General features: G+C 38.3%; 1 protein-coding gene, 1 long non-coding RNA gene and 1 pseudogene across 3 annotated transcripts; 1 reads left to right on the top strand and 2 right to left on the bottom strand.

Moving 5' to 3' along the window:
• Window positions 1-22,349: 22,349 nt before the first annotated feature.
• LOC112132093 (uncharacterized) lies at window positions 22,350-139,528 on the bottom strand. 2 transcript variants are annotated; one of them, XR_008522269.1, is made up of 6 exons: window positions 109,504-109,728; window positions 61,167-61,291; window positions 51,930-52,018; window positions 51,708-51,827; window positions 44,445-44,525; window positions 22,350-22,542 (listed from the first exon to the last, which is right to left on the bottom strand). It is a non-coding gene; the product is annotated as an uncharacterized LOC112132093 (long non-coding RNA). The 2 variants fall into 2 exon arrangements; XR_010136253.1 differs by lacking the exon at window positions 109,504-109,728 and adding an exon at window positions 139,468-139,528 and having other exon boundaries at window positions 22,407-22,542.
• Window positions 139,529-147,725: 8,197 nt separating this feature from the next.
• LOC100937980 (small ribosomal subunit protein uS2-like) lies at window positions 147,726-148,650 on the bottom strand (annotated as a pseudogene).
• Window positions 148,651-180,900: 32,250 nt separating this feature from the next.
• Window positions 180,901-200,270, top strand: LOC100459096 (sulfotransferase 1C3-like). The gene is made up of 8 exons (XM_009236883.3): window positions 180,901-180,944; window positions 184,840-185,018; window positions 192,001-192,129; window positions 193,098-193,195; window positions 195,173-195,299; window positions 198,346-198,440; window positions 198,578-198,758; window positions 200,158-200,270. The coding sequence occupies exons 1-8, from the start codon at window positions 180,901-180,903 to the stop codon at window positions 200,268-200,270; spliced, it is 966 nt and encodes a 321-aa protein (XP_009235158.3).
• Window positions 200,271-288,358: the final 88,088 nt, after the last annotated feature.

Below are 288,358 nucleotides of genomic sequence, written 5' to 3' on the forward strand. Positions count from 1 at the left end.
AACTTAAAGGTGTAGGGCACTCGAGGAGTGACATCAGCACACACTCAAAATCAGTAAGTCTTTGAAGAGCTCTTGAGGTAAGATTCTACCATTTTCCTGAATTCCCGTTACATAATCACCAAGTAGAAAGCCGGTTCCCACTCAAACACATCTAGAGGTAAGAAATTCATTTTTCTCCTGGGCAGTCAAGTTCATTTTCAGGCAGTTAAGGTGTTTAACAGGATTGCCTGGCACTGAGCTGAATTTGGCCTACCTGCAACTTACTGGTGCTAGTTATGTCCTTCAGAATCAAACAAAGTTGGGCTGTTTGTGTCACAATGCAGCTTCTGTGTTCATTTTTCAATGGCATCTTTTCTGGTATATCGTGTGTATTAGTCCAGTTGTGTTACTATTGAGGAATACCTGAAGCTGGGAAATGCATAAAGAAAAGAAATTTAACTGGCTCACAGTTCTACAGCTCTACCGGAAGCATGCCTATGTCATCTGATCGGTTTCTGGTGAGGGCCTCAAGAAGCTTGCAATCATGGTATAAGGTGAAAGGGGAGCCAGCATCTCACATGGCAGAAGAAGAAGCAAGAGTGAGAAGGAAGAGGTCCCAGACTCTTCTAAACAACCAGATATCCCATGAACTAACCGAGCAAGCACTCCCTCATCACCAATGGGATGCTGCTAAACCATTCACAAGGGATGCATCCCCATGATCCAATCACCAGACCCCACCACCAACACTGGGAATCTCATTTCAATGTGAAATTTGGAGATGACAAAGATCTAAACCATATCAATCATCCATATTTCTTTTAACTATTTTTTAGATATCATGCGTGAGAGACTGTTTACCTCTGAGAACAACAAAGAAAGTAGAAAACCTACTCTGAATCTGGCTCCTAGGACCTAGGCTGTAGTATCCCTTAATGAACAAGAACAATTCAAACAATAACAGACAACGTCACTAGGTGAAGACAAAAACAAGGCCATTCCATATTCAACTCTGAACGAGGAACAGGCTAGGATGCTGTACCACCAGGAAGTAACCAAACACCCCTTTCTCCCTGCTGACAGGAGTGACTATTGCTTCTTTACCAATTTCAACTCTAGCTCCACTTCATTTGTCCTGGCTACTAAATGGAAATTGTTCAGATAGCAGCATTAGCCATATAGCCCAAAGGTGGAAACAACTCAAATGTTTATTAAAAGATGAATGGATAAGCAAAATGTGGTATATTCACAAAATGAAATATTGCCCAGCCATAAAAAACATGTGAACTGACATATGCTACTGCATTGATGAACCTTGAAAACATTATGCTGAGTGAAAGAAGCCAGATACAAAAGGCCACATACGGTATGAGTCCACTCACATTACCGAAGAACCAATAAGTGAACAAAGTCAAACTCACTTTATTAAATCTCCATCTAAAAAGGACATTTGAACAAAACCAAAAACAAAACAAAAGGCTGTGCTCAGGCATCTGCAGGTTTGTGAATTGTAGTAAAGGTGGAAATGAATCTGGAAAGTCCAGAATAGGAAAAGCTAGAGACAGAAAGTAGATTAGTGGTTGCTTAGAACTTGGAGAGAGATGAGGGTGTGAAAGTAATAACTACAGGGTACAGAGTTTCTTTTGGAGGCAATGAAAATGTTCTAAAATTGGTTGTGGTGATGGATGCACATGTCTGTTGTGGAAATAAATGAAAACCAACTGGCTATTTATCCAGAGCTTGCTATAGCAAGGGAGTCGGCCACCAGCACTTGTGTTTGGCAGACTCTCAAAAGGCAAAGCAGCAGGCGTGCCCTGATTGGAGGCTGCTGGCCTGGAGAGCCGCTGGCAGGCTAACACAGAAAGGCCTCCTATATGATTGTTTAGGGGTACATATTTGGCTTCCTCTGACTGGTCCTGAATTGAAAGTGAGGGCAAAAATTAGGGAAGCTGGAAGTTATTAATCAAATCCTGGCCATTTGGGGCTGATCTTTATTGGGGTAATTGGTTTCCTGGATTATTTACCAGAGGAAGTGACCTTACTTCCTACAGATTTGACACAGAGAGTAGATTGGCTTCCTGGGCAGGTTATTGTAGATAATGGGTTGGTATCCTGTACTGGCTGCTACAGACTGTGGGTCACAGTTTATTTTTACATACAGTCTGGCCCTTGTTCATATGTATATTCAGTCTCTCACTTTGAGTATACTAAAAACCATTGAATTGTGCACTTTTAATGGGTGAATTTTATGTTATGTAGATAATATTTGTATAAAACTGTAACAAATTCAAAAGAGGGACATGTACTTCAATTATCAAATTGCATCTGCTTCCTGCAACATCCAACCCAGAGCCAATCCTCACTTCTTTAAGCTTTTCCCAAAATCTCCCAGCATAAGCCCAATCCCTGCAATAAACCCATCCTTCCTTCTTTTTGCTAAGATACCCATTGTTTCTATGCTGATATCTTGCTGTAACAAGTTAGTAAACTGGGCTTTATCCCTACTGCAGTTTATCTCCTCTAACAACAGTAAGTCTGTACATATCCTTCTTGCATCATGTTATTGACAGATCTTTCACATGTGTCATCAGATCAGCACAGAAACAAGCAACATTTCCACCTTGCTCATTCTTGACACTGAACTTCCATTGTGAGACTGTCATCTGCTTTTTTTCTGAAACATCTATCCTCTTAAAAAACAAGAGCCTCAAAGCAGGAAAAGGTATATTATTTTTTTCCCATAATCAGGTCCTTTTTTGAGGAACCATTAAAAGACTAATCTAAAAATATTAATAGTCATAGACCATAAAATGATGTTTTGCTGAACAATGGGCTGCATGCATGAAGATGGTCCCAAAAGTTATAATACTGTATTTTTACTTCACCTTTTCTGTGTTGAGATAGGTTTAGATACACAAATACTATTATGTTGCAGTTGCCTACAGTATTTAGTACAGTAACAACTTGTACAGGTTTTTAGCCTGGGAACAATAGGCTATACCATATAGCCTAGCTGTGTCATAGGCTATAACATCTAGGTTGTGTAAGTTCACTCTAATGTTTGCGCAATGAAGAAATCAGCTACAGCTAATGATGCATTTTTCAGAACATATTCGTATCCTTAAGTGACACATGACTCTGTGTGTGTGTGTGTGTGTGGGTGGGTGGGTGTGGGCGTGGGTGTGGGTGTGTGGGTGTGTGTGTGAGTGTGCATGGGCATGTGTAAAACTATACTTCTGAATTGGCTGTGAGCCCATATTAGCTTCCTTGAAGCAAGCATTCATATGGAAATGGTCAAACACAAGGAAATTGAGAATCAATACTGAATAATTTAAGTTACTTATTAACTTTATTACATTAGCAGTAGTACATTCATTTCAATTATTGATCTAGCTTACTAATGAGACTTGGCAAAGCTTCTTGTATTGTCTATAACCTAAATGTGAGAGGAGAAAAGACAGGGAAAGGAAAATATTCTTTTGATCTGCCTGGCCTTCTTCAGGCTTAGGAATTAAGAATTTTATTTCTTGGAGCCATCAGGAGCTCCACCAGGTTTTCATATTCAAGCTATCAGCACTGCTTCTCTTATTTAGAGAGTAGCCCACGGTCACTGTGCTTCCTACATTCAGATTATTCATAAGCAGAATATTAAGAGACCCAGGCTATGACATGCTGACACTGACTAAACAAGGGGTATATTATAGAAAAGCCAGGGGTGAGAGGCTGAAAGTAGAGAATCTGCTCACATTCCGCCTAAAGTATTTGGGTGGCCTAAATTATCTGCCCCTCTCTCACCCACAGACCAAGATGCTGTCCTTACCCAGGCTGTCTAGAGCAGGGCACTGACACATCCTCAAAACCCCCAGTCTCATCCCATGCTGGGACTTCAGCAGAGCTCCTGAACCAAAGTTATAGCTGAGTCCTAGAAGTAGGAAGGAGACAAGAGAACACAGGTGCATGTTTAATTTTTAATCTCAGGAGAAACGAGAGTCAAAATCAAGCCAAAGAGGTCCACCTCTTACATGGAAAAGCAAGCATATAACAAACCAATCCTCCTACAAATAACAGCTATAGACTCTGGGCAGAATATAAAACACAGCTACTGGAGAGCTCTGGAGACTGAACAAAAGAATACAAATTATCAAATGAGGTTCAAAACTTGAAACAAGCTGCCAAAATAGAGATTTCTGTAGATTTTTCCCTGTGGCAAGATGGGTGCGGAGCAGTGCAAATTCTGATAGAACATCCACCATTTTTCTTTTCTTTCTTTTTTTTTTTTTTTTTTGAGATGGAGTTTCGCTCTTGTTGCCCAGGCTGCAGTGCAATGGCATGATCTCGGCTCACTGCAAGCTCTGCCCCCCAGGTTCAAGCAATTCTTCTGCCTCAGCCTCTGGAGTAGCTGGGATTACAGGCGCATGCCACCATGCCCAGCTACATTTTTGTATTTTTAGTAGAGACGGGGTTTCACCATGTTGGCCAGGCTGGTCTCGAACTCCTGACCTCAGGTGATCCACCTGCCTTGGCCTCCCAAAGTGCTAGGATTACAGGTGTGAGCCACCGCGTTGGGCCTATCCACCATTTTTCTGATCAGAAGACCCAGGACAAAGAACTAGGATAACTAGGTCCACTAGCCAGTGAGAGGAAAACCCTAAAACAGAACCAGTGAAGGGAATCCCAAATTGTGATAAACTCAGGTTAAGTCTCTAGCTGACCCTTGAGTCAGATATGTGTAATAAAATGAAAGCAGCATACAGCTAAAGATGAAAGAATTGGCCTAAGATCTGAAATTTCACCTCTTTTCATTCCCTACAGGAAATTTCAACTTCAGTATGAGTCTAATCAAGTTAACTGACTGCTTAAAAGCAATCAATACTATTTTTCAGAATATAAGAGAATCCAGAATTATATGATATAACATTTACAGGGTCAAGCATTCAATTTAAAATAATTTATATATGATGATTCAAGAACATGTAACCCATTCCAAAGGGAAAGACAATCAAAGTAGACAACCTTGTTTTGATCCCAATGTTGAAATTATCAGACAAAAACTTTAAAGTGGCTGCTATAACCATGGAAGTGAGGTAAGAAAAAATCTGCTCCAAATAAAAAAAAAATAGAAAAATTTAGCAGATATGACTGAAAAGAGAGTCAGTGAAGTAGAAACCAAGTAAGTAGAAATTCTCCACTTATAAGAGAGAAAAAATATTCTTTAACAAATCCTCATGAATTAGTGGGACAAATTTAAGAGGTCTAAGAGTTAATTGGAGTCTCACAAGAGAAGAGAAAGATAATTTCTAAAAATTAAAGATATTAAGAAATAATGCTCAAAAACTTCCTAAATTTTATAATCCACATAAATTCACAAATTTAAGAATCTCAACCAAATACAATTTGGATAAATTTGAAGAAAACCATACCTAGACATAGCATAATCAATCGCTAGCAAAATAAAGAGAAAAAAATTAAGGCATAGAAAATTACAAACAGGAAAACTATAATTCAGAACTCTACTGAATGCTCATCAGAAACTATGCAGGCCAAAGCAAAACGAAACAGTATCTCCAAAGTTTTTTTTTTAATTCAACCCAGAAATCTATAAGCATCAAAAATATTCTTCAAGAACAAAGGAAAGGAGTGCTTTCCACAATATCTGAAGAATTAAAGAAAAGTTTGAGAATGATGTTTCACCAAATAAAGAATACCAATAAAGAGATAGAAATTACATTTTAAAGAAACAACTACAACTAAAATAAATATTAGAATATCAAATTCAGAAATATGTTTTTAAAATAATGAAGTATCACATAAATAAAGTTGGTTTAACATTCGGAAATCAATCAGTGTAATTCACCATATTAAGAGATTGTAGGAGAAAAATCATATTATGAACGCAAAAGATAGGAGAAAGGCTTTGACAAGATTAACATACATTTGTGATAAAAACTCTTTTCAAACTAGAATAAAAAGCTTTCCCTATTTAATAGAGGACATCTGTAAAATATCCACTGTATATTGTACTTAATGGTAAAAAATTAAGCAATTGAACACTTTCTTGCTTAAGAATGGAAACAAGGTAAGAATGTATGTTCTCATCACTTCTATTCAATATTGTACTAAATAGAGTAGTATTTAGAGAACTAAATATTGTACAATGTTTAGCAGTATCTCTTGTCCCTATCAACTATATATCAATAGCAACCTCTAAGTCATTATAACCAAGAAATGAGAAATTGCCAATGTCCTCTGGGGAGCAATATCACCTCCAGCTGTTAATCACTGCAGTAATACACAAAAACAAAACACATTACAAATTAAAAGATGTCAAAACATCCCCATTAGGCAGATAACATATTTGTTTACATAAAATTCCTCAGGTATTTACACAAAAATGCTAGGGAATTTAGCAAGGTCACTAGATACAAAGGTAACATATAAAAATCCATTGCATTATATATTAGAAACAAACAATTAGACATTGAAATTAGAATAAGAACATATAGCATGACAGAAGCATAAAATAGTTATTAACAATAAACATAACAAAAGATGTAGAAGCTTTCTCTATGGGGTATTGCTGAATTCTACACGGAGAATATTACTGACAGAAATTAAAGGCCTAAAGAAGTAGAAAGATGTACCATGTTCATTGATTAGAATGGAGCAAGTCAATCATTCCCACAATATGAAAAGTTATATAAGAAAACTTATTTTAAATTTCCCTAAAGTTGTCTTGTGAGATTTGATAATGAAATGCAGGTAAAGTACTTAGTATAGTATCTGGCACACAGCAAGCATGCAGCAAATCTTACCTATTATTATTATTTAATTACTGCTTTCTCTGCTATAAAATTCCATCCGTTTCTTCCAGCATTAGCTTTCATTTTTAAAACTAATAGAAACTTCTACTTTCATATATTTTTTTTGAAAATCTTCCTGAATCTGAACAGCTAGACTCTTCCCACCTTCTGCACAAACTTGGAACACAGAATGCTAGAGCTGGCCATATAAAGCAGCTAATTAATTCCATGACTGAGTAAATGAGTTGTTCTGGCTTCCTTTACAGGTAGGGATGAATATCATAACAAAAATCAGCCACATCTCCCTTGTCACATTTCTTGGCTACTAATCTCCTTCAGGGAAAAATAAAATAAGCTCAAAATACAGTTCTTATGAACCAGAAGCACCATAAAGATTAAGAAACAAAAAAATCTTAAAACCACTTTTACACTGTAATAGTATTACCTAAAAATTATTATTCAGTGCATAAGTAAAATTAGACAGTGAAGATAATCTGTATAAATTAAATACTCACGGGTATGAACCAATAGCCCACAAATGTTTTTATACCTTGATTTCTCTGAATAGAAACCCAAGTTTGATAAGACACTTTTTCCTACCTCTTTATAGAGAATAGCATTTATGGAGTCTGGTCTTACAATAACTAATTTCACTTCCTGAGGATTTTCTACATGTGATGATGAGGTAAAATTATGAATCAAGATTTAGTATGAAAAGGTGAAGAGAAATGATACTGTTTTAATAAAATAAGCTAAAACTTGGAGAAGGATCAAGAATTCAGTCTTGCTCAGCCTTTCTTGGGACCCTCATTTGACCTTCTCAAGAAAACCGAAAAGAAACAAGCTGTGATGGGTAATTTCTTTTGGAGCTAAGTAATGGAGCCATTATGCAATGATAAATCAAGGGAAGAGTCTTTTCCAGTAATATGATTAGTAATCCCAGGGTCAGAGGCAGTGGCAAGCAGAGGATCTGATGACGTAAGTTTATAGCCTTCAAGGCCTAATCACGCCTGCTACTAAACTGGCTCAAATGGTATCATTTTTATTATACTAGCAACCAACCAACCAGCTAGGTCAAAAGGGGGAAAAACAAACCTGGGGCAATTGTGTTTGGCCACAAATACCTTATTGGTTTGGTGGTAACTGAATAACAACATCTCTGGTGAGCTGCTAATGAAATCCTCTTGTCTTAGCATCTAATCAAAATTCACAGCCAGAAGCAATATGGAATGAATATTCCAGCTAAAACATTAATTATTCTGGTGATAAAATTGTCTCCACAGTGGGCTTCAAGTAGGCACATTCTTTGTGACCAGAAATGCTTAAAACATCATGTTCGCCCTTTGATGTCTGAACACTTCAAATTAGGAAGGAGGGAGGGCAAGTAAGCCATCTATTCCCCAGCAGGGCCTAGTGGGCAGCATGAACATCAGAGAGAGCAAAGCATGTGCATTTATAGCTCTTGTCCTTCAAACTCTGGGGAAAATACACTAAGATTTCAAAAGTCATGAGCATAGGAACTAAGCCTAATTTAAAAGATTAATAGTTTTATCCCCATTTAGTTAACCATAAGTAGACTGTAGTTGTTCTATATAATTTACCTGCAGAATACTAGTATTTGTTAAAATCAGAACAACCTTACAACTATTCATTAATTGTAATGTTTTCTCTAAATGTAGAAGTGCCATTGGCAAGACCATGAACATAAAGTATCACAGGCACCACCACTGTCAGAAAGAAAACACTTCAGCACTCTTAGTACTTGCAGAGTTCTGGGCATGGTGATCTGGAGAGAAATTCAATATAATTTACCCACCATCTGGCCTATGTTCTGCTTGTTTTCTTATGACAACTATACATGGCTTTCAACTGTCATTTTAAGAACAACCATGTTGTATAATTTAAGGCCAGTAAGTAATGATAGATGCTCAGAGTCCTGGTTGGGAAAAGATTAGTTTAATATTAATGACAATAATATTAATAACAATAATTAGTGAGCACTGGTACCAGATACTTTAGTAAATACTTTACATGGATTATATAATTTAATCCTCATATGGACCCTAAGATAGGCAGGGCACTGGGCTCATGCCTATAATCCCAGCACTTCACGAGGCTGAGGTAGGAGAGTCGCTTGAGTCCAAGAGTACAAGACCAGCCTGGGCAACATAGTGGGACCCCCACCTCTACAAAAAGTGTTTTTAAAAATATTAGCCAAGAGTGGTGGTGGTACACACCTGGCGTCCCAGATATTAAGGAGGCTGAGGTGGGAGGGTCTTTTGGGCCTGTGAGTTTGAGGCTGCAGTGAGCCATGATCGTGCCACTGCACTCCAGCTTGGGCAACTGAGTGACAGCCTGTCTCAAAAAAAAAAAAAAAAAAAAAAAAAAAAAAAAAAAAAACCCTTTGATAATAGCATATCATTGTGCTTATTTACAGATGAAGAAACTAGATGCTTAAAGAAATGTGCAAGTTAGATCACATAGCTAAGAAGCTGAGGAACTAAGTTAATAACCTATGGCCAAATGAGTTCAGAGTTAGTTCATCTCTACCCTCTTGGCAGATAAGTAGCAGCAGAAATGAGTCTAACTAACAGGCACTGAGTGTTGACACTGTTCTGAGTGCTTTAACTTACTGAATTTGCACAATTCTGAGATGAATATTAATTCTATTATTATTATTATTTCCATTTTAGTGAAGAGAGGAAATAGAGACACAAAGAGACTATTAGCTGACCAAGGTCAACAAAGCTGTCTAGAACTGAAATTTTAAAACTCTGTTGTCTGTGAAGTCCATACTATTTGGTGAACTATTTCTAAAACCATTATTCTTTACTTACTCACAATGTTTCCCTTGGTTTCCTAGGCAATTGGAAGATGTATGAAATTACCTTTTTGTGTGGTATGAATTTCAAGGTAGTCTGTAATTTATTTTTATGGGAATAAAATGACTGGGGATCAAAAATAAATAGCCTAATTATGATTTAGTAAAATTAGTTATAATTAGTTTATGTGACCTTGATGTGTCTTTTCATTTTTTCTGAACTTGATTTCCTTGGTTATAAAATGAAGGGTTTATACTAGGTGACTTTTAAGGATCCTACAAGTGAAAACTTATCAATCCTCACCATTCTTCTAAGTATATGAGTATGTGAGCACACAACCTGTTATAATTTTTTTTTTCTCTAAAGTCAATGCAAGGTTAGCTAACTTTCTTATTGAACTCTGTTTACCTATGTTTAGGGGCTAACCTGATGATGTACTTCTGAATAGGTAAAGCTTTACTTCCAGGGAATGTCCTAGCAGAAAAATACACATTACCTTTCCTGGGAATCACTTATGGTGTATTTGCAGTAAAAGGCCAGTCAACAAACCTTTCCCTCCGTAAGCCTTGAAGAAAATCATTAGCATTAATTAAACATGGGAAAGTGGACTTTACAATATTAACTTTCAAAAGCATCTGTGGAAATAAGTTCCGATATTCGAGCACGCCCTCATTTCATAGATATCCTTAAACTGTCTTCTAAAAGCTAATTTACACTGGGTGGCTCAGGAGATATTCCCCAAGAATGGGTACAAAGAACAAGACATAATCACCCTGTTCCTTGGGCTTAGGTAGAAAAACGAATCTCAGAAAATGATGAGTAGGAATGTGTTTGAGACAGTGAGGCTATAAAAGACATACTTCCCACTGATTAAGAAATTTGCTTCCAAGAAGAGCTGCACTCCAAGAGGGAGTTAAAGACACTTAAAGGCAAGTGTCATTATTTTTGAATGAAGAAGTACACAAAAGCTATCTATGGCGACTAATTTCTTAAAAAGCATGTTTCTATTCCAAAACTATTCCAAGAGTGAAATAAATGTTTGCATTTTCTACAGAAGTCCAAGAAGATAACCAAAATACATAAAACAGGCTATTGGTTGATTAAATGTGCCAAGACCATACAATGGAATGTTGCACAATCATTAAACTTAATACTCTAGAAATATTTAATAGAAACATGTTCACTATTTATTTGGATTTAAAAATATGTCCCAACACAATAACCCAGTGATAGTGCCATTTTCCAATGTGTGAGTGTAGTGCGTTTAAGTATATATGCCAGTGTGATAGCTGACTACTTATTATCTTATTAGTTTATGAGCATTTTATATTTTTTTGGTTATGAGCATGTATTAATTCTTTAATGAAAGCAAATATATATTTAAAGTAGCCTAAGAAGGCAGATCCCGTGTGCAATCAACAAGACACAATATATCTCAAGAGGCACAATTTCTTAGATTAGGGATTTGTTGCTGTACATTGAGGCTTTCCCTGGTGAAGCTGTTCTGAGCGCTGAACCACTTCTGCTAGGCTGTCAATAAAAAACCCCTGCTTGGTAGGCTTAATATGATCCACCTTTGGACATCCACACAATAGCTGAGTGGGACAAGTGTTCATTGTTTATCTAAGCAGGGAGTCTTACGCTGACTATGGCTGTCTCTACGTCAGCGTTGTAACAGCTCTGGGAGTGAAGAATTGTTATGACATGGCTTTTCAAAATGGCAACCATAAAATAACCAGTTGAACTCACCCATGATACTTAACCCTGTCACTGGCAAGATCAGATTTACAGATGGAGCCAAAAAGTCTGTAGTTTCTCTCCTCAAATCACGCTTTAAAAGGAGAAAGCACATTAGAGATCAAAATGTGGAACTCTGGGAACACACATCTATTAAATACCTTATTTTGTTAGTGGCAGAAGTATTAGTAACCAGAAAAATGAAAGAAAACAAGACAGAAGCCACCACATTGAAATATATCCTCAGACAGCTTTAAATCCATTAGACAAAAAACACAGGAGAAAAAATGTTTGGCTGAAAACTCCTCAGATTTATCCTTTTGAAAATTATTCTTCCAAAACGTGTTCTCATTTTCTAAATGAAAATAAAGTAATAAAATTCACGTATTACTAAACAAATGCCATATAGGCACTCAAGTAAGGTATACCATACAACTCCATAACGGTCAAGTTGACAGCATTGCACAAAGGCAGGAGTGCGTGTAACAGCAGGCTGAATAGATGGCAGCTCCTGGAATTGGGCAACATGACGGCACCAAGTGACTTTCTGTATTCATAGTACATTACAGAGCCGTTTCCCCACTATACAGATTGTATTTGGTTTTTAGAAGTACTCGGTGAAGCACATAGAGAAATGATGATTGCTCATATCCCATTTTTCAGGTAAGGATGCTGAGGTTAATGAAGTACCCACAACCAGAAGCACTCAGTGCTTGAAAATGAGATTTTTGACTCCAAAGTGAAAATATCTAACTCTCACAAACACAGAAATGCCAGTTTAGTAAATTATTGTTCTATTACCCATTATATAAAACAAGAAAATTCTTGAGTTTTTTAAAAAATTAAAGTTCTAGAATGTTTTTGTTTCCTGAATATCTACCACCTTTTTTATTTTTTCCAGAAAACAGTTTCTTTATATTTTTAATTGAGGTAAAATTTATATAACATAAAGTTACTCATTTTAAAGTGAACAATTCAGTGACATTTAATACATTGACAGATTTCCCCCACCAGCACCTCCATGTACTTCCAAAGTATTTTCATTACCCAAAATAAAACTTTATACCCATTAAACAATTAGTCTCTTCCCCCCACCTTTCCGTGTTCTATGTTTATGAATTTACTTACTTTGGCTATTTCATATAAATAAAAGGATACACCATGTAACCTTGTGTTAGCCTCTAACACATAGCTGGGGAGGAGGGGGATGAGAAATTCTAGTTAATCGTTTTCCAGGGAGATAATATAGCCATCAACTAGGACACGGAGAGTGAGAGATCTCTGTGTCTTTGACTGCACCCACACAGAGTGGAGTTTCCATTGTATTGAGCTGAAAGAGGGTAATAAAGAGGTGAGTCATAATTCAAATCCCAGAAATTCTAACTATTCTTACCAAGTTGTAGTAAATTCTTTTAAAAAAGCATCTGCATTTGTATATGCTCTTAGGACGATCTCCAGAGAATTAAATGGTTGGTTGTTTCATGTAAATTTTATTAGTTATGCTAATTTTACAGAGGAACAGAACAACAGAGCTCTTCTCACTTTCATTGTGAAGTAAAACTCTGCTCTTCGCTGTTTTAATGCTGGAAATGTACCTGGTTATTGAGCAGGCCCAGGTGAAAAAGAGTATCACAAAATATTCGGAATTGGTAAGAACCTTAAAGGTCAGCTAATATACTAACTCAACCATCAGTATTTTTTACAGATTTTTTAAAGCGGACATTTAGAAACAATAAGGAGCATCCTAGCCACACAGCTATTTAATGCCAAATGAAAGAGTAAAAGGAGGTCATATATGGGGAAATTTGTAGATTCCACCTTAAAAAGGTGCTATATTTATCATGCAATAAGTTTATTTCTTATCCTACTAGATGGTTTATGTGACTTTCTAGACTCAACTTCCCAAGTGGCTCCTGAGTGGCTTCTTTTTGGTGCCCTGGTGTACCAAACAGTGCATTTGTTATTAGCTTCAATGCATGAGGCACAACTGAAATAAAACCGGTTTAAATTTTATAAGGAAAGGTGCAGCAGTATTGTAGAGTTGTTTCTTTTATGAGCACTCGTACCCTCACACATATAATTTGCATGTGTATTTTAAATACAGGTATGTTATATTCATAGGAAGATATAGACATGTAAAAATAACAGGGTGGCTTTTTTTCATTTCTCATAGATCCAGAAAAAATAACACATTTAAGGAATGTTTAAACTCATAAAGAACAATTATGTTATAAATGTGTATTCCTGAAGGATAAATTAAGAATTTAATGTTAAGTCATGAATCTCAGTTTAATATTATAATACTATTTTTAGTATGATCCCTAAAATATTTATCTCAATATTCAATAGATCAAAACAGAATGCATCAATGTATTAATCTTTTGAAAAGTAGCTCAAATAAGTCACTAAATGCCACCAGGATGTTTGTGAAATAGGACAGTAAAAATGAAAATATTTTGGAAAATGTATAATAAAATGTACTCTGCCTAATAAAAATATCCTGGAGAGAAAATAAAGCATATTGAAGATCTACATGCATATTTTAAAAATATTTCTAGTTCATAGGATTAAAGAGTCAAAGAAGATAACCAGAAAGTTTTGTCTTCTCTGCTGAGTAACACTTCCAGTGAGCCCTGAGATTTCTCCTTTGCTAACTTTACAGAACTGTGGTAAAATTAAGATTTTTGCATTCTTCAGTTGAAGATTTATATAGTGGGCTTCTGGCCATGTCATTATATGATTCCATAAAATGAAAACCTATCAATTCTAATTTATGTTCATATTATCCAACTTAAAAAATTACCTATCCTGATTTCACTTGAAAAGGAAGAAACTTCTCAAATGTCACAGTAAAGATTATTGTAACAATAAGACAGCAACTTCAAAATTTTAGATAAATTTACTTATTTTCTTCTGCCTGAAGGAAAGAGAAAGAGAAAGAGAAAATAATAAGGTACTGCAGATGAAAATCTCCACTCACTCATCTGTTCATGTCTTGAAGTTGTAAATATTATTTTATGTATCTTAATGCAGAAAACATGTGAACAACCAGCCAATAACTTGAGAAAGCTATCTGGACTTTTCTTCAGAATTGTCTGGCTCTGTGGCTATGGGTTTGTGTTTCCTAGAACTGTATATTTATTTTGCATGGCCAGGGGTTTCTTTGTGCCTCAGGAAAGCCATAGGACACAGAGGATCACATGGTAATTTATACTGTTTGTCACAAGGAAGCTTTGGATAAAGATGCTCTTTGATATATTAGACAGGGAATGAGTGGGCTTGACACAACTGGCAGGGAAGAAATAAGTGAGACAAAGTTTTCATCCGTGTTTAGTTATGGAAAGAATCCAGAAACTTCCAAAACATAAAATCTGTATATTGATTTCATATTGTGAGGTCAAATCTTACAAAAGTCAGGCAGCCATCTAGAAAGCTTGATCTAGGCTATGAGAACTCACTGGAATCCATAAACAGGTGGTCTATGACTTCCTTAGTATCATATGTAAAATGTCATGTGTTTTGTATATATGCTAATTTTCCACAGGGAGAGTTCATGTCTTCTATAATATGCAACTCAGAGAGTTCCATGATTTATTCAATAGTTGGTCCCTACTCTGTGCCATGCTAGACACTGGGTGTGCTTGTATCATCTGTGCTTGTATCTATTATCTCTTTTTGTTTTAAAAAAAAAATCCCAGGGTCATTGGCTTACAGTGGTACATTAGGTCTTTCTTGCACTGCTACAATGAAATACCTGACACTGGGTAATTTATAAAGAAAAGAGGCTTAATTCACTCATGGTTCTGCAAGCTGTACAGGAAGCATGGTGCTGGTATCTGCTTGGCTTCTGGGAAGGCCTCAGGAAGCTTACAGTCATAGCAGAAGCCAAAAAGAGAGTTGGCATATCACATGGTGAGAGCAAGGAGCAAGGGGAGAGGGAGGTGTCACACACTTCTAAACAACCGTATCTCATAAGAACTTACGTGAGAACAGCACCAAACCATGAATGATCGATCCCCGTTACCCAAACACTTTCCACCAGTCCCTACCTCTAACACTAGGGATTACATCTCAACAGGAAATTTGGAGGGGTAATCCATACTATATGATTCTTCCCCTGGCCCCTCAAGTCTCGTGTACTTCTCACTTTGAAAAATACAATCATCCCTTCTCAATCGTTCTTCAAAAGTCTCAACTTTTGCATTTCAGCATTACTCAAAATTCCAAAGTCCTAAGTCTAAAGTTTCATCTAGAAATGAGATATTTTTGCATAAAAATTTGCAAAACTGAAACAAGTTATTTACTTCCAAGATACAATGGGAGTACAGGCATTTGGTAAACACTTCTATTCCAAAAGGCAGAAATTGGCCAAAAGAAAGGGGCCTCAAGGCCCCATGCAAGTCTAAAACCTAGCAGGGCAGTCATTAAACCTTAAAGCTCTGAAATAATGTCCTTCGACTCCATGTCCCACATCCAGGGCACGCTGCTGCAAAGGGTGGGCTTCCAAGGTTTTCAGTGGCTCTGCCCCTGTGTCCCTGCAGGGTTCAGTCCCTGTGGCTGCTCTCATGTGTTGGAGCTGAGTTCCCAAGACTTTTCCAGGCAAAAGATGCAAGCTGCCCGTGGATATACACTTCTGTGGTCTGGAAGACCTGGCCCCCTTCTCACAGCTCCACTAGGCAGTGCCCCAGTGGGGAGTCTGTCTGGGTCCTCCGGCCCCGACATTTCTCCTTGGCACTACCTTAGTAGAGGTTCTCTGTGAGGGCTCCATTCCTGCAGCAAGCTTCTGCTTGGGTCACCAGACTTTTTCATACACCCCCTGGAATCTAGGCAGAAGCTGCGAGTCCTTCTTCACTCTTGCACTCTGCATGCCTTCAGGCTTAACAATACATGGAAGCTGCCAAGGTTTATGGTGGGTTGTACTTTCTGGAGCAGCAGCCTGAGTTGTATCCAGGACCCTTTGAGCCTCAGCTAGAGGCAGAATGGTCAAGATGCAAACAGCAACCTCCTGGTGTGGTATAGAACAGTGGCACCCTGGGCCACGTTCAAGAGACTATTGAGTTCTCCTTGGCCTTTGGGGTCTGTGATGGGAGGGGCTACCTAGAAGATTTCTGAAATACCTTCAAGACCTTTTTCCCATTGTATTGGATGTTAGCACTTGGCTCCTTTTTAGTCATGCAAATCTCTCTAGCAAGTGGTTGCTCTATAACTCTCTTGAATTCCTCTCCTGATAATGCTTATTTTTTCTCTGCCACATGTCCAGGCTGCAAATTCTCCAAACTTTGATCCTCTGCTTTCCTTTTAAATATAAATTTCATCTTTAAGTCATTTCTTGTCTCCCACATCTGAGCATAGGTTTTTAGAAGCAGTCAGACCACATCTCGAATGCTTTGCTGATTGAAATTTCTTCTACCAGATACCCTAAGTCATCTCTCTTAAATTTATACTTCAACAGATCCCTGAGGAATGGAGATAATACAGCCAAGTTCTTTGCTAAGGCATAACAAGGATGATCTTTGCTCCAGTTCCCAATAAGTTTCTCGTTTCCATCTGAGACCTCATCAGCCTGAACTTCACAGTCAGTATCACTGTCAGCATTTCAGTTACTACTGTGTAACAGTCTCTAAGAATTTCAAAACTTTCCCTCATCTTCTTGTCTTCTGAGCTCTCCAAACTCTTCCAACCTCTATCTGTTACCCAGTTGTAAAGCTGCTTCCACATTGTCAGGTATCTTTATAATAATGGAGGGATGACCTAACACAAAAAATTGGTATCAGAAGTGAGGTATTGCTGAAAAGAATCAGATCTTGTGAAAACTCATTATCCTGAAGATAGCACAAAGCCATAAAGGGTCTACCCACATGAGGCAAACACATCCCACTAGGTCCGCCCTCCAACACTGGGGATTACATCTCAACATGAGATTTGAAGGAGACATCCAAACTATATCAAGCAGTAAGCATTTACTTTTTCTTATGAATCTATGTGTCACTTGGGCTGTCCTTACAGCATTTCTCATGCATTTGTGGACAGCTGGTACACTGGCTGAAATTGCGAGGTTTAGGACAGCCTCCCACACATGCCTGGCAGTTGTCTGCTGGGGACAATGGTAGTGGCTGAGAGATTGCATGCCTTTAATCATCCAACAGGTTAGCTTAGGCTTACTGATATTGCAGTAACAGAGGTCCAGAAAAAGATCAAAGCATGCACAGCGTTTTGAGGTCTAGGCATGAATTCAGAATACCATTTGTGCCTTTTTTTTTTGCCAGTGCAAGTCACAAGTTTAGCCCAGATTAAAGAGGTGGAGAAACATAGTCTACCTCCTGATCAGAGAATGTTCAAAATCACACTGCAAAGAGCATGATACAAGGAGTAAAAAATCAAGGGCATGTGTGCATTCTCCCAGTGATTGTTCAAAAATTGGCTCTAGTTGATTACCATGCCTTTTATCCACACCATTGCCAGGGTCTCATCATGGGCACATTGTATTTCCTCGCTCTGGCTTTATTGTTGGCCAGGTACCTTGATTTGGCTATGATATGCAGGTGGAAGTCCAAGTGTGTCAATTCTGAACCTAGACCTTAGGAAAACTTGTCTGTTCTGCTTGTCCACTTTTTATTATTTTTATTTTTGGTGGGTACATAGTGGGTGCATTTATGAGTTGCATGAGATAGTTTGATACAAGCATGCAGTCTGTAATAATCACATATGGGTAAATGGGGATATCTATCCCCTTAAGCATTTATCCTTTGTGTTACAAATAATCCAATTATACACTTTTGTTATTTTTAAATGTACCACCAAACTATTTTTGACTATAGTAACCCTATTGTGCTAACAAATACTAGCTCTCATTCATTCTATTTTTTTTCCCATAAGCATCCGAAATTCCTCACACACTCCCCCACACTTCCCAGCCTCTGGTAACCAAATCTCTACTCTTTATCTCCATAAGTTTAACTATTTTAATTTTCAGTTCCCACAAATAAGTGAGAACACATGAAATTTGTCTTTTTTTGCCTGATTTATTTTACTTAACAAAATGACCTCTAATTCTATCTATGTTGTTGCAGATGACAGGATCTCATTTTTTAATATGGCTAAACAGTACTCCATTGTGTATATATACCACATTTTCCTTATTCAGTCATCTGCTGGTGGACACTTAGGTTGCTTCCAAATCTTGGCTATTGTGAACAGTGATGCAATAAACTTGGGAGTGCGGATACCTCTTTGATATACTAATTTTTCTTATACTAATTTTTTAAATACTAATTTATATACTAATATACATACCTAGGAGTGGGATTTCTAGATTTTGTGGTAGGTCTGTTTTTAGTTTTTCGAGGAACCTCCATACTGTTCTCCATAGTGGTTGTACTAGTTTATATTCCTAGCAACACTGTATGAGGGTTCCTTTTTCTCTGCATCCTTGCCAGCATTTGTTATTGCCTGTTCAGATTTTGGATTTCTTCATGGTTTAATCTTGGTGGGTTGTAAGTGTCTTTTATCCACACCATTGCCAGGGTCTCATCATGGGCACATTGTAATTCCATGCACTGGCTTTATTGTTGGCCATGTACCTTGATTTGGCTAAGACATGCAGGTGGAAGTCAAGGAATTTATCAATTTCTGCTATATTTTCCAATTTATTGGCATATAGTTGCTCATAGTAGACACTATTTATCTTTTAAATTTCTGCTGTATTAGATGTAATGTCTCCTTTTTCATCTCAGATATTATTTGAGTCTTCTCTCATTTTTTCTTAGTCTGGCTAAAGGTGTGCCGATTTTATCTTTCTTAAAAAACTTTTTTATTTCAGGGATATTTTATATTGTTTTCTTCATTTCAAATTTATTTATTTATGGTATGATCTTTATTTTCTCCCACTAATTTTAGGTTTGGTTTGCTCTTGCTTCTTCCGTTCTTTAAGATGCATTGTTGTTTATTTGAAGTTTTTCATGTTTTTTGATGTAGGCACTTAATAGCTATAAACTTCCCTGTTTGTCCTTTTTACATCTTGTCATTGCCATATGGAAAACAAGTCCCAGAAGAAGGCTGAGAGAAGTGTGGAGCAAGATCCAGCCTGCTGAATTGCACTGTGAAAAAGATGATCCCAACCATCACAGCCTCAGAAGAGACATCTCTGCTGATCCACAGGTTCATAAGTATGGACAGCATTATTGGCAATGGTTGCAATAGCCACATGATATACCAAAGAGATTATAGTGTGAAAGATACACAAGATCACTTCCTTCATGGAGCCTGCAATCCAATAGGAAGAAATACACATAAATGAATAAACAAAAATATAGAAAAATAATTAGTATTATGAATAAAGTGAAATGAGCAAGTGGCTGGTAACAGAGCTTGTTTTACAAGGGTGACTAAAGACTGCTCACAACTTTTTTTTTTGCATTTTTAAATACATATCGGTGGTGTCAACATAGCCTCAAGTCACAGAAGCCTGTGCTACAGAAAATGGTTGTCACTTTCTGTCATTTATCTATAAAAAAATGGTTATCACAATTTTTTTAAAGATGCCCTAGTTCTTAAACTTTAACTGTGGCTCTGACAATTCTGAATATAATTTAATATTAGTGAATGATAAAGTGACTGGCATATGGTGAATATGCCAATAAATAAAAGTTGGTATAATTTTAGAACATCATTTGGTTATAAGTAAAATATTGCTGCTCATTTTACTTTTGTTAATGAGTCAGAAAAAATTTATGTATGTTCAATGTTTTACTCGCTTGTTCTGGCATATTTGGGCAAACTGAAATTTATGTGTCACTGCCATGCTTGAGCACACCACTAGGTTTTACTGAAAATGAGTAATTACTGCTTCTTGGCCAGATGGACAATTCCAAAATAAACAGAAGAAATCTTAAAGCAATGTTAGCTTGGCTTCCAATAATGAGTTTTAGAGAAAAGAGTAAAGCTTTCTCACCTACAGTGATTTTGATTCATCCCTTTAAATAGAAGATATTCCACATTTTCATTTAGCTTACTTCAGCCCAATAAGTATTTATCGAAAGCTAAACAGGAAGAAGAGAAGGAAGAGAGAAGGGGAGGAGGAAAGAGAAGGAGTAGGAGGAGAGAGTTAGGAGGACGAAGAAGGGGAAAGACATAGAGGAGGAGGTCAGTCTAAAAGGTAAGAGTTAACGCTTATACCAAAAGGTGAAATACAAGATGTCTGAATCATTAATTGTCATACCATCAGCTTATTCCACAATGAGCTCTGATCATTACAAATTCATATTTATACCATTTTGACTAAATCCCAATTTCTTTGATATTACCAATATACTAAATATTTAATATATTAAAACTGAGTGTCATCATTTTTCCAGGCAGCCTTTCCTGCCTAACTAAACCCCACAATTACCAATATCTGACTTTAAGTTTGATTTGTAGATCACATTCTACCCATTTACTCTCTTGGATTTGCCTGTTTGGTGGTTCAGGGTTACTCTCTACTTAGTTTGTGTCGGTTTACTCTATAAAGTTCTTCTATCTCCAAAGGAAGGATAAAAAAAGCTCACTTCTTCTTTTGCCACTGAAGATGCCTAGATCTGTGCAGGAAACAAGCCAGTCCTCATCACTGGAATCTATCAGCATGCTGGAATGAATATGCAGCAAGGCAGACTTGACATGAAGCAGAGAGAGTAAACATATTGCTCGATCACCACTGTTTTCTAAATGAGAATGTGGCCTTGTCCATATGCACGTGGCCCGCAGGCCTAGTCATTATCCTTCCTTGCTGTCTGTCTAGGACAGACAGGCACAGCTGGTCCCAACTTTCAGACTTTGACCTACTTCATTCAAATATTCCTATAAAATGGTTCCTGACTTAACAATTTTCATCAGTTTCTTTGCCTCCAGAAATGAATGACTTCTGTTAGAAGCAATGATATCTTAAAAATTAACTAATTGCCGAATAACACTTGGGAAATCATTATTACAAACAAGTATCAGTTGCCAGTAACTAGACGTTCTGTTTCTTTTCTCAAATCTGGATTAAGGACATCTACTGGTAACCAAATATACATCTCCTCAAGACATCACTATCACAATTGCTATTTCATGCCTGTCTTGAGTCATAATCTTTCCTTTGGTTATAAACTTATACCTTTGCACATCCTGAAACCTTAGTGACATTATTTTTGCAGAGGAAAATGCAGAGGAAGTTTCAAATTGTTGGAAAACCATCTGGTACCAGGAGGTGAGGCAGACACCTAATAGTTGCAGAGCCCATGAGCAACAGGTGGGCAATCAGTGTTTATTATTATCCACCATGTGGGAAATCATATTTCATTTGACTTTTTTGAGATTTGAGCTGTTGTAATGATTTCCAGAAGGAGAATATGCCCTCACTAGACCTGAGCTGGGCTCATGCCTACAGTCATGTTATGCTTTCCTGATGATGTGGTCCCACCATGCTCACATCAAAGTGACATTTCACAATCTGGCTTCCACCTCTGTCTGGCTCTGAAATAGAGGAGGGCCTACAATGCCATGCACTGGCCCTGATTTGAAATGCACATAATTTTGAGGAAAGTGTGACCACCAAAGGGAAGAGAGGAAATACCATGGGGAGCTATTTAAATCATACTTATGCAGAGAGATCTGGATAGAGGGGGTGGGAAAACGAGAGAGAATAGGGAGAATAAAGCAGTGAGGAGAAAGAAAAGGCCCTATGTCTTGAGTCCATTGCTCCAGTTTTCTAACTGTGAGCCTCTTAGTAATGTCAGTGCTCTCATCATAAAATCCCAAGGATTCTTCAAAGATTTCGTGAAGAAATACACAGCTCCTGGTCATATTTTGGCTGTTTCTCAAGAAAGCCAGAACTCTTCTCTTGAACCCCTTGGTTATCTCAAGGACTTGCCCAATAGAAATGGAAAAAAAAAAAAACCACCACATGAAGACAAATTTACACACGCTGTCTCCCTTCCTTATGTAGCACCAACACTATTATTACTGGATAAAAATTAAATACTGATAATTTGGGACCTGGACTCAATTTTATTATTTATTCAAGATTCAATTAGACATTAGGTCATGTCTGCTCCTCCTGCTGCATGCTGGGGTTTTGCTTTGAAGGGAAGGCAAAAGAAGGGACGGGGCATGATAGAAGACAATATGCATATGCAGAACTGTTTTCAGCACCATGGACAGTTGTCCTTAGACTAGTTGTCCAGTACCTGTGAGAAAAACATTTGCAAAAAATATCACCTGTCAATTCCTTTAAAGTGATTCTTAAAAATCATTTTGATCTTTACTACTCTAATTTTTATATGGATCCCTTTGGTAGTCAAAATTATATCAGTAGCATGAGAAACTTTAGTGCCAAGTTAGCAAATGATTTTAGCTTCTTTAATAGAAATTTTTTGAGTGCAGCATTATTTCTTTTCAATAAAATTTAATTGCATCTATGACCTCACTAGTAATATAACTTGCTTTATATAAATAAATGTTTACATCTACTCCATATACATCTACTTAATTTTTATAATTAGTGTAACACTAAGGAAACATCAGGAACTTTGCATGCTGTGGCCCACCAACTCACATTAACAGTTTAAATTCTAATGTTCAACAGCAGAGTAGGGCGACATGGATAGCAACAATACATTGTATATTTCAAAACAGCTAGGAGACAGGATTTGAAATGTTCCCAAAACATGGAGATGATACGTATTCAAGGTGATGGATACTTCAAATATCCTGACTTGATCATTACATATTCTATGTATGTAACAATTACTCTTATGTACCTGATAAATATATAAAATAATATGTATCAATAGGCTTATATGTTAAAAACTAGAGGTTCTAGAGTATCACCCTGGACTAACCTGGACCATAATTTTGAAACTGACTCCTGGGCCAACCAGGCTTTTGGAAGCAGCAAAGGAGCTTCTTAAAATCACCAGTCTCCCCAATTATTTGTTCTAGTTTCTAGTTGATTTTAATTCTTTTCATGGCTATTAGTTACATATTGTTATATGTTGAGCTAAAAGAAAAGAGATGTTAAACAAAGAACAATAAAACAAGGAAAAAAGTCTGGTTTTAACCTCAGAAATGATATTAACTAGCAAGGTGATCTTGGCAAGTCATTTAACTCTTTGGACCTCGATCTCTTGAAATAGAGTGCTTTAGATTAAATTTCTACATTCCATTCCAGCTGAAAATAGGTATATTTGTGTATATTTTTAGTAGCCAAATTAACAACCTAAAATTAATCACATTCAGGATTTTAAACCATTCTACCATCAACTGGAATTCAGCAGCATTTCAGTTTTCTGTAGCTAGTTTAACGTTTAAGGTTTAATGTCAATTATCATCATGACAATTTTCAATTCAGATAGTTCTATTACATATAATGAAAACCTTAAACCCAGTTAATAGCTTCTATAAACAGAAAGGAAAGAAAGAATTGTTTTGTGTTATACTTAAGAATAAAAGCTAGGGGGAGAGCAAGATGGCCAACTAGATACAGCCAGATGGAAGAGCTGCCACTGAGGGACTGAGATAACTGGCATACTCCTAGCATCATCCTGATACCAAAACCTGGCAGAAACACAAAAACAACAAAAAGAAAATTTCAAGCCGATATCCTTGATGTACATAGATACAAAAATCCTCCACAAAATACTGGCAAACCAAATCCAGTAGCACATCAAAAAGCTAATCCACCATGATAAAGTAGGGTTTATCACCAGGATGCAAGGTTGGTTCCATATACACAAATCAATAAATGTGATTCATCACATAAACAGAACTAAAGAAAAAAAACACATGATTATCTCAACATGCAGAAAAGCCTTTTGATAAAACTCAATATCACTTCATGTTAAAAATTCTTAATAAATTAGACATTGAAGGAACATACTTCAAAAAAATAATCCATCTATGATAACCCACAGCCAACATCATACTGAACGGGCAAAAGCTGGAAGAATTCCCCTTGAACACAAGACAGGGATCCCCTCTCTCACCACTCCTATTCAACATAGTGTTGCAAGTCCTGGCCAAAGCAATTAAGCAAGAGAAAGAAGGGAAACCAAATAGGAAGAGAGGCAGTCAAACTGTCTCTGTTTGCAAACAACATAATTCTACATAGTCTCACCACAAAAGCTCCTTAAGCTGAGAAACAACTTTAACAAAGTCCCAGGATACAAAATCAATGTGCAAACATTACTAGCACACTTAAACACCAATGAAAGTCAAGCCAAGAGCAAAATCAGGAATGCAATCACATTCAAAATTGCCACAAAATAATAAAATACGTTGGAATACATCTAACCAGGCAGGTGAAATATCTCTACAAGGAGAACTACAAAACACTATCCAAAGAAATAAGAGATGACAGAAACAAATGGAAAAACATTCCATGCCCAGGAATAGTAAGAATCAATATTGTTAAATGGCCATACTGCCCAAACAATTTATAGATTGAATGCTATTCTTCTTAAACTATCAACAGCATTCTTTACAGAACTAGAAAAAACTATTTTAAAATTCATATGCAACCAAAAAAAAAAAAAAGCCCGAATAGCCAGGGCAATCCTAAACAAAAATAACAAAGCTAGAGGCATCAGGCCCGGCGTGGTGGCTCACGCCAGTAATCCCAGCACTTTGGAAGGCCGAGATGGGCGGATCAAGAGGTCAGGAGATTGAGACCATCCTGGCTAACACCGTGAAACCCCGTCTCTACTAAAAATACAAAAAAATTAGCCAGGCGCGGTGGTGGGCGCCTGTAGTCCCAGCTGCTTGGGAGGCTGAGGTAGGAGAATGGCATGAACCCGGGAGGCAGAGCTTGCAGTGAGCAGAGATCATGCCACTGCACTCCAGCCTGGGTGACGGAGCGAGACTTCGCCAAAAAAAAAAAAAAAAGCTGGAGGCATCATGCTACCAGAGTTCAAACTGTACTGCAGGGATATAGTAACCAAAATAGCATGGTACTGGTACAAAAACAGACACATAGACCAATGGAACAGAATAGAGAACTCATAAGTAAGACTGATATCTATAACTATTTGATCTTCTACAAACCTGACACATACAAGCAATGGGGAAAGGACTCTCTATTCAATAAATGGTGCTAGGGTAACTGGCTAGCCACATGCAGAAGATTGAAACTATACCCTTTCCTTTCACCATATACAAAAATTAACTCAAGGTGAATTAAACACTTAAAATGTAAAACCAAAGTTAAAAAAAATCTCCGGAATACAACCTAAGCAATACCATTCTGGACACAGGAACTGGCAAAGATTTCGTGATGAATACATGAAAAGCAATTGCAACAAAAGCAAAAATTGATAAATAGGATCTAATTATACTAAAGTGCTTCTGCATAGCAAAATAAACTATCAACAGAGTGAACAGACAACCTACTGAGTAGGGGCGGAATTTTTTTTTTTTTTTTTGCAAACCATGCATCTGACAAAAGCCTAATATCCAGCATCCATAAAGAACTTAGACAAGTTTACAAGAAAAAAAAAACCCATTAAAAAGTGGGCAAAGGGCATGAACAGACACTTTCCAAAGAAGACATACATGCAGCCAACAAGCATATAAAAGAAAATTCTGTATGCTGTGAAATTATTCTCCAAAGTGAAGGAAAAATAGAATCTTTCTTGACAAACAAAAATTGAGGGAATTTATTGTCAGTAGACCTGCCTTGCAAATAATGTTAAAAGACATTCTTTAGAGAGAAGAAATGTGAAATAGGTCAGAAATTCTGATATAGATAAAGGAAGAACATTATAGAAGGAATAAGTGAAGGTAAAATAAAAAGTCATTTTTTCTTATTCTTAATTGATATAACATAAAACATTATGACCAAAAGATAATAGCAACAACGTATTTGATAGTTATACCTTATGTATAAGTGAAATGAATGACAGCAATGACACAAGACATGGGAGGAAAAAATTAAGAATAGCTTGTTATCATATGTTACTTAAATTATCTGTGAAGCAGTATACTGTTATGTCAAAGTGGACCTGGATTAGTTGTTGTATATTACAAACTCTACAGCAACCACTCAAAAAAATAAAAAGAGAAGCATAATTGGTGTTCTAAGAAAGGAGATAAAATGAAATCATATAAAATCATATAAAATGAATTAAATGTTCAATTAAAATCACATATGACAGGAAAAGAGCAGAAGACAACAAGAACAATAAATAGAAAACAGTAACAAATATTGTAGATATTAATCCAATTATATCAATAATCACTTTAAAATTCAACCGTGTAAATACAGTAATTAAAAGGCAGAGATTGTTAGAGTGGATTTAAAAATGACTCAATTATCAATTGTCTATAAGAAATTTACTTCAAATATAAAGACACATGTATATTAAATGTAAAGAGATGGAGAATGACTCCAAGCATATCACATTGTGGAAAAGGGGAAATTACACAGACGGTAAAAAGACCAGTGGTTGCCAGAGGTTAGGGAAGGAGAGAAAAGAATAGGCAGAGCACAAAAGATTTTTAGGGCAGTGGAACTACCCTGTATGATACTATGCAGGTGAATATATCTCATTCTACTTTTGTCACAAGCCAAAGAATGTGCAAAACAGGGAGCACATCTTAAGCTAAACTATGGACTTCGAGTGATAATGATGTGTCAATACAGATTCAGCAATTGGAACAAGTGTAGTACTTTGGTGCAGAGATACTGATAGTGGGGGATGCATGGGTGTGTCAGGGAAAGGGGCATTGAAATATCTCTGTACTCTCTGCTCTATTTTGCTGTGAATCTAAAACTACTCTAAAAGCTAAAGAATATTTTTAAATTAAAAAAAAATCTGCCAAAAATATTTGACAGACCAGATACAATTAGTTAGATAATCTGCCAAGATAAAAATATCAATTATGTTTTTACAAAGGTATTCATTTTCCTCTAAATATCTCTCCCTTGGGATCCATTTAGGTCTTTAAGGCTATTGCCCAAAGCCAGAGGGAAAGAGGTGATTGGCTTGGCATTTTAACTCTGCTCTTGTTTTCTCAAATAGATATCAAATATAGCAACTGATAAGACATTTGTGGATAGATGTTATGCCACCTATTCCTTATGAATGCCTAGTAAAAGACTTTGCTATGTCATAGGTTGCTTTGCAAACAAGTTCTTTCTGCAGCTCCTACATCCAGCTGACAAAGGTCTTTCATAGTCGGGGATGGGAGCATCAAAGCTGACTCTATGGAATTCAGAAGATGAGTCTGCATGGGGTAAAGAGTGTCTGAACCTACACAGAGTAGGGCCTCAACAAGTTCTGTGGAATTACAAAATGCTACCCTACCTGAAAATATAATTTGATATGCAAATAAATAAGTTTACAAATTCTACTGAGAATCTTGATGAGCAATAAAAGGAACTGTTAATGCTGGTGGGAAAATCCTGGGTGCCTACACCATTTCCTAATGAAACTTGGAGATTTGACCATTCTGTCCATTTCGATCCCTGTTTGAGTGGTGTATAAGTTTTACCCCATATTCAGTTCTACCAAAATTAATTGTGAGCCATCTTGTTGCTACATTGTGTTTATCCAATTTGTGAATAAGTAAAAGGGAGTAATATGACCAAAAACATCAAGATACAGACCCAAAATGGAAACATTTAAAATGTTAAAATAGTACCTTACATCTACTCCACATTTCTACCTTATACAATTACCATGTTGATAGGTTAACTTTTATAAACCGTTAGAATCCTTCTAAGATGGCTGTTAGAATTTTATTTTCACTGTTACTTAATTCATGCTGAAAATGTCCTTACGTAGATTAATACACTAAATCCTGACATTAAGAACTCTGAAGTAGAGCAACAGCATATCTATGCAAAGATTTCTAATTTTATATTATCTTTGTTCCACATGCTTACTGTTACTTTACTTAGAATAGCCACATTTCTTCATCAGCGTCATTGTCCATAGGTTTCCAAATTAAATGCAATTACTTAAAAGGAATCAATAACACAGCTAAGACAGCTCAGACCCTGGGTGGTTCCTAAAATAAGTCTCGATGTTTTTTACCAGAACAATGTCTAGTCAAGTTTGAAGAATATTTTAAGAGGCCCTAAATCAGATTAACTGCTGGCTTTCAGGTCTTGATATCTCGGAATGCTGCCAGATAGCAATCTCTGCGATTGAGTCATTTTACATTAGGAGAGCTTGTTCTGATGATGCCCAAATGACTCATGGCTTCTAATTCTCTTAAAGAGAGCCATGAGACCTGCAATGTTAATTACATTATGGGACCGAGTGGAGGAGGACCATTTCTTTAATGGAAATGGATCCAAATTATGCATCTCAAGCTCCTGTGTGCAGAGTATTTTGCAGTACAGGTTTGTTCTAACAAGGAAGGCATTTTAGTCTCATGGCACCAGAGTTGTTACAGTTTCTACTTTGCAAATATATCTTTAATGAATGAAATACTAATTAGTATGACCAGAGTAATTAGAACCTGTGTAATTTGGCCTCCTCTAGCCTAGGATGCCAGGAAACAACTGTATTGGGCAGCAGCTCCTGGGTGCTTGCATGGTGTACTGAGTGCAGAATTCATTCTGAAAGGACAGTTTTATAGGAAATAGCCATTTACCCTGAGTATGAATGATAGGTCTGGTACCCAGCTTGCTCCAGACAATATTTGTTTGATGGAAGGAGATTTTGTTATGCCTTAACCGTAAAGACACGACCTACATTAATCAAGAACTGTTTGAATTTTGTGTTTTTAAAAGAATGAATCAAAGGAGTTTTATTTCGTGAGCTTTGTCTGGAAATACTGAGCTTTATCCACAAGAAAATCTCTTCGACCTCTCATTTTATACATCTACTTTGGTGGTTCACACTGAAACAAAGGAATCAAATTATATCAATTCAAAATCCATATTCCTTAGCTGCTGTGTAGGTCGTACAGATATTGAGTATTTTCCACTTACCCAGAGCATACCTGGATTATGGGTGATCAAATGCTTTGAGAGGGTTTTAGCTTTGTAAAGGCTATATAGAATGTATTAAGTTTAGTTCTGTTAAATAATGAGAACAACCTTATCCGCCACTCTGAGTTTTAGGAGCAACTTGAGACAGAAGACAAAATGAAAAGCTACTAATTCATTAATTTGCAACCTTATAAGTCAAAAGACTACCTTTCCCTAGATACAAAGTTGTAAAACCAATCGGAGGAGCTGGGACTAGCTGACCTTATAGCTGGGAAGAAAAGGCCCCAACATGTCTGACCCTCTAAGTAACACAGACAAAGGGAGGATCCTACAGAGACAGTTTTCCTGAAGACCAGGAGAGATCAGCTACTCAGGGACAGAATAGCCATGCCACCAAGACACATAGATAAAGGAGAGAAGCCGAGAGAAGCCTCTCTTGAGTCTGCTGTCTCAGATTCCACTTTGGGAGGCTTGTATTTGTTTTGTTTCATATAATTTAAACTACACAAATAGTTCAAGAAAACATTCAAATAATAGAGTTAAAATGAAAATTCTCCTTCATTGTCCTCTCTCATATTCCAGGAATCTCCCCAGAGATGACTATTGACTATTATATGGTAAACAATAATTAAGTTCATTTCTTTTTTATGTTTTGCTGACTTTCAGTTATATACACATTTTGTTGTTATGAAAGCATATTTGTAAATGTAGATTATATATGGGTGTCTATATATGCATTATAAATATATACATACACATAAATATGTTTATTAGTTTGCTTTATTTTAACTGTTCAAATATATGGTACATGGATCTCCACTTGTACTCCTGCCCTACAAAAGGGTTGGGCCTGCCTAGTCATTTCTGACACTAGATTTTGTTTTATTTTGTATATTTATATTTGTATCTCACCTATGTTCAAAAATTTCAGAGGTAATTTACAAAAAAAAAAACCATATTCATATAGATACAGTGTAGCCAAAGCTGAAGCTATCAGAAATTATATATAGTCTGTTTGCCAAAAATATTCACAGTGAAATATTATAATATAAAAGTATATTAAAATATAAAAAGTTCTAGAAAGTCAAAGAAAACAATTTAAGTAAGTTAACAACTTTTAACTTTGTTGCAGCGCTTGCTGTTACACTGAGCCCAAACAGAAGCAGTAATGAGTTTCTTCTTAATGGAAAGTGGGAAACACAAATTCCTTAGGCAAAATTCTAAAATGATTTTCTCATGTGGAAGTCTACAGTAGCATTTTTATAGCAAATGTAATAGTGAATTACGTATGACTTTTATTTTTGGTGTAGTCTTACAATAAGAGTTGAAATAAATTAAAATGCAGGTTATGAAAATGATTCTGCTATCCAGGCAGTGACCTGGTTATTTAATGTGTCTTAGAGAAGGCCAAGAGTTTGCCATCACCCATAAATTTGATGGTAGTTTTCTAAATCTCTGATGAATAGGGCAGGCCATAACCAGGTAACTATTGTTTTTGACTGTTCTTGACTGAGCGCAAGCAGATGAAAAACTAGAAATGGCTCAGTGCCTGGTAGATTTCATTTCCGCAGACCTGAATAGGACCAGTTCCTCTTGGCATAAAGGGATATTGGGTGATGCTGTTATTGAATGCTCTTAGCCATTCTGGAAATGTTACTGGCTGGTCTGGAAGTCAGTGTTCCACCAATTTTGCTGTCCTTGCCTTCCTTCTGTAATTTCCCCTAAAGCCCTTGGTCCAAATCTGAGAACAGAATACTTTTGTATTAAATTTACCTTAATTAAACCAATGTATAGACTAAGATAAAAGAGCACCTATTGCCAGCAAATCCATTTAGAGATTTAAAAATATTTACCTCTTAGTATGGCAGGCTCTGCATATTTAGTCAGAATGATAAAATTTTCTCAAAGACTTACAATCAGGGTCAGCTACAGTAGTTTCCATCTTGGGAAATATAATTTAAAATTATTATAAAGGAAGAAATATAATAAATTCATTATTTCATTCCTGCCCCTTCAAAAACAAAAAAACAAAAATCAAAAACCCTTTTTCCAGACTTGGGCTCATCACATAGGCCCCATGTTAATCCCCACATTAGACCTTCTGACAAGGTACTCCATCCTCTCTCAGCAGGGTCTATGTGTGCGGCACACTTTGAAATCTTTGATTGAAGTGTTGCCTCTTTATAATTTCATTTTTCATGGATAACAAATATGAGAATTCATTTGGGGATTAAAATAGAACATCTTGATGCTAGACTTGACGTTATCATTGTCGAGCTGTCAAAAGAAAAACTGATGAGATGGCAGATCATCTTGTTAAAAGAGCCTCAATTCAGTGGTTTGGAACTTACAAGCAATTTAGCCACACTGTCTGCAAGCCCATCTAATAGTGGGGCATCATTTGAAACAATACATACATGTTAAATATGGGTTTTATTGATGAAACAAAGACCATGAGCTCATTAACTATGGACAGGTTTGGGGTCTCACACAAGTAAGATCACTTTTAATATCAAGTTTGTAAAGATTTAAGAATGCTATTGGGCAAGACTCTTTATTCCACAATGTAAGGAATGTAAGGATCTTGCATAGGTTGTACTTTGCCATTGAAAATAAATATTTGATGTACAACCAGGTACTTCATTATTTCAAATCTATAGTCATCTTAAATACCCTTTAACTCAAAATTTTTACCTTTGACAGTTGTTATAATAAAGTCAATTAAAGATTTCAAAAGACATTATATGCGTGGGCCACCTTCTCTTTTCATATGCAACAAGAAGTAAAATGGGAACCCTCTTTCAAACCAGCAACTGCTCACAATTAATAGTGGTATGAGTAGGTATTTGTACTTCCACTGAGCATATGTGTATAAATGTTCATTTATTCATCTCACCAACAGTTATTGGGTGCAATTTTCTTCTGTGGATGTAAGCAAAGTTCATTAGGCTGATGGAGGGCAACTAATTTTTGCATTAGGTCACACTTAGCTCCCAGATCCCTCACCTCTCTCCTTTCTACTTCTCTGCCTTCTGAACACACTCCATCTCCCAGCTCCTGGGTTTTTTTTTTACACTCTTCCATGTGGGAAAGGGGAGCATTTATAATTCTCAAGAAACTGTGATTTAAGGTTTTTAATCACTTTTTATGATATTGTACTTCTTTAAATACTATGGAAAAGGACCTCAAAAGAATAAAAAGTTTGATGGTAAAATTTCAGGTCATGAAATATTTCTCCTTGAACTAAAAATTGTCTGAATCTTTTCCAGTAATCCTTAAAATCACTTGTGCAAAAATCATTTGTCCTTTATTCTTTCAATATGGTCAATTTTGTTAACTTAACCATAAACCAATCTCACTATTTACATACACGGTGTTTGAAGAATCCCAACATCTTATTCTCCACTGAGCTTGGGATCAGTTAAGAGATATAATGAGTGTTGGACAGAATTTATTGTTGATCAAACACGGAACAGAAGATTTGTTTTAGATGTGCAGCTGCAATGGACCAAAATAAACATATGTCCCCAAACTACAGGCAAAGCAAGAAGGTAGACCAACCATTCTGCAGGCAGACAGACTCAGAGAGAAAAGAGGCAGCCAGGACAACATTCTCAGCTGCTTGTCCTAAATTCATCAAGGGAAAAAGTCATTCTGCCCACCAGGGAGAGTAAGTAGAGTGCACAGAGGGCAGGAGCTTAGTCTAGCTAATGAGATCAATGAGCAAAATGGAAGAAATGTTACATTTAATGAGCACTTACTGAGAGCCTGAAATACAGTTCCAAACTTTATCTTGAGTATCTTGCTCTATTTTTGTTAAAGTCCCATGAAATAGGTATTATCCTCTATTACACTTTAGGAAAGAGAATCTCAGAGATATGGTAACTTGCCCAAGTAGCAGAGCTAGGATTCAAATTCAGATTTCTCTTAATCAAAAGCTAGAATACTGCCTATCTCCATGCATTGCTTTCCAGTACCTTATCAAGAAAAAAAAAATTTCCTCCCTCAAGATGTGCTCATATTTTAAGTGGATAAAATATGTATGTATATTATTTTCAGTATTGACAGCTGTGGATTGTTTTCAAATCAAAAATCTTGAAATGAACTCTATCAGGAAAAGAAGAAGCAGAACATTTACATGGGCATTCAGTTCCCACTCGATCTGTTGGTGGTCATGCCTCTCAACATCTGCCTTCAATAGCAGCAGGAAGTAATCACCATAAGATCACTATGCTCTCAGTTGGCTGTATCAAATATCTACAATTGCTCTTTAGTTAGACAAAAGTTATCAAGAACAAATAGAAACATTACTGTTATGCCTCACTTCTAAATTAAATACATAGGTATTTTAGAAGACACTGAGTTATTTTAAATTATATATATATATATGAAGTGTACACCAGTGGGCCTCTCATCCTTAGGATCACAAAAATAAATCTCAAAATTCAGAGGTATAAAGCCTGGAAAAAAAATCAGTTTAGGCTTATTAAATGATATGCCTAAGTATTATAACCAGTTGATATCAATTATATTTCAAAATTAAAATTATGATTAATTGGGTAGTTCAAATTCACTCTAATTTTTTAAAATAATGTTTATTTGTCTTCAGTAACTCTTTGTGAGGCCCCGAGTCTCACAAATCTGCACTGTGGCATCTCAACTAAATCTGTTCTTATATCCTTCCACTGGGAAACACTTAATAGATAAATTGGTCTCTTTAAGAAAGAAAGGTTGATGGAAAGAGGTTCAAGAAAGTTGTAAAAGCTGATGAAATATCAAACAACACAATTTTTAAATTACTCTTCAAACATAGTGATGAATTGAACAGGGGATGAGACACTAACTAGACTAAGTAAGCTAGAAACGTGTACAACAGCAATCTGGCTGCTGGGGTGTCCCTAACTAACTTAAAGGAGAACAATATCAAAGATACAAGCCAACAGTCATGCTCAGTCTCATTTCTTTACTTTGGCCAGAAGTTAAAATTCTAGCCAAGATTAAAATGCTAGCCAAATAGCTATCACAAGATTACAGGCAACAGAAGATCAGATTCTGAGACCAAAAAGGCTTGGAATCAAAGCCTGATTTCACCTTGGATTTTCCAATTATAAAATTAGGAAATTAACAAGTACCTTCACTGGGCTGCTTGGACTTGCAGGAGTTCATATACATGTCAAGTACAATGCTGAGACACTGAAAATATTCCTTTCCCTTTCCTTTTCCTAAAGGCGCATATCTCATTTCATTCTTTTTTTTTTCCTTTTGAGATGGAGTCTCACTCTGTCACCCAGGTTGGAGTGCAGTGGCACGATCTCAGCTCACTGCAAGCTCCACCTCTTGGGTTCAAGTGATTCTCTTCCCTCAGCCTCCCGAATAGCTGGGATAACAGGTGCCCGCCACTACACCCGATTAATTTTTGTATTTTTAGGAGAGATGAGGTTTCACCATGTTGGCCAGGCTGGTCTCGAACTCCTGACCTCAGGTGATTTGCCCACCTCGGCCTCTCAAAGTGCTGGGATTATAGGCATGAGCCACTGTGCCTGGCCTCATTTCATTCTAACAATAACTCTATTAAGTAGATACTCTAGTGATGCCTGGATGAGAAAACTGAGGCACAGAGATTTGTTCCAGTTCACAGAGAGAAGTTGTGCTGGAACTGGGAGTGCTGCCTCTACTCTGAGTGGGGGATATGACAACTTTTCTTACAACAAAAGGGCAAGCCAATACTTAGCACATCAGACATTGATAATAGTTGAGTTCATTAATTAACAAAGTATTCTTACCAAAGCATCTACATTTATTTAGCTTTTGAACTTTAAGCTTATATTTGTCACATAGAGAAGACAATGTGCCATATTTCCATAAAAAGGTAGCATCAGTTTAACGCTCCATCGACTAGATCTGTACTCTTTTCACGTTCTATTCTCTGTTGGTCTCCAGCACCCAGCAGAGTAACAAGACTGGCCTGATTGTCCAGGGGCTGGGGCCAGGGCTGGTTCTGGTGGGTTAAGATGGAGCATTCCTGGTCAAGGCAGAAGATGCCTATAGCCAAATGGATGGACAGAACTTAAGCCTGCAGGAGAAGGCTAAGGCTTTTGAGAGGGCACAGACAACCACCAAAGAAGAGTGAGTGGCTCTGGACCAAGAGCTGACAGCAAGGTAGAGATGAGGAAGGTGGAAGGTGGGCGCAAGAGGAGGGGGAGGGGCTGTAGGCTGCCCAGAGTGCTTTCCTTGAACACCAGCTGATCTTTGAGATGCAAATGTGCAAGCCTAATATTTCTTGATACATAATTGAGACATTTTGACTTAGGGTCAATTAATGCCATAATTGAGACATTTTGACTTAGGTTTCAGAATATCTGAAAGGTGGAAATTATTTGTGCTTAGAACTGGTCTCTCCAACTGACATGCAGAGTCCAACACGGAGCCAGCTCCCAACTGGCATCAAACCCAGAAGTAAAAAACCAGCCTCTGTCAATCTGATCTCCCAAGCCCAAATCTATGAAGTGTTTATAAGTGTGACCCCCTTCCAACCCCTTCAAAATGTATGTTTTCATGTCTAAGAGAAAAGATTTGATTAAAAACTAAGGAGCTGTGCGTGGTGGCTCATGCCTGTAATCCCAGCACTTTGGGAGGGTGAATAGCTTGAACCCAGGAGTTTGAGACCAGCCGTGGAAGCATGGTGAAAATAAAAAATGCAAAAAAAAAAAAAAAAAGCCAGGTGTGGTGGTGCAGGCCTGTAGACCCAGCTACTCAGGGGGCTGAGGCTAGAGGATTGCTTGAGACTGGGAGGCAAAGGGTGTAGTGAGCAGAGATTGAGGTGCTGTACTCCAGCCTCGGCAACAGAGGGAGAGTGTCTCAAAAAAAAAAAAAAAAAAAAAAAAAAAGAAAAAAGAAAAGAAAGAAAGAAAGAAAAAGAAAAAAGAAACTAAGGTACTAATGGTAATGTATTATGTTTATGCAGATATATAAACAATTTTATAAATAATTTTATATTAAGATCTCAAGGTCCTAATGCTCCCTCGTCTCTCCCTGCCTGGTGAGTACAGAAGACAATCACTCAAATAATGAATAGGAAGGCACATACCAGAAGGTCCCTGTGAATCTGTGGTGACCCATGGCCTCCATCAAGGATATCCTTTTCTAGGAGAGCTTGGCTTTCATCAAGTATGTAGTCAGTAAGAAAACCAAGAGTGTGTTATAAAACTCAAGCTGTCCTGGAAGGAGCTGAGATACTTTAAACAGTGTCTGGATCTGACAGATAATGTTGAACAATATACCCAAATATGCACAACTGGTGGATCTATGCTTTAAAGCCAGATTTCCAAAGTTTATCCTTCTAACTCTTGTGCTATACTGCATCTAGGCAAAATGCCCACCTTTGGGACTGTTTCAGAGTGTCTGTTGTTTTCAATTCCTTCAAACTAATAAGAACCAGCCTGAGCCCAGGTCCCTGTCAACCCCAGATGTTTCCCTTTCAGTCCCAAATCTGTTCCTGGAGGAGGTAAGCTCCTCAAATCTGGTTACATAGGAATGTGGAAGCCCAACCTGTATCTATTCTCAGTCTTTTTCATATTTATCAACAACATAAATTTTTTCTTAATATACTGCTGGGAGACCTACAGCAACTCAGCACTGAAGCAGTTAAGTTTATTATGTTACATCTAAGAGGAGTCCTGAAAACTTACTCTTGGCTTTTTCCCTTTTCTTTTTTCTTTAGTCAACCCCTGTAATCAATCACCAGTAGATCATTATACTGGCCACAAAGCAAACACATCACAGTTGCAGTTGCTATTTCCATTGACTGAACATAAAGCCTGTGAGGCGCAGCATCCGGTGGAGGGCCAGGGATTCAGCATGGCTTAGCATTGCAGGCACTCTTTCCTGTGGGCTCTAAGGAAAGCAAGCTGTCTTTCCTGGCACCTCTTATTTTGTCCTACAGGAACATTGCAGGGTTGAAAATTTAAAATAATCCAGCTAATGCAAAATATTTCCTCTGCCCCCCACTGAGCCTACTCTGAATTTGTGCCAAAATAGCTATTAGTGGTGATTGAAAGTATGAGATGGCCAAGATGACATTCTCTCAGGAACAAAGAGAGAAGCACCTTTCCACCCTGGGCTCATCAGCGCTAATGAAAGATCAGCAAAAAGCCCAGCCAGGAGTAGGATAAAGAACTAGGAGACAGACAGCTCAAGAGCATTTCTTCTGATTATTTCATCAGTTGCATGTGATATGAAAGAATCAAGCAGAGTATTGTTTTTTTCATGTTGCTTTTTTGATGAGGGGCCAGAGGAAAAAAAAGCAAAATTCGAATTTCATCTATTGCAAGTAGACGTCATCTTATTCTAAAGCAAAGTCAGTTAAAGCTATTGTCACCTACGCATGACAGATTCTAGATTATAAGTGGCAATCTCTGCTTAGAGCTATAGAACACAGGTAAGAATTGTGCCAAAATGGTGTTGCCTTGACTCATCCTAGGAGCATCTAGACTCCCTGCAGCCATGGAGTTATAACCTGAAGCAGGTAGAGAAAGATACAGCCAGTATTTCCTCCTCACTTTATTTAGGTCCTGAATCAGCCTTCAGATTGAGATCTTGGCTCATCTTCCTGGAAAAATCTACCTAATTCTGGGAAAAGGGTTAATATCAGGCCTGGAATGGACTGTCTTTTTATAGGAATGCCTGAAAACAAAGCTAAGAAAAATATGGAATGCGTGCCTGCCTTGTTTGTTGTGAACATTTTTTTTCCTGTAGGATGGCACCTGAGCTTGGGAAGCTGTGAGTTGGCAAGTGAGCACTGGGCCTATGCTATAGAATTGGATAAATATGGTGGAAATCCTAGCTTCGCTCTGTCAGCTTGACAAGCACACCTTGGCTCTCATTTTGCAGCAAGTACACTTGCTTCTTATGGGAGAGGGCATTTGAAATCCTGGTTACTTGGTAGCTATTGTGCTATGAGACAAGATGCAGTGTGGACAGTGTTTCATATTGTATGTTCCTGTAAGGCTCAGTATGTGCCGTATTAGATTAAAGCTGACTGGATCTTGTGAGTTTGGTTGCCAGTTAGGTTGAACCCTCCTTACTCACTGCAATGCTGGTGTCCAACTTTCCCTTGATCATGGCAGCCTCTGAGGGACCTAGGTGAGCTCTATTAATTCCATTTGTCATTTTAATTGTTTATACCTATATTGACTTAGAAATCCAAGACAAACTTGATATTCCAATTAGTGTTGAAATAGCTTTATTTTCCCATTTCAGCCAAAGGGAAAGGCAGCCAAAAAGGTTTAGGACTTTTATATTGAGTCAGATCCTCAGTAAAATGTTCTGTCAGATAATGTCACAAGGAACAGCCACATAAGACCCACTTTTTATTAATAGCAAGTTCTGAATATGTCATCTTGAACATTTTTACATTGTTACTAGATGCACTAATTCTGAGACTAATAAGACATTTCTTAAACCAAAATTAGCATGACTGATGTTCATGGAAGTTATGGATACCCCTGGCTAAGGGAAGTAGTCCTAACCTCAGAATATTTAGTAGCTTCTCCAAAGAGATGGAGCCCAAAGGTCCAGCTAAGATGTCACTTAGTATTATCTGACATTGGTACACCATGTTCTCATCCCATGGGCTTCATAAAACTACAGTAACCTTCAAAATGTGGCTTGAGCATATCAGCAATTATTCAAGAAAAATATCTAAGTGTTTTAACTATCTGTAGTATCAAAGAACAAAGGAACTTACTAAGAAATCACCACACACCTCAAATCCATTATCTGCCTATGTGTCGATGGGTGCAGGAGCCACTGCTGCTGCCAACAGAGAATAATGGCTTCCCTTTCTCTTTAATCTTCCAAATATCATTCAACTGCTTCTTACTAGTGAAAACATAGGCCAGAAATGTCAAAAGAATATGTAAAACACAGGTTTCAGGTTTCTAGCCATTAGGATACAAATTAGAGTTTAAAGGATTTGAGATGGTATTAAGTATCAATAGACAATATCTAGCATACTCAGAAGAAAAGACAAACCACAGCAGAAGGTGCGAAAAGGGTGCCAAGGAGTATTCACCTATACTATGTCACTGAAAAGTAAGAATCCAGAGAGAGCTGACAATTATAACATCAACAAGATGATCATAATTAGCATGGCAACTAGGTAAGCAAATAAAAGAAATATAATAATGTAAGACAGAAAAAAGGAAGGAAAGAAGGAGAGAGAGAGGGAGAAAGGTAAAAGAAGTTAGGAACTAAGAATTCATTCTGGAAGAAAACATTACCCATGGAATGGAATAACACCTACCAATGCTTTAAGATATAGCAGAATTTAAGAATGCAGATTCAAAATCTAGGTGATAAAACAAAAATATAGGAAGAAAAATTCAGAATGAAGAAAGCAAGTTGAAAATTAAAAGACAATTAGATATTTAATTATATTAAGGGGAAAAACAAGGACTAAATAAACTTGCTAAGAATCAAATTATTGGAATAAATTGATTAAATTATTGGATAAAAATAAAATTATTCCAATAATTTGATAATTCCCCTGAATTCCAATAAGAGTAAAAGGAGAAGAAACATTTAAAGAAATTAGATAAAATATGAAAGAGAAATGAAAGATTTTAGGTCTGGAGAATATAACAAATCTTGGTTTTTCAACTGTTCACTCATTTCCCCTCCCAAAACATGACACCAACAAGAAGGACAGATTAATCTACAGAAGGCTCATGCCTTCAGCATTCCTAGGAGAGTGAGAAAATGCAACTATGGTCATGTGGAAAGCACAACGTATAAATGATGAACTTGGATATTAACTGAAAATATTTTCATCTAAAGCATTGAAGGTGCAGCGTGGTTTCTTTTTGCTTCTTATATAGTAAAATATTACGAGAAAAAAAAATTGAGGGGAAAACTGTTAAGCTGCAAGGAAGCAGAAGTAGATAGATGGGCCATTTTTAGACATTCCAAATATCAAAAGTCCTTAAAATGAGGAAATTTACTCTCAGGAAAGCATGCCCTGGAGAGAAAGCCAAAGGTATGGCTAAACAGCTTGGTGTGTCAGAAGAATGAAAAGGTCAGGGTATTTAGACACAAAGAGGATTCTTTGAAGACATTGGCATGTTATTTATGGATCCTTTCAGCCATCTAAGCCAGAAGATAAAAGTAGAGATGGAATTATTCAGGTAAAATCTGTGAAGGAATCTCTTATCTAGTAGGGTGAATCCTGAGACGTACACAGGAGACCCACACTGTCAAATATGATACCAACAGAAACATTGGGAGCTCAAAATGAAAGGGACGTAAAGAGTATAACATGGAGGAAGAATGCTGGACAACCAAAATTCTACAGACTGGAAACAGATTGGTTAAACTATTCAGCAGCCAGAATATGCTAACCCTCATGAAATTAAAATGACTCCAAGGACAGAGCCATAAGCCCAAAGAGTGGAGTCATGAACCACAGAGGATTGCTTCCAGTCCTCCAAAGCCAGCATTGTTTACCCTGGCTGGATATTAGAATTGCTTGGGGCTGAGAATTCGTTATTTCTTTCCGTTTTCTATCTTTCTGAATAAAAATGTCTGTAATTGTTCTATTATGCCTATCTCACCATTGCATCATAGATGCATATAATTTGTTTTCTAGTTTTATAGGTCTGCAAATGCAGAGAAATTTTGCCCCAAGATGGATTACACACAGAGCCTCACCCATACCAAATGCAGATGATTTAAATGATGAGATTCAGGAGTTTTGAGTTAATGACACTTAAATGAAATTTTTATTTGATGGGTGATGGCATAATGGGTTCAGACTTTTGGGGGACCTTGAAATGGGGTGAATGCACTTTGCATATGGGACAGACGTGAATCTTTGGGAGTCAGAGGGCCAAGCTGGGATGAGCAAAATGATGGCTCTCTCCAATGATGACTGCCTCCTAATCCCCCAGATCCTGTGAATATGTCAATTTATACGGCAAAAAATGCTTTGCTGATACGATTAAATCAAAGACTTTGAGATAGGGAGATTTTCCTGGATTATCAAGGTCTGCCCAATACAGTCACAAAAGTATTTGTAAGGGAGTCAGGAGTGTTAAGATTCGGAAGGAGACTGACAAAGGAAGGAGAGGTCAGAATTCTGTGGGACCATGAGTCAAGGAATGCAGGCAGTCTCTACAAGTATAAAAAGCAAGAAAATGGCATCTTCCCTAGAGCTTTTAGAGAAATGCAGCCCTGCCAACACACTTTAGACTTTTGGACTCCAGAACTCTAAAATAATAAATTTCTGTTGCTTTAAGCCATTAAATTTATGGTAATTTGTCATGACAGAAATAGGAAACTAATGCAGATTTGAATCTTTAGCAGTTAGGGTTGAACAAGGAAAAAAAAAAAGAAACAGTAGGAGACATATATAAAGAGATTTATTGCAGGAAGTTGGCTTATACAATGGTAAGGGCTGAGTAGACAAGTCCATACCGCAGGCCATCAGGAAGGGCAGCTGAAACTCTCAGGCATGAGCCAAAGCTTCTGTCCACAGGAAGAACAACTATTCCTTCAGGGAAGCCTCAGCTCTGCTTGTAAGTCCTTTCCACTGATTGAATCAAGCCACTAAGATTATTTGGGAGTCTCACTTACTGAAAGTCAACTTTAGTCATATGTACAAAAAAAAAATACCTCTAGTGTAACACCTAGATTAGTTTTGACTGAATAACCAGGGACTGCAGCCTAGCCAAGCTGATGCATGAAACTGACCATCACTCCAATGCACCAAAATTAACATCATCCAAAAGTGGACAAATAGACATCATGTGACTCCAGACAAGAGACTCTGAAAATGACACAACCAACTATACAGTATTCATGGCAAAAAAGCAAAACCTGTATCTAATCCCAAGGATCTATCAAACTCAAAGTGAGAATATTATTTTTAAAAAATTATTTTTAAAAAAATCAATGTTTTAAAAGGTGAAAATAAAAAGGTATGGAAATGTTCCAGATAAAAGAAGGCCAAAGAGACATAACTAAATGCAGCCTCAGTTCCACACAAACCTATACTAGAGGGGGGAAAATGCTTATAAAGGGTAAAATTAGAATGTAAGTGGTAGATTAATTAAAATATGTAAATGTAAAATTTACTAGCATTGATAACTGTGCTATTTTTAAGTAAGATAATATGATTTTCTTAGGAAATATACCTCGAAGTACTTAGAGATTAAAGCCATGGGTAGGTAAATCATCCTCAAATGGTTCAAAAATAAATTTCTCTCTCTCTCTCTCTCTCCCTCTGTGTGTGTGTGTGTGTGAGTGTGTGTGCACAGAGAGAGACTGGGCTGGAGAGTTCTCAATGATTATTTACACAATAAGTGAAGTATCTCAAAAGGCATAACAACTGGTATTTTGGATGATGAAAACTTAGAAAAATCATGGTATTTAAAGGCATGAGGTAAAGACAAGAGATAAATATGTCATTCATAATTAACATAGATTTAAATTTTCTAGAATTTTTCTAATTAGCACTTTCAGATTCTTTGTGCTATATTTGGTGACCTCTGGGTCTTCCAAGAGTAATTATAACTACAATAATAATAACTAACATTCTAAAATCCACTAGTTTTGACAACATACAAATTGAGTTTGTTATAATCCAATTACGGTGCTACAATTTTGGTTTTATAAAGTATATAAAAATTTAAATGAAAATTCAATGTATGCTTATATGCATAAATTTGACAAATTCTAAGAAAGTCAAATTTCTATCAAAAACTTGACTATTCAGATATTAAAATAACACAATTCTTTCTTTTATGGTGTAAATTATTCTTCCTATTTGATTGATTATTGCAAAATTCATATTTATACCTTACATTATAAATTCAATATATGGCACCTAAATTAGGGTAATGACATATTCATGGATAGGAGAACAACTTTCCCTGTGTGCAATGGTTGATTAATAGTAGTTTCTAAAGAAGTATAAGCAGCGTGAGATAAAATAACAAAGCCTGGAGCAAGACAAAAGCAGTATCATCTACCACTATGTTTTCAATTCTACGCCATAGTTTGTTTTTGTCAAACTCAAGCAAGTAGATTTCAACAGTACTGGAGAAAGTCACACTGTCCACTCCACTCAAAACTTTCTTTGCCATAATTATATGTGCATATTTTTATGTCCAACCCCTCAGATTCTCATAGATGTGGACTGTAGTTAGACTCAGAAATGACTTCAGACTCTTCTTGTCATACGACAGGTATAAAAACATCTCTGTTTATCACTTGAGAGTGTTTTTAGAAATAAGAAAATAGTTCTGGCATGTTTTTTATGACCTATGATAGTCCATAATTTTTTCCCACTGTTTAGTCCTATAGCCCTGACTTTTTAATAAAAAGTACTGTGGCCATTGGCTCAAAAGCAAAAATGCATGTTCCAATCACTCCAAAATGTCAGATAAAATCTAATTTAATCACAAGGATATTGTATCACTTCCCTGTTGCTGCATAACAACTTATCACAAACTTAGTAGCTTACAACAACATCCGGGACACAAGCTCTAAGGTTTCCACTGCTGAACAGAACGAAGGGTCATGGTCCTAAGATAGGCCAGCTATTTCCTCAAACTCTTTCCACTTATACATCAGACAAATCACCCTGTTTTCAGTTCAGAAAAGGACTCAAGAATATTGCACAAGCTCAGACAAAGACAACTGCTCAAGACAGTATTGCTGGTATGTAGCAAAGAAGAATGTCAAACTTGCTTGTCTCACTTCGGTGCAGTGCTAGTTCCTTTGTGTGGACTATTTCTTTCTTTAGATGTGTGTTTATTTTCTTAATTGAATAAGAAAATGTCTAAGGCAATTCATTATGCAGCATGGAATTACCTAAAGCTTTACCATTAAGGTTACACCATTCATTGGGTTTAAATGAAGAAGAGTTGTCAGATACATCCTAAAATCCATCAGTTACCATGTATCCTGTTATTATTCATTCTCACACAGAGGGATATCTAAAATCCTCTCGGTAAGTAAGGATTTCAATATCTTTCATTGTATAAAATTTTAAATTTATAGCGGGACTAATATTGTACAAGGTGTCTGAACTCTGAGAACCAGATCCTTAAATCCAGATAAAGTACTTTGACATCACTAGAGGACACTTACCCAATGCACATTTTTTTCTTTTTTTTTTTTTTCCCTGAGTAGCAACATCTGCCCAACAAAAGATCATCTGACATATGAGACCTGTAGATGAATGAAAGTTAAACTATTTAGACCAGGTTTTAAAAATGTATGATGCATTGTCATAGTGTATATAAATTTATTCAAATTATTTTATGATATAGTCTCATAAAAACAGAATTAAAATTCTAATAAAGATCTTAATGAACAAGGAAGACAAACACATCATGCTGGATACCTAAATTGTAAAAAAAAAAAAATAGGCAAAACTTTAAAAAAATACTTTTTTATTAAGAAAAAATATCAGAATACAAAGTTTCAGGCAGGTAGCATTATTAGCCAGTAGAATCTTTTGCTGTAGGATTAAAGTTTTAAAAGTATATTTATTTGCATTTCATTTTTGTTATTGTATTGTTTAATGCCTGGAAAAAGTCAGGAGCACAATTGTTTGTTTGTCTGTTCAATGGAAAAGTTGAATATTCAGTTGACTCCAGATGGAAAGAGGAAAAAGTATAGATCTTTCGATTTTAGAAATCCTTTTCATATGTTTCAAAATACTAAATCCCAGTTCAGTGGAAGCTGTAATCTCCATGTTAAAACTTTTTTTCTAAAATTAAAAACAGATAAGGAAAAAAAATCAGGGTTTAAGCAACAGATTATATGGAACAGTGACTGGAACCTCCTCTGCAGCTCATTCTAATTAGCAATGGAGACGTGACTGGAGCCCAGGCACCGTACCATTGTCATCACAGCCACTGCGCACCACCTGCAAATGGGAAATACCAGCAATCTGGATGCATGCAGTTGTGCTTTTAGACTTCCCTCCAGTTGTGCTTTTAGACTTCCCTCCTGTTTTTACAGGACATTTCCATCTCTCTCCTCTCTTCCCCACCTCCACCACTTTATCCATTCTTCTCTTCAGCCCCCCACGCCTTCCCCACAGGACTATTAGGGTTTTGCTTGGGATCAGGCCCTGCAGAGACAGCCCAAGTGCTAAGTATGCACCCACTGACCCCAGCTTTGTCTGAGCACTCTCAAGGGCAGCTCATGGGGGTCAGGGAACTTCTTTGCATTCCAGCACTGCTCTTTGCCATTTGTATGACTTTACCCCTCCATTTACTCTTCTGAATACTGAAGAGATTTAACAGGAGCATCATGCAGGCACCTTCCATTTCTAACAGCTCTAGGTCCAATGCCTCTAAGAACAAAACTTGGAAGTGCAAAAGCATAAAGCTAATGGTGGTGTTCCCAGGGCCAGATGAATTCTAGGCCTTTGTTATTCCAGAGCAGAAGGAAAAACCCTGAAATAGAAGAAGAGACAGGAGACCTAAGCCACAATCTGGGATAACCATTCCAACAGTTCAGGGCGACTTGGAGAGGATGAAGCAAAAGACACGAGACAGAGCAGGCAATTAGGCAGTTTGGAAAGTCTAAGAGATTGGCTTTGAAAAAATAATTCTAGTGCAAAGGAGGAAACTAATGTGAGATGTTGCCAATTTAGATGAAGTGATACATGGAGTTTGAAGTGCCTTGCATTTGTTTATGCATCAAAGAAATGATACCATGTATTTAGTGCCCAGCATTGGTGATGGTCCAGGAACACAGGTGCTTTCATAATAATGCCTCCTCACTCTCTAAGGACTATAACAAAATGCTATGATTTCACAACACAGGGTCCTTTCCTGGCTGAAACATATGCAAATGCATCTGCATTAATATGAATACCAACTAACCAGAACAATGGCTAGAAAGGCATTTTCTACCTGTTCTGAGCCTCATACTTGACAATACTTAAGGGATGGAAAGGTGGAAATTATTTTTGCAGCATAGTCAGTTCTGATGGGGCTGTGTTGATTTGTGAGTCAGCCCAGCAGGCTATCCTACACAAAGAAAACCTCCTGCCTACCTTTCTGGCACTAGAAGCCTCCAGTAGGCACAATTGTGCTAGAATATAATCACTAATACTTGTGATTCCCTTATTATTTTCAGAACTACATAGAGACCACTTGAGTAAATGTTAAACAGAAGAAATTATTAGTGAGACTCGTTGGCATCTATAAATCCAATATAGGAAATTTTAATAATTTAAGCTGTTTTTTTTTTGCAAAACTGTCAGGTTGTGCTACATCAAGTTTAGAAGCCTTAATTCCCTTTCCAAAAGAAAAGAAATATATTTTTCCTGCAATCTACTTACTACAGTGAAGAAAAGAATAAAACTTCCCAATTCCCCACCTCCATTACCTATCATTCACTCTAGCAATTAGGAATAACACAAATGTTCAGTTATTTCTGTCAACCATTCCCACCTCTTGAGATGAGCTTGCACACAATTCTCTCCTAAATCAATTTACACTACATTACAGAGGTGTTTTCCTTGGCACTGTAAAATTCATGGTGGAAGTTTCCTAAATAGCATGTCTTTTCACAAATCCCTTTGGCCGCCTTTATCATAATAACCTTACTAAACCCAATAGGTGAAAAATAACCTCTACTAAATCTCCACATTAACATATGTGCATGCTGGTTAACCATATTGATGTATGGCTCATATGCAACACTTCAGAAGAATAGTGCAGCTGTATCTTTCCATAATAAACATCCAGGAATATGGAGAGAATTTCATTTCAATCAGTGTTGCCTTGAAAATCTCCCAAGGAGATTGATAACATGTAACTGAAGACTTTAAATTATTAATTGTTGTTGTGGGCTAAAATAAAATGTGAAATCAGGATGAAAGCCCACAGTGAAGCCAAGTTTACAGGGTGTATTACAAAATTATGAAAAACAGAAATACAGCATCAATAATTCAACACTATGGTAGATTAAGTGTGCAACCCATACCAGCAAGAAAAATCACACCCAGTTTCTGGCTTTTAGGGTTTTAGGAAAGCAATTTATTCTTTTTTTAATTGGAAAAGACAGCAGGGATATGTCCAGCTTAATCTTTCTCCTTTTGCCCTGGAAAGAAGGAGGACAAGGCAGAAGAAGCAGAGAATGTACAAGACACTGAGACGGTCATTTTTATCTTTCAAGAGGGCATTGAAAGATGTTAAAAGTCATCTTTTTTACATCTTTTTAACATGTCTGTTAAAAGTCAGACAGAAAGAAAAAAGGTATAGAAAATTCTGTCTACCCAGAAATAGAAATAGTCATTTTATCAGAAATAATACAACTGTTTGTGGATATTTATTTATTTATTTATTTATTTATTTATTTATTTATATTAGACAGAGTCTTGCTCTGTCTGTTGCCCAGGCTGGCGTGCAATGGCACAATCTCAGCTCACTGAAACCTCTGCCTCCTGGGTTCAAGGGATTCTCCTGTCTCAGCCTCCCAAGTAGCTGGGATTACAAGCATGTGCCACCATGCCATGCTAATTTTGTGTGTGTGTGTTCAGTAGAGACGGGATTTTGCCATGCTGCCCAGGGTGGTCTCGAACTCCTGAGCTCTGGCAATCTGCCCACCTTGGCCTCCCAAAGTGCTGGGATTACAGGCGTGAGCCACCACACTCGGCCAGTTTGTGGCTCTTTAAAGAGTAGAAGAAAACTGTGAGAAGTGGTTAGCAAGGACCCCTTATGTATTAATACAAATATTAAATATAAATATGAACATAAACATGTCTTCCTAAACATCCAAGGCTGCTAGGTACTTATGTTCTTTCCCACTGTCTGATTACACTGTGGGTTGGGACCTGACATCCTGTAGCAGCAAAGTTGAAAGCAGTGCAGCTTTGGTCTCCTACTAAACCAGCTACTTCTCTACTGAGGGCTTCACCATAATTCCCCCAGCACTCAACAGTGCCAGGGCCCAGAAACCACTTTCTTCCTCCTTCTGTGGACAAAGCCACAGAGAGCAAGCGGGTTAGAGACACAGTGAAAGTAATTTCTTCCACCCACAGCTGGTGAATGCTGGTTGAATATCTGTACACGAGTTTTGTATTGACATGCAGCACAGCTGGGCTCTGGGCCCCTTCTGAACTGACAGTCTTGGTGATCTCACTGCCTTCACTCATCAGCACTGTTCATGCTGCAAGGTCAGTAGCCTCATGCTCCCTAGAATTAGAAATTCTGCCCTAGCCTCTTCTTGGTTTATATATGCCTCAGACATGTTCTACACCATCTCCAAAATTGTAAACTCATTTTAAGGCAGACTTCTACCAGAGCCACTGGCATTATATTCTCATTAAATGAATGCCGAATACATAGCTACAGCCCCTTCAGAAGGCTTAGATCTATTATCTTATTTTGTTGCAGTGATATGGGAAACTCGAGGGACCACAATCAGAGGGTGATTGGTAGTGGTTTACCCTCTCTGATTTCAGTTTCTGCCTCTGTAACATGGAGGAGGTTGAAGTGGATACTTCCCAGGTCCTTCCTGAGCTATAGTCCTAGTTACTATGCCTAGAGGCATTCTGGAATGATTTGGGTCCCTGTGATGAGAGGCCAGAGAGCCAAGAGCATATTTTTCTAATTGGTTAAAGAAATTCTATATAGTAGATGTATTTCTGAATCCATCCATACAGCACTTACTATGGACCCACGTTCCAAGTACCTAACAAAATTTAACCTACTTATATTTTTATTTGCAGATACCGAAGATCCAAGGGATGAAAGTAAAAACCACAAACCATATCCAGCTGGTTCTGTTTCACCTAAATGGTCTTTTAAGGGGTTCAAATTTGAATGACACTGGATAAAATCCAGCCCTCCAGTAGAGCCCATTCCCCACCATCCAGTAATCATTCCCTGCCCAGTTCCTGTGTGCGTCTGTGATGAGAAATTATCTGCTGGGCACCTGGAAAGGAGTAGTGTAGGAGGATCTGACACAGTTTCTTACTAATAACTGGAGTATTTTCTTATTTTGCTTAGTGATATGGGAAATGAAACAATAAGGAGAATAAGGGATGGTGCCGTGGACAGTGACCAGGTCCAGAGACCAGGTTGAGACCAGCTAGGGAGACCAGAGTTTCAACAAAGTATGCTCAGAATTCATGTGCCTGATCAGTTTCTGTTTTTTACATAATATAATGAAAATATAAGGGACAACAGCTACAAAAAGAGAAGTTCCAATGTCAGCCACAGAACAGAAGTGAAGTCACTGTGAAGGAAATAGTATAGTTTATTCAATGCTATAGAAGACATTAAGCATGATGACTTTAAGGAAGGTATGAATATCATTCATGAATGAGGGGATTGGCCAGGAGTGTATAAATGGCACCCACCAATGAGGAGGGGGAAGACTGCATACCTTCTACCCAATGCATGCATTGAAATGGGATATGTTATAAAGGGGTATAAAAGAGTGCTGATTTGCAAGAATTAACAGGGAGCTAGGATAGTGCTAACCCTTCTTTTTACCCCTGTAGTTCATGGAAGAAAGAACAACCTTCTAATGAAGAGCTGGTATCAGTCACTTGTAACTCACTATAGACTAGAGACTGTGTTTCTTCTCTGAAGATATTTGCAAATTAAATTTAAGCCCTCTTTAGACCATGAAAGCTGGTAGGTTGTCTGTTGTGAATGGCAGCAAACCTGAAAATGCATCACTTGCACAATTCTGGAGACTCCCTTCCTGTTGGCTTCCAGAGCACTCTGGCCTCGTTTTCTTCACACCCTTGGAGCCTTTCCTGCTCACACTACTTTGAATAATTCTCTTCTTTCTCCCACAGCTGAATGTTGGGCTTTTCCAGAGATTTGCCACAGCTTTGTTGTCAGTAGCCCAATACAGGTTTTTGTCTTTGCAGTGCAAAGAAATTTGAAAGTGAGACTACAGTGAAAGTATAGAAGCTTTATTGTGGAGCAAAAGCAAGCATACACTCAGGAGAGCAGTGTGTGCATGTGTGCTCGAAAGAATGAGCTGTGCACAACATGGTCAGGATTCAAACACTATGTGGGTAAGCATAATGAAGTCACAGAGTATTCTATAATAAGGGGAAGGATTTTCTGGGAAATGGGTAGGCAATTCCCAGAATCGGGGGGTGCCACCCTTTTCTTGACTAAATGTGGTCAATCTGGTCATGGCATCAGGTGCATGATAAAAGTGAGAGGCTTCCCCATGGAAATTTTATGGTAATAGTGTCATACATTTTCTGATAAAATGGTCAGCAGTAGATCAAGATTTTGGCCATTTTGAATTTAACCAGTTGTGGTCAGTTTCATCTTTGCTACAATCTTACTTGTGCCTAAAGCACGATGACAGCAATCTCTCTACATTGTTACAACCTGTTGTAACAGTTCCTTTCTACTAGAGGGCAGGTCTTTGTGCTGACCTGTTTGGCCCAGTTTGTTTTGCTTTTAGCCACCTACAAGTAATTATGCCTGTTAACTGCTTGCCACAGCTTTCTATTCCTACTCCAGCCTGGGTGGTATCATCTATTCCTGTGGCTTCACTCATGTGCCAATGACATCCAGAGGCATCTATGATCCATAGTTCTCCAGACCCATGTGTCCAGCATCACCATGTAAATTCTTAATTTTGTATTATTTTTTTCTGGAGGATACATCCCCAAAGTTATAGAAACTTCTGAGCCTATAAAACCTGAATCAATTCTTTCTCTCCTTAGTGCTGGTCTCCGTCCCATGCAGCAAATCACCCTAATTAAATTCCTATTAATCTTATTCCCCAAATATCTCTCAAATACAAGAGGAATTCATCCCTGTGGCTACTGCTGTATGTCAGGCTCTCCTAATTCCTCCTAGAGTTGCTGCTAAAAGCCCAAAACCTGAGTCTCCATACCTCCTCCTGTCCCCTTCAATTCCATTCTCTACACTAAAGGTACTGTGAGTTTTCTGAAATTGAAATCTACCCATATCATGCCTCTAATAAAAATTATTTAATCCTTTTGGTCTTCAATATTGAATTTAATGCCTTGGCATAAAATACAAGGCCTTTGATGATCCAGGCATTGTCCATCTCTTGCCGCCCTATACACACCAGAAAACCTCAATTACTTGTAGTTCTCTAAACATACCACATCCTCTCACACCTCCAGGCAGTGCTTATGCTGGCCTTACCTGGTGCATCCTCACCCTTCCTGAACTGAACATGCCATCTTCCAAGTCCTGTGGCCCTACTCATCCTTCAATGACTCAGCTCAGACACCAAACCCTTCAGAAAGCTTACCCACTTCCCCACCTCCTAACACAAGCACCGTCTATCTGAAAGTATGTGCATTTTCTTAACTCTTATTATATCTTGAACATGTTTTAATAGCATTTATGCCATTCTGTGTAATTGTCTGCTTACCTGTCCACTCCCCCATAGCACTGTGATCTTATGGGAAGCAACCTTTTTCTTTTGTACATCTTCAGCACCTGACAAACTTTGGGAAGCAGTTTGGAACTTTACAAATGTCAACTGAATTGACTAAATGGAGAGAAACGGATGGAGAAAGATGCAAGTCACACTGTGTCTCTTCAAACTTTTCGCTTAATTCATCTTTTTTATAAATACAAGGATGACTCTTACCTGTTGTAACAGTGTCTGGAGGGATTCAATGCTTAGTGGATGGCAGAGAACATTCTAGTAGTTATCCCAGATGCTGGCATTGTAGTCTTCTGTAGGACCAAAAGTGGCATTAGTACATACATCTTTTCGCAAAGTCAAAGACCCTACTTCAGCAAGGATGAAATTCCACACAACAATTTACTCTTAAAAAGTGCAAACATGGAGTCTGTTCAGGCCAGTTATTCTGGAAAATCACACCTCTTTTCAGGAAAGAAGGGAGAAAAAGAGGAGTAACCAGCCAGATTGAGTAGTATAATATCATATTAGCTACTGGCTATTGAGGACTTGAAATGCTAGCCAGCTGAATGCAAAATATTTCATTAATAATTGTATTATTGATTACATGTTGAATTTTTAATATTTTTGATATATTGGGTTAAAGGAAATACTTTATTAAAAGTAATTTCACCTTTTATGTTACTTATTTCAATGTTACTTTATAAAACTTTAAAAATACATATATAGCTCCCAATATATTTCTATAGAATAGTGCTGATTTAGGAGCTAGAAAACATACTTTTGCTACTATGCTATTTCTATCTTTGGTAGCAAAGCTTTGGAGTTTATGAGAATGCATTCTTCTTCATTCAGAGAAGCCTTATTCTGTTCACTTTTCCAATTGAACTCAACCAAAATGTATTCATTCAAAACAGTGCCATCTACTGAGAGAAAACAGTAATAGTTTTGAAAGTAACCACTATTTGAGTCCCCGCATGGGAATTTCTCTCCTGCTCATATTTACAATTAAACAAAAATACAGCAAACCGAGAGTAAGATCATTGTATCAGCTGCCACATTTCAACCTCTGATGGTTGCATACATGCATCTGCCTTCTTTTTATGTCTCTTCATTTTAAATAGCACAGGACAGCAGAAGGCATGGCCAGTCCCCAGCTTAGACCACCTGGGCAGGCTGCATGCCTGGTTGATGATGAAGGGAGAGATGGAGGTCCCAAGCATTTTCTGTAAGAGATGCTACTTCTTAGTTGTGCTTTCTCTGTCCTGAGCAGATCCTCCTTTGGGGCATTATAGTGCTTGGAGCCTGCCTCTCTGGCTTAAGATAATTTTTAATGCTTCCAAGTGAAGTCTCCAAATCAATTTTTACTCTTGAACACATTCTAAACATCTTTAACCTTAACTGCAATTTCTTAGTGACCCCTTTGGAGCCTTTTCCTATAGCACATTAGCGGCATCTGCCCTGGAGGGTAGGGGGACAGAGGAATAGGGAACAAGGTGGTCCTTAGAGATATTTTGAGACTACCCACCTTCCTCCTCAAGCACATTCAAAACAATACTCAAAACAGAAGAGACTCTACATCAATCTTTGGAAATATATTTTCAGAAATTGCATCAGCTTTTAATTTTTCAGTGGCAAAACACTTTCCATTGACAACATTCCATATCTTAAAAGAGAATTACTAGTTAAGAACAACCAGATTGGTCTTATTAATAAAAAATTAATGCTAGCCATCTTGGCTAACTATATATGGATACCTGTGTGTGTATATGTATGTGTGCAAACATGGCTGTGCATACACACGTACACACACACTCCTTTCCACTCCCATCAACATGAAGCATTTCATTCTGTGAAATGGGATTACAGATGATTTTGCTAATTCCCGTCTTCATAATTTTCTATATTTCTCAATTTTCCACAATTAATGTGATTAACGTGTATTATGTTTGCAATTTTAAAAAAATTAAAAAAAAGGAGAAGAAAGAAAGAAAAAACAAAAGGAAGAAGTAGCGAGAGAAGAATGAGGGAGAGGTGGAGCAGAGACAGAGAGGGGAACAGATACAACGAGGGAAGGAGGAAAAGAGAGAGAGCACACTCAGCGAACTGCTAGCTCAAGCCTACACTAGTCAGAACGGGAAGTCAGTCATCCGAAAGCCCTTCTCTCAGACAGCTTAGAGGAAGCATTTAGGAAAATTCCGTAATGCACTTACATGCCATGTATCTGCTCTCTTATATCATCACTAAAGACATTCTCCCCAGAAGGAATGGGTAATAGTGTACACAGCAAAGATTATTATTTTTCTTTATACTCATTCAAAACAAAGGCTGTTTAGTTGCTTCTACTATTGCCAAACATAAGGTCTAGCCAGAAGCTCTTTTTTTTGGCATTGATTTTAATGCTGCTTCTCCAGCTCAGCCTTTGGATGCCCAAAGGTAATAATTCTTTTTAAAGACAACCACAAAATTAATATCCGAGCTCTGCATGGTTTCTTCCTACAAGGAGGCATACAGGGATGGTTGTATGGTCAATGAAAATCAATAATTTCAAGAATGATACTGACCTGCTAACAAGCGAACAGAATATCTAGGAGAAAGCAGGGTGCTCTCAAAATTCAAGCTACGTGTATGTGTTCCAGGTTTTAAAAAATGCACTTAATGCTAGAATCTTTACCATGCACTACGACCTGCTGCCTCTGGACTAGCTACATCAATATGAAGGACAAATATACATCCCAAGGAATGGCCAGTGACAGTCTCTCCAAACCCAGGATCAGACCTGTGGAATGAGCACCAATTTATGCTGATTGATGGCCTTTTGTCACTCTGTCTTAGAGGTTGTGCCCATTTGAAACTTCAAAATGGATGAAGTCAAACAGAACAGGCACTCCTGTTCAATGAAGCAGAGAGACAGGACCAAGAAGCCAATCATTCTGTCAAAAAAGAAAATGTTCCACCCAGAATAATCCATCAGGGTTTCAAACCTTCTGACACTTTTCATATCCAATGCATACAAAAATATCTGTGATGAATGCAGACAAAACAACTGATTGTGTTTCTTTTACATTAGTACATAAAACTTTAAAAAATAAATAATCCATGCAATCTTTTAACTCAGTAAGTACACTTGCAGGTAATTATACTTCGAAGTATTTATCATAAATACATAGAATTTTTTTCTAAAATTAAGGGGCTTGATAGACTATGGTTTGCAATTTTTTAAAATAGGAAATTGGTTATAAATTATGACTAGTTAAAATAATGTAACAACATGAAATCACTAAAGATTACATTGTAGATTATTTAAAATATATACAAATAATATAGTAATTTAAAAAAATTTCCAAACTGATATCAATGTTATATCACATATATGTATCAACATATGTAAGATATATAGATTTCATAACATATAGACATAGAAATTATATATATACATATATATAAACTACATGTACATCAAGAAAAAAAGCACTGACATAATACATACAAAAATGTTAATAATGAACATCCCAATAGTGGAATTACAGATGATGTTTTAGTTTTCCTATATATCTAGATTCCCCCAAATTACCAAGTTAACATATAATGTTTATATATGTAAAAATGTTCATAATTATAGTCTGTTAATTTTTGTTTCAGTATATACTTCTGTTTATTGGAGATAAGTATCTCTACTAAGGTCTAAGAAATACCATATGTAAACATATTTCTTATTATAACAATACTTTCCATGCCAAGGGTGGCCTGACCACCAAAGGGTTGTGGACTCATGCCCTTGTGTAAATAAAATATTAACAGAGCTCTACTTGGGGTTACAAAGCTGGTAAGGAAGGACACCTGTAATACTTTAACAGTATCAAAGAGAAGAGTTTATGAACATTACAACGCTCAAATAGATTTACACTATCAGTTACCATTAACAAGCAAATATCTCTTAATCACAATTGTATTAAGCATGAAAATTGGATACATCCAGGAATATGATTTCCAGAAGGCATGAATTTAAAGAGATAGAAAAAAGAAGTAATTTAAGCATGGAGTTGGAAATTCCCTCAATACATTTGTCTTTACCCCTTCATCCCAGTAGGCATGGCAGAAACAGAAATGCATAAAAATGCCTAGATTAATGTTTTCTCAATATAGTGGGGATGGGGGGAATTGGAAAGTTTACAGCTGTGGGAGCAATGCCTACCTTCAGTTGTGTCCAGGAAGCAATAAGATTTTCCTTGGTCAAAGAGTAACTTTACAAGTCTTAGACAAATTCCAAATAAAGTTTTGTTTCATGTTTCACTGATGAGAATTATAATGAATGAGCCTCTGAAATGTAAACTTGGGATGTTGTATATTGACTCCGATTTTTTAATGGATTGCTGGTTATTCTCCATTTGCATAGTTCCATTCTAGACCATTTGCCAATCTTTTCTATCTTTCTGTATTTCCTGGGAGGCTGATCTGCACAAAGGACATCACTAGGGCTCCCTTGCTGGTTGATTTCCAATTGGTTTCAGCCAGCGAGCAATCACCAAAAGACCAGAAGCCAGAAGATAGAGAGTAGGGCATTATTTCCTGCTTCCTCCTGTACCATGCCTCTGGTAGCAGCCATGACCTTTCACAACTGCAGCTGCCTCCAGGTGGCCCTTCTTCCATGGCTTCAGCTCCCACAGCAATTCCTCATGCCCCTCTGCTTTAGGGTTGTCAATCACTTATTCCCCTACGAGTCTCTAGGTGTCTAATCACTGCTCCAGAGAATGGAAGATCTTGCTAATATTATTTATAATTATATGCATATATGTATACATATTTTAACATAGTATATATTACTGATATATAAGGTATTAATATCTTATATAAATCATGTAATGTATATTCTTCTATAAATATGAAAATAAATATGGAACATATTCTCAAAGAAGACACTGTATATGTATATATGTATATACGTGTGTGTGTGTGTGTATGTGTATCTATATATGCATAGACAGAAAGAAAGAGAAAGACGGATGTACTACCTCAAAAATTTGGGATTTGTTGTTTAGCTCACATAGCTGGGAGTGGCTCTCACGATTTGGTTGTTTGATTAGTTGAAGCCTGCATCTGTGGTGGCCTGTAAGCACAGTTGAGATGGAAGCTTCCTTGGCATATTGTAAATTAAGGAAACTGGAGGCTTAAGTAGATGGACATGGGAGAGTGGACCTCTCATGTGCAACACACTTAGCTACCTCCTAACCTCACCCCATAGCAAAGCAAAGAGAAACAGATTAGGGAGAGTCTTCCCAGCGTCTCTGAAGAGCTCTGTGTGGCTATTCTATGTAGCCTTGAAATGATGATGAGAGATTTTGCTATTGATCTGGCTGTTCTGATTTCAATAGCAATGATGCTATCTCAGGGTGGCAGGGACCCAGTTGTGAGGCTTAATTATCAGAGACAAAGTTGGCTCAATTTCTGTGATAGACCACAGAGATACAGTAGCAATCGGAGGGTACTGACACTTAGAAATCTGTGGAGGCTTATTACTGGCTTCCTACGAATAAAATAGATGGGTTGGCAAAAATGATATGACTTGATTAATATAATCCAGAAATCACTATCTCTGATGGAAAAAAATACAACTTCACAGAGGTACTGGTATAAATCCATAGCCAGATCCCATACCTAAGCTAGTTTACAGATCCTGAGCCCCTTGAGTGAGGAGAGAGTCGAGGAACTACTGGGATAGTATCCTGAAACTTGGCCTCAAGTATGTGCTGTAAATCTCCCCAGTTCTTTCCCAGAGTAACCTGCGGCTATTTAAAGACTGACTGTGAATGAGAGATGCCCAGACCTTCAGGGGGTTCTTAGGTGTTAGCTCTGAATTGACACTAATCCTAAGAACACAATGGTTGAATGGTTACAGTGAGGATTTATGGAAAGACACTCAATAAAGAGTGTATCTAAATTTGTCTCACAGTGGCCTTGTAGACTGCCAGATCTATTTTATGGTATGTCCATGGTTTCTGCAGGTATAATTGGAATAAATGCATTTAGTACTGGCATTACTCCCACACTGATCCCCTGCAGTCTGGAGTAAAGACTACCATGGTAGAAAGGACCAAGTGGAGCTGTTGGACCTTCCTGTTCCACCTCTGGACAAACTGGTAAATCAAAAGCATTACTGTACTTCTGGGAGAAATAGCATAGCTTAGTGATACCATAAAGGACTTTTAAAATGCAAGAATGGTGAATCCGAATGACACTTAAGAATAGCTGTGATGGCCGGCTGCGGTGGTTCACACCTGTAATCCCAACACTTTGGGAGGCTGAAGTGGGCAGATCACCTGAGATTGGGAGTTCGAGACCAGCCTGACCAACATGGAGAAACCCTGTCTCTACTAAAAATGCAAAATTAGCCAGACATAGTGGCACATGTCTGTAATCCCATCTACTTGGGAGGCTGAGACAGAAGAATCACTTGAAGCTGGGAGGCAGAGGTTGCGGTGAGCCAAGGCTGTGCCATTGTACTCCAGCCTGGGTGAAAGAGTGAGACTCCGTCTCAAAAAAAAAAAAAAAAAAAAAGAATAGCTGTGAGTTGTTATAAATTTAGTCAAGCTGTGATTTAAAAGTCATGTATTTATTGAAGAGACCAACACAACCCCTAACACCTGGTATGCTAATATTTACTAGGAACACACTTTTCCCCTGACTCAATTAGTCAGTACAAGTAGAAGCAGTTTGCCTTCACCTGGCAGAGATGGCAGTACATCCTTACTGGCTAACTAGTCATTGGCTATGACAACTGTCCTCCTTTACCTTATATAGTGGGCAGACCTTGATCATCTGATCCAGTATGGTGAGTAAATTATATAGATAGCAACAGGAAATACCAAATAGCCCAGTTATCTTGTTGTAAGAGTGAGAAAAAATAACACATGAAATTCAAAGGCATAACTCATTAGTGAAGTTTCTAGAGATCAGCGGTCTTGGTTAAGCAGATTATAACCTCTAAAGTGAAAGAGTTGCTGCACTTAGCACTGACTATGAGAAATGTACATATTTGGACATATTTATAGTTGAACTCCACAGGAATAGAGATGGCAGCTATTATCAGGAGTATAGCTTGTGCAACTATCCTGAGACAGAAAAGAACTTGACTTGTACCAGGAATGGAGAAAAAAAACAGGGTGACCATAAAGTAGGTAGCAGAAAGGAAGGTGAGTATGTGATGAAGTTGAAGGGTTAGGATAAACCTGGATCCCAGGCCTCACAAGCTGCGGTAAAGACTTTTAATTTGATTCCAAGTGCAACTGCAGAGTTCTAAGCTGGGAGTGGGAGTGAGTGGGTCTGATGCAATTTGATTTGTGTTTGTAAACAGTGAGTCTAGCTGCAAAGAGAAGGATTGAAAGAAAAGATTAGGAAGATTAGAGGCACTAATTTGACAGAGGAAATAAAGGACATAATACTAGACTTGGTGTGTTGCCTTATTTATTGGTAAATTGTATAGGTGTGCTGCTATCATTAGCTAAAGTCTCAAGATAAGATATACTTAGAGCAGGAAGTATCAGCAATAATGGATGTAACTAACCTTGCATTTCTAATTTATTAGAATGGCATCTTGTCAGAACTAACCAAACTGTCATTAATTTTACCATGAGATGGCTGACATGGAAATCATACCAAGAGTGTAAGGGTCAAGTTGACCACTTTCTTATCTTTTGCTTGTGCTTGAATTACCAATATTCAACTATGTTTTGCTTGTTTGTTTTTGTAGAACTTTTTAAGTTGTTGTCTACTTTTTTAGGTTAGTTTAGGTAAAGGTGGTTACTATAACTCACAAATCCATTTGACTGGTTCCAAAAAATCTTCCATAAGTCACTATTCACCAAAAGCAAATGTCATGACAGGTGTGACAGCCCTACCAACATATAGGCCATGAGGAGGAATGCCAGCATTAAAGATAATAATGGCTAAGTTAGTTTTGCTTAAACAAAAATAAATGGAAATGAAAATTTCAATATATTCTTCCTCTAACTCTATGAATCTTCCATGCCCTGAAGTGTGCACACCCTGCTTTGGAGAAGACTGACTTAAACCAGAGGGATATTCAGTGGTAAGATGTTAAGGAGAGTTTAGAATATTGAGCAGAGATGGGTTCCATTTCCAGACCTCCTGGGAAAAACCCAGGAGCACTGGATAAACTAAGTAATAAACTCCCTTCATCAATTATCCTAAATCTTCCCCAATTCCTCAAAGTTTAGGGGATAAAAATCAAGAGCCTGCTTTCCATCTTTTTTTATACCAGGTGGCAACATAAATCCAGCTAAAGCAAAACACATAGTAAGATGCTCAGCTCACAATTCTTTGGGACTCGCAGCAGCATCTGAGGGAGAAAGGGGCACAATCCTACCTCCTCAGAGTTATCCAGCTAATGGGAAGGTGGATTATTAGCTGGACTTGAGAAGTTGTAAAGTAAAACACTAGAAAGCTAAATTTAAGTGAATAAACATTCTCCCACACTCAGTCTTTGCATTCAAAGACAGAGACACTAGCTAACCTACACTCTGAGGCAACTGGTTTCTGATAGCAAACAGTAGTTGCCATTTTTGAGTGCTTCTTCGGTAACAAATTGTGGGCTCTACACCTTAGGTGTACAGACTAATTCTCATTACACCTCTGCAAGTCATATTCATCTCACTTTCTGCAGAAAGAAGGTTGAAGTGAAATGGTCTAAGGTCATTATTTTGTCCAAAACATATTTATGAATGTCTACTAGTTGACAATACTTACTTATTTATTATTTTAAAAAGTAATATCAAGTGTATCTGTTGGCAACCATTATAATTCCAAGCAGAGATTGATTTGATGAGCAACCTGCCATCACACAGAAGTAAACAGCAGGGAGTCAAACTGGAACTGAGCTTTCTATTCCCTCTGGACCATTAGTCACACTTTCTACAAAATAATTATTGATGGAATCAGAAGTTTTGTATTATCTTTCTTAGCACAGTCTCAGTATTCAGCCACATTCCCTATTTCTTCACTTGAAAAGGCCAGAACATTAGAAAACTAGATGGTTCTTGGACAAATGTTGTGAAAATCACCACACACTGGAACCAAAGGCAAGACATAGAAAAATACAAGACACCAAAAGTGTGTGCAAGGCACTTTGAAAAGCAGTGCAGGGACTGCAAATGGCCACACAGACCAGCCTTCCACTTGCTGGCCCTATGACCTTACCAAGGCTTCTCTTCTTTCTCAACCTTGTTTTCTCATATAGAGGAAATAATCACACATAATTTAGCAGTGACGTCAGGTTTAAAGAAATGAAAAAACAGCAGCATATAGAGGTTAAGAGAGTTGTCTGGAGACAAACATCTTGGACTTCTATCCTGAGCATTGCTCCCTACCCCTGTGATCCTGGGTTAGTTAAACTTATCCTTCTGTTTAAGTTCCTTAATCTATAAAATGGGCAATGACATTACTCACCTTTAAGGTTCCATTGAGGATTACATGAGTAGACACATGAAAACTCTTACTGCAGTGCTTACCACATTGCTAATGTTCGGTAAATGTCAGCTGTGATGATGTTAATGATGATGATGATGAAGATTCTGAGAAAGAGCAAGAATAATGATTATCATATGTGAAGTGGTTAGAAGGCTGCAAATATATGTAATTCTTCCCATAATCAATGATCCACATCCAAAATCCCTCCTTAAGATTGAAACTCCAATGTAAGCCTTAAAATGGCAGCCCAATTACCCCAAATTGTAAAGATATTCCTGTAGAAGCCTAGCAATGTTTTCCAAGGACTATCAATGCCCTAAACCAGCTCATCTCAAACTTTTTAAAAAATAATCAAACTATTATATTCTTTAGTTGTGAGAGTGTTAGAAACCCAATGCTTTGGCTATAAAGTTTCATACAAAATAATCAAAACACTCCAGGAGCTAAAATATCACCAGATACTTTTATAGAGTTTGATGATGAGTGAGAAAGATCCATCTAGAAAGACCTATGAAAAATCATTACTATATTACACTCAACTGCTTTCATGCACCACCTACAGATGCTCAGGGAGAAGGAAATGACAGCTCTATGTAACATGATTTAAGCATTCCAGAGACTGTTGGCTTTGCCATGAAACATCAATTTCTTGGCACTTTCACATTACTTGCTCATGTTGTCATATTTTTGGAGAAAAATAACAAAATAGTTGGACCAAACAATAATATTTCTCAAACAAATTCACCTTCTGCCTTCTCTGGTGTATTTATGTTTACATGCTTGAAAGAGCCAATAGTCATTACTACATCCAGGCAATAATATTGAAACTGGAAATGTACTTGTATCTTTGCAATAAATCACAGAAGAGAGCTGCTCTCTTAGTAGTGAGACCTAAAGATGGTAAAATAAATAGATAACTTGTCTTCTGTGGGAAAACAAAAAGTTTGTGTATGTGTATATCTTGGATACTACCAAAAGATGTCTATTTTTTCTTCTTTTTATGTGTTATATTCAGGCTTCCTTACATTTCTATTTTGATAGGCAGAAATATATATTAACAGGTTGGAAAAATGATAAGTACAAACACAACAAAGAGCAGTAGTAATTTTCAAATTTGCTTATGCATCAAAATTACCTGGAGCATTTTTTAACACAGATTCCTGTGCGTGACCCCAAGAGTTTCTCATTCAACAGGCCTAAGACAAAACTGAGACCTTGTATTTCTAATCAGTTCCCATCCAGGTGAAACTGATGCTGCTAGATCAGGGACCACCATTTGAGAACCAATGATGGAGAAGAATGGTCACCAACCTTACTTGGTATCACAGAACGAGTGTTCTGGTCTTAACACTTCTGTTGTGACCCAAAGCACAATATTTAATTTCTCCAGATTAGTTTCTCAATGACGAAATGAGGAGTTTGCACAAGACAAGCTTCAAGATTTTTTTTCAACACCAATGAGCCATGAACGCAAAGCTTTCTCTGTGCCTTGTAGCCTCTGAAAGGCACCAGACTGATTCAGGTGCTGCTCCTCCATCATGCACAGGGATTCTGTCCTTGATTTGGTCTCCATCAATGGTTTGCAAAGGTTGTCAAAACCAGCAAGGGTAGTTAAATAGATGGCATCCTATTTCTAAAAAGTAAAATGTTTACAACTTGTTAGCTCTTCCTCCCATGCGTAGTAGAGAGAATACATCATCGGATTTGGCTTCAAATGAACATCCTTCGTAGTGTCTGTCTTAGTAGGAGAATTGACATAATAACAAAAATTAAAACTGATATATCAAATACTTACTATATGCCAAACACTATAAGGTCTTTATATACATTGTCATTTAGTCCTTATTGTAACCCCATAGGGCATTCAATATTATTATGCTCAATTTAGGCAGCAAAATGTACTCAGAATAGCCTTTCAATCCACTCGAAGTCACACATGGATCAAGCAGCAAAACTGAGATGCAAAATCAACCTAGTCTGATTTCAGATCTAGGGCCCCTGATCATGGTGAGAGTTTAAATTTTATTGCATATATATATATATATAATATATATATATAATATATATATAATATATATATATAATATATATATAATATATATATATAATATATATATAACATTGCATATATATATATGATTGTATATATATAAATGTAGTAAAATATATATAAAATTGTAGTATAAACTGCAGTTATACCCTAACTTAGGGTGAAGATTTGGTTGCAACAACGGATCAGGTGAAAGGATGAGATGGGAGAAGTGTGAAGGTAGAAATTCACTGGGCAGAGCCAATGAGACTCATGCTGAAATCCAGGTAGATTCAAAACACAAAAACTGTCAAAGTAGGTCAAAATCAAACCCAGAGCAGCTAATGGGCTACTGGGAAGATATAAGAACGGGGAATTATATGGGAGCTAGTCCAAGATGGTTCCTGGAATGAGACTTGTTAGTACTGAAGAAGGAATCTCATTCATCTAAAGAAGCCATCCTTTGTCCTAGAGCCTGACCCCGGCTTATCACTTAACCCACTCCTACACACGGGCAAAACAAACACTAGGCTAAGAAAGGCCAGTAATCCACGGATATTATCCCAATTCTTCATAGGGAGAAGAAAATTGACTTGATTCTTAAATTACTCAGCATCAAAATCATTTTAATTTTACCAACAAATAAAGTAGGATTTTTTTTTTTTGAGACAGAGTCTCACTCTATTGCCCATGCTGGAGTGCAATGGTGCAATCTCAGCTCACTACAACCTCCGCCTCCCAGGTTCAAGTAATTCTTCTGCCTTAGCCTCCAGAGTAGCTGGGATTACAGGTGCGCACCACCACACCCAGCTAATTTCTTTTGTATTTTTAGTAGAGATGAGGTTTCACCATGTTGGTCAGGCTGGTTTTGAACTCCTGACCTCGTGATCCACCCGCCTGAGCCTCCCAAAGTGCTGGGATTAGAGGCCTGAGCCACTGCGCCCGGCCAAAATGGAATATTTTATATTTAGAGGACTCTGAGTGACTTACTGGAAATCTGCCCATCCTCAAAGCTCCGAACAAGTTACTAACCAAATTCAGTGCTCTTTTGCAAAGGCCTTTTCAGCAATAGTGGCTCCTGATTTCCTTTGTAGGTCCTAAGAAGGGCCATTCTGGTTGAACACAGGCTGAGAGACTCTTTAAACTGCATTTACTTATTCTTTTCTAGGATTCTACATTTATTTGGGGTGTGTTGAAATGAATGTCTGTGGCAAGTACAGTGTTTTTTTTAATGTTATGTTTGTTGAAGATCAAAATATGCCACCCCAACATAGGCCACTTTGGCATAAGTGTTATTTTGAACTGGAGGCAAATGAGATCCAACAGATGCATGTGCCTTCCCAGCACAACCCTTATCTGAGTAAAAGCAGAAACTCCTGAGAAATGAGAACTTCCATCAACTCCTTTCATAGGGAAGTTTTCTGCTACGAAAAGAACAAAAAGTCGGCACTGAGATGGACCTGCACAAGCAAACCTTACTCCGTGAGCGCCCCCATGTGTTAACCTTCCGCCTGGGAAGGCTAACGGTCTTGTCACCACTACAAAGGCATTGCTCTTTGCTGAGATGCTATGTAAGCCCAAGTTCTAACCATCCCTTTGTGCTGCTCATCACTAAGATTCCTCCTTGTACCCTGCACAGGATAATAAGCTGAATAATCTGTTTTTCTCCTGTTATGCTGTCTTTTGTCAGTCTGATTTGCAGGGCCCCAGCAAATAACCTAAGACTGGTAAAGGAAAAAGACTTTTTTTTCCTCCCTTTCCTGTTCATGATATCTGAGGGACTGAGAAGAGAAGAAGGAAGTTAAGCCTCCCCCTCAAGCTATCCCCTGGACCACCAACACTGTACATTCTTAGCAGGCATGCTGGAGGCTTTCCTCCATTCCAGGGACTGCACAAAGTGTTTTCCTAGAATGAGACCCCTACTAACCTTCCCCAGGGGCTCGCAGACATATAAGGCTGGCAGACACATCAATGATGAGCTACCATGGAAGAAGAATTATATCAATAATTTTTCTCTCAAAAAGACCCCCATACAGTCTTCCCCATCTCAGTAAACAATAAATGTAAATGTTATTGCAATGTTTACAATATTTTCTACATGTTTTACGTATGGTAACTGATGAAAGCATTAGAACCACACTATAAAGAAGTACTATCAGTAATTCCACTTTATAGATGAGGACACTGATGCACAGAAAAGTAACTTGCCTGAGGCTGCAGGAAGTAAATAACAGAATCAGGAATTAAGCTGGAGCAGTATGGCTCCAGGCTCATCAGGCTAACACACATGACTCCCTTTCTAATGGGAAGCTGCATTCCAGATGGGCAGGCCCAAATGCTTGGCTCCTTCTCTTTTTCTTCCACCTTATTCCCGTTCAAATTCAAAACACATCTCACCTTCTCCTCCACTGCCTCCCTGGTCCAGGCACCGTTGAACCTCACCTAGATTATAGCGACAGCTTTTCACTGGTCTCCCAGCTTCTGCCCTTGAGCCTCCATGGTCTATTCTCACAACAACAAGAGTGACCTGGACCTGGGTTCCAAAGCCTGTGATGCTGTATGAACTCAAAGTAAAAGCCAGTTCCTCACAGTGCCTCGCAGTCTTTTCAGGGCCTCCAGGTGTTTATGCCTCACCGATGGCACATCCCGGGGCTTGCATGATGACATTGCATTGCCCACCTCAGCCTCCATACAGCCATAAGGCACAGACTTATCAATGGCACACAATCTTATCAGATCATGTATATGTTCTGCTGAAGCATTGTTAGATACAAATCTATCATAGAGCCCTAGCCATCATTAACAGAAGGTAATAATTTATAAATGATGGACTGACTACACAGTAGGAGGCCATACCCCAAAAGTCATCCCTTGAAGGAGAACTGCCTAGAAGAGCTCCACAACCACTAACATCTATGTCTGGTATTTCGGCCACCGATACTTTTGAGTTTATGTGCCATAGCAACCGCTATAGGCAACTCAAATGGTAGTGAGAGCATAGGCTTTGGGATCAGACTGCCAGGGACTGTATCTTAGCTCTATCATTTACTATAACCTTTGCCAAGTTACTTTACCTCTGCCTGCCCTAGTCTAATCATCTGGTAAGATAGCTGTCATGAAAGTCCTGGTCCAAAATGTCAAAGTGATGAACGAATGGGCCAATATATGTAAAGTACTCACAACAGGGTATAGTGTCTCCTAAAAACTTAAAAATGTAAGATATCATTATTAGTATTACTACAGTATTGAGAGAATGTACTCACAGTCCTTAGTAGTCTTGTCTTGAAAATGATATTTCAAGGAAGTTCAAGTAATCAATGTGTACTCTAGTATACCACATCCTTGCACATGTGGCTAGAATGAACCATCTGGAGATTGCGAAGCTGAGAACCAGGCTCTGGAACAACCTGTCTTCTCTAACATACTGCCACCAAGTGAGGGCCTGAGTGAATGACAAGCTTGGATTCCTGTAGAACATTTTATCTCTTCCGAAAAAGAAACAGTCATAGAACGAATCCAATAAGATACTGTGAAACTCAATTTTAATAATTTTAGTTCCTCTTGACAAAACAAATTCTGGGCCTAAATTTCCTAGATTATTTCTTCAAATTTCTATATCTTATCACCTGTATATACCCAGTAAGAGCAATTATATGGAAGTAGCAAATTACCTAAAAAGTCTGTCTTGAAGCTAAACCCTGAAATTATATTTATTTTTAATGTTCAAAAACCCTGGATTCTACCCTTTTATTTTATTCTTCTTTCCATCAAATTAGCCTGTCTTAGTCTGTTTAGGCTACTATAATAAAGTACCATAGACTTGTCAGTTAGAAATGACAAAAATTTAATTCTCACAGTTCTGTACTGGAAAGTCCAAGATCAAGGCAAGATCAACGCAACAACAGGGTCAGCAAGGGACTCCTTCCTTCATGGACAGCAGCTTTGCCTCTGTAATCTCACATGGCAGAAGGGACTAACTAGTTCTCTAGGGGCTCTTTTATGAGGGCACTAATCTTATTCTTTCAGGCTCTGTTCTTAGGACCTAGTCATCTCCCCCAACCCCTTCTATTAATACCTTCACCTTGGGGGTTAAGATTTCATTCAACATTTGAATTTAAGGAGATACCAACAATCAGACTATAGCAGAGCCTAATATCTTTACATCAAGGAAGGAAAAGTACTTATTATTTATTTATTTATTTATGAGATGGAGTCTTGCTCTGTCACTCAGGCTGGAGTGCAGTGGCACGACCTTGGCTCACTGCAACCTCAACTTCCTGGGGTCAAGTGATTCTCCTGTCTCATCCTCCGGAGTAGCTGGGACTATAAGTGCACACCGTGCCAGCTAATTTTTTTTTTTTGTATTTTTTAGTAGGGTTGAGGTTTCGCCATGTTGGCCAAGCTGGTCTCAAACTCCTGACATCATGTCAGGCCTGCCTTGGCCTCCCAAAGTGCTGGGATTATAGGCATGAGTCACCACACCCAGCCAATAAAAGTATTTTAAATAAATATTTAAAAAGTTTAATGTTTATGTGTCTCTGAAAATAAAATAATAAACAAATAGTGATTCTGAATCTTTGTTGTAGTTTTATTTTACTCTACAGTTGTAACTTTATATTATTTATCATAAAAATCAATGGTTTATCATCGTAACCTTGTGTGAATAATAAATTGTTATTTCTTAAACATTAAGATGAGTTAAACTCTTACCAGATTTCAATACTCAGGAAGACAACTTTATAGTTTTTTAATGTTTTCTCACATTTACGAATATATTAGCTATATATAGGGATTGGGTTATGTATATGGCACTGCTAAAGTCATGTATCATTAAGGTTAACAGTAATTTACTGTAAAGACTGTGGTCAAATCCCCAAATTAAAAAGATTTTTAAATTGGAAGAAAGGAATAAATTTGAAATAAATGTAACTATGTCACAGTTTTAAGAGTTCTTTCACTATACGAAATGCTTTTTATGAAACAAATACAAAAACTTGTCCATTGCAAATCTCTGTCCTGACCCAAGGTCTACTTTGAGGCCATACTCAGCATTCAGCCACATCTCTTAAAACAAATAAACTAAAATGAAAGAATAAGTGATTCAGTGCCATAGTGCATTAATGATTGACAAGACTTTCATTAAAGGTTTGGCTGAACGATAAGTAAGATGGTGTACATTTCATTGCTGTGTACAATTATCATTTCATTAAAATCCCTATTAGCTATTTCTGTTCTCCCTGCATGGTTCTCTTTTCTATCAGCTCTACTCTGAATTGCTTTCATTGGTTTTCCTTGATATTTCAAGATCTCTAAAATCTCCCCCTATTAACCAAAGCAAGCCACTCTGACTTCACACTATTCCATCCAATGAAATAAAAGCTCCTTTGAAGCAGTTTTGAAGCCATCTCTGGTTCCCAGCCATGTGGCTTTTTCCGTCATTTAATGATCAAAATAAGTCAGTTAGATAGAGAAATTACTTATTGTGCTCTTCTGAAAAGGAAATAAGTATTTTTAAATCACCATTCATAAACTTTTCCATTTCTTATCAACCAGATAATAACAAACAAGGTATTATTTTCCCCATTTTTCAGAGAAAAGACAGAAAGGTTATCCTGCCAAAAGATATCACACTACATATGATGAAATGGCTCATTGAAGCTCCATTCATTCTATTTATCATTGACGAAGTTGGTAAGATAAAAACTACATATTCTAGGCTATTGTATAGCATGGAGTTTGCATGTAAATTTGATTTCACCAGTTAGATATATTCCCATGAGATTAGGAAGGTGGTGATGAGGCTGTTTCTCCTAATCAGCAAGTTCCTGGCAACATGGAGATATTCTTCAGCAATGTTTCCGGATCGGATAAAACACCAAAAATAAAAAAAACTTTTGAAGACATTGGAAAGCTACTGAATCAGCTGAGATTAAAAAAAACTCTTCTAATGTTTCTTAATGGGGGGTTGGTCTACCACAAGCTACTCCATCATAATCAGAAGAAGACTTCCAGAATGACACAAAACTAGCCCATCATGGGAACGACTTCAGGTGAAAATCCCACTGAGGTTATTGCCAAAACTGTCTCTTATACACAGCAATCCAGAAGATGGGAGTCAATGGTAGATTAATTGAAAATATATAGACTGAAGTACAAAGTGAAACAAGGCAAATACAGAAAAACCATTAAGGCCAGAGGCGGTGGCTCACACCTGTAATACCAGTACTTTGGGAGGCCAAGGTGGGAGGATCACTTGAGCCCAGGAGTTTGAGACCAGCCTGGGCAACATGGAGAAACCCCTTCTCTACAAAAAAATACAACAAATTAGCTGGATCTGGTAGTGTACGCCTGTATTCCTAGCTACCTGGGAGGCTGAAGTGGGGGGATTGCTTGACCCTAGGAGGCAGAGGTTGCAGTAAGCTGTGATAGTGCCACTGCACTCCAGCCTGGGCAACAGAGTGAGACCTTGTCACAAAAAAAAAAAAAAAATCATTTTACTTGGCATTCTGCAATTGCCAAGTAGAATGAATATAAATGAAAAATCTCTGTGTACATCATAACAAAACTAGTGAAAACCAAAGGAAAGATCAAAATCTCAAAAACAAGGTGGACAAATAGACATATTACCCAATTCCCTTTTGACTTATCATCAGAAACTAGAAGACAGTGTAATTACATCTTAAAAGTGCTGATAAAATATATCCAACAACGTAGACTTCTATACCCAGCAAATAACATCCTTCAAAACGTGGAGGTGAAATAAAAATGTTTTGGAAAAACAAAAATAAACTCTGTTGTCAGTAAATCTAAACTAACAGCAATATCAAGTGGAATTCTACGGGCAAAAAGAAAAGGATTCCAGATAAAAGGATAGAAAAGCAGAAAAAAAAGAACAAAGGAAAGAGTATCACAATAATAATGTCTTATTATTATCTTATGTAATTCCATTTAGCCCCTTATTTAATTCCATTTACAAAAAGGGTATTCTACCAAAAGGGGTAAATGGAATTAAACTATTATAACATCATAGTATTGTCAAGGACATGGTAAAGTGAAACTTTATATTACAATCTCAAGGTTAATCATTAAAAGATTTAATATGAATATATAACTAACAATAGTCTATTATATTTAAAATTTTGATTTAATTCAAAATAAGGCAAAGACAGAGAAACCGAAATGTAAAACAAATTGAATGAAAACAATAATAGCAAGAAAATGAATAAACTCAAATATGTCAGTAATTACATAAGTTTAGCAAGAAGATAAAATGCTCCTAAGCAACATACAGACAATAATATACTTCCAAAATATATAAAGCAAAAATTGATAAAACTAAAAAGGAGGAATAGAAAAATCTATAACTAGAATTGGAGGATTTATCAGCAACTGATAAAACAAGCAAACAAAATAATTGACAAACAACATATTAGAATATAAGGAATTTATAATTAATCTAATTAACAAATATAAGAAACTACAACATGACAGGCTATGCATTTTTTCCAATACACATGGGATATTTCCCCAGACTAACAACAAGATAAGCTAAAAAGAAGGTCTCAAAAAATGAAAAGAATTGAAATCCTTCAGAGTATGTCTTCTGACCATAACAAAATTATGCTTAAAAAACCCAAAAATATATATGACTAAAATCCTCAATTGTTGAAAATAAAGTAATACACATTTAAACATAAAGAAGAAATTAAAAAAAATTAGAATGTATTCTAAATGAAAATGATAATAAAATATAACAAAACTTATGAAACTAAGAGTTGTGCTTAAAGGAAAATTTATAGCTTTAAGTTCTTATATTAAATAGAGAATGTTGAAAATCAAGTTTTAATTATTCATCTCAAGACATTAGGAAAAGAATACCTAATGAAAAGCAAAGCAAGCAGCAGAAAGAAATTGAAGATAAAAGCAGAAATTAATGAACAAAATATCATTAAAGCCAAAGGTTAGTTATTTGTACTGATTAATAAAATGGATAGACTTCTAGCAAGTCTCATCAAGAGAGAAAGAGAAAATCTACAAATTCCAATATTTGGAATGAAAAAGAGAATATTATGAGAAGCACCGATATATAATAAACAGGTAAGAGAAACTAGTAAAAAAACTTTTTTCTAATAAATTTGAACATTTACTTTAAATAGTTAATATTCTTTAAAGAAAAAATATCCCGCTTACTAGGTGTATGGGTCTATTTCTGGATTTTTGTTGAAGGCCAAAAGAATGAGGGTAGTGCAAAACTCAGTATACCACTGGAGGCTATTTGAGTAAACAGCAAACTGTTCTCATGACAGCAGGATGTTAGCAAACTGACAAACTGTGTCTGCTGCCCAGAAGAAATGCTGAGGGCAGTCACGACCCAGGCACAAGTGTTTCTTGTGATCAGGCAAATCTGAAGCCTGTTAGTAATAATATGAACCTGTGATCAATCAAGCAGCTGACCAGTCGTTAGCTCCTCCTCGCTGCTCTTTCTACCCAATAAATACGAAGGGCTGTAGAAGCTCAGGGCAGCTGCTTTTGCTCACTAAAAGCACAGAGCCGACTTCTTCCCCTGGCCCCTTTCTTTAAAACAGTTTCTTTTGTTTTAAGTTTTCATTTCTGTATTCATCCCCCTTTGTTCAGTCTCGTAATGACCGTCTCAAGTAGTAACAGTAATAACTATCGTAGTGACAGTCTCAAGTAGTAACCGTGGCAGTCTGCCACAGATCTTCTATTCTATTTCTTTAATCTGTGTCTCTCCTGCCACTTATATAACATAGCCTTGACTACTATAGCCTTGCAATGAAAGAAGAATTTAGAAGAAATGGAAAAGCTGAATGCCCCTATATTTAATAATTTGATTTTTAAAACCGTTTTGCAAAGATATATCCTGGCCCATAGGTTTCACTGGTGACTTTTTAAAAACAATTCAGTAACAAATAGCACCACTGTTACATAAAATCAAATAGAAAAGAGGAGAGAGATTTCACAACTTATTTTATGAAGCCTACATAACTTTGATATGAAGACTTGACAAGGATATTACAATAATAATTACTTGCCATTTCTTTCATAAACAAAAATGTTTTAATTAGTGAACAAAGTCCGATAATTTATAAATGTATGATAACAAGTTTTTTATCCTAGGAATATAAAAATGGCTAGAAAAAAATAAATATAGAGGGAAAAGAAGTGTTTGATAAATTTCAATATTTATTATTGATATTTTATTTTATTTTTAACATATTTCTTTTTTATAATTTCAACTTTTATTTTAGATTCAGGGGGTATGTGTGCAAACTTGTTACATGGGTATATTGCATGATGCTGAGGTTTGGGGTACAAATGACCCCATCACTCAGTTAGCATAGTACCCAATAGGCTGTCTTTCAGACATTGCTCCCCTCCTTGTCTCCCCTCTCTAGCAGTCCCCAGTGTCTATTGTTCCCATCTTTATGTCCATGAGTGCTCAGTGTTCGGCTTCCACTTATAAGTGAGAATATGCAGTATTTGGTTTTCTGTTCCTGCATTAATTCACTTAGGATGATGGCCTCCAACTGAATCCATGTTGCTGCAAAGAACATAATTTTATTCTTTTTTATGGCTGTATAATATTCCAAGGTGTATATGTACCACATTTTCTTTATCCAATCCACCATTGATGGGGATCTAGGCTGATTCCATGTCTTTGCTATTGTGAAAAGTGTTGTGATGGACATATGAGCACTTGTGTCTTTTTACAGAATGATTTATTTTCCTTTGAGTACATACCCAGTAATGGAATTGCTGGGTCAGATGGTAGCTTTGTTTTATATTCTTTGAGAAACCACCACCCTGCTTTCCACAATGGCTGAACTAATTTACATTCCCATTAACAGTGTGTAAGTGTTCTTTTTTCCCCACATCCTTTCCAGCATCTGATATTTTTTGACTTTTTAATAATAGCCATTTTGATTGGTGTGCAGTTGTATCTTATTGTGCTTTGACATGCATCTCTCTGATAATTAATGACATTGAGCATTTTTTCACATGCTCATTGGCTGCTTATATGTCTTCTTTTGACAAGTGTCTGTTTATGTCCTTTGCCCTCTTTTTAGTGAGGTTATCCATTTTTTCTTGTTGAATTGTCCAAGTTTCTTGTGGATTTTTGATATTAGAACTTTATTAGGTGTAGATTGCAATGTTTTTTCCCTTTCTGTAAGTTATCTGTATACATTGTTGATAGTTTCTTTTGCTGTGCAGAAGGTCTTTCATTTAATTAGATCCCACTTATCAACTTTTGGTTATGTTGCAATTGCTTTTGAGAAGTTAGTCCTGAATTTTTGGCCAAGGCCAATGTCCAGAATGTTATTTCCTAGGTTTTCTTCTAGGATTTGTATAGTTTGAGGTTTTACATCTAAAGATTTAATCCATCTTGAGTTAGTTTGTTTACATGGTGAGAGGTAGGAGTCTAGATGCATTCTTCTGCCTATGGCTAGCCAGTTATCCAAGCTTTCTTGCCAAACTGTGAATAAAATAGAACTTCCTCAAACTGGTAAAGACTTTTTTAATTAAAAAAAAATTCTTAATGGTGAAATGTTGAGATGAAGGTGAAGATAAAGATACCCACTTTAACAATTTCTCTTCTACTTAGAAGTGAAGAATGAATCAATGTTATGAAGTAAGAGAATGAAATAAGAATTATAAAGACGAAAGGGAAAAATCATTATTTGCAGACATCACATTGTGTATGTAGAAAATCTGAAGGAATTTACAGGCATGTTGCAACTAACAAACAAATTAACAAAGGTTCTAAAGTACAAAAAGATGTAAAAGTAAGTGTATCCTTGTATACCAAAAACACACAAAAGGAATGTATATTTTGGAAATAAAAAATATGACAATATCCAGAAATAAATCTAACAAAAGATATCATATAAGATCTCTGCATTATTATGTTAATCTAAATAGAGGTATATATCATGTTTGCATATCAGAAGACTCAATAAAGATTTACATTATTTCAAAAATAATCTTTAGAGTCCACACTCTAAATACAGGGTCTCAAACCATTTCCCAGAAAAGTTGTGTGTATATATGTTTGAACTTGACAAACTGATTCAAAATTTTGCACAGAAATGCAAAACTAAAAATGGTCAAGGAAATTATGAAGAACAAAGCCAAAGGACTTATACTACCCCAAATTAAGATCTAGCACAAAGATACAGTAATTAAGGTTGTGTGCTGTGGGCAGTAGCAAAGACAAATAAACCAAAGGAACTAAACAGAAAATCTAGAAACACATCCCCCACCTTATTATGGTGGAGGTAAATTGTAGTGCAAAGAGAAAAGAAACGTCTCTTCAAATAATAGTTCTGGGTCAATTACATCTTCACATGAAAAATGTTAACATTGACTCCTACTTCACAGTTGATTAAAAAGTAGACTCCAGATAGACTGGAGATCTGAGTATGAATAGTAGAACAATTAAACTACCAGAAGAAAACATAAGAGAACATCCTTGTGACCTTGGAATGAGCAAAGATTTCTCAAGCACAACAAAAAAGCTGCAGTTACTAGGAAAAACATTGATAGACTGGACAATAATTTATCTGTCTCTCAAAAGGTACAATTAAAAGAGTGAAATGTCAGGTCTATGCATTGGGAGAAGATATTTGAAATAATCACAATTCACAGTGGACAAACACCCAGAATATGTAAGTAACTTCTACAAGTCAAAAAGAAGAAAACACTGTAGAAACTGTTTCACAAAAGAAAATATCCAAGTGGCCACTCAAGATATAAAAAGATGCTTGAGGCCGGGAGCAGCGGCTCACGCCTGTAATCCAAGCACTTTGGGAGGCTGAGGCAGGCGGATCACAAGGTCAGGAGTTCAAGACCAGCATGGCCAATATGTTGAAATCCCATCTCTACTAAAACTACAAAAATTAGCTGTTTGTGGTGGCGTGCACCTGTAGTCCCAGCTACCTGAGAGGCTAAGGCAGGAGAATCACTTGAACCTGGGAGGCAGAGGTTGCAGTGAGCCGAGATTGTGCCACTGCACTCCAGCCGGGGCAGCGGAGTGAGACTCCATCTCAAAAAAATAAATAAATAAATAAATAAATAAATAAATAGGTGCTTGATTTCATTAATCATTATGGAAATAAAAAGCGGAACCACAATATAGTGTCATAACATACCTATAAAACTCTCTTACACATTTTAGGGGTTTATAAATTGGCACAACCACTTTGAGAAACATTTTGGCAATGTCTGCTAACTGCACACAGCCTGCCAAAAACTAGAAACTTCCTTTCAATAGTTGAATAAAGTAAAAGCAAATAAAGGTTTATTTACACTATGGAATTCTATTAAGTAATGAGAAAGAATGAAATACAACTGCATGCAAATTGGATGAATCACCGAGACAAACTGAACGAAAGAAGCCAGACACAAAAGGGTACGCACTGTATGATTCCATTGAAACTTCAAAAAAAGAATAGTGTTTGAAATCACAGTAATGGCTATCCTTGATGTCAGGAGAAGAAGGGAGTAGGTCAGGAAGGGAACATAAGGGGGACTTCCTGGGAGAGAGTGATGTTATTTTTCTTAATCTGGGTACTGGTTGCAAAGGTTTCTTCACTTTGTGAAATGTAATCAGTTGTATTCTTATAATTAGCATGCATTTCTGTTTGTCTGCTATTCTTCAGTAAAGTCTTTTAAAAGATCAGTAACAATACTATGTGTAAAAACTTGTCAAGGGATTTTTTTAAATGAAAGACTAGTAAACAGATAACAAAAATTTACATTTTCCATATTGGAAGCAATATATAATGCCACTTGTTCACTGATGAAAAGATAGGCTCCACTTTAATAATAAAAGTGCTGTTTTTTTGGGGTGATATAAAAGTGTGCTTTCATCCTATCTGAGACACAGAACAAGTGCAAAGTGAGCTGCAGTCAACTAAAAATCCAAATTCCTGAGAAAGAGCTCTGACTGGCTCAGCTTTTTAGGGTACCTTTGGCCAGAGAGAAAGATCCTGTTTTATAATCGTAGATAATCCTTCTGGAAATATGTGAGAAATTCCCAGAAAAAAAAAAGCAAAGTAAGAGTTAGCAGTAATTGGTGGTGGATTCATTTGGGTTATGTGGATGTTAACTTGATTTTCTTATTTTTTGACCTAAGTGGTTATGTTTAGAATGTACATTTCAAGCACAGTGCACTTTTCCCCAGCATGTGGAAAAATAAGGAAACATCTCACGTGTTCTAACATCAAAATCCAGGCAACCAGATGGATTCCAGAACAATGAAGCTGAGTTTTTCTTTTCTCCTTCATCACTTCTCTTAGCTTGACTTTCTCAAAAAGCTGAGCCTAACATAGCTTATGAACCATTATTTTATTAGAAGCACACTCCTACATAGCAGAAATGAGGAACAAAGCTAGTAAAACAGAAGAGGCAGGGGAGCCAAGACAAGGACACATTACGCACCCGGCCCTTGCTAACTGTGGAAACTGAGCCCTTGCTCAGTTAATGGAAGCATACCTGAAAAAGCCATGTAAGGACCATGCGGTGGCTGTCCCTCAGAGGAGGCAAATACAAAAACACCTTTTAGAATATGAACTCCCCGTACTTTGGGGCTGCACACACCTGGGCATTTCTGGGAAAGATGGCTGAGTGTGTGTTGTGGGCAGGAGGTGAAGCACTGCTAGGTGGCACCTGTAGAAAGACCAGCAGAGCCCAGACAGAGCTAGAATGAGAGATGGGGGAGGATAAGTGGGTCTGAGGGGCATAAGAGGAATCTGGTACAATGCCATTAGCCAGATTAGAAAAACATAACATTGTTCCTGCAGCTATGGAAAGCAAATTCAAGGAAAATTTTCATTACCGGTACCATCTGTGATGTCTTGTCTTAGAAAAGATAACACCAAATCAATCTGAATTTATCTCAAGTTTAATATGAGTGTATTCACCTGAACATTCTGTGTCTGAAAATCAAAAAGAAAAATTTTAAGTCTCCCTCTAGTGTTCAAACTGTTATTTTACAATTCTGCTGGCCGTTAGACAAATTTTGACAACAAAATCTTGTTTAATCTTGTAGAGAAAAAAATTAAGTCATTATGTGATATCAAATTATTAAATGTAAAGCAGGAATCAGTAATGTTTTTTATAAAGATTGAAGGGTAAATATTTTAAGCATTTTAGCGCACATATGGTCTCTGTTGCATATTCTTTGTTTTGGTTTGTCTTATTTTAGCAACCCATTAAAAATATAAAAATCATTCTTAGTACACTGACCATGCAAAACAGGCCAGACTAGATTGCAGTTTACTGATGCCCTTGAGGGATGCCACCCTGTTTCTAAAAGATACATGTCGTTATTTCTATATATATTTAGAAGTAATATTTATTTACTTATTGTATGCTATATACATATTTTGATATGTATGTTTATAAAATTAGGAGACATTTTGTCTTTAATGGCAAATAGTTACAATGTCAATTGCTTTACAAATATTCTTTGTTTCTAATGGTTTATGCCTAGGTTAAAATTCTGAAGAATCCTGACATTTTGGCAGACTCCTGGTATTTAAAAGAAACTTTATCTCATGCAGAAATTCTTAGCACAATATTTCTAAAAGAGAGTCTTTTTACGTCTGGCCAAAATGTTTCCATTATACTTCTTTTCAAGACTTCCTGTCTAATAACTACATAGCTCTAGTTGTGTAAATTTCTGAATTGAAAACAGTTTGCTAAAATTCATTTAAAATTTTGATCTACATGTGGTAATTTTGCTCTTAGAAGGTACTCAAGACTGAGCCCAGTGGTTCACCGCTGTAGTCCCAGGCAGGCAGATCACCTTGAGCTCAAGAGTTTGAGACCAGCCTGGGCAACATGGCGAGACCCCGTCTCTACAAAAAATACAAAAAAGTAGCCGGGCATGGGGGCCTGTGGTCCCAGATACTCCAGAGGCTGAGGTGGGAGGATCACTTGAGCCAAGGAGGCGAGGTTGAAGTGAGCAGAGATCAGATAGCACCACTGAACTCCAGCCTGGACTACCAAGCAAGACCATCTCTAATAATAATAATAATACTCAAGCCTGTCCACTCCTTCTTCCATGTTTATGATTTCTAACATATTTAAAGATGTTACAATCCCCCACCAGATTTCCCAGATTTCCCTTTATCTGCGATTTTTGAGATGCCATAAGCAACCAGGTTGTAGAACCTTATCTTTGAATTTGCTGTTTCAGACACAGTGCCTGGTTTTAATAATTATTAGCCTTATTACTTTGAATAAGACATTTATGCTCCCCGATCCAGAGAGAAGCAAAATGGCACAGTGGTTAAATCCAAGCACTCCAATCACAAAAACGGAGCTCAAATCTCTGATATACCTCTTATTAGCTGCAGATTACTTACCACCACTGTACCTCTGTTTCCTCATCTATAAAATATGAATACTGATAGCACTAACATCATAGGTTTCTTGATAGGCTTATTGGCGCTAACCCATGTAAAATGTTTATTTAGTGACTGGAACATAAAAACTTCTTAATAATGACTTATAATTTCATATATTTTATCAATAATTATTTGTACATGTAATTTTAGTGCCTGATTAATATTGCATCATAAATATGTGCTATGACTCATTTAACAATTTCTAACAATGAGATAATTTTTCAGTTTTGCCATTTTACAATACAGTAAACATCTTTGTATATAAACTGTGGTCTCAAAACGAATTAATATTTGTTTTCAGATGTATAATTATTGGGTCAGTAAGTTTAAACTCATGGTCACACAAGGCTCAATTATTTTTAAAAATTTATGCCAACTTGGCATTCCATCAACAATTCTTGAACATCTAAATGAATCTTCATCAGTATTAAGTATTTTTTAAGTGTTTGCTAATTATTAGGGGTATCAGTAATTCTTTTTGGATAACAAATAACTCACCTCTCTGGAAACAGTTTAAGGTAAATAGTGTAAATTATTCAGGACTATACACATGTGTTTTAGAGCTATGAGATGTCTTCTGGTAAAAATGAATAAAATAAAACAAAATTTCTTTTTTAAATTTTTTGCTGAATATTTTATATATCTATTGACCACATTAAATCGTTTTCTACTCTTATTTAAATCTGTGGCATCATTTGCTTTTAGTAATCTATAAAAATCTGCCAAATTCCATTTTCTAATCTAATTTTGGAGTATTTCTTCCCCAATTCCCCAATAGTAGAAATTTAGGCAGAATTTCTACTATTCCTACCTTCTTTAGATTAAGGGAGAGGGATTTTTTGAAAATATAGCTACAGGGGTCATGCGTATATTGATTAAATGCTGAGATAATTTTAAAGACATTTTACTCATTTCCACACACACAAATTGGCCTAAATTAAACAGATTCCCAATAAAAAATATATAATGTTATATAGTATTAAAGATACATATAATAAACATTAAATAAAAATATGTAATGAGGGTAGGTACCGATGAAAACATTAAAACTCAGGCAAGGCCCAGTGTGGTAGCTCAAGCCTGAGATCGCTTGAGCTCATGAGTTCAAGATTAGTCTGAGCAACATAGTGAAACCCTGTCTCTACAAAAAATAAAAAAAAATTTAGCTGGACGTAGTGGTGCATGCCTGTAGTCCCAGCTACTCAGGAGGTTAAGGTGGGAGCCTGGCTTGAGCCAGGGAGCTAGAGATTGCAGTGAGGCAAGATCCTGCCACTGCACTACAGCCTAGGTGATAGAGCCAAACATTGCCTCAAAGAAAAAAAAAACAATAACTCAGGCAAAGTAATTACCAAATATCATAATATATTATGTGTCTAAAAATAAATTAAAAGCAAAGCATATTTTAAATTTGTTGTTAATTCATAGCATGCCTATAGTGTAGTGTGGTACTCAATATCATTAGTCACAAGGGAAATTCCTGTCATACCAACTGAAACAGAGTCAACAGGACAGGTGGGAAATCACCCAGGGAATAAAACTTTACTTCAAGAATGTAACTCTTTGCAAGCCTGGATGCCAAAGCTGTCTGCTGTAACCCGAAGCCAATTTAAACCAATGGCTGCTGAAACAGCCTGCTGTGATTCTAAGAGTAGTTTTACACAACGTTGTCACTTGCCAATCAGAGCTTGTCCGCTCCCAAAAATCTTACTAGTGCCAATGAACTTTCTTTCAGAACACTATGTAATATTCCTCCTTTTTATAAAACTTCAAATCTTGTCTTTGTTCTTCAGACATACTAAAGACCACACAGTCTGTGGTATGTCCCAAATTGCAATTCTTTTTCCCAAATAAAACATTTCAAATTTAGAAATTTTCCTTTATATTCAATTGACTTTGAAAACTGATAAACAAAATGTAGTATAACAATGCAATGGAATATTCGCCATAAAAAGAAATGAAGTACTGATATATACTACTACATGGATGAACCTGAAAACAGTTTGCTACAGAATGGGGAGTGACTGCTAATGGATATAATGTTTCTTTTATGGGGTGATAAAATGTTCTGGAATTAGATAGTGGTAATGGTTGCAAAACTCTGTGAATATCCTAAAAACCACCTAAGTGTATACTTAAAATAGTGTATTTTGGTGTCAGTGGAATAGTGAGGGAGAAGAAAAAGAAAAATCAGTTAGGCAGACAGCTACAGGCAAAAATAGAGTAGTCTGGGGAAAACTCAGAATGCCCAGGGACAGAGAGATGAGGCAAAGTCCAGCATAGAAGCCTTTTGTTTTTTGTATGGTTAACGGACTCCCAGGAAAAAGTTTCCTCCCCTTTTCAGGCATAATCACCGTGGCCTCCATGGGAACTTGTACAGGGAGGGGGAGTTTACATAAAACAGACCCACAGTTATACAAACAAGAGAAGCTGTGCTTGGTGTGCCTGCAGCTGCATAGATAAGGAGAGTTACACAGACAGCTTTACAGGTAAGAGAAGTTACTCAAACAGCTACAGAAAAGAGAAGAGTTTCCCATAAAAGCTTTTGCATTCAACTGTAAAAGCAGCAACCCACTCAGGCTCCCTTCTTTGCTGCAGAGAACTTTCTTGTTTCACTTATTAAACTTTCATTCCAACCTCACATTTTCTGTCCCTGCTCCTTAATTTTCTTGGTTGTGAGACAATGAGCTCATATAACACCTCAGACATGAGACCATTGACCACTGACCTGTTTCAATAGGACATTTTGACATGGCAGAATAGGAGGCTTCTTACTCTATTCTACCCACAGACATACCCAATAAATATATATTCATAAATGACTTCCCTCTGACAGAAAATCAAAAACCAGTTGAGAAACTACTACCCACTGGATAACTGAGAAAATATCCACATCATAAATGATGACATTAAAAACATGAAATGTGGAATTAGGGACAGTAAAAATATAGTGTGTGTGTGTTTGGGATCAAAATTAAGGTGTTATTCGCTTAAAATAACCAGTTATAAGAGGTTTTATGTATCCCTCAAGGTAACTATAAAGCAAACCTAAAATAGATAAACAAAAGAAAAAAATATATATATATCCAAAGCATACCACTACATAAAGCCATCAAACCATAAAGAAAGAAAATGAGAGAGGTAAAGAAAAAACAAAGGATCTTAAAACAACTAGAAAACAATAAAAAAAAATAGAACTAGCAAACTTTTACCTGTCAATAATTACTTGAATGTAAGTGGATTAAATTATTTGATCAAAACGCATCTAGTGACTGAACAGATTAAGAAAGTAATAAGAGCTACATATATTTTGCCTCCAAGAGACTCATTTTACCTTAAAAGAAACTCATAGACTGAAAAAAATGAAAAAATGATATTTTGTATTTCCTTGGTCAGTGGGGGAAAAGTGCCCCACCAGCTCTGAAGAACAAGGAGGATGTGAATCCCCATTCCTCTAGAGATCTAACCCTTACTGTGGACCACCCCTAACGGAGGGAAAAGTACAGCCCACCAAAGCCCTGCCTTGTGTCAAGGGAAGCACAAGCATGGCACCAGACACTGATGTGGAGAGGGAATCATCTATTCCCCACTGCAGCTCTCTTTAGTGCACTATTGCAAAATCAGCAGTGACTCTTCCCATTGGGGCACAGAGAGTGTGGGCTAAAAGAGTGTGCTCCTCAGTCTTCTTGAGCAGCTCAAACTCCACTGAAGGCAAATGCACACTGAGGAAAGGCACGTTTTGTGCTACTTCATTGCCTCTGCCCCATCCCTATTTGTTGGAGCTTACTCTTAAGTAAGGAATGCAGCCTGAATTCTGCAACCAAATGAAATTACCTCACTATAACAATTAACATCTGAGAAAGCTACAAAACTAACTGCAGCCAAGAAACCCATACAGAGCCTTGGCATCATGAAAGCACCCCAAAACAAAGCCATTTAATCATATACAATATACATCACAGTAATACCTCCAAGGGGAAAAAAAGAGTAAAAAATCAAGAAGCCCAATTAAAACAATAGCAAATTCGAGGAAGAAAGTAGAAGAAGAGAAGAAGGAGAGGAAGAAGGAGAAGGAAAGTGTCAGCTCCTCCGATGGGAAAGAATCAGCACAAGAACTCTGGCAAGACAATGAAATAAAAAAAAAAAAAACAGAGCTATCTATGACAAACCCACAGCCAATATCATACTGAATGGGCAAAAACTGGAAGCATTCCTTTTGAAAACTGACACAAGACAGGGATGCCCTCTTTCACCACTCCTATTCAACATAGTGTTGGAAGTTCTGGCCAGGGCAATTAGGCAGCAGAAGGAAATAAAGGGTATTCAATTAGGAAAAGAGGAAATCAAATTGTCCCTGTTTGCAGATCACATGATTGTATATCTAGAAAACCCCATTGTCTCAGCCCAAAATCTCCTTAAGCTGATAAGCAACTTCAGCAAAGTCTCAGGATACAAAATCAATGTACAAAAATCACAAGCATTCTCATACACCAATAACAGACAAACAGAGAGCCAAATCATGAGTGAACTCCCATTCGCAATTGCTTCAAAGAGAATAGAATACCTAGGAATCCAACTTACAAGGGACGTAAAGGACCTCTTCAAGGAGAACTATAAACCACTGCTCAATGAAATAAAAGAGGATACAAACAAATGGAAGAACATTCCATGCTCATGGGTAGGAAGAATCAATATCGTGAAAACAGCCATACTTCCCAAGGTAATTTATAGATTCAATGCCATCCCCATCAAGCTACCAATGACTTTCTTCACAGAATTGGAAAAAACTACTTTAAAGTTCATATGGAATCAAAAAAGAGCCCGCATCGCCAAGTCAATCCTAAGGCAAAAGAACAAAGCTGGAGGCAACACGCTACCTGACTTCAAACTATACTACAAGGCTACAGTAACCAAAACAGCATGGTACTGGTACCAAAACAGAGATATAGATCAATGGAACAGAACAGAGCCCTCAGAAATAAGGCCACATATCTACAACTATCTGATCTTTGACAAACCTGAGAAAAACAAGCAATGGGGAAAGGATTCCCTATTTAATAAATGGTGCTGGGAAAACTGGCTAGTCATATGTAGAAAGCTGAAACTGGATCCCTTCCTTACACCTTATACAAAAATTAATTCAAGATGGATTAAAGACTTAAACGTTAGACCTAAAACCATAGAAACCCTAGAAGAAAACCCAGGCATTAGCATTCAGGAGATAGGCATGGGCAAGGACTTCATGTCTGAAACACCAAAAGCAATGGCAACAAAAGCCAAAATTGACAAATGGGATCTAATTAAACTAAAGAGCTTCTGCACAGCAAAAGAAACTACCATCAGAGTGAACAGGCAACTTACAAAATGGGAGAAAATTTTCACAACCTACTCATCTGACAAAGGGCTAATATCCAGAATCTACAATGAACTCAAACAAATTTACAAGAAAAAAACAAACAACCCCATCAAAAAGTGGGCAAAGGACATGAACAGACACTTCTCAAAAGAAGACATTTATGCAGCCAAAAAACACATGAAAAAATGCTCACCATCACTGGCCATCAGAGAAATGCAAATCAAAACCACAATGAGATACCATCTCACAGCAGTTAGAACGGCAATCATTAAAAAGTTAGGAAACAACAGGTGCTGGAGAGGATGTGGAGAAATAGGAACACTTTTACACTGTTGGTGGGACTGTAAACTAGTTCAACCATTGTGGAAGTCAGTGTGGCGATTCCTCAGGGATCTAGAATTAGAAATACCATTTCACCCAGCCATCCCATTACTGGATATATACCCAAAGGACTATAAATCATGCTGCTACAAAGACACATGCACACATATGTTTATTGCAGCACTATTCACAATAGCAAAGACTTGGAACCAACCCAAATGTCCAACAATGATAGACTGGATTAAGAAAATGTGGTACATATACACCATGGAATACTATGCAGCCATAAAAAATGATGAGTTCATGTCCTTTGTAGGGACATGGATGAAATTGGAAATCATCATTCTCAGTAAACTATCGCAAGGACAAAAAGCCAAACACTGCATGTTCTCACTCATAGATGGGAATTGAACAATGAGAACACATGGACACAGGAAGGAGAACATCACACTCTGGGGACTGTTGTGGGGTGGGGGGAGGGGGAGGGATAGCATTAGGAGATATACCTAATGCTAAATGGCGAGTTAATGGGTGCAGCACACCAGCATGGCACATGTAGACATATGTAACTAACCTGCACATTGTGCACATGTACCCTAAAACTTAAAGGGTAATTAAAAAAAAAAGACACTTGAGAAGCCATGGGTTGTAATAGGTGCTGTCTTCCACTCTGTTCCATAACTTCCCATGTTGTTTAGGCTCTGGAGAGAAGAGCCAACAGAGGACCAGATTATAAAACATTTGGTCGTGTAAAAATAAGGTTACATCACAATACACAAAAACTGGGAACAACCTAAATGCCATCAGCTGGCATATGGATAGGCAAAACATGGTCTATTGATACAATGAAACACTATCCAGCAATAAAAAGGAACTACTGACACATGGTACATTATGAACAAAGCTCAAAAACATTATGCCAAGTGAAAGAAGCCACACACAAGAGGCCACATATTACAGGATCCCATTTACATGAAATGTCCAGGAAGGCCAAATTTATAGAGACAGAAAGTAAATTAGTGGTTGCCAGGGACTGGGGGTAGAAATGAGGATTAATTGCAAATAAACATGATCTTGTTAGGGGAGTGAAAATGCTCTAAAACTGATTTAAGGTGACGGTTGTACTACTCAGTAAATTTACTAAAACTCATTGAGTTGCACTTGTGAAATAGGAGAATTTTATTATACATAAAAAATACCTCAATAAAGTTGTTCTTCAAATTTAAGATTATATTTTTTCTTATTCAGTGGCACTGCCAGCTTAGTTTAAATTAATGTTCCTTTGATGATAATAAAACACAATGAACTTTTGCCTAAAAAAAAAAAAAAGAAAAAAAAAACCAAACAACCAAAAAAACCAAAGTGTTTCATCAGCTCCAAAGGATCTCACTAACTACTCAGCAATAGATCCTATCCAGAATGAAATGTCTAAAATGACACATATAGAATCCACAATATGGATGAAAACAAATTCAATGAGATCCAAGAGAAAGTTGAAATGTAACACAAAGAAGCCAGAAAAATGATCAAAGATTTGAAGCACCTAACTGTATTTAAAAAATGAATAAACAGAACTGCTGGAATTAAGAAGTTCAAATTTTATTATTATTATTATTATTATACTTTAGGTATATCTCCCAATGCAATCCCTCCCCCCTCCCCCCACCCCACAACAGTCCCCAGAGTGTGATGTTCCCCTTCCTGTGTCCATGTTTATTGCGGCATCATTCACAATAGCAAAGACTTGGAACTAACCCAAATGTCCAACAATGATAGACTGGATTAAGAAAATGTGGCACATATACACCATGGAATACTATGCAGCCATAGAAAATGATGAGTTCATGTCCTTTGTAGGGACATGGATGAAATTGGAAATCATCATTCTCAGTAAACTATCGCAAGAAGTTCAAATTTTAGAAAATATTTCAAACTATCATTTGAAGTCTTAACAACAGACTAGATCAAGCAGAAGAAAAAAATATCGAGCTAGAAGGCTCGTCCTTCAAATCAATCTGGTCAGACAAAAATAAAGAAAAAAAAGTTTAAGTAAAGAAGACTTCAAGAACTATGGGATTAAGTGAAGTTACCAAATTATGAATTATTGGCATTCTAGAGAGAGAAAGGAAAGTAAGCGACTTGAAAGACATATTTGAGGATATAATTTACAGAAATTTCCCCAATCTTTCTACAGACATCAACATGTAGGTAGAAGAAACCCAGAGAACTCCTGTAAGATACTATACAAGACAACCATCTTAAGACATATATTTATCAAACTACCCAAGATCAATATGAAAGAAAAAATCTTAAAGGAAGCTAAAGTAAAGGGTCATATTATTTATAAAGGGCAACCCATCAGATGATCAGTGGGTTTCTGAGCAGAACCTTGACAATGCAGAAGAGATTGGGGGCTCATTTTTAGCATTCTTAAGGGAAAAAAAATGCCAGCCAAGAATTTTCTATTCTGCAAAACTAAGCTTAATAAATGAAGGAGAAAAATGTCCTTTCCAGACAAGCAAATGCTAAAAGAATTCATCACCATAGGACTGGCCCTACAAGAGATGCTTAGGGGAGTTCTAAATATGAAAACAAAATGATGATATTTGCTACAAAAGCACACACAAGCACATAGCCATGGACACTATAAAGCAACCACACCATCAAGACTACAGAGCAATTACTAACAACACTATGACAGGAACAAAACATCATATATGAAAATTAGCCCTTAATATAAGTGGCCTAACCACTCCACTTTAAAGATGTTGAGTGCAAGTTGGATACAAAAACAAGATTCACCCTTCTGTTGTCTTCATGAGACCTGTCTCACATGTAATGACACATATAGGCTCAAAGTAAAGAGATGAAGAAATATCTATCACACCAAAGAGAAACAAAAGAGAGCAGAAGTTGCTATTCTTTTATCAAATAGAATAGATTTGAAGCCAACAACAGTAAAAAAGGACAAACAAGGGCATTCAATAATGTTAGAATGTTTGGTACAACAGGAAGATTTCATTGTCCTAAATATATACACAGCAAACATTGGCACATGCGGATTTATAAAACAAATACAGACATCAGGAAAGAATTTGATAGCTAAACAATAATAGTGGAGAACTTCAACAACCAACTGCCATCATTAGGGAGATCATGAAGACAGAAAACTACAAATTCTGGACTTAAATATGACACTTGACCAATTGGACCTAATAGACATCTACACAAAACTGCACCTAATAACCAAAGAATATACATTCTTCTCATCTGCACACAGAACATACTCTAAAATGGACTATATGCTTTGTCATAAAGCAAATCTCAACACACTCAAAAAAATTGAAATCATATCGACCATCTTCTCAGACTAAAGTGGAACTAAAAAAAAAGTCAATACCAAGAGGACCTCTCAAAACCATACAAATACATGGAAACTTAAAATCTTGCTCATGAATGACTTTGGGTGAACAACTAAATTAAGGCAGAAAACAAAAAATTATTTGAGACAAGTGAAAATACAGACATAACATAGCAAAACCACTGAGAATGCAGCAAAGGCAATTTTAAGAGGATAGTTTATAACACTAAACACCTACATCAAGAGGATAGAAAGATTTCAAATTAACAACCTAATCTCCACCTGAAGAACTGGAAAAACAAAGAACTATGTAAGCTCAAAGCTAGCAGAAGAACAGAAATAACTAAAATCAGAGTAGGATCAAAATTTCATTTAGATGCAAAAAACCATACAAAGCAACAATTACACAAACAGTTGGCTCTATAAAAGAATTTTTAAAAAGGTTAACAGACTACTAGTTAAATTAATGAAGAGGAAGAGATGATCCAAATAAGCACAATCAGAAATAACAAAGATGATATCACAACTAATCCCACAGAAATGAAAAACATCCTCAGGGACTACTATAAACATCTCTTTGCATACAGACTAGAAAAACTGGAGGAAAGGGCTACATTCCTAAAAACACACAACCTTCCAAAGTTGAACCAGGAAGACACAGAAATCCTGAACAGAACAATAATAAGTAAGGAAATTGAATCAGTAATAACCTACCAACCAACAAAAACTCTGCATCAGATGGATTCACAGTCAAATTCGACTAGACCTTCAAAAAGCGGTGATATAAATCCTGCTGAAACTACTGAAAATTGAAGAGGAGGGACTGCTCCCTAACTCAGTCTACAAAACCAGTATCATTCTGATATCAAATTCTGGCAGACACAACCAAAAAAGAAAACGACAGGCTAATACTCCTGGTGAATATGGATGTAAAAATCCTCAACAAAATAATAGCAAGCCAAATTGAGCAGCATGTAAAATAGTTAATTCACAATGATCAAATGGGCTTTATTCCTGGGATGCAAGGAGGGTTCAACATACACAAATCAGTAAATGTGATTCACCACACAAACAGAATTAAAAATAAAAAATATGATCATCTCAATAGACATATAAAAAAATAAAATCTAACATTCTGTCATGATAAAAATCCTCAAGAAACTAGCCATCAAAGGAACATATCTCAAAATAATAAGACCCATCTATGACAAACCCATAGCCAACAACATAATGAATGGGCAAAACCTGGGAACTTTCTCCCTAAAAATGAGACCAAGATAAGGATGTCCACTATTCAACATAGTTGAAGCCCTAGCCAGAGCAATCAGGAAGGAGAAGAAAATAAAATAATCAAAATAGGAAAATAGGAAGTCAAATTATCTCTCTTCACTTACATTATGGTTCTACACCTAGAGAAGCCTAAAGATTCTGCCAAAAGACTCCTAGATAAGTGACTTAAGCAAAGCCTCAGGATACAAAATTCAGTAGCATTTCTATACATGAATCACATTCAATTGAAACCAAATCAAGAATTAAATACCATTTACAATAGACACACACACACACACACACACACAAACACACCCACACAAACTGAGAATACATCTAAACAAGGAGGTGAAAGACCTCTACAAGAAAAACTACAAAACACTGTTGAATAAAGTCAGAGACAACACAAACAAATAGAATAGTATTATGTGTTCATGGGTCGGAAGAATAAATATCATTAAAAAGTCCATATTGCCCAAAGAAATCTGTAGATTCAATGCTATTCCTATCAAATTACCAACATTATTTTTCACAGAATTAGAAACAACTATTCTAAAATCCATAAGAAACAAAAAAGACCCTGAATACCCAAAGCAATACTAAGCCAAAAGAATGCAGTCAGAGGCATCACATTACCTGACTTCAAACTATACTACAAGGCTACAGTAAACAAAATGGCAGAATTATTCCAGTACAAAAAAAGACACAAAGAACAATGAAACAGCACAGAGAACCCAGAAATAAAGCCACACACCTACCACCAACTGATCTTCCACAAAGTCAACAAAAATAAATGAGGAAAGGATAGCCTATTCTGGAAATGGGAATAAGAAAATGAGCTAATTATATGCACAACAATGAAACTGGACCTCTACCTCTCGCCATATTGCACCACATGCAAAAATTAACTCATGGCTAAGCATAATGGCTCATGTCTGTAATTCCAATGCTTTGAGGGGCTGAGGCAGGAGGATCACTTAAGCCCAAGAATTTGAGACCAGCATGGACAACATAATGAGACCCCATCTCTATCAAAAGTTAGAAAAAATAGCTGGGCATCATGGTATGTGCCTGTTGTCATAGCTACTTCAGAAGCTGAGGCATGAAACATGCTTCACCCAAGCAATTCAACATTGTAGTGAGCTATGATTACACCACTGCTCTCCAGCCTGGGTGACAGGACAATACTCCGGAAAAAAAAAAAAAAAACTAACTCAAGACAGATTACAGACTTAAATATAACACCTCAAACTATAAAACTCCTAGAAGAAAACCTAGGAAATACTCTTGTAGACACTGGCCTTGGCAAATATTTTATGATGAAGACCCCCAAAGCAAATGAAACAAAATCAAAATAGAGAAATAAGAATTAACTAAACGAAAGAGCTTCTACAAAGCAAAAGAAACTATCAACAGAATAAACAGGCAACCAACAAAATGAGAGAAAATATTTGCAAAATATGCATTTGACAAAGGACTAATATCTAGGAACTATAAGAAACTAAAATCAATGAGATAAGAACAAATAAGCTCACAAAAAAGTGGCAAAGGGAATGAACAGACACTTCTCAAAAGAAGACAGAGAAGCAGGCAACAAACATATAAAAAATTCTCAGCATCACTAGTCACCAGAGAGATTTAAATTAAACCACAATGAGATACCAACTCACACCAGTCATAATGGTTTTTATAAAAAGTAAAAACAAAAAAAAAAAGGCTGTTGTCAAGGTTTTGGAGAAATGGGAACGTTTATACATTGTTGGTGGGAATAAAAATTAGTTCAGCCATTGTGGAATGGAATTTGAAGATTTCTCAAATAACTACAAACAGAAATATCAGTCAACCCAGCAATCCCAGTGCTGAGTATACACTCAAAGGAAAATAAATTATTCTACCAAAAAGACACATGCACTCATACATGTTCATCACAGCACCATTCACAATAGCAAAAACATTAAATCAACCTAAGTGCCAATTAATGGTCAACAGAATAAAGGAAATGTGGTACATACACATCATAGAATACTACATAGTTATAAAAATGAATGAAATCTTGTGCTTTGCAACAACTGAATGCAGCTAGAGGCATTATCAGAAATGAATTAATGCAGAAACATAAAACCAAATATTGCATGTTCTCACTTATAAGTGGGAGCTAAACATTGGGTATACATAAACATAAATATGGCAACAATAGACACTAAGGATTCCACAAAGGGAGAAGGGGGGAGGTAAACAAAAGTTGAAAAACTACCTAGTGGATACTATGTTCTCTACTTGGGTGACAGAGCCATTAGTAACCAAAACATCTCCATCATGCAATATATCCACATAACAAACCCACACATGTACCTTCTGGATCTAAAGTAAAAATAAAATAAAATATTTTTTAAAAGATATTCCAGGCACATGGAAAGAAAAAGCAGAGGTAGTTACATCTATTATTTCAGATAAAACAGACTTTATATCAAAAACTGTTAAAAGACACAAAGAAGGTTATTATATAGTGATAAAGCAATTAACTCATCAAGGGGATATAAGAATTATACAGAAACATGCACTCCAAATTGGGAGCTCCTAAATATATAAAACAAGCATTAAGAGATCTGAAGAAAGATATAGATTGCAACACAGTAATAGTAGGGGATTTCAGTTCCCCACTTAAAACAATAGATTATCCAGTCAGAAAATCAATAAGGAAACATTGGATTTCAACTATAGAGCAAATGTATCTAACAGATATACACAGAGTTTTCCACCCAACAGCAACAGAATACACGTTATTTTCAAGTATACACCTATCATTCTCCAAGTTAGTTCGTATGTTAGGAGCAAAACAAGTCAACAAATTTAGGAAGATTAAATCATGTTATGTATATTTTATAATCATGATGCTTTGAAACTCGAATTCAATAACAGGATGAATCATGGGAAATTAACAAACGTGGACATTAAACAATGTGCTCTAGAACAAGTATTGGGCCAAGGAAGAAATTATAGGCAAAAATTAAAAATATCTTTAGCATGTAAAAATAGAACACAACATATCAAAATTTATGGGGTGCAGCAAAAACAGTTCTAAGAAGGAAACTTACAGCAATTCTTTTTTTTCTTCCTAAAGAAAATAAAAAACAATCCCATGTGCAATGCTGCATGCCTGTACTCTCTCCTACTCAGAGGGAGGATCAATTGAGCCTGAGTTCAAACCCAGTGTGGGCTATATTGTAAGACTTTGCCTCTAAAAATAATACTATTTACAAAAGAAGAAGAAAAGAAAGATCTCAAACAAACCAGTGTTACACCTCAAGGAACTAGGAGAATAAAAAAGAACAAACTAAGCCCAAAGTTAGCACAAGGAAAGAAATAACAAAGACTAGAGCAAAAATAAATAAAATAGAGACATTAAAACACTTAAAGATATTGATGAATCTATGAGTTGGTTTTTTGAAAAGCTAAACAAAATTGACAAACTTTTAGCTACACAGAGAGGCCTCAATAAAATCAGAAATGAAAGAGGAGACATTACAACTGATAACATAGAAATACAAATAATCATAAGATTACTATAAACAACTATATGTCAACAAATTAAATAACCTGATATAAATGGGTAAATTCCTAGAAACATAACCTAGCAAGGCTAAAACACAATAAAATAGAAAATCTGAACAGACCAATAATGAGTAAGGAGATTACATAATCAATTAAGTCTCTCATCAAAGAAAACCCAAAGGCCTCATAGCTTTATGGCTCAATTCTACCAAACATTTAAAGAATAACTAATACCAATCCTATTCAAACCTTTGCAAAACCTGAAGTGGAGGAAGCACTTCTAAACTCAATTTACAAGGCCAGAATTATCCCAATGCCAAAGCCAAAGAAAAACACTATAAGAAAAGAAAACTACAGACTACTATTCCTAATGAACACAAATAAAAATATTGTCAACAAAATACAAGCAAACTATATTCAAAAGTACATTAAAAAAAGATCATTTGCCATAATCAAGTGGGATTTATCCTTGGGATGTAAGGATGATTCAATGTATACAAATCAATAGATGCAACATAATTTAATAACAGAATGAAGGACAAAAACATATCATTATCTCAATCAACACACACAAAAAGCATTTGACTAAATTTAACATCTTTTCATGATTAAAAAACTCTCAATAAATTAGGTATAAAAGGAATGTTTCTCAACACAATAAAGGCTATATACAATAAGACCACAGCTAACATCATAATCAATGGTGAAAAGTTGAAGGCTTTTCCTCTAAAATCAAAAACAGGACAAAGATGCCTCTTCTCACCACTATGTTTAGCATAGTACTAAAAGTTCCAGCCAGAACAATTAAGCAAGTAAAACAAAGAAAGTCATGCAAATAGAAAAGGAAGAAGTGAAATGTTCTGTTTGCTAATGATATGATCTTATATAGAGAAAATTCTAAAGACTCCTCCCAAAATTTCTTAGAAGAGCTAAAGAAATTCAGTAAAGTTGCAGGAAACAAATTCAGCTTACAAAAACCAGTTGCATTTCTATACACTAACAATGAACTATCTTTTTAAAAAATAAGAAAATAATCCAATTTACAATAGCACCAAATATAAAATAAAATACTTAGGAATAAATTTAACCAAGAATGTGAAAGATCTATATACTGAAAATGGTAAAACATTGATGAAAGAAATTGAAGATGACACAAATAAACTGAAAGTTTTTCTGTGTTAATGGATTGAAAGAATATTTTAAAAATATCTGTACTACCCAAAGCCATTTATAGACTCTATGCAATCTCAATCAAAGTCTCAAGGTCATTCTTCACTGAAATAGAAAGAGAAGTTATAAAATTCATATGAAACCACAAAAGGCCACAAATTGCCAAAGCCATCTTGAGCAAAAAGAACAAAGCTAGAGGCAACATACCACCAGATTCCAAAATACTTTACAAAGCTATAGTCGTCAAAACAGCATGGTGCTGGCATAAAACAGATACATCATACAATGAACTAGGATAGAGAGTTCATAAATAAACACCCACAATTACAGTCTATTAATTTTTGAAAAAAGTGCCAGTAACACAGAATGGGAAAAGAACAGTCGCTTCAATAAATGGTGTTGGGAAAATTGGATATCCAAATGCAGAAGAATAAAAGTAAACTATTTTCTTACTCCTTATACAGGAATCAACTCAAAATGGGCTAAAGTCTTAAAATATATTAGCTGAAACTGTAAAACTACTAGAGGATAATATAAACATAGTGGTAAAGCTCCATGGCATAAGTCTGGAGCTATGTGAAATCACTGTGATGGACAAAAATAGACAAATGTTACTGCATTGATCTGAAAGCTTTCTACACATCAAAGGAAACAATTAATAGATTGAAAAGACAACCCACAACCTGGGAGAAAATATTTGCAAGTCATAGATTGGATTAGAGGCCAATATTTAAAATACACAAGGAACTCATACAACCCAATAACAACAACAAAAAACCCTAATTAAAAATGGACAAATGATCTAAATAGAAATTTCTCAAAAGAATACATACAGATGGACTACAGATATAGGAAAAAGTGCTGAACCTCCCCAATCATCAGAGAAATGCAAATTAAATCCACAATAAAATATCATCTCACACATTTTAGATTATCTATTATCAAAAAGACAAAAAATAACAAGTGTGGGGAGGGTATAGAAAAAAAAGAAACCTTGTACAACATCAGTGGCATTGTAAATTAGTACAGCCACTTTGGAAAACGATATGAAGGCTCTTCAAAAAACCAAAAAGACAATCACTAATGATCCACAGATTACCAAAACGCCAGGGGTTCAGTGTAGGTCCTGCAGCTCACCACACAGAAAGCCAGTGATTAGAACAATGAGTAGTGCCAGGAAGAAGGATTTAATAGGGTGCTGCAACCAAGGAGGTGGGATATCAGTCTCAAATCAGTTTCTCTGACCAACTACAACTAGGGGGTTATATAGCAGGAAAGACATGTAACAATATGTAAGAAAACAGGAACTAGAGAGGGGCAAGAAAACAATCATGATGAATAAGGAAGCCTACATTGCATTGTCTGGATGTGGTGATGGATGAGTTTCAGTTCTTTGATACTTTTGTTTAGAGGCCTGACGGTCATTTCCTGGGGAAGGAATGCAGAAAAAAACGAATGTAAGTTTCAAGCTTTAAGACCAGAAAGGTCAGTTTTTATATTTATCCAAACAATTGCCTATGGGACTATTGGGTGCATTTCACAGCTCTGCCACTACTGGGTATACATCCAAAGAAATGAAATCAGTGCGTTGAAGAGATAGCTAACCTCTCATATTGATTGTAGCATTAGTCACAAGAGCCACAATATGGAAACAACTGTAGTGCCTATCTGTGAGTGAATGTATACAAATATTTGGTGTGTATACACAATAGAGTACTATTTAGCCTTTAAAAACATGACATTGGGGGTGGAGCCAAGATGGCCAAATAGGAACAGCTCCAGTCTACAGCTCCCAGCACGAGCGATGTAGAAGACGGTGATTTCTGCATTTCCAACTGAGGTACCGGGTTCATCTCACTGGGGAGTGTCAGACAGTGGGTGCAGGACAGTGGATGCAGCCCACCGAGCGTGAGTCAAAGCAGGGTGAGGCGATGCCTCACCCAGGAAGTGCAAGGGGTCAGGGAATTCCCTTTCCTAGTCAAAGAAAGGGGTGACAGATGGCACCTGGAAAATTATGTCAATCCCACCCTAATACTGTGCTATTCCAATGGTCTTAGCAAACGGCACCCCAGGAGATTATATCCTGTGCCTGGTTCGGAGGGTCCTATGCCCACGGAGCCTCACTCATTGCTAGCACAGCAGTCTGAGATCAAACTGCAAGGCAGCAGTGAGGCTGGGGGAGGGGCGCCCGCTATTGCTGAGGCTTGAGTAGGTAAACAAAGAAGCCAGGAAGCTCGAACTGGGTGGAGCCCACTGCAGCTCAAGGGGGCCTGCCTGCCACTGTAGACTCCACCTCTGGGGGCAGGGCACAGCCAAACAAAAGGCAGCAGAAACCTTTGCAGACTTAAATGTCCCTGTCTGACAGCTTTGAAGAGAGTAGTGTTTCTCCCAGGACGCAGCTTGAGATCTGAGAATGGACAGACTGCCTCCTCAAGTGGGTCCCTGACCCCCGAGTAGCCTAACTGGGAGGCATCCCCCCGGAGGGGAAGACAGACACCTCACATGGCTGGGTGCTCCTCTGAGACAAAACTTCCAGAGGAATGATCAGGCAGCAACATTTGCTGCTCACCAATATCCGCTGTTCTGCAGCCTCCGCTGCTGATACCCAGGCAAACAGGATCTGGAGTGGACCTCCAGCAAACACCAACAGACCAGCAGCTGAGGGTCCTGACTGTTAGAAGGAAAACTAACAAACAGAAAGGACATCCACACCAAAACCCCATCTGTACGTCACCATCATCATAGACCAAAGGTAGATAATACCACAAAGATGGGGAAAAAACAGAGCAGAAAAACTGGAAACTCTAAAAATCAGAGCGCCTCTCCTCCTCCAAAGGAATGCAGCTCTTTACCAGCAATGGACAAAGCTGGATGGAGAATGACTTTGACAAGTAGAGAGTAGAAGGCTTCACACAATCAAACTACTCCTAGCTACAGGAAGAAGTTTGAACCCATGGCATAGAAGTTAAAAACCTTGAAAAACAATTAGATGAATGGCTAACTAAAATAACCAATGCAGAGAAGTTCTTAAAGGACCTGATGGAGCTGATAACCACAGCACGAGAACTACATGATGAATGCACAAGCCTCAGTAGCTGATTTGATCAACTGGAAGGAAGGGTATCAGTGATGGAAGATCAAATGAATGAAATGAAGCAAGAAGAGAAGTTTAGAGAAAAAAGAATACGAAGAAATGAACAAATCCTCCAAGAAATATGGGACTATGTGAAAAGACCAAATCTACATCTGATTGGCATACCTGAAAGTGATGGGGAGAATGGAACCAAGTTGGAAAACACTCTGCAGGATATTATCCAGGAGAAATTCCCCAATCCAGTAAGGCAGGCCAACATTCAAATTCAGGAAATACAGAGAATGCCATAAAGATACTCCTTGAGAAGAGCAACTCCAACACACATAATTGTCAGATTCACCAAAGTTGAAATGAAAGAAAAAATGTTAAGGGCAGCCAGAGAGAAAGGTTGGGTTACCCACAAAGGGAAGCCCATCAGACTAACAGCTGATCTCTCGGCAGAAACTCTACAAACCAGAAGAGAGTGGGGGCCAATATTCAACATTTTTAAAGAAAAGAATTTTCAACACAGAATTTCATATCCAGCCAAACTAAGCTTCATAAGTGAAGGAGAAATAAAATCCTTTACAGACAAGCAAATGCCGAGAAATTTTGTCACCACCAGGCCTGCCCTAAAAGAGCTCCTGAAGGAAGCAGTAAACATGGAAAGGAAAAACCGGTACCAGCCACTGCAAAAACATGCCAAATTGTAAAGACCATCGAGGCTAGGAAGAAACTGCATCAACTAACGAGCAAGATAACCAGCTAACATCATAATCACAGGAACAAATTCACACATAACAATATAAACCTTAAATGTAAATGGGCTAAATGCTCCAACTAAAAGACACAGACTGGCAAATTGGATAAAGAGTCAAGACCCATCAGTGTGCTGTATTCAGGAACCCATCTCATAAGCAGAGACACACATAGGCTCAAAATAAAGGAATGGAGGAAGATCTACCAAGCAAATGGAAAACAAAAACAGGCAGGGGTTACATTCCTAGTCTCTGATAAAACAGACTTTAAACCAACAAAGATCAAAAGAGACAAAGAAGGCCATTACATAATGGTAAAGGGATCAATACAACAAGAAGAGCTAAGTATCCTAAATATATATGCACCCAATACAGGAGCACCCAGATTCATAAAGCAAGTTCTTAGTGACCTAGAAAGAGACTTAGGCTCCCACACAATAATAATGGGAGAATTTAACACCCCACTGTCAACACTAGACAGATCAATGAGACAGAAAGTTAACAAGGATATCCAGGAATTGAACTCAGCTCTGCACCAAGCGGACCTAATAGACATCTACAGAACTCTCCACCCCAAATCAACAGAATATACGTTCTTTTCAATGCCACACCACACTTATTCCAAAATTGACCACATAGTTGGAAGTAAAGCACTCCTCAGCAAATGTAAAAGAACAGAAATTATAGCAAACTGTCTCTCAGACCACAGTGCAATCAAACTAGAACTCAGGATTAAGAAACTCACTCAAAATTGCTCAACTACATGGAAACTGAACAACCGGCTCCTGAATGACTACTGGGTACATAATGAAATGAAGGCAGAAATAAAGATGTTCTTTGAAACCAATGAGAACAAAGACACAACTTACCAGAATCTCTGGGACACATTCAAAGCAGTGTGTAGAGGGAAATTTATAGCACTAAATGCCCACAAGAGAAAGCAGGAAAGATCTAAAATTGACACCCTAACATCACAATTAAAAGAACTCAGGAAGAAAGAGCAAACACATTCAAAAGCTAGCAGAAGGCAAGAAATAACTAAGATCAGAGCAGAACTGAAGGAAATGGAGACACAAAAAACCCTTCAAAAAATCAATGAATCCAGGAGCTGGTTTTTTGAAAAGATGAACAAAAATTGATAGACCGCTAGCAAGACTAATAAAGAAGAAAAGAGAGAAGAATCAAACAGACGCAATAAAAAATGATAAAGGGGATATCACCACCGATCCCACAGAAATACAAACTACCATCAGAGAATACTATAAACATCTCTATGCAAATAAACTAGAAAATCTGGAAGAAATGGATAAATTCCTCGACACATACACCCTCCCAAGGCTAAACCAGGAAGAAGTTGAATCTCTGAATAGACCAATAACAGGCTCTGAAATTGAGGAAATAATTAATAGCTTACCAACCAAAAAAAGTCCAGGACCAGATGGATTCACAGCCAAATTCTACCAGAGGTACAAGGAGGAGCTGGTACCATTCTTTCTGAAAGTATTCCAATCAATAGAAAAAGAGGGAATCCTCCCTAACTCATTTTATGAGGCCTGCATCATACTGATACCAAAGCCTGGCAGAGACACAACAAAAAAAGAGAATTTTAGATCAATATGCCTGATGAACATCGATGCAAAAATCCTCAATAAAATACTGGCAAACCAAATCCAGCAGCACATCAAAAAGTTTATCCACCATAATCAAGTGGGCTTCATCCCTGGGATGCAAGGCCGGTTCAACATATGCAAATCAATAAACGTAATCCAGCATATAAACAGAACCAATGACAAAAACCATATGATTATCTCAATAGATGCAGAAAAGGCCTTTGACAAAATTCAACAACACTTCATGTTAAAAACTCTCAATATGAGACATATCTCAAAATAATAAGAGCTATTTATGACAAACCCACAGCCAATATCATACTAAATGGGCAAAAACTAGAAGCATTCCCTTTGAAAACTGTCACAAGACAGGGATGCCCTCTCTCACCACTCCTATTCAACATAGTGTTAGAAGTTCTGGCCAGGGCGATTAGGCAGGAGAAGGAAATAAAGGGTATTCGACTAGGAAAAGAGGAAGTCAAATTGTCCCTGTTTGCAGATGACATGATTGTATATCTAGAAAACCCCATCATCTCAATCCAAAATCTCCTTAAGCTGATAGGCAACTTCAGCAAAGTCTCAGGATACAAAATCAATGTACAAAAATCACAAGCATTCTTATACATCAATAACAGACAAACAGAGAACCAAATCATGAGTGAAATCCCATTCACAATTGCATCAAAGAGAATAAAATACCTAGGAATGCAACTTACAAGGGATGTGAAGGACCTCTTCAAGGAGAACTACAAACCACTGCTCAATGAAATAAAAGAGGATACAAACAAATAGAAGAACGTTCCATGCTCATGGGTAGGAAGAATCATTATCATGAAAATGGTCATACTGCCCAAGGTAATTTATGGATTCAATGCCATCCCCATCAAGCTACCAATGACTTTCTTCACAGAATTGGAAAAAACTACTTTAAAGTTCATATGGTACCAAAAAAGAGCCTGCATTGCCAAGTCAATCCTAAGCCAAAAGAAGAAAGCTGGAGGCATCACGCCACCTGACTTCAAACTACACTACAAGGCTACAGTAACCAAAACAGCATGGTACTGGTACCAAAACAGAGATATAGATCAATGGACCAGAACAGAGCCCTCAGAAATAATGCCGCATGTGTCTACAACTATCTGATCTTTGACAAACCTAACAAAAACAAGAAATGGAGAAAGGATTCCCTATTTAATAAATGGTGCTGGGAAAACTGGCTAACCATATGTAGAAAGCTGAAACTGGACCCCTTCCTTTTACCTTATACAAAAATTAATTCAAGATGGATTAAAGACTTAAAAGTTAGACCTAAAACCATAAAAACCCTAGAAGAAAACCTAGGCAATACCATTCAGGACATAAGCATAGGCAAGGATTTCATGTCTAAAACACCAAAAGCAATGCCAACAAAAGCCAAAATTGACAAATGGGATCTAATTAAACTAAATAGCTTCTGCATAGCAAAAGAAACTACCATCAGAGTGAACAAGCAACCTACAGAATGGGAGAAAATTTTCACAACCTACTCATCTGACAAAGGACTAATATCCAGAATCTACAATGAACTCAAACAAATTTACAAGAAAAAAACAAACAACCCCATCAAGTGGGCAAAGGATATGAACAGACACTTCTCAGAAGAAGACATTTATGCAGCCAAAAGACACATGAAAAAATGCTCACCATCACTGGCCGTCAGAGAAATGCAAATCAAAACCACAATGAGATCACATCTCACAGCAGTTAGAATGGCGATCACTAAAAAGTCAGGAAACAACAGGTGCTGGAGAGGATGTAGAGAAACAGGAACACTTTTACACCATTGGTGGGACTGTAAACTAGTTCAACCATAGTGGAAGTCAGTGTGGCAATTCCTCAGCGATCTAGAACTAGAAATACCATTTGACCCAGCCATCCCATTACTGGGTATATACTCAAAGGATTATACATCATGCTGCTATAAAGACACATGTACACATATGTTTATTGTGGCACTTTTCACAATAGCAAAGACTTGGAACCAACCCAAATGTCCATCAGGGATAGACTGGATTAAGAAAATGTGGCACATATACACCATGGAATACTATGCAGTCATAGAAAATGATGACTTCATGTCCTTTGTAGGGACATGGATGAAGCTGGAAACCATCATTCTCAGCATACTATCGCAAGGACAAAAAACCAAACACCGCATGTTCTCACTCATAGGTGGGAATTGAACAATGAGAATACATGGACACAGGAAAGGGAACATCACACACTGGGGCCTGTTGTGGGGTGAGGGGAGAGGGGAGGGATAGCATTAGGAGATATACCTAATGTTAAATGAGGAGTTAATGGGTGCAGCACACCAACATGGCACATGTATACATATATAACTAACCTGCACATTGTGCACATGGACCCTAAAACTTAAAGTATAATAAAAAAAAAAAAGAAAAACATTAACTATACCCAGGAAATATGTAAAATAAATAAATAAATAAATAAAAACATAAAACTGTGCCATTTTCAACAACATGGATGAGCCTAGAAGACATAATGTTGAGTGAAATAAGTCAGGCACAGAAGGACAAATACTGCATGATATCACTTATATGTGGAACCGAAAAGTCAGACTCAGAGAAGCACAGAGTAAAACGGTGGTTACCACGGCTTGGGGGGAGGGGGGGTAAATGAGGAAAAGGGAGGCTGTGGTTAAAAGATACAAAGTTTCAGTTAGACAGGAGGAATAACTTCTGGTGATCTATTGCATAGCATGAATACTATACTGAATAAAAATGTACTCCATATTTCAAGATAGCTAAAAGAGAGGATTTTAAATGTTCTCACCACAGAGAAATAATAAATATTGGAGGTGATGGATATGTTTGTTAGCCTGATTTCATCATTCCACAGAGTATACATATAATGAAACATCGCATTTTACCCTAAATATATATACATAATTATTAACTGTCAAAGTAAAATTTCAAAAAACAGATAAATTTTATAATATGTGAGTTATATTTCAAGAAACTGATATTTAGCAAAACACACACACACACACAAACACACAAGAAAAGTCACAAACCATCAGTGTACAACCCAGTGAATTTTCACAGTGAATACACCCATATAACCTGCACCTAGATCTGGAGCTAGAATTTTTCTAGTGTGCCAGAAGCAGCCTTCCTACTAGTTCTAGTCAATACTTCTGCCCTCTCCTGGCATCATAAATTAGTTTTTCCTAATTTGACCTTCATATAAACAGAATTATAAAGAATATCCTTTATGTCTGCCTTAACCTATTATTGCTCAACGTTATATAATTCAGATTATTTCAGACTGCAGCATGGTTCATTCATTCTCATTGCTTTGTATTATTCCATTGTATAAATACACCAAACATCATGCATTCTACTCTTCGTGCATATTTAGGTTGTTCCCTGGTTGGGGCTATTGCAAATAGTGCTGTTACAAATGTTGATATAAGTATATGTAGTATTTTTGATGAACATGTGTATGTATTTCTCTTGGCCACATTCCTGGGAGTGGAATTACTATGACCAAGGTTACACATATGCTCAGGTTTGGCAAATGCTGCCTATTTTCTAAATTGGTTGAATTCATAAATTTACATTCTGGCAGGAGTGCATGAAAATTTCCATTGTTGCACAACCTTGCACGTGTTTTGTCATGTTTATCTTTTTAATTTTTATAATGTCTTTGGGTGTATAGTGGTTCTTATTGTAGCTTAAATTTGTATTTACTGCTAAAAATGAAGCTGAGAATGTTTTATGTAACCATTTCCCTATAAATTGCAAAATCAGCTCATCAATACACAGACACAGACACACACACACACACACAGAGGAAATCTGATCAGAATTGCACTGAATCAGTTTTGATAAATTGACATTTTGTCAGTACTTACTCTTCTAATTTATGAATAGGACGTATCCCTCTGTTTAGGCCTCTTTAATTCCACTTAATAAAGACTTGTAAAGATTAATATTAGTCTCGTTTCTCTTATTAGTTCATTACTAGGTGTTTAAAATGCATTTAGTAAAAACATTCCTTTCTGAGAGAACATGTATTAGTCAGAAGCTCTGACTAATGAGAAAGCATACTTAAATTAGGATAAATAGGTTTGGGTTTTTTCTTACAAGATATTTTTACAATGGTGTGAGTATGTATAGAGGAACTTCAAACATAGTACAGTAACTAACAGCTGTTACTTTTGTCAAAAGATAACATCACAGAGTGATTCCAAGTATCTGAGAAGAGAAATTTGCCATAAATCAGGGGCAAAGATCTTTGGTCCCAGGACACAAAACTGACTTCTTTGTGAGGCACATCACCAACACACCTCTTCCCACACAGCCCTGCTGATGGATATTTTTTCCTGAATTTCATCACATTTTTCTTGTTGTCTCTCATGCTGAGTCTTGGTTACAGAATGATGTCTTGTTTTCTTGTTTCAGCTCAGAATGTATTTTCAATTTTCCCTTTAAACTTTATCGCAACAATGCATATTCGGTCTCCTCTTCCTTGAGGTTCTGTTCTAATTTCCGACATTTCTGCCCAGAAACATCATCACTGCCTTCTTCTGGCTTTCAGTAGATAAATACCAATGGTTAGTTGCATGGTAAGGCTGGTCAAAATTATCAATGGTGTAATAGCACACATACTCCAAAAGTAAGCATGGATAATTTTATTTAGCTCTCATAGCAATGCTATGCATTAGGAAGGATTGTTTTCTTTGTACAGAAACTGAACCTAAGAGTTTATTTTGTTGGCCATGAATACACAATTATAAGAAGCACAGCCAAGTTTTGAACTCAAATAACCCTGATTTCAGAACTTAATTTCTTGCTCATACACTATTGATTCAAAGAATTTACAGATTTCCATAAAATGTTGCACTCCACCTCAAGGCATCAAGAGTGGTGAAACAGCAGCAGAAGGAATCTAATGCCAGCAGGTTTAAGGACTTAAGGTACTTATGGTAAATTTATCACTTATTTCTAAATAAATTCAGCCTTCTCTTAAATGTATGTGAATTTAAAACTAACTGAAGTTTCTCTATTCCTGCTGCTCATATCTCACATGCAAAAACAAAGCAAGGTAGTTTCACCAAGAACAGATGAATTCTCTAACCTCTTCCAGTGCTAGAGTGCTATGATCAAAGATGTAGGCTTACAGAGATTTTCTAAGCTTGAAATTCCTAACACATTTCAATTACCACTATCTTGTATTTTTGCCATGGGCTCCTTGTTAGTTCCCTGTCTCCATTCTTATTTGCATCTAATCTCCTTTTATACTACAGTTAATGTATTCTTTTTAGAGTGATATCTCATGAAGCCAGCATTCTATTTAAAACTCTTCCACTGGGAGTATAATTCAAGATCTTTAACAATATATACCAGCTGAAACCAATCCATCAGACTGGCTGTGCCACTCAGCTCTCCACTCAGAGTTGACTGACAACCCCAGCTGCCACACCTTTGGATCCAATTCAGAAGCCAGCCACATGTCCTTGAGCTGATCCCAGTCAATGAATGGGCTCAGCAGAGGTCCAAGGGCCAGGGCACTTCTGCTTCATGTAAAACTCCTCCAATGGGCATCTTTGCTCAGGGACCTTTTATTGGCCTAGCCAAGACTTTCTCCCTACTGTGCAACTGTCTGAGACTCCTCCTAACCAATCCTTCCTTCCCTGCCTCTTTTCACAAGTGTCAACCTTACATCGCAGTCTGAAAGGTCTTACTGACAACTGTTCTCTCCTCCTTTATCCCTTATGGGCACATCTCCCCAAAATTCTCTTATACATCTAATCATGCCTTTACATCTACATCTTGAAGGACCCAATCTGGTGTGATGATGGACATATTGGAACAGAGTTATTGTGTTCGTTTGTGTGCCAGACCATAAGTTTTGAGTTACTGTATCATGTGGAATCTGGGAATCTTTGGAGAGAAGGGTGGGGCATACAAAAGAACTTCGGAACTTGGATGGTATTTATGAAATAAATGGTACAGAGATGTTTAATATTTTAACACAAGGAAAGCCAAAGCCGTGTACACCAATCTCATCACTCCCTTCAGTAACTTCCCATTAACTTATTCATTTTAAAGACATCACATTTATTCATCAAATGCTTTCAATAAAGCTCTCTGACCTCAGGCAGAGGGACCAGTATCTACGAAGTCATGAAGAGAATGGGGCTTAGCAGGTAGATTCAAAAAGATCAAGAATGGCAGTGCTGAATAATGGTGAGTAGGAGACAGGGCCGGAGAGGAAGCCATGAACCCAATCAGATAGGACATTGGCAGCTGTGGTAAGAACTTCCAGTCCTATGCTGAATATGTTGGGAAGCCAAAGAGGGCTTTGAACATGAGAATGACATGACGTAATTCATGTGAAACGCTTACTATGCATAGAGAATAAACAAAAGAGCAGGAAGAGTGCAAACTGGAGGAAAATGATTGATTGCAATAGACTAAATAATAAATGATAGTGACCTTAATTACAATGTTGGACTTTTAGCCATGCAGCTGAATTATTCTGATAAGATAAAAAGTAAATAAACAATAATCAAAGCAAAACAGAAAAAGTATAATCTCTACTCCCACTTGAAGCTAGAAGATTTTCTCTTAAGTATGTGACTAAGAATTCTTGTCCTGAAAGTGAGGTTCTTCTACATTTCAGGACCCTAAAAGATGTCTAAAAAGTGCTCTACACAACAACAAAAGAATACACATTTTTTCTCAAATGCACAAAGAACATTCTTAAGGATGGGCCACATATTAAACCATAAAAAAGTTTCAATAAATTTTAAAAGATTGAAATAATACAAGTATATTTTTAATCATAGTGGATTCAAACTAGAAATGAGTAACAGAAGAAAAACTGGAAAATGCACAAATATTAAACAACATACTCTTAAACAACCAATGGGTCAAAGAAGAGACCACAAGGGAAATACATTGACATAATAGAAAATAGAAATAGAGAATCCAAAATTTACAGGATGCAGTGAAAACAAGGATAAATGAAAAATTAATGGCTACAAAAATATATTGAAAAAGAAGAAAAATCTCAAGTCAATCATGCACTTATATATATTAAGAAATTATAAAAATAAAAGCAAACTAAACTCAGAACTAGCAGAGGGAAGGAAATAATGATTAAGAGTGGAGATAGAATAGAGTATAGAAAAAAGAGAAAATCAATGGAAACAAAATTTGGTTATTCAAAAAGATCAGCAAAATTAACAAACATTTAGCCAGGTTGACTAAGAAAAGAAAAGACTCAAATTACTAAAATCAGAAATGAAAGTGGGACATTGCTACTGATTTCATAGAAATAAAAATGATTATGGAAGAATACTATGAACGACAGTACATGAACAACTTGGATACCCTAGATGAAATAGACAAGTTCCTAGAAACACACGATATACTAAACTGACTTGTGAAAGAATAGAAAATATGAACAGACTCATAGCTAATAAAGAGAACAAAGAAAAGCCTAGAACTAGATAGCTTCAGTGGCATATTCCACTGAACATTTAAAGGCGAACAAAAACCCCTCTCAAACTCTTCAAAAAAATTGGAGACAGAAAAATACCTCACTCATTCTATGACTCACCTAGAATAGTCAAATTTATGGAGAGAGAAGGGGGAAGTTACCAGAGATTGGAGGAAAAGGTAGTAGAGACATTTTTAGTGAGTATAGTTTCTGTTTGGGATAATGGAAAAAGCTCTGGAAATGGACGGTGATGATGGTTGCACAACATTGTGAATGTACATAAAGCTACTTAATAGTACACTTAAAAATAGTTAAAATAATAGTAAATTATATGTTACGTATATTTTACAATTCTTCAAATAAATGTAATCTTTGTGGTTGTTATGCCACTACCACAGAATAAATACATACACACACACACACACACACACACACACACACACACTCCTTCAGAAAAGGAATACTTCAATTTTCTAAATTTTCTGTCTGATCACTCAAAATACTTTGACACTATGCCAAAATATCAGGAAATGTCATGTTTGTTGGAACATAAAAATGTAATGAAAACTTCAGATAGTAATTGAAATGCTCTGGCATTTAACGATGTGTGTGACTTTTAAAATGTGTTTTTGATAGACTCTGATAATTTTATAAAACTACACAAACTCATATGAATTTTTCCATGCTGCCCAGTAATCGACTGATTGCTTCTCAGTCCAAATTCACTGTCTGCCGGCTCTGCGAAACTGAATCTGAACCCTTTCAATATTTTTCCTTTGCCAGCTGCTGTGATGTTAAAACCTTGTCAGCAGAGAGCACTGGAGAGACATTGCAGGAGGAAAGAGTTTTGCTTCCTGGTTCAGGGTTTTCACTGGCCAGGCTCCCGTGGTTCTTCTCCACTGTGACAGCTCCTCCAGGTCCCACTCCTGCAGCATGCACGGCTTCCCCAGTGTCCAGCTCCTGCAGTGGGGGCGTCCAGTGCTTCCCCAGCTTCCTCCCAGGATGCTTTTGTAGTAGGATGCCTCCAGAGAGACACATCCTTGTGAACAGCTTTCCCCACACCCTAGAGGGTGGATTTCCTGCAAGTTTCAGAGGGTATAGCAAGTTCTTCCAGAACTGAACCGCAGTAGCTTCACTGTTGTCCCATGAGTCATGCCACATCCTCTCCCATAAGGTCTGGGTCTCAGTCCTGGCGGGCATGGGAAGACAGGTTGTTTTCGGAGAAGCTCTTGCTCTATCTCAGCCCTAGGGATAGTGGCTCTTCCTTATATTTGATATTCCTATATTCTTCAGAGTTTTACTTCTTACTAGCCAACACCTCATTACTCCAATCTCTTGTTATAGTTAATCATTCTCTATATTAAACTTTTCTTGTTTAAATTAATGTGGTTTCCCTCTCCTCTCTCCCAAAAGTCCTGTGTGAGCATTTGAAATGCCTTTCTTTGTGATACATCTCTTCTAAACTTTCACAGAAATTTGAACATGCTTTCTGACATGAATAATTGATTTTGAAATGTAAACTAATATGAGGATTGCATATTCTCCAATACTATTAATAATTTTTGAGTTATGTTAAAGATTTACAATAAAACATTCAATGTCCTTCACAGATAACTTTGTGATTTACTTCTGAGTTGCTTTATTATTTCCACAGCATCAGCTGTTAATATTTTTGACCTTTTCCTTTTTATATAGCAGGAGATTAAAAGAACGTTTCATAAACACTCAAGTGTACCTTTAAATGCTGGGTAGGTCCAGTGGCATAGTGGAATATAGATATTGAGGAACATTATTATGTGTTTTTGTAAAACTAGAGAGTGGACTCATTAGAATCATGTGGCAAAGAAATTTTAAAAATAACCCTCATAAAAGAAACATCATAAAAACAGAGAAAAAAGCTTAAATAGTATAACAGCTTTTATGTTACTTCTGCTTTCTATCTCTTCTTTCTCTGGCTCACTTCTTAGATAATCTCATTCTCTCACATGGATTTTAAATTTCTACAACATGGTGCCATCTTCCAAATTTTTATCTCCACTTCAGATCTCAACCCTGAATTCCTAAATTGTCAGCCCAATTGCCTACTTCATATCTCTACTTCCTTGTTTCATATACATTTCAAACAGAAAAAGTCAAACCCACAAACCTGATTCACCCACAGTCTTCTTCATCTCAATTAAAAGGCAACTCAATCTTTTCAGTTGCTCAGCCAAAGCTTATTCTATTTCTCTCTCTCTTGCACACTACATCCAATCCATACATCATTTGGCTCTGACTTCAAACTATTCCAGAACATGACCTCTTCTTTTCAACATTACTGTTACCACCCTCCTCTGAGTCACTGGCATGTCTTCCCTGAAGAATTGCAATCACAACCTAATGAATATCCCTCCTTCTATGTCATAATTAACCAGTCACCATATGATTCTAAATGGATCACATCATTGTGCTGATCAAAATGCTACAGCAGTGCCCCATCCCATTCAGTCTAAGCTGAACTGTATCACAGCCTCCAGTCCTCCACCACCTGTCCCCAGGTCCCTTTCTAACCACCTTCTACCCCTCTGCACACTCACTTCTCTTCAGACCTAGTGACTTCCCACTCTTCCTTGAACTCACCTAGTGTAGTCCTGCCGTTGAGACTTTGGCCTGGCATTTCCCTCTGCCAAGAATGCTCTTCCCTCAAACAGCTACATGACCCACTCCTCATCTCCTTCAATCTTTACCCAGAAAGCACCATTTCAGTCATGTCTTCCCTGATCATTCTACTTACAATCCAGTGCTTCCTGGTTCCCGTTATTCTGCCCTAATCATTTCCATGACAAGTATCATCTCTTCTAACATACTCTACACTTTGCTCACTATGATTACCTGTCCCTCCTAAATTGGAGGCTCCAGGAAGACCATTCTCAGCCTCTGCCCATTGCTCAACAATCACACGGCCAGAAGTAGAGATGATTTACAAAGGCAACATTCAAGGCCTCCCACAGGTATCCAGTGGACTGAATCTCAGAATTCTACCAGCATTGTTTTCTCACAAGACATGCCTAGGTTATGGTTGGATCTCACATAGAAAAATGTACAGGATGAGTATTCCCTGTTAAAGAGATTGCCGTGGTTTGGACATTTGTCCCTTCCAAAACTTATGTTGACCCCATGTGATTCTAAATTTTGGAGGTGGGGTCTAACAGAAGGTGATAGCGGGAGACCCCTCAGGAATAGATTAATACCGTCTCCAGGAGTGAGTGAGCTCTTGCTCTATTCCTTCCCACAAGAGTTGGTTGTTAAAAAGAGCCTGGAAACTCCCTTCTCTTGCTTCCTTTCTCACCATGTGATTTTTGGACGCACTGACCCCATTCACCTTCTGCCAGAAGTGGAAGCAGTCTGAGTCCCTCACCACGTGTCCAGTCTTCCAGCCAGCAGAATTATGAGCCAAATAAACATTTTTTAAAATAAATTTCCCAGCCTCAGCTATTCCTTTATAGTGATGCTAAAGAGTCTAAAGACAGGGGTGGTGGTCAAAATTCAAGCATCTTTCACCATAGTGAATTGAATGTGTTGTTCATGAGTGAGACTCTGAGGACAATCTAACTTTCGACCTCTTGGGTAAAAGGTACACAAATTTAACCTTAATCATTGCACTTAATGGCCAGACTTTTTAAAACCATGAGTTTAAAAGTGTGATTCTTAGGGAGCTAGCCTGATTGCCCCTTGGAATTTTTTATGTCACTGTGACAACTGCAAAATATCACCAGCACAAAGACACAGCATAAAAATTATTTACAAATACATGTCCTTAAAGGAAATAAATTCACTACTTTCTTGTCCAAGATTATGGCTAAAATTACAGCTCATTGGCATGGATTTTATATCTATCTATCTATCTATCTAAAACACTGATGATACTGAAAAACTTGGAACAGTATCTGGTCCAAGGTAGCTGCTTAATAAATGTCTGATGAATGGAATGGAAACTGGAAGGCTATCATTTGTTATATGAGTCTTTAAAGTAACAATGAAGTTTCTATTTAAGTGTAATTTTTAAAGTTTTTGTAAATTGTGTTGTCAGTACTGACAACAATAAAATAACCAAGAAATAATATATGAGTGCTTATTGATGAAGAAATAAATTAAATGCAGTCCAATTAGGTACCAGACAAGAAAGTAATGGGCTTAAATTCTTACAAATATTATAATAATGTTCAACTAAAATACTTCCACCCATTGCCGTGTACTGCCATGAGTACCACACACTGAATTGCAAATAATTTCAACATTATTGCACCAACATCAAAATAAGAACATGCAGAGAAACATGGCCTTTTTTTCCAACTTCATGGCAGCTTAAAAAATATATCTCACCCTTAATGCATTCTAAACATGGGCCAGGCTCGGGTGTGAGAGCTGCTACACAGACAGAACTAATTAGTCAATACTTTATGTATGGGATGTTGGACTTTGAACATAGCAGCTTTTGGTACAATCAGAGATTTATCCAAGGCAGATGCTGAGATATATAACAAATTAAGCTTTGAATAAGACAGTTTTAAATGGATGATTCACACTTTTTAACAGTTGTGAACAGAAGCCAAACAGCAAATCTGAAAAAAAATCTAAACTCTTGTTCAGAGAAAAGATTAAACTAAATCTGCTGGGAGGGAGGAGGAAAGGGGACTCAGAGCTGCAGCACCTGTGGAGAGCCTGGGACAGTCTCCTGAAACATAGGCCAGTGTCCTGTGCCTCCATCCAACCTCGTTAGCCCATGTGGCACAGGAACACCAAGGGCCTGGTCAATGGCTCAAGGTCTTTCCTGCTCATTCCCCCTCACTTCCTGCTAGATGCAGCTTTCAAAAAACCAGACTCTAGCTCTGCCCCAGCCTCCACCAGACTTCAAACCAGTCTCAAAATGGAGCAGTTTAGCCCCAAAATGCATTTTAAAACTTTTTGCCATGTTTTTTTCCTCCCTAGTCTCAAGATGTAAACTTGAAGCAAACTGACAAACATATTCACAGGTTCTGGTAACTAGGATATGGATATCTTTGGGGGCCATCATTCCACCTATCACAGGCCTTCAACTATAAATTATCATTATAAATATTATAGATTTACAGATAAGGCTTGTCCCAGGGAGACTTAGACCAAGTCTAAGGTGCAGAGTGTTCCTGAGGTCAGATAACACTCCATCCTCACTGAAAGGATAGTGTGTTCATTGGACAGGTACACAACGAATGGTGGTTGATTAAAGGTGGTCACGTGTTGTCAGGCCACTGTGCTCCAGCATCCAAGCAGCTGGCATAGGAGAAGGGAGAGGCCTCTGGCTGTTCCTGGAAGGACAGCATGGCCTGGCTGTTTAGAGCTGAGACTTGGGTTTCAGGCTGAATTTGCTGTGCCACATACCAGCCCTGTGACCTTGAAACCACCACTTCATCTCTCTGAGCCACAGCTGTTTCACTGGAGACACAGGAGTCATGATATTAACTGCTTTATATAGCTGTTGGGACAAGTGAGGTCTTGTATGTGCATTAAGTTAAGCATGTCAATAAATGTGACCTATTATTGCTATAAATAATACAATAAGAAGGAAAATTAGTCTAATTTTGATTTGAACAAAAGCCTTTTATTAACTCAGGAAGGGGACCTGCACTGATTCCTGAAGCGTGAGATTCAGGACAAGTCTGCAGAGTGTTGAAGAAGCGACAGCAAGACACTGGGAAGAGAGGTCCCAGCTGTGCAGGTCAGGAGGTAGGATTGGAAGGATAACACTCTTCTCTGAAGAAATGCTGGAAAGGTTTGCTAAAAAGATTCAGATTTGGTCAGACCCCTGTGAAGCACCTCAGTATGGGATTTGAAAATACAGTGTCCTGAATGGGACACTGAGCCCAAGTTAAAACGCTGCACACTTTGCATTTAGAATGAAGGAACAAACTGTCACCTAGCTTGGGATAAAATCCTCCACTGGTCCCAGCTCAGGGAAGGCTGCCAAGCACTCACTGGGCACAGCAGGACACAGGGTTCCCAAGGGGAGAGTAACCAGGCTACGGACTCTGGGGCCCACACACAGATCGGACCTGGCCTGGGCACAGCTGGCAGGGCAGCCAGCAGGAAGGGCTCCAGGCAGGCTCCTGCTCTAATACTTCTTTCTGGAAGCCCAGACCTGCCACCAGAACTCTGTGGACAGTTCTGGGACTCTAGGCACCCTAATAGTTTCTGCAAGTTGACTTTCCTGAGGACACAGGGAAACAACAGATAGCACAGGACGTGCATGGCCACAGGCAGGCCTTCGGTGCCATCCCTGCCAGGGGACTGGAGCTGATCCTGGCCAATTCTCAGAAGTCACCTGAGATGCACTCTGCAGCCTCAGGAGCCAAAAACATGGTTCCTTTCCCAGACACCCCACGGTTCTGGGCCTGAAATCAAGTACACTCCTTCTTTAAATAGGGATTACTTTTTAAAATCCAATTAAATAATACAGGTGAAAATGCTTTCTTTATGCTCTTAAATATTATAAAAATGGGAATTTATATTTCTTCATTAATAATAATTCAAACATTGAAGATTCTGCTATGTCATCTTCATTGAAGCCCCATGAAGTCCCATTGTGGATGAAAAGCAGTACAAATGATGAAAAGCCTAGCAGTGCAGAATAACAGTAACAATTTGTGTTTGCCTACTGGTATTTGCTTACCAAATGCTTTATCTACAATAATTATCTATCTTATCGAGCTCTTGCAATAACCCTGGGTGGCACATGAGGATTGCACAGTTCTCCTAATTCCCTTAACTTAAAACTGACATTTATTCTTCTCTACCTAATATTGGGCAGGCTTGGCCCTGTGGGTGGACTTTTTCTCCTGGATGCTGTAACCTTTTGCCTCCGTTGGCCCCACTCCCATTCTCCTCCTTCCTCTTAGTCCTCCTCATCTCAGTCCTCCAGTTTTTACCTACCAGGATTCTGTGTCTGAGCCCCAGAATACAAAAAATGAGGGATCATAACAGGATGATTTTTCCCAATTTTCTGAAGGTAGTACATAATTAATAACATTCTCTGCTGCATAGGAATGAAGTCAATTTATTGCATATAATGGATGCCTTAGGGATAATGTTCTCAAAGTGCGGGCCTGAGATCAGCAGCTTAGGCATCACCTGGAGACTTCTTAGAAATGTTAGAAATGCAACTTCTTGGGCACACCCACTCCCACCAGAACAGAAGCTCCCGTTGTGGGGCCCAGCAACCTGTGTTTTGACAGGCCTTACAGTGGTCTAGATACATGTTCAATTAAAAAAACCATTGCCTTTAGGATATTCAGACATAATTCTCCCTGGGATGCCCAGTGGAGAAGTTCTGGCTGGGTTCCCGTTCTTCTCTTGTTCATCTTTAAGCCCATTTTCCATGCCTCTCTCTGAGTCCTGGCCAATCTTTGACTCTATCACTTCAAGTGCCATTGAAGTGTGCATGATCCCCAAAGCACAGGCTGCTTACTACTGAAAATTCCTCCTTACATCTTTCTCCACAGACCCTCAAACTCAATATGCCCTGAGCTCCTGCACTGGCTCTGTATGTGTGGGTGCTTGACCCCTTCTACCTCCTGTCATGCATGCCCCCCTCCTCTGGTCCTGGCTTACTTCTCCTTCTCCTCTGAGTCTTAGCCAAGCAATTGCTCTGTTAGGAAGCCTGAGTTGTCCTCTGGTTTAAATGCCTTTTCTTAGTTCCCATATCATTCTGTAGAGCTCTATCACAATTCTCTCATAACAAAATCTATTGTGATTCCTTTAGATGCTCCTCTTCTCACTACAGTGCAAAATCTGAAGAATCAGGGATTATTATCCTTTGTCCCCAAATTGAAATCATATTATGCATACTAGATTTGTATAAAAATATTTTGGTTTTATACTACATATTGGCTCCATCCTCTGAAGTGTGAGAACATTAATTTGCCTATTAATCTTCTGCCTCCCTACACCCATGTCTCAATATCTAATTATAATATTGTTTGTGCAATGTCTATGTTTAAAACATGTACATTCTCTCTTGTGATTCCAACTTGAAATTCATATCATGTCTATATGTCAGTGCACTCGAGGCTCACCTCCAGTTTCCCTGTTACTGAGGTTTATAACGGCTCCTCTCCTGCCAGGTTAGAATCAGCCTGGTTTTGCAGGAAGTTCCACAATAACTCAATGGCCAATTAAATGCTCTCTGAATTCACAGTTCACTGAGGACACACCAACAGTCAGGGAAATATATTCAACACACACGGGCAGTAATAAGGGTATGAAAGGAACCACAGTGAATAGAGTAGCTCAGGAGACCAGCAAGCTGCCTGACCAACAGGTCCAGTTTTCGCATTAATGCAGACCACTGAACACTGTGAAGGGTGGGGGTGGCTCCTGTTTTCTCAGAAGGGCTTCTGGCAGCTCAGCCAGCCTTTTCCAATGGAAAAGTGGTCTCAGAGTTCTCAGGGACAGAGAATCTGCAGATGCCTCAGCAATGATGAATTTCTTTGCTGATTTTATTGCCCTCTGCAAGAGTTTCTGTGATCTTTCTCTACATTTTGGCTTCACTTTCTTGACAGGTCTTGGTGGCTGTTCACAGAATGCATCATCTTATTGATGTAGGATGTCCTGGCAACTGCAACAGGGTGCCACCCATGGGTGTCAAAGTGGCTTTCACCCATGTTAACGGGGGGCCTAGGGAGTGGGAATATCCACTCTTACCCACGTACACCCTATCTCCCCTACAGTTAGTAGCCTTCAAATTCCCTAGACCTCATTTATACCATGGATACTAGCATGAACTATGTCCATGAAATGGAAGGTTTGGCTTGTTTGGCTTCTTTGGCAGGAATTAGTCATGTTCACCTGTGTTGTGCCTTTTAACTTCTACTATCATCTGCCTCTGGATCTCTCAGATCCAGTTTTCTTTCCTAGGGCTTTGACCCAAAGACTGGAATTGAGTGTGGGACAAAAATTTGTCTCCAAGTGAGGAGAGGTTCAATGGACTCCTTATTATAAGTGGAATGCTAAGCTGAAACTGCGGAATTGAGTCCTCCACTAAAAAGAGAGGTGAGTCCTGTGACACACTCAGATAACTGGTGACTATAGTTATGCTTGCTAAGATTTGGGTGCATGAGGCTTTGCTTTGGTCAGCTCCCTTGGTCTTACTTTCCCAAAAAGTAACCTCTGGGTGATGGGCACCCTATTTATTCTCATGACCTGGCAGGAATTTCAGGATAATTGCTCAGAACTAGAATATAGGTCCAGATTCTTACATTACCCATCCCCTTTTGTTCCCTCTGAGCTGCAGTAGGCAATCACTGCTTGGTTCACAGGAGTAAGCAGGGTTAGTCTAAAATGTAGGCAAAAACTTAGAAACAACTATTGAGTCTACAATTTGATGACAATTATATGAGAAATTTTGAAACATAATTTCTCTGTCTCCAGTCCTCATTTTTTTTTTTTTTTTTTTGAGATGGAGTCTCTGTCATCCAGGCTGGAGTGCAATGGTGCAATCTCGGTTCACTGCAACCTCCGTCCCCCGGATTCAAGAGATTCTCCTACCTCAGCCAATCCAGTAGCTGGGATTACAGGCACATGCCACCATGCCCAGCTAATTGTATTTTTAATAGAGAAGGAGTTTCACCATGTTGGACAGGCTGTTCTCAAACTCCTGATCTCAGGTGATCCACCTGCCTCAACCTCCCAAAGTGCTGGGATTACAGGCATGCACCACTGTGCCCAGCCATTCTGGTTTTTTTCAAAAACAAATCATGATAAGATTGAATTGTTTGTAAAATAGACTTTAGTCTTATATTTGGCCTGTTTATTTGCATAAAGTATAGTAAGCATTATTATTTTTACATAGGCCTTTTAGATTGGCTTTGATGGAACTCTGTTCCAGAAGGAATCTCAGGTAGGAGTTTCTAAGGCAAAGCCCAGCTATGGGTTTGTATGTTCAAATACCTGTGAGTTGGGTAAACTCCTCTCTTCTTGAGGTCCCAAGATCATAGGGTTCCTGGGCCTGTTAGAAAGTGACAGTCTTTACTCACTGCAGGTTAGGAACCCTGTATGGGGACTGTGTAGACAAGATATGAGGCTGGCTTTCCCAAGGGGCTTTTATTGGCTCTGCAATTTGAATTGGACTCCTTAAAGGGAAGCATACCCTTCCAGTCAAAGCCTTAGTAAAACAACCATTTTCTCCAATTGTGTCCTGTTGCAAAAGAAAAGGGATTATTATTGCACTGATGCAAACAACTATATTGCCTTAAGTTAAGAATACACACAACTATCTTCCAGGTTCCAAAGAAACCAGGCAGAGAGGGAGAGGCAAATATGCTCCAAATTTGATTCACAGGAGTATACCTTAATCAATTCTTAAAGGCCATAAATAGCTTAAAATAAGTATCCTTGACTCTAAAAAACAAAACAAGAATCAGCAATGTTCCACACAAAAGTCAAACAAATTGCTTCAGTTTTTTATTAGTTCAGTCCATTCAGTTAACTCTGGTTTTGCTTGATATTTGTGAACATTTCAGCTCTTCAGAATTCCTGTAAATTTTTTCTTTATTCCAATGTCACAATCTCCAAAGTTATCAGAAACTTACATTTTAGAGCACCTATTAAAGTTCTACAGCTGATTATAAACCATTTATTGAAGAGTATCAAAACAAGACAACAATTGACTCTGAATAACAAAATGTCTAGGGTAGTTACTGTCAGAAACATGATTGACAAGGAAGTTTTGTTAACTCTATGGTTTACAATAACTTAACATAACAATGTTAACTGTGATTGATAGCGTATACTCAGACATTAGAATTTTAGAAATCCCATACAATTTTGGAACACACATTAATATTATTCCCTAAAATATAACCTAAAGAAGATTAAACATAATTTTAGCAATCCCATGTGCCTAAACATGTTAACTAATCCTGTTTACCAATCTTCTGGATGCTGTAGGAGCTTTCTGTATCATCCAAAAGCCAGGTGTCAGGAAAGAGAATTTTGAAACTGAAGTTTGATTTTGGGAAGCCCGTTAAATATGTTAGAAGTTTAAAACACTTGATGTTACAAAATAAGATTTCAGATTACCCTAAGTTATTTATTTTTCCAAAATGATGATGCAGAATTTTTTTTAAAAAACAAAAACCTTGTATAACCCTTTAAAAATGTTGCCAAAGAGCACATTCATGTCTTAAGAGTACGTTGTTGTTGTTTTTTTTTTTTTTGAGATGGAGTCTCACTCTGTCACCCAGGTTGGAGTGCAGTGGCACTGTCTCGGCTCACTGCAAGCTCTGCCTCCAGTGTTCATGCCATTCTCCTGCCTCAGTATCCCAGATAGCTGGGACTACAGGTACCCGCCACCATGCCTGGCTATTTTTTTTTGTATTTTTAGTGGAGATGGGGTTTCTCCATGTTGGCCAGGATGGTTTTGATTTCCTGACCTGATGATCCACCTGCCTCAGCCTCCCTTTGTCGTACTTTTATTTCAATGCTCAATTTACAGAAAAACAATGTAATAATACCCTTTTCAATTTAGTCACTATGTTAACACTTGGAATTTCTTTTGTGAGATGAGACAATCCTCCAGAACTTGTTTTAACTTTATCTTATTAAATTCAAAACCATCCTTTAACCCTAGGCAAAAATTTACATTCTGATGACATCTGCTTTTTACCAATAATCTTTAAGGCTAGTTTTATTTCTCAAAGATTAAAGTCATGTGAACTAAAAGGTACTACAGCTTTTATTTTCCTTTCAAAAAATATTTGATCCAAGTGCTTATTCTTCTTTAAGTCAATTAATTAGAGCTCTTTTGTATAGAAGTTACAGACATAACACATATATAACTACACAGACAAGCAGAAAAGGATCCAGTAGGAGTAAGATTTTTTGTTTGCCAATCTCCTAATTGGATTCTTGCCATCTTGCTGGAGCCCTTTAAGAGCAAGACTAGAAAACATGCAGTCTCTAGGGCCTAATAAACATGGATAGCCAGAAGACAAAAACAGATTTTGAGAGGGATCCATCTACCTCTAATTCCTGGGGCTCCATGAGGAAAACAGAGATCTCTCTTCTCTCACATATGCATTAAAAGTGGCAAGGCAAAATGGAGAAAAATAATTCAGTTGACTGAGAAAAAACCTTTTCCAGCAAAACAAGATCCAAGAAGACAGGAAAATAAAGACCTTTAAAATATGCCTACAATTTGGATATCCACTTTTAATTAAGCTGAGGGTTGTTTAAGAAAATCCTTTTAAAACCCTTGTTACCTGACTTTAGCTGCACCAAGTAGCCAATATTTCTAGCTTTCAAACTAAAAGTGACCTCCCAGGTGCTCAGAGAAAGGGAAAGCCAAGGCAGTTCATAGAGTGGAAGAGAATAAACAAATAGCAAAAGTCCTATAGATATCAAACCAGAAAGAACTCATTTCCTAAGCCAGGATTGAACCTGGGCTGCCATTTTAAAATGGTGGAGGCCAAAACAAACCCTTCCAGTGTGGTTACAGGTCATGTGTCCAAGGACATCAAACAAGATGGAGGCCTTCAGCAAAGTTTGCTACTGACCGTACAGAAAGACATGCAAAACACACCAGATTGGCTACACCTTAAGTCCAACCTCACAAATCTTTTTCCATAATTAAAACTATGAGAACATAAACGTAATAGTTGGGGTCCTGGGCTAGTAAAACGTTTTCTAAAAGGATAAAAAAAAAAATCTCTGACTTAAGTGTTAACTCATGACCTGTTGGGGAAAAGAAAAAAAGCTTAAACTGCAAGGCTGTTGATAACTACCCAAAGGGTGCAGAAAAGAAAAAAAAAAAAAAAAGCTTAAAGTGCAGGGTTGGAAAGATGCCTAGGGGAAAAACCTTTTATTTTTATGTAAATGGGTTCTTCCAACTGGGAGAGAAACTTAATTGCTGATGGAGCTGGACTCCTTGGCTAGGGGAGGGGAGAACACCATGGACACATGGCAGAACACTTGCCAGCCTGCCATATGGGGGCCCTTGGGCCTTAGCCACTGCTTACCTGTTTATCCTGTAAAAAGAAAGAAAATGCCACAGAAGGCTGGTTTGGACCAATACTGACATTCCCGGCCCCTGAGAGTAAAGGGGCAGGGGGGACACAGTTTTCTCTACCCTCAGAAGAAGTCCAAAGACAAAATGGCTTAGAAACAAAACGGAAAAAGATTTTCTTTATTTGCATCTTACTAACCCTTCCTCATGTCCCCATACAGGCCACCAAAATCATGCAGGATTTTTTCTCCTTAGTTCACCTAAAACTAGGTTCTTGTCACACTACCAGGAAAGATTAGGCATACAGACACATTAAAGGTGAGGAGACCAGAATTTATTAAAAGAAAGCTCTCAGTGAAAAAGGAAGGGGTCCTCCTAACAGGTTCCCACTTCAAATATTGAATACCAGGCAACCACACACCAGCTGAAGAGGCCAGGCTCCTTGCCCCCGCACAAGGTGCAAACATCCTCCCAGTGCATAGGTGGGTCCCCAGTTTGTTGTAGGCTTGCACATACAAGACCCTGGGTAGGTTCCCTCATCTTCACAAAAGCATCTGATGTAAATACTTGTGAGGTGGGTTGGAGATTCTCCGGGGACGCCACCTTATCTGCCTCCCGCATCTATCATTATCACCTCAGTGCTTATCATTAGGAGGGTTCAGCAGTTTCATTGTGGGCTGAGTCACTTATCATAAGGGACTCCATTTGGTGATGTTTAGGATCCAAAAACATTATTATATATTAGTTGTTCTTTGGGTTGACTAACTTATTGTTTATGATAAGAGCTCATGACCATTATTTGTCTCCAATTAGTAAATGTTTGGGAAGTTCTGTTTCTCTGTGAAGATCTTTTTTTGACATAAAATTCTGGGGTCACTTTTTTAAAATGTTTCATAATGGCAAAAAGTTTTCTACCTTTAAGAGAGCATAAGTAGTAAACTGAGGCAATAGTTTGGCACACCTGTTACCAAAGCTGATACAGTTGGTTGCAGAGCAGTAGAGTGTAAATCATACAGAGTATAAACAGATGCAGAGGATACTACAGTGAACAGCTGCAGAAACCAAAAGTAAAATGCTAAGCCTTCCCACTGACTGAATGGACATGCTTTTAGCCAAAGGAACCCTAGAGCAATGTGCAAAACCAAATTTTCAGGCCATGACAGGTAGGTAGGTTGGACACACCTCATTATACCTCATCCTTGCTGGAGGTTAACCACAATTGACTAGCATTAGCATTAAAAAAGAGATATTAAGACTGACCAAACAGACTCTTTGTAGCAATAAAATATTCCATCCCAATCTGACTCTGGTATACCATCATGTGACAAATAGCAGGCCCTAAAGGAAATCAAAATATTTTATCACAAAATATATTTCTTTAATATATTTTGAAATGGCACTGCAAAGCCATTTTTGTTGTGGAAATTTGCATGTGTAGAACATCTGCTTACCTTTCTAGGTCTTTCCTGTAATTAAGAGAGAATAAATGAGAATCTGACACCTTTAGGTCTAAAAAGAGACATTTGCCATCTATTCTCTCAGAAGCCTGCTACCTGGAGGCTTCAGTTTTATAACAAGAACCTTGGCTTCCACAACCCCCCATCTTAACTCAAGCATTTCTTTCCACTGACTTCAAATCTTTAAACAAATCTTAACTCTATTTCCCCACCCAACTTTAAAGCATCCTGCTTTTTAGGCCAAACCGATGTCTACTTTATACACATATTGATTTGTGTCATTGCGTGTAACTTCTGTTTCCCTAAAATGCATAAAACCAATCTATAACCCGACCATCTCAGGCACTTTTCCTCAGGACCACTTAGGATTATTCCCCTGGCTGTAGTCACTCATATTGGCTCAGAATAATTCTTTTAAGTATTTTACAGAGTTTAGCTTTTACAGCTTCACACCCACCAACAAGTTAAAGATGTACAATATTAAGAATATCATTAAAGCAATATTAAGACTATCATTAACAAATCATGTTATTAATGCAAGAGTTAAAGAAAGAGGAAAGAAACATGAAAAGTGGCTCAACAGTCAAAGACAAGTTTATTTTAGAGGATAAACCTGAGAAGGGCTTCTGGCCGATTTCGGTCAGGAGCGCTCTCTCTCTTACAGACTAAGAGTATTTATGGGTTTTAGGGTGAGAGAGATTATCTTGCAACCCAAGCTTGGAATGTCTCTGTGTGGGGGAGAAGTTAATGGAGGGGTTGGAATGCCTCTGGTTGGAGGGGAGGTTATCTGGGGTCTGGCATGTCTCTGGTTGGGGAGGGGATTGGAATGTTTCTGGTTGGAGATATCATTTGTGGTTTATGGTCATGCTGACCTTAGTCATTAGGTTTATGCCCTTTGGATTTAGGTGGTTTTTCATCAAGGGAACTTTAAAGCGGCAATGCTTGTCCAAGATGGTCATACTCCTGCTCTGTCAGTTAACCCTGAGTAGCTCCTTCCCATCCCTCTCTCTGACATCAGTTTATCATGTTCTTGTTTTCATCTTAGTTTTATTCTACATTTGTTTTTAAAAACTATGTAGTTGTACATTTAGTGTTTGTTCAGAACCAGCTTTTTCCACACTCTGTCTCTGAGGTGCACTCATGTTGAAGTTAATAGCCATTGTGTGCTTCTTTTTCATGTATTGTATGAATATGTTGCATTGTATGTATTTATTCTGTTGATGGGGAAACTGTAATATTCTATACTGTAAAAAAGCTTCTGTAAATATTCTTATACATGTTCCCTGGTGACTTTTGAAAGAGCCTTCTAAGTTATGAACTGAGATTTGGCATTTTTGGGTCACAGGTGACATATCTCATCAATTTTACATGAGAAGTCTGGACTGTTTCTAAAGTGATTTTTACTGATTTTTCAGTCCCACCATCAGTGGGTATTTCTATTGATTCCCATCCTCACCAACACATGGAATTGTTTCATTATTATCAATCCAGAAACTGTAAATTGTCCTCCATTGGGGTTTTAATTTGCATGTCCCTGTTTACTAGTGAAATTGAAAATCTTTTAAACATCACACTCTACTCAAGTTTCCTCTGCTGTGAAGTATGTGTCCACCTCATTGGCTCATTTTCCAAGTGGGACAGTACTTGTTTCTGTGTCCTCAAAATTGAATTTCTCAACAGCTATGAATATGATATGTATCTTCTCCCAGGCTCTGGCATGGTTACTCACTTTCTTTATCAGTTTTTGGATAAACAAAAGTTCTCAGTTTTATTGAAGTTGAATTTGTCAATTTTTTTTATGGTTTCAATTTGGTTTAGGAGAGCCTGGCTTTCTTCAAGGTCAAATTCTTCTCTATTTTCTCCCAAAAACTCTTAAGTTTCTACAAGTGTTGATTCATGGGGAATTTATTTTTGTCTACGCTATAAAGTAGAAATTCAATTTAACTTTTAGATAGGTAGCCAAACATCTCAGTGCATATGTTAAATGGTTTCTCTTTTCCCTGTTTATCTGTGGAATGAGCTCCTTTGTAACTCAGATGTATTTCTATGGTCATGTTTCTACTCCATTTATCTACTCACTTATCACTGTGCCAATACTATATGTCTTAATTATAATTTTGTTTTGTTTTGTTTTTGTTTTGAGACAGAGTCTCACTCTATCACCCAGGCTGGAGTGAAGTAGCACAATTTTGGCTCATTGCAACCTCCACCTTCTGGGTTCAAGTGATTCTCCTGACTCAGTTTCGCAGGGAGGTGGGACTACAGGTGCCCTCCACCACACCCAGCTAATTTTTGTATTTTTAGTAGAGATGGAGATTCACCATCTTGGCCAGGCTGGTCTCAAACTCCTGACCTTGTGATCCACCCATCTCAGCCCCCCTAAGTGCTGGGCTTAGAGGTGTCAGTCACCATGCCCGGCCAATAGTTTTATATTTATTTTTTCTGTTAAGATGTGACATCTTGGTATTTGACAAAACTAGTTGGCTTACTTTGTTTTCAATCAGGGGAAACTAATGAAATTTTGTAATGTGATCTCAGTTTCTCCTTCAACTTTTATTAATTTTGCTTTATATATTTATTAACTACATGTAATATTTGAGCATGTGTATTATCATCATCAATTTATTCTTTGATCGTACTACAATATATGGAGTACATCACTATAGAATCCCTTCTCCTAGAATACTCAGCCCAGCCTGTAGAAACACTGGGCCTGTAAGAAGCAAGAATAAAGAAGAGAGAACCAACAACACCAAAAGGGCAGCTATGTGGGGCTGACCAACTGGTGAGATAAAACAAGACAAGGGGAAGTAAGAAATAGTCACATTAAAATTTTTGAAGCATTTTAAGATACTGGAAAGGGAATCCAAAGTGAATAAAATCAAATGTAGGTGATGAAAAGAAAAAATCAGGAATTTTTCCACCCCACATCGACACCCACTCACAGACACACACAGACCCAACCTAAAAATAAGGATGCAAGCTGAAGTATGGGCAACTGAATAAGTCCAAACCTCCCAACACATCCCAGAAATAATACACAAGTGGAAAGATGGACACACAAATAGAAGATATACAACCATACAAGACCAAGAGCAGAACAATGGTTCCCAGAGTCTTGGGGACTGGGGAGATGTTGATAAAAATACAAAATTTCAGTTAGACAGGAGGAATAAGTTCAAGAGATTTGTTGTACAACATGGTGACTATGGTTAATAACAAGGTATTCTACTGAAAATCACTAAGAGTGTAGATTTAAGTGTTCTCATCACACACAAAAAAATAGTTGTGAGGTAATGAATATGTAAATTAGCTGAATTAAGCCATTTCTAAATGCATGCGTATTATAAAACATCATGCTATTCATGATATATATATATATAATTTCTATTTGTCAACAATAATTAAGTTTAAAAAATGACAGAAGACCTTTCACCTTCATCATAGCTAGAAGACAGAGAACCCTCAAACTTCAAAATGCTTGTAAGTAGAAGAATAAACAATACAGGCCAATGAGCTGTCTCCTGCACTCTGAAAAATGTTGTGTGTGAGAGAAAGGAGTTAATGGGTAGCCTAAGCATTGACCAAAACATCACTTCATGAAACACTACGTGACTTCAAAATATACTACAAGGCTACAGTAACTAAAACAACATGATACTGGTACCAAAACAGATATGCAGACCAATGGAACAGAACAGAGGCCTCAGAAACAACACCACACATTTACAACCATCTGATCTTTGAGAAACCTGACAAAAACAAGCAATGGAGAAAGGATTCCCTATGTAATAAATGGTGCCAGGAAACAGGCTAGCCATTTGCAGAAAACTGAAATTGGACCCGTTCCTTACACCTTATACATAAGTTAACTCAAGGTGGATTAAACACTTAAACGTAAGACCTAAAACCATAACAACTCTAGAAGAAAACCTAGGCAATACCACTCAGTACGTAGGCATGGGAAAAGGCTTCATGACTAAAACACCAAAAGCAATTGCAACAAAAGCCAAAATTGACAAAGGGGATCTAATTCAACTAAAGAACTTCTGCACAGCAAAAGAAACAATCATCAGAGTAAACAGACAACTACAGAATGGGAGAAAAATTCTGCAATCTATACATCTGACAAAGCACTAATATCCAGTGTCTACAAGGAACTTAAACAAATGTACAAGAGAAAAACAAACAATCCCATCAAAAAGTAGGCAAAGGATATGAACAGACACTTCTCAAAAGAAGACATTTATGTGGCCAACAAATATATGAAAAAAAAGCTCATCATCACTGGTCATTAGAGAAAGGCAAATCAAAACCACAATAAGATACCATCTCATGCCAGTGAGAATGGCGATTATTAAAAAGTCAGAAGACAACAGATGCTGGACAGGATGTGGAAACTGGAATGCTTTTACCATTGGTGGGAATGTAAATTAGTTCAACCATTGTGAAAGACACCTCTGTTGTTTTTTATTTAAGACAGAGTCTGGCTCTGTCACCCAGGCTGGAGTACAGTGGTGCAATCTACAAACTCTGCCTCCCAGGTTCAAGCAGTTCTCCTGCCTCAGCCTCCCAAGTAACTGGGATTACAGGCACATACCACCACGTCTGGCTAATTTTTGTATTTTTAGTAAAGACAGGGCTTTACCACATTGGCCAGGCTGGTCTCGAACTCCTGACCTCAAGTTATCCACCCATCTTGGCCTCCCATAGTGTTGGGATTAAAGGCGTGAGCCACCGCACCTGGCCTTGCATGTCCTCTGGATCGCACTCCCCATGTCTCTTAGATCTCCTGTCCTCTAGGCTGGCATCATCTTCAGATTGGTCCTTGTAACATGATGCTTTGCCCCAGCATATCAGTAACTGTGACAAGTGAGATCCCAACACTCTGCCCCATAAGTTCTGGAAAGCCACTGAGATAACTCTTTTATGAAGGAAAGCACTCTGGCCACTGGCTGATTACAATGTGGGTAGTTTAGAAGGGGTGCTAGCCATTTCTTCATTTTTACCATCAATTCTTGAGTCTTTTTCAATTAACTAACTCTTCCCCAGTCCTCAGTCTTCCATTTTCCCTGTTCCTTGCACCAGCAATTTGTCTTCTTTTTGCTGCCACATTCTGTGGTTGAGATTTGTGAGATTGCAATTCCTGGCTCTTAGCCAACAGAGCAACAGTAGCTATTAAATAGAGTGGAGCAACTCAGAGGAAAACAATTTTCTTCCTTGCTAATAATTTAAAACGTCTCAATATCAGACTGTGTTCAAGTTATTCATTTCAAAAATAAAAATTTTATAAAATAATTCAAGCATATTGACAAGTACAGAAAATAAAAATTTGTATATACCACTACTCAGATGCAAGCAATGTTAGCACTGTTCCATAGCTGCATCAATTTTTTATAGGAAAAAATTAGATATTTCAAGAAAATTGAAGGCCTAGCTGCCACATCTTGGTTTCTTCACCTTGTACTTCCCTACAGTTAAGGAAATCTACCCAAGTAGACCAAAAAAAGGCATCAAAATTGGCATGTTTATGTTCTTACTGGATTTTTATAACATTGACACATGAATATGTGTATACCATATATTATTATACTGACTAACTAAGGAGTTTCTTCTCCATCCCTGAACAAGCCAAGCAGTTTATCTCCCCTCTTTGGCATTCATAACTATTGGTGAAAAAGTGGAATTCAATTAGAGTATTTCTTTTTCATTCCCAAAGCCTGTCAGGGCAATTTTGTACAGAAAAAAATCAACTGCTTAAGCAAAAAAGAATACTAGTTCAGTAAAAAAAAAAAAAAACTACATATAAGAAATAAAACTTTGAAAAGGAAAGCCTTTCCCAAATGTGTGTTTATAGAGGCTCTTTCTGTTCACAGTCGCCATTGTCAGCACTGTAGTGGAGTATGAGCTCAGCTGTTACTGCATTTCCCCAGGAGTACAGGTAGGCCCCCCTCGCTAGGTTTTTCTTCCCAGCAGCAACCACTTTAACTTCCCATTATGCACTGAGTGTGATGCAGAAAAGGAAGCATGGCCATTGTGCTCTGTGTATGGAGAGGATGCAAACACTGACAGAAAACCTGTCTCTAGGATGCTGATCAAAAAGCAAGAAGGGAACGGAAGTGGGAATAGCAAAGGACCCTCATGGGTCTGAGCATTTAGGACAACATTTGTCCTATATGAAAAAACTCTGCTCCATATATTTTATATTTTCATTTACATGAACATGCAAAAGAAGCTATAGGATTTAGCATGAAATTGTTCTGGAAGTTAATATCATGATACAGGTGCCATCTTAAATTAATACTGGACTATCACAATGCATAACTTCTCTGTTTGATGTATTTCACCATCTATCACCAAGACATAGCTTTGGATCACAGCCCAGAAACATGCTCTGTGTCTGAAGGATGAGAGATCATCGTGGCATAAATCCCAATTTTCCATCCCAGGGGTAATGTTGCATTATTCAACACTAAGCTTGTGCTCGGTCTGATAGAAATGAGGTCTGATATTATGATGCTCTTTTTTGTAGAAATAAATTAGTACTACATGTTGCTGGTTACATAAAGGAATCAGTAAAGGGGATCTGTGAGCTACTGCCTATGATTTTATAGGCTTGTAAGTGTTTAGCTGAGACCAGTGTTTTAAGGGCCACAGAATGAGAGGCAACTTGCATCATGCCCATTCTTCAAGTTATCTAACTAATGGTCTAAATTTACAATTTTCCTCATCTGAGCAAGTGCAGCACTTCATTACAGCTTGCTTACTTTATGAATCATTACTTAATTTCTGAATGCTGGCATTGACACAGTCCTGCAGCATAAAGTTCCTGTGCACCAGTCTGTATCTCCTGATCCTTAAGGAAAAAGTGTAAGGTAATGAGAAAAAACAGCAAGCCTACCCCTCCTAGATTTCTATATTTCTTTATGGCATGGTCACCTACACATAACACTTGACTCAGAAGCTCCAAAGCTTTTGCTAAAAAAATGATTTTTTTTTTATTCCTCAGAAGTTTTGAAATGACTTGTTGTAAAACAAAAAGGATAATTTAGAGGAATGCTAATGTAAAACTTTCTGAAAAACAGGACCAGTTCTGAAATTCATTGGGAAATGAGTAATTTGAGACTGAGTGTGGCATACTAAAATAAAGTCTCTATGGCAAAGGACGAAAGAGCATTATTGTTATCCATTTATGTTTCCATGCTGTAATTTCAGACAAAATTTAGTTAGGCAAAATTGGTCTTGTTTGAGCTGTACCATTGGATCCTGTTTCCCTAAGGTCTTGAGAGACAGGCATTTCTTTTATAATCCATGACTCTAATCTCCTGGGATCCCTAAAGTGCTTATTACCCACAGCCCTACAACATCCCTTCATTGTATTTCTTTACTCCATTCAGGCCTTCCAGGGCCTCCTGTATTTAATCTTTTTATGCTTACAAAGCCCTTACTTGGACTAGGAGCACAGCATCATCTACTTGAAGGTTGGATCTATGTTTTCCCACCACTAGAGAGTAGCCCCTGAGCAAATGATTGCTTACTACTTAGCTAAATCAGTAAATAATAATCAAATATATGCAGGCAGGCATGCTTAAAACCACACCTGCACTTATCTTCTCCACTGAGATAAAAAGCCAATCAAAAAACTGAAAGGAGAGAGCTGTATTCAGAGAATCATCAGTTTATGTCTCATATGATACTACTTCAGCTTCCCCAAAAGTGAATGAATTAATCCTAGCCAGAAACTTCCCTATAATCCTACGCATGTAAGAACGGAATAATATTTAAAAGGAAACTTTAGAAAATAAGAAAGTATTCTTTGAAATTAAAACTTGGAAAGCAGAAATTAAAAATTAAAAAACTAGGCTACAAGAAAAAATTTTAGAAAAGGAATGGAAATAAGAAATACTCCCCAAATTAGACCAACAAGTCAAATAAATGGAAATTAGAAAAGAAAAGTTAAAAAAGAATATTATCAATTCAACATGTTAAGCAAAACACTTAAGAAGCCAAGAATGAAGGAAAGGGAAATAATCAAAGAAAATATATAAGAAAACACTGTAGGATAAGGTTGTACTGACTGGAAGACATACAATGCCTGGCATCCTAAAGCAAATAATCAACTTCAGAACTCCAGAAATAAGGGATGATCTTAAAAACATTTATATCAAGAACATATTTAGGCATCAAGTCTAACACAGGACATTTTAACAGTAATGCTGAAAGTTAGAAGATAATGAGATGATGATGACTTCTGACCTAGAATTCTAGAGGCTAAACTCCCTTTGTCATCTGTAAGGACAAAGGCAGGCTAAAAGAAAAGCTTGGGAAATTTCCAGGAGGCTATCTGTGCAGCAAGCTTAGAGAGCTGCCCATATAGACAAATGAAGGATATTTTCAAATTAAAAAGTAGAACTGATAAAGTGTGAAGTGTGCTTAATTTTAATAAGAGTCTTAGAGTTCTGGCAGAGTTTGGTAATGAATTAGTGATAGACACATAGAACTGTGAATAGATAAAAAGAAAGTAAAGCAATAATTAACTCTAGTATATGGTCAATTTTGGAATAGGTGTTGTGTGGTGCTGAAAAAAATGTATATTCTGTTGATTTGGGGTGGAGAGTTCTGTAGATGTCTCTTAGGTCCGCTTGGTGCAGAGCTGAGTTCAATTCCTGGGTATCCTTGTTGACTTTCTGTCTCGTTGATCTGTCTAATGTTGACAGTGGGGTGTTAAAGTCTCCCATTATTAATGTGTGGGAGTCTAAGTCTCTTTGTAGGTCACTCAGGACTTGCTTTATGAATCTGGGTGCTCCTGTATTGGGTGCATATATATTTAGGATAGTTAGCTCTTCTTGTTGAATTAATCCCTTTACCATTATGTAATGGCCTTCTTTGTCTCTTTTGATCTTTGTTGGTTTAAAGTCTGTTTTATCAGAGATTAGGATTGCAACCCCTGCCTTTTTTTGTTTTCCATTTGCTTGGTAGATCTTCCTCCATCCTTTTATTTTGAGCCTATGTGTGTCTCTGCACGTGAGATGGGTTTCCTGAATACAGCACACTGCTGGGTCTTGAGTCTTTATCCAATTTGCCAGTCTGTGTCTTTTAATTGGAGCATTTAGTCCCTTTACATTTAAAGTTAATATTGTTATGTGTGAATTTGATCCTGTCATTATGATGTTAGCTGGTTATTTTGCTCGTTAGTTGATGCAGTCTCTTCCTAGTCTCGATGGTCTTTACATTTTGGTATGATTTTGCAGTGGCTGGTACCGGTTGTGCCTTTCCATGTTTAGCGCTTCCTTCAGGAGCTCTTTTAGGGCAGGCCTGGTGGTGACAAAATCTCTCAGCATTTGCTTGTCTGTAAAGTATTTTATTTCTCCTTCACTTATGAAGCTTAGTTTGGCAGGATATGAAATTCTGGGTTGAAAATTCTTTTCTTTAAGAATGTTGAATATTGGCCCCCACTCTCTTCTGGCTTGTAGGGTTTCTGCCGAGAGATCCGCTGTTAGTCTGATGTGCTTCCCTTTGATGGTAACCCGACCTTTCTCTCTGGCTGCCCTTAACATTTTTTCCTTCATTTCAACTTTGGTGAATCTGACAATTATGTGTCTTGGAGTTGCTCTTCTCGAGGAGTATCTTTGTGGCATTCTCAAGTAAAGCTCTCCTCAATAAATGTAAAAGAACAGAAATTATAACAAACTATCTCTCAGATCACAGTGCAATCAAGCTAGAACTCAGGATTAAGAATCTCACTCAAAACCACTCATCTACATGGAAACTGAACAACCTGCTCCTGAATGACTACTGGGTACATAACGAAATGAAGACAGAAATAAAGATGTTCTGTGAAACCAATGAGAATCAAGACACAACATACCAGAATCTCTGGGATGCATTCAAAGCAGTGTGTAGAGGGAAATTTATAGCACTAAATGCCCACAAGAGAAAGCAGGAAAGATTCAAAATTGACACCCTAACATCACAATTAAAAGAACTAGAAAAGCAAGAGCAAACACATTCAAAAGCTAGCAGAAGGCAAGAAATAACTAAAATCAGAGCAGAACTGAAGGAAATAGAGACACAAAAAACCCTTCAAAAAATAAATGAATCCAGGAGCTGGTTTTTTGAAAGGATCAACAAAATTGATAGACTGCTAGCAAGATTAATAAAGAAAAAAAGAGAGAAGAATCAAATAGATGCAATAAAAAATGATAAAGGGGATATCACCACCGATCCCACAGAAATACAAACTACCATCAGAGAATAATACAAACACCTCTACGCAAATAAACTAGAAAATCTAGAAGAAATGGATAAATTCCTCAACACATACACCCTCCCAAGACTAAACCAGGAAGAAGTTGAATCTCTGAATAGACCAATAACAGGAGCTGAAATTGTGGCAATAATCAATAGCTTACCAACCAAAAAAAGTCCAGGACCAGATGGGTTCACAGCCGAATTCTACCAGAGGTACAAGGAGGAGCTGGTACCATTCCTTCTGAAACTATTCCAATCAATAGAAAAAGAGGGAATCCTCTCTAACTCATTTTATGAGGCCAGCATCATCCTGATACCAAAGCCTGGCAGAGACACAACAAAAAAAGAGAATTTTAGACCAATATCCTTGATGAACATTGATGCAAAAATCCTCAATAAAATACTGGCAAACAGAATCCAGCAGCACATCAAAAAGCTTATCCACCATGATCAAGTGGGCTTCATCCCTGGGATGCAAGGCTGGTTCAATATATGCAAATCAATAAATGTAATCCAGCATATAAACAGAACCAAAGACAAAAACCACATGATTATCTCAATAGATGCAGAAAAGGCCTTTGACAAAATTCAACAACCCTTCATGCTAAAAACTCTCAATAAATTAGGTATTGATGGGATGTATCTCAAAATAATAAGAGCTATTTATGACAAACCCACAGCCAATATCATAATGAATGGGCAAAAACTGGAAGCATTCCCTGTGAAAACTGGCACAAGACAGGGATGCCCTCTCTCACCACTTCTATTCAACATACTGTTGGAAGTTCTGGCCAGGGCAATTAGGCAGGAGAAGGAAATCAAGGGTATTCAAGTAGGAAAAGAGGAAGTCAAATTGTCCCTGTTTGCAGATGACATGATAGTATATCTAGAAAACCCCATTGTCTCAGCCCAAAATCTCCTTAAGCTGATAAGCAACTTCAGCAAAGTCTCAGGATATAAAATCAATGTACAAAAATCACAAGCATTCTTATACATCAATAACAGACAAACAGAGAGCCAAATCATGAGTGAACTCCCATTCACAATTGCTTCAAAGAGAATAAAATACCTAGGAATCCAACTTACAAGGGATGTGAAGGACCTCTTCAAGGAGAACTACAAACCACTGCTCAAGGAAATAAAAGAGGATACAAACAAATGGAAGAACATTCCATGCTCATGGGTAGGAAGAATCAATATCATGAAAATGGCCATCCTTCCCAAGGTAATTTACAGATTCAATGCCATCCCCATCAAGTTACCAATGACTTTCTTCACAGAATTGGAAAAAACTACTTTAAAGTTCACATGGAACCAAAAAAGAGCCCGTATCGCCAAGTCAATTCTAAGCCAAAAGAACAAAGCTGGAGGCATCACACTACCTGACTTCAAACTATACTACAAAGCTACAGTAACCAAAACAGCATGGTACTGGTACCAAAACAGAGATATAGATCAGTGGAACAGAACAGAGCCATCAGAAATAATGCCACATATCTACAACTATCTGATCTTTGACAAACCTGACAAAAACAAGCAATGGGGAAAGGATTCCCTATTTAATAAATGGTGCTGGGAAAACTGGCTAGCCATATGTAGAAAGCTGAAACTGGATCCCTTCCTTACACCTTATACAAAAATCAATTCAAGATGGATTAAAGACTTAAATGTTAGACCTAAAACCATAAAAACACTAGAAGAAAACCTAGGCATTACCATTCAGGACATAGGCATGGGCAAGGACTTCATGTCTAAAACACCAAAAGCAATGGCAACAAAAGCCAAAATTGACAAATGGGATCTAATTAAACTAAAGAGCTTCTGCACAGCAAAGGAAACTACCATCAGAGTGAACAGGCAACCTACAAAATGGGAGAAAATTTTTGCAACCTACTCATCTGACAAAGGGCTAATATCCAGAATCTACAATGAACTCAAACAAATTTACAAGAAAAAAATAAACAACCCCATCAAAAAGTGGGCAAAGGACATGAACAGACACTTCTCAAAAGAAGACATTTATGCAGCCAAAAAACACATGAAAAAATGCTCACCATCACTGGCCATCAGAGAAATGCAAATCAAAACCACAATGAGATACCATCTCACACCAGTTAGAATGGCAATCATTAAAAAGTCAGGAAACAACAGGTGCTGGAGAGGATGTGGAGAAATAGGAACACTTTTACACTGTTGGTGGGACTGTAAACTAGTTCAACCCTTGTGGAAGTCAGCGTGGCGATTCCTCAGGGATCTAGAACTAGAAATTCCATTTGACCCAGCCATCCCATTACTGGGTATACACCCAAAGGACTATAAATCATGCTGCTATAAAGACACATGCACACGTATGTTTATTGCAGCATTATTCACAATAGCAAAGACTTGGAACCAACCCAAATGGCCAACAATGATAGACTGGATTAAGAAAATGTGGCACATATACACCATGGAATACTATGCAGCCATAAAAAATGATGAGTTCATGTCCTTTGTAGGGACATGGATGAAATTGGAAATCATCATTCTCAGTAAACTATCACAAGAACAAAAAACCAAACACCGCATATTCTCACTCATAGGTGGGAATTGAACAATGAGAACACATGGTCACAGGAAGGGGAACATCACACTTCGGGGACTGTTGTGGGGTGGGGGGAGGGGAGAGGGATAGCATTGGGAGATATACCTAATGCTAGATGACGAGTTGGTGGGTGCAGCGCACCAGCATGGCACATGTATACATATGTAAGTTACCTGCACGTTGCGCACATGTACCATAGAGCCTAAAGTATAATAATAATAATAATAATAATAATAAAAAGAAAAAAAAATAGTTAACTCTAGGAAAAACAAAAGTCTAACAAGACAATGAAAGATGATCATATTTTTCTTTTTGGTTTAGGTAGGAAGACTCTGTAAATAGTCATGATTCCTTAAAATATGATTGAATTCTTTCGGTAGGATATGGGAAGGGAAGTGGTGTGTGTGTGTCTGTGTCTGTCTGTGTTTGTGTGTGCTTATACAGTTAATAAGTACATTGCATTCTATTTACTGTAAAGTTAACAGAAGTAAATTCTCATTGCCCAGAATGGGAAACCTAGTGATGGTATCTAAAATATAAAAAATTACCTCCTAAGTAGGAAAGAATATTATTCCAAATGATGGAGACAAATGATAAAGGTACAAATCTTTCCAACTGGGAACCTGCATTACTTACTCATTGAGGATTATTAATATAGACATGTTTAAGACCTTCTCCAGACTTACTGATACTCTTTACTTGATGATCTTGGTATATTTTTGGTATACTATTAAAATATGAACGGTAAAGTAAGTCTCAGGATTACAATAAAATATTTTTCTGTAAGGATTCTGTTTAGATATTTTATCCCAAAAATTTAGGTTAATTTTATTTTATTTTGCATGCCACAGGAAAAAAACACACTTCCTTCTCAGTTGCATTATTTTGTAATGAACTCTCCTCAGATATTTCACCTTTGAAAATTGTCAGCAGTAAGGTAATCACAGTCATTTTAAGTCTTTGTCATTACAGATGGGTTTTTTGTTTTGTTTTGTTTTGTTTTGTTTTTACTCTGATGCTTCCCTGAAAACACTTGCAAATCACCTGCAAGCCAGAGTCTTCATCTTCAAAAAAAAGAACTTTCTCAGAGCTCCAATGTAAATAACTATACCAGGTACTCACAGGCACAGGCATTTGATGGGATCATCTGGAAAAATTTGAAACTATAGACTGGACTGGGTCAATATTTCCAGAACACTAGTCGAGAAGCAGATGAGTTTTGAGACTGCTAACCCAAGATGAGCAGATCAGTAAGTAATTACATAGGACTGAATGAACAGATGAAGAATGATTGTGAGCTTGCTTGGAATATTGCTGATGCTTTATTGTTGCACTTTGTAAATACAAGGAATCTTTTATCTGTTTTCGTAGGTCATCTATAACATAACAACTTAATGGACTTTGATTTTGCTAACAAAAATGAAACATTTATCGTTTTCCCCCTGCCTGACCTTCCAGAACCCAGAAATTCTTATTTTCATGGCAATATAGTTATTTACATACATTTAGTAGGAGTCTGTTCTGGTTAACAGGATATAACTTAAAACATTGGTTCAAGGCCTTGCCTGAGACATTATATTTTAAAATGATAATCACTTACTCAGGTATGACCAGACATTTTTAAGGAACTAATGTTGACTTGATAAAGTCAGTACATTCAAAGCCCTCTTGGAAAAGCCATACATGACTTATAAATTCCCAAATGTATAGGTAAAAAATAGAGATCATTTCCTGGCAGTTTGAAGAAATTTAACATATTTTATGTCCTTGAGAAGAGAAGAATTCACCCAAAAACTAGAAGTACTGCTGATGAAGTGTAATGGCTTGGTTTTCAAGAAGGTTTAAAAATCTAATCTAAGATTCCTTATGGAAATTTCCTACAAAAAAGAAAAAAACAAACAAACAAAAAAAAAACACTTTAAAAGTCCTTTATGGCAAATTGTCCTTTTTCCTGTATCTGTGAAATACTGAGGCCAAATCTAATGAGACCCGCCATGGGTTATTAGTTCGTGGTCAAGAATGATCTTTCTTTGAGATTGCCTTTGATAGAAAGGAGATATGGGGGTGACTGTAGGGATAAATGTTGTCTTTTAATAGAAGACTAACAAATTCGCATTCATTTCCTAGGGATGCTGTAACAAGTACTACAAAGTGAGTGGCTTAAATTTATTCCCTGGCAGCTCTGAGGGCTAGGAATCTGGAATTGTGTCAGCAGGTCCGTGCTCCCCCTGAGACTTAGGAAGAATGCTTCAGCGCCTCTTCTAGCTTCACATGGTATTCAGTAACCCTTGGCTAGTTTGACTTGTGAGACGCATCACTCTCATCTCTGCCCATCATCACATGGCCTTCTGCCCTGTGTGTGTGTGTGTGTGTGTGTGTGTGTGCGTGTGTGTGTGTGTGTAACCTGTTTGACCTTCTGTGCATTTGTGTCCAAATATCCTCTTATTTTAAGGACACTAATCATTGAATTATGGCCCATTCTAATTCATATGGTCCCATTTAACTTGATTACATCCTACAAAGACCCAATTGTAAACTAAATTATGTCCCCCCACCAAATTCATACTTTGAAGCTCTAAATCCCAGTGGAGCTACATTTGGAGGAAGAAAGTGATTAAGGGTAAAAGGGGTCATAACGTTGGCCCTTGGTCTAATGGGATTAGTGACCATCTAAGAAAAGATACCAGAGAGTCTATGCTCTCTCTTCACAAGCATACACCAAGGAAAGGCCATGTGAGGACACAGCATGAAGGTGAACATCTGTAAGCCAGGAGAAAAGCCCTCACGAGGATTAAAAAAACACTGATGATTTCGGGTTTCCTAACTTGGACTTGGATCCAAATTTTCCTTCTTTTCAAACATCGATGAATATCAGCTCAGAATTATGTTCTTATTAGGGTTCCTTCAGGGAAAAGGGAATCTGCTAACTAGTCAGTTCCAATAACTGATGCAAGATCATCTTCTGACCATAGCAAACCTATCAAGCTTGCTGTTTTCTCTGACTCAGTGGGGCATAGACCTCCTAATTACTGAATAATATTGCTCCGTTTTTTTTTTAAGTCGGTGAGATAAGTTTGCAGAATCAAAACAACACTGTTGCAAAGTAGGTATCTTCATGATACTATCAGCTTGGGGATATAGATGATCTTTGGGCTGCCCTCTTCCCTTTTATCATCTCCTTATCCATACTGCTTTTTGAACTTTCTGAACTCCTTAGCAGGTAGGCACAGTAACTTTAATGTGGCTTGGACTTCCCTTCCTCAAGAACTGTAAGAAGTACATTTCTGTTGTTTAAACACACCAGAATATTGTATTTTAGTGCAGACTAATACAGACACTACTTCTAAATAGGATGATGTTTACAGTCACCAGAGGTTAGGATTTGAACATGTTTCTTGGGGCACACAATTCAACCCACAACATCCTTCAGGGATATCAGATTCTGATCATATTCATTATCTTTAAGCTACTTTGAATATGTTTAAAAACGTAAATAATTGATGGATAAGCAATCTGTCTTGATTTCTCCCACTGTGAAAACAAAAGACAGTGTTATTTCCTACCTGTCACCTTGTACACACTATCAAGCTTTACCAAGTTTTCAGGACTTTCAGTTTCCTACAATATCTGTTTCCAACTGTCCAGACCAACATTTTAAATTTTTCTCTCTCCATCCTGACTCAGCATTACTGAGAACCATAGCCTGACCACACAGATCTCTATCAAGGCTCTAGGATACCCCGAAGCTGGCCTCTTCCCCAGGATCTGAAGAAGTCCCAAGAGTTGAAGCCTGACAACTTACTGAACCTTGAAAAAATGAAAACCACTTAAGACTGTGCTGGATTCACCCACAGACAATCCACTGTGTGAGCTCCCAAGGTGACTGTCTGGTGAAACACTTGCTTTTTTTAAAAAAAGGAAACCATACTGTGGACAACATCACCCAGAGCATTGGCTCTTCACGTCATGAAACTCAACAAGCAATGTGTATAATCCAAAGATTTCCATCCACAGACCTCCTGGGATCCAGTAGACTGGATACCCTTGGGGTTCAACTCCTGGCTGTTTATGTTACTACAACATTTTATGCTATATTTATATTTTTCACTTTAGGCATTCCACTTTTAAAATGCCTCATCTTAGGGACCTAAAACAGCTCACCATTGCTAGCATGCTCAACAGACGTTTCCACTGGTTTTCCAGGGACAACGCTCAGGAAACTCTGGCCCTGAAGTCTATTGCACTCAGCCATCTACAACTTCTAATTTCCTTTATCCCCGAGTTGCTCAGGGACAGTTTATCTGAGCCTGTATTTAAAATGAGGAGAGACTGACAAAGCTGCTCAAACTACATTTGACATAACTTGAGGGTGGATATACTGTGATGGCTGGCCTCAGTTCTATATGAACTTCCCTCATTATAACTTCTTTTGCTCTATCTCAGGGACAAACCTCTGCCTATGTACTTAAATGAAAATGAACATTCCCTACCTTCCTGTTATTGGAACACTTGACACAGTTCCTTAAGTATCAAGACCCCTCAGCATTTTTTAGTTTTTCTCTTCCCACAGTCATCGATCTCATGTCTTTGCATGTAAAAGCTTTGCTTGACCACCTATTCCAAGAGATGTTCTGGCATGGACCCTGAGCATTTCTCTGTTGCACCAACTGCTCTTAATAAAGTATTTTCTTTATTAAGAAAATCCGGAGATGTGTCTGTGCTTCCTTGACAGTAAATACAACTAATAGTTATCTTCCTAAGCTGCTAAGGGTGTACTGGGATAGAGTGGGCAGTTTCTGGGGAAAGGAGTAACAGAATGTGAACATGTTAAATAATGTTCCCAAGGCTACAATGCTAATAAGTAATTGATTTAGGATTTATAATTTTTAATTAATATATCTAACTCAATAGCCCATCTTTTCTCAATATATTACGAGGAAGGAAGGCAGGAAGGCAGGAAGGCAGGAAGGCAGGCAGGCAGGCAGGCAGGCAGGCAGCTTGTCTTTCCCTGGGACATATTACCTATAGTGTTTCTGTAATTGGTATGAGCCCCATCATTAAGCTTTTGAGCAGCCTGTCTCACTGAGTTTCCAAATGAAGTTGTGAGTCTCCCTCACAAATAATGAATTAACCATAATCACTGTATCAGTCTGAGCAGCCAGGAAACAGAAACCACAGCAGCAGTATTTTAACAGAGGGATTTTGATGTAAAAGATGGTAACTAGATGTTGAAGAATCAGAAAGCAAAATAAAATAAAACTCAGGGGTCCTCTAAAAGTAGCAACTGCAAGAAGCAGCTGCCACACCTAAGGCTGGTAGAACAAAAAGAGGGAGCTGAATTATTAAAATGTGAATCTTAAAGGAAAAGTCCCCTGGGACAGTAACCCTGTGCTGGGCAGGTGCTGACCTCTCCGAGTAGGGCCATGAGGAAAGCGTGCACTTATTGACAAACCCACCCACTCAGTCTAACTGCTGCTACAGGAAGGCCCTACTCGATGCAGTGACCAAGATTTTTGGGTATCACTCACAAGTATGGAAGAGAGTCTGTCCTCTTTGCTCCAGCCTCCCAATATCCCTCTCTGCCTGTGTGGGCAGGGCCTGATTGGAGCCACCTGGGAAACATAATGTAAAGTGCAGAGTCCTAGCTCCGACCTCACAAAGCAGAGCAGATGGGTGGTTTGGAAGCTAGGAAATGATAGGTTAATAACTGGCACCTTCACATTCCGCAATGGGTGAGCCTTCAATGAACTATACAAACTATTACCAGAATGTAGTGGCTTACAATTATTTACTATATTTTATCATGATTCTGAGAGTTGGCAATACGGGCAGTTCTGTTGGCCTCACCTGGGGTCACTCATGCAGCTGATTGGGATCCAAGGTGGCCTCATTCAGACTTTGGAATGCTGGTGCCAGCTGTTGCCGATGGTGTCTCAATTCTTCTCCTAGAGCCTCTCATGCTCCCATTGGGGTTACTGGGCTTCTTCCCAGGAGGCTGATGGGGAGCTGATGTTGGCATTGTAAGAGGTTCTAAGCAGAAGCTGCAAGGCCTTTGAGGCCTCCAGATCACACACCTCTCCAGCACATCCTATCAGATAAAGCAAGCCACAGGCAACTCCAGTCTCAAGGATATGGAGAAAGAGCATTTATCATTTGAGCAAAGGGGAAGGAAAATCATTTTGCAAATAGAAGTGATCCAGGAAGGTAGACTCCTAGGAGCCGTGACTGCAACCATTCTCACAGGTGGGAGACCTTTTATTCCTTTAAGTCACCTCCTATTTTCTCCTCATCTCTTCAGCCCACCGTCAGCCTAGCTTAGCACTTCAATGCAGAATGGTGCCTCCTTAACCCTCCTAAGTATCAGCTGGTCTCAAAGATACACAATCCCTGAGCCCCTGTTGCAGTCCTTTTTTTTTTTTTCTAGCCTCCTTACTCCTCTCTGTAAAAAGGCTCCCCTCTGGCTGACCTTAGAGACACTTGCCAATCTCATGTCTAGGGTCCTCCCTGTTGCAACAGTCCTTCTCCCCTCCCTCCTACAATCTGTTTGAATAGAGGCTCTATGCCCAGATTTGTTTTAATTGGATAGTGACTGCTGGTTACTCACAGCCCTGACCTTGAATGTACCATTTCCAACCTCCAAAGGAATACTGGATGGCCTATTCACTGTAACTTCGTAAATGTGACAGGTTCATAGTGCTTAATTTCAAATGCATGGACACATGCACCCTATGGCCAGATATTCCAAGTTTACCTGGGCCCAGTACTATGCCAGGAACTATGTCCCAAGGGGTGGGGGCAGATTTTTCAGCTGCAGATGGCATGGACTACCTCTCTCCCCAGAGCCTGTGTTGTGATTCTCCCATTGCCCGTGCACTCACTGCTGACACCCCCATGGGGAGTGTAGGTTTCACAGACCACGTGGCAGGGAAGCATCCACTACAGAATGAACCTACTGCAGAGCCCTTTCCTGTCCCAAAGACCTGCTCCTAGCTACCCATGGTCTAAGTCATCTGGTGTAGAAGGTGTCATCTCCAGATCCCAAAGGACCTGTCCATGTGATCAACTTCCTTCTTTGTGGCAAGAGATGCAAGATGCAATAAAAATTTGTTTGAACTCTGTAAGAAACATTCTACAAATCCCCTGACTTCTGGATACCTCAAAACCTTATTGAGGTGACAAGTCCCTGAATCATCTCAGAGTTTAGCTCCTGCATCCACCCTCTGGAGTGCATGTGTCTTCCCAAGACCTCCATGGCTTCTTGCTTACCCAGCCCAATCAGCATGAGGTCTCGACAAAGTAGATCAGCACAGTGTTTTGCAGATGCACCAAATGGCTTCATTCCCTTATATAACAGGGCCAAGTAGAGTAAACATAATTCTAGGGCAAGACTAGTAGGAACTATTGTCCTTTCCACATGAATTCCAATAAGACTTCTGTTCTGATCAGAAGAGAAGGGTATATTCAACATCTCAGGGCTGTGCACCATGTGCTCAATTGGCTGTTGGAATCGATTCTAAAATCAACTCTGTGTCTGGAGCTGGAGCTGCCATCAGAGCGGCAACTTGTTTGCATGAGGTAATCTCCAGTTCTCCTTCAGGATACGGCTTGCTACTAAAGAGGCTGCACTGAAGAGTTCAAGGGAAACGTGATAAAAACTGCCACCATTCTGCATCCCATCGCAAGCTTAAGGACTTTTAAAATGACAGTCATCTCTTCAACACAACTCCAGCCCCCTACGAGCATGCAATACTGTTATTGATTTGCTATGTAGGTGATTTGGGTGGCAGTTTCAGGTTGTTCCACATGTCCTTCTTACTTGACAGGCTAAGGGCCCAATGCAGGAGCTACCCCAATGGTCAAGTATATTAATCGAATTATCCAGTCAGGAACTGGGAAGAGAACCGCTGGGTTGGTCTGCAGAATTTAGCTGGGATTCACCCAGGATACTAATTATTACATAACCCTATAAGCTCCCAGTTTAACAGGGGGCCATGATGATGCTTTGGCTCTTTGGGTATCAATGTCATCTTAGACCCATGTCCAACTGTGTTCAAAAGGTCAAGGGTCAGCAAACATATTTTATAAAATGTCAGTTGGTGAATAGTTTAGGTTTTGCAAATCATAACATCTTAGTTGCAATTATGGACTCTGCAACTGTAGCACGATATTAGCCATAGACAATGTGTAAATGAATGGAGATTACTGTGTTCCAATAAAACTTTATTTGCAAAAACAGGTGCCTGGTTTGATTTGGTTCTCAGTCCACAGTGTGCTGCCCACTGCTCTAGGCAATCTCTTCCCCTTAATGTCAAGTCATCCAAGTAAATGTCTCTAAGTTCTCTTTGAACAAGAACTGTGTACACACAGGATACCACAGAATACTTCAAGGTTTCAAAGTCCTTTCTCCTAGCAACACAAATATTTCTTCAATCACTGTGTTCCAGAGATGAAGACACAAAGACATCATGACAATATAAAACTACACACTAATATCCCATATGAATATAGATGGAAAAATCCTCTACAAATACTAGAAAAGAATCTAGCAGAATTGTAAAAAGAATTATATACCATGACCAACTGAGATTTATTCCAGGATTTGAGAGAGGTTCAATAAATGAAAATCAATCAGTGTAATATTCCACATCAATAGAATAATGGATGAGAACAACTACATAATCATATTGACTAATTGAAAAGATACATGTGAGAAGCTGAGTATCTCTTCATGTTAGAAACACTGAAGTAACTAGGAATAGAATATTCAGCAAGTATAAATCCAAACAGAACCACATGATGACACAATATAATTGAACTGTCTAATACCATTCACAATGGGAGAATCTTTTTTCATTTGTAACTTTTGTTTTTATTTTATTTTTAAAATTAATTTATTTTTAATTGACAAAAAAGGTATATATTTATAGTGTACAACATTATGTTTTAAAAATGAATACATCATGGAATTGCTAAATTGAGTTTTTTAATATGTGCATTACCATATGTGCATATATTTATTATTTTTGTGTGTGTGGTGAGAACCCTTAAAATTTACTGTCAGTGATTTTCAAAAATACAATATATTATTATTAGCTGTGATACATATTGTACAATAGATCTCTTGAACTTACTTTTCCTTGCTAACTGAAAAAGCGATAATCTTGGAAGTAGCAAGACAAAAAAATTTGCTGCATATGAAGGGCTTCCTTAAGATTATCATCCAATCACTCAGCAGAAACTTTCCAGGCCAGAAGGAGGTGGGGTGATATATTCCAAGTCCTGAAAGAGAAAAATTGTCATCAACAATACTGTGCCTAGCAAAACTAACTTTCAAACATGAAGGAGAAATTAAAGCTTTTTCTTGTTTGCCTTCCACCATGATTGTGAGGCCTCCTAGCTATATGAAACTATAAGCCATTAAACCTCTTTTCTTTATAAATTATGCAGCCTCTGGTATGTCTTTATTAGCAGTGCGAGAACAGACTAATACACTGCATGAACTATTTATATGTAGAGTCTAAAATAGTGAAACTCATAGAAGCAGAGAACAGAATGATGTTTGTCAGCAGTGGAAGGAAAGGAAAATGGGAAGATCTTGGACAAAGGTTGCAAAATTTCAGATATGCAGCATGAATCTTCTGGAAATCCAATGTATAGTGTGTAACTTTAGTTAATAATACTGTATTACATACTCAAAATTTGTGAAAGGTCATTCTCACACACAACAAAGAAAGAAATAAGTAAATGGTATCTATCTGATGTAATGGATATATTAATTATCTTGATAGTGGTGATGATTTCAGTGTATATTCTATCAAGACATCAACTTTTATACATCTTAAATATATGCAGTTTTAATTTGTCAATTATACCTCAGAAAAGCTAAAGTAATAAAGACCTAAATGGAAGACCTAAAACTGTAAAACACCTAGAAACAAACATAAGGGGGAATACTCATGATACTGACTTTGGCAAGGATTTCTTGGATATGACACTAAAAGCACAGTCAATGAAAAAAAATAAGCAAATGGAACTACATCAAACTTAAAATCATTTGTCTATCAAAGGTTATATTCAACTGAGTGAAAAAGCATGGGAGAAAATATCTGTGAATTATATATGTCATAAGGAGTTACTATCCAAAATACATAAAGGAGTCCTACAAATAAATCCAACAACCCAATTACAAAACAGACAAGGGACTTGAATAGACATTTCTCCAAAATGAATACAAATAGCCAACGAGCATAAGAAAATATACTCAATGTCAAGCAAAACAATGAGATATCACCTCACCCTCAGTAGGGATGGCAACTATAAAAACAAAACCCAAAACAAAAAATGGCTCCTCAAAAAGTTGAAAATTAAACTACTATATGCTTCAGCAATCCCATTTCTGGTTAGAATTGGAAAGAAGGGTCTCAAAATAATTAAAAGCAGGGTCTTAAAGAGATATTTTCCACCCATTTTCAAAGCAGGATTATTCACAATAACCAAATGTTGCAAAGAACCCAAATGCCTATGAAGGAATGAACAGAGAAGCAACATCTGTTATGCATACAAGATAGATTATTTTTCAGTTTTAAAAAGAAATAATCCTATCACATACTTATGCGAATGAGCCATGAGGAGGTTACTCTAAAGGAAATAGGTCAGTCCTAAAATGACAAATATGGTATCATTCTATTTCTATAATGTATCTAAAGTAGACAAATTCATAGAATCAGAAGTTAAAATTGTGGTTTCTAGGAACTGGAAAGAGAAAGAAAATGGGAATTACACTGTACACTTAAAAATGGTTAAGATGGCACATTTCTTTGTGACTTTTTTAACCAAAAAATTAACATAAGACTCAACAACTCTATTCCTAGGTATATACCCAACTGAATTGAAAAATAGTTCTCAAATACTTAAGCACAAATGGACTGTTCACAGCAGCATTACTCACAATGACCACCAGCGTAAACAACCCACATTCCTGCCAATGGATGAATGAATAAACAAAATATGGCACATGCATACGAAGAAATGTTTTTCAGCCATAAAAAAATTAAAGTGCCATAACACGAAAGGTTACATATTGGATGAAACATCCCAGATAATTTGACTGATTCTGTAGAGGCATAAAGAAGGTTGGCAGTTACCAGGTGCTGTGAGAGGAGGGGTGAAGAGGGAGAGCTTCATGGGAATGGCACTTTCTTTAAGGGTGAAAACATTTTCTAATATGAGCTAGAGGTGATGGTGGAAGGTACTAAATGCAACCAAAATGCATACCTTAAAATGGTTAATTTTATATTATATTAATTTCAATTTTAAGATTTTAAATAAATTTTCTATTTTTATTATAATTTTTAAAAGTTTTACATTTAAAACTTTCAATTAAAAAAATAAAAGTTAAAGGAGAAAAGATGACAAAATATATCCTAGAAAAAGTAAACACGATTCCTGAAAAAATACATGTTGTTGCTTATGATCAATATCTTTTTGCTTCTCATAGTTTGTTCAAAAGTTGCTACACCCCAAAGCTTATGGAAAACTTTAAATGTTTTTTAAGAAAATAAAGAAGACCCATATCATCCCCATGTCTATTTTATTTTTACTATAAGGTGTTCAGCTAACTTGTGGTGATGACTACTAGAGGGCACAGAGGGAAAGGCCATTGTGAAGCTTGGGGTGCTACTTTCCATGTGGTAAAGAAGGGTAAAGTCTGTTTCCTATTTGGTAAGATAAAGGTACACAAAGTTCTCAATGTTCAATTAACAAATCTTTGGAGCTATGTAACTTTCTGTATGCTGTTCTGTTTCAGGAAATTTCCAATAACTCAGAAATGTTATCAGATGACATTACCCTCAAAAGGGACAGATAATGTTGACAGACAACACTGTTAATATGGACAATCTTGCATGAGAGACTATGACTTTGAAACTATGAGGACAGTCTATTTGGAATCATCTATTTCTCAATTATTTATATTTCTATAGATTAGATTAGAATAATAAATCTATATACACAACAGGATTTTGTAGTAAGCCTCTAAGTGTCAAATACATTGACAAAGATTCTAACAAAATTAACATTGTCTATACTACATAATTTATTTTGCTGAAAAGAATAGGAAGAATAATAAATTATACTTTTATCAAATTGCATAAAGACCTCTCAAAATAAATAACATGTTCAAATATATGAAATGTTTTTCCAATTCTGTGAAGAAAGTCATTGGTAGCTTGACTGGGATGGCATTGAATCTATAAATTACCTAGGGCAGTATGGCCATTTTCACGATATTGATTCTTCCTACCCATGACCATGGAATGTTCTTCCATTTGTTTGTATCCTCTTTTATTTCATTGAGCAGTGGTTTGTAGTTCTCCTTGAAGAGGTCCTTCATGTCCCTTGTAAGTTGGATTCCTAAGTATTTTATTCTCTTTGAAGCAATTGTGAATGGGAGTTCGCTCATGATTTGGCTGTCTGTCTGTTATTGGTGTATAAGGATGCTTGTGATTTTTGTACATTGATTTTGTATCCTGAGACTTTGCTGAAGTTGCTTATCAGCTTAAGGAGATTTTGGGCTGAGACAATGGGGTTTTCTAGATATACAATCATGTCATCTGCAAACAGGGACAACTTGATTTCCTCTTTCCTAATTGAATACCCTTTATTTCCCTCTGCTGCCTAATTGCCCTGGCCAGAACTTCCAACACTATGTTGAATAGGAGTGGTGAGAGAGGGCATCCCTGTCTTGTGCCAGTTTTCAAAGGGAATGCTTCCAGTTTTTGCCCATTCAGTATGATATCGGCTGTGGGTTTGTCATAGGTAGCTCTTATTATTTTGAGATACGTTCCATCAATACCTAATTTATTGAGAGTTTTTAGCATGAAGCATTGTTGAATTTTGTCAAAGGCCTTTTCTGCATCTATTGAGACAATCGTGGTTTTTGTCTTTGGTTCTGTTTATATGCTGGATTACATTTATTGATTTGCATATATTGAACCAGCCTTGCATCCCAGGGATGAAGCCCACTTGATCATGGTGGATAAGTTTTTTGATGTGCTGCTGGATTCGGTTTGCCAGTATTTTATTGAGGATTTTTGCATCAATGTTCATTAAGGATATTGGTCTAAAATTCTCTTTTTTGGTTGTGTCTCTGCCAGGCTTTGGTATCAGGATGATGCTGGCCTCATAAAATGAGTTAGGGAGGATTCTCTCTTTTTCTATTGATTGGAATAGTTTCAGAAAGAATGGTAGCAGTTCCTCCTTGTACCTCTGGTAGAATTTGGCTGTGAATCCATCTGGTCCTGGACTCTTTTTGGTTGATAAGCTATTGCTTATTGCCACAATTTCAGAGCCTGTTATTGGTCTATTCAGAGATTCAAATTCTTCCTGGTTTAGTCTTGGGTGAGTGTATGTGTTGAGGAATTTATCCATTTCTTCTAGATTTTGTAGTTTATTTGCATAGAGGTGTTTGTAGTATTCTGTGATGGTAGTTTGTATTTCTGTGTGATCGGTGGTGTTATCCCCTTTATCATTTTTTATTGTGTCTATTTGATTCTTCTTTTTTTCTTTATTAGTCTTGCTAGCGGTCTATCAATTTTGTTGATCCTTTCAAAAAACCAGCTCCTGGATTCATTAATTTTTGAAGGGTTTTTTTTGTCTCTATTTCCTTCAGTTCTGCTCTGATTTTAGTTATTTCTTGCCTTCTGCTAGGTTTTGAATGTGTTTGCTCTTGCTTTTCTAGTTTTTTTTTTTTTTTTTAGAAACTGACGTTTATTTTCCATCAACCATTTTTCCATGTTGCTTAAGAGCCTGAGCAAGAACAGCTTAAGACCAGTCAGTGGTTGCTCCTACCCATTCAGTGGACTGAGCAGTGGCAGCTGGAGACCAGTCTTCCGTTGCAGGCTGAGCGCTCCAGTCTTCAGTAGGGAACTGCTGAATAGGCACAGAGGGCACCTGTACACCTTCAGACCACTCTGCAACCTCAGGCTGAGTAGCAGTGAACTCAGGAGCTGGAGCAGTCCATTCACCCTGAAATTCCTCCTTAGGCACTGCCTTTTCAGCAGCAGCCTGCTCTTCTTTTTCAATCTCTTCAGGATCTCTGTAGAAGTACAGATCAGGGATGACCTCCCATGGGTGTTCACAGGAAATGGTGCCACAAATGGGCAGAACTTCCCGAGCCAGCACCCACCATATCAAACCCACTGAGAGAGCTCCCTTGTTGTTGCATGGGATGGCAATGTCCACATATCACAGAGGAGAATCTGTGTTACACAGCGCAATGGTAGGGAGGTTAACATAAGATGCCTCCATGAGAGGCTGGCGATCAGCCCTGGGGTCAGTAACCACAAGAAGCCATGGCTCCCGGAAGGCTGCCTGGATCTGGTTAGTGAATGTTCCAGGAGTGAAGCAGCCAGCAATTGGAGTGGCTCCATGGCAGCAGCAAACTTCAGCACAGCCCTCTGGCCAGTATTCATGGAGGATATAACACTGACATCAGCAGGATTTTCAATGGCAACAATAGCATGAGCTGCCAGCAGAAGATTCTCCCAGGTCCTCTTCAGATTTATGACATAGATGCCATCACTTTTGCTTTTGTAGATGTACTGTTCCATCTGGAAGTCAAGATTGATGCCACCTAAGTGGGTTCCTGCTGCAAGGAACTTAACGACATCCTCCTCCTCCATTTGCAGGACATCAAGGGCCCGGACATTGTGAAAGTTTCCCTTTAAGATACAAGAGGAATCCAGAACAACGCCGTATGGACCCCTCTGCAGATGGCACAGAAAGGGTGCTTTTCTAGTTCTTTTAATTGTGATGTTAGGGTGTCAATTTTGGATCTTTCCTCCTTTCTCTTGTGGGCATTTAGTGCTATAAATTTCCCTCTACACACTGCTTTGAATGTGTCCCAGAGATTCTGGTACATTGTGTATTTGTTCTTGTTGGTTTAAGCCTGCATTGCCAAGTCAATCCTAAGGCAAAAGGAAAAAGCTGGAGGCATCACGCTACCTGACTTCAAACTATACTACAAGGCTACAGTAACCAAAACAGCATGGTACTGGTACCAAAACAGAGATATAGATCAATGGAACAGAACAGAGCCCTGAGAAATAATGCCACATATCTACAACTATCTGATCTTTGGCAAACCTGAGAAAAACAAGCAATGGGTAAAGGATTCCCTATTTAATAAATGGTGCTGGGAAAACTGGCTAGCCATATGTAGAAAGCTGAAACTGGATCCCTTCTTTACACCTTATACAAAAATTAATTCAAGATGGATTAAAGACTTAAACATTAGACCTAAAACCATAAAAGCCCTAGAAGAAAACCTAGGCAATACCATTCAGGACATAGGCATGGGCAAGGACTTCATGTCGAAAACACCAAAAGCAATGCCAACAAAAGCCAAAATTGACAAATGGGATCTAATTAAACTAAAGAGCTTCTGCACAGCAAAAGAAACTACCATCAGAGTGAACAGGCAACCTACAAAATGTGAGAAAATTTTTGGAACCTACTCATCTGACAAAGGGCTAATATCCAGAATCTACAATGAACTCAAACAAATTGACAAGAAAAAAACAACCCCATCAAAATGTGGGTGAAGGATATGAACAGACACTTCTCAAAAGAAGACATTTATGCAGCCAAAAGACACACGAAAAAATGCTCACCATCACTGGCCATCAGAGAAATGTAAATCAAAACCACAATGAGATACTATCTCACACCAGTTAGAATGGTGATCATTAAAAAGTCAGGAAACAACAGATGCTGGAGAGGATGTGGAGAAATAGGAACACTTTTACACTGTTGGTGGGACTGTTAACTAGTTGAACCATTGTGGAAGTCAGTGTGGCAATTCCTCAGGGATCTAGAACTAGAAATACCATTTGACCCAGCCATCCATTACTGGGTATATACCCAAAGGACTATAAATCATGCTGCTATAAAGACACATGCTCACATATGTTTATTGCAGCACTATTCACAATAGCAAAGAGTTGGAACCAACCCAAATGTCCAACAATGATAGACTGGATTAAGAAAATGTGGCCCATATACACCATGGAATACTATGCAGCCATAAAAAATGATGAGTTCATGTCCTTTGTAGGGACATGGATGAAATTGGAAATCATCATTCTCAGTAAACTATCACAAGGACAAAAAACCAAACACCGCATGTTCTCACTCATAGATGGGAATTGAACAATAAGAACACATGGACACAGGAAGGGGACCATCACACTCTGGGGACTGTTGTGGGGTGGGGGGAGTGGGGAGGGATAGCATTAGGAGATATACCTAATGCTAAATGGCGAGTTAATGGGTGCAGCACACAAGCATGGCACATGTATACATCTGTAACTAACCTGCACGTTGTGCACATGTACCCTAAAACTTGAAGAAAAATAATAATTTAAAAAAAAAGAAATGTTATTGACATAGTTAAGTTCTCTTTTTTCCTCAAAAATCAAAAACAGACTCTTTGGAATGATGAGTGGAATTGTAAAATATCTTGTAAGACTAACTGATAAATGCCAAACACAAACAAAATATTGCCAGTAATAAGAAGGGGGGATATCATAAATTCCTGCAAACAATCAATGTAATAAAACAATGTTATCATGGAAGCTATGCCAGTATATTTGAAAATATATGCAAAATGGAAAAATTCCAAGAAAATATAATTTTTCAAAACTAACTCAAGAACTGATTGAAAATATCATCTTCTGTTAAGTTATGGAAATTTCCATTTGCCCCAATTGAGGCAGGAAATAAAAGAAGTAAAGTAAAACAAAATTAAAAAAAAAAAAACAGAAAAGAAAAACAAGTCTTCTATATTAGGCTGACTCATCCCAAAGACAATAACAGGCAAAGCCCGGACCCAGGCAAAGTCTTGATAACATTATCAAAGAAGCCAGGGCTTAAAGGAATGTGCTCTAGAGACTCTCCAGCACTCCCTCAACATAGGGAAATGAAAACAAATTTTCCTTTCTCCTATGATATGAGTAAACTTATGAGTTTATAGATTCCTGTTTTCTGTAACTAGTAACTTCAAGTATTCTGTTTTATCTAAGCAGCACATTGAAGGTTATAAGACATGCCTGAACAGGCCTGGGCTACAGCCATCTAGGTGCCATAGCGAACATTATGAGATAAGCCCATACAAAGCACTAGAGCAAGCCTAGATAACAGCCATCTAGACTACATAGCAAGAGTTGCATGTAATCCTGATTTATGAACCTATCACAATTTGATTAACTGCCTTTGACCTGCCTCTGTATTCTTGCTTTTGCAGCACTATGCTTCACGCCATTGTAAGCTTGTTTCAAGCTAGCCCATACCCTTTTAGAAGTGTGTATAAAAGTCAAGTGCTTTCTTTGTTCTGGGGCCAGTTTTTGGATGTTAATCCACTGGCTCTGAGTGCTCTCAGTAAAATCCTCCTGTTTCACCCTGTCATCTCTCTGGTCCTCCTTTATTCCCACAGCGTGATGTTCACCAATACCTGGCAGTTATAGAAGTGTGTCAATTTTTCCAACTAAAATAATTTAAAAGAATTCACATTTTTAACATTTTCATTTCCTTGAAATCTCATGCTATTCGACATTTTCCCATATGTTATTTGGACATCAGGATTTCCTTTTCTGTGAATTGCTATTTGATTTTTTGCTTAGCTTATATTTTTGATTTATAAAATAATTTTATATATTATGGATACTTATTTATGTATGTATGTTCCAAATATTTGTTTTTTGATTATCAAAACTAATATAGAAGAATATTTTTTCTTTTATTACATGGAAATTTTATATTTTATTAAGAAATTCTGCCAAGCCTCATAGTAAGAAACAGATTTTTGTGTCCAAAAGTGGTAAAGATTTACTTTTTTTATACTTAGATTTCATTTCTGTTTTGGATTAGATTTACCTAATAGGAGTCTCAACCAAAATCATATAGCAAGCAGCATATAGGAATCTCTAGACGCATTCACATTAAGATCAGAATCAAAAGAGAAGAGGCCAGAAATGCTTACAGGACATGGGGAAAATGAGAAAATAATAATTTTTTCCAGGAAAGACAACATGCTGATCTTGGTTATATTGATGTAAAGATAAATAGTGGGGCTGGGTGCAGTGGCTCATGCCTGTAATCCCAACACATTGGGAGGCCAAGGTGGGTGGATCACAGGCTCAGGAATTTGAGACCAGCCTGGCCAATATGATGAAACTCCATCTCTACTGCAAATACAAAAATTAGCCAGGTGTGGTGGCATGTGCCTGTAGTCCCAGGTATTCAGGAGGCTGAGGCAGAAGAATCACTTGACCCCAGGAGGTGGAGGTTGCAGTGGGCTGAAATCACACCACTGCACTTCAGCCTTAGTGACAGAGCAAGACTCAGTCTCACAAAAATGATTTTTTTTCATAAAAAGAAAAAGATAAATAGTGGGCCCTAAACTAGAAATTCTAGCAAGGTGGAAACCTCAGGTACAATTCTAAGCCTTTTGAAGTTGTTAAAATGGAAAAAGGCAAAAACTTACTAAAACCTAACAAAAGAGACCACATAGACATGGGATCAAATTGTCAAATATGTGCAGTGAAAAGAAACCACATGGAGAGACAAAGAGATGCTGCTAGTAGACCAGGTGCTCTGCCCTCGGGGCTTAACACATGCAGTTCTTCCCTCCAAAAGGAGACCAGAGACAGCACATAACAACAGGGCATGCAGAGATGGTTTTGTGACTATTACAGCATCTGTTAAGGCAAGGGGACTCTATCCAAGAAAACCTCCCAGTTCTTCATACTCCAGCCCCTGAGACAATTATCAAAATTGTTATTGGCTTCAGGTCTGTCATGACAGGGTGACCAAATGATCCAATTGGACTGGGACTGTCCTTTTAGCTGGAAAACTCCCACTTCTTACCTTAACAGTCAATATAATCAACAGAACCTCTTTTCACACTCACATTTTTCCTGTTTTGATATGTTCACCCCTTAAAGAAGGTCTGTAGCAGGAGTGGTCATGTTTCACAGTGAGAATATTCTGAATCAGCATATGTAATGGCAACTATAAAGGGAGCATTTTAATCCTCCTCCTCTACCAGGAGTTTTCACAAACAGACCTCATTTAGGTTTTCTGCAAGACATCAGCTCAGCAGCCAAGAGTAATCATGATATGAACCACCACTTGCCTGGCATCCTTTGTCTTGGGTACTGTTCTGATGCTTTACATAATTTACATCACATGATTCTTAAAACCAGCTTGCCAGATAATGGAGAACACAGCCATATGGCTTCAAAGTCATGCTCTAAGTGTCTGTGTTTCACTGCTCAATCATCAGGAACAAAAGTTTAGAAAGAGATTAAAAAGCAATAACTTTGTCTGAAAAGTATTCCTGAAATTGTAGTTTGGGAATGGTCTCTGGGAGTCTTGCAAAACAGAGGACAGACAATGTAAACATATGGAATTTTAACAATGAACTCTGTACAATATTTACTTAATTCCTGTATACTGAGTGTTACTATGTATAATGAGAACAGTAAAATCAATAGTTAGATCAGCTCAACAGATGGAAATTTTATTAAGCACCAGGTGAGGGGTGTAAGATCAGAAGCTCTGGAGACTGTTCTCCACTGCCCACACCCACTGACAACCACAATGTGTCCCACTGCATCCACTAACCCCGACATTCTTGCTCTAAAATATACACACACACACACACACACACACACACACACACAGAGGGGAACATGGAGGTTTCATGGTTTTATTATAGGCCTTGTGGTTTCCTAAAATGAACTTTCTTCTACACCAATTTTAACTATGGATTCAGTGAAGAGGCAGTAGAATATGTTTTCTACAGGTTCAAAGGGAACAGGATGAAATAATTGTGCAAGTTTCCATCCTGAGAGCTGGTCTGGGAAGACCTCCAGTATAAATATAGGAACAGAATGTTCTCAATGTTCAATTAACAAATCTTTGGAGCTATGTACCTTTCTGTATGCTGTTCTGTTTCAGGAAATTTCCAATGACTCAGAAATGTTATCAGATGACACTACCCTCAAAAGGGACAGATAATGTTGCCAGACAGCACTGTTAATATGGACAATCTTGCATGAGAGACTATGACTTTGAAACTATGAGGAAAGTCTATTTGGAATCATCTATTTCTAAATTATTTGTATTTCTATAGATTAGATTAGAATAATAAATCTATATACACAACAGGATTTTGTAGTAAGCCTCTAAGTGTCAAATACATTGACAAAGATTCTAACAAAATTAACATTGTCTATACTACATAATTTATTTTGCTGAAAAGAATAGGGAGAATAATAAATTATGTTTTTATCAAATTGCTTAAAGACCCTCATGTTGGACCTGTTCATTTACATTCTGAGTAGCTGGTATCAAAAGGGGAGCAGGGACCCTCAACTTTGTGGTATCTGCAGAGAGCCAAGCCAGGACTAGATTTGTACCTTGGGGAGTACATCAGGATCCAGTGGAGGCAGAACACAGCAGCAGGTGCAAAGCCCTGCCCTGGCATCCCCCTACTGCAAGCCTTACCCCAGCCTGACACACCCAACCCACCCATCCTCCCAGGTTTATAAGCTCTGGACAGTCAGCACCATCCTCACCTGCTGTGCTCTTGCTTGCACAGTGTCCTGGAGCTGAATGTGTCTCTGGGTTTCCAGGAACCGGTTTGACTAAAGGCAGCAAGCTGCTTCCTCTGGTGCCTGAGATACCAGGTAAGCCTCGCCTGCTTAGAGACTCTCATCCTAGTGTCTGATGACCACCAGTCCCTAGAAAAGGGTAGGGATATTCAACCCTTGTTAACCATATAAAAAATTGCTTTGGGGTCTTCAGATTTTGTGGCTCCAAGTAAAACTCAGGTAAGTCGTGAGCTGAATGCCTCATGCATCTTCAGAAGGTGTTGGATCCTGAGGTAACACAGAAGCAGAAATCTAACTCTACTTAGATATCTTTCCCTGATGAGCTGAGAGAATGAAGGAGAAGCTAAACGCATGTCTGTCATGTACAATTGTGTTATGCTGCTGCAGCAGATTAGAGCCGCAACCCATGGGAAGCAGACACTGCATAGCTGTTGAAACCATTACCTTCAGAGGGTGATGGGCCAGGAGAAAAGTCTCAGGTTTGTTTCTTATTAGGTGAATGACTTTAGCCCTCTAAGCCTCAGATTCACGATCTCCAACATAATTACCTACTTAAAGTTACAAAAATTAAAATAAGAATTTCTGCAAACTTCATAACAGATTAATCTTTCATGAATTACAGATATTGTGTTGTTAATACCAATAAGCAAAATATCATGATTTTTTAAATTTATTTTTTAATTGACAACAAAAAATTTTATATATTTCTCATGTGCAATGCAATGTTTTAGAATATGGATATATTGTGGAATGGCTAAATTGAACTAATTAATGTATTATAAATCAAAGAAAATTACTAAGTCATGTCCCAATCATTTATTTTGTGTGTGTGTGGTTTTAAGGAGTGGAGAGTTTAATAGGCAAGAAAGAGGAGAGAAGAAATAAGGAAGAAGCTCCCCTGTATAGAGACAGAGTGGATTGAGGGGAGCTCCAATGTTGAGAGAGGAGACCCCACAAGTAGTGGATACCAGTCAGTTATATGAGGAAGTTGGAGGAAGTGGTGTCTGATTTCCACAGGGCTCAACGGATTAGTTTGACCAGGCATGTCATTCACATAACCCACAAAAAAACTCGCGCTCCCACCCTAGCCTTTCAATATGCAAATTCAGGGTGCCATGATGTTCTACACACGTGGGGATACATGGAGGTGATCATGCTGACAGGCACATGTGAGGCAAGGGCAAGAGGACAACGGTGGGAATCCTCATGTTGGTGGACCCAGCCAGCGTTTGCATATCAAAGGTTGCTAGCCTGGCTCTAAGAGCCATGGTTTTCCTGCAAGGCAATAAACATTTCTGGAGCAGCTCTAAAAGAGACAAAAATTTTCCAAGGACCCCTTTTCCTCTCTATCTGCCTAAAATTATTCCTCAACAACTCCTATAACACTCCCCTCTGTGGAGATCTCACCACACCTGCTGTTAGGAGGTTTTGGTCAATGACTCTTTCTGGCTACTCCCTGCTGAAAAGGGGCATCGAATGGGAAACAGCAGCTAGGGGTCCTCCTGTGCATGATCCTAGGATTCTCAGAAGAATGGCGCATCTATGCATGTTTCAGTTTGTGGCACCATTTGGAGTTTGATTGCTTGTAGGTGAGAAGAAAAAATTCGAATTATACTATTGAGTATACAGGGTCCAAATATTAGTACAAGACATATAAGCAAGAGAGGGCTAAATAAAAAAGTTAACCAATTTCACAAAGAGGACTGGAATTCATTAAAAGAGGGATTGTAGCCACCTGAGGCTGAAGCCTGCATTTTCCCTGAGCTTCTCAATAATTTTGATTTGATCTTTAAATACCTGTAACCCTATTGCAAATAGTAGAGTGAATATAGCAATTACCATAAGTGTGGTGGAATAGATAATTTCCATCTAAAATTTTACTTACAAAAATATAGAATTTCCCTTTGGGGGTTTATGGACTTCCTTGGTTTTATTTTCCCAAACAAAGGGTGAAGGATATGAACAGACACTTATCAAAAGAAGACATTTATGTAGCCAAAAGACACATGAAAAAATGCTCATTATCACTGGCCATCAGAGAAATGCAAATCAAAACCACAATGAGATAACATCTCACACCAGTTAGAATGACGATCACTAAAAAGTCAGGAAACAACAGGTGCTGGAGAGGATGGGGAGAAATAGGAACACTTTTACACTGTTGGTGGGACTGTATACCAGTTCAACCATTGTGGAAGTCAGTGTGGCAATTCCTCAGGGATCTGGAACTAGAAATACCATTTCACCCAGCCATCCTATTACTGGGTATATACCTAAAGGATTATAAATCATGCTGCTATAAAGACACATGCACATGTATGTTTATTGCGGCACTATTCACAATAGCAAAGACTTGGAACCAACCCAAATGTCCAACAATGATAGACTGGATTAAGAAAATGTGGCCCATATACACCATGGAATACTATGCAGCCATAAAAAATGATGAGTTCATGTCCTTTGTAGGGACATGGATGAAACTGGTAACCATCATTCTGAGCAAACTATCACAAGGACAAAAAACCAAACACCGCATGTTCTCACTCATAGATGGGAATTGAACAACGAGAACACATGGACACAGGAAGGGGAACATCACACACCAGGGCCTGTTGTGGGGTGGGGGTGGGGGGAGGGACAGCATTAGGAGATATACCTAATACTAAATGATGAGTTAATGGGTGCAGCACACCAACATGGCACATGTATACATATGTAACAAACTTGCACGTTGTGCACATGTACCCTAAAACTTAAAGTATAATAATAATAAAATAAAATAAACCTCCAGGTTATGGGCACCCTACTTACTTTTATTACCTTTCAGAATTTGCAGGATCATTGCCCAGAATTAGCATATTGATTCAGATTCTTACATTACCCATCCCTTTTTGTTTCTTCCAAGCTGCAGGAGATACCACTTGATTCACAGGAATAAGCAAGGTTCGTCTAAAATGTAGGCAAAAAGCATAAAAACAATGAAAGAGACTAGGATTTAATGACAAAGGTATGATGACATTTGGAGCACAATTTCTCTCTCCAGTCCTCATTTCTGGTAAAAAACAAATTATGATAGGACCACGTGTGCTGTGGATAGAATACACTTTAGTCTTATACTTGGCCTGATTATTTGCATAATGTGCAGCAAGAATGGTTATTTCTACATAGGTCTTTTGGATTGGCTTTGTGAAACTCTGTTCCACAAGGAATTTCAAATAAGACCTTTAAAGCTGAGCCCACCCATGGGTTTGTATCCTCCAATACCTCTGAGTTGTGTCAATCTGTTTCTTGAGGTCCCAAGATAAACGTGGAGGTCCCAAGATGAACATGGAGTTCCCAGACTTGTTAGAAAGTGATGTTCTTGACTGACCAGAAGTAAGGAACCCTGTGCCACACTGTGTAGACAAGGTATGAGGCCAGTTCTCCCCAAGAGCCTTTATTGGACCTTCATGTCAAGCTTGATTCCTCAAAGGGAAACACACCCTTTCAGTCAAAGCATATGTAAAATAACCAGTTTTTCCAATTGCGTCCTGTGGACAAAGAAAAATGGATTATTATTGCACTGATGCAAACAACTATATTGCCATAAGTTAAGAGTACTCATAGATAGTCTCCTAATTCTAGAGGAACCAGGCAGAGAAAAACAAACATACTCCAACTTTGGTTCACAGTAGTGTAACTTACTCAATTATTAAAGGCCATAAATAGTTAAAAATAAGTTTCCTTGATGCTACAAAACAAAACATGATCAGCAATATTCCAAGCAAAAGTTAAAAAGCTTGCTTTAATTTTCTGAGTGCAGTCCACTTAGTTAACTCTTGTCTTGCTTGATATTTGAGGAACAAACCAAGACAACAATTGTCTGCGAATGACAAAATTTCCAGGATAGTTATAGTTAAAAACATGACTGGGGCCGGGTGTGGTGGCTCATGCCTGTAATCCCAGCACTTTGGGAGGCCGAGGCGGGTGGATCATGAGATCAGGAGATTGAGACCATACTGGCTAATATGGTGAAACCCCATCTCTAGTAAAAATACAAAAAATAAGCTGGGCATGGTGGTGGGTGCCTGTAGTCCCAGCTACTCAGGAGGCTGAGGCAGGAGAATGGCGTGAGCCTGGGAGGCAGAGCTTGCACTGAGTAGAGATTGCACCACTGCACGTCAGCCTGGGTGACAAAGCCAGACTCCATCTCAAAAAAAAAAAAAAAAAAAAGAAATCACTGGAAAACCTAGTTAGTAAGTGATTTTAATTATATACCAGGTGTGGATCCTAGGACCCAGACAGAAATGCAAATAAAGCTTGACTTTTCAGTATCTAGCTCCATGTGTCCCAGGCCTTACCTATCTGTAAAGCAGGCAATATACAACCTGGGAACATTTGGCAACCCTGGTACCTAAGTTACGTGATTCAGACCACCTATTTGCATTTTGACGATACTTGCATTCTACTAATAATCCTTACGAGTATTTTTATTTCTTAAAGCCATATGAACTAAAAACATATTTGATTTAAGTGATTATTTTTCTTTAAGACAATCAATTCAAGATGGCCGAATAGGAACAGCTCCGGTCTACAGCTCCCAGCGCGAGCGACGCAGAAGACGGGTGATTTCTGCATTTCCATCTGAGGTACCGTGTTCATCTCACTAGGGAGTGCCAGACAGTGGGCGCAGGTCAGTGGGTGAGCGCACTGTGCACCAGCCGAAGCAGGGGTGAGGCATTGCCTCACTCGGGAAGCGCAAGGGGTCAGGGAGTTCCCCTTCCAGGCGTGACAGACGGCACCTGGAAAATCGGGCCACTCCCACCCGAATACTGTGCTTTTCCGATGGGCTTAGGAACCGGTGCCCCAGGAGAGTATAGCCCGCACCTGGCTCAGAGGGTCCTACGCCCACGGAGTCTCGCTGATTGCTAGCACAGCAGTCTGAGATCAAACAGCAAGTCGGCAGCGAGGCCGGGGGAGGGGCGCCCGCCATTGCCCAGGCTCGCTTAGGTAAACAAAGCAGCCTGGAAGCTTGAACTGGGTGGAGCCCACCACAGCTCAAGGAGGCCTGCCTGCCTCTGTAGGCTCCACCTCTGGGGGCAGGGCACAGACAAACAAAAAGACAGCAGTAACCTCTGCAGACTTAAATGTCCCTGTCTGACAGCTGTGAGGAGAGCAGTGGTTCTCCCAGCACGCAGCTGGAGATCTGAGAACCGGCTGACTGCCTCCTCAAGTGGGTTCCTGACCCCTGACCCCCGAGCAGCCTAACTGGGAGGCATCCCCCAGTAGGGGCAGACTGACACCTCACACGGCCGGCCAGGTACTCCAACAGACCTGCAGCTGAGGGTTCTGTCTGTTAGAAGGAAAACTAACAGAAAGGACATCCACACCAAAAACCCATCTGTACATCACCATCATCAAAGACCAAAAGTAGATAAAACCACAAAGATGGGGAAAAAACAGAGCAGAAAAACTGGAAACTCTAAAAACCAGAGTACCTCTCCTCCTCCAAAGGAACGCAGTTCCTCACCAGCAACGGAACAAAGCTGGATGGAGAATGACTTTGACGAGCTGAGAGAAGAAGGCTTCAGACGATCAAATTACTCCGAGCTACGGGAGGATATTCAAACCAAAGGCAAAGAAGTTGAAAACTTTGAAAAAAATTTAGAAGAATGTATAACTAGAATAACCAATACAGAGAAGTGCTTAAAGGAGCTGATGGAGCTGAAAACCAAGGCTCGAGAACTACGTGAAGAATGCAGAAGCCTCAGGAGCCGATGCGATCAAATGGAAGAAAGGGTATCAGCCCTGGAAGATGAAATGAATGAAATGAAGCGAGAAGGGAAGTTTAGAGAAAAAAGAATAAAAAGAAACGAGCAAAGCCTCCAAGAAATGTGGGACTATGTAAAAAGACCAAATCTACGTCTGATTGGTGTACCTGAAAGTGACGGGGAGAATGGAAACAAGTTGGAAAACACTCTGCAGGATATTATCCAGGAGAACTTCCCCAATCTAGCAAGGCAGGCCAACATTCAGATTCAGGAAATACAGAGAACACCACAAAGATACTCCTCGAGAAGAGCAACTCCAAGACACATAATTGTCAGATTCACCAAAGTTGAAATGAAGGAAAAAATGTTAAGGGCAGCCAGAGAGAAAGGTCGGGTTACCATCAAAGGGAAGCCCATCAGACTAACAGCGGATCTCTCGGCAGAAACCCTGCAAGCCAGAAGAGAGTGGGGGCCAATATTCAACATGCTTAAAGAAAAGAATTTTCAACCCAGAATTTCATATCCTGCCAAACTAAGCTTCATAAGTGAAGGAGAAATAAAATACTTTACAGACAAGCAAATGCTGTCTGTAAAGCATTTGCTTTACAGTCACCACCAGGCCTGCCCTAAAAGAGCTCCTGAAGGAAGCGCTAAACATGGAAAGGCACAACCGGTACCAGCCACTGCAAAATCATACCGAAATGTAAAGACCATCGAGACTAGGAAGAGACTGCATCAACTAACGAGAAAAATATCCAGCTAACATCATAATGACAGGATCAGATTCACACATAACCATATTAACTTTAAATGTAAATGGACTAAATGCTCCAATTAAAAGACACAGACTGGCAAATTGGATAAAGACTCAAGACCCATCAGTGTGCTGTATTCAGGAAACCCATCTCACGTGCAGAGACACACATAGGCTCAAAATAAAAGGATGGAGGAAGATCTACCAAGCAAATGGAAAACAAAAAAAGGCAGGGGTTGCAATCCTAGTCTCCGATAAAACAGACTTTAAACCAACAAAGATCAAAAGAGACAAAGAAGGCCATTACATAATGGTAAAGGGATTAATTCAACAAGAAGAGCTAACTATCCTAAATATATATGCACCCAATACAGGAGCACCCAGATTCATAAAGCAAGTCCTGAGTGACCTACAAAGAGACTTAGACTCCCACACATTAATAATGGGAGACTTTAACGCCCCGCTGTCAACATTAGACAGATCAACGAGACAGAAAGTCAACAAGGATACCCAGGAATTGAACTCAGCTCTGCACCAAGCAGACCTAATAGACATCTACAGAACTCTCCACCCCAAATCAACAGAATATACATTTTTTTCAGCACCACACCACACCTATTCCAAAATTGACCATATATTTGGAAGTAAAGCTCTCCTCAATAAATGTAAAAGAACAGAAATTGTAACAAACTGTCTCTCAGATCACAGTGCAATCAAGCTAGAACTCAGGATTAAGAATCTCACTCAAAACTGCTCAACTACGTGGAAACTGAACAACCTGCTCCTGAATAACTACTGGGTACATAACGAAATGAAGGCAGAAATAAAGATGTTCTTTGAAACCAACGAGAACCAAGACACAACATACCAGAATCTCTGGGATGCATTCAAAGCAGTGTGTAGAGGGAAATTTATAGCACTAAATGCCCACAAGAGAAAGCAGGAAAGATCCAAAATTGACACCCTAACATCACAATTAAAAGAACTAGAAAAGCAAGAGCAAACACATTCAAAAGCTAGCAGAAGGCAAGAAATAACTAAAATCAGAGCAGAAGTGAAGGAAATAGAGACACAAAAAACCCTTCAAAAAATCAATGAATCCAGGAGCTGGTTTTTTGAAAGGATCAACAAAATTGATAGACCGCTAGCAAGATTAATAAAGAAAAAAAGAGAGAAGAATCAAATAGATGCAATAAAAAATGATAAAGGGGATATCACCACCGATCCCACAGAAATACAAACTACCATCAGAGAATATTACAAACACCTTTATGCAAATAAACTAGAAAATCTAGAAGAAATGGATAAATTCCTCAACACTTACACCCTCCCAAGACTAAACCCGGAAGAAGTTGAATCTCTGAATAGACCAATAACAGGAGCTGAAATTGTGGCAATAATCAATAGCTTACCAACCAAAAAAAGTCCAGGACCAGATGGGTTCACAGCCGAATTCTACCAGAGGTACAAGGAGGAACTGGTACCATTCCTTCTGAAACTATTCCAATCAATAGAAAAAGAGGGAATCCTCCCTAACTCATTTTATGAGGCCAGCATCATCCTGATACCAAAGCCTGGCAGAGACACAACAAAAAAAGAGAATTTTAGACCAATATCCTTGATGAACATTGATGCAAAAATCCTCAATAAGATACTGGCAAACAGAATCCAGCAGCACATCAAAAAGCTTATCCACCATGATCAAGTGGGCTTCATCCCTGGGATGCAAGGCTTGTTCAATATACGCAAATCAATAAATGTAATCCAGCATATAAACAGAACCAAAGACAAAAACCACATGATTATCTCAATAGATGCAGAAAAGGCCTTTGACAAAATTCAACAACCCTTCATGCTAAAAACTCTCAATAAATTAGGTATTGATGGGACGTATCTCAAAATAATAAGAGCTATTTATGACAAACCCACAGCCAATATCGTACTGAATGGGCAAAAACTGGAAGCATTCCCTTTGAAAACTGGCACAAGACAGGGATGCCCTCTCTCACCACTTCTATTCAACATAGTGTTGGAAGTTCTGGCCAGGGCAATTAGGCAGGAGAAGGAAATCAAGGGTATTCAATTAGGAAAAGAGGAAGTCAAATTGTCCTTGTTTGCAGATGACATGATAGTATATCTAGAAAACCCCATTGTCTCAGCCCAAAATCTCCTTAAGCTGATAAGCAACTTCAGCAAAGTCTCAGGATACAAAATCAATGTGCAAAAATCACAAGCATTCTTATACATCAATAACAGACAAACAGAGAGCCAAATCATGAGTGAACTCCCATTCACAATTGCTTCAAAGAGAATAAAATACCTAGGAATCCAACTTACAAGGGATGTGAAAGACCTCTTCAAGGAGAACTACAAACCACTGCTCAAGGAAATAAAAGAGGATACAAACAAATGGAAGAACATTCCATGCTCATGGGTAGGAAGAATCAATATCATGAAAATGGCCATCCTTCCCAAGGTAATTTACAGATTCAATGCCATCCCCATCAAGCTACCAATGACTTTCTTCACAGAATTGGAAAAAACTACTTTAAAGTTCATATGGAACCAAAAAAGAGCCCGCATCGCCAAGTCAATCCTAAGCCAAAAGAACAAAGCTGGAGGCATCACACTACCTGACTTCAAACTATACTACAAGGCTACAGTAACCAAAACAGCATGGTACTGGTACCAAAACAGAGATATAGATCAATGGAACAGAACAGAGCCGTCAGAAATAATGCCACATATCTACAAGTATCTGATCTTTGACAAACCTGACAAAAACAAGAAATGGGGAAAGGATTCCCTATTTAATAAATGGTGCTGGGAAAACTGGCTAGCCATATGTAGAAAGCTGAAACTGGATCCCTTCCTTACACCTTATACAAAAATCAATTCAAGATGGATTAAAGACTTAAATGTTAGACCTAAAACCATAAAAACCCTAGAAGAAAACCTAGGCATTACCATTCAGGACATAGGCATGGGCAAGGACTTCATGTCTAAAACACCAAAAGCAATGGCAACAAAAGCCAAAATTGACAAATGGGATCTAATTAAACTAAAGAGCTTCTGCACAGCAAAGGAAACTACCATCAGAGTGAACAGGCAACCTACAAAATGGGAGAACATTTTCGCAACCAACTCATCTGACAAAGGGCTAATATCCAGAATCTACAATGAACTCCAACAAATTTACAAGAAAAAAACAAACAACCCCATCAAAAAGTGGGCAAAGGACATGAACAGACACTTCTCAAAAGAAGACATTTATGCAGCCAAAAGACACATGAAAAAATGCTCACCATCACTGGCCATCAGAGAAATGCAAATCAAAACCACAATGAGATACCATCTCACACCAGTTAGAATGGCAATCATTAAAAAGTCAGGAAACAACAGGTGCTGGAGAGGATGTGGAGAAATAGGAACACTTTTACACTGTTGGTGGGACTGTAAACTAGTTCAACCCTTGTGGAAGTCAGTGTGGCGATTCCTCAGGGATCTAGAATTAGAAATTCCATTCGACCCAGCCATCCCATTACTGGGTATATACCCAAAGGACTATAAATCATGCTGCTATAAAGACACATGCACACGTATGTTTATTGCCGCATTATTCACAATAGCAAAGACTTGGAACCAACCCAAATGTCCAACAATGATAGACTGGATTAAGAAAATGTGGCACATATACACCATGGAATACTATGCAGCCATAAAAAATGATGAGTTCACGTCCTTTGTAGGGACATGGATGAAACTGGAAATCATCATTCTCAGTAAACTATCGCAAGAACAAAAAACCAAACACCGCATCTTCTCACTCATAGGTGGGAATTGAACAATGAGAACACATGGTCACAGGAAGGGGAACATCACACTTCGGGGACTGTTGTGGGGTGGGGGGAGGGGGGAGGGATAGCATTGGGAGACATACCTAATGCTAGATGACAAGTTGGTGGGTGCAGCGCACCAGCATGGCACATGTATACATATGTAACTTACCTGCACATTGCGCACATGTACCATAAAACCTAAAGTATAATAATGATAATAATAATAATAATAATAAAAGAAAAAAATAAAAAAAAAAAATAAAAAAAAATAAAAAAAAAAAAAAAAAAAGACAATCAATTACAGCTCTTTTTACAGACATTACATACAATACATATATAGCAGCACAGACAGAAGATTCAGCACTTATTAAGATTTTTCATTTTCCAGTTTTTAATTGGATTACTGGCTTTAGGGTGGAGCCGGGTCAGGTACCATGCATTTTTTAGGGCCTAATAAGAAGACACAGCTGAAGGCAATTAGCCCATCGCCCATAGGAGTCTTATTTTTTAGTGGAGGGCGGGGATGTTTTCATATCTTTCAGGTGGCCAAGAGCATGCTTCTCTGATTTATTACTACTACTAGCCATCTCTTACAGTGTATTTTCTACCTGGTTATTAAACAGCAAATCTCTCTCATAATGTGAAGTAATGTGAAACCCCCAAAACATAAGCAGTGTATAACACAATACATAACAGAACACAGCCTTTGATTTTGAGAGGAAACTATCTACTTTTAATTTTGGAGATTTCATAGGAAAAACAGATGGCTTTTTATTTTCCCAAAACAGGGTCTGTGGCACCTCCTCTGTTTTTCCCAAGGAGTCCCATGCTACCAGAAGTTATCTTTGGGCCTCTCATGCATGCATTAGGGGTGGTAAGACAAAAAATAGAGAAAAATAATTCAGTCGACTGAGAAGAAAAAAGGCTTTTTCAGAAAAACTTTTAAATATACCTGTAACTTGAATATCCATTTTTTATTAGCTCTTCATTTTAACAAAAGGTTTTGTTTCCACAAAAGCATTCATAATTACTCAAAGAATATCCATTTTTAATTAAGCTGAGCACTCTTTAAGAAAATCCTTTTAAATCCCTTTTTACTCGACTTTAGCCATGCCAAGCAGTTAAGATTTTTGACTTTTCAATTTTATAAAAAGTAAACTTACAGGTGAAACCAATGAGCCTTAATTAGGTTATGATTTAACCGTGAGTGTGCAAGGCATTTTCAAAGGAGGGTAAGCGGCTTTAGAAACTATCATTGCAAAATTGTAATTGAGACAGTGAAAGAGATCTGACCCAAACAGCTCCATTTTGTTTCCAGCACCCAAGCTGCCCTTGTCCATCCCTGGGCATAGGCTTCACCACTTTTGGGAAGAACCTGCTTTACAGTTCATACTTTAAAGCAAAGATGGTAATGGCTCATTCTTAAGATATACTTCCCTCTTGCCTGGGGACAAGACCGGGAAAATAGCCAGAAGTCTTGGAACCATCGCTTAGGAGTCATGCAGCTAGAGACTATGAGATTTTGACCCTCCCTAAACTGCTTTCAAGATCAGTGCTTAAGATATTTTGTAAACTCTGCCTTTGATGAATCAGCAGGCACCACCCAGATTGACAAACTGGCTTATATGATTTTTTGGCCCCTAAGAACTGACTTAGCACAAGAAGATAGCTACCACTGTAAAATGGTGGACAGTAATATGTATTATTGCCATGTACTTACAGGTCATGTATCCAAGGACATGAAACAAGATGGAGGCCTGTAGCCAAGTTTGTTACTTTTATGTTGGGCTGGCTTGAACAGCAGGCTTGTGGGGTCCTGGGCCTGCATCCTAACCCAAGATATCCTTTCTTTGGCAGAACCATACAGAAAGAATGCAAAGCACACAAAATTGTCTACAGCTTAAGATCAACCTCAAAAATCCTTTTTCATTAATTATAAATTCACAGAGAATATAAACAATGATCCTTATTATCCTGTTTACTGGCTTGCACAGGGAGGGAGAAGCCAAAAGCCGAACAGATAAGAAATTTTTACCCTTTTGCCAGCATATCACGCTTCTGGGTTCCCATCCCCCTAGCTGAACTCTAAGCCAAGCATTTTAAGGTTTGGAAAATTAACTTTTCCCAGGTTAAGGGAACATTATAAAATAGATAGAAGGCATTATAAACCAAGAAAGAAGAAAAAATACCGTATAAAGGGGTTCCAATTACGGTTGTTATGAGTTATTGCTTCTTTTCCTATTGGGAATGGTGTTTTTCCTATTTTTTTGCCTTCCCTATTTTTTTCTTTTCTGTTTTTGCACACTATAGGAGACATATTACTTATTTCTAAAATTCTCTTCTGCTTGCAGAGCTGCCTATTTTAGCTGAAGTTAGGGTTCGGCTTATGAGCAGCATAACTTTCCTCCATGAGAGGGCAAGTAACTGACTTGAATTTTTGAAAGCTTCTATATAGCTATCAGGGTGGTCAGAAAATTGGCCTAAGTCTGCCTTTACTTGTCTAAAGTCCTGAAATGAGAAGGGAACTTGAAAGGCCCCCAAATAAGGGAATCCTCAGATGGTTCCCCGGGACCTTACTTTTCTAATTTTGGGGAAATATTCTCTTTGGGCCTGCCTGATAGGATTGCTAAAAGAGCTGGGTTGATTTTGCAACACTTGCAAAGGTCTAGTAAAAAGGCCATACTCTTGTGCAAAAGAAAATAAGCCACTTTTTCTTAAAACTTTCAAGGTTGAAAAATTAACGGTGCTTTAAAATACACTCCAGGGGACTGCATGTTGAAGACGATCTGTTACCCATCCAGAAAGAGAAGTGAGAATAAAAGCATCCTTTTAGTCTCCTTCCTTTTGGTAAGTGATCCAGGATGGAGATGAAAACAGTAAAGAGCATTCCCCAACTATTTTCTCTCTTTGGCTCCTGAATCCTGGCACCCATTTAAATGTGCCACCCATGACTGCAGACATGACCCTTGAAGTCATGGCTCCAGAGGAAGTAAATTTTGGGCCTTAGTCACACTGTCCACAAGCAGTCTTAGTCTTCTGACTTTTATTTCCCTTTGACTTCCTAGACTTGTGTGACCTGTGTGCCTTCCAAAAAAAGAAATGAATTTCAAGAAAAATCACATAATTGGGCAAGGCCCCTTTAAGGGAAGGGTCATGCTAGATTGAACTCTATATCCTGCTATGATGGCCTATGCTAAAGCATTTTCCCATAGAAAAAGGGTTCTGGTTAACTTTTGGACTTAGAATCTCTTTACTAATTAAGCACTGTCTGAAGAGGAGACAGAATAGGTGCCTTAAAGGAACGCAGGAAATGAATGGCAATTTTCCTGCCAATAGGACAATATCAAGACTAAAATTTGGCTATAGAAGACATTTTACTGCTAACTGCTAAAGGCAGGAAATTCCCATTCCCAGAAGATGCCTAGAGCCTATTTCTAACAGTGTGAAAGGAGGCTGTGCTGTCACTGTGAAAAAAGAGAAAGAGTGTGCCTCATGTAGAGGATTTTTTTTTCCACTAGGTGGCTTAGAAATATCATGTGCTAGCCAGAGAAATCATACAGAGACATTTACTGAGTTACTGCCTGCTGTGATTCATGATCTTTTCTAACAGACCTGTTTCCCTGAAATGTAAAGATTCCTGAACATTAGACACACAGAGGAGGGGTAAGAGACCACAGATAAAAAGAGAAAGAACGTTTGGTGACAGGATAGCTGGAAGAGAGCCTTGAGATTAAAAGACAGATTTGAAGTTGAGATCAGCTCCATGCTTGCCAGCCTGATAAATGAATTCCCTTTCCTGACCAAGGCACCAAAATGATACTGCTCCAATGAGTGGAGGAACACCAGGGCTCTTCCCTCACATGAATTAGATAAAATGACACAGACACACGTGGGGTGGTTTTAAGGAGCAGAGAGTTTAAATAGGCAAGAAAGAAGGGAGAAGACAGAGGAAAGAAGCTCCCCTGTACAAAGTCAGATGGAGGCAGGCTCCAAAGTCGAGAGAGGAACCCTCCACCACCCAATTATTTCTTAGAAGTTTATTTTGCTAAGGTTAAGGATGCATCTAGGAAAAAGGGACATATAACCACAGGAAACACCTGTTGCCCTGTGGTCCATGCTTTACCAGAAAGGGTTTTGGGGCTTCAGTATTTAAAGAGAAAACAGCAGGCAGCAGGGCAAAAAGAGAAAAATGAAGAGTAGATAAAAGAAGCAAGAGTTGCATTCCATTGAGTCTTTTGATTAGTTTCTCTGAATCCACATTTTTCAAGTGAAAGAAGCAGGTGGCAGAATAGTCAATGATGCAGTCATTTCATGAATCTGCCTTTTTACATAAGTAAAATGGGTGAATAAAATGATGAGTAAATAAAATAATTATGGAGTGTAGGGAGCAGCCACATATGCATTTGTTTCAGATGAGTGGAAGGATGACTCAGTTATGTCCTTTGCCTGTGAAGGCAACACTCAATTTACATTTTCAGGGTGAATTTCAACAGAACTGCCTTAGGGTTAAGATATTGGAGACCACTGGGAATTTTCTTTCTTTTTTTTTTTTCATACTTTAAGTTTTAGGGTACATGTGCACAACATGCAGGTTAGTTACATATGTATACATGTGCCATTTTGGTGTGCTGCACCCATCAACTGATCATTAAACACTAGGTATAAATCCTAATGTTATCCCTCCCCCTCCCCCCACTGCACAACAGGCCCCGGTGTGTGATGTTCCCCTTCCTGTGTCCATGTGTTCTCATTGTTCAATTCCCACCTATGAGTGAGAACATGCGGTGTTTGGTTTTTTGTGCTTGCAATAGTTTGCTGAGAATGATGATTTCCAGCTTCATCCATGTCCGTACAAAGGACATGAACTCATCACTTTTTATGGCTGCATAGTATTCCATGGTGTATATGTGCCACATTTTCTTAATCCAGTCTATCATTGTTGGATATTTTGGTTGGGTCCAAGTCTTTGCTATTGTGAATAGTGCCACAATAAACATACATGTGCATGTGTCTTTATAGCAGCATGATTTATAATCCTTTGGGTATATAACCAGTAATGGGATTGCTGGGTCAAATGGTATTTCTAGTTCCAGATCCCTGAGGAATCACCACGCTGACTTCCACAATGGTTGAACTAGTTTACTGTCCCACCAACAGTGTAAAAATGTTCCTATTTCTCCACATCCTCTCCAGCACCTGTTGTTTCCTGACATTTTAATGATCGCCATTCTAACTGGCGTGAGATGTTATCTCATTGTGGTTTTGATTTGCATTTCTCTGATGGCCAGTGATGATGAGCATTTTTTCATGTGTCTTTTGGCTGCATAAATGTCTTCTTTTGAGAAGTGTCTGTTCATATCCTTTGCCCACTTTTTGATGGGGCTGCTTGTTTTTTTCTTGTAGATTTGTTTGAGTTCATTGTAGATTCTGGATATTAGCCCTTTGTCAGATGAGTAGATTGCAACAATTTTCTCCCATTCTGTAGGTTGCCTGTTCACTCTGATGGTAGTTTCTTTTGCTGTGCAGAAGCTTTTTCGTTTAATTAGATCCCATTTGTCAATTTTGGCTTTTGTTGCCATTGCTTTTGGTGTTTTAGACATGAAGTCCTTGCCCATGCCTATGTCCTGAATGGTATTGCCTAGGTTTTCTCATAGGGTTTTTATGCTTTTAGGTCTAACCTTTAAGTCTTTAATCCATATTGAATAAATTTCTGTATAAAGTGTGAGGAAGGGATCCAGTTTCAGCTTACTACATATGGCTAGCCAGTTTTCCCAGCACCATTTATTAAATAGGGAATCCTTTCCCCATTGCTTGTTTTTCTCAGGTTTGTCAAAGATCAGATGATTGTAGATATGTGGCATTATTTCTCAGGGCTCTGTTCTGTTCCATTGATCTATATCTCTGTTTTGGTACCAGTACCATGCTGTTTTGGTTACTTTAGCCTTGTAGTATAGTTTCAAGACGGGTACCATGATGCCTCCAGCTTTGTTCTTTTGGCTTAGGATTGTCTTGGAAATGCAGGCTCTTTTTTGGTTCCATATGAACTTTAAAATAGTTTTTTCCAATTCTGTGAAGAAAGTCATTGGTAGCTTGATGGGGATGGCATTGAATCTATAAATTACCTTGGCGGTATGGCCATTTTCACGATATTGATTCTTCTTACCCATGAGCATGGAATGTTCTTCCATTTCTTTGTATCCTCTTTTATTTCATTGAGCTGTGGTTTGTAGTTCTCCTTGAAGAGGTCCTTCACGTCCCTTGTAAGTTGGATTCCTAAGTATTTTATTCTCTTTGAAGCAATTGTGAATGGGAGTTCACTCATGATTTGGCTCTCTATTTGTCTGTTATTGGTGTATAAGAATGCTTGTGATTTTTGCACATTGATTTTGTATCCTGAGGCTTTCCTGAAGTTGCATATCAGCTTAGAGAGATTTTGAGCTGAGACGATAGGGTTTTCTAGATATACAATCATGTCATCTGCAAACAGGGACAATTTGACTTCCTCTTTTCCTAATTGAATACCCTTTATTTCCTTCTCCTGCCTGATTGCCCTGGCCAGAACTTCCAACACTGTGTTGAATAAGAATGGTGAGAGAGGGCATCCCTGTCTTGTGCCAGTTTTCAAAGGGAATGCTTCCGGTTTTTGCCCATTCAGTATGATATTGGCTGTGGGTTTGTCATAGGTAGCTCTTATTATTTTGAGATACGTCCCATCATATTGAGAGTTTTTAGCATAAAGCATTGTTGAATTTTGTCAAAGGCCTTTTCTGCATCTATTGAGATAATCAGGTGGTTTTTGTCATTGTTTCTGTTTATATGCTGGATTACGTTTATTGATTTGTGTATGTTGAACCAGTCTTGCATCCCAGGGATGAAGCACAGTTCATCATGGTGGATAAGTTTCTTAATGTGCTGCTTGATTCGGTTTGCCAGTATTTTATTGATGATTTTTGCATTGATGTTCATCAGGGATATTGGTCTAAAATTCTCTTTTTTTGTTGTGTCTCTGCCAGGCTTTGGTATCAGGATGATGCTGGCCTCATAAAATGAGTTAGGGAGGATTCCCTCTTTTTCTATTGATTGGAATAGTTTCAGAAGGAATGATACCAGCTCCTCCTTGTACCTCTGGTAGAATTCGGCTGTGAATCCATCTGGTCCTGGACTTTTTTGGTTGGTAAGCTATTAATTATTGCCTCAATTTCACAACCTGTTATTGGTCTATTCAGAGATTTAACTTCTTCCTGGTTTAGTCTTGGGAGGATGTATGTGTTGAGGAATTTATCCATTTCTTCTAGATTTTCTAGTTTATTTGTATAGAGGTGTTTATAGTATTCTTTCATGGTAGTTTGTATTTCTGTGGGATCAGTGGTGATATCCCCTTTATCGTTTTTTATTGTATCTATTTGATTCTTCTCTCTTTTCTGTTTATTAGTCTTGCTAGTGGTCTATCAATTTTGTTGATCTTTTCAAAATGCCACCTCCTGGATTCACTGATTTTTTTGAAGGGTTTTTTGTGTCTCTATTTCCTTCACTTCTGCTCTGATCTTAGTTATCTCTTGCCTTCTGCTAGCTTTTGAATGTGTTTGCTCTTGCTTCTCTATTTCTTTTAATTGTGACGTTAGGGTGTCAATTTTAGTTCTTTCCTGCTTTCCCTGTGGGCATTTAGTGCTATAAATTTCCCTCTACACACTGCTTTGAAAGTGTCCCAGAGATTCTGGTATGTTATGTCTTTGTTCTCATTGGTTTCAAAGAACATCTTTATTTCTGCTTTCATTTCATTATGTACCCAGTAGTCATTCAGGAGCAGGTTGTTCAGTTTCCATGTTGTTTAGCCGTTTTGAGTGAGTTTCTTAATCCTGAGTTCTAGTTTGCACTGTGGTCTGAGAGACAGTTTGTTATAATTTCTGTTCTTTTACATTTGCTGAGCATGCTTTACTTCCAACTATGTGGTCAATTTTGGAATAAGTGTGGTGTGGTGCTGAGAAGAATGTATATTCTGTTGATTTGGGGTGGAGAGTTCTGTAGATGTCTGTCAGGTCTGCTTGGTCCAGAGCTGAGTTCAATTCCGGGATATCCTTGTTAACTTTCTGTCTCGTTGATCTGTCTAATGTTGACAGTGGGGTGTTAAAAGTCTCCCATTATTATTGTGTGGGGGTATTAGTCTCTTTGTAGGTCTCTAATGACTTGCCTTATGAATCTGGGTGCTCCTGTATTGGGTGCATATATATTTAGGATAGTTAGCTCTTCTCATTGAATTGATCCTTTTACCAGTATGTAATGGCCTTCTTTGTCTCTTTCGATCTTTGTTGGTTTAAAGTCTGTTTTATCAGATACTAGGATTGCAACCCCTACCCTTTTTTGTTTTCCATTTGCTTGATAGATCTTCCTCCATCCCTTTGTTTTGAGCCTATGTGTGTCTCTGCATGTGAGATGGGTTTCCTGAATACAGCACACTGATGGGTCTTGACTCTTTATCCAATTCGCCAGTCTGTGTCTTTTAATTGGAGCATTTAGTCCATTTACATTTAAGGTTAGCATTGTTATGTGTTAATTTGATCCTGTCATTATGATGTTAGCTGGTTATTTTGCTCGTTAGTTGATGCAGTTTCTTCCTAGCCTCGATGGTCTTTGCAATTTGGCATGTTTTTGCAGTGGCTGGTACCGGTTGTTCCTTTCCATGTTTAGTGCTTCCTTCAGGAGCTCTTTTAGGGCAGGCCTGATGGTGACAAAATCTCTCAGCATTTGCTTGTCTGTAAAGTATTTTATTTCTCCTTCACTTATGAAGCTTAGTTTGGCTGGATATGAGATTCTGGTTTGAAAATTCTTTTCTTTAAGAATGTTGAATATTGGCCCCCACTCTCTTTTGGCTTGTAGAGTTTCTGCCGAGAGATCAGCTGTTAGTCTGATGAACTTCCCTTTGTGGGTAACCTGACCTTTCTCTCTGGCTGCCCTTAACATTTTTTCCTTCATTTCATCTTTGATGAATCTGACAATTATGTGTCTTGGAGTTGTTCTTCTCGAGGGGTATCTTTGTGGCGTTCTCTGTATTTCCTGAATTTGAATATTGGCCTGCCTTGCTAGATTAGGGAATTTCTCCTGGATAATATCCTGCAGAGTGTTTTCCAATTTGGTTCCATTCTCTCTGTCACTTTCAGGTACACCAATCAGACATAGATTTCATCTTTTCACATAGTCCCATATTTCTTGGAGGCTTTGTTCATTTCTTTTTATTCTTTTTTCTCTAAACTTCTCTTCTCATTTCATTTCATTCATTTCATCTTCCATCACTGATACCCTTTCTTCCAGCTGATCGAATCGGCTACTGAGACTTGTGCATTCATCACATACTGCTCATGCCTTGGTTTTCAGCTCCATCAGGTCCTTTAAGGACTTCTCTGCATTGGTTATTCTAGTTAGCCATTCATCTAATTTTTTTTCAAGGTTTTTAACTTCTTTGCCATGGGTTTGAACTTCCTTCTTTAGTTCAGAATAGTTTGATAGTCTAAAGCCTTCTTCTCTCAACTCGTCAAAGTCATTCTTCACCAAGCTTTGTTCCATTGCTGGTGAGGAGCTGCGTTCCTTTGGAGGAGGAGAGGAACTCTGATTTTTAGAGTTTCCAGTTTTTCTGCTCTGTTTTTTCCCCATCTTTGTGGTTTTGTCTACCTTTGGTCTTTGATGATGGTGACATGCAGATGGGGGCTTTGGTGTGGATGTCCTTTCTGTTTGTTAGTTTTCCTTCTAACAAACAGGACCCTCAGCATCAGGTCTGTTGGAGTTTTCTGGAGGTCCACTCCAGACCCTGTTTTCCTGGGTATCAGCAGCAGAGGCTACAGAACAGCGGATATTGGTGAACAGCAGATGTTGCTGCCTGATCGTTCCTCTGGAAGTTTTGTCTCATAGGAGTACCTGGCCGTGTGAGGTGTCAGTCTGCCCCTACTGGGGGGGGCCTCCCAGTTAGGCTACTTGGGGGTCAGGGACCCACTTGAGGAGGCAATCTCTCCATTTTCAGATGTCCAGCTGCGTGATGGGAGAACCACTACTCTCTTCAAGGCTATCAGACAGGGACATTTAAACCTGCAGAGGATTCTGCTGCCTTTTTTTTTGGCTGTGCCCTGCCCCCAGAGGTGGAGTCTAAAGAGGCAGGCAGGCCTCCTTGAGCTGCGGTGGGCTCCACCCAGTTCGAGATTCCTGGCTGCTTTGTTTACCCGCTCAAGCCTTGGCAATGGTGGGCGCCCCTCCCCCAGCCTCGCTACCACCTTGCAGTTTGATCTCAGACTGCTCTGCTAGCAATGAGTGAGGCTGCATGGGCATAGGACCCTCTGAGCCAGGCACAGGATATAATCTCCTGGTGAACCATTTGCTAAGATTGTTGGAAAAGTGCAGTATTAGGGTGCGAGTGACCCGATTTTCCAGGTGCCATCTGTCACCCCTTTCTTTGATTAGGAAAGGGAATTCCCTGACCACTTCCACTTCCTGGGTGAGGTGATGCCTCGCCCTGCTTCGGCTTATGCTCAGTGCACTGCACCCACTGTCCTGCACCCACTTTCCAACACTCCCCAGTGAGATGAACCTGGTACCTCAGTTGGAAATGCAGAAATCAACTGTCTTCTGCATCACTCACGCTGGGAGCTGTAGACTGGAGCTACTCCTATTTGGCTATCTTGGCTTTGCCCTGGGAATTTTCTTCTGTGGAAAATGTGAAGGAAGTATGTAACTATCTGCTCAGGAACAAAACGGGAGGGAAGTTTGTGTGACCTATTTCCCTTTGACTGACTCTTTCTTTTGTCTCAGTGACTTTGGGATTATGAGATTTTCTTTCCTTTTCACGTTTTCCCCATTTTCCAAAAGGAATAGGGAAAGCAGAGCATGGAAATCATGATTCCAGATCCACCTGTATTAAACTGGTCAATCTAAAGTAGTGAAAAGTGTAGAATCTAGTTTAAAAAGAGTTTATTCAAGTGCAAATTTTCAGAACAAGCTGCCCAGTAAGCACAGATTCCAAAGAATGGAAGTCAGAGTTGTGAAACATAGATGTTTGGGATCATTTATGTAGACAAAATTTAGGGAAGCTTAACAGAATTCCAACATCTTCGTATGTAAAGCTTAATGCATAGTTACAATGAATTGATTAGTCAAGGTATTCTTTTTCTTTTGAGAATGGTATATTTAACATTCTACAATATAAATGCAGCAGTCATGGAGTCTTGGGCACCATCTAGTACAGGACAATGAAAGAGACAGTTATAACAAAGATTAGTAATTGGAAGTGTGGAGGTCTGGTCTCTACTTCTTCCTAGAAATATACAGAACAAGAATAATGAAGAAGATAACTAATCTACAAGTTAAGAAGCCAAGTAGCAAACCTGCTATATGACTCAGCATCCAGAGAGTAACTTACCTCTTGGCATAATAAATTGAGAGTCCTGAAACATTATTTTCTTTTACATTTCCATTTTTTCTTCAAAATCTTTTGGAGAAAGCATTGGAGAAAAATCATGTATATAGCTTGTATATTTAGGTAAAAATCTCACATCATGAGGAAGGCTAATTCCTAGGAATTTATATCCCATCTAGGGAGACATAACTGGAAAGTACCGAGGCCAAATTATAAAGCAAACAAGGGAGAAGTGATCCTGGAACCTGATTCAGGCTACTTGACTACCTCTTCAATCAAAACAATTATTTGAGCCACCATTATTCTCACCTTTTCAGTTGTGCTTTGACTCAATTGCAAACAAATATCAACAACAGTGTTGAAAAAAAACAGGAAAAAACACAATGAATGATGATGTAATTCTTAGAATAGGTAATAGCTTTCACTGCCAATGTCCAAAACAAGTCCCCCACCAGTTGTTTGGAGAGTGTGTTGGATCTGAGAATTTAGTTATTTGGGTTTTTGTATCAGCCACTAATTTAATGATGTTATTTGATTCATCTGAGATATAGACACAAGCTTCAGTTTTTATGGTAGAGCAGGTTTCCACCTGGGCTGCAGTGAGCATGTCTAAAGCAATATGGTTCTGTAATAATGCCTTATAAGAGCCACTTCATTATTTAATACTGAAATATACATATGGCTATCATTTAGGGTGCTTTGTGTATAATGGGTTAGAGCCTTGTCAAATGACAGCCTCAATACCTAGTTAAGGTACAAAGATGGAAGCCAAGTGATCATATCAGTGAACACAGAATGAACCCAATGAGATTGTAAATGAGACAAAAGTTGCAGGTTTTGATAGTATACAACCTAATCAAGCATGTGCCCACATATAACCCAACCCAAGGAATGCTGTTCTAATCATCATGGGGGCAATTGTGGCCTTAAACTAGTGCCACATAGCCAAGGTATTTCATCTGGAGCAAACCAATAAATACTCAGTTGTTGTTGCATGCCAATCAGTACTTTGTAATATAGTTGTGTGGATATATCATTATTTGGGTATCTGTCCCATATCTCTACTGCTACTGGGCCAAGTATCTTTGGTATGATTTCTCTATTCACAATGTAAAGGAGCAAGCTGACAGAGCTGACCAAAGCAGTGGGTAAGCTAGATGAGACTACCCCAAATTTGTGTTAAACCATTTTGAAATTTAATTATCTTATCTTTCAATTGAGACATTGTCATTCCATCTCAAAGCTGGGGCAGCGACTGTGTTAAAGCTAATGAACTCGTTTCTTTTACCAAGAAGATCTTCCCATGCCCTTTATTCTATAAAGTGTTATTAATAGGCTGAAGATGTATATTATTCTTAGTCATACTAGTGTCAAGCACCAATGACTACTTTTAAGAAACATGGATATATTTCTGATATTCTATCCAATCTTGTCTTTGAGAGGAGATAGCCACCATGGGAGGCCAGAACTACTAGAAAGGGGTATGAGATTACATGCCCAATAAGCATCTTTTTATAATCTATTAGTGTAATGGTGGGACCATTGCTGTTTAATACTAGGCCCATTGCAGAAACACTAGCTTTGTGTGCAACAGCTAGTAATAGTAAAACCAATGCATGCAAGAAAGTATGAAAGGAAAGAGCTGTAGTGGGAGTTTGTAAAGGAAAATCTTTCAAATATATTAAAAATTGTTAATAGTAAGCATTCGTTCAGATGTAGGCCTAGTACAGTCTTGGGTTTTAGCTATATGCATCAGATATTGTTTTCTTATCAACCTGGTGTCGACTTATTATGAGTCTGAGGTCACCTTCTGGGGAAATAGTACACTCAGGAAATGGAGTCTTCTCTTGATGAGAAATGTGGATCCCAGAGTCTATTCCTTCTAAATTAATAGCACAAGGATTAGTAAGAAGCACTTGGTAAGGGCTCTTTCATTTTGTTTCAAGAGATTCTTTTTTCTTTTTTTGAGATGGAGTGTCTCTCTGACACCCAGGCTGGAATGCAGTGGTACCATGTTGGCTCACTGCAACCTCTGCCACCCAGGTTCAATTGATTCTTTTGCCTCAGCATCCCAAGTAGCTGGGACTACAGACATGAGCCACCATGCCTGGCTAATTTTTTTGTATTTTCACAGCGACAGAGTTTCACCATGTGGGTCAGGCTGCTCTCAAAATCCTGACCTCAAATGATCCACCCACCTCAGTTTCCCAAAGTGCTGGGATTACAGGCCTGAGCCTCCATGCCTGGCCTCAAGAGAGTCTTTTAAAAGATGTTTCCAGTAGACAAAATCTCCTGGTTGAAGATGGAGGGCCTTGAATCCTTTGTTTCCTGGAAATCCACTAAGAAAATCATCTTTCACTAGGTTGCAATTTTTAGTTAATTGTTTCACAACATGAAAACAATAAAGCAATATGCCTCCCTTTGAATTAAGGAGTTACAGTGTTCTGGGAACAGATACATATGTCTGCCAATTATTATTCCAAATGGAGACATCTCTTCCAATGTTAACTAATTTTTCTCAGTGCATTCCAGAGGGTCCAGCTTGCCTTATTTTCAAAAAGTGTATAAAGATTGAGTTTAAAAAAAAACAAAACTGGAATCCAATTTCTACAAGTATCATACCAGTCCCCCAAATCCTCTTAGTTGCTTCTTAGTGCAGGGAAAAGTGAAGGCCAATATTCCTTTTATCCTCTCCAAGTGCATAAAAAAAATCTTCCTTTGATATTAGATGACCCAAATATCTTATTTGCTTTTTAAAACACTGAAGATTTTTTTTTTCTGAGACCTTTTGTCCCTTTGAGGCTATCATAACAAGTGAATTTCATCTTCTATATATACTTGCCAACCCTCTGAGCAGAGATGCAAATCATCTACATATTGTTTCAAAATGGGTTTCCTAAGAAAGTCGATATCATAGAGATCTACTTTTAATATTTGTGAAAAGTAAGTTGGGCTCTCAGTGCATTTCTGAGGCATGACTTTACATGTGTGTTGTCTGTCTTCCCTAATGAAAGCAAAGAGAAGTGTCTGTCTATCCACAGGAATTCTACAGAATACACTGCATAAGTCCATTACAGAAAACAATTTGCCTTAGGTAGAAATGGCAGTCTGCCACAAATACGAGTTTGGAACTACTGGATACAGAGGAGAGACTATGTTGTTAATTGCTCTCAGATCCTGTACAAACCTCCATCTTCTATCATTTGATTTCTTTAAGGGAAAGATTGAAGTATTACATGGGCTTATACAGGAGATAAGTAGATTTATTTTTATATAGTTAAAAACTATAGAACTCCTTCTAAATCTTCTTGTTTTAAAGACTATCGGATAAAGTTTGGAAAAGTTTTTACTGAGTCCATTTGCATTTTGACTGGGACAACTAAGATATTTTTTCCAATATCAGTGTATGACTTTGACCACAATTGATCAGGTACTACCTTTAAGAGTTTTTGTGATTCTTCATTAGTCAATAATTTGATGTCCTCTATGGCAACAGGAGTTGCAATTTGTGAATTTAAGAGGATCACATTCCAAAACATTCATTGTATCTGGTAATTCAGATTATGTAGTTCTAAGAAGTCTCTTTCTATCTAATGAATGGGATCTGAGGAAACTAAGACAAAAAGCTGAGTTCCTTGTAAAGGATCTAGCTGAAAAGCTACAGGCTAAGATTTATATGCCAGTACACAGGTATTAGTGACATCCACCATTTGAAGTATTTGTTTGCTCCAAGGAATGAGGCCTTGTAATAAGGTGGGACACTCATCTAATTATGCCCTTGTTTCTTTTACACTCATATTTTCAGTGACTGACATCTTCTATTAGATTCCTCAAAAGAAATTTCTCTTGACAGAAATTTATACCAATTTCAGCTGGTGATCTAAACTCCTTTGAAATATTATTTTACTCAAGGCCTAAATTATTACCCTCATTGTTCATTTCAGTAACACTTTAACCAAGCAAACTTCATTTTTATCTGAAGAGAAATCCAATGGTTACTCAACCTCTGTTAGGAACAGAGACTTCCTTCAATCATCTGATTTAATTTTGCTTGGTGATGTTTACTTTGAAAAAATAATTAACTCCAAAATATTCCAAACTGACTATGATGTCACAAACTTCAATTAACCTTTGAAATTTAAATTTCTCCCATAAGTTAAATTAGTTCAAATGGTTAAATTAATTGATGGAGCCCAAACCTGCCAACCAACAGTAAGAGAAGTATGAATATCTATGTTAATAGGAGAACTATGATTTGGGGAAGTCCACATCTTCCAAATATTTTTAAACAAAGATTACCTGACTTCAGGGGAACTCCTATGAAATAATTGTCCAATTAGAAGACCCTCATGTGTTTTACTATTATATTACCCTAGATGATAGCCATTATTCAAGCAACAAATTGCTTCACAAGTTTGCCCATGTGAGCAGATAAACATTGCCTATGATATTGAAGGAGAATTGATGGGTAATCTTAAGCATCTGTTCAAAGATGCTTCCAGGGCATGTTTTGCCTGCCAATGAGACCACCTGGGCAGGACTGCAAATATGGGACACAGGCAGGAACCCAAACTTCTAGGATCTGAGCATAGGTGGGCTGCATACATTCTCTTTATTCTGCTTAATGTATATTCTCTGGTGGATTTAGCCTTATAATTGATGAAGGAGAGTTCCTAGAGTAATGGTGGAAAGAAAAATTTTATTTTGCATTCCCAACTCGGGAAATGCAAAATAAAGCAAAACTGACACTTGGTTCTGCTTTGAAAAATGGCTAAGCATCGCAAATACCACATTCATGGAAAAAGAGACTGTGCACCTTGAAATGAAACACATAACAAGTCACTCCACCTAGTTCTAGTGCACAAAGTAAGTGAAATTATGCATATTTCTTTGGAATGGATTGAATACAAGACAAAAGGTTGTTTCAGTATGGGGCCAGGGGGCCACCTGGGCACTGCAGCCATCCACTGCTTTTGCATATTCACATGGTCAGAATTACCCAGAGTATATTTTCAAGAATTCCAAGTCTATGAAAACTCTATTTTTTAAAAATAAAAAACTTACAGGACTTGGAAGTGCTACCAACTTCATGCCTTTTTTAAGGATTCAAAATCCCAACTGATGAATTCAATGATCAAAGACATTCTGCAAGAAAGAAACCTGTTTCACTATTTCCAGAAAGCCCTCAAGTTCATGTCCCCATGGAAACTACTTTTTTAAGAACACTGATTAAAAAACTAAAGATATACATTTCTCTGGATATTTTGACATATGTTTATTATTTTCTCTCACAATGAAGAATGAGGGATTAACACTTATTCAATGTCAACTACATTAAAGGCATTTTACAATGCCTTTAATGCCTTTAATTGTACAAATTTTGCATTTATTATGTCACTCTGACCCTAAATACTTCTTTAATCTCAATGCATAAGTTCTTTTCTGCAAACTAATACATGTCTGATTCTGAAAGGCTTCCTTTTCTCCTTCCAAATGGGACAAAGAGCCTCAATGTGTACAGAAAGATTAAATATTCCACATATTTACTGTATTAGTCCATTTTCATGCTGCTGATAAAGACATACTCCCAGCAAATTATAAAAGAAGGAGGCTTAACATCTACTTATGATCCCACATGGCTGGGAAGCCTCACAATCATGGCGGAAGGCAAGGAGGAGCAAGTTATGTCTTATATAGATGGCAGGAAACAAAGAAATAAAGAGCTTGTGCAGGAGAATGCCCCCTTATAATACCATTAGATCTACTTAGACCTACCCAGCATCACAAGAATTCCATGGGAAAGACCTGCCCACATGATGCAGTTACATTACACCAGGTCTCTCCCACAACATGTGGAAATTCAGAATGGGATTTGGGTGGAGACAGAGCCAAACAATATCATTCCACCCCTGGCCCCTCCCAAATTTTATGTCCTCACATTTCAAAACCAATCATGCCTTCCCAATAGACCCCAAAGTCTTAACTCATTTCAGTATTAACTCAAAAGTCCACAGTCTAAAGTGTCATCTGAAACAAGGCAAATCCCTTTCACCTATAATCCTGTAAAATGAAAAGAAGGTTAGTTACTTCCTAGATACAATGTAGGTACGGGCATTTGGTAAATACACCCATTCCAAATGGGAGAAATTGGCCAAAACAAAGGGGCTACAGGCCCCATGCAAGTCCTAAATCCAGTGGGGTAGTCATATCTTAAAGCTCCAAAATGATCTCCTTTGACTCTATGTCTCACTTCCAGGTCATGCTGATGCAAGAGGTGGGATCCCACAGTCTTGGGCAGCTCCAACCCTGTGACTTTGCAGGGTACAGCCTCCCTACTGGCTGCTTTCATGGGCTGGCCTTGAGCATCTGCAGCTTTTCCAGGTGCACAGTGCAAGCTGTCAATGGATCTACCATTTTGGGGTCTGGAGAACAGTGGTGGCCCGCTTCTCACAGCACCACTAGTCAGTGCCCCAGTGGTCTGTGTGATAGCTCTGATCCCACATTTCCCTTCTGCACTGCTCTAGCAGAGGTTCTCCCTGAGGGCTCACCCCTTGCAACAAACTTCTGCCTGGGCATCCATGTGTTTCCAAACATCTTCTGAAATCTAGGCAGAAGTTCCCAAACCTCATTTCTTTACTTCTATGCACCCACAGGATCAACACCATGTGGAAACTTCCAAAGCTTGAGGCTTAAACCCCATGAAGCCATGGTCTGAGCTCTGTGTTGGCTCCTTTCAGCCATGGCTGGAGCAGTTGGGAAGCAGAGCACCAAGACCCTAGGCTGCATGCAACACAGGACCCTTGGCCCAGTCCACAAAACCATTTTTTCCTCCCAGGCCTCCAGGCCTGTGATGGGAGGGCCTGCCATGAAGACTTTTGACATGCCCTGGAGACATTTTTCTCATTGTCTTGGAGATTAACATTCAGTTCCTCATTACTTATGCAGATTTACACAGCTGGCTTGAATTTCTCCCACAAAAGTGAGATTTTCTTTTCTATTGCATTGTCAGGCTGCAAATTTTCCAAACTTTTATGCTCTGCTTCCTTTATAAAACTGAATGCCATTAACAGCAACCAAGTCACATTTGAATTCTTTGATGTTCAGAAATTTATTCCACCAGATACCCTAAATCATCTTTCTCAAGTTCAAAGTTCCACAGATTTTTGGGACGGGCAAAATGCCACCATTCTCTTTGCTAAACCATACCAAAAGTGACCTTTACTTCAGTTCCCAACAAGTTTCTCATCCCCATCTGAGACCACATCAGACTGGATTTCATTGTCCATATCATTATTGGCATTTTTGTAAAGGACATTCAACAAGTCTCTAGGGAGTTCCAAACTTTCCCACATTTTTCCTGTCTTCTTCTGACCCTCCAAACTGGTCCAACCTCTGCCTGTTACCCAGTTCCAAAGTCAAGTTTACATTTTCAGTTATTTACAGCAGCACCCCACTCTATTAGTACAAATTTTTTGTATTAGTCCCTTTTCATGCTGCTGATAAAGACATATCTGAGACTGGGCAATTTAAAAAATAAAGAGGTGTAACAGACTTAAGTTTCCATGTGGTGGGGGAAGTCTCACAGTCATGGCATAAGACAAGGAGCAGCAAGTCATATCTTATATAAATGGCAGCAGGCAAAGAAAAAAAGAGCTTGTGCAGGGAACTCCCCCTTATAAAGCCATCAGATCTCAGGAGACCTCTCCACCACCATGAGAACTCCATGGGAAAGACCAGTCCCCACAATCCAGTTACCTCCCACTGGGTCCCTCCCACAACACATGGGAATTCAAGATGAGATTTGAGTGGGGACACAGCCAAACCATATCATACCCCAACTTAATTCCAACTTTCCAGAGTTAGTAGACATGAGAGTTTTGGGGTACATGGGTACATGAGAGTTTTTTATGCTGTAACTCATGGCTGATATTTCAAAAATGATTCCATGAATGAAAAAAAACTACATAAAACTATGTTGTTTGAAGATTTTCCCTGTGAAAACTATTCAAGAAAATAGAGTATAGAATGTTCCTTAAAACCATTGTTTTGAGTTTTCTTCAATGTAATGGTCTTGCTTCTAATTGTACAAAATAATATCTTGAAGACAATGAAGCAATATATGACACATAACCCATTATATTTCCTATTAACAGGTAATACAGTTGTTAGGTCATGCATAGAAAAAAGACTATTTGGTTATAAATCTCAGCACCAACAGGTATTGATTATTTTACTTTTATCAAATTACTTAAACTTATAATGACTTAAGTTTCCACATCTAGAAAAAAGAGGAAAAATACCTATTTTATGTGGTTGCTATGAAGATTAAATAATTAAGTTACTTAGAGTAAATTGTTTGCATGTTTATGTTAGCTTTCACTTACTTTATATTATTCTAATCAATGGCAGTAAGATAATAACCCATATTATGAGCCATGAAACAACATTTTAAAAAATTTTAATTAGAGTCAATCATACCCATCCCAGATTCCCAATAGCGAAGACTGAGAAAAATGCTCCCACTATGGAAAAAAAGCCAGAATTATTTAACATCCTGGAAGTAGATGGAGTCCCTTTGCCAGTATTTTCAAAAGAATCGTGGGATAAAATCTATAATTTCCCAGCCAGACCTGATGATCTTATCCTGGCAACTTACCCAAAGTCAGGTAAGTGTTTCAGAACATAAAAATATTCAATATTTTCATGTGAAATTATTGCATAATCTGTATTGATCAATGAAACATGATTGGGATTTGGAGAGAAACAATTCCACATTATGGAGATCTGTTCTTTGGTGTTGCAGGACATTTAGCATTCCTGATCCTTAGGGTAACAATTTCCAACAGCACTCTTTGAAGATAACAGAAAAGATTTTTAAATGCCTTGGGAGTAGGGCAGATAATGCTCCCATTCCAGAACCCATAGCATACATCAAATATAAGGTCAATAAATTGAAAAACATATGGCCTTTTTAAACATCAACCCTCAAGGCAGCCTGCTAAAAACATGTCATACTCCAAATATTAATCTATTATCCCAGATATTAAACACAAGTTGATTTTCTAATCCTCTAAACTTCTTGGAGGATGTCAGTCACGAATTTCCTGTTCTTTACCAAATAAATGTCATTTGGGGAAGCCCAATGATTGACCTTGATTTAAAATGCCTTAGATTTCTAATTCTTCTCTAAAAATTCCTAGACTGGAATACATCCTAGTAACAATGGGCACACCTAATGCCCAGAGGTCATTTTTGATAGGTCATTCTCCGTTAGAAGGAACCACAGCTATTAGGAGAATTGTTGATCCCCCTCTTGGGAATAGAATATGCAAGGTGAATGTACTGCATCTTCTTTTTGAAGGAGTAAGTGATCAGTATATATTCCCAGAATTGTTTGTTTTTATTAAATATCTGTAAAAAATAAAGCACACAAAATAACCAGAAAAAATTAATGGGGACACGTAGAAGGATACAAGAACCAATGGGAAAGGGCTCACAATGGCCACATTTGGCACAGTTTGAGCATCCAAAAGAATGACTTCTAACTGATTGGGAGAACATTAAATAAAAACCTCCTGTTCAGCCATGCTGAAGAGACAAGATTGGATGTGTACTCTGGTGATAATCAAAAGGAAAGCTGGACAAAATATATTAAACCACTGGTTTCTGACCTTGGATAACAATTGTCTCAGACTTCAGTCTGAAGATGCTTTCTGAACAGGGTTTAGTTATAGGGAGCAAAAGAAAGAGTCATAACAAACTCATTGAGTTCAAGAGCCAGATATAGGAGTTCTGAGAGGTTGAAGTGGCTGTTATTTGCAGGGTAGAGCACCAGAGAAAATGAACTACACAAATAAATATCTTTAGATATCTTCAGAGAAGACTCTTTTAGTCTATTGTTGAATGGTAGACTGCACTTGCATAGAGCCCAGCTCCATAAGATTAGTCAAGGAACTAACAGAAAACTATTAGTCATATAATTCCTAGAGATTATACAAAGTTGTGAGACTTCTGTGCTCCAATCAGGATATGACGGGCAGAATTGTGGTCCCCATGACATTAGTCCTCTGTTATTACATCTACAGTTATTTCATATTACATTCCCAAAGAGATTTTGCAGCTGCTATTAAAGTAACTAATCAGCTGATATTAAACTAGGGAGATTATCTTGGACTATCTGGATGGACTCAGTGGAATCACATGAACTCTTCAAAGCAAAGAGGAAGTCAGAGAGATGTGGCAGAGCAGAAAGTCTGAGAAATTTAAAGCATAACAAAAGTTTAATGCATGATTATAGACTAAAAGATGAGAAGAGAAAGTATCAATGAAACAGTTATCTCAATACTGCAGCCACAAGCAACTGAATTCTGTTGGCATCTAGGAGCTTGGCAAAACACCCTGAAGTCCCAGATGAGAATGGCAGCCCTAGCTGATAGCTTGATTTTAGCCTAGTGAGACCCTAAACAGAGCACCAGCCATGTTAAGCCCAACTTCTAACCTACAGAAACTGTGACCTAATATTCAGGTGTTGTTTTAACTTATTAGATGTGTGGTAATTTGTTACCACAAACTTTTCAACCTAGAATTCCATATACCCAGTAAAAATTATATTTTAAAATGTTACTTAAAAATAAAGGTCATACACTTTTTCTCAGATAGAGAAAAGCTGAGAGAATGTGTTGCCAGCATAGCTGCTCTAAAAATAAATAAATAAGTTATGTTAAAGAAATTTCTTCAGTGTAACAGAAAATGATAGTAATGAAATATAGACCTGTTACACAAAGGAATAAGGAATGTCAGAAATAATAATAACATGAGAGAATATCATAGACAATTTTTCTCATTCTTAAATTTCTTAAAGGATAACATGTTACAGAGTTTATAACATATGTGCAAACTTACATTAAATGCAAACCATAAAGGGTAGAGCTTTCCATTTTTTCCCCAAATTATTGTTGCCTAACCTAAAGTTTGAAGCTATTCTCCTATCTATACTTCCATAGTTTTATAGATTTAATTTTAATTTTTTCAGGTCTGATGCATTGCACTTTGACTTTTTTGCATGTGGCACTAAGTAAGTGTCAATTCTTTATGTCTATCCTTACAACAATATCACAGTCTTTTGAATGCTGAAGCTGATTTAAATGTCATGAAATCAACTCATATAAACCCCATCACTTTACTCTTTCTATCAAAAATATTGGCTTCTAATGACAATTATATTTTCATATAAATCTTGGAATCAATTTGTCAGTTTGTGATTGAGATTGAATTGAATTTATAGATTAATTTTGAAACAGCTGATATCTTAAAAATATTGATTCTTTTGATCGATAGATATGGTATGCTTCCTTATTTATTTAATTCTTATACAACTTCTCTCGTAGTGTTTTCACTTTCAAATCGTCCACAGCTTTGTTAAATCTATTTCTGAATATTTCATGTTTTCAGGTGCTATTTATTTTATCAGTGGTATTTTTTAAATGTCATGTTCCAATTGTGTGTTGCTGGAATGTTGAAAGATAATAGTTTTGTATATTGACTGCATATCTTATTGTGACCTCACTAAATTTCCTTAGCAGGTTAAGTGACTTTTTTTATTAAGCTCCTTAGTATTTTAGAAATCTATGATGTTTCCATTACATTATTAAAAAATGTGGATTTTTTAGAGGTGTCCCTTATCAGGTAGAGGAGGTTCCCAATTTGAGCTTAATTTCCTCTACTTTTTAATGTTGGTATGTTGAAACTTTAGACTATTTATTGTAGATCTTTCATATACCTACATATGCATAAACATACCTGCATATATAAAATGCATAAAATTCGTTTAAAAAATCTCTCTTCAAGTGCTACTTTAACTTCTTCTCACAAATTGTAATAGGCTGTTTTTATTATCATTCCATTCATGGTATTTTTTAATATCCTTTACAGTCATATGTTATTTAGAATTATATTGCTTAATTTCTAAATAATTGTGAATATATTTGTTGTTGATTTCTAATTTAATTCCAATTGTATTCAAATAGCATGTTCTGTATAATTCCAATTGTCTTAGATTTATTTGAGAATTTTTGTTTAAATCCCATCTCATGGTTTATAGTTTTAAAAGTTTCATATGCACTTGAAAAGAATGTGGGTTCTGGTACTGTTGGGTAGAGTAGGATGTTTGAGTGTTCTAAAAATATCTTTAGGTCAAGCTGGCTGATAATATGGTTAAGGTCTTCAAAATTTGTACTTATTTTTTCTACTTATTCTAACAATTACTGAATCAGAAGTATTGAAATATTTAATTATAATTATTAACTTGTCTATTTCTCCTTTTAACTTTTACATATTTGCTTTATGTATGTGGAAGCCTTGTTATTTAAGTATGCACACATGCAAGAATATTTTGCCTTGATGAATTAACCTTTTCATCATTATGAAATGTTTCTCCTTATCCTTAGTAAAATACTTGTTCCCTTATAATATAGTTATTCCAACTAGTTTATATTTATTATTTGTATGGTACATATTTTTCTGTTCTTTTACTTTCAGCCTATCATGGTTTATGTGTAACGTACACTCTAATTGGGGTTGCTTGTAAAATTTTATTTAATAAAATAGTTCTCATTTATTCACAGTTTTCCATTCTGTGGTTTCAGTTATCTGTAGCTAGTTGTGGTCTGAAAACATAAAATGAAAAATTTCAAAAACAATTCATACATTTTAAATCACATGTTGCCTTGAGTAGCATAATGAAATTTTGGGTCACCATCTCCATCCCTCCTGGGATGTGACTCATTCCTTTGCCTGGCTTCTATGTCACCTGCTCATTAGTAGCTTAGTAGTTATCTAGTATATTAGATTGACTGTCATAGTATTATAGGACTTGTGCTCTTGAGCACCCTCATTTTATGTAATAATGGTCCTAAAGTGTAAGATTAGTGATGCTGCACTTTTCTATAAAGATTATATTTTATTGTTATTTGTTGTTAATCTCTTACCATTTCTAATTTATGATTAAATTTCATCATAGTTATATATAACACATAGTGTATAAAATGGTACAATCTAATTTCAAGCATTCAATGTGGGTGTTGAAATATACCTTTGCAAATAATTGGGAACTAGTCTACAATTATCTGCAAAATTGACTGTAAATCTACCACCTTACTATTTATTTTCTATATTTCCACCTTTATTCCTTTGTTACTCTTTTCCTGCCTTTTTTGGATTGACTGTTTTTTAGAATTCCATTTGCCATTTCTGGTAATACCTCTTGGTTTTATTTTACTAACAGGTACCGTAGGGTTTACAGTATGCATCTCTATCTTATCATAGTCTATGTTTAACTAATATTATATTATTTTGTGTGTTATGTAAAAAGTTTACAACAGTATTTTTTTAATTCTTTCTTCTGTTCCAAGCTTTATTTTGGTCTAAGTTCAATATAAATTAGACTTCATCAAAGTCTAAAGACCCAGTTAAAAAAATAAAAATATGCGACACAGTTGGAGAGAAAATATTCATAATACATATATCTGGCCAAAAGGTATAAAGAACTGTTACAACTGAAAACAAAAAAACAAAAAGCATGTGTTAAAGTGGGCAAAAGATGTAAAAACTTATCACCGAAAAAGCTCCACTATTAAGCAATAAACACAAAACAAGATACTCTACATCATTTATCATGAGAAAATGTGACTTAATACTATCATGAAATACCACTACACACCACTTCAAATGACTAAAAACCTGAAAATACCAAGTGTTGATAAGGACACGGAGCAACTGAAATTCCCATGCACTGTTGGGGAGGATGTAACATGGTATTAATGCTCAATGGTTTCTTATAAAACTAAACATGCACCTAACACACAACCCAGCAATTCCAATCCTAGAGATTCACCCCCACCCCCAAAATAAAAATCTGTGTTCATCAAAAAACTTGTACACAAATATTATAGCAGACTTATTCAAAAATAGCCCAACACTGAAGAAAACCTAATTTTTATTATCATATAAATGAAAAACCAAATCATTGCTTATCCATAAAATTGAGCTGTTCTCAGTAATAAAAAGAACTACAGATATATACAGGAACATAAATGAATCCCAAAATAAAGAGGGTGTGTGAAAAAATTCAGACACATGAGGACATACTGTATGGTTTCATTTATATGAATTTCAACAATGTGTAAATCTAATTTATATTGACAAAAAAATAGATCAGCAGTTTCATGGAGTCAAAAGTGAGGAAAGGAATGACTGATTGCAGTAGACACAAGGTTCTACTCTTGACTATGGTAATGGCTACATACATTTGTCAAATTTCATTAAACTCTACATTTATAATAGGTACATTCTGTTCTGTGTAATTTTTACCACACTGAAGTTTATTTCAAAAAACATGATTCCATAATGATGAAAAAAAGAAAAAGACAGAAAAACTTATGTATTATGGTTAAAGATAACCATTATTCATCTCTTAGACTAAAAAGAATTAGTTAAGAAAAAGAATTTAGAAGAATTGTAGTTCTTCCCTAATTTATGAGGGAAAGCTCTTTATATGAAGAGCTACCTAATAAATAGAGAAGTGATGAGATTAGAAAATAAACAATTTGAAACCCACAATAAAAATTAAAGTAGGATCATTAATGTATGAATCCTAAAATAATTAGATAAAATCTGAGAGTAACTGGCTGGTCACATGGTACTGAAATGTCACTATACAGTTTCATTCCTAAAACCAAATGGAAATATGGACCTTAACAATGAGTGACCTGGTGGTCACCTACAAAACTGGATGATGAACAGTAGTATCACTAGCAGTGAGGCAATCAGACATATGTACATCTTGTCATGGTACAAGAAGTACCAAGCATTGCCTGAGAAATCCGCCAAAAATGTTCACCAGAACCTAACCAAGACCTGGATTCCAGTTTATGGCAAATAGAGGAAACAGAGGAACAAAAATATACTGTGAAGAAATAATCAGACAAATCAAGAATGTGTGGAGTACTACAGGGCAACTGGCTGATCTGTTCAAAAATCAATGTGAAAGTAGAACAAAAATCAGTGTCATGAAGAAAAAATATGGAAGGATGATTCTAAGCTGAGACAAAAAGGGCAGCAAAAGTAATGCAGCCAATGCATCTTAATTGGGAAAAAGTGATTAATAACATTATGACACAATTTTTAAAAAGTTAATGTAGTTTGAGTATCTCATGTTATTAAGGATTTATTATAAACTAGATGTGATGAGAAATATTGAGTAACCATGATAAGAGAATGTCATATTGGGAGATACAGCATTTTTAGGCATGAAGTGTCATAATACAGGAAACATGGAAATTGTTCACTCAAACATGATAGTTGAGAAATTAAATACTAAAAAGATGATTGATTGATAGAGACATACATACATACATACATGCATAGATACATAGATAGATACATAGAGAGATGATAGATAGATAGACAGACAGACAGATAGATAGATAGATAGACAGATGCAGGTACAACACAAAAGTTTTCATTTTTGCCTTGACAACATTGATCTAATTTTAAAGTGCTCTCATGTTGCTGCCTTTCTTCAAAATACTCAATAGCTTAAAATAAAAGTTCAGTTGACTAAAATTAAAGAACTATTTCAAATATTTTCAGGGACACATTGGATGCAAGAAATTTTAGACATGATTCAAAATGATGGTGATGTGGAGAAATGCAAAAGAGTCCCTTCTCTACATAGACATCCTTTCCTTGAACTGAAATTTCCCCATAAAGAAAAATCAGGTGAGTAATAAGCACCAAAACAGAAAGTACTGTCACTTCAAGATTCCAGAGCAATGTGTACTATCTTTGACAGAGCTTCCATGGTAGCCAGAGGTAGCCCATGTCTTTCATGAGGTGAAATTGATCACAGGCCAACGAGTCAAACCCTAGATTGGGTCTTCAGGGCTTCTTCCTGTTCTTAGCTGGTGGCCTTTAGCTTCCCAATAAGATTTTCATTCTCTTTCTCATATTTCTACTTCCCAATGTTATGATAAAGAACACTCCCTCTCCTTTGTATTCTCCTTCATATGTTTGAATCAGTAGAAAGGCCAGAAATCAGCAATCACCTATTGTAAAAGGACAGGTGTGATTTCTGATTAAAAAGGAGGAGAAGTAGGGGGGATATACCATGGGCATTCCCAGAATTAATTGTGGGAGCTAAAAAGGTTTCTTCAGAGTGTAAAACCTGGTGAGTAACATGAAATAAAGACAGACCTCTTAGAAGGCTTTCAGAAGGAAAAATCCTTTACATGTGTTTGGGATAGACAGCTATTGTCTTCCATGAAAAAAAGTGAAAATAAATTAAACCACTCTTTAGATTAAGACACAAATGTAAATTCAAAGATTTTCCAAGAATGACAGCCTATTGTAAAAGGATGGGTGTGATTTCTGAGAAATGAAAGAGAGACAAAAAGAGAAAGGAAAAGAATAATGATATATCATAAACATTCCCAGAATTCATTGAGGGTGAGAAAGAGCTTAACTGAAAGTCTAAAAGCTGAGAGAATAAGAGGAAATAAGCAAAAGTTTCCTAGAAGGTTAGGCAGGACTGGATGCTTTGTATGTCCTTCTGGAAAAAAAATTACTATTTCCAATGAATATAAAACAAAATATAATCACTCTTTAGACAAAGATACAAATGGAATTCAAGTATTTTGGCAGAGTGTAGTGGCAAGAATAAATAAAGAATACAAATTGTTTCTTGCTAGATTTGGAGATTGCTCTTCAAATGTCCTCACCAAGACTGATAAAAACACATCTCCCTTCACATCTGATTCCACCGTCTATCTGGAAAGAAAACTGCAAGGTAAAAAGAGTGGGATTTTCAAACTTCTCTTAGCCTGGTGATACAAACTATACAACTGAAGATAATTTTTAAAATAATATACTTTGAAAAATATTTTACAAAATGTAATTTGCTATTTTTCTTAGAGGAAGTACTTAAAATCAAGGATTACATAAATTTGAAATCTGCAAACATCCGTGTTTTCCAAAATTCTTTTTCCTCTAATCCTATTTCATGAAAAATTCTTGGTCAAATTTTCCAAAATTGAATCTGTGCTGCTACAAATCAGAGAGCAGATTGGGAGTAAAATAAAGAGAAACACATTTAAAAATAAAACCCTGTTGCTTTGCCCTGCCAAAGTACTGGAAGATGCTCTCCTGGACTCAGATGCAGAAGTATAGAATCTGCTCCTTGTCAAGGCTTCCACACCTCCATAATCTACTCAGTAGACTAAGCTCAAACCTGTCCTCATTTTTATCCCCCTCACCTCTGTGTCTGATCTGTCACAAAGTCCAGTTCATTCTTCCCATCCTTCTAATCTGTGCACTACACTGTATCACTACCAACTGTACCCAAGTCAGCTCACTGCTATCTTTTGCCTCTCACTTTGTCGGCCTGCCTCTAGACCTGCCCCCTCCAACCCCTCCTCTCTGTAACCTCTATTCTTCCTAAGACACAAATCTGACTAAGGCATTTCCCTACTATAAACACTTCCACAGGTGGATGAAGACGCCTCCATATCCTCTATATGACTTCCATGCCCTTGACAGTCTGTACCCTGCTCCATCTCCTCCCCAGGGTCTTCCCATACCTGATCCTCACTACAGTCCTCCTGAAATCCTGCAGGTCCTTTCACACATGGAGCATCCACACACTTTCCATGTGCTCCCACCTGACTCACACATCTCCTCATCTTTACTTGCATAATTCCTACTTGTTCTTCCAGCCTTTTCATAGAGACCTCCTATAGGAAGCTTCTCTGTCCCCATGGCTGTGTGGGTTTCATGTATCTATATTGGTGAATCTGTGCAGGTGTTTGCCTCATCATTTTGTTCACCGCATTGAGTTATAATTTTCTCTCTTCTTACCTCACTGATCAGACTGTGAGCTCCTGACAGGCAGGGACTTGATCATGCCCAATTTGTCAAGCTAAACAGTGTCGGGCACATAGGAAGGGTTAACATCTCTGTTCTGCATTCGTAGACTGAACAACACTGAATTGCCAATGGTCACATCACCATGCCCCTCTGTGCTAACAATGTGAGATATATATCATCAACAAAATCACTCTAATCTTTGAAAACAACTGTCTGAAACATTCCTCCATGTGAGTCTCATACAAATATCATGGAACTAGCTCTGGACTCAGTGTCCCAATTTTTGTGACCAGGCATGACCCACTCATGTACTAAGCATGAATTAGTGGGAGTCTTTCCAATTCTCTGAAGGTCATTTACTTCTTCTATTGAAGGATAACACCTGTTCTCTCCTTACCTAACACTAATCCTAATAAGAGCCAAATGAGATGGCATGCACCAAAATGTTTTCTCACTCTCTAGTCTTTCCCCTGCTGTGAATCTGGAAAATTTCTTTCAACTCACTCAGACACAGCTGAAACTCACCATTTCATGGCCCGTTCCCTGAATGCCCAGGAATGCTTTGTCACTGGCTTCATGACTACTCAGCATATCACATCATATTCCAACCACGATTGACAGTGCTGTCCTAACAATGTGTTCATTTCCTGCATAACCAGGAAGAGTGGTTCCTCATAACCACTCTGAAGTGGGGCATTCTCATTTGTCTTTGTGTTCTCCATGGCTATCAGGGTTGCAGAGTCAAAAAGGCTCTTTTGTTTAATGTTTTAATTGATAACTAATGTATCTAATGCTATAAACTCATAGGATATAGTTACCATTGTATTGAAACACTCACTTAGAGTATTTCATGTCAATCTATTTTTCTCTCCATGGCTTCCTTCCCTCTCCTTGATTTCAGATTGTCTATGTGGCCAGAAATCCCAAGGATTGCCTGGTGTCCTACTACCACTTTCATAGGATGGCTTCCTTTGTGCCTGATCCTCAGAATTTAGAAGAATTTTATGAGAAATTCATATCAGGAAAAGGTGAGTTCAAACTGATTTTTTTGGTACCCTCTTTCAGAAGACTCTAACAATAAGCACCTCTGTAAACAGGAGGAGAAAATTACAAAAGGCCATCCTGATTGAGGAGGTCCTATCTTGATGATCTAGGACTGGAGACGCCAGGTAGAAGAGCTATTTTTCCAAAATTGAATACAAATGTAAATTGAAGTCAACTGGGGTCATAAGTTTTGGGACAAAGGTAAAAAGCCCCAAATCCTTCACTTGAGTTTCAAACAATCAACTTCAAAATAAGAAGAGGCAACATTTCCTATGGGAAGACCTGGCAGTGGGGAAGGCATGAGTTGATCTCCTGCCATTTGGTCTAGCAGTGTTATTGGATGTCCAGGCCACCACGTCTAGTTACAAAAGTCATACACTGCACAGCCACAAAGAGCCTTTCCCATAGGTCATAGTGCACAATCTTAGACCTGTTCACCTGCAGGAACCTCACATTAGAATTAGCAGCCATGACCTCTCATCCACTTACTAACAAGATCACACCTTCCAGAGAAGCAGTGAACAAATTAGGACCACACTTTTCAAAATAGCAATTGACTAGATTTGACCAGGTGTCAAATCAGATTGGCAAGGATCTCAAACCCTTCACAGAAGAAGAATATCTCATGAAAACAACAATCTCTAGACAGAAGAAAGACAAGATGGCTACATAAAGTGATTTAGGATGTAAGGATCATCTTTACATATTTTTATGAGCATTAATGCAGAAGCATGATTATAATATTTCATTATAACTGCAGTGAGCAGAACCTAGACAAATGGACAAAAATTACATGGTGTCTCCACCATTTCATTAACGTCTCTCAAATAATTAAAACTTCCATAAGCCAAGTGGGTGAATTGTGAGGCTGAGTGCTCCCAGTCCTTGAGCAACCTAACTATCGCTGAGCAAGTGTGTTATAGACCTGAGCTTCATTATAACCAGTCCTGACATATTCATATTCATATTCTTTTGAGGAAAAAGAAAAATCAAAATGAAGTGACTTCCACAACATGACCTGAATAAAAACAGATATCTGTGGAAAAGTCAATAAATAATAATTTCCATCAAGCATGTCTCTCCAGTGAATCAAGAGAGATAACCTCATTAGAACATTTTCTCTAGAAACATAAATTAAAACGGACTGACAGATGGACATAAGAAAAATAACAAATCTACATAGGACTCCAGGTGAATAGATTTCCAATATTTATGCAGAGAAGTTTTGAGAGCAGGAAAAGTAGGAGGAAGCAGAGGAAGAGAGGATCCCAGCTTCTTTTTTTATATGATTTTTTCCCAAGGCCTGCATTTTCTTACATTTTTTTGTGTCAACTTGGCTGGATTGTGACACCTACTTATTTAATCAAACAACAATCCTATTGTTTCTGTGAAAGTGCCAATTGTGTAGTTCTGATTTACGTCTATAATCAGTTGATTTTAAGAAATGGAGATAATGTTAAGTATTAATAATATGGGTGGTCTTTATGCAATCACCTGAAGGTCTTAAGAGAAAAAAAAAAACTCAGGTTTCCAAAAGAAAGGATTCTGCCTCAAGGCTGTTATATCGAATCTTGCCTGATTTTCCAGCATCCCCTACAGATTTAAAACATGCCAAGACTCACAATTGCAGGAGCCAATTCCTTTAAATAAAACATCTATACATAATATACATTATATATGTACATTTATCTATAAATACATATTACATAGACATTGCTTAAAATAAATTATATGTGTACACATATATATTATGCACATATATAAAACATGCACACACATAAATATACATGGATGAGTCCCCTTTATACTTGGTTTCCCTTTCTGCAGTTTCAGTCACCCACAATCAACCCCATTCCAAAAATATTACAGTATTTCAAGAGAAAGGATAGAGAGAGGCAGATTACATTCACATAGATGTGAATGTATTAGAGAATATTGTTATAAAAGCTCTGTTTTATTATTAGTTTTGTTGTAATTCACTCACAGTGCCTAATATATAAATTAAACTAACATACACATGTATGTGTAGGAAAAAACATATACACTATTATAATATAAATTGGTACTATCTGTGGTTTCAGGCATCTGCTGGGGGTCATGTGATATATCCCCTGTGCATAAGGAAGAACTAATATATTCTCCTCTGGATTTGCCTATTGCTCTGTTTCTCTGGAGAACCTGGCTGACACAGATGCCAGTCACCATGACACGTGCCAAACTTCAAGTCACTGCAAACTTACATCTTTGTTCGTCGTGATTCAAAAGAGAGCATTTCACACACTTGCTCACTTGGTCTGTGGTCATTTTCCTCTGGAGAATGTTTTCCATCATCCTCCAGACAAATCTTCACGTCCACTTAGCACAATGCTTGCAACATAGCTCACCCTGAATAAAGAGAGAGCTCCTGTGTTTATAATGACTGCCCAGAACCAAGCCAGGAAGCTGCCAGAAGTTACAACCTATCAGGGACACTAAAACATCCCTGGGATAAAATATGTCACTGGCTAACTCATGTCCACTCATTCTCTTACCAACTGGTGAAAAGAAAATGCATCCCGAGTTTACCACATAGATGTAGCCTCAGCTGGAAATAGAAGTTCTCCTCTAGGGCACCTCTCTTTCTGCTGCTGCTGCATCGCTTTCCAAACAGGAACTTGCAAACTGCATAGCACAGCTATACAGGGAAAGCAGCAGGAGGACCCTACCCCTGAATCTGATAGTGTGAATTAGTTGAGTCTGAAAATAAACACTGTTTACTCGGAACAGGGGAAGTATTTTATTGCCTAATGTTTTAAGGCATGTCACAAGACATAGTCAATGTGTGCAAAGTCACATATTACAAACGTGTACCATAAATCTCTGCTTTACACCATAAATATAGACAAATTTTATTAGTAGAAAATTATTTCCACTTCATTAAGGAACCAAAATGAAAGTTACAGAAGCCTATTTCAAAGGAGAGTTAATTTATTTTATAGCCTTTGGTTTTGTCCCGGTAATGGGAACTAACAGAGTTCTGATGTTTTCCAGTTGCTTATGGGTCCTGGTTTGACCATGTGAAAGGATGGTGGGCTGCAAAAGACACGGACCAGATCCTCTATCTCTTCTATGAGGATATTAAAAAGGTAAGTGGCACTGAGACTTAGAGTCAGCCCCAGAAACCCTCCTGACAATGTTATTCTGTTAAACAAGGTGTCGGTTTAATTGGCCAAGATCTTCTTCTTTCCTCCCTCTTCACCATGCCTTTTACTTCCATGGTCAGAATCCAAAACAGGAGATCCACAAGGTGTTGGAATTCTTGGAGAAAACTTTGTCAGATGATGTTATAAACAAGATCATCCACCATACCTCATTTGATGTAATGAAGTATAATCCAATGGCCAACCAAACTGCGATACCGTCTCACATATTCAATCACTCCATCTCAAAATTCATGAGGAAAGGTCGGTGGCATTTCTTTCACTGAACTCAATTCTAAAAAATTTTCTGCCCTGTAGGCTAAAATAATTTTCAACCTAATTTTCAGGAAGAAGTGACTCATTTCAGTTAAATTTTGAACCTCTGCTGCCTTCACCCTGCCTGTTTGCTGAAAGCCAATGTCAGTGGTTCTGAAACTTTAGTCACATTAGAACCCCTGCAGACCTTGCTAAAGCTTTGATTGCTGGTCTCTGCTCTGAGATACTGATTCCATAGGTCCAGGAGTAGCCCTCAAATTTGCCTTTCTCTCAAGTACTCAGGTGATGCTGTTGGTGCTGGTCACTTTGATTAGAATACCCAGCTCAACCATGAACTTCCCCTTGAAGGCTCATGCATCCTCTGAGCAGCTTTGAACACTCATCTTTAGTCTATCCCTGTAGTTCAAAACCCTAGCTAAGCACTTAGTACTTAGATTTGTAACTATTGGTATTCATGTCTGTCTCCAAAATAAGATGATAGAGTGTCCTGAAGAGAATGCTGTGTTCAGTTTTGTTCCACTAGAACCTAGTATAGAGACTCATACCTCAAAAAAACTCCATAAAGGCCTGTTGTGTGAATGTATGCATAAATGAACATTATTTCTGTCCTCAAGAAGCTAACATTCTAGATACATGCACAAATAGCTGCAAAAAGTTATAAACAAGAAAGTAAAGTGGAGGCTATACTAGGAATTCCCTAATACCAGTTCTCCTGACTGTATCAAAATTACCTTTAAAAATAGTGACCCCATTCCTGAACATTCCAATTAACTAGTTGCCAGTTGGAATCTAGAATTTGACATTATTGTCAAGTATTTCAGATGAGTCTTCTTGTCAAAGGGTAGGAAACCAGTAGAAATAAAGTACTAGGATAATTCAGAGAAACAATTCATTAGTACAGCATTTGTTGGGCTGACAAGGTACAATAGTTTGCAGAAGATCACTAGTATCTAAATGTCACTTCCGGTACCCAACAACAAATATCTTCTCCAATGAGGTTACTGACATCTTGTAAAGTCTTTCACTGTCCCTGGGAAAATAAGACATGATGTCCCCCAGGAAGTGCATGATGGTAACCAGCTGTAGACTTTGGGTTGGGTACACTAGAGCCAGGAGTGTACCCTGGAGCAGAAGATTCAGCACAGTGGGGCACCTCAGTGGGGCCTGCAGCATTTGAGGAAGGAATATAAGGATGCTGTGTGCCTTGTGGTAAGAAAGCCAAGTGGAGTGGAAATGAGGGACCATTCATAGTGGGAAGACCAGGGGGAGTGGGACTGAGGGACCCTCCCTCATGGGAAAATCACGTGGGTAGACTTAGGAACCATTCACTATAGAAAGGTTAGTTGGAATGGGTGCAGAGTCTGTCACAAACTTTGATGTCCTACAGGGAGGCCTGGAGACTGGAAGAACCATTTTACTGTGGCTATGAACGAGAACTTTGATAAGCATTATGAGAAGAAGATGGCAGGGTCCACACTGAACTTCTGCCTAGAGATCTGAGAGGAACAACAACAAAATAAGAGAGAGACTAAGCCAACTATTTTGACTTTTATTCTGTTGAGCAAGGAACTGTGACTGAATGTGGTGCTTATGAGCTTCAGTCTGTCTCATTTAGTGTGCCTAGTCTGCTAAAATATTAAAACATCATTTAAAATATCAACACACCAGCTAATTTCAGTAAATAAAATAAAAGAAATAGCAGAGTCTGCCAACCTGTGTTTTTTTTTTTTTTTTAAGTACAGATATGTTTTATTGGGGATGAGAGATAAAGCAAAAACAAACAATTGCATCATGCATTCCCATGTGTGATCCCAAGTAGATTTCACAAGAAAATCATGCATAGGTATTAGAAGTCCCATTATTAAGAGAAAATGAAACACCTTGGAGTGAACATTCTACACTTTTATGTATAAATAATAACTTTCAAGAGAAAAGAGCTGATAAATAGGTTTCAGAGTCACCATTTATGTAATAGAATGATATAAAAATAAATCACTACTGCAAAATATCAGTTGGAAAATGATTACTCTTCTAAATTTGGCTTGTAACTAGTTTTCTTAATCAAAAGAGTTTGAGTTAGAGAAATCAGGCAGTGAGTACCCCTGAAAAAAATCTTCCCATGATATAAATAAAATGCTTTATGTATCTAATCTATAAATTGAGATCTGGGACAAATGCACCATGACTATGCATTGCCATTCTCTTAATAACTATGCATGGCCATTCTCTTAATAAAGAGTCTCTGTTGCATCACTCTAACAATAAGTATGACCTCAGATTTAATATAAATTTAGTGCTTCAACCATGCACCAGTGAAGACCTGGCTTTTTATATGACCAACTACAATTGTCTTATAAGAACAGAGTGTCCTGGGTGGCCTTAGCGAGTGGGCAGGTGCCAGCATGGCAGATGGCCTCAGAGAAGACAACATGGAACATATCACAAAGGGGGGAAATTTGGAAAGACTTAAACTCAGTAATAAAATTAAAGAAATGTACAAAGATATTTCAATTAACATCTTGAAAAGGAATCAGGAACAATATACAGAGCTTCAAAGGCACAGAGCAAAGTAAACTCTCTGTGGTTGTGATCATTGTCTCTACCTTATTGTAGTGACAAAGCAGTGCTATTGTTACCCCAGACAAAGGGGAAATGACATCCTATTCTCTAGCCAACTGGATGGAAGACAAACTCAAAGGTAAAGAATAGATGATGAGATTTTAAGAAAAGAGAGCATCTAGTCCCTAAATCCTGCTGTAAGGAAGCAGAGAGGATGAAGATGGGAGGATCTAAGCCAGTCCAGAGGGGACCCTGAGGTGAAGTTTCCCCATCAGGCATCACCCCACTGCCTCCATCCAGCCAGGTAACCCAACCACCTGAAATACCATTCTCATATTTATTTGGTGATCCAGAGAAGAGATTTCCTCTAGTATTTTTTTTTTTTGCTATATTCTCTTTAATAATACATACAGAAGGATTACTCAATACATTTTAAATACATAAAATGCACCAATTTAAATGTACATGTTTTTAAATAGATGTATATCAATATACATAAGTAAAACTATCACCCACATCAAGATCTGGAACATATCTTTTATATATTAATGTCATATTATTTACCATATAGTTTGTTAAGTGTTACATCCTATATTGTATGTTTTACATAAAATGTCTTATGCATTTTGTTTAATAAAAATGTTGCTATTTCTATGATTTATAGTTTCCATTATCTTTAAACTCTCTGATCCTTTGTTTTATACAAATGTGTCTCAGGTTAGAGATTGATTTTTGACCCAATTTCAATTGTAATAGGGCTATTTAACCAGTTGATAGGTCATCTGTACCGTCAGTCTACTTTTTGCTAATTTTAATGTCTTTTTGCTATTTTTCTTTTGCTATGTTTTTTTTTACCACTTCTTTTCCAAACATTGGAATGTATATATTCTAATTTGGTAGTTAACACTTATTTCTATGTCAAATTTACTTAGATGAATTATATGATGCAGTAACTACTGTTTTTCCCCATGCATCATGTACAGAAAATGAGGATGTATCCACCCCCTCCCAAACCAGTGATTTGGAAGTTTCTTTACAGTATCATTAGTAACATTATGGACAAACTTGTTATTTTTTTCCTGCTATACTTAAAAATAAGGGAAATAAAACTGTACTGTTTTCCAATTTTGTCAGATTTGACATTTAGAATGTTGTTATTTGACAAATCTACAGTGACAAAGCCCTTTTACTTGGGTTTAGCTTAAGAACATGCATATTTGTATCTACAATACTACATGCTAAAAATAAAACAGTATTTGTCCAATTATTGAACATGTGGTATGCCCTTCCAGTTTAAATGTAAACTGAAATTTTATACCCAGCTTATGTTTCTATTTTTGTATTTAGTTTTAATGCCGTATACGTAACAATTTAAACTTAATGCTCCTTAACTAGTTTTAATGTATACCATTAATTCTTTCATACAATTGCCTCCCTATTCTTATTTTAATTCAGGTTCTCTGTTAGCTGCAGCAAAATCCTTCAGCAAAATTTTCAGGGAAGTTTCTTGGTTGATATACTTTCCTAACCCCTGTATATCTAAGAATGTCTTCCAGTTTCCTTTGTAAAGAAATGATAACTTGGCAGAGTATGTAATTGTTGGCTCAAAATTATTTTCCCTTAACACTCTAGATATTTTTCCACTGTCTTCTGGCATTTAGAATTGCAGGAGAAAAATCTGAGTTCAGCCTGACTTTTGCCCCTTTGTAAGTAACCTGCTTTCTCTGACTGGATGCTTGTAAAATGTTTTGTCTTTGAAATTCAAAAACATCACCAGGATATGTCTATATGTTGCTTTCTTTTCATTAAGTTTTAAAGGTATCCTGTGAGCCTTTTCCATTTGTAGATCTAGTTCGTTCTTCTATTCTGGAAAATTTTCTTCAATTAGATCCTTAATTATTGTTTCAGCTCCACTTGCTCTGTCCTCAGTTGCAGGTATTCCTATTATGCATAGATTGTATCTCCTGGACCGGCCCTCTAGGTCTCTCTTTTTCTCCTCTTATCTTAATTTCTTTTCCCCTTTTCTCTGTATTCTGTGACAATTTGTCATTCTGCACTTACTTCAGAAATTCGATTTTGTGGCCAATCCAGCATGTGCCCTTCTGTTAACTCTCTCAACTTCCTGGTATTTTCCAAGCGCTCTAATATTACCCTCTTTATCATTGTGCATAGGTGTTTAAGCTCCTGTATTATATGATTCTCAATCCTTCTTATATCTTGTTTCCATCTCTATATCCATTTCAAGAGGAGGCATTTTCTCGATTACTTAGTGCTGTTCCTTTCTTCTGAGGGACGGTATTACGACCTTTTCAGTTGCTTTTCTTAAAAACAGGGACCAAAATCAAAGATTAAAGGAGGTCCTCTGAAGCACGGAATAAAATAGATGTTGAAAACTATTCCCATTATGTCATCTCTGTGCACCTCACGTCAGGGCCAAGAGCCTAGTGCCTAACTTTATGGCTGACTGGGCTCTAGCCGCCTCTAGTATTCTTCAAAGGTATAGCAAGAAAGATATTCATTGACAACCCCTGCCTTGTCAATGCACTGACAGATTGGTTCACAGGGCTACTGTGTTTGCAATTGGAGACATGAGAATCCATAATGAGTAGAGAGCTCTGGGCCCCAGGTACTATCAGAGTCCAAAGTAGAGCTCACAGAGGAGAAGGCAGAATAAAGGAAAAGCAAACTTCATTTTCCTACTAAGAAATGATTTTCCACTAATTGAAAAGCAATAGAATGCTATCAATAAAAACGGTTTTTGTGCTACCCTTGGACTCAGAGTATTGATGACCAACAATACAAAGGTTATTTCCTTCATGCAGTGGATGATACCTGCCTGCCCTTGCAGGTATTAAGGGGTATGAGGCTGAGAGTCCTGGTGCAGAAGATGGAGTCATGTGTTTTGGGCAAAGCATTTTGGCTATCTAATGTTAAGAATTGTGAAGGGTTGAGAATGCCTTGATGAAAGCTCATAAAATGTACAAACAGAGTTGCTGTGTATTTCTACAAGGAGGATGTGAACTTACTCTTCATCCTCTAGAGTCACATTTTGGCTATAGGCTGCTGAGATTCAGACAGTTGACAGATATTGTGTGCCCCATGGCCTCCCCTAGAACTTTCCCCAATGTGACTGTTTCTGGACCAAACTGAAGGTCGGGCTGCTATTTCTCATGGTCCAATAGCAAGTTGCAGATGAACGGGGGAGGAAGAGAGTTTTTATTTCTGTAACCGGTTACAGGCAGAAGGCCTGGAAATTATCACCAGACCAACTCAAAATTACAAAGTTTTTCAGAGCTTATATACCTTCTAAGGTATATGTCTACATGTAAGTGTGCATTCATCTAAAGACATGAGTGATTAACTTCTTTTAATTTATAACTAAGATATGAGTCCTGAAGACCTTCTTCTGGAGCCTCATGAAGTTTCCTTAATTTAAATGGGTCTCTAGGTGCTGGGGTGATCACCGTTATCTTGTCTCCTGTTAAACCACTGAGGTTTGCGGAGTTCCTTCAGACCTCCAATAAACTTGTTTGTGGAGGCCTGGGGAGTTTCTTCAGAGCCCCAGTAAAACTTATATAATTCTAATTTGTACCGTTAAGAACTCCTTCATTATTTGATCATGCTTTAAGGCCTAAGAAAGGCCTAGGCAAAACTCTGGATGGGCTGTTGTTACATTCCAGCCTTTGTATAAGGGCATTGGTTTTTTTCAGCTTTTAATATTCAACTTAATCACTCATTGAATACTGAAACAATTGTGATGGAGGCCTGCATTAATGAAACCTGCCTGCCACAGTCCCCACTGTCAATTTGTGCATAATTTCTATCATGCTAGTATATTTATGTATCATGAGAATTGTAGGGATATGGGGCATTGTAATATTTGTAGCTACTTCCTGCTGAGTGAGTGTCATTTTTATGGGACACTGAATGCAGCATTGGAATAGGGGAGGTCTATTTGTTCCCAGTAGCACTCTTTGTTTCAGGGGCTTAGAGGCAGCACCTGCTGAAACATTTAGTCTTCAGTTCACAGGGCTTTAAGAAAGCACAACTCAGGTTTCAGTGATTTCCAGTTAGGAAAAATGGGGAAAAAGGAAAAGAAAAAGAAAAAAAATGGAAAACATTGCTTTGGAGAGTTGTACCCAGAAAAATTAGAATTTAATCCAAACTGTAGAAAATAATAAAAACTGAAAAACATTAGGCAAGACTGGAATTTAACAATAGGTGTACTATAATTTTGAAACATAATTTTCCTCTCTCCAGTTTTCCATTTTTATTAAATGACAAATTATGGTAGGACTGGTTTGCTTTATTATACTTAGCCAGATTATTAGTATAAAGTCCATCAGGAATAATTATTTTTCACATAGGCCTTTTAAATTGGCTTTGATGAAACTTTGTTCATAGAAGGCATCTGAGATAAGACCTTTTAAAGACAAGCCCAGCTATGGATTTGTACCATTAAATACCTATGCGTTTGGTGAATTCCTCTCCTCTTGAGGTTCCAAGATAACTTGGGGTTCCTGGTCTGCAAGAAAGTGACATTCTTTACTTATCACAGGTCAGAAACCCTGTACAGGGACTGTGTACACAAAATATGAGGCCAGTTTTCCAAGGGCTTTATTGACTCCATAAGTCAAGTTTGATTCCTTAAAGGAAAGCATGCCATTCCAATCAAAGACGTGGTAAAAAAAAAAAAAAAAAAAACAGTATTTTCAATTGTGTTCTGTTACAAAAGAAAACACATTTTATTGCACTTGTGCAAATGACTATATTGCCGTAACTTAAGAATACTCACAGATAGTTTCCAAATTCTGGAGAAAATCAGGTAGAGAAACAAGTATGCTCCAAATGTTGTTCATGAGAGTATGCTAAATTGTGCAAAGTTGTCAACAGCTCAAAAGAAAAGTTTCTTTGTGTTTGAAAAGCAAACAAAAGATTAGCAATACTTTAAGCAAAATGTCAAAAAGATCACTCCAGTTTCCTTTTAGCTCAGTTCATCCAGTTCATTCCTGTCCTGCTTGATATTAATGAACATTTTTGCTCTTCACAAGTCCTGAATGTTTTTCCTCTATTCTGATGTCACAATGTCCAAAATTATCAGAAACTGCATTACCCCTGTTAGAGCTTTATAGCTGATTATAAAACCACCTTCTAAAGAGTACTGAAACAAGACAACAATTGTTTATGGGTGACAAAAAGTTTTAGGGTAGCCATAGTTAAAGACACAATTGACAAGGAAACCTGTTATCTCTGCAGCACACAATAATTTTAACATAACAATTATAATTATCACTAATAACGTACACTAAGATCAGAATTATAGGAGTTTCCCATAACTTTGGAACACATACAAATAACATATTTATACAAATATAGCCCAAAGAAAGCCAAACTTCCTTTTATATTTGACAATGTTTCCTGTATAATTTTCATACCAAATAAGCCAAATTTCACCTTTATGTTAGTGTACTATTAATGTTAAACCCAATTCTCAATAAATCCTTATAGACGTATTTACACAATTTTAATGTTCGACCATAAGGTAAGATTTGTATAGACTTTTTACAGCCCTTTACAATTTTTGTTAAAGAGCTGGTTAGTGCTCTCAGAGAAACCCATTGTGCTTTTATTTTAATGCTCAATTTATAGAAAAACTGGATGATACCCTTTAACTTTAGCCAATATGTTTACACACAGAATTTCCTTTACAATTAACCTTCCACAACTTGCGTACACCTTTTTTTTATTTTATCCAACTTAAAACAACCTTTTAATCTTTAATCTAGGCAAAAATCCATATTCTCATGCCTCTTTATGATCTTTTTACCAAAACTATATTTTACTTTCCTTATACACCTTGCGTGTAAACTGTTTCTTTAATAGTCATAAATACACACTACACTGTTAACTCTTAGCCACCTTTACTTTTGATGAAAACCTTGGTATTTATGGGATTTCAATTATGTACTAGGGGTGGAGCCTGGGACCTAGACAAAAGTACAGATAAGGTCTGACTTATTACAGCATCTAGCTCCATGTGTCCCAGACCTTACCTAGCTGAAAGCAGGCAACTTGTACAGCTAAGAGTCATAGTAGCATTTCATAAGGCATTTAGGAGGCCTAACCACCTTTAAATTGTACAATATTTCTTGCATAAATTCCCTTTCATAAACCCTTTCACAACTTACACAGTCTTTGACATGACTTGACTTTCTGACTTGTCCTAAACATCCCTCTCTTTAAGGAACCAGTTATTTTACTTTAGGAGAAGAATTTACCATACAAGATCTCTTTTTATATACATTCTCTTTTCTTTAATGACTTTTTGCATAGCTAAGAGGCTTGGCTAATTTAACATGTCCCCAGGCCTTATCTAGAATTTAACACTGCAAAATAAAGGGAACAATTTTTAAGTCAAAGAAGCAGTTTATGACCTAAAGCACTTAGCAAATCTAATATTTGACCTGGATAATTTAGACCAAATGTTTACATTTTTTAAGTTGTTTTTATTTTACCAATAATCTTTAAAACTGTCTTTATTTTTATTACTTTCTTTATATCTGTTTTATGTCCTGGTTTCTTTTACCTTGTTTTATATAGAACCTTTAAATAAGCTTTGAATTAGACAAAAATTAGTTACTCTTTAAAAAGGACACAATTTTTAGAAAGAATGTTTCCTACAATATATTTTTATTGGAAAATACACACATAATGAAATATATGTTGTTTAATATAACCTTAGATTCTAAATTATGACAAGTTTCTTTATGAGCATTTATCTCATTACACTTATTTAATTATTTATTTTAACCATTTACCTAGAATATTTATGAAAACGGATAGTCATCATTCAAAATTCTGAAACCGCCATTGCAAAACTATAATCGAGACAGTGAAAATGATCTGACCTAACTGACTCCATCTTGCTTCTAACTTCCAAGCTATTCCTGTTTATTAACTTAGTTTGTGGTTTAGCTTAGAAACAAAGATGATAACAGTCTTTTCCCAGGACAAACTTTCTTTATGTCTGTGTACTAGACTGTCTAAGGCCACAAAATTAGAAGTTAGGGTATTTCAAGATATAGCTATCTTCATTAAGCCAATATTAATGTTTCATTTATTAAAAATTACACAAGCAAAGATTATTCTGTTTTGGGCTAAGTTATAGTTTTGTAGCCTCTATGTCACATTTTGACACCTTATAATATTTGGCAGACATAAGTATGAAATTGCTTGATCAATGAATGCAAACAAAAACATATGCTGGCAACCCTTAAGACATTCTAATATTACTTTACCAATAACATTTTTTGTTTGTTTTTGTTGGTTTGTTTTTGATTTTTGAGATGAAGTCTCATTCTGTAGCCCAGGCTGGAGTGCAGTGGCATGATCTTGTCTCACTGCAACCTCCACCTCCCGGGTTCATGCCATTCTCCTGCCTCAGCCTCCTGAGTAGCTGGGACTACAGGCGTCTGCCACCACACCCAGCTAATTTTTTGTATTTGTAGTAGAGACGGGGTTTCACCGTGTTAGTCAGGATGGTCTCGATCTCCTGACCTCGTGATCCACCCGCCTTGGTCTCCCAAAGTGCTGGGATTACAGGCCTGAGCCACCATGCCCGGCCTTTACCAATAAATTTTAAAGCTAGCTTATTTATTAAAGATTTTAGTTAAGCTACATAAACTTCAAAAACATTTGACTAGTCTTTTATTTTTCTCTGTTAAAGTATTTAAGTGCTTTTATTTTTTTGAGCCAATTAATTAGAACTCATATTTTTCAGTAGTGAAACATGGTGTACACAAGACATAAATATACAGATGTATTAGGCAATCCAATAGAAGTACATTTTATAGAATCATAAGACCTTTTTCCTTTTCTTTTTTTTAGACAGAGTCTCACTGTGTCGCCCAGGCTGGAGTGCAGTGGCACTTTTTCCTACTTATTTATTTATTTATTTATTTATTTATTATTATTATACTTTAGGTTTTAGGGTACATGTGCACAATGTGCAGGTTAGTTACATATGTAGACATGTGCCATGCTGCTGTGCTGCACCCACTAACTCGTCATCTAGCATTAGCTATATCTCCCATTGCTGTCCCTCCCTCTTCCCCTCCCCCTAGCCCACAACAGTCCCCAGAGTGTGATGTTCCCCTTCCTGTGTCCATGTGTTCTCATTGCTCAGTTCCCACCTATGAGTGAGAATATGTGGTGTTTGGTTTTTTTTTCTTGCCCAAAAAAGAGCCCGCATCGCCAAGTCAATCCTAAGCCAAAAGAACAAGGCTGGAGGCATCACACTAACTGACTTCAAACTATACTACAAGGCTACAGTAACCAAAACAGCATGGTACTGGTACCAAAACAGAGATATAGATCAATGGAACAATACAGAGCCCTCAGAAATAATGCCGCATATCTACAACTATCTGATCTTTCACAAACCTGAGAAAAACAAGCAATGGGGAAAGGATTCCCTGTTTAATAAATGGTGCTGGGAAAACTGGCTAGCCATATGTAGAAAGCTGAAACTGGATCCCTTCCTTCCACCTTTTTCCTATTTTTTAACTGGATTGTTGAGCCCTGGGCAGAGCGCACACCAAATCCTGGGTTTCCAAAAAGGGAGAATTATTATGAGGTGAGACCATGTGATGCTTTTACACTGCAATTTTTTAAAAAAGTTTTTTCCAAATGAAGACATTTCTAAGTGTCTAAATTACACTTTTTTTCTTAAAAACCCTACAGTAGCTTCTGTTGCAATGGCTATTAATGAAGAAAACAGAATTCAGTCAACTGAGAAGAAAAAAAGCCTTTGCTTAAAAAGACAAGGTCCTAGGAGAGAAATAAATGAAAATAAAAACATGAAAGTCTTTTAAATACAAACATGAACACATACATATACAAATGTTGGATGTTAGCTTTTAATTAACCTGACTGTTAACCATTGAGCTCCTAAAAAAATTATTTTTCCTTCCAGGAGGCTTCTCAGCAGGAATGGACCCAATACTTCCCATTTTCAAGTTTACATGGCATTAAAAGGAATAAGACAGATACATAAACAAGTGGAGACAAATTTCAGGCAAACACAAGGGGGAGTGCACTCAGGCAAAACAGACTCAAAACCAACTCAAAACTGGATCTCAACCAAAATGCAAAGTGGGTGTATGGATGAGCCTTATTGTTTCCCTTGGTGGTACCAGACAAATGGCTTAACAAGCCCAGACAGGAAAACAATAGTCTCCCAGCATACGATATGGTTAACTCACTTTTTGAGCTTGTCTGTACCTGGTATCTGTTCTTCCCCAGTAGTGAAAGGGGCATGCGATTTTGTGCATGGGACATCCTTTGAGAGGGTTCCTGGAAAATTTCACTGACAGCTGCTGGGATCCTCCTGAAGACTGTCTCATAGCAAGCTGCTGGCCACTGAACACAGCACCATCCCAGTCTCTTCTGGCTGGCTCACTGAATTTGTTCCTGGATCAAACTGGAGGGCTGGGCTGCTATTTCACTGGCATAATAAAGAGATGCAGATGAACTGGGGAGGAAGAGAGTTTTTATTTCTGTAACCGGTTACATTCAGAGGGCCTGGAATTCATCAACAGACCAACTCAAAATTACAAAGTTTTTCAGAGCTTATATACCTTCTAAGCTATATGTCTACATGAAAGTGTGCATTCATCTAAAGACTTAAGTAATGAACTTCTTTTAATTTATAAGTAAGGTTTGAGTCCTGAAGACCTTCTTCTGGAGCCTCAGGAATTTTGCTTAATTTAAATGGGTCTAGGTGCTGGGAGGATTACCCTTATTTTGTCTCCTGCTAAATCACTGAGATTTGGGAAGTTTCTTCAGATCTCCAATAAACTTGTTTGTGGAGGCCTGGGGAGTTTCTTCAGAACCCCAGTAAAACTTGTATAATCCTAAATGGTTACTGTTAAGAATTCCTTCTTTATTTTGTCATTCTTTAAGGCCCAGGAAAGGCCTAGACAAAACTATTCACAGGCTTTTGTTACATTCCAGCCTTTGTATAAGGGCACTGGCTTTTTTTAGCTTTTAATGTTTAACTTAAACACTCATTGAATACTGAGACAGTTTTGATGGAGGCCTGTATTAGTGAAACCTGGCCTGCCACATGGCCTCCCATGAGAAGCAAATGACAACACCAGTTTTCCCATACCATTCCCAGAAATTAATATTACCAATGTTATTTAATTTTTGCTAATCTGAAAGTCAAAAATATTTACTCATTTTTGTTTTGTGTGTATATTCTTTGTTCTGCTGGTATTATTGTGCACCATTCCTGCTTTGGAGTTTCTGTGCATGTGTGTGCAAGTGTGTGTGAGGAATTTGCCTGTTCATATCTGTTACCTCTACCCTTTGGAGATGGTCCTCTTTTTTATATTGATTTACACAGTACAAATATGTTAACATATTATATTTATCAGTGTGAATACATTTAATTTCACCTAATTTTCTTTATATTTTAACTTTGTTTATTCTACATATTATCATGCAAATAATTTTCTTTTTTCTAATTTGCAGAATTTAAAATCAGATTCTAAAATCATCTTCTTTTAGGGCTTTTAGTATTTATTTCAACATTAAGAAAACATTTCTCCATCTCTTTGAGTATTTGTGGACGAAATACTCAATCCACTTCTTATTATGTAGATATCCAGGTAATATTTTTTCCAATATTCCCAATAACATTCCTAAACCCCTTATTTCACACCAATTTGCAGTTCTATTTTCATTCTTTGTAAAGCTGGGAATACATACATTGTCTTCCACAAAGCTGCTTATCAATGACAATGTCAACCTTTAAATAGAATAAATCTTCTCTTCCTTTATTTTTCTTTTTCAAGATGATACTTATAAAAATTATTCCCTCATATGAATTTTGGAATGTTCATCAAGATTTTATACAATCACAACTTGATTGAAATTATATAATTCTCTATTCCTATTTTAGTCAGTTAGTATACTAATTGATTTACAACAGTAAATCTTTATTTTCAGAAACATGGAATATTATCATATATTTACATTTTGTAAAAAGTTTTATTCTAATAATATGTTTTGTATTTATATAAACATTTTTCTTAACATTTTATTTTGAATTTTTGTTGTCATCATATAAGTGATCTTTCCTCTTTCTATTTTCCAACTCTTCCCTTTAGTGTTAACATGAAGGAAAATGATTTGGTTATTTATGCATTTTTGTGTGTGTATGTGTGCTTATAGACACACACATACACATGCACACACACATATACGTGAACATGCACACAATAAGATGTATATGTGTATATAGTGACTACAATACCAACCTCCTTCATTAGTTCTAATAGTTTTTAGTTACTTATATTTTCTTTGGACATAAACAACCTCATTTGGGTGTGCCAAGAATCCTTCTATAAGACAGGAAGTTGCCTGTGATTGGTTTATCTGAGAGGTGAGGAGAGCCCCAGCAGAGAAATGGGTACATGATTTGAAACAAGAAAGGGAGAGAGTGAAACTCAACCAGCTCCATAGAAGGCAACAAAATTTGAATCCTGCAAAGAAATTCTGGGGAACCTTGCAAAACACATGCTTTGAGATTTTCATACAGAAGGGTTAAAGAGGTAGGGTTCATAAGTCATCACTACCTGAGGGTTACTTCTAGTGAGAATAATTTCTGGGGCACTTCCAACCTGACACTACTATAGGTAAAGCAGCTTTCCAGAAAATGCCCTCAGGCACAAGACACCCACAATGGAAGTTGTTAGCAGAACACAAAGAACTGGGTGCTCACCAGTGTCTACTACAAGCCCCTTTGCAGCAGAGAACCACCTGTATTCCAGGTAAAGCTGACCCTGCCTTTTCATTCATCAGGGTCAGCAGCAATTTCTAGACATTTAAAAAAAAATCTTGGCCCTCAAGATAGTTAATGGAACTAGCTACAGCCTCTGTTGCTGCTGTTTTTCCCTAGCACATAATAAATCTTTCTACTCTCCCTCTTCTGCTGCTCCTCAAGTTCCTCCTAACTTCTGCTGAGTGATGGTGCCTGCACAGCACAGTAACACAGACCTGCCTCCCTCAAGAGTCTGAGCTCCCTGTTGACCTTGTCTTTTCAGGCTGTGGTTGTTGCAATTTCCTATTTATTGTTAATACTAGAAATGGAGGCACCAAGAGGGGCCCCAGTAAATCTCCCAGCTCCAGACATATTCTTCCCAGCCCCCATTATGTGACACCAACTCCATCCCCTCATGATAAACGTGGGCAGCCTCTGCCACCATAGCAACTCCTGCCTTTGCCTGCTGTTTTACACAAATAAAGAGGCAAAATTGAACTTGTAGCAATCCCAGCTTTAACAATATAAAAATGTCAACTCTTCTGAAATTCATACACAAATTAATGTAAAGCCAATTTACAGCCAAATTATACTAAAATTATGTTAAAGTATTTTGTTTTATATAGAAATCCATATAATTGATAATATCAACAATTTTTAAGGAAGCTGGGAGGTGTTGTATTCTTTCTAGTTATTAAAACAAATTATAAAGCCAGAGTAATTATGATGTTGGCATAGGAATAAATAAACAGATCAACAGGGAAAATTTTGAGGAAATATATTAGTTTCACATATTTTAAAAATTTGTTTAATCTTTTTAAGAGACAGGATCTACAATTTTATATATTTTACGTAAGTACTAAATTTAATCATTAAAAATAATTATTTAGGCGGAGAGCAGAGAAAGATAGTGGGATGGAAGGCTCCACCAATGGTCTCTCCCACAAGCACAAGGACACCAAATTAACAACTATATACACAGGAAAAAAAACACCTTCATAAGAACAAAAAATCAGGTAAGCACTCATACTACCTGGTTTTAACTTCATGTCACTGAAAGAGGCACTGAAGAGATAGAAAAAAAACTGTTCTGAATCAGCAATGCCACCCTCCCCAACCCAATGCAAGGTGTGGATAGCTCTCTGGGCACTGGAGGAAGGAGAACACAGGAATTGTGAGGCATTGAACTCAGTGCTGTCCTATCAGAGCAGAAAGGAAAACCAAACCAAACTCAGCTGACACCTGTGCATGGAGGGAGCATTTAAACTAGCCCTAGCCAGAGGGGAATTGCTGATTCCAGCAGTTTGAACTTTAATGCCTGCAAACCTCACCACCCAGGTCTACAGCACTCTCCCTCTCAGTAAATTTGAAAGTCAGTCTATGCCATAAGGACTTCAATTTTTAGGGGAGTCCAGTGCTGATCTAGGCCCAGAGACACTGAACAAGGCTCAGAGACAGTGGACTGAGAGCATGGAGACAGGATATACTGAGACACCAACTAGGGCAGCCAAGGAGCATCACCCCTCTTGAAAGCCCACATGCCAGCTTGTGGCTCCAAAGGGAACCCCTTCCTTCTGCTTGAGGAGAGAAGAGGGAAGAGTTGGGAGGACTGTGTCTTACATTTTGGATACCAGCCCAGCCACAGGAGGATAGTGCACAAGTCAGAGACAAGAGACCCCTATTCCAGGCCCTAGCTCCCAGACATTTATAGGCATATCGTGGGCCAGAAGCGAACTGTATGCCTTGAAGGAAAGGATCCAGTTCTGACAGCATTCATCACCTGCTAACTGAAGAGCACTTGCACCCTGAATACCCAGTAGTGATACCCAGGTACTACATCGAGGGCCTTGGTTGAGCTTCTGAGACTTGCTGGCTTCAGATGAGAATCAGCACATAACCAGCCCTAGTGGCAATGTGGCACAATTCCTTCTGCTTCAGAAAAACAGAAGGAAAAGTAAAGGGGACTTTGTCTTTCACCTTAAGTACCAGCATGGCCACAAGGTGGTAGAGTACCATGTAGGTTCTTGGGATCCCTGATTCCAGGACTTGACTCTTGGATGGCATTTCTGAATGTGCTCTGGGACAGAGGGGAGCCCACTGCCCTGAAGTGTGAGTCCCAGGCCAGGCAGCATTCACCACAAGCTAACATAAGAGCCCTTGGGCCTTAAGGGAACATAAGCGGTAGTCTGGCAGCACACCCTGTGTACTCTGGTGACAATAGCTATGCAATGGGTCCCTCTGTGTTTGGAAAGATATGGGAAGAGTGGAAAAGACTGGACATTGTGATTTGAGTGCCAACTCAGCCTCAGTACAGTAGAGAACCAGTTAGACCTCTAAGGTTTTTTACTCTAGTTTCTGACTCTTAGACAGCACCTCTGGACCCGCCTTGGGCCTAGGAGAATCCACTGCCCTAAAGGAAAGGAGACAGATTTGGCCGGCTTTGCCACCTGCTGATTGTAGAGTTCCAGGGCCTTGAGCAAATGTAGGCAGTAGCCAGGAAGCAGTTACAGCAGGCCTTAGGCAAGACCTACGTCTGTGTTGGCTTCAGGTCTGACCCTGTGCAGTACAAGTGGTGGTGGCCACAGGGATGCTTGTGTCACTCAACACCCAGCTTTAGGTGGCTCAGAACAGAAAAAGACTCCATTGGTTTGGGAGAGAGTAAGGGAAGAGAACAAGAGTCACTGCCTGGTAGTTCAGAAAATTCTCCCAGATTTTGTCCATAGTTATCAAGGCAGTACTTCTACAAGTATGCAAGAACCATAACATTACTGAACTTGGTGGGGGAGGGGCTAGGTGCTAGAAAAGATACAGCTTAGATCACAGCACCCTTTCAAAAAACTAGAAAGTCCTTTAAAATATATGGAAAGCCTTCCCAAGAAAGATAAGTAAAAAAGAACCCCAGATAGTAAAGATTACAATAAATACCAGACTCCCCAATGCTCAGACACCAAAGGACATCTACTAGCATCAACACCATGCAGGAAAACATGACCTCACTAAATGAACTAAATAAGGCACCAGGGACCAAGCCTGGAGAAACAGAGATATGTGATCTCTCAGAAACAGAATTCAAAATAGCTATGTTGAGGAAATTCAAAGAAATTCAAGAAAACACAGAGAAAGAATTCAGAATTCTATCAGATAAATTTAACAAATAAATATATATAATTTTTTAAGTAGCGTAAATTCTGGAGCTGAAAAAATCCAATTGCCATACTGAAGAATGCATCAGAGGCTTAATAGCAAAATTAATCAAGCAGAAGAATTAGTGAGCTTGAAAATAGGCTATTTGAAAATATACAGTGAGAGGAGACAAAAGAAAAAAGAATGAAAAACAATGAACCAGCATGGCACATGTATACATATGTAACTTACCTGCACATTGTGCACATGTACCATAGAGCCTAAAGTATAATAATAATAATAATAATAATAAAAAGAAAAAAAAAGGAAGTCTTTATACACTATTTTGTTCAGCCAAGCAAGGAACGGGAATAGAGCAATTTTTAAAATTATATTGATAATTTCTTTTAAAAAATTGGTTAGAACCACTTCTAAATATTCCAAATAAGTCACTATTTGCTCCAAGTGATTAATGGCACCATTAAAAAACAAGACATCATGAGATCAGGAGTTCGAGACCAGCCTGACCAATGTGGTGAAACCCTTTCTCTACTAAAAGTACAAAAATTAGCTGGACATGGTGGCACGCACTTGTAATCCCAGCTACTCAGGAGGCTGAGAGGCAGGAGAATTGCTTGAACCCAGAGGCAGAGGTTGCAGTGAGCCAAGATCATGCCATTGCACTCCAGCCTTGGCGACAGAATGAGACTCCGTCTCAAAAAAAAAAAAAAAAGGAAAAAGAAGACATGTTTGAAATATATAAATTTTTCTAATCTGAACAAGCTAGATTAAACAGATGTAAGGCAGCTGTGCAAAGTAAAATTTGACCAGCTTCAGAATGAGAACATGATAGAAAAGAGCACCACAAATTCCATTTAAGCACATGTATCTACTACCTTTTTTATGGAACCAACCCAAATGTCCAACAATGATAGACTGGATTAAGAAAATGTGGCACATATACACCATGGAATACTATGCAGCCATAAAAAATGATGAGTTCATGTCCTTTGTAGGGACATGGATGAAATTGGAAATCATCATTCTCAGTAAACTATCGCAAGGACAAAAAACCAAACACCGCATGTTCTCACTCATAGCTGGGAATTGAACAATGAGAACACATGGACAAAGGAAGTGGAACATCACACTCTGGGGACTGTTGTGGGGTGGGGGGAGGGGGGGAGGGATAGCATTAGGAGATATACCTAATGCTAAATGACGAGTTAATGGGTGCAGCACACCAGCATGGCACATGTATACATATGTAACTAACCTGCACATTGTGCACATGTACCCTAAAACCTAAAGTATAATAATAAAAAAAAGAAAAAAAAAAAGAAAAACAATGAACCACACTTACAGGACCTAGAAAATGGCCTCAAAAGGGCAAATCTAAAAGTTATTGACCTTATAAAGGAGGTAGAGAAAAAGCAAGGGTAGAAAGTTTATTCAAATGTATAATAATGGAGAACTTTGGTAGATGTCCATTTCCACATACAAGAGGTTTCTAAAACACCAATTAGATTTAACCCAAATAAGACTATATAAAGGCATTTAATAATCAAGCTCCCAAAGGTCAAGGACAAAGTAAAGATTATAAAAGCAGCAAAAGAAAAGAAAGAAAGAACATAAAATAAAGTTCCAATACATCTGGCACCAGATTTTCAGGAGAAACCTCACAGGCCACAAGACAGTGGCGTGACATATTTAAAGTGATAAAGGAAAAAACTTTTAACCTAGAATAGTATATCCACTGAAAAATATTCTTCAAACATAAAGGAGAAATAAAGACTTACCCAGACAAAAAAAGCTGAGGGATTTCATCAATACCAGACCTGTCCTTCAAGGAATGTTACAGGGAGTTCTTCAGTCAGAAAGAAAAGAATATTCATGAGCAATAAATAATCACCTGAAGGTATGAAACTCACTGCTAATAATAATTACACAGAAGAACACAGAATATCATGACACTGTAATTGTGGTGCACAAACTACTCTTATCCTAAGTAGGAAGATTAAATGGTGAACCAATAAAAAATAATACCTACAACAACTTTTCAAGACATAGTCAATACAATAAAATATAAATAGAAATAAATAGATTTATATTTAAAATAAATATAAATGGAAACAAATATAGATATAATTAGAAACAACACAAAGTTTAAAAACAGGGGGATGAAGTTAAAGCATAGAGTTTTTATTAGTTTTCTTTTTTCTTGTTTGTTCATGCAAATAGAATTAACTTGTTATCAGGTTAAAATAATGGGTTATAAGATAATATTTAGAAGCCTCAGGGTAACCTCAAACTGAAAAACATACAATGGATATACCAAAAATTTAAAGCAAAAAGTTAAGTCATATCACCAGAAAAAATTACCTTCACAAGAGAAAAACAGGAAAGAAAAAAAGGAGGAAGAGAAGACCACAAAACAACTAAAAAAAAATAACAAAATGGCAGAAGCAAGTCTTTACATCTCAATAATAACACTGAATGTAAATAGACTAAATTCTCCAATCAAAAGACATAGACTGGGCCAGGTGTGGTGGCTCACACCTGTAATCCCACCACTTTGGGAGGCCAAGGTGGGCAGATCACAAGGTCAGGAGATTGAAACCATCCTGGCTAACATGGTGAAACCCCTTCTCTACTAAAAACGCACACACACAAAAAAATTAGCCAGGCATAGTGGCAGACAACTTTAGTCCCAGCTACTCAGGAGGCTGAGGCAGGAGAATGGCATGAACCTGGGAGGTGGAGCTTGCAGTGAGCTGAGATTGTGCCACTGCACTCCAGCCTGGGCGACAGAGAGACACTCTGTCAAAAAAAAAAAAAAAAAAAAGACATAGACTGGCTGAATCAATGAAAAAACAAGACCCATTGTTCTGTTGACTACAAGAAACACACTTGACCTGTAAAGACACACATAGACTAAAAATAAAGGGGCAGAAAAGGGTATTCCCTGCCAATGGAAACCAGAAAAACGAGAAGTTGTTATACTTATATCAGGCAAAATAGATTTCAAGACAAAAACTCTACAAACAGGCAAATAACATCACTATACAAGAAAGGAGTCAATTCAGCAAGAAGACATAACAACTGCAAATATATATGCACACAACACTGGAGCACCCAGATATATAAAGGATATAATATTAGAGCTAAATAGAGAGATAAGTCCCAATATGATAATAGCTGGAGACTTCAACAGTTTTATCATTTGAAAGATTGTCCAGACAGAAAAACAACAAAGAAATATCAGACTTAATCTGAACTATAGACCAAATGGATCTAACAAATATTTACAGAACATTTTATCCAAGAACTACTTTTTCAAAAAAAAGTTAAACAAAATTGACAAACCTTTAGCCAGACTAACTAAGAAAAAAAGAACATACAAATAAATAAGGTCAGAAATACAAAAGGAGACATTACAGTTGATACTGAAGGAATCATTGGTGGCTGCTATGAGAAACTATGTACCAATAAGTTGGAAAATCTGAAAGAAATGGACAAATTCCTAAATGCATATGGCCAAGAAGATTGAATCAGGAAGAATTGCAAAGCCTGAACAAACCAGTAATGAGATTGAAACCATAAAAACATTCCAGGTAAAGAAACACCCATGATCCAGTGGCTTCACTGTTAAATTCTATCAAACATTTATAGAAGAACTAATACCAATCCTACTCAAACTATTCTAAAAAATAGAGGTGGGATACTTTCAAACTTATTCTATGAGGCCAGTATTATCTTAATTCAAAATCAAAGACACATCAAAGAAGGAAAACTACAGGCCAATATCTCTGATAAATATTGATGCCAAAACCTCAACAAAATACTAGAAAACCAAATGCAACAACGCATTAGAAGGATCATTCATCATTACCAAGAGGGATTTATCTCTTTGGTGCAGGGATGGTTCAACATATACCAATCAACTAATGTGATACACCATACCAACAGAATGAAGGAAAAAACCCATATGATCATTTCTATTGATGCCGAGAAAGCTTTTGGTGAAATTCAACATCCCTTCATTGAGAAAATCATGAAAAAAAACTGAGTATAGAAGGAGTGTACCTCAACATAATAAAAGCCATATACAACAGACCTAGCACCAGTATCCTACCAAATGGGGAAATACTGAAAGCTTTTCCTCTAAGATCTGGAATACAACAAGGATGCTCAGGATCACCACTTTTACTCAACATAGGATGAGAAATCTTAGATAGAGAAATCAGAAAAAAGAAAGAAATAAAGCCATTCAAATTGAAATGGAAGAAGTCAAATGATCCTTGTTCACAAACTATATTATCTTAGATGTAGAAAAACCTAAATAATCCATAGCAAAACTATGAGGACCAATAAACAAATTCAGCAAAGTTAAGGGATACAAAATTAGTATACAAAAATCAGTAGCATTTCTTTATGCCAAAAATAAAAACAACCTAAAAAAGAAATAAAAAATTAATCCCATTTCTAATAGCCACATATAAAATTGAATATATGGCAATTAACAAAAGAAATGAAATATCTCCACAATGAAAGCTATAAAACACCAATGAGGAATTGAAGAAGATGCAAAAAATGGAAAGATATTCCATGTTTATGGTTTGAAAGAATCACCATTGTTAAAATGACAATACTACCCAAAACAATTTACAGAGTCAATGCAATCCCTATTAAAATACCAAAGACCTATTACATAATGGTAAATGGATCAATTCAACAAGAGGAGCTAACTATCCTAAATATATATGCACCCAATACAGGAGCACCCAGATTCATAAAGCAAGTCCCGAGTGACCTACAAAGAGACTTAGACTCCCACACAATAATAATGGGAGACTTTAACACCCCACTGTCAACATTAGACAGATCAATGAGACAGAAAGTTAACAAGGATACCCAGGAATTGAACTCAGCTCTATACCAAGCAGACCTAATAGACATCTACAGAACTCTCCACTCCAAATCAACAGAATATACATTTTTTTCAGCACCACACCACACTTATTCCAAAATTGACCACATAGTTGGAAGTAAAGCTCTCCTCAGCAAATGTAAAAGATCACAAATTATAACAAACTGCCTCTCAGACCACAGTGCAATCAAACTAGAACTCAGGTTTAAGAAACTCACTCAAAACCGCTCAACTACATGGAAACTGAACAACCTGCTCCTGAAAGACTACTGGGTACATAACGAAATGAAGGCAGAAATAAAGATGTTCTTTGAAACCAACGAGAACAAAGACACAACATACCAGAATCTCTGGGACACATTCAAAGCAGTGTGTAGAGGGAAATTTATACCACTAAATGCCCACAAGAAAAAGCAGGAAAGATCAAAAATTGACACCCTCACATCACAATTAAAAGAACTAGAAAAGCAAGAGCAAACACATTCAAAAGCTAGCAGAAGGCAAGAAATAACTAAAATCAGAGCAGAACTGAAGGAAATAGAGACACAAAAAACCCTTCAAAAAAATTAATGAATCCAGGAGCTGGTTTTTTGAAAGGATCAACAAAATTGATAGACTGCTAGCAAGACTAATAAAGAAGAAAAGAGAGAAGAATCAAATAGATGCAATAAAAAATGAGAAAGGGAACATCACCACCAATCCCACAGAAATACAAACTACCATCAGAGAATACTACAAACACCTCTATGCAAATAAACTAGAAAATCTAGAAGAAATGAATAAATTCCTCAACACATACACTTGCCCAAGACTAAACCAGGAAGAAGTTGAATCTCTGAATAGACCAATAACAGGCTCTGAAATTGTGGCAATAATCAATAGCTTACCAACCAAAAAGAGTCCAGGACCAGATGGATTCACAGCCGAATTCTACCAGAGGTACAAGGAGGAACTGGAACCATTCCTTCTGAAACTATTCCAATCAATAGAAAAATACAGAATGCTCCCTAACTCATTTTATGAGGCCAGCATCATCCTGATACCAAAGCTGGGCAGAGACACAACCACAAAAGAGAATTTTAGACCAATATCCTTGATGAACATTGATGCAAAAATCCTCAATAAAATACTGGCAAACCAAATCCAGCAGCACATCAAAAAGCTTATCCACCATGATCAAGTGGGCTTCATCCCTGGGATGCAAGGCTGGTTCAATATATGCAAATCAATAAGTGTAATCCAGCATATAAACAGAACCAAAGACAAAAACTACATGATTATCTCAATAGATGCAGAAAAGGCCTTTGACAAAATTCAACAACACTTCAGGCTAAAAACTCTCAATAAATTAGGTATTGACGGGATGTATCTCAAAATAATAAGAGCAATCTATGACAAACCCACAGCTGATATCATACTGAATGGGCAAAAACTGGAAGCATTCCCTTTGAAAACTGGCACAAGACAGGTATGCCTTGTCTCACCACTCCTATTCAACATAGTGTTGGAAGTTCTGGCCAGGGCAATTAGGCAGGAGAAGGAAATAATGGATATTCAATTAGGAAAAGAGGAAGTCAAAAAGTCCCTGTTTGCAGATGACATGACTGTATATCTAGAAAACCCCATTGTCTCAGCCCAAAATCTCCTTAAGCTGATAAGCAACTTCAGCAAAGTCTCAGGATACAAAATCAATGTACAAAAATCACAAGCATTCTTATACACCAATAACAGACAAACAGAGAGCCAAATCATGAGTGAACTCCCATTCACAATTGCTTCAAAGAGAATAAAATACCTAGGAATCCAACTTACAAGGGATGTGAAGGACCTCTTCAAGGAGAACAACAAACCACTTCTCAATGAAATAAAAGAGGATACAAAGAAATGGAAGAACATTCCATGCTCATGGGTAAGAAGAATCAATATCATGAAAATGGCCATACTGCCCAAAGTAATTTATAGATTCAATGCCATCCCCATCAAGCTACCAATGACTTTCTTCACAGAATTGGAAAAAACTACTTTAAAGTTCATATGGAACCAAAAAAGAGCCACATCGCCAAGTCAATCCTAAGCCAAAAGAACAAAGCTGGAGGCATCACGCTACCTGACTTCAAACTATACTACAAGGCTACAGTAACCAAAACAGCATGGTACTGGTACCAAAACAGAGATATAGATCAATGGAACAGAACAGAGCCCTCAGAAATAACGCTGCATATCTACAACTATCTGATCTTGGACAAACCTGACAAAAACAAGCAATGGGGAAAGGACTCCTTATTTAATAAATGATGCTGGGAAAACTGGCTAGCCATATGTAGAAAGCTGAAACTGGATCCCTTCCTTACACCTTATACAAAAATTAATTCAAGATGGATTAAAGACTTAAACGTTAGACCTAAAACCATAAAAACCCTAGAAGAAAACCTAGGCATTACCATTCAGGACATAGGCATGGGCAAGGACTTCATGTCGAAAACATCAAAAGCAATGGCAGCAAAAGCCAAAATTGACAAATGGGATCTGATTAAACTAAAGAACTTCTGCACAGCAAGAGAAACTACCATCAGACTGAACAGGCAACCTACAAAATGCGAGAAAATGTTCGCAACCTACTTATCTGACAAAGGCCTAATATCCAGAATCTACAATGAACTCCAACAAATTTACAAGAAAAAAACAAACAACCCCATCAAAAAGTGGGCAAAGGACATGAACAGACACTTCTCAAAAGAAGACCTTTATGCAGCCAAAAAATACATGAAAAAATGCTCACCATCACTGGCCATCAGAGAAATGCAAATCAAAACCACAATGAGATACCATCTCACACCAGTTAGAATGGCAATCATTAAAAAGTCAGGAAACAACAGGTGCTGGAGAGGATGTGGAGAAATAGGAACACTTTTACACTGTTGGTGGGACTGTAAACTAGTTCAACCATTGTGGAAGTCAGTGTGGCAATTCCTCAGGGATCTGGAACTGGAAATACCATTTGACCCAGCAATCCCATTACTGATTATATACCCAAAGGATTATAAATCATGCTGCTATAAAGACACATGCACATGTATGTTTATTGCGGCACTATTCACAATAGCAAAGACTTGGAACCCACCCAAATGTCCAACAATGATAGACTGGATTAAGAAAATGTGGCACATATACACCATGGAATACTATGCAGCCATAAAAAATGATGAGTTCATGTCCTTTGTAGGGACATGGATGAAATTGGAAATCATTATTCTCAGTAAACTATCGCAAGAACAAAAAACCAAACACCGCATATTCTCACTCACAGATGGGAATTGAACAATGAGAACACATGGACACAGGAAGGGGAACATCACACTCTGGGTACAGTTGTGGGGTCGGGGGAGGGGGGAGGGATAGCTTTAGGAGATATACCTAATGCTAAATGACGAGTTAATGGGTGCAGCACACCAGCATGGCACATGTATACATATGTAACTAACCTGCACATTGTGCACATGTATCCTAAAACTTAAAGTACAATAATAATAAAATAAAATAAAGAAAAATAAATAAATAAATAAATAAAATAAAATAAAGTACCAAAGAGATTCTTCACAGAAATAGAAACTACAATCATAAAATATCTATAAAACCACAAAAGACCCAGAATAGCCAAAACTATCCTAAGCAAAAGGAACAAAACTGGAGGAAGCACATTGCTTGACTTGAAATATATTACAGAGCTATAGTAACTGAAGCAGCATGGTGCTGGAGTATAAACAATCACATAGACCAATGAAACATAACAGAGTACCCAGAAAAAAATTCACACACTTATGTTAAACTCATAATTGACACAGGTGCCAAAAACATACACTAGGAAAAAGACAGTCTGTTCAATAAATGGTGTTGGAAAAACTGGAACTTCAGATGCAGAAAAATGAAACTATACCCTATCTCTCACCATGAACAAAAATCAAATAAAAATGGAGTAAAAGTTTCAACCTAAGACCTCAAACTATCAAACTATTACAAAATAAACTTCAGGAAAATTTCCACAACTTTGGTCTGGGCAAAGATTTCTTGGCTAATACCTCACAAGCAAAGGCAAGCAAAGCGACAATGGACAAATGGGATCACATCAAATTAAAAAGCTTCTGTGCAGCAAAGGAAACAATTAACAAAGTGAAGAGACAATTCACAGAATAGAAGAAAACATTTTCAAACTACTTACCTGACAAGGGATTAATAACCAGAATATAAAAGGATCTCAAATAAATCCTCAGGGAAAAAAATCTAATAATCCAACCAAAACTGGACAAGATCTGAACAAACATTTCTCAAAAGAAGATATACAAATGGCAAACAGGCATATGAAAAAGTGCTCAGCATTATTTATCATCAGATAAATAAAAATCAAAACTACAATGAGATATGTCATCTCACTGCAGTTAAAATGGCTTATATAAAAAAAAACAGGCAATAATGAATGCTGGTGAGGATGTGGAGAAAAGGGACCCTCCTCTATTGGTGGGACCCTAAGTTAGTGGAAACACTGTGGAGAACATTTTGGACATTCTTCCAAAAACTAAAAATGGAGCTACCATATGATCTAGCAATCCCACTGCTGGGTATATACTCAAAATGAAGGAAGTCAATATATTGAAAGATACCTGCACTCTCATGTTTTTTACAGCACTTTTCACAACAGCTAAGATTTGGAAGCAACCTAAGTGTCCATCAACAAATGAATGGATGAAGAAAACGTGGTACATATATGTGATGGAGTATTAATCACCCATAAAAAAGAATAAGATCCTGTCATTTGCAACAACATGAATGGAAGCGGAGATCATTATGTTAAGTGAAGTAAGCTGGACATAGAAACACAAACATCACATGTTCTCACTTATTAGTGGGATCTAAAAAATCAAAACAATTGAACCCATGGACTAGAGAGTAGAAGGATGGTACCAGAGTCTGGAAAAGGGTCTGGGGAAGATCTGGGGATGATTAGTGGGTCCAAAATATATAAAGAATAAGTATGACCTACTATTTGATTACACAACAGTGTGACCATAGTCAATAATAACTTAATTGTACATTTTAAAATGAATAAAAGAGTGTAATTGGATTGTTTATAAAACAAATGGTAAATGCTTGAGATCATGGATACCCCATTCTCCATGATATGATTAGTATATATTGCATGCCACAATCAAACCATCTCACATACCCCATAAATATATATGGCTACTATGTATCTACAAAATTTAAAAAATAAATAATTTTAAAAATATTTTAAGTGTTCCTTATTTCTTGTCTAGGTGTAAGGGCTTTAAAAAGTTGAAAACATGTCTTTAAGGAGGTTCTTTCTGCTAATTTACAGAATAAATAGATTTTTTTCACTTAAGCCAAAAATAATAGATTAAGAAACTTCCAGTTCTGATAACAAAACACACCAGATTACAGGAAAACCTTTCAATATAAACACCAAGATTTTTAGCTACAGACAATAAACATTCTGTTAAATTTGGAGCTGAGCATGGAGGGAGGAAAAGGCATTCCATGGTGCCCAGAAGGAAGAAACTGCAGCCCGGGTCCCAGCATGGCAGGCAGGTTTTCAAGAGATGGTGAGTGCCCACTGCTGCATTTTCATGCCTGGATGGTCAGGAGAGGAGAAACTGAGCAACTCTAGTGAGGAGAGGTGGAATCAAATAGCCCTAATACAAACTTGGATTCTTCAAAAGTCTATGGAAAGAACTGGTCTCCATCAGGGAGACCCTGGAGAAGCTCGACAGGGCCATCCTGGGCTGTGGGTAAACAAAAGACTCCCCTTGGGATTTTTAAGTGTGGGCCCGTGAAACGGGCCAAATTATATGACCCGTATGTCCCAGCAATCCCAATAAATCAACGCGAAAATAAATCACAAGTTAGTAATGTTCTTAGACCACTTGGTAGGGGCAGGTTCAGAACCTTTCTGGAGAGAGAAGCCCTCAACCAGTCTACAGAGGATCGTGACAAACATTCTGGAAAGTGCACTCATCATCCAAAATTAAAACCCCACTCAGAAAAATCAGCAGAAGTAATTTGTAGCATATTAAGACCTCCTAGAACTTCAGGTAACAGAGTATGAACATATAAGCCATTAATATTTTATAATATAGGTTAGACATAACCAAAAACAGAATAATGAGTATGGAAGAGTAAATAAGCTCAACAAGCCTTTAACTATGGAAAGACTTTTTTTTTTTTTTCTACTTTAACTTCTGGGATACATGGGCAGAATGCACAGGTTTGTTACATAGGTATACATGTGCCGTGTTGGTTTGCTGCACCCATCAACTCGTCATTTACATTAGGTATCTCTCCTAATGCTATCCCTCCCCCAGCTTCCCACCCCCCAATAGGCCCTGGTGTGTGATGTTCCCCTCCCTGTGTCCGTGTGTTCTCATTGTGCAGAACGTCTTTCTTAAAAGCCAGATAATTTTTTTTTCTAAATCTTGTCCTCTCAAATGTGTTGCTGAACTAGCAAAACTGTAAGGGAAATCCAGATAAATGAAAGGAAAATGAAAACTCCCCAGGGGACAGGAGTGCTCTCCTTCTGACAGCCAGATGGGCTGTGGCCATGACGCAAAGCCCAGTACCACAGAAGCAGGGTTCTGAAAGAGACCAAATCCAGGAAAAGCACACCCTGAGAAGAGGGGCAGAACACAGCTCCCCTACCAGCATGGGTATGGGAGGGAGGAGAACAATTCTTGCTGAGATTATGAAACCATAAGCTGGCTATCATGTGTGTTGGCCATCCACATTCACATCATTCTGACAAATGAATGAGTCTTTTTTTCTCTCATTTTTTTCTTAAGATAATTTTAAACCTACAGAAAAGTTGAAAAGCAGTTCAAAGAATACATGTGAATACTCTCCTAGATTCACCTACTTGTATTTTGCTGCATGTTCCTTCCCCTCTGCATGTAAGCATGTGTGCATGTGTATGTACTGTGTATGCACAGGTGCACGTATGTGTACTCTATATGCATAGTTGCATGTATGGGCCCCATATATGCATAGGTACATGCATAGGCACTGTATATGCATATGAGCATGTATAGGCCCTGTATAAGCATAGGAGCATGTATAGGCCCTGTATTAGCATATTCACATGTATGGGCCCTGTATAGGCATAGGCATATATATAGGCCACATAAATGCATAGGTATATTTATAAGCCAAAAATAAGCATAGGTTCATGTATAGGTCCCTATATGCCTAGGCACATCTATAAGCTCTGTTTATGCATAGGCACTTGTATAGGCACAGTTTATGCATAGGCACATCCATATGGCCAATATATGCACAGGTGCATTTATAGACCCTGTTTATATACAGATGCATGTATAGGCACTGTTTATGCATAGGTGCATGTATGGGTTCTATATACATATATAAAATGTATAGGCATATATACACCCTTTTATGCATAGGTGCTTATATAGGACATGTTGTTTATGCATAGGTACATGTATAGGCACTGGTTGTGCTTAGGTGCATGTATAGGCAATGAATATGCATAGGTGCATGTAAGCATACTGTGTATGCATAGGTGCAGGTGTAGGCACTTTATATTTATATGTGCATTCCTATGCACTGTGCATCCATATGTGCATGTATAAGCATGTGTACAAGTACAGACAGCATACATGCATATGTCCATATGTACATGTATATGCACTGGTTATGCATATGTGTATATGCACCTTATTATGTATGCATGTATGCATATGTATATGTTCAATCATATGTGCTATATATGCATGTATAAGCACTGCATATACATATATGCATGTGCAGTCACTGTATATGCATATGTGCATGTACACATATGTAAATATATTCTATTTCACTGAGCCATCTCTGTGTAACTTGATGTCAACAGTAACACTCACCCATACACACTTCACTTGCTATCTCCTAAGAATAATGACATTCTTGTGTCTTATTATAACACCAGAAAATATACCATCTGTGTTCCATTTTCCCCAACTGTCTCAATAATATCTTCCAAAGTGATATGGTTTGAATGTTTGTCCCCTCTAAATATTATGTTGAAAAGTGACTTCCAATATTGGAGGTGGAATCTGGTAGGGGGTGTTGGGATCATGGAGGCAGATCCCTCATGAATTGCTTAGTGATTAACATGCTGGCACCATGCTTCTTATACAGCCTGCAGAACTATGAGCCAAATAAACCTCTTTTTTGTATAAATTGCTTAATCACTATCCCTTTGTTAATGAGTGAGTTCATGTAAGATCTGATTGTTTAAAAATGTGTGTCATCATCTTCCTCTCTCTCTTGCTCCTGCTCTCACCATCTGAAATGCCTGCTCCCTCTTCACCTTCTGCCATTAATGGCAGTTTCCTGAGGCCCTCAGTAGAAGCAGATGCTGGCACCATGCTTCTTGTACTGTATAGAGAATCATTAGCCCATTAAACCTCTTTTCTTTATAAATTACCCAGCCTCAGGTATTTCTTTATAGCAATTCAAAAAAAAAGCCTAATACATAAAGCCTTTTTTTCCCCAATTCATGATCCATGAAATGTTTGCATTGCATTTGGTGGAGTCCTTCTAGTCTCTTCTAATTGAGAACAGTCCTCCAAGCCCAAACCATCTTGCTTCCTTTTGTTTATGTCTCCATGATATTGAATCTTTTGAAGAATCTAGGCCAGTTGTCTCACAGAACATTCTACATTCTGGATGTATCTTATTATTCCTTCATGCTTAAATTGAAGTTAAACTTTGATTTGGCTTTGATATTTGTCACCTCCAAAATTTATGTTGAAATTTGATCCCCAGTGTTGAAAGCAGGGCCTAGTGAGAGATATTTGAGTCATGGGGCAGATCCTTCATGAATGGCTTGCCGCCCTCCTCATATTAATGAGTAAGTTCATATGAAAGCAGGTTACCTAATAGAGCCTGGAACCACTCTTCCTACCCTTCTTCCAGTTCTTTCTGTGTGAGAGGCCAGCTGCCCTTCATCTTCTATCATGACTGAAGGCTTACTGAGGCCCCCACCAGAAGCACATGCTGGCACCATGCTTCTTATACAGCCTGCAGAACTATGAGCCAAATAAACCTCTTTTTTGTATAAATTATTTAGCCTTAAATATTCCTTTATAGCAACTCTTAATGGGCTAACACAAACATCCTTACTGGAATACCCCACAGTTCAGGCTATTGATACCTGATTGGATCACAGCAGCGACCACATAATGCAACATGGTCCTGCAATCAGGAATTCTAATTTAGAAGACCTGGTGAAGGTGATCACCCCCAGTTTGCTTCATTATGAAGGAATATTTCCCCTTTGCAATCTGTAGACAGATACTTTAAAATGGTATGAGTATACTGTTTCCTCTCAACATTTTATACAAAAGTTTTTAGCCTCACTTTGTAACACTTTTGCTTCTGTCATCTTTTCTGTATTGATTAGCTGATGTTAATCTGTAAAGATCACCTAAGACTTAAAATGTGATCACACAGCCTGATAAAGAAAATGTAAAGCATTAATTATTTTTTAAATTAATTGTAATTGACAAATAAAAACTGCACATATTTGTTATATAGAGCATGATATTTTGAAATATTTGGTGGAATGGATCGATTAAGCAAATTAATATACATGCACTACCTCACAAACTTTTTTTCATGAGAACAAATAACTACTCGTGGCAATGCCCAAGAATGGACTGCATTGTTACTAATTATAATCACCATATTATGCAATGGAAAGTTGCCAGCATCATCAACTGACCACCAAGAGACCAATTTTACTCCTCTAGAAATATTGGACTCTTTTCTTTGCAGGCTGGCCATTCAGAAGATGTGATACCCAGATCTGCCATAGGCAGTGGACATCCAAGCTGTTGTCCCAAGCATAGTGTCCATCTCTGCCACACTGAATTCAGCGATCTTTGTGCCATGCACGGTGTGGCTTACCGCAAATGCTCAGTAACGTCAGCTTGCATAGGTATCTGTCTCTTGGACAGTCCAGTGCCTCTTCCATGATGGATGTTATGTGATGGGCATTAATATACCATGCAAAATTCTTCATACCTCATACCATGACTGCTTCCAGCCAGTCAGATCATGCCCAGGAATTTAAATATAATCTCTCTTGGAGTCATTATTCCTTCTAAAGGATGTAAAAGAACAGGTGCAATATCGCAGTTTAGATCGTTGGGAAGAAACTTTTCTTGTCCAGTCCTTAATGGCTACTCTTAGTGTGACTAAGCAGCCACTGACCATTTTGGCTGATATCCACATTTGGAGGTGAATAATTCATAACCCAAGCATGGACTTCTCCTCCTTCAGCTGGTTTCACAGAATCCTCTGTCCACAGCCCCAATCTGCAGATGGCCACAAGTGCAAGCTGGAGTAGGGCTGCTTGTGCAACCATAGGGATGTATGTAGGGTGGGGCTCCTCCTCAAGTAGCTTACTCATGTGAGCTAACAGTGGTGGAGTTTACCAGGGCACTGTGAACCTGACTACAGGTAGTTTACAAGAAATCCCCACATCCTTTGTTTCTCTAGAAAATAGTTTACTGAACAGAAACACCCTTCCACGTATGATTTAGAGAGGACTCTGGGATAAGCTCCTTATTTATCTAGAGCAAGGCCAGACGCACGTTCTCTAAATTCTTAATCTTATGAATGATTAGTTGAGATCTTTGTGCCAACTGATTAATCGGAACAAAATGCTTGACCAAACTTTGACTTCACCAAGTTTTAGTTAAGCTCCTCTCTCCTGAGACCACTCTGAACTTTGGCCTACCATCCGCCTGAGTCAGCATCTGAATACAAAATGGTGCCTCTTTAACCCTCCTAAGTATCAGCTGGACTAAAAGAGACACAGACTCTGAGCTCCTCCCAGCAAGATTCTTTCTAACCTTGTTACTCCTCCTTATAACAGAACAGGCCCTCTTTGGCTGGCCTTTGATATGCTTACCAATCTCATACCTAGAGTTCTCCCTGTTGCTGTAGTGCTTCTCCCCTTCTTTGTATAATCTGTTTGAGTAGAGTCTCTCCTTATCTAATCCTGAAATTGTAATAATTAGATAGTGCCTTCTTGTTCTGCAAAACTCTGACCTTTAATGTATGATTTCCAACTTTCAAAGGGATGTTGCAGGGCCCTTCCACTGTGACTTGATGAGTGTGACAGACCCACTCCCTAGTGCTGAGTTCCAGATGGGTGATCATATGAACCCTGTGCCCAGGAATTCCACACTCACCAGGGTGTACTAGCATGCCAGGAGCTGTTTCCAAAGCTAGAGACTTCCCTGCTGCAAATGGCATGGACCACCTCCAATCCCCAGAGCATCTGTGTGATCCTTCCAATGCATCTGTGTCACTACTGACCCTCCCAACACCACAGTGTCAGATTTTACAGACGAAGGAGCAGGGCATCAGCCACTGCAGAATGGACAAGTTGCAGAGCCTTTCCTGCCTGAGGGCACAATGACAGCTGACCATGTTCCAAGTCACCTGGTGTAGAATATGGAGTGTCATCTCCAGATCCCAAAGGGGCTGTCCAAGTGATAAGCTTCCTTGTTCATAGTAGAAGATGTAGGATGCAACAACAATTTGCCTCATATATTGTAGGGAATGTTCCAGCATTCCCCTGACCTCTGTACCCATAAAAACATAGAAATAGTAGCTCCCTGAATCTCCTCAGAGTTTGTCTTCTTCCATTCACCCTCTGGAGTGTGTGTGTCTTCCCCAGACCATCATGGCTTCTTACTTATCATGCTGAATCAGTATGACATCTTAACCCAATGGATCAGTGTGATATCCTGCACTAAATACAAATGGACCACCTGACTTTGTATATTATATGACAGAGCCAAATAGAGTAAACAATCCTGGGGCAAAAATTTCACTAAATATTGTGCTTTCCACATAAATTCAATTAAGACTTGTGTTCTGATCAGAAGAAGCAAGAGAATATTCTCCAATTCAGTGCTGCATGCCATGTGCCCAATGCTATAGGATTCCACTCCTCCAATAACAGTGTATGTGGACCTGCAGTTGCCATCAGGGCAGCCACTTGGTTGAGCTTGCAGTGGTCTCCAGTCCTCCTTTAGGATTCATCATGCTTGTGAAGAGTCTGCACTGAAGAATTAAAACAAAGAATCATAAGGGACTCCTCCACTCCACACCTACTTCACATTTAAGGACTTTATAAATGGCACTCATCTCCACCATCCAAACCCAGCCCACTGCAAATGGGCAACATTGTTATTGATTTGCTATCTTGGTGAATCAGGGCCATTCAGCAGCTGCCACATGGCCTTCTTACTTCACAGGCCAAGGGCCCAATGTGGGGGCTACTCCAATGGCCAATAATACCAATCCAATTATACAGCCAGGGACAGGGAAAAGGACTAACCACTGGGTAAATCTGTAAAATTTAGCTAGAACTCAGCCAGAACTCTAGTTATTATGTAGCCCCATAAACTCTTGCTCAGGCCATCATGATGCTTTCAGTCTTCCAGTATCAATGTTAGCTTATACCCTTGTTCCATAATGCTCAAAAAGTCTAGTTCAGAGTCAACAATTTTTTAGTAAAGTGCTAGATAGTAAATATTTCAGGCTTTTCAAACTGTAAGGTTTTGGCTATAGTTATGAGCTCTGCATTGTAGCATGAAAGCAGTCATAGGCAATATGTAAATAAATGTACCTGGCCATTTTCCAATAAAAGTTTATTTGCAAAAACTGTTGCCCAGCTTGATTTATCTCACAGTCTGTAGTCTGTAGTCCCCTGCTCTAGGTATTCTCTTTTCTTTAGTGTTCAGTCACTCAAGTACGTGACTCTAAGTTCTTTTTGATGAAGAACTACATAGCTATCCTATATCCTGGAATACTGCAAGGTTCCAGGGTTCTGTCTTCTAGAAACAATTACTTCTTCAGTCACTATGTTCCAGAGATAAACATATAAAGACATCATGAGAAAATTAAATACAGACTAACATCCCGTATGAATATAGTTGGAGAAATCTTCTAAAATACTAAAAAATTGAATTCAGCATCATGTTTGATATGGTTTGGCTGTATGTCCTCACCCAAATATTATCTTGAAATGTAATCTCACAATGTTGTGGAAAAGACCTGGTGGGAGGTAACTGAATCACAGAGTTGTTGGGATGGGGGGAAGTTCTTGTGCTGTTCTCATGATAGTGAATAAGTCTCATGAAATCTGTTGGTTTTATAAAGGGGAGTCCCCTGCACATGGTCTCTTGATTGCTGCCATGAGAGATGAACCTTTGCTTCTCCTTTACCTTCTGCCATGATTGGGAGGCCTCCCAGTCATGTGGAATTTGAGTCCATTAAACCTCTTTCCTTTATGAATTACCCAGTCTCAGGTCTGTCTTCATTAGTGGTGTGAGAACAGATTAATACAGTAAATTGTTACTGGTAGAGTGGGGTGCTGCTGTAAACACACCTGAAAATATGGATGTAACTTTGTAACTGGGTAACATGCATGGGTTGGAACAGTTTGTAAGGCTCAGAAGAAGACAGAAAAATGTGGCAAAGAATGGAACTTCCTAGAGACTTGTTGAATGGTTTCAACCAAAATGCTGATAGTGATAAGGAAAATGAAGTTCAGGTTGAGATAGTCTCAGATGGAGATGAGGAACTTATTGGGAACTGGGGAAAAGATGACTCTTGCTATGCTTTAGCAAAGACACTACTGGCATTTTGCCCCTGCCTGAGAGATCTGTGGAACTTTAAACTTGAGAGGGATGATTTAGGGCATCTGATGGAAGAAATTTCTAAGCAGCAAAGTGAAGATGTGACTTGGGTGCTATTAAAAGCATTCAGTTTTCTGTATTCACAAAGATATGGTTTGGAATTACTTCTGTTTAAAAGGGAAGCACAGCAAAAAAGTTTGGAAGATTTTCAGCCTGGTGATGCAATAGAAAAGAAAAAAACATTTTCTGGGGAGAAATTTAAGTCAAGTCTGCTGTAGAAATTTGCATAAGTAATGGGAAGCCAAACATTAGTTGCCAAAACAATGGGGAAAATGTCTCCAGGATGTTTCAGAGATCTTCACAGCAGCCCTTCTCATCACAGGCCTGGAGGCCTATGAGGGAAAAATGGTTTTGTGGACCAAGCCCAAGGCTTGGCTGCTTTGTGCAGTCTTGAGACTTGGTGCCCTACATCCCAACTGTGGCTAAAAGGGGCCAACATAGAGCTCAGGCCATTGTTTCAGAGGGTGCAAGCTCCAAGCTTTGGCAGCTTATATGTGGTGTTGTGCCTGCAGGTGCAAAGACATCAAAAACTGAGATTTGGGAACCTCTGCTTAGCTTTCAGAGGATGTATGGAAATGCCTGGATGTCTAGGCAGATGTGTGCTGCAGGGGCATAACCCTCATAAAGAACCTCAACGAGGACAATATGGATGATAAATGTGGTAGTGGAGCTCCTACACAGAGTCCCCAATGGGGCACTGCCCAGTGGAGCTGTGAAAAGAGGGCCACCATCCTCCAGACCACAGAATGGTAGATCCACAAACACCTTGGCACCATGCACCTGGAAAAGCTAGACACTCAACACCAGCCCATGAAAGCAGTCAGGAGAGGGACTGTACCCTGCAAAGCCACAGGGGTGGAGATTTCCAAGACCATGGGAACCTACCTCTTGCATCAGCATTACCTGGATGTGAGATGTTGAGTCAAAGGAGATCATTTTGGAGCTTTAAGATTTGACTGCCTCGCTGGATTTGGGACTTGCATGAAGACTGTAGCCCCTTCATGTTGCCCAATTTCTCTCATTTGGAATGACTGTATTTACCAATGCCTGTACCCTCATTGTTTCTAGGATGTACCTACTTGCTTTTGATTTTACAGGCTTATAGGCAGAAGGGACTTGCCTTGTCTCAGATGAGATTTTGGACTTGGACTTTTGGGTTATTGCTGGAATGAGTTAAGACTCTGGGAGACTGTTGGGAAGCATGATTGATTTTGAAATGTGAGGACATGAGATTTCAGATGGGCCAGAAGTGGAATTGTATGCTATGGCTCTGTATCTCCACACAAATCTCACCTTGAATTGTAATAATCCCTACATGTCATGGCAGGAACCCAGTGGGAGGTAATTGAATCATAGGGGTGGGTTTTTCCCATGCTGTTCTCATGATAGTGAATAAGCCTCATGAGATCTGATGTTTTTATAAAAAGGGAGTTCTCCTACACATGCTCTCTTGCTTGGCACTATGTAAGACGCATCTTTTCTTCTCCTTTGCTTTCTACCACGTTTGTGAGGCCTCCCCAGCCATGTGGAACTGTGAGTGCATTAAACCTCTTTCCTTTATAAATTACCCAGGCTCAGGTATATCTTTATTAGCAGTGTGAGAACAGACTAATACAATGTTAAAATTTATATATATATATATATATATACACACATATATCATAACCAACTGAAGCTTAGCCCAGGATTCAAGAATAGTTAAATAAAAATCAATCAATGTAATACGCTACCTGAATACTAATAAAGGGTGACAAAAACTACAAGACAATATCATTTAATGCAAAAAATACACTTGAAAATCTGACATCTTTCATGATAAAAATACTTAACAAACTAAGAACACAAATTTAGAAAGTATAAATCCAAAGAGAACAACACAAGACACATCACACTCAAACTCTATAATATTATACACAAAGAGAGAATCTTTTTTGGTATTTTTATATTTTCTAATTAATGAATTTATTGTTAATTGACAAAATGATATTTACTGTGTACAAAACTGTTTTTAAAATGTATGCATTATCAAATGGCTAAAATTTAACATGTGTATAGATTCACATATTTATTTTTTGCAGTGAGAACCCTTATATGTTACAGTCAGTGATTTTCAGAAATACAATATATTGTTATTAATTATAGTCACCATGGTGTACAAAGATCTCTGGAATTTATTCATCCTAGATAAGTGAGCAATGAAAGAATCTTGGAAATAGCCAGATTAGAGCAATTTGCCACACATAGAGAGCTTCTATAAGGTTATCAACTAGTTTCCTGCAGAAACGCTTCTTGCCAGAAGAGAGTGCAATGATATATTGCTGAAAGGGAAAAACTGTCACCAAGAATACTATATCCAGCAAAATTCACCTCCAAAAATAAAAGAGAAATAAAGAGTTTCCCAGATAAACAAAAGTTGCAGGAGAATATTACCACTAGATGAAAGAAATATGAAATAAAGCCTTTTGTTGAAATGAAATAATAGATAGCAACATAAGCCATATAATTATATAAGGTCCTTGGGTAGAGGCAAATACATGGACGAACATAGTAATCTGTAGTGTTGTCATTTTGGTTCATAGAATTTTAATGAAAAAACTATTTATAAAAGTATACATTTATATTATTGGGTTGTCAATATATAAAGATGTAATTTGTGTCATTGATAATATTAATTGGAGAGGGCAGCTGTACAGAAGCTAAGTTGTTATCAGTTTGAAATATAATGTTATGACTTTAAGATGTCTTGCATAATTGCAATATTAACCACAAAGAAAATATATAGAGAACCACATTAGATCAAAGGACAAACACAGGCTAAAAGTGAAAGGATGAAAACTGATGTTCCATGCAAATGATAACCAAAAGAACAAGATTGACTATATTAATATCAGACAAAATAGACTTTAAATAAAAAATTGTTATCAGATTTTACATAATGATAAAAGGGTTAATTTACCAAAAAGCAAAAGTAATTATAAGTTTTTCTGCACAAAATCTCAGATTTTCTAGATGAATTAAGTAAACATTGACAGAATTGAAGGGAGGACTATATAGCAAAACAATAGTAGGAGACTTCAGTACCCCACTTTCAATAATGAATGGGACAACTAAATAGAAGATCAACAAGAAAGTAGGAGACTTGAATATCACTGTATGTGTTAGTCAGGGTTCTCTAGAGGGACAGAACTTCATATACATATATGTATACATGTACATATACATATACATATACGTATACATATACACATACATGTATGAGAGAGAGAGAGAGAAGTTTATTAAACCTTAAGTGACAGAATCACAAGGTCTCACAACAGGCCACCTGCAAGCTGAGGAACAAGAAAAGCCAGTCTGAGTCCCAAAACTGAAGAACTTGGAGTTCAAGTTCCTCCTCTTCAAGAACAGGAAGCATCCAGCAGGAGAGAAAGATGTAGGCTGGGAGGCTAGGCCAGTCTAGTCTTTTCATGTTTTTCTGCTTGATATATATTCCAGTTACACTGGCATTAGATTGTGCCCACCCAGATTAAGGGTTGGTCTGCCCATCCTGGCCCACTGACTCAAATATTCATCTCCTTTGGCAACACCCTCACAGACACACCCAGGATCAGTACTTTTCATCCTTCAATCCAATCAAGTTGACACTCAGTATTAACCATCACAAGTCCACTCCTTGTCAACTTGAACCCATATACATCTCCTGAGAGCATACATAATTTTCAAACAAAGGCAATAATAAAGTAAAAATTATGCCTAAAATAATACAACTATCCTTCATATAACCAGAAATGCACTAATTTCCAACCCAAATACAAAGTTAAAAATACTTACATGCTGATATGAAGTCAATAAATCTTATGTCACATGGTAAACGAAAAAGGAAATAAAGTGAAGATATTTTCTTAGTACAAGTGTATATATACACAAACATGTTTTTAACAAAAGAAAGAAATACTCATGACAATTACAGTCATCATTTCTGCAGCTGGTCATGTGGTCTTAGCTGGTATTGATGACTACCTTCTTCTGCTACCCATTTTGTATTCCCTTTGCCTTCAGCAAGCACCTCAGCAGGTCACATTTTTTGTTTTTTTTTTCCTGGTGGAGTGACCCAAACCTCTTTATTCCTAAAGGTTCTGGGACATTTTTAGTCCTGTCTAGAATAAGTTGTTGTTGTAGTTTCTCATTGACCTTAATCACAGGGCATGGTAATACTAAGAGATACCATAACAGATCTCATGTATTCCATGCATACTCTTCCTTACCTCCACTGTGGAGTAGTAGACTGATTTCATCTTGATAGTCTGAGTCAGTCACACCATCCAACAATGTAACTCTCTTCTTAGCCTGTTGACTTTAAGGTAGAAGGAGCCCAAAGTGTCCAGGTGGCAATCTTAACTTCCAGTTTAAAGAAATCATTGTTGTGTCTCCTGGTAGCAGCATTCCTCCCTCTGGGACTAAGACCTCTAGGCCAGAAGAACGTAATGTCATCGAAATAGGAAGCAAAAATCTTGCTAGTGGATCACCAGGGGTGATGGTGAGTGGTGCCACTTTCACTTCCACCCCTTGATTCCTGGACCAGTGAATCTTGGCTATGGGAGAAACAGTACCATATATTGGATGCTGATTCAGAGCATACACAGCCTTCTGCACAACTTTGCCCCAGCCTTCCAAAATATCGTTACCTAGTTCACATTGTAATTGTGACTTAAAAAGGCCATTCCACCATTCTATCAATCCAGCTGCTTCAGGATGGTGGGGAACATGGTAAGACCAGTGAATTACATGAGCATGAACCCACTGCCACACTTCTTTAGTGATAAAGTGAGTGCCTTGGTCAGAGACAATGCTGTGTGGGATACCATGACAGTAGATAAGGCATTCTGTGAGTCCACAGATGGTAGTCTTGGCAGAAGCACTGCATGCAGGATACGCAAACCAATATCTGGAGAAAGTGTCTGTTCTAGTGAGGACAAACCTCTGCCCTTTCCATGATGGAAGAGCTCCAATATAATCAACCTGCCACCAGGTAGCTGGCTGATCACCCCAAGGAATGGGGCCATATCGAGGGCTCAGTGTTGGTCTCTGCTGCTGGCAAATTGGGCACTCAGCAGTGGCCTTAGCCAGGTCAGCCTTGGTGAGTGGAAGTCCATGTTGCTGAACCCATGCATAATCTCCATCCCTGACACTATGGCCACTTTGTTCATGGGCTCATTGGGAGATGACAGAGGTGGCTGGGGAAAGAGGCTGAGTGGTGTCCACAGAATGGGTCATACTATCCACTTGATTATTTAAATCCTCCTCTGCTGAGGTCAGCCATTGGTGAGCACTCACATGAGATCAAATATCTTTGCAGTTTTTTACCACTAATAGAGGTTCATCCACAAACCTATTAGCCAAATTTCTCTGTCACCAATTTTCTAATTATGCTTCTTCCAAGTCCCTGACTATCCAGCCAAACCATTGGCTACAGGCCATGAATCTGTATATAATTGCACATGTGGCCATTTCTCCTTCCATGCAAAGTGCACGACCAAGTACACTGCTCAAAGTTCTGCCCACTAGGAAGATTTCCTTCACTGTTGTCCTTCAGGGATGTCCTAGAAAGGGTAGGTAGTGCAGCAGCTGTCCACTTTTTGGTGGTGCCTGCATATCGTGCAGAACCGTCTGTGAACCAGGCTTTAGTCTTCTCTTCCTCTGTCAACTGATCATAGGGAAATCCCCATGAGGCCATCGGTGCAGGCTAGGGAAGAGAAGGCAGGGTGGCAGGAGTTAAGACCACGGGCATTTGAGCCACTTACTCATGTAATTTACTTGTGCTTTCAGGACCTGCTAGTGCCTGATCACATATATACAACTTCCATCTGATGATGGAATGCTGCTGTGTATGACCCACTTTGTGGCTAGACTGGTCAGAAAGCACCCAGTTCATGAAAGACAGTTCAGGTTACATGGTAACTTGATGACCTATAGTCAAACGGTCAGTTTCCACCAAAGCCCAGTAAGAGGCCAAGAGTCACCACTTAGTTAAGCTTACAATAATGCCCTCATTCTCCAAGATCTGTCTGTCTTCTGCACAAGCCAAATGGGAGAGATAAAAGGGAATGTGGTGGGAATCACCACTCCTGCATCTTTCAAGTCCTTGATGATGGCACTAATCTCCGCAATCCCTCCAGGGATGCAATATTGTTTTTGATTTACTATTCTTCTAGGTAGAGGCAGCTCTAATGGCTTCCATTCAGTCTTTCCCACCATAATAGCTCTCACCTTACCAGTCAAAGAGCCAATGGGAGGCTTCTGCCAAGTGCTAATCATGTCTATGCCAATTATGCATTCTTCCCCTGGGGAAATGACCACAGGATGAGTTCAGGGACACACTGGACCCACAGTAAGTTGTACCTGTGCTAAAACTCCATTAATTACCTGATCTCCAGATGTCCCTACTTTAACTTAAAGACACAATGACATTTTGGGTCCCCTGAAATCAACATCAGCTCAGAGTCAGTGTCCAGTAGTCCCCAAAATGTCTGATAATTTCACTTACCCCAATTCACAGTTACTCTGGTAAAAGGCTGGAGGTCTTTTGGAGGAAGGATGAGAGAAAGATTAACAGCATAAATTGTTGGTAGTGTAGGGAGGTTCTTCCTCAAGGGTACTCAGTCTACCCTTCATTCAAAGGGTTCTGGGTCTGTAAACTCACTCAAGTCTGGAAGCTGATTGAGGGGCCATGATTCTGGTTTTATAATTAAAATTATTCTTCTGTCCATTCGACCTAGATGTTTTCTGCTTAGAAAATGTGGCACATATACACCATGGAATACTATGCAGCCATAAAAAATGATGAGTTCATGTCCTTTGTAGGGACATGGATGAAATTGGAAATCATCATTCTCAGTAAACTATCACAAGAACAAAAAACCAAACACCGCATATTCTTACTCATAGGTGGGAATTGAACAATGAGAACACATGGACACAGGAAGGGGAACATCACACTGTAGGGACTGTTGTGGGGTGGGGGGAGGGTGGAGGGATAGCATTGGGAGATATACCTAATGCTAGATGATGAGTTGGTGGGTGCAGCGCACCAGCATGGCACATGTATACATATGTAACTTACTTGCACATTGCGCACATGTACCATAGAGTCTAAAGTATAATAATAATAATAATAATAAAGGAAAAAAAAAGGAATGCAGTAGGTTTCCTATCAATTTTAATTCTAGGGACACCATGATTAATTATCCAATGTGAGAGATCTACATGAGTCTATCCATTCTGTTTGCTGCTTTGCCTCTGCAGTCCATTACAGTAACTACAACCACCTTGCCATTTTTCTTTTTTCTTTTTTCTTTTTCTTTTTTTTTGAGACAGAGTGTCACTCTGTCACCCAGGTTGGAGTGCAGTGGTGTGGTCTCAGCTCACTGCAACCTCCACTCCCTGGATTCAAGTGATTCTCCTGCCTCAGCCTCATGAGTAGCTGGGACTACAGGCAAGTGCCATCACACCAAACTAATTTTTTGTATTTTTAGTAGAGACGGGGTTTCACCATGTTAGACAGGATGGTCTTGATCTCCTGACCTCGTGATCTGCCCACCTTGGCCTCCCAAAGTGCTGGGATTACAGATGTGAGCCACTGTGCCAAGCCCCACCTTGCCTTTGATGGTTGAGTACCACTATTTAGTCCCCTGCCACCTCAGGATGCACTTATTCCCATTGTATTTAAATTTTTTAGTTGAGTGACTGTGTTTCCCACTGTTAGATTTGACATACAGAAAAGAGCAATTACAGGACCCTTCAAAGGTGCAGGTGCTGCCTTCACAAATCTATTTTGCAAGGCATTGGTCAAGGGTATATCTTCTGGACCCTCCCAGCTGGGATGAGTAGGTCTAAAGTGACTAATCCACTCTACCATCCCAATTTCCCTAAGCCTTCAGATCCCTTCCACTACATTAAACCAAGGTGGATCAGGCATTACCAGCTCACTCGCAGTGGGCCATCTTTTAATTCACATTTCAGCTAACCAAGCAAACAAACTATTAGAACTTTTTTTAAGTTCCCAAGCTGCAACATTAAAATGAAGATTCCCTACTTAGTGGGCCCAAATAAATAAATTCCTGATCCAACTCTATGTTCCTTCCACCATTATCCCACACCCTTAATATCCATTCCAATGCCTGTTCTCCAGATTTCTGTTTGTAAAAATCAGAAAACTCAAACAGTTTTGAAGTGCAGCACACCTCCTCACACTCTCAACCTCACTTCTAGGGGCACACTGGGACTTTAGTCTAGTTATACATCTAGAAGCAAATGGGGGTGTTGGGGGTGGTTCCTGAGGAGAATCAATATTATCTTGCCAGAAACTGCCTCACGGAAGGCCATCATTATTGCCTCAGGCAGCACAGAGTTTATCTTCTCAGACAAAGGTGGAAAGGCTGATGGCAGAATAGGTCGGGGAGGGGTTGTTGCCACTACTGGGGAAGAGGAAACTGTTTCTTCTTGGAAAAAAAAGGTTCATCAGAGTTTACAGACTCAATGTTCCCAGCTTCATCAGGGTCATTCTACACGCCCCCATTCCAAGTTGCAGGGTACCATTCTTCTCCAATCTATGAATGGCCTCACTTTAACAGTAGACACTTGGTGAGGCTGTGCATGCACCTTTTCATTGTAGGTCAGCCATTCACATGATAAGAACTTGTGTTCATTTTTCCACAATTTGAGTTCTTTCTCTACAGGAGATAAGACTCTCACTCAGGGCAATCTCAGCAGATTTGAGGTTTGGTATCTGCTTCTGAAGCTGGGAGTTAGAATCGCTGAGTTCATCATTTTCTCTCATCACTTTGTCCACTGAACTTAGAAACAACAAACCAGCTCTGTTGTGTTCTTCAGTTCTCCACATATGATCAAAGGTATGATGTATAGAGTCACTAAACTCCTTGCCTCTCATGAGTGGTGAATCAGTAGTGTCAAATGCATTTATTTGGCATAACTCTCTAAGCAGTTCACACCAAGGACTATCAGTGTTCTCCATACTATTAGAAGTGGATTCCTTAACTTTCTGGGGTCTAATCATATTAAGCAGCCAACTCCAAAAACCCCCAAAGCAATGAAAGAACTCCATCCTTAATATTCTGTTCCTCTAGAACCCCTCCTGGTACCAAAATCTGTATTAGTCAACATTCTCTAGAGGGTCAGAACTAATGGAATAAATATATAAATAATGGGTAATTTATTAAGTGTTAACTCACATGATCACAAGGTCCTACAATAGACCATCTGTGAGCTGAGAGCAAGGAAAGCCAGTCTGAGTCTCCAAACTGAAGAACTTGGAATCTGATGTTTGAGGACAGGAGGCACCAAGCACAGGAGAAAGATGTAGGCTGGGAGGCTAGGCCAGTCTAGTGTTTTCATGTTTTTTTCTGCCTGCTTTATATTCTAGCCAAGCTGGCAGCTGATTAGACAGTGCCCACCCAGATTAAGGGAAAGTTTACCTTTCCCAGACTACTGACTCAAATATTAATCTTCTTTGGCAACACCCTCACAGACACACTGGGATCAATACTTTGCATCTTTCAATCCAATCTAGTTGACCCTCAGTATTAACCATCACACTATACTAATTAGACCTAACACACATAGAACCTGTATTCTCATCAAGTGAACATGGAAAATTATCTAGGGTAGATCACATGTTAGGCCAGAAAACAAGTCTCAACAATTTCAAATTTTAAATCTTATTAAATATAATTTACACCCACAATGGAATGAAACAAAAGCAATAACAAAAGGAAAACTAGAATAGCAAGATACATGAAAATTAAATAACAAAATGTTAAACAATCAGTGGGTCAAAAAATAAGTGAAAAGGGAAATTAGGAAATACTTTGAGACAAGTGAAAATAAAAAGACAACATGCCAAAATTTATGGGATGCAGGGAAAGCGCTGCTAAAAGGGAGGTGTATAGCAATATTGATATTGTTTGGCTGTGTGCCCACCCAAATATTATCTTGAACTGTAGCTCCCATAATCTCCATGTGTCATGGGAAGGACCTGGTTGGAGGTAATTCAATCATGGGGGCAGGTTTTTCACATGCTCCCACGATTTCTCCTGATAGTAAGTCTCACAAGATCTAATGGTTTATAAAGGGCAGTTTCCCTGCATATGCTTTCTTGCCTGCTGCCATGTAAGGATATGACTTTGCTACTCCTTCACCTTCCACCATAATTGTGAGGTGTCCCCAGCCATGTGGAATTGTATGTCTTTATTAGCATCATCAGAATGGATTAATACAGTAAATTGGCATCACATAGAGTTGGACACAGCTGTAAAGATACCTGAAAATGTGGAAGCAACTATGGAACCGGGTAACAGGCAGAGGGTGGAACAGTTCAGAGGTCTCTGAAGAATATAGGAAAATGTGGGAAAGTTTGGAACTTCCTAGAGACTTGTTGAATGACTTTGATCAAAATGCTAATAGTGATATGGACAATAAAGTTCAGGTTGGAGGAACTTGTTAGAAACTGGAATAAAGGTCATTCTTGCTATGCAGAGACTGATGGCTTTTTGCCCCTGCCCTGGAGATTTGTGAAACTTTAAACTTGAGAAGGATGATTTAGGGCATCTGTTGGAAAAAAGTTCTAAGCAGCAAAGAATTCAAGAGATGACTTGGATGCTGCTAAAGCATTTAATTTGATGTATTTACAAAGATATGGTTAGGAATTGGAAGTTCTGTGTAAAAGGGAAGCAAAGCATAGAAGTTGGAAAAATTTGCAGGCTGACAATGCAATAGAAAAGAAAACCCCATTTTCTGGGGTTAAATTCAAGCCTTCTGTAGAAATTTGCATAAGTAACAAGGAGAAGAATGTTAATCACCAAGACAATGGGGAAAATGTCTCCAGGGCATGACAGAGATCTTTGTGGCAGGCCCTCCCATCACAGGTCTGGAGGCCTAGGAGGAAAAAAAATGGTTTTGTGGGCTGGGCCCAGACTCCCCTGCTGTGCACAGCCTAGTGACTTGATGTTCTGTGTCCCAGCCACTCCAGCTGTGGCTAAAAGGGGCCAAGGTACAGCTAGGCCATGGATTCAGAGGGTGCAAGCCACAAGCCTTAGCAGCTTCCACGTGGTGTTGTGGTCCTGTGGGTGGACAGAAATCAAGAATTGAGGTTTGGGAACCTCCTCCTAGATTTCAGAAGATATATGGAAACCCCTAAATGTCCAGGCAGAAGTTTGCTGCAGGGGAAGGGACCTCATGGAGAACCTCCCCTTGGGCAGTGCAGAAGGGAAATATGGGAGTGGAGCCCACACAGAGTCCCCACTAGAGCATTTCCCAGTGGAGCTGTAAGAAGAGGGCCACCATCTTCTAGACCCCAGAAAGGTAGATCCACAAACAACTTACACTGTGCACCTAAAAAAGCTGCAGACACTCAACATGGGCCAGTGAAAGCAGCTGGAAGAAGGGCTGTACCCTGAAAATCCACAAGGCCTAAGTTGTCTAAGGCCATGAGAGCCCATCTCTTGCATTAGCATGACCAGGATGTGAGACATGTAGGCTAAGGAGATCATTTCAGTGGTCTAAGATTTGACTGCCTCGTTAGATTTGGACTTGTATAGGACATGTAGCCCCTTCATTTTGGCCAATTTCTCTCATTTGGAATGGGTGTATTTACCCAATGCCTGTACCCCCATTGTACCCAGGATATAATTAACTTGCTACTGGTTTTACAGACTCATATGCAGAAGGGACTTGCCTTGTCTCAGATGAAACTTTGGACTGTGGACTTTTGAAGTCCATTGCATCTAGGATATAATTAACTTGCTACTGGTTTTACAGGCTCATAGGCAGAAGGGACTTGCCTTGTCTCAGATGAGACTTCAGACTGTGGACTTTTGACTTAATACTGAAATGAGTTAAAACATTGATAGACTGTTGGAAGGCATGATTGGTTTTGAAATGTGAGGACATGAGATTTGGGAGGGGGCAGGAGTGAAATGATATGGTTTGGCTCATGTCCCCACCCAAACCTCAACTTGAATTGTAACAATCCCCACATGTCAAAGGTGGGGTCAGGTGGAGATAATTGAATGATGGGGGTGGTCTACCCCATACTGTTCTCATGGTAGTAAATAAGTCTCATGAGATCTCGTGGTTTTATAAATGGGAGTTTCACTGCACGAGCTCTCTTGCCCACCACCATGTAAGATGTAACTTTGCTCCTCATTTGTCTTCCACCATGACTGTGAGGCCTCCCCAGCCATATGTAACTGTGAGGCAATTAAACCTCTTTCCTTTATAAATTACCCAATCTCCAATCTTGGGTATGCCTTGTGAGAACAAACTAATACACAATGTTAGCACTTTTCCATAGTTACAGTTTTTTTAAGAAAGAAATTAGATATTGCAAGCAAATTGAAGTCCTGGCTGCAGCACGTTTGTTGATTTTTTTCTTCTTACTTCCCCACAGTTAAGGAAATCTCCAAAAGTAGACCAGACAAGGCATTGAAATTGGTATGTGTATCCTCTTCCTAGATTTTTATAACATTGATACATATGAGAATAAGCATAAACAATATATAATGTTACAATGCTTTGCAAAGGAGTTTATCCTCTAGCCCCAATCAGGTCAAGCAGTTTTTCTCCCTTCTCTGACATTCATAACTTTTGGTGAGAAAGAGGATCCCAATTGGAATGTTTCTTTATTATTCCCAAAGCCTGTCAGGGCAATTATGGAGGAAAAATATTAACTGCTTAAACCAAAAATAAATCCTGAAGAAACTAAACATACAAAATAAAACTTTAAAGAGGAAAGTCTTCCCAAAGCGTGTGTATACAGGCTCTTTCTGTTCTCAGTCCTCTTTTCATCACTGTAATGGAGCATGGGCTGAGCTGTTACTGCACTTCCCGAGGAGTACAGGTAGGCCCAATTTGCCAGGTGTTCCTTCCCAGCAGCACCCACTCTCATTTCCCATGATGCACAGAGTGTGATGCAGAAAAGGAAGCATCACCATTGTGCTCTGCATATGCAGAGGATGCAAATACTAATAGAAAACATGTCTCCTGGATGCTGATCAACAGGCAAGAAGGGAATGGAAGTGGGAATATCAAATGATCTTCATGGGTCTGAGCATTTAGGACAATGTTTGCCATATATGAAAAAAAATCCCGCAGCTTTATATATTTTATATTTTCTTTTACATAAATATGTAATAGACTGTAGCATGAAATTGTTCTGGAAGTTAATATCACAATGCCGGTGCCTTTTATTTTTTTCTTAATTTTAATACCGGACTATCAGAATGCATAACTGCTCAGTGTGATGTGTTTCACAATCTATCACCAAGACATAGCTTTGGAACACAGCCCAGAAACATGCCCTGTGTCCAGAGGATGAGAGATCATCTTGGCTTAAATCCCGATTCTCCATCCCAGTGGTAATGCTCTATTATTCAACTCTAAGCTTGTGCTTGGTGTGATAGAAATGAGGTCCAATATTATGATGTTCTCTTTTCTAGAAATAAATTGATACTACATGTTGCTAGTTACACTAAGCAACCAGTAAAGAGGACCTACACAAATTCCTGCATACAATGTTACAGGATTGTAAGCATTTAGTTGGGACCAGTGTTTTAAGGGCTATAGAATGAGAGGCAACTTGTGGCATGCCCATTCTTCAGGTTATCTAACTAATGGTCTAAATTTACAATTTTCCTCATCTGAGCAAGTGCAGCCATTCATTACAGCTTGCTTACCTTATGAGTTATTACTTTCATTTCTAAATGCTGACATTAACACAATCCTACAGCATAAAGTTCCTGTACACCACTCTGTATCTCCGGATCCTTAAGGAAAAAGTGTGAGGCAATGAGAAAAAGTAGACAGCCCATTCATCTTAGATTTCTATATTTCTTCAAGGCATGGTCACCTACATGTAACACTTGATTCAGAATTTCCAAAGCTTTTGTTAACAAAATGATTTTTTTATTTCTCAGAAGTTTTGAGATGACTTGGTGTAAGACAAAAAGGACAGATTAGATTAATGCTAATGTAAAACATTCTAAATAACAGCACTAGCTATGAAATTCACTGGGAAATGAATAATTTGAGACTGAAAATAGCATAATAAAAATAAAATCTTTATGAGCAAAGGATAAAAGAGCACTATTGTCATCCATTTTTGTTTCCTTGTGGTGATATACAGAAAAAAATTTAGTTAGGCAAAACTGGTCTTGTTTGAGCTGTGTCATTCGATTCTCTTTACCTAAGGTCTTGAGAGACAGGCATTTCCTTTATAGCCCATAACTCTAAACCCCTGGGATTCCTAAAGTGCTTATTATTACTCACAGCCCTACAACATCCCCTTCAATGTATTTCTTGTCTCTATTCAGGCCATCCAAGGCCTCCTGTATTTAATCTTTTTATGCTTACAAAGCCCTTACTAGGAATACAAGTACAGCATGATCTACTTCAAGGTCGGATCTGTATTTCCCCACCACTAGATAGTATTCCAGGAGCAAATGTTTGCTGTACTACTTAGCTAAGTCAGTAAATAATGATCAAATGTACGCATGCAGGCATGCTTAAAACCACAACAGAAGTTACCATCTTCTCCACTGAGATAAAAAGCCAATAACAATATTGAAAAGAGAGAGCTGTGTTTAGAGAATCATCAATTTATATCTCTTACATGATACTGCTGCAGCTCCTCCAAAAGTGAAATATGAATTAATCTTAGTACGAAATGTACTTCCCTGTCATCACAGGCACGTAAGAATGGGACAATATTTCAAATGAAGCATTTAGAGAATAAAAAAGTAAGTGTCTTTGAAATTAAAACTTGGAGAGCAGAAATTAAAAATTCAAAACTAGGCTAGGAGAAAAATTTTAGAAAATGAATGAAAATAAGGAAACTTGGGAGGGTGTATGTGTTGAGGAATTTATCCATTTCTTCTAGATTTTCTAGTTTATTTGCATAGAGGTGTTTGTAATATTCTCTGATGGTAGTTTGTATTTCTGTGGGATCGGTGGTGATATCCCCCTTATCATTTTTTATTGCATCTATTTGATTCTTCTCTCTTTTTCTCTTTATTAATCTTGCTAGCGGTCTATCAATTTTGTTGATCCTTTCAAAAAACCAGCTCCTGGATTCATTTATTTTTTGAAGGGTTTTTTTTGTCTCTATTTCCTTCAGTTCTGCTCTGATTTTAGTTATTTCTTGCCTTCTGCTAGCTTTTGAATGTGTTTGCTCTTGCTTTTCTAGTTCTTTTAATTGTGATGTTAGGGTGTCAATTTTGGATCTTTCCTGCTTTCTCTTGTGGGCATTTAGTGCTATCAATTTCCCTCTACACACTGCTTTGAATGCATCCCAGAGATTCTGGTATGTTGTGTCTTGGTTCTCGTTGGTTTCAAAGAACATCTTTATTTCTGCCTTCATTTCGTTATGTACCCAGTAGTCATTCAGGAGCAGGTTGTTCAGTTTCCACGTAGTTGAGCGGTTTTGAGTGAGATTCTTAATCCTGAGTTCTAGCTTGATTGCACTGTGATCTGAGAGACAGTTTGTTACAATTTCTGTTCTTTTACATTTATTGAGGAGAGCTTTACTTCCAAGTATATGGTCAATTTTGGAATAGGTGTGGTGTGGTGCTGAAAAAAATGTATATTCTGTTGATTTGGGGTGGAGAGTTCTGTAGATGTCTATTAGGTCCGCTTGGTGCAGAGCTGAGTTCAATTCCTGGGTATCCTTGTTGACTTTCTGTCTCGTTGATCTGTCTAATATTGACAGTGGGGTGTTAAAGTCTCCCATTATTAATGTGTGGGAGTCTAAGTCTCTTTGTAGGTCACTCAGGACTTGCTTTATGAATCTGGGTGCTCCTGTATTGGGTGCATATATATTTAGGATAGTTAGCTCTTCTTGTTGAATTAATCCCTTTACCATTATGTAATGGCCTTCTTTGTCTCTTTTGATCTTTGTTGGTTTAAAGTCTGTTTTATCAGAGACTAGGATTGCAACCCCTGCCTTTTTTTGTTTTCCATTTGCTTGGTAGATCTTCCTCCATCCTTTTATTTTGAGCCTATGTGTGTCTCTGCACGTGAGATGGGTTTCCTGAATACAGCACACTGATGGGTCTTGAGTCTTTATCCAATTTGCCAGTCTGTGTCTTTTAATTGGAGCATTTAGCCCATTTACATTTAAAGTTAATATTGTTATGTGTGAATCTGATCCTGTCATTATGATGTTAGCTGGATATTTTTCTCATTAGTTGATGCAGTCTCTTCCTAGTCTCAATGGTCTTTACATTTCGGTATGATTTTGCAGTGGCTGGTACCGGTTGTGCCTTTCCATGTTTAGCGCTTCCTTCAGGAGCTCTTTTAGGGCAGGCCTGGTGGTGACAAAATCTCTCAGCATTTGCTTGTCTGTAAAGTATTTTATTTCTCCTTCACTTATGAAGCTTAGTTTGGCAGGATATGAAATTCCGGGTTGAAAATTCTTTTCTTTAAGCATGTTGAATATTGGCCCCCACTCTCTTCTGGCTTGCAGGGTTTCTGCTGAGAGATCCGCTGTTAGTCTGATGGGCTTCCCTTTGATGGTAACCCGACCATTCTCTCTGGCTGCCCTTAACATTTTTTCCTTCATTTCAACTTTGGTGAATCTGACAATTATGTGTCTTGGAGTTGCTCTTCTCGAGGAGTATCTTTGTGGCGTTCTCTGTATTTCCTGAATCTGAATGTTGGCCTGCCTTGCTAGATTGGGGAAGTTCTCCTGGATAATATCCTGCAGAGTGTTTTCCAACTTGTTTCCATTCTCCCCGTCACTTTCAGGTACACCAATCAGACGTAGATTTGGTCTTTTCACATAGTCCCACATTTCTTGGAGGCTTTGCTCGTTTCTTTTTATTCTTTTTTCTCTAAACTTCCCTTCTCGCTTCATTTCATTCATTTCATCTTCCAGGGCTGATACCCTTTCTTCCATTTGATTGCATCGGCTCCTGAGGCTTCTGCATTCTTCACGTAGTTCTCGAGCCTTGGTTTTCAGCTCCATCAGCTCCTTTAAGCACTTCTCTGTATTGGTTATTCTAGTTATACATTCTTCTAAATTTTTTTCAAAGTTTTCAACTTCTTTGCCTTTGGTTTGAATATCCTCCCGTCCAGGAAGAAGTTGAATCTCTGAATAGACCAATAACAGGAGCTGAAATTGTGGCAATAATCAATAGCTTACCAACCAAAAAAAGTCCAGGACCAGATGGTTTCACAGCCGAATTCTACCAGAGGTACAAGGAGGAGCTGGTACCATTCCTTCTGAAACTATTCCAATCAATAGAAAAAGAGGGAATCCTCCCTAACTCATTTTATGAGGCCAGCATCATCCTGATACCAAAGCCTGGCAGAGACACAACAAAAAAAGAGAATTTTAGACCAATATCCTTGATGAACATTGATGCAAAAATCCTCAATAAGATACTGGCAAACAGAATCCAGCAGCACATCAGAAAGCTTATCCACCATGATCAAGTGGGCTTCATCCCTGGGATGCAAGGCTGGTTCAATATACGCAAATCAATAAATGTAATCCAGCATATAAACAGAACCAAAGACAAAAACCACATGATTATCTCAATAGATGCAGAAAAGGCCTTTGACAAAATTCAACAACCCTTCATGCTGAAAACTCTCAATAAATTAGGAATTCATGGGACGTATCTCAAAATAATAAGAGCTATTTATGACAAACCCACAGCCAATATCGTACTGAATGGGCAAAAACTGGAAGCATTCCCTTTGAAAACTGGCACAAGACAGGGATGCCCTCTCTCGCCACTTCTATTCAACATAGTGTTGGAAGTTCTGGCCAGGGCAATTAGGCAGGAGAAGGAAATCAAGGGTATTCAATTAGGAAAAGAGGAAGTCAAATTGTCCTTGTTTGCAGATGACATGATAGTATATCTAGAAAACCCCATTGTCTCAGCCCAAAATCTCCTTAAGCTGATAAGCAACTTCAGCAAAGTCTCAGGATACAAAATCAATGTGCAAAAATCACAAGCATTCTTATACATCAATAACAGACAAACAGAGAGCCAAATCATGAGTGAACTCCCATTCACAATTGCTTCAAAGAGAATAAAATACCTAGGAATCCAACTTACAAGGGATGTGAAAGACCTCTTCAAGGAGAACTACAAACCACTGCTCAAGGAAATAAAAGAGGATACAAACAAATGGAAGAACATTCCATGCTCATGGGTAGGAAGAAACAATATCATGAAAATGGCCATCCTTCCCAAGGTAATTTACAGATTCAATGCCATCCCCATCAAGCTACCAATGACTTTCTTCACAGAATTGGAAAAAACTACTTTAAAGTTCATATGGAACCAAAAAAGAGCCCGCATCGCCAAGTCAATCCTAAGCCAAAAGAACAAAGCTGGAGGCATCACACTACCTGACTTCAAACTATACTACAAGGCTACAGTAACCAAAACAGCATGGTACTGGTACCAAAACAGAGATATAGATCAATGGAACAGAACAGAGCCGTCAGAAATAATGCCACATATCTACAAGTATCTGATCTTTGACAAACCTGACAAAAACAAGAAATGGGGAAAGGATTCCCTATTTAATAAATGGTGCTGGGAAAACTGGCTAGCCATATGTAGAAAGCTGAAACTGGATCCCTTCCTTACACCTTATACAAAAGTCAATTCAAGATGGATTAAAGACTTAAATGTTAGACCTAAAACCATAAAAACCCTAGAAGAAAACCTAGGCATTACCATTCAGGACATAGGCATGGGCAAGGACTTCATGTCTAAAACACCAAAAGCAATGGCAACAAAAGCCAAAATTGACAAATGGGATCTAATTAAACTAAAGAGCTTCTGCACAGCAAAGGAAACCACCATCAGAGTGAACAGGCAACCTACAAAATGGGAGAACATTTTCGCAACCTACTCATCTGACAAAGGGCTAATATCCAGAATCTACAATGAACTCCAACAAATTTACAAGAAAAAAAAAACAACCCCATCAAAAAGTGGGCGAAGGACATGAACAGACACTTCTCAAAAGAAGACATTTATGCAGCCAAAAAACACATGAAAAAATGCTCACCATCACTGGCCATCAGAGAAATGCAAATCAAAACCACAATGAGATACCATCTCACACCAGTTAGAATGGCAATCATTAAAATGTCAGGAAACAACAGGTGCTGGAGAGGATGTGGAGAAATAGGAACACTTTTACACTGTTGGTGGGACTGTAAACTAGTTCAACCCTTGTGGAAGTCAGTGTGGCGATTCCTCAGGGATCTAGAACTAGAAATTCCATTCGACCCAGCCATCCCATTACTGGGTATATACCCAAAGGACTATAAATCATGCTGCTATAAAGACACATGCACACGTATGTTTATTGCAGCATTATTCACAATAGCAAAGACTTGGAACCAACCCAAATGTCCAACAATGATAGACTGGATTAAGAAAATGTGGCACATATACACCATGGAATACTATGCAGCCATAAAAAATGATGAGTTCACGTCCTTTGTAGGGACATGGATGAAACTGGAAATCATCATTCTCAGTAAACTATCGCAAGAACAAAAAACCAAACACCGCATATTCTCACTCATAGGTGGGAATTGAACAATGAGAACACATGGACACAGGAAGGGGAACATCACACTTCGGGGACTGTTGTGGGGTGGGGGGAGGAGGGAGGGATAGCAATGGGAGATATACCTAATGCTAGATGACAAGTTGGTGGGTGCAGCGCACCAGCATGGCACATGTATACATATGTAACTTACCTGCACATTGCGCACATGTACCATAAAACCTAAAGTATAATAATGATAATAATAATAATAAAAGAAAAAATAAAAAAAAAGAAAATAAGGAAACTTCCCAAAAGTAGACCAACAAGGCAAATATATGGAAATTAGACAAGAAAAGTTAAAAAAATGATATTATCAATACATCATGCTCAACATAACACTAAAGAAACCCATGAGGTAAAAGGAAACTATCAAAGAAAATATACAAGAAGACACAGAAGGATATGATTGTCCTGACTGAAAGACACAGAGTGTCTGGCTTATTAAGGTAAATAATCAGTTTTAGAACTCCAGAGATAATAAATGACCCTAAAAATGTTTATATCAAAAACATACATAAGTATCAAGAAACTGACTAATGCAGGACTTCTCAACATTAATGCAGAAAGTTAGAAGACAATGAGATGATGATGACTTCTCACCTAGAATTCTACTGGCTAAACTGTCAATCATCTGCAAAGACAAAGGCATGCAAGAAAAAAGCTTGGTAAATTTCCAGGAGGATATCTGTTCAACAGGCTTAGAGAGCAACCCAATACAGATAAAAACAGACAGATGAAGGATATCTTCAACTTAAAAAGTGGAACTGATAAAGTGTGATGTATGCTTAATTTTAATAAGAGTCTTAGAGTTCTGGCAGAGAGTTTGACAATGAATTACTGACAGATGCCTAGAAATGTGAATAGATAAAAAAAAAAAGGTGAAGCAATAATTAACCCTAGGAAAAACAAAAGTCTAAAAAGACAATGAAAGGTGATCACATTTGTGTTTCAGGTTGGAAGAATTTGTAAATAGTCATGATTTTTTAAAAATATGATTGAATCATTTTGGTCGGATATGTGATGGTAAGTGGTGTGTTCATGTGTGTGTGTGTGCCAAAAAGTTAATAAAAGTAAATTCTCATTGCCCAGGGTGGGAAACCAAGTGATGGTATTTAAAATACAAAAAAAAAATGTGTTCAGTATAAAAGAACATTATTCCAAATAATGGAGACAAATATTAAAAGTATAAATCTTTTCAACTGGGGATTCACATTACTTAGTCAGTGCGTATATAGACATGTTTAGGACCTACTCCAGACTTATTGAAACTCTTTACTTGAAGATCTTGATATATTTTTGGTATACTATTGCAATATGCATGGTATTGTATGTCTAAGGATTATAATAGATTTTTTCTCTGTAAGGATTATGTTCTGATATTTTATCAAAAAAATCAGATTAATTTTATTTTGCACACCACAGAAAAAAAACACAGTTCCTTCGCAGTTGCATTATTTTGTAATGAACTCTCCTCAGATATTTCCCCTCTGAAAATTGTCAGCAGTAAGGTAATCACAGTCATTTTAAGTCTTTCCTCATCTACAGATAGGTTTTCATATTGTTTTGTTTTGTGTTTTACTCTGATGCTACCCTGAAAAGACTTGCAAATCACCTATAAGCCAGCGTGCTTCATCTTCAACAAAAAGGAACTTCCTCAAACTCCATGGTAAATAACTATACCAGGTACTGATAGGTACAGGCATTTGATGGCATTGTCTGGTTAAATTTGAAACTATGCCAGTGGACTGTGTCAAGATTTGCAGAGCACTACTGGAGAAGCAGATAAGCTTATGAGACTGCTAGCCCAAGATGAGCAGAACAGTAATTAATTACATAGGACTGAATGAACTGATGAAGAATGATGGTGGGCTTTCCTTGGAATATTGTTGATGCTTTATTGTTACACTTTCTAAATACATGGAAGCCTTTATCTTTTCTCTCAGGCTCAAAACAATTTAATAGACATGATTTTGCTAACAAAAATGAAACATTTATCTTTCTCACCCTGCCTGATACTTCTGAAATTCAGAAATTCTTGTTGAGTATTCTTACTTTCATGGCAATATAGTTATTTATATACATTTAGTAGGAGTCTGCCCTTTTTAATAGCACATAATTTAAAACATTGGTTACGCAATCAAGCCATTGCCTGAGATGTCATATGTTAAAATTATAGTCACTTACTCAGAAATCCCCAGACATTTTTAAGGAACTAATGTTGACTTTACAGAGTCAGGGCTTATAAAGACTTCTCGGGAAAACCGTACCTGGCTTATAGGTTCCCAAACATGTAGGTAAGAAATAAAGATCACTTCCTGGCACTTTTGAGAAATTGAACATATTTTGGACTCTTCAAAAGAGAAGAATTCACAAAGAACTATAGGTGCCTGCTGGAGAAACCTGATGGCTTGGTTTTCTTTTTCTTTTTTTTAATTATACTTTAAGTTCTGGGATACATGTGCAGAACGTGTGGGATTGTTACATAGATATGCACTTGCCATGGTGGTTTGCTGCACCCATCAACTCATCATCTATATTAGGGATTTATCCTAATGCTATTCCTCCCCTAGGCCCCAACCCCTGACAGGCCGTGGTGTGTGATGTTTCCTTCCCTGTGCCCATGTGTTCTCATTGCTCAACTCCCACTTATGAGTGAGAACACGTGGTGTTTTGTTTTCTGTTCCTCAGTTAGTTTGCTGAGAATGATGGTTTCCAGCTCCATCCATGTCCCTGCAAAATAAACAAACTCATCCTTTATTTATTTTTTAAATTTTTTTGAGAGGGAGTCTCACTCTGTCACACAGGCTGGAGTACAGTGGCACAATCTTGGTTCACTGCAACCTCCACCTCCTGGGTTCAAGTAATTCTTCTGCCTCAGCCTCCTGAGTAGCTGGGACTACAGGCATGTGCCACCATGCCCAGCTAATTTTTTGTATTTTTAGTAAAGACTGGTTTTCACCATGTTGGCCAGGCTGGTCTCAAACTCCTAACCTCATGATCCACCCGCCTCGGCCTCCCAAAGTGCTGGGATTACAGGCATGAGCCACCGCACCTGGCCAATATTGCTCAGTTTTTAAGTCTGTGACCTAAGTTTTGCAGAGTCTAGAACACTGTCTCAAAGAAGGTATCTTCATGATGCTTTGAGCTTGGGGATATATTTGCTCTCTGGGCTGCCCTCTTCCCTTTTATCATCTCCATATCCATCCTCATCTTTAAACTTTCCGAATTCATTAGCAGGCAGGCACCGTACCTTTAGTGTGGCTTGGACTTCCCTGCCTCCAGAACTGTAAGAAATATATTTCTATTGTTTAAACCCCCCAGATTATTGTATTTTATGAGCAGACTAATATAGACACTACTTCTGAATAACATGATGTTTACAGATCCCAGAGGTTACTATTTGAACATGTCTTTAGGGCACACAATTCAACGTACAACATCTTTCAGGGATATCAGATTCTGATCATATTATCTTCAAACCACTTTGCATGTCTTTATAAACTGTAAATAATTGATGGATAATCACATTCTGTCTTGACTTCTCCCACTGTGAAAAACAAAAACAAAAAAACAGTGTTACTTCCTAGCTGTCACCTTGTACAAACTGTCAACCATGACCAAGTTTTCAGGTTTTCCAGTTTCCTTCAATATCTGTTTCCAAGCCTCCAAACCACTATTTCCAATTTTTCTGTCTCCCTCCTGACTTGGCATCACTGAGAACTCAAACTTGACTGTGCAGATTCCCATCAGGGATCTAGGTTACCTTGAAGCTGGCCTTTTCTCCAGGATCTGAAGAAGTCCTGAGAGTTGAGACCTGGTAACTTAATGAACCTGGAAGTACTCATAACCACTGCAGACTGTGCATGGGCTGGATTTCTCCCCAGACAAACCACTGTGTGAGCTACAAAGGCTGTCTGGTAAAACACTTGCTTTACAGAAAAAATAAAAAGTAAACAAGACTGTGGACAGCATAGTGCAGACTCCTCACTTCAAGAAACCCAACAAGCAATGTGCATAATCAAAAGATTTCCATTTGCAAACCAGTTGCAGTCTGCTGGACTGGATACCCTTGCACTTCAACTCCTGGCTGTTTACTTTAATGCAACCGTTTATGTTAATATTTATGTTTCTCATTTCAGAAATTCCACTTTTAAGATACTTATTCTGTATGACCCTAAAACAGCTCACCTTTGCCAGGACGCTCAACAGACATTTCCCCTGGTATTCCAGGAACAACACTGAGGAAACTGGCCCTGAAGACTATTGCACTCACTCATGCCCAACTTCAAATTTTCCTTATCCCTGGTTGTTCAGGGACAGTTTCTCTGAGCTTGTATTGAAACAGGGGAGAGACTGACAAGGCTGATCAAAATTTACATTTGACATAACTTGAGACTGGCTAGACTATGTTGGCTGGCCCTCAGTTTTATATGAACTTCCCTCATAACTTTTTTTGCTCTGTCTCAGATTCAAACCTCTGCCCATGTACCTAAATGAAAACAAGAATACTCTACCTCAGCTTTCCTGTTATTCCAACATTTGATACAGTTCCTTAAGTATCAAGACCCCTCAGCATATTTTAGTTTTTTTCTTCCCACAGTCAACTATCTCATGTCTTGGCATATAAAAGCTTTGTTCGTCCACCTATTCCAAGAGATGTTCTGGTATAGATTCTGAGCATCTCTCTACTACAAAAACTCCCCTTAATGAAGTCTTTCCTTGGACAGGCCTGGTAGCTCATGCCTGTAATTCCAGCACTTCGGAAGGCTGAGGCAGGTGGATCTTCTGATGTCAGGAGTTCAAGATCAGCATGACCAATATAGTGAAACCCCGTCTCTACTAAAAATACAAAAATTAGCCGTGCAAGTTGGCAGATGCCTGTAATCCCAGCTACTCAGGAGATGAGGCATGAGAATCATTTGAACACAGTAGGTGGAGGTGGCAGTAGGCTGAGATCACGCCATTGCACTCCAGCCCAGGTGACAGGGCAAGACTCCATGTCAAAAACAAAACAAAACAAAACAATAAAGCCTTTCCTTTATTAAGGAAATCCAGAGATGTGTGTTTTTCCTTGACATTACATACAACTAATAGTTCTCTTCCTAAGCTGCCAAGGGTGTAGTGGGATAAAGTAGGCAGTTTCTGGGAGAGAGACTAACAGAGTGTAAACATGTTAAATAAATTTCCCAAGGCCTTAATGCTAGTAAGTAAGTGATTTAAAATTTTTAACCAATATATCTGACTCCAAAGCCCATCTTTTCTCAATATATTATGTGGAAGGCAGGCAGGCAGGCAGCCAGGAAAGCCACTTGTCTTCCCTGGGCCATGTTACCTATAGTGTTTCTGTAATTGGTATGAGCCCCATCCTTAAGGTTCTGAACATCCAGCCTCACTTAGTTTCCTAATGAAGTTATGAGTCTCCCTCCTGAATGATAATGGATTAACCATACACGGTGTACCAGTCAGAGCAGCCAAGATACAGAAACCACAGCAGCCATATTTTAATAGGGGATTTTAATGTAAAAAATATTAACTAGATACTGAAGAACCAGAAGGCAAAAGAAAATGAAGCACTCGGGTAACCTGGAAGTAGCAACTGCAGGAAGCACCTGCGGCACCTAAGGTTGTTGGAACAAAAAGGGGCTGAATTATTAAAATTTATAAGCTTAGAGGAAAAATCCCTTGGGACAGCAAGCCAGGGCTGTGAAGGTGCTGATGTCTCCAAGGAGGGTCAGGAAGAAGGTATGCATGTATAGAAAAACCCACACACTGAGTCCAACTGCTGCTACAGGAAGGCCCTACTCCTGCTGAAGTAACCAAGATTGTTGGTTCTCACTCACAGGTTTGGAAAAAAGTCTGTCCTCCCTTGCTTCATCCTCCCAATATCCCTCTATGCCCATGTGGGCAGGGCCTGATGGGAGCCAGCTGGCAAGCATAATGTCAAGTGCAGCGTCCCAGCTCTGCTCTCACAAAGCAGAGCCCAGATGGGTGGGTTGTAAGCTAAGAAATGGTAGGTTAATAACTGGAAACTTCACATGCCCCAGCGAGTGAGGCTTCCATGAACTAAAAAAACTATTCCCAGAATGTAGTGGCTTAAAATGATTTACTATTTTTTTCATGATTCTGTGAGTTAGCAATATGGGCAGTTTGGTTGGCCCTACCTGGAGTCACTCATGCAGCTGACTGGGATCCATGGTGGTCTCATTCAGACTTTAGGATGCTGGTGCCAGCTGTTTGTGATGGCATCTCAGTTCTCCTCTTAGGGCATCCCATCCCCCCATAGGTGACTGTGGGCTTCTTCCCTGTAGGCTGATGGGAAGCTGATGTCAGCATTGTAAGTGGTTCTAAGCAAAAGCTAAAAGGCCTTTGAGCCCTCCATTCCAGCACTCACACACCCCTTCCAGCATATCCTATTAGCTAAAGCAAGCCATAGGCCAGACCAGTCTCCAGGAGATGGAGAAAGAGCTCCTATCATTTGATGGAAGGAGAAGGGAAATCATTTTGCAAATAGAACTGATCCAGAAAGATGGACTTCTGGGAGCTGTGACTGCAACCATTCTCACAGAGGGGAGAAATCTTTATTTTTCTAGGTCACCTCCTTTAGGTCATTCCTTTTCCTCTCACCTCTTGTTACCTGGGAAGTGGCTTACTAAAGAACTACCTTTCCCCATATGACTTAGATATAACTCCTGGATAAGTCCTTTGTTTACCTAGCACAAGGCCAGACACACACTCTTCATGTTTCATATGGACCTAGGTCCTCTGAGGAAGAACATCCCATTACCTGACTTGATTCTGCCAAGGATGGCCCCCAGAGCTGCTCTGTCAAGGTTTTCAGGACTTCTCCCCACCTGGAACCTGTATCTCTTTCTCAGCTCCATCTCTGCAGGACCTCCTACCTCAGTGGCCAAGTTGTCATGTCCATGACAACTGTGATGTGAAATTGCTTTTCTGAGGTTTACTTCTAATAAATCTGGTCAAAAATTTGTAGAGGTAAACTCACTAAGGATAATAATTATTACCATTTTTATACATTATTTTTATAAGCTGGGGACTCAACTCATCCCTGGGAAGGTTGGCAGAACCTTCCCAGTTTCAATACTAAGAATCCTAAATCCCAGAAAACCCATCAGTCCCAAGCATACCAGGACAGTTGGTCAGCTGATTGCTAATGTTCTACACATGGTATTGATAGTAACTTAAAGCTGTGACTCTGGAGAGGGACAGACCAAGTCAGCTTTGGCTCTGTTACATATTGGTCTTGTTACCTTGGTGTATTTTTACACTCCTGATAAAGACGTACCTGAGACTGAGAAGAAAAATAGGCTTAATAGATTCACAGTTCCACGTGGTTGGGGAGGCCTCACAATCATGGTGGAAGGTGAAAGACATCTCTTACATGGCAGCAGCAAGAAAGAATGAGAAAGAAGTGAAAGTGGAAACCCCTTATAAAACCATCAGCTTTTGTGAGACTTATTTACTACCACAAGAACAGTATGGGGGAAACCGCCCCCATGATTCAATGATCTCCCACTGGGTCCATCCTATAACATGTGGGAATTATGGGAGTACAATTCAAGATGAGATTTGGGCGGAGACACAGATCCAAACCATATTTTCCCTTCCCTAGCTCCTGTCAAATCTCATGTCCTCACATTTCAAAACCAATCATGCCTTCCCAACAGTTTCCCAATGTCTTAACTCATGTTAGCATTAACTGAAAAGTCCATAGTCCAAAGTCCCTTCTGAGACAAGGCAATTCCCTTCTGCCTATGAGCCTGTAAAATCAAAAGCAAGTTAGTTGCTTCCTAGATTCAATGGGGGTGCAAGCATTGGGTAAATACAACTATTCCAAATGAGAGAAATTGGCCAAAACAAAAGGACTATAGACCCGTGCAAATCAAAAATCCAGGGGGCCAGTGAAATCTTAAAGCTCCAAAATGATCTCTTTTGAGTCCAAGTCTCACATCTACATCATGGTGATACAAAAGGTGGGATCACAAGGCCTTGAGCAGCTCTGCCCCTGTGGCTTTGTAGGGTATAGCCTCCCTCCTGGCTGCTTTCATGGGCTGCTGTTGAGTGTCTGCAGCTTTTCCAGGTGCACAGTGCAAGCTGTTGGTGGATCTACCATTCTGGGGTCTGGAGGACGGTGGTGGGACTCCTCTGTGTAGGGATTTTGACCCCACATATCCCTTCCACACTGCCCTATTGGAGGTTCTCCGTGAGGGCTCTGCTCCTGCAGCAAACTTCAGCCTGGGCATTTAGGTGTTTCCATACATCCTCAGTCATCTAGGTGGAGGTTCCCAAACCTGAATTCTTGACTTCTATGCACCTACATGCTCAACATTGCCTGGAAGTTGCCAAGGCTTGGGGCTTGCACCCTCCAAAGCCATGACCTGAGCGGTAACTTGGCCCCTTTTAGTCATAACTGGAGCAACTGGGATATAGGGTACCAAGTCCCTAGACTGCACACAGCAGAGGGACTCTGGGCCCAGCCAATAAAACCATTTTTTCCTCCTAGGCTTCTGGGTCTGTGATGGGAGGGATTGCCATGAAGACTTCTGACAAGCCCTGGAGACACTTTCCCCATTGTGTTGGTGATTAACATTCAGTTCCTCATTATTTATGCAAATTTCTGCAGCCTGAATTTCTCCTCAGATAATGGGATTTTCTTTTCTATTATACCATCAGGCTGCAAAGTTTCCAAACCTTTATGCTCTGTTTCCCTTTTAAAACTGAATGCCTTTAACAGCACCCAAGTCACATCTTGAATGCTTTGTTGCTTAGAAATTTCTTCTGCCAGACACCATAAGTCAGCTTTCTCAATTTCAAAGTTCCACAAATCTCCAGGGCAGGGGCAATATGCTGCCAGTCTCTTTGCTAAAACATAAAAGTCACCTTTGCTCCAGTTTCCAACAAGTTCCTCATCTCCTTCTGAGATCACCTCAGCCTGGATTTCATTGTCCATATTATTATCAGCATTTTTTGTCAAAGCCAATGACAAGTCTCTAGGGAGTTCCAAACTTTCCCACATTTTTCCTGTCTTCTTCTAAGCTCTCCAAACTGTTCCAACCTCTGCCTGCTACCCAGTTCGAAAGTTGTATCCACATTTTCAGTTACTTTTTCATCAGCACCCCACTCCTGGTACAAATTTACTGTATTAGTCTGTTTTCACATTGCTGATAAAGACATACCTGAGACTGGAAACAAAAGTAAATTAATGGATTCACAATTCCGTATGGCTGAGGAGGCCTCACAATTATGGTGGAAGGTGAAAGGCACTTCTTACAATTGGCAGGAAGAGAGAATGAGAAAGAAGTGAAAGTGGAAACTCCTTATAAAACCATCAGATCTCATGAGACTTATTCACTACCAGAAGAACAGTACAGGGAAAATCACCTCCATGATTCCATTATCTTCCACCTAGTCCCTCCCCACAACACATGGGAATTATGGGCGTGAAATTCAAGATAAGATTTGGGCGGGCACACAGAGCCAAATCACATCACTTGGCAAGTTCATTGCCTTTCTAAGCTTTAGTTTCTTCAATCTGTAAAATTCTGCATAAGAGAGTGGGGCACAGAATCTGTGGTTGTCATAATGCTCCATCATTGTTAGGGGAAAGGCCTTAGGATGGCTGTGTCCAAATGTGGCTTTTGGAGTAGACCCATGTACTCTGATGCTCTTTATACAGAGTATGATGATGATGAGGCCACTCCGGCTTCCACCCTGGGTTCCTGGAAACCAGGTGTTCTTCCTCCTGGGTATGAAGAGGAATTCTCTCATGTTATGCACACAGTGCATCAGTAAAGAGGGCACCAACCCTTGCATGGCATTGCCTCTGAGTTGCTGCTTCAGCTGTGCCTTCAGCAGGCCATTCCAGGACTCGAGGAGACCGGTTGCTTCTAAGTGGTGCATCCCCCATATTTCTGTCACTGTTAGGGGATTTTCTGGAACATGCTGGGTTGTATGGAATCCATGACTGACTGTGGATCAGGCATTTCATATGCCCCTGGATAGTGGTGCTTTTTGAGGCTCTGTGGGCAAAAAATACAAATCGACACTTTCCCAGTGGGAATGAACCACTGACCCTTTAAGGATAAAAGGAGGCTGCTGTAATCAAATGACCACCGAGTGTCCAGTTGTTCTTTTTCAGGAATATTGGTCTCTAATCTTTGTAGGTTGGCCATTTATACTAAGCAATAGCTAGATCAGCAATGGTCAGTGGACATCCAAGGTATTGGCCCAAGCATAGCATCGATCCTTATCCCACTGATTCTGGCATGGGGTGGATGATGACAAATGCTCAGTAATGTAAACCACCCCAGACATTTGTCTCCTGGGTAGTCCAGTGCCTCCTCTGTGGTGGATGTTTTGTGGTAGGCATTAACATGCCATGCAAAAGCCATCATACCTTTTGTGACTATTGATTCCAGCCAGCAAAGTCATGTCCAACAATTTGGATATGGTCTCATCTAATGTCACTGTTCCTTCTAAAAAATGTAAGTAAACAGGTACAGTACTGACAAGTTAGACCATTGTGAAGAAACTTTTCCTGTTTAGTCCTTAAAGGCTGCTCTGAGGTGGCTTTAAGCAGATACTGACCATTTTGGCTGTTACTTTCAGAGGTGAATAATTCATAAACCAAGAATGGGCTTTTTCTGCTCCCTCAGCTGGCTGCACATAACCCCTCTCCACCACCAGACCTTGCAGATGGTCACAGGTGCACACTGGGGCAGGGCTGCTGGTGCATTCGTAAAGATGGACATAGAGTGAGGCTTCTCCTCATGCAGCTTACTTATGTGTGCTGACAGTGGTGAAATTTACCAGGCCCTGTGATCCTGAGTATAAGGAAGTTTAAAGAATTCCCCTCACCTCTTGTTATCTGGAAAATGGCTTACTGGAATAACCGTCCTTCCTCATGTAACTTAGATATAATTCCTGGATAAGCCCCTTGTTTACCTAGGAAAAGGCCAGAAACAGACCCTCCAAATTCTCATTCTTTGTCTCATTAATGAATACATGAGCTATTTTCCCCAACAGATTAATCAGTACAAAATACTTGACCAAACTTTTACTTGATCAAATTTTAGTTAAGCTCCTCTCTCTTCAGAGTACCCTGAACTTCAGCCCACCTTCAGCTTGAGACAGCATCTGAATGCAGAAAGGCCCCTCCTAAACCCTCTTAAATATTAGCTGACTTCAAAGACACACAGTCCCTGAGCCCCTGATTTTTTCTAGCCTTCTTACTCCTCTCTATTACTTAAAAGCCCCACTCTGGCTGACCTTAGAGACACATGCCAATCTCATGCCTAGGGTTCTCCCTGTTGCAACTGTCCTCCTCCCCTCCCTCCTATAATCTGTTTCAGTACAGGCCCTAAGCCGAGATTTCTTTTGTTCAGATAGTGACCTCTGGATCATCACAGCCCTGACCTTGAATGTACTACTTTGAACTTTCAGAGGAATGCTGGGTGGTCTATTCACTGTGACTTCTCGAATGTGACAGACCCATAGTGCTCAATTCCAGATGCATGGACACATGCCCCTTACAGCCAGCCATTCCATCCTTACCAGAGCCCAGTAGTATGCCAGGAACTATGTCCCAAGGGAGTGAATTTTTAGCTGCAGATGGCATGGATGACCTCTATCCCCAGAGCCTGTGTTGTGATTCTCCCACTGCATGTGCACCCACTACTGACACCCCCATGGGGAGTGTAGGTTTCACAGACTGACTAGCAGGGAAGATCCACTGCAGAATGAACCTGCTGCAGAGCCTTTTCGTGTCCCAGGACCTGCTCCTACCTGGCCATGGTCTAAGTCATCTGGTGTAGAATGCGTCATCTCCAGATTCCAAAGGACTTATCCAGGTGATCAGCTTCCTTCTTTGTGGTAGGAGATGCAGGATGCAACAATTTGCCTAATACTTTGTAAGGAACATGCTACAAATCCCCTGACTTCTGGACACCTCAAAACTTCAGTGACAGGTCCCTGAATGTTCTCAGAGTTTAACTCCTGCACCCACCCTCTGGAGTACATGTGTCTTCCCAAGACCTCCATGGCTTCTTACTTATCCAGCCTCATCAGCATGACATCTTGACAAAATGGATCAGCATAGTGTTCTGCAGATGCACCAGATGGCTTTGTTCTCTTATATAACAGCACCAAATAGAGTAATCATAATCCTAGGGCAAGACTCTCAGTAACTATTGTCCTTTCCACATGAATTCCAATAAGACTTCTGATCAGAAAAGAAAAGAGGATATTCAAAAATTCAGTGCTGTGCACCATGTGCCTAATCGACTGATGAAATTAACTCCAACAACAACCCTGTGTCTGGAGCTGACACTGCCATCAGAGTGGCTAATTCGTTGCTTGAGGTGATCTCCAGTCCTCCCCCAGGATCCAGCTTACTTGTGAAGAGGCTGCACTAAAGAGTTAAGAGGAAACATGATAAGGACACCTCCACTCCATATCCCACCACAAGTTTAAGGAACAAAAAAATGACACTCATCACTTCCACCCAACTCCATCCCCCTGCAAACATGCAATATTGTTGTTGATTTGTTATGTAGCTGATATGGGTTGCAATTTCAGCAGCTTCCACGTGACCCTCTTACTTCACAGGCCAAGGGCCCAATGAAGGAGCTACTCCAATGATCAAGTATATTAATCCAATTATACAGTCAGGGACTTTGGAAAGAACTGCTGGGTGGGTCTGCAAAGTAGCTGGAATTCACCCAGGACTCTAATTATTATGTAGCCCTATAAGCTCCCACTCTAACATGGGACCATGATGATGCTTTTGGTATTTGGGTATCAATATTGGCTTAGACTCATGTCCAACTGTCCTCAAATAACAGGGGTCAGCAAACATATTTTGTAAAATGTTAGTTGGTGAACATTCTAGGTTTTTCAAATTATAAGACTGTAGTTGTAATTATGGACTCTGCAAATGTAGCATTAAGGCAGCCATAGGCAATGTGTAAATGAATGGAAATGCTGTGTTCCAATAAAATTTTATGTCCAAAGACAGGTGTCTGGCTTGATTTTGCTCCCAGTCTGTAGTTTGCCACCCCCTCCTCTAGGCAATCTCTTTCCCTTAATGTACAGTCATCCAAGTAAATGTCTCTATGTTCTCTTTGTAGAAGGACTGTATACCCCAGAATACCACAAGGTTTCAGGGTTCTTCCTTCTAGAAACACAAATATTTCTTCAGTTCCTGTGTTCCAGAGCTGAAGATACAAAGACATCATAAGAAAATAAAACTACAGACTTACATCTCTTATTAATAGAGGTGGGAAAATCCTCTATAAATACTGTAAAACTGAATCCAGCAAAATAGCAAAAAGAGTTATTTACCATGACCAACTGAGATTTATCCCAAGATTTGACAGTGTTCAATATATGAAAATCAATCAATTTAATATTCCACATTAATAGAATGATGGAGGAAAAAGTCTATATAACCATATTGATTAATTCAAAAGATACATTTGAGGAACTCAATACTTCTTCATGGTAAAAACAGTGAACAAACCAGGAGTAGAATATTCAACAAGTGTAAGTCCAAAGAGAACCACACCAGGACACTTTATAATTAAATTGTCTAACATCATACACAATGAGAGAATCTTTTTTATTTGTAATTTTTGTTTTTATTTTATTATTAAAATTTATTTACAATTTACAAAAGGTATATATTTATTCTGTACAGCATTGTTTCTAAAATGCATACATTGTGAAATTGCTAAATTGAGTTAATACGTGCATTACCACATGTACTTATTTTTATGCTGAGAACTGTTTAGATTTACTCACTGTGATTTTCAAAAATACAATATGTTGTTATTAGCTATAGTCACCATATTGTACAATAGATATTTTGAACTTATTCCTCCTAGCTAACTGAAAAAGAGAGAATCTTGGAAGTAGGAAGAGAAAACAATTTGTTGCATAAGTTGAGCTTCTATAAGATTATCACCCAATTTCTCAGCAGAAACTCTCCAGGCCAGAAGGAGGTTGGGTGATATATTTCAAGTCCTGAAAGAGAAAAATTGTCACCAAGAATACTGTGACTAACAAAACTGACCTTCAAAAATGAGAGCTAAATTAAAGCTTTTTCCAAATAAACAAAAACTGAGGGAGTTTATTACAACTACACCTGCTCTGAAATAGATAATAAAGGGAGCCCTTGAAATTGAAACAAAAGAGTGGTAGACAGCACCATGAAGCTGTATAAAACTATAAGGTTATCTGGTAACAACAAACACAGGGACAAATATAATAACCTATAGTTTTAAGTATTCATATAGTTTGGAATTACTTATGTTTAAAAAGGAAGCAGAGCACAAAAGTTTGGAAAATTTGTAGCCTGATGATGTGATAGAAAAGAAAAACCCATTTTCTGAGGAGAAATTCAAGTGGGCTGCAGAAATTTGCATAAGTAACAAGGAGCCAAATATTAACCACAAATACAATGGGGAAAATGTCTCCACGGCTTGTCAGAGGTCTTCACAGCAGCCCCTCTCATCACAAGCTGGGAAGCCTCAGAGGAAAAAACGGTTTCATAGGTCAGGCCCAGGGTTTTGCTGCTTTGGGCAGTTTTGGGACTTGGTGCCCTGTATCCCATCCATGCTAAAAGTGGCCATCATAGAGCTCAGGCGGTTGCTTCAAGGGTTGCAAGCCCCAAGCACCCAAACCTTGGAAGCATCTACATGGTGTTGAGTCTGCAGATGCACAAAAGTCAAGAACTGAGATTTGAGAACTTCCACCTAGATTTCAAAGGATGTGTGGAAACAACTGGATGTCTAGGCAGAAGTTTGCTGCAGGGGCAGGGCCCTCATGGAGAAGCTCTGCTAGGGCAATGTGGAAGAGATATGTGTGGTCAGAGCCCCAACACAGAGTCCCCACTGTGGCACTGCCTAGTGGAGCTGTGAGAAGAGGGTCACTGTCCTCCGGACCCCAGAATGGTAGATCCACCGACAGCTTGCACTGTGCACCTGAAAAAGTCACAGACACTCAACATCATCCAGTGAAAGCAGTCAGGACAGGTGCTGTATGCTCCAAAGCCACAGGGGCAGAGCTGCCAGAGGTCAAGGGAAGCCACCTCACGCATCAGTGTGACTTGGATATGAGACATGGAGTCAAAGGAGATCATTTTGGAACTTTAAGATTTGATTGTCCTGCTGGATTTCTGTCTTGTGTGGGGCTTGTGGCCCCTTCGTTTTGGCCAATTTCTCCCATTTGGAATGGGTGCATTTACCCAATGCCTGTACCCCCATTGTACCTAGGCAGTAACTAACTTGCTTTTGATTTTACAGGCTTCTAGGAGGGACTTGCCTTGGACTATGGACTTCTGAGTTAATGATGAAGTGAGTTAAGGCTTGGGAGACTGCTAGGAAGCCAGGATTTGTCTTGAATTGTGAGGACATTTGATTTGGGAGGGTAAGGGCAGAATAATATGGTTTGGCTGTGTCCCTCCCCCTCCCCACCCAATTTCACTTTGAATTGTAATAATCCCCAGGTGTCCAGGGCAAGGCCAGGTGGAGATAATTAAATCATGGGGACAGTTTCCCCCATACTGTTCCCATGGTAGTGAATAAGTCTCATGAGATCTGATGATTTTATAAATGAGAGTTCCCCTGGACAAGCTGTCTTGCCTGCCACACTGTAAGACTTGTCTTTTCTTCTCCTTTGCCTTCCACCATGATTTTGAGGACTCCCAAGCCATATGCAACTGTGAGTGCATTAAATCTCTTCCCTTTATAAATTACCCAGTTTCAGGCATGTCTTTATTAGCAGCATGAGAACAGACAAATACACTGCATGAACAATTTATAAGTAGACTCTAAAATAGTCAAACTCACAGAAGCAGAGAATGGAATGATGTTTCCCAGGGGTCAGAGGAAAAGGGGAAGATCTTGGACAAAGGTTACAAAGTTTCAGTTATGCAACATGAATATATTCTGGAAATTCAATGTATATTTTGGTAACTTTAGTTAATAATACTGTATTATACACTCACAATTTGCAAAAGATTATTCTCACCACACAACAAGGAGATTAAAAAGAAAATGGTAACTGACTGATGTAATGGATATGTTAATTATCTTGATAGTGGTGATTATTTCAGTGTATATTCTATCAAGACATCAAACTTTATACATCTGATATATGCAGTTTTTATTTGTCAATTATACCTCAAAAAGCTAATGGTAATGACAAGTAGAGGGCCCAGAGGGAAAAGCCATTGTGAAGCTTGGGGTGGGAGGGGCAACAAAAATGACAACACCCCACTGGCATCAGGAATGTCACATCACACGCTCGTTCTCCAGAATTGTATTCCATTGGGAAAAATCATGAAAGTGAGATTTATTTTTTCTAAAACCCTATTACACTATAAAATGTTTCACAGTATTTAGAGGAGAAAAAAAGTCACTGATATGGAACAAAGATCCTATTTTCCATGTGGTAAAGAAGGGTAAAGTGTATTTATTATTTGGGTATGATAAAGATACAGTATGTTCTCAATGTTCGGTTCATAAATGTTTGGAGCTATGTACATTTTTATATGTTGTTCTGTTTCAGGACATTTCCAACAACTGAAAAATGTTATCAGGTGACACTACCTTCAAACGGGACAGAAAATTTTGACAGATGACACCATCAACACAGACCATCTTTCATGAGAGATTATGCCTTTGAAAATAGGAGGACAGTCTAGTTGAAATGGCCTACTTTTCAATTATTTGTATTTCTACAGATTACATCACAACAATGAATCTATATATATAACAAGATTATGTAGTAAGCCTCTAAGTGTCAAACACATTGACAAAGATTCTAACAAAATTAACATTGTCTATACTGCATAATTTATTTTGTTGAAAAAAATAAATTGAAAGAATAATGAATTGTTCTCCGAAACATTACATAATTATTAAGAGTAAAGTTTTAGGAATCTATGAGAAATATCTGAGTTTTCAATACAGAAGTATTGGAGATCCAGTAAATTATTCCTTCTCAAAAGCTAATGGATAGTTAGATTTGAACACCATATTTCCACTGTCTTTATGAAGAGATTCAAATTCCTATTTCTAACTTAAAAGTCCTTCTGTAAAAGTCCTTAGTCCCTTCTGTAGACCATTAACTGAGCAGAAAGTTTGAGAAAAATGAAGACTCCCCATTGTATTTTAAGGTTAATCTGTTGGAGTCATTTAATTTTTTGTTTTTAAAGTTAAATATTACAAGGAGGTTAAAGGCTAATTCTTTCAGCTTTTTCTAATAGAAAGGAAATCAATGAAATATCTTCAGACATGTTAACTTAGAGTTATAACCACACAGAGACTTAATTAACACATGACTGATGGCTAAAATAAAAATCTTGAGATAAATATAATAAATAAAGCACAGAAGTAGATGTAATACAAATATGCCTAACATTAGAACACCATTGTGACTATTTGAATCAAATTTCTTAAAGACCTTTCAATATAAATAAAATGTTAAAACATATGAAATATTATTGACATATTTGAGGTCCCTTTTTCCCTCAAAAATAAAAAACAGATTCCTTGGAATGACTAATGGAATTGAAAAATGTCTTGTAAGATTACCTGATAAATGCCAAGCACAAATAAAACATTGTGAGCAATGAAAGGGGGCAAATATCATACAATTCCCGCAAACAGTAAAAGTAATGACAGGTTATTATAATGAAAACCATGCCAGTATGTTTGAAAATATATGTAAAATAGGAATATTCAAGGACACATAATATTAAAAAACTAACTCAAGAACAAATAGGAAATATCATCTCATAATAAGTTATGGAAGTTTCTACTTGCTGAGATCTTCACCAATACCTGGCTGTTATATAAGCATGTTGATTTTTCCAATTAAAATAATTTAAAAGAATTCACTTTTTTTTTTTTGAAGAGTCTCGCTCTGTTGCCCAGGCTGGAGTACAGTGGCACAATCTCAGCTCACTGCAACCTACGCCTTCTGAGTTCAAGTGATTCTCCTGCCTCAGGTTCCTGAGTAGCTGGGATTACAGGAGCACACCTCCATGCCCAGCTAACATTTTTATTTTTAGTAGAGACAGAGTTTCACCATGCTGGTCAGGCTGATCTTGAGCTCCTGACCTTGTGATCCACCCGCCTCAGCCTCCCAAAGTGCTGGGATTACAGGAGTAAGCCACCGCACCTGGTGAAGAATTCATATTTTTAGCATTTTCACTTCCTTGATAACTCATGCTATTGGACATTTTCCCATATGTAATTTGGACATCAGGTTTTCTTTTTCTGTGAATTGCTTGTTCGTGTATTTATGTTTTTTCATGATTTTCATTTTTTGTTTCTAAAATATCCTTATGTATCAGGGACTGAATTATATATGTTCCAAATATATTTGTTTTTTGATTATCAAAACTAATATAGAAAAATACATATTTTTTATTTTATTACATAGTGAATTTTATATTTTGCTTAATAAGTTCTGCCAAGCCTCATAGTTATAAAGATATTTTCCTGAATTGTGTTCAAAAGTGGTAAAGATTTACTTTTTTCTTTTTTACATTTAGATTTTCAGTTCTGGTTTAGAATAGATAAGAGTCTCAACCAAAATCATATAGCAAGCAGCATATAGGAATCTCTAGATGCATTCTCATTACGTTCAGAAGCAAAACAAAAGAGGCCAGAAATGCTTGCAGGACATGGACAAATGGAGAAAATAATAATTTTTTTCAAGTAGAGGCAACATGCTGATGTCGATTATATTAGCATAAAATTAAATAGTGGGCCCTAAACTAAAAGTTCTAGCAGAATGGAAAACCTCAGGTACTTTTCTCAGCTTTTTCAAGTTGTTAAAATGGAAAAAAACTAAAATTGACCAAAGCCTAACAAGAGAGACCACACAGACATTGGATCAAATTGTCAAATATGTGGAGTGAAAAGAAACCCCAGAGAGGGACAAAGAGAAGCAAGTAGACCAGGTGCTCTGTCTTGGGTCTTAACACATGTAGTTCTTCCCTCCAACAGGAGACCAGAGGCAGCACAAAACAACAGGGCATGCAGAGATGCTTTTGTGACAATTATAGCATCTGTTCAAGGCAAGGGGACTCTATCCAAGAAAACCTCCCAGTTCTGCTTACACCAGCCCCTGGGCCAATTATCAAAATTGCTATTGGCTGCAGGTCTGTCAGGTCAGGGTGACCAAATGATCCAATTGGACTGGGACTGTCCTTTTAGCTGGAAAAGTCCCACTTTGTAACTTGGCAATCGATGTAATCAACAGAACCTCTTTTCACACTCACATTGTTCCTGTTTTGATATGTTCACCCCTTAAAGAAGGCCTGTAGCACGAGTGGTCATGTTTCACAGCCAGAATATTCTAAATCATGCATATGCAATGACAACTATGAAGGGAACATCTTAATCTTCCTCCTCCAGCAGGAGTTTCAACAAACAGACCTCCTTTACGTTTTCAACAAGACATCACTCAGCAGCTGGAAGTAATCATGATGTTAACAACCATATGCCTGGCATCCTTTGTCCTGGGCAATGTTCTCATGCCTTATGTAATTTATGTCACTTGATCCTTACAACCAGCTTGCCAGAGAATAGGGAACCTAGCCACATGGCTTCAAAGTTACACTCTAAAAGGCTGTGTTCTATTGCTTCTTCATAAGGAACAAGAGTTTAGAAAGAGATTGAGAAGACATGACTTTGTCTTAAAAGTATAACTGAAATTACAGTTTAGGAAAGGTTTATGAGTCTTGCAAAGCAGAGGACAGACAAATGCAAACATATGGAATTTTAATAATGAATTCTGTACCAATATTTACTTAAATCTAGGGTACTGAGCAGTATGTATAATGAGAAGAATAAAACCAGTCGTTAGTTCAGCTCAACAGATGGAAATTTTATTAAGCACCAGGTGAGGGGTGCAAGGTCAGAAGCTCTGGAGACTGTTCTCCCCTGCCCACATCCACTGACAACTACAGTGTGTCCCACTGCGTCCACTAACTCCAATATTCTTTCCCTAGAATAACACACACACACACACACAGGAGGACATGGAGGATATGTGGTATTATTTTTATTATTTAGTTAGTTAGTTAGTTAGTTAGTTAGTTTGAGATGGAGTCTCACTCTGCCTCCCAGGCTGGAGTGCAGTGGCATGATCTTGGCTCACTGCAACCTCTGCCTCCCAGGTTCATGACATTCTCCTGCCTCAGCTTCCCGAGTAGCTGGGACTACAGGCACCCACCACCACACCCAGCTAATTTTTTGTATTTTTAGTAGAGATGCGGTTTCACCGTGTTAGAAAGGATGGTCTCAATATCCTGACCTCATGATCTGCCCACCTCAGCCTCCCAAAGTGCTGGGATTACAGGCGTGAACCACCACACCCGGCCAATACATGGTATTATTATGGGCCTTGTGTTTTCCTAAAACGAACTTTCTTCTATATCAATGTTAACTACTGATCCAGTGAAGACACAGTAGATTATGTCTTCCACAGGGTTAGAGGGGACAGGATGAAATAATTGTGCAAGTTCCCGACCTGGGAGCTGGTCTGGGAAGGCCTTCAGTACAAATATGGGCTCACTGGGATAATAAATGGATTATTGGTTTCTATTCCCTCACGTTGGACCTGTTCATTTACATTCTGAGTAGCTGATATCAGAAGGGGAGCAGGGATCCTCAACTTTGTGATATCTGCAGAGAGCAAAGCCAGGACTAGATTTGCACCTTGGTAGGTACATCAGGATCCAGTGGAGGCAGAATACAGCAGCAGGTGCAAAGTCCTGCCCTGGCATCCACCTACGGCAGGCCTTATGCCAGCCTGACACACCCACCCCACCCCTCCTCTCAGATTTAAAAGCTCTGGACAGTCAGCACCATCCTCACCTGCTGTGTTCTTTCTTGCATAGTGTCCTGGAACTGGCTCTGGGTTTCCAGGAACCATCGTTGACTAAGGGCAGCAAGCTGCTCCTTCTGGCCTCCGAGATACCAGGTAAGCCTTGCCAGCTTAGAAAGTCTCACCCTAGTGTCTACTCACCACCAGGACCTGGAAAATGAGAGAGATATTTAACCCTCATTAATCATATACAAAATAGCTTTGAGGTCTTCAGAATTGGTGGCTCCAAATGAAACTCAGGTAAGTTGTGAATTGAATGCCTCATGCCTCTTCAGGGGGTATTGGATCCTGATGTAACACTAAAGCAGAAATCTAACTCGGTTGTCTTTGTCTGATTGCCTGAGAAAATGAAGGAGATGCTAAAGGAATGTGCTAAAGGCATGGCTATGGTGTACAACTGTGTTATGCTGCTGCAGCAGGATAGAGCTGCATCCCACGGGAAGGGGACACCACACAGCTGTTAAAACTTCACCGCCAGAGGGTGACAGGCCAGAAGTCAAGTCTCAGCTTTGTATCTTATTAGGTGAATGACTTTAGCCCTCTAGCCTCAGATTCCTTATCTCCAACACAACTACCTACTCTTTGTAGTGATAAAAATTAAAATAAGAATTTCTACAAACTCTTCATCACAGATTAGTCTTTTGCAAATAATAGCTATTGTGCTATTAATATCAATAAGCAAAATAGTGTGTTTTTTTAAATTATATTTTTAAATAGACAAGTAAAATGTGTATATGTCTCTCATGTATGATGCAATGTTTTGAAATATACATGCATTGTGGAATGGCTAAATTGGACTAATTAACGTTTTGTAAATCAAATAAAATGACTGAGGCATGTCTCAATCATTTCTTAGAAGTTTATTTTGCCAAGGTTAAGGATGAATCCAAGAAAAATGGACACATAACTACAGAAAACATGTTTGGCCGTGTGGTCCATGCTTTTTTCAGAGAGAGTTTGGGGGCTTCTATATTTAAAGAGGAAAGAGGAGGCAGTAGGGGAAAAAGGAAAGAGAAAAAGGTGGGGAGACTAGATAAAAGAAGCAATAGTTGGATTCCTTTGAGTCTTTTGATTAGCTTCTCTGTATCCACATTTTTCCAATGAAAGAAGCAGGTGGATTAATAGTCAATTATGCAGTCACTTGGTGCTCAGTGAATCTGCATTTTTACATAAGTAAAATGAGTGAATAAAATAATTATAGAGTATAGAGAACAGTCAGATATGCATTTGTCTCAGGTGAGTGGTGAAAGGACTTTCAGTTCTGTCTTTTGCCTCTGAAGATGTTCTAGGACTTTCTCCTTAGTTCAGCTAAAAACAGGGTCCTTGTCACACAACCATGAAAAATTAAGCCTGCAGACTCTTTGAAGGGTGATAAGGGAAGGGTTTATTGAGCTAAAGGAAAAAGGTGGGGGGCTGACAGAGACTCTCAGCAAAGCCAGAATCCTGTTAGTGGGCTTTCAGCCTCACGAATTGAGTCCCAGATTCCACCCTGGAACAGGGGAGGTCAGGCTCCTACCCCCTGCAAATGGTGCAAACTTCCATGGCTCCTCCCTGTTCTCCCAGGGCACAGCCTTCTCGGAGTTTCTCCAGGGGCCCCTTTACACTTGGTTGTATCATTCACCCCTCTAACAAAGTATATCTAACTGCTGTTAGAATAACAATAAGGAAAAATATAAAGACCTATCTTAACTGCTTCCTGCTAACAAGGGGCACTGTTTTGGGAAGACAGCAGTCAGATCTCCCTCAAAGACCCATCTAAGGGTACCCAGTCAAATGGGCCATCATCTGAGGCTCCAGTTGCATGACCATATGGAGTCTGGTGGTCTGAAGGTAAGAAGAGACAAACCGGTTTATCAGAAAACATGCATCAAAATGAAACAAGGGGGAGGGTAAAAACAGCTAAAAAGTCCTGAGGTCTTTTACCACTTTGCTTGGGGAGAGAGAGGCCAAAAGTAAGACTGGTAAAAACTTTACCCTTTTGCCGCAGTGTTGGGCTTCTGGGTTCCCTTCCCCTGAGCCCAATCCTAGGCCAACTGGTTTAAGGTTTGGGAAATTAACTTTTCTCAGTTGGCAGTATGCATCTGAGGGGAGTGTCCTGTAGTACAGAGACACAATTAGCTATCAGTGAAGAGAGGACAGAGGAGGAAAAAAGGAAAAAATGAGGTGTTTTTTCAAAGGAGTCCCAGAGGTTCAGGATGCAATTGAAAGGGGTACAGCCTGAAAATGAATGGCTACTCATCTACCAAAAGGGAAGCAGTCATCCATGGTTCCCTTCTCTTCCAAACAGATACCCGGGGTATGTGAGGGAGAGAGGGAGGAGTGTCTTCTTTCTCTCTTTCGTCCTTGTATCCCTGTGTCTTGGTGACTTCATTGGTGCTGCCCATGGGTGCCAAAGCAGCATGAACCTGTGAAGCAGAGAGGGCCTAGAGAATACAAATTATCTGCTCTCGCCTATGTCTGTCTTTCCACTATTGTCAGTAGCCTTGGAGTTCCCTAGACCTCATTTACACCATGGATACTAGTATGACTCTTATTCATGAAACAGGAGGCTTGGCTTAATTGGCAGGAATTAGTCATGCTTACCTGCACTGTGTCTTTTAACCTCTGTTATCATCTGCCTCTGGATCACTTAGATCCAGTTTTCTTTCCTAGGGCTCTGACTCAAAGCTTGGAATTAAGTTGGGACAAAAATATGTCTCAGGGGTTGGAGTGAGGGGTGTTGCATGGACTCCTTATCAAAAGCCAAATGCTAAAGTATAGGTGTGGAACTTAGCCCTCCTCCAACAAAGGAGTGAAAAGAATGTCTTGTGACATGCCCAAATAACTGGTGGCTATAGTTATGCTTGCTAATATTTGGGTGCATGGTGGTTGGCTTTTATTAGCTCCCTTTGTTTTACTTTCATACACACACAAAACATCTGGGTGATGGGCATCCTATTTATTCATATCACCTGGCAGGATTTGCAGGAAAATTACTCAGAACTAGAATATTGATCCTGATTTTTACATTACTCACCACTTTTGTTCTTTCTGAGCTGCAGCTGGAGATTGCTGGTTAGTTCACAGGAACAAGCAGCGTTAGTCTAAAAATGCAGGGAAAACTTATAAACAACTAAGAAGTTTAGAATTTAATGATAAATGAATGATAAGTTTTAAAATGTTATTTTTCTCTCTCCAGTCTTCATTTTCGTTTAAAAAAGAAAACATGATACAACTGAGTTGTTTGGAAAATAGATTCTAGTCTTATACTTGGCCTGATTATTTGCATAAAGTGCACCAAGAATAACTATTACTACGTAGACCTTTTGGATTGGCTTTGAGGGAATTCTGTTCCACAAGGAATCTCAGATAAGACCTTTACAAGCTGAGCCCAGCTGTGTGTTTGTATCCTCAAATACCTGTGAGTTGGGTGATTTTCTTCTCTTAAGGTCACAAGATAAACTTGGGGCTCCTGGGTCTGTTGGAAAGTGACATTATTTACTGACCACAGGTCAGGAATCCTGTACAGGAACTGCATATATGAGGTTATAAGGCCAGTTTTTTGTTTTCGTTTTTTACCCAAGGGGGTTTTATTGGCTCTGCAAGTTGAGCTTCACTCTTTAAAGGGAAGCATATACCTCCAATCAAAGCCTTTATAATACAACCAGTTTTTCCAGATGCATCCTATTGCAAAAGAAAATGGATTCTTATTGCACTAATGCAAACAACTACATTGCTATAAGTGAAGAATACTCACAGATCATTTCTGAATTCTAGAGGAACCAGGCAGAGAGAAATATTCTCCAAATTTTATTCACAAGAGTATAACTTACTCAATTACTAAAGGCCATAAATAGTTCAAATAAGCTTCCTTGACTATGAAAAACAAAACAAGGATCAGCAATATTCCAAGAAAAAGTCAAAAAGATTGTATCAGCTTACTGAGTTCAGTCCTCTTAGTTCTTGATTTGCTTGATATTCATTAACATTTCAGCTCTTCGTGAATCCTGTACATTTTTCCTTTATTCCAATGTTACAATCTCCAAAGTTATCAAAAACCAATATTTGAGAGCACATGTCAGAGTCCTATCACATATTATGAACCATCTTTTGAGAAGGATTAAAACAAAACAATTGTCTGTGAATAACAAAATGCCCAGGGTAGTTACAGCTAGAAACACAATTGACAAAGAAGTTTGGTTATCATATGGTTTACAGTAACTTAACATAACAACCTTAATTATGATAGATAGCATCTACTCAGACATTAGAATTTTAGAAGCCCCATGCAATTTTGGAACATATGTTAGCATTATTCACAAAAATGTAAGCTAAAGATTAAACATCATTTTGGCAATTCCATGTACCTAGACTTGTTAAATAATCCTGTTTATCTCTCTTTTCTGGACACTCCAGGGGCCCTCTGAAGTATCCAAAAAGCCAGGTTTCAAGGAAAGACAATTTTGAAATGAAAGTTAGATTCTGGGAAACCTGATAAATAAGTTAGAGGCTTAAAACACTTGCTTTTATAAAATAGAATTCCAGATTACCATAAGTTATTTATTTTGTCAAAATGATGACTCAGAAATTAAAAAAGCAAAATACCTTTTATTTTAATGCTCAATTTACAGAAAAAACCATATAATAGCCTTCTGAATTTAGTAAATATGTTCACACAGAATTTTGCAAGGTTAATTTTTACAATCCTTCCACCATTGTTTGAACTTTTAGCTTTATTCTGTCTAATTCAAAACAATTATTTAACCCTATGCAAGGATTTACATTTTCATGCCTTTTTATAACCTTTTACTAAAAACACATTTTATTGTTCTCACACACTTAGAATGTAAATCTATTTCCAGTCACCTCAATTACATGTCTTATTGGTAACTCCTAGCAATTTTAACTTTACTGTAAAACCTGATAAGTAGTTTTAATTGTGTGCTAGGTGCAGCCAAGGTTTTAATTCTTCCAGCTTAATTAAGGATGTGGCCTTACCAAGTTGGGCAGTTATCAAAAACCAAAGAAAGTGGTTTATAACCTTAAAATATTTAGGGAACATTGCATCTGACCTACACAATTTAATCCACCTATTCATATTTTGATAACATCTGCTTTTTACCAATAATCTTTAAGGCTGATTTAATTTCTCAAAGATTAAAATCATGTGAACTGAAAGGTACCAGTTTTTATCTTCCCTTTAAAAAATATTGATCCAAGCACTTGTCTTCCTTTAGGCCAAATTAATTTGAGCTCTCTTAACAGAGATCCCATACACAACACATATATAACTACAGAGATGGGCAGGAGAAAACCCAGTCCCTAAGCCGATCCCCTGAAGAGACAGGGCTAGGAAAACATACAGATAACAAACCAGAAAGTACGCATTCCCTAAGGCAGGATTGCAAAAAAAAAAAAAAAGAAAGAAAGAAAAGCCTTGCCACTGGGTTACAGGCCACACCCACAGGACATAAAGCAAGATGGAGGCCTGCAGCAAAGTTTACTGTGGACCATACAGACATGCAAAACACACCAGATTGGGTAGAGCGTACAGCCTCACAAATCCTTTTTCACAATTAAAACTTTTATAAACATATAAATGTATTCCAAAAGGGAATAAAAAACCTCATTTAAAAGTTAACTGCTGACAGGGAGGAGAAGAAAAAAGGATGCTCGGGAAAAGACCCTCTTATTCTTATGCAAATAATTCCCCCACAAGAGAGAAAATCTTAATTGCTGTAGGACAGAGTTGGACTCCCTGGATGCGTGAGGGGGACACTCCATGAGCACGTGGGATGGGATGCCTTGGGGTCTTGGCAGCTCTTGCAGCTTATTCCTACCCTGTGTGGCCATTGAACACTGTGCACACATTCAGCAGACAGGGCCATGCACTCCAGCAAGTAGGGAAGGAAGAAGGAGCAGGGAGCTAGCCCACCCAATCATCCCTGGTGTGTTCCTGTGGCCATTGGGGTGGTTGTGGACACCTCCAGTACTGTAAAAGAAAAAATAGTTGTCCTTACTGTCCTGAAAAAAAAGAAGAGGAATGCCATAGGACCAGAAGGCTCAGAAGAAACAGTGAGAGGTTTTGAGTCTCCATTTCACTCACCCTTTCTCAAGCCCCACGTTGCACATCAAAGGTGCTGTAGGACTTTCTCCTTAAAAACTAAAAACAGGGCCCTTGTGACATGATCATGATAAATTAGGCTCACAGACACTTTGAAGGGTGAGAAGAACAGGGTTTATTGGGCAAAAAAGGAAAAAAAAAAGAGAGAGAAACTGGAACTCTCAGCAAAGCCAGAGTCCTGCTACTGGGCTACCTGCACAGATGGAATCCCAGCTCCCACCCCAAAACAGAGGCCAGGCTTCTCCCCTCTGCAAAGGATGTGAACTTCTGTGGCTCCACCCTGTTCTCCCAGTGCACAGGGCAATCATAGTTTCTCTGGGGGCCCCTTTATAGATGGCTGTCTCAAAGATAAGCCATTAATTTACATTTTCAGGGTGAGATTCAACAGATAAAGATCTAGGAGACCACAGGGAAATTCCTTCTGAAGAAAATGTGAAGGAAGTTTGTAGCTATCTATTTAGGAAGAATATTGGAGGCATGTTTCTGTAACTCAGTTCCCTTTGTGTGACTTTTCTCTTTGGCTCAGGAATTTGGGATTCTGAGATTTTCTTTGCTTTTCACATTCCCTGCCTTTTTTCAGAAGCCATTTTAGAAGAAAATGAGTCTCCAGTCCCAGGTTCTAATCTGATTCTGTCATCACTAGGATGGTCTATTACCAGGAGTTCAGGCCCCACATTGCTAGGAAGGCTTGTTCCTAGAAGGTCATGTCCTAAATTACCAGGAAGGCTGATTTCTAGGGAGTCATGTCCCATAAACAACAAAAAAAAATAAACAAGGAGGAAAGGAAAGGAAAAATGGAGTCATGGGAGAAAGGGCAAAAATATAGCAACTGAGGCCAGATTTATAGCAATAAAGAGAAATCAATCTTGGAACCTGGTTCAGGCTAAGCCACTGCCTCCTCAATCAGAGCAACTTGGTGCAATCATTACCCTGACCTTTTCAGTTACTTAGTTGTAAATATATACCTTAACAACATTATAAGCAAAACAAGACAGAATCTAAATTATTATTACTAATCTGCAGCAGGAGGAGAAAACTCCCTTAGGAACCTCCAGACAGGGCACATGCCCACAGAGAATTTCTGCATATAAACTTTGGAATTTAATTGGTCTGAACAGCTACTTCATAATTCAAAAAGTTTCAATGCCACTCACAGTGCATTTATCAAAACAAACAACACTTCAACTCTGTTCTAGATAACATCTTCCAAGGAGTCCAGCTGGAGGGGAGGTCCCTTTTTCTGGCTCCAGACAGGCCAGGAGGGGTCACCGCCCCAGCAGCTCAAGTCAGGCACCTTGACCCAGCAGCTCTGGATGGCCAAGCACACTCTTGCTTAACTGGGTTTGCTCCCACTTAAGGAGCTCAGATTCTACCTGCTGGGCTTGCCTGTCCTACCATCCAGATATCTGGGCCTCTGAGCTCCCTGAGTGAATCAGCCCAAGGGAGAAACCCTCATTCAGGGCAGAATTTGGGCCTGGGAGAGGTCGATCTGACCAAAACCAGGACAGGCCTTTGGTAATTCTAGAGGGCACCGAGGCAGGGTGGCATCACCTCTGACTTGAGAGGAGGAAGCTTGTTGTGACCTCACCCCCACTTCTCTAGGATGCTGGGCCCTTTGGACTACATGGCCACCTCGAGCCTCCTCCTGGCATGACCTCGATGATGTTGTCCTTTCCTGCTTCCCTGCCTTGCTCTGCTCGTCCCTGTCAGTGTCCACTCTGGGCTCATCTACCTCTCCTGAAGCCTCTTCTTTGCTGACTCCCCAGCAACTCCCACCTCATCAAGGCAGCTCCCACTTGAGTCCTGGGTACTCCACAGTCAGCCTCTACAGAGTGTGACATCTTCCTGATATCCACGAACTGCCCCATGCATGTGGTCTTGTCCTGAAGGCCCTGCATGGAATCACTTCCAAAACAGAACTCCTCCTGTCCCTGCCCCAGCCTACCCTTCAAAGCTGTGTGCTTGAGCAGAGCCTCTCCCACTTCCTCCATCTGGCTGCCTCTGCCCCTCTTTCCCAGCAGGACAAGGACCACCCACAGCAGGTGTCCTTTCACATTGGCTACAGCTGCCACTTGAATTTATTTCCTATGTGTCATCAGGATACCTTTTCATATGTTTCACTTTTACACTCTGTTTTTAAGTGTTTACTCCACTTTTATGTTAGGGAACAAGGAATAAAATTCACAGCAATCCATAAAATAAATGGAGAAAATTCTTTCTTTATTTTTAATGACTTCTATGTGACATGAAGCATTTCTATTAATTATAAATGTAATGTTAGCAGCACCCGTGACTTCATGCCCATAGAAAACACAGATACGTCTCACCACATTAGTTATAAAATACTATTGAAGTTCATGACTATTTCAAATTATGGTTGTATTGATAGACTGGCTGCTAGATATTGTTATTTAATGTATAAATAAAGGAGCAGTTAGATTGCTATGTTCAGTGTATTTTGTTATGTAATACTTTGATAATTATACCTCAGTAAGTTTCCTTTGAGATTCCATAGATAGATGGCTGGGTAGATTAGATAGATAGACGGACAGACAGATAGATAGATAGGTGTGTGTGAGTGTGTGTGTGTGTATGTGCATTTAAAATATTATTTTGATAAAGGAGGATTAAACTTCACCAGACTACTGCAGGGTTCTATGACACAAAATAATAAAGAACCCTCTCCTTACAACCTTCCAAATTTGTAATTGATTTTCTTCTCTAGGATTTTATTCAATGAAATGAAGGTTTTTGTGTTTGTTCCTTATCAAAGATAGTCCTTGATAAGATGAACTCCTCCTCACACTATTCACCACCTCTACCAAACAGAGGCATCTCTGAAGTCTGAACACCCTTCAACATGATCTGCCCTGGCCTACTTGGGAGGGGGTGAGACACAGGCAGGATGCTGGTGCAAACATTTTCACAACTCTTTTCTAGGGTGGTGGTTGATGTGTTCGGACCCCTTGAGGTATTTGTCCAGGGCAAACATCATTGGCACATGAAGTCCCAATCACTAATCTCTTTACTCAGCAGAAGTATGGAAAGCCAGATCAGAGCATCTCCCAGAACAGGTGCCTCTAACAGAGATTTGCCAGCATCCTGTTCTCTCTTGTGTGGCAGTTGGTAGAGTTTACTCTTTCCCAGAAAGGCACTAGATGGCTGTGTATCATTTTGGTTAACAACAATTCCCATTCTATTGTTCCCTCTGTCCTGTGAGAAAGTGAAATAATTGTGTTCAGTGGCACAGGATCTTGAGACTCTTCCTCAGGTTTCCCATAACTACCCTCCTCCTTACTAATCCTTATATTGTAACAACCATTTTCTTCACCAATTGTATTCACAGTCTTTCGTGCTGTGCCTGGCAAGTTGTAGATGTGAATGAGCAAGTACATAAATGGATGAGAAACCCCTAAGAGAGAGAAAGTAGACTTTTGGCTATGGGAATTTGGAAATTGAGATTTTATGCACAACTTCCCACTGTAATACACAAAAATTCTACAAAAATTTATCACAAATATCTCCTTAAGTGAATGGCTCAACTCAACAGCAAAAAGAAACAGAAATCCCAAAATGCCAGGAACAAAGAAAGAACTGAAAACCAGAATGGAAGTATGCAAGCTGCTTTTGGACCTGGCTGGGCTGTGGGTGAGAAGGGAATGAGGAGTGGGGACTCCCAGGGGCTGATTGTTTGGTTACCTTGAACAGTGCTTCTCCCACTTAAAGATGCATTGAACCCCTGGAATCTTGGTAAAATGCAAGTTCTGATCCAGTAAATCTGAGACCAATCAAGATTCCACATTTCCCCACAATCTCCCAAGGGATGCTCTTTGAGTAAGAAGGATGCAGGCTTGGCTGTAGTAAGCAGGTGGACACAGGAGATGAGACCTCATGCCCAAGAAATTTTGGGATTGAACCTAAAACCCCTATATTTTTCCAGAACTCTCAAAACATTTGCACCATCACTGAAAGAGTGGGCTGGGAAAAATGTCTTGACAGAGTAAGGAGATGGCAGTTTCTGTACAATACTTGTGTCTCTGACTTCTTTTGTTTCTTGATTTTCTCAACTTAAAATATAACTTCATTCCTCCCTCATTAAGTTGAATTTCCTAAAAGTCTCCCTGTGAATTCCACTCCTCAGATATAAAGCTTATGAATTATTGTATTTGCTTCTCCTCTTGTTCCAGGTTTTATGCTAATTGAAGATGTGTTTTACAGATTCACCCATCTGCCTCCTCCCGTCTAGTTAAAGTTACTACCATCAGCAATAACAGCAACAGCAACATTCATAGCACTTATTCAGTAAAAGATGACATTTGGTTAACTTTTTGTTTGTGCCAATATTGTGCTAACTTCTTTTCATTATTTTCTCATACAATCCTTTTAACAATCCTATGAGCAACAGTAAATATTAGCCCCATTTATAAGTAAAATTATCCTTAGAAAAATTAAATAGGAAGAACTTCCCATTTCCAGTCCAAGATTAAAGAAGCTTGAAGGTTACTCCTGTCTCCAGAACAAGAAAAACAAACTGTAAGCCTACATTCATTAAAGAATAAAGTTTATGGGGCAAACTGCTGTCCCAAAAACTCAACAGACATTTGAATGCAGAGAATCATAGCTGAACAGAAGTAGCCCACAGCTGGAGGAGGTGCCAGGATAGAATAACTGAAATTGTGATAAAGGAATTGTTGGAGGCTCAGGAGGCACTAGCTTGAGAGTTAACAACTTTAGGTGTGCTCAAATTTGGGGGTGTGTAGAACATACTTTTATGAATTTCACCTCCTGGAGCCACATCAGGTACTCACTGCTAAGACTGGAAAAAAATCCTCTCATGCTTCTGGTAGAAAGAAGGGAACTACAGCCATTTTTGAAATATGCCCAGAGCATTGGGTTTTCAATAACAAAGACCTTTCCTCAAGATAAACTATTTGATGAAGGCCAAACAAACATGAGGAAGGAAAATACCCATACATATTCAACTCCAGCTCCTCTAGCCCTCCTGTCTCACCTAAATGAGGAAGAGGAAAACTGGAAGCACATGTGAAGGTCAAGGCCCAGCAGCCAGGCCCACTGAAAGACTGAGACCTAATCCTAGGTCTATGGGACATTTCTCCTTCCTCTGCACCTCACCACATAATTGGTGCTCCTGTATAATAATAGGGGGTTGCAGCTAAAAGAACTGCAAGCCTCAGACTCTAATAAGAAGTAGTCTGTAGGGAAACTCCAAGACAACAAGGGAGATAAAAATAAGGACACTAGAAACAATTTTAGCCTCTGACATTAGAACCACAGCAAATATTAATCACAGTCTAACTCCTAGCCATTAAACATTAAGATCACAATGAAGGCCTATTGACTTCAGTTACTTTTGCACAATACACCATGTAGATTTCAACAAAAAATTACAAGGCATACTAAAAGGCAAAAACACAGTCTGGAAAGACAAAAAAGAATCAGAACCAGACTCAGATATTGTAGAGATACTGGAATTAAGAGACTAGTATCAGGGGAAACCAGCCCCCGGTATTCAATGTAGGTTCTTTTCTATTTCCCTAAGTGTTGGCCAGTCTGAGAAATAAAGGGAAAGAGTACAAAAGAGAGAAATTTTAAAGCTGGGTGTCCGGGGAAGACATCACATGTCAGCAGGTTCTGTGATGCCCCCTGAGCCACAAAACCAGCAAGTTTTTATTAGCAATTTTCAAAAGGGAGGGAATGTAAGAATAGGGTGTGGTTCACAGAGATCACATGCTTCAAGGGCAAGAAAAGATCACAAGGCAGAAGGTCAGGGTGAGATCACAAGGTTGGGGCAAAACTAGAATTACTAATGAAGTTTCATGTCCCGCTGTATATGCATTGTCATTGATAAACATCTTAACAGGGTTCAAGAGCAGAGAACCAGTCTGACTAGAATTTGCCAGGCTGGAATTTCCTAATCCTAGCAAGCCTGGGGGCACTGCAGGAGGCCAGGGCGTGTTTCATCCCTTATCTGCAACTGCATAAGGCAGACACCCCTAGAGTGGCCATTTTAGAGGCCACCCTGGGGATGCATTCTTTTCCCAGGGCTGTTAATTATTAATATTCTTTACTGAGGAAAGAATTCAGTGATATTTCTCTTACTCATTTTCGGTAATAAGAGAAAAATGGCTCTGTTCTGCCCAGCCCACAAGCAGCCAGACTTTAAGGTTATCTCCCTTGTTCCCTGAAAATTGCTGTTATCCTGTTCTTAAGGTGCCCAGATTTCATGTTGTTCAAACACACATGCTTTATGAACAATTTGTGAAATTAGCACAATCATCACAGGGTCCGGACACACATCCTCAGCTTATGAAGATGACAGGATTAAGAGATTAAAGTAAAGACACACATGGGAAATTATAAGAGTATTGGTTGGGGAAGTGATAAATGTCCATGAAATCTTGACAATTTATGTTCTTCTGTCACAGCTTCAGCCAGTCCCACCATTCAGGGTCCCTGACTTCCCGCAACAGATTAGGAATTTAAAATAACTACAGTTAAATGCTAAGGGCTTTAATGGAAAAGGCGGACAACAGGCAAACACTGATGGGCAATGACACAGACAGATGGAACTTCTAAGAAATAATCAACCAGAAATGCTAGAACTAAAACTTAAAGATGGAAAGGTAAAAGAAGACAACCTGATATTTGCAGCCAGTTCTG

The sequence above is a fragment of the Pongo abelii genome, chromosome 12 (genome assembly GCF_028885655.2).
Source record: "Pongo abelii isolate AG06213 chromosome 12, NHGRI_mPonAbe1-v2.0_pri, whole genome shotgun sequence".
Classification (NCBI taxonomy): Eukaryota; Metazoa; Chordata; class Mammalia; order Primates; family Hominidae; genus Pongo; species Pongo abelii.

Bases quoted from the DNA above. Each gene is read 5' to 3' on its own strand.
- LOC100459096 (XM_009236883.3), top strand. From the start codon at position 180,901: ATGGGACACAGGCAGGAACCCAAACTTCTAGGATCTGAGCATAG. The intron at 180,945-184,839 runs GTGGGCTGCATA...TACCCATCCCAG, and splicing joins CTTCTAGGATCTGAGCATAG to ATTCCCAATAGCGAAGACTG. The intron at 192,130-193,097 runs GTGAGTAATAAG...GTTTCTTGCTAG, and splicing joins TCCCCATAAAGAAAAATCAG to ATTTGGAGATTGCTCTTCAA.